This window comes from Petromyzon marinus, chromosome 14 (assembly GCF_048934315.1).
Source record: "Petromyzon marinus isolate PM22_M1 ecotype Great Lakes invasive population chromosome 14, UKy_Petmar_22M1.pri1.0, whole genome shotgun sequence".
In the NCBI taxonomy this organism is placed as follows: Eukaryota; Metazoa; Chordata; class Hyperoartia; order Petromyzontiformes; family Petromyzontidae; genus Petromyzon; species Petromyzon marinus.
In genome coordinates this window covers 13,790,949-14,016,550 of record NC_133680.1, presented here as the reverse complement: position 1 = coordinate 14,016,550, position 225,602 = coordinate 13,790,949, and the positions used below count along the sequence as shown (strand labels likewise).

General features: G+C 44.5%; 5 protein-coding genes and 1 long non-coding RNA gene across 10 annotated transcripts; 4 read left to right on the top strand and 2 right to left on the bottom strand.

The window, feature by feature from the left end:
* Positions 1-2,340: 2,340 nt before the first annotated feature.
* LOC116942296 (E3 ubiquitin-protein ligase MIB2-like) lies at positions 2,341-66,435 on the bottom strand. 3 transcript variants are annotated; one of them, XM_076067112.1, is made up of 22 exons: positions 66,060-66,435; positions 59,647-59,873; positions 58,594-58,765; positions 57,905-58,011; positions 57,147-57,341; positions 55,425-55,546; positions 54,558-54,665; positions 53,271-53,369; positions 51,481-51,637; positions 48,941-49,176; positions 46,473-46,621; positions 44,056-44,212; positions 42,817-42,971; positions 40,377-40,503; positions 39,586-39,810; positions 37,954-38,132; positions 36,598-36,653; positions 34,935-35,055; positions 34,692-34,779; positions 32,568-32,704; positions 8,548-8,699; positions 2,341-5,515 (listed from the first exon to the last, which is right to left on the bottom strand). In XM_076067112.1, the coding sequence occupies exons 2-22, from the start codon at positions 59,861-59,863 to the stop codon at positions 5,244-5,246; spliced, it is 3,231 nt and encodes a 1,076-aa protein (XP_075923227.1). In that variant the 5' UTR covers positions 59,864-59,873; positions 66,060-66,435; the 3' UTR covers positions 2,341-5,243. The 3 variants fall into 3 exon arrangements, with proteins under 3 accessions (XP_075923227.1, XP_075923228.1, XP_032809910.2); XM_076067113.1 differs by having other exon boundaries at positions 59,647-59,889; positions 66,097-66,435; XM_032954019.2 differs by having other exon boundaries at positions 66,097-66,435.
* On the top strand, positions 16,003-30,274 carry LOC116942297 (glycine receptor subunit alpha-2-like). 3 transcript variants are annotated; one of them, XM_032954021.2, is made up of 10 exons: positions 16,003-16,128; positions 16,272-16,355; positions 18,518-18,621; positions 21,130-21,197; positions 22,523-22,746; positions 23,574-23,656; positions 25,715-25,852; positions 26,320-26,534; positions 27,195-27,347; positions 29,291-30,274. In XM_032954021.2, exons 2-10 carry the CDS (start codon positions 16,294-16,296, stop codon positions 29,408-29,410), a joined length of 1,167 nt encoding a protein of 388 aa, XP_032809912.2. In that variant the 5' UTR covers positions 16,003-16,128; positions 16,272-16,293; the 3' UTR covers positions 29,411-30,274. The 3 variants fall into 3 exon arrangements, with proteins under 3 accessions (XP_032809912.2, XP_032809911.2, XP_032809913.2); XM_032954020.2 differs by having other exon boundaries at positions 16,006-16,128; positions 29,313-30,274; XM_032954022.2 differs by lacking the exon at positions 29,291-30,274 and adding an exon at positions 28,116-28,217 and having other exon boundaries at positions 16,042-16,128.
* Positions 66,436-91,377: 24,942 nt separating the features above from the next.
* On the top strand, positions 91,378-121,852 carry LOC142924588 (uncharacterized). Its single transcript, XR_012941704.1, has 2 exons — positions 91,378-91,558; positions 119,785-121,852. It is a non-coding gene; the product is annotated as an uncharacterized LOC142924588 (long non-coding RNA).
* Positions 106,772-143,022, bottom strand: LOC116942255 (cadherin-related family member 3-like). The gene is made up of 19 exons (XM_076067111.1): positions 141,554-143,022; positions 139,928-140,148; positions 138,642-138,810; positions 135,896-135,981; positions 135,645-135,736; positions 133,861-133,965; positions 133,125-133,270; positions 131,097-131,268; positions 129,507-129,666; positions 127,978-128,083; positions 126,514-126,612; positions 125,945-126,165; positions 120,515-120,686; positions 119,880-120,115; positions 118,802-118,998; positions 113,858-113,874; positions 112,794-112,825; positions 111,220-111,268; positions 106,772-109,547 (listed from the first exon to the last, which is right to left on the bottom strand). The coding sequence occupies exons 1-19, from the start codon at positions 141,633-141,635 to the stop codon at positions 109,102-109,104; spliced, it is 2,808 nt and encodes a 935-aa protein (XP_075923226.1). The 5' UTR covers positions 141,636-143,022; the 3' UTR covers positions 106,772-109,101.
* Positions 143,023-161,112: 18,090 nt separating this feature from the next.
* YIPF3 (Yip1 domain family member 3) lies at positions 161,113-189,346 on the top strand. The gene is made up of 9 exons (XM_032954023.2): positions 161,113-161,403; positions 171,966-172,169; positions 173,357-173,463; positions 178,424-178,469; positions 180,278-180,370; positions 180,846-180,977; positions 181,103-181,216; positions 184,983-185,106; positions 185,676-189,346. Exons 1-9 carry the CDS (start codon positions 161,347-161,349, stop codon positions 185,774-185,776), a joined length of 978 nt encoding a protein of 325 aa, XP_032809914.1. The 5' UTR covers positions 161,113-161,346; the 3' UTR covers positions 185,777-189,346.
* A 3,882-nt stretch (positions 189,347-193,228) lies between these two features.
* Positions 193,229-201,533, top strand: THOC7 (THO complex subunit 7). Its single transcript, XM_032954026.2, has 8 exons — positions 193,229-193,367; positions 196,685-196,808; positions 197,187-197,314; positions 198,330-198,416; positions 199,494-199,551; positions 200,169-200,235; positions 200,356-200,425; positions 201,308-201,533. Exons 1-8 carry the CDS (start codon positions 193,325-193,327, stop codon positions 201,364-201,366), a joined length of 636 nt encoding a protein of 211 aa, XP_032809917.1. The 5' UTR covers positions 193,229-193,324; the 3' UTR covers positions 201,367-201,533.
* Positions 201,534-225,602: the final 24,069 nt, after the last annotated feature.

Below are 225,602 nucleotides of genomic sequence, written 5' to 3'. Positions count from 1 at the left end.
GTGACCTGAGAGTGCATAGTCAAGCTCTTATCGAACAGCACACCGAGGTTGCGTACTTCAGACACAGGGAGAGGGCGAGCTCCGTTCATCAGTGAAGGATCGCTCTGCCCCTGCCATGCTATTAAACACTGCTCCGAGTTGACAATCATGTACCCTGTCTTGTCCAGGTTTAGCTCCTGACAGTTTTGCTCTATCCAAACAGCGACTTCAGACAAGCATTCTGATAGGGTAGAGATCATGGCGTCTGGATCTGACATAAAAGAGATGTAGATCTGAGTATCAGTGAGGGACCTCGGGTGTCACAACACTCAATGATCAATGGTATCAAGGGCAGCAGACAGATCTAGTGTGAAAAAGACAGATATACACCCATTATCCATATCCTGAAGGAGATCATTCATTATTCAAACTACAGCCATCTTTGTTCCATGCAGAGCTCTGAACTCGGATTGGGTTGAGTCGAAAAATCTAGACAGGATTCCAGTTGAATCGAGACAGCTTCCCTACAAAAGGGAGGTTTGAGATCGGGCAGCAATTAGCCAGCTGGCCACAATCCAAACCTGGTTACTTGAGCGATGGTCTTACCAATGATTTTTTCAATGAGCGGAGGACCCTGCCCTCTAGAAGAGAGGAGTTATTCAGATTTACTGCCACCGGGGTCATTGGACCAAAGGACTCCCAAAGGAGACAGGAGGGACAGGGGTCCAGGTCACAAGTCGTCCAGCGCACCCCATGATATCCGCTGGAGGTCGGGCAGCATAATGGGCAGGAAGTGGTCGAGGACAAGATGGGATTCTGTATCAAAACGGGGCAGGAAGTGCCACTGGAGTTATTGAATTGCTGATGAGATTGATGTTTCTGGTGAAGAAAGATTGCAATTCCTTGCAGCGTTCTGTGGATGGGGAGATCTGTGCAGAGTTTACACCATAGATGTCTTCTTGCTGTGGTGGGAATCTCCTCGTCCCAATTCTTCGATTGGTCCATAGACAAAAACTGACCTTTAATTGACATTGGTGGCAACTTTCACGCAACCTCATGCCACCCTGATCATGCACTGGACTTTAACATAAAAAATAATGTAATTCCACACATGCTTTAGAATAAGGTTATATGACTACAGCATCTATCAAGAAGTAATATTCTCAATACCGAAACTCTAAAATAAATCTTGAGTTATCTGTGCGTGTAATGTGAGTTTAGTTTGAATGCCGACAGTGTATTAGTAACTAGTAATGGGCTTTGTCTGCATTCTATATGCTTCAGGTATGCCATTTCCCAAAAATTACCTGAAAATTTGTCAATATATCCACCGCTACTTCATATTGAGCCAGTCAATCCTTCCCTTTTTATCTTTTTTTTATTTTAAAGCCCTTTTATCCCAACACGCTTTAATGAGATCCAGTCAATGGCCACAGAAAGATAAAATATAGTCCCGCAGTACAATCATCAAGTTCTGTGACACTGATAATATATAAAGTCCAATAACAACAAACCCCAAATTCTGCAACCATACAATAATACACATTGCACAGCTCAATCACAATAAATTCGAACCCCACGATTCAATTATACATCACAATAAAGCTGAATTGTGCGACGAAATCATTATTACCTCTGATTCGCCAATACCAATAATCACTAGTTCCCTTAGAATCGATGAACAATAAATCCGATTCACCAAAACCAAAACATCTCCACTTTGTTTTACACAAATGGATACGATGCTGTTTCCCACCAAAACTCTTCCTCAACAACGTGCCTTGTTTCCCACCATTTCTGTTTCACTAGCTCTCCGCCGAGCCTATCTCTATTCTCACCACCCCAACTCTCAATTTCCTTATTTCTATGTTACACTCACCGTGTCTATACCTGTCTCTTTGTCTCTAAGTCTATATGTGTGGTCTCATTTCTATCGCCTGGTCTCTTAATTATTGTCTGTGTCTCCATGTTTGTCTATATATCTACTGTATACCTATTTCTCTCCTGGTCTCTGTGTCTCTATATCCCTGTGTATTTCTTCATCTCCTTGTCTCTCTCTTGGTGTCTCTGCCTCCTTTTTTACATGTCTCTGTCTCCTCTCTCTCGGTGTCTGTCTCCTTTTCTCCGTCTCTTTGTTTCCGTGTCTGTCTCCTTGTCTTTCTCTCGGTGTCTCTGTCTCATTGTCCCAATGTTGTCTTGTACTTCTTTGCTGACACCTATGCTCCCCACCTTCACCAGCCTGCATTGACGAGTGTGGTGAAGTATCATTTGACCGCAACAATTCAATTAAATCACATCGTCTGACATCATACCATCACTCACGAAATGCTACATCACATAATACCAGCTGTGCATATCATGTAGGCAGATGGATATTTATTCAGCATTTGAATTATCCTCATAGTATTTCCCTGAAATATTCATATAAGGCAATCACAACATGCAATTACTTTAAACTTGTGGATTGTTTATTTTGTGTTTATGTTGAGCAATGTAACGCATGATAGGACGGGTATAACTATAAATGTTATAAATGTTTCATTCACATGCAACGATGAAAGCTGAATTACAATCCGAAATTACCTGCAATATTAACAGATATTGGGTTTTTGAAGGCACTTAGCAAACATATAGTTGGACACAAGGCCATCAATATGAAATCCCCTTTGACTAAGAATATATATTTAGTATTCATCACTTTATCTTAATATGTTCTATGCATTAACAAGTTTATTGAGGCAACATTAGATACGGTGCTTGTGTTTGAATGATCAACTCATCGCTCTAGCAGGTGGACATTTCTCGAGAGGTTTTGTAAGATCGGTGAACCACTTGTGCAGTTGCATGAACACAGTCACAAAGTCCCGCCTGAGATGAGAAATGATCATCAATGATGTGTGGTGTGCTTGGGGCACTTACGTCCTGCCCCATATCAAGGCAATGTACGTGCAGACACAGAACCGGAGCCACTACTTATGGCATAATATCAGTTGCTATCAGTTGACCTTGCCTCTCACATTTATACCTCCCTGATTGGCATCCAATCTTCGATGTGCCAGCATTTTCTCTGCATCAAACCCACCTGCATAACTATTTGTGTTATGAAGAAGGGAGATTGCCTGAAACGTTGCCCAGAATATATTTGATTTTCTCCATTTTTTGGCAACAAAACAGGTGTTAAGATGTTAAAACACCAAATTGAAACCTTTAACAAGGAATCATGTCTGCATTAACCACAATACTTGTAGTCTGAATGCAAAAGAAAAAAACTCTGATAATATATACATTGTCCTTGAAACTGATTGGTCCACACCAAGACAGCTTTCTTTTGAGCCTCGTCTCAAACGGTGTTAGACCAGAGGACGCCAAAAGGCCTGTTTTGTTGCCAGAACAAAAAAAAGAGGAAAACCTATTATCATATTTTGGTACTGGCAAAGGAGGTCCCATGATGTAGAATATATTTATTTTAAGGCAGTGTTATTGACGAGCGTGTTGAGTTGTTTTTTTTGTGTGTGCATAACCTATGGTGGGGGATGGGGTGGGAAAGGTGCTGGAGAGAGTTGGCGGGAAGACGGACCTGGCTTCGCCTGGGTGTGCAGGGGCTAGTAAAACTAGGAGGTATAAAAATTAACCCTGCACCTTCAAATCGTGAATTCTAAGTGTGTGTCATCATGTGGTGCCGCCGCAGCGGAGCCGCTCTGTCGGGGCCGTGCCCACCGCTGTGACGCCGCCACTGGAGAGTGACGACGCTGACGCTGCGCGCCCCTCGCCACCCCCCGCATGAATACACACATACCCCACATAGGGCCCGAGGGGGAGTCACCTGGCCGACAGGTTTTCGTCCAGAAGCCCCTGATGGAATCAAGCTTCATGGTTTCCTGCGGCCGGGAAATTGGGCGACCTACCCCCGAGGCTGACGTGCATCACGGCGCCGTGACCTGATAGTATAATTGCATGGTCACGGCAGGGGCTGTTGAGCCACCGCAGAGGGGACCACACACACGCAACACGGGTCAGTGGGCGGATAGTGGGAAGAACAGAAAGCGGACGTCGAGGGGACCACTGTGGTGACGTCACCAGAGCTAGGATCCGAATATCAAAAGGGCGGGAAAATCCGAGCCCCTGATTGGACGGGAGGGCAAGGGGGCGAAACAGCGGAATTCCTTTGTTGCAGGTAGGATAAAAGGAGGGGGATTCAGGCAGTAGGGAGGGTCCTTCAAGACATCGAGAGCAGCGGGGTGTTGGAGCCAGCCGTTCGAGTCGTCCGTGTGACGAAGTTCCATACAGCCAGGCCCAATTCTCCACGGAGTCGACGCACAGCATCGCCTTCCACAGCTTCCGGCGCATCAGATTGGGAGTAAGGTGAGTGTGGGCTAATTAATCAGTGGGAAGAAAGCGGAGGGACAGGCAGGATAAATTGAGTCCAGGATCCCCGAGGGATAGGCTAGAGTCTGCTGACCCACATAAACACGCGTAGTTTAGCGGGTGATTCGCGGGGAATAAAACTGCCAGTAGAGGATAAACTGTGTCGTGTGGTCGTTGTGAGTGTGAAGAGGAGGGTGGAGTGCTTTGTGTTCGCGTGCGTACGCGGCTGTTTACAGTGAATAGGAGAGTTTAGCGTCTGGTGTTCGCGTACACGCGTGGCTGTTTAAACGGCCTTTAAATCGGGGCGGAGTGACTCCCTCCAATCAGTGGCGCGCGTACGGTGGACGCCCCCTGACTTCTGACCCCCGACCTCGAGCCCCGTGCGTGGGCGCTCGGTGCGACCGCGGAGTCCTGCGTCGGCACGCTGTACCCTTTCGTTTGCACACGGGACGGGGTTTTGCTTCGCGAGCGCGCTCACCGCAGCACGCCCGCTACTGAGCCCGCGTGGCGCGTCGTAAACGTAAAGCTGTCGGCCCCACCAATTGAAACATGCCTACGCGGGCAGCAACAAAGTCGGGGGTACAGGGGGGCGAGGAATTGGAGGTCAGTAGCCCGAACCCGACAGAGCAGTCGGGGGGTAGTAGTACGATTGCGACGGAGGAGACGGGGGACAGCAGCCGCAATCATCGCCAAAAGGAAACTACTGAACATGCAGCTACTGTAAATCATAAGTGTGTGTCTCTGGGACAGTTGGAGAAAGTATGAAGTCAATGAGCAATAGTTAATGTTTAACAACAACATGTGCTGCTTAAAACCTCCAATGCCATTTGGAGTCTAGAATCACCACAGGGAAACTTGATGGACAAAGCTCCTGGCAGCATCGTTAGCCCCCTCGCCACTCAGTCTGCACGGTATTGGATGATGTACTCCGGGTAGGCCTGGCTGCTTTCAAAAATCACAAAGATGGTGGGGTCGTTCACGTCGTTGACGCAGCTGTCGTATAAATTGGTCTTGGTGTCGTCCCGTGAAGGTGGGCGAAGGTAGGATGAGTATCCGCGAGTGAAGCGCCCCACCAGAACGCTCACCACGAACATGTGGCACGTAGTGCCCCCGGCCTTGCCCGCGCTGGCGTAGCGGTGAGCGAGGCGAGCGTCTCGGCCAAAGTAGCAGCCTAAAGCACAGTATGAGCACCGCGCCACGTGGTGGACACAACTTGGTAATGAAATACCTACCCATAAGAGGCTTTTTTTGGGTGAGATCGCGTAAATATAAATGTGTGGTTAAAGCCGTCACCACCCCGATGCAGCCAATTTAGTAAGGTTTGTCACGGAAACAAAACTCACCAATTAGTCACTACTTTAGCACACCGGTGTGTGTTGGAGATCAAACCCAATAACATTTACAATTCGAGTAGTGAAGTTTCGCTGGCGATTACAACCAGCTTCATGAGGTGACAGCCTGATGAAGTATTTCAGTGTCAAACGTAAATACCTACGTTGCAAAATGAGAACGGCTTCTAAAGCACGGTTATGACAAACCCTGGCCACGGCAAACGGCGGAGTGATGTTTGACTCACAGGTCTTGCCCCCCCCCCACCTTCGTCGACCTGCATGGTGAAACATGGTCAAAAACACCACTGCAAGACGGACGGAGTTATGGGGAGGCGTTCATTGGCGGTGAAATGACAAACGGCTGTAAATTATTACCAAAATGGTCAGCAGTCTTGCACTGTCCGCACTTGGCGATCGAGACATAATTGTTATCTGGGCATGCAGCCTTTATCACTGTATTTTATATTTTCCTTTGAACTTTAAGAATTCAAATAATTATTAGTATCATTCACAGTCCTTTGTTAATCCATTATCTTTGATCATTAAGTGTATTGAGTTGTGTGTATATTGAGTGTATATGTGAGGTATTGTGGTGGAGTCATTATTTAATTCCACCCCCAGTGATTTACATTCATTACTAGCCACAGCACAAGTCAGTGGAACGTGTTCCAAGTTTTCCCCAAGGGGAATCACTCTATATTGGGTGTCTAATGCAGTGTGCCCTTTAGTAGGGGTATGGATTTGAGGATTGCCAGGGGATAGGGGTTAGTGTGGCAATATGTTCGATCCCGAGCCTGATGCCTACTGTACATTTGGAGTTTGCATGTTCTCCACATGGGCGTGTGGATTTTTCTCCGGGTCCTCCGGGTTTTCCCTCCACATTTAGAAACATGCGTCTAGAGTATTTGGCTGCTATAAATTTCGACATGATAAGCCACTTCATTGGGCTATCATTTGTGGCCAGATCACTTCTGAAAAAGAGCTATATAGCTCAGTGGGCCTTATCCGGTAAAATCTAAAAGAGTTTTAGTTAATTAAAAAGGGGAGCAAGAGAAGGATTGTAACCGGTCCCGAGTTTGCATGTGTTGAATCAATACTGCTGAAATTATACATTTCCAGAAGGCCTTGTGTCCGATGGGAAGTGTAAAATTATTTTCTTATGATGTTGAGAGATAGGTATGTGTCATGGGATCTCCTTTGCCAGTACCAAAATATGATAATAGGGTTTTCCCCTTTTTTTCTGGCAACAAAAACAAGTGTTAAGATGTTAAAACACCAAACTGAAACCTTTTACAAGGAATGCAAACAAAAAACATACTCTGATAATATATGCACACCGTTTGATACGAGGCTCAAAAGAAAGCAGTCTCTGGTGTGGACCAATCAGTTTCAAGGACAATGCATATATACTATCAGAGTATGTTTTTTGTTTGCATTCTGACCACAAACATTGTGGTTAATGCAGACAGGATTCCTTGTAAAAGGTTTCAGTTTGGTGTTTTAACATCTTAACACCTGTTTTGTTGACAGAAAAAAGGGGAAAAACCTATTATCAGATAGGTATGTGACTGATATTGTTAGCTTATTGATTATGTTATCATGTACACCCAAGTAACATATCCAATGTTACTCTTGCTTTTCACAGGTTATTATGAAAATCGCAGTCAAGAGTTTGCTCCATCGCGCGAGTGTAGACTCTAGCTGTCTTCTATAATAAGCACTCTCATTTAAGCTTCTGCTGGCATTCCTCCAAAAGCGTGAGATGTCCACATCTGTTGTTGGTTGCACAAGAAATATGAAAAATATCTTTTATGTAGTCACCCCTTTTTCCCTGTCACCAAATGATTCATCCATGTGTCTTCGGCAGCTGGAGAGAGTATGTACGCTCCATTTGGTCCTGGTGTTCCTACCACTTATGGCCATACCTGAATCTCAGTTTAAAAACTGTGGGGTAAGGACTTGCCCTTCAGGGTCAATGTTTACTGGTCACATGTGATGTTGCCCGTGATGTGCGGCTCGCATTAATTAGTCCCTCTTGTCTTGTTAAATACCAAACGCGACCCAATGACGATATCATATGTCCCCCCCCCCGTCCCCTCTATGTAATACGAGCCAGATTTAATTTTAGAAGGGTGCTGATGTGTGCAAAGGACACTTCATGTTTTATCTGGCCAAGAACTCGGGCCGTTGCAGCGTGTGCCATCTGTTGTTTAGCGTTGTGTGTCTGAGCTCACTATATTGGGCTTCCAGTACATTAAACATCAACAACTTAGTGGCTGGCTGGCATGCATTTCCCAATTGAATGGAGAAATGGTTAACTCATTTTTGCAGTCTCAGGTTCACTAGTCTTATGGAAAAAAATCCTGGTATTCCCATGCAGCATTTGTAATTATTCTGATTTTGTGCAAAAAAAAATTTCCTGGCCATTAGGACCATGTGATTTAAGAAGGTAATTAATAAATGGTATGCTTGACTCTTACTGTTATCTAAGAAAATGGCTTGGGGAAACGAAATAGTTATTTTATTAAGTTATCTACAATCATATGGATGAAAGATCTTAAAATACATTCATCATGTTATTTGTGTGATACTCGTGGTGTGGAACAGAATTTTTTTATATAAAAATTGATGTCAACTTTTGTCAATCGTGGCTATTGCACACAGAGGTATTGAGTAGTCAAAATACATTTTGTTAAATTACTAGATAAGTAATCGTTTGTAAGTAAATACACATCCATGCTTGTGCAGATCTTCCAGATTCAACAACTACAATAGTGTACAGTATTTCTGGGTTATATCTGAGGACTAAACTGCATCTGAAATGCAGTGCAATCTGGAGTGTGTGTGTGAGGACATGCGCAGTCCACGTTACCTTTGCCATACTTGTTGCCGTGGGTGCCACCCATGCGCCAGTCAAAGTTCTGGAGGCAGATGGGCTCCACCATGTCCTTGCTGGTGCCGTGGAAGAGCAGCATCTCCCTCACCGCTTCCCCACTGGAGCGTCGCTCCATGAACTGTCTCCGTCTGCCAGAGGCCAGAATGGGGCACAAGTCAGACATGGCAGATTTTGATCAATGGTAATAATAATTAATAATCGATTTTTTTCCCCTTTTTCTGGCAACAAAACTGAAACCTTTTACAAGGAATCATGTTTACATTAACCACAATACCTGCAGTCAGAATGCAAACAAAAACACAATCTGATAATGTATGCATTGTCCTTGAAATTGATTGGTCCACACCATGTCCTTACTGGTGCCTTTTGGCGTCATCTGGTCGAACACGCCAAAAGGCGTTATTTTATTAAGTTGGTGTGGACCAATCAATTTCAAGGACAATGCATACATTATCAGATTGTGTTTTTTGTTTGCATTCTGACTGCAGGTATTGTGGTTAATGTAAACATGATTCCTTCTAAAAAGGTTTCAGTTTTGTTGCCAGAAAAAGGGGAAAAACCTATCATATTTTCCTACTGGCAAAGGAGGTCTCATGAAGTAATTTTTTTTTATTGTTTTATATATATTTTGTTATTTTGTTGTTTCTCTTCAACGTGACTTTACCGAAAAAACTAAGAATATAATTATAGTTGTTGGGTTGTGGGTAGTAAAACAGTGTTTTCTCTCTTGAGAAACTGACCACAGTCCTATGACTATGGAATTTATACAACCAGTTTAAGGGCTTCAATGTAGATGAGCACTTCTCCATTCCAATGTCTCCTTTTGTTGAAGGAAGCAGTTGGTGGCTTTCATGGATGAGATTACTTTCGCAAGAGCCATGGCGATACTGGCGGTGAAGCTACACAGAGCGCAAGTGTCACGGGCTGCGTTATAGATGGGGAGGAGGGGAGAGAGATGGAGGTACATGTATGGGCGTATGAGGCTGCAGTGGTCATACAGACTTGTGGGAAATTATTTGTTAATTATGCTAATGATGTACATTTTATATCGAGGCAAACGGAGTGGAAGTATTATACAAAGTGACAGAACATTTTAGAATCAATATAGGTGTTAGAAACGAGAAGAAAAAAAATATGTATTCTTGAGTCAAATCTTGACCAATAATCGTGGCAATTCGTGACATTTATGGGTGAACGATTGCACACCTCTTAGCAGCCTCGTATTTATACTACTGTAATGGGTTACATTGAGGCGCACACTCGACTTGGAGGCAACACTATTAACACACTAGCTTTACTACCCGGCTTCCCCCAGGATTTGCATGCGGTTGACATCAGATGTGACGTCACCGCTCACTTGCCGTGCAAATTATATCCATTATTGCGCCCCCCCCCCCCCAAAAAAAATCCAAAAGTCTATTTTTTATACTTTTTGCATTGTGTACAGTCTGGAAGCTACCCACATGCCAAATTTCAAGTTTGTTCAATACACCTTCCAAATCTCACTAGCACTCGGGGAACACTACACAGCGTGACCCAGGGCAGGTGACGGCTGCCTGGTCACAAACGACGATCAGAGAATATCGATTTAAAGCTTTCGTGACTGCAAGGATTCATCTTCTTTGGTTCTTTCGGTAAAGTCACGTAGAATGAGAATAAAATAATAAAATAAAATTCTCACGACGTTTCGGCCACAACACAAGTGGCCTTCTTCAGGTGAAAGGGACAAACCTGTTGGGACGACAGAGCTTCAATTAAAAAAACAGGTCTGTCCCTTTCACCTGAAGAAGGCCACTTGTGTTGTGGCCGAAACGTCGTGAGAATTTTATTGTTTTATTTTATTCTCATTCTACGTGACTTTACCGAAAGAACCAAAGAAGACGATCGGAGACTTGAGGACTTCTCATGGCGTCTTCATCCCGGAGTAGAACAGCCCAGCTCCCCGTTCACACCCCGCTTATAACCACTCTGGCGTGGCTCCGCCCCAGGCCACGCCCCCTTCTCAATCCTTCGGGAAGTTCCGGGCTCCCAACCATGTGACCCCCAGGCTTCCCCCTGGGGCCCCTGGCCCCCCTTTATCCGGTCACGTGTCCTGTTGGGTTCACGCGGAGTGCCATGGCCTGACACGACCCCCGTGACACCCGCCTACAGCCCCCATACCGAGCCGACATGGTAGTGACGTCATGTGTCCGCTCGTACAGTACCGACATAATAGTGACGTCATATGTCACTACACTACTAATAACCCAATAGCAGTTGCTTTCCTTCGCAAACCGGCTTTTTGCAGCAAAGTTTGTTATGAGTACGAGCTTTGCAATGAAGATGCCTATCAACATTATCCACAAATACAAGTCACCACGATTTATTTTATAACCATGCAATTAATACAAACAAATACTGCATTGAACAGTCTGAATCAATCATGCGTGTGATATGGAAAGCACGAACGACGATACTCAATGAGTTGATTCATCATTAAATCTTCCCGACCACACGTCCCTATGCAGCAGTGGCGAACTTCCACAGCGAGCAGTCTGTGATGCTCTGAAGGCGTCATCTTACACGGCCACCCACGTTGGCACTTCATCTACGTGCCACCATTACACGGTCCACTGCCAATGTGCTAGTTTCGCCATCTACTGGTGGCATTAACATTTTACAGTCATTCCTTTACCAAAACATAGGAACCCGGTACGTTTCATGTGCACGCGAAATCATGTGCAATATTACATAACCATCACGAGAGCATGTGGGTTCCATAAAAAAGGCAATAAATAAAAACAATAGAAGTCTGTATTCTTGGTTCTTTCGGTACAGTCACATTGAAGGGAAACAATAAAATAATAAAATATATAAAAAAAACAAAATTCTCACGACGTTTCGACATCAGGTGTGAAAACCAACGGCAAGAACATTTGAAAGAAGTGTCGGTTTGTATTTATTTATTTTTAAACGTTAGCGCCACGGATAGCGATTTGACAGGTTGTTTAGATGGACGAGTTCATCTATGTTCGGAAAAGAGGAGGGGGGAGACGAAAAATTAATGTATGCTGTCTGAAAGCCACCGTAAGCGTGAACAATCAATTAAGACCCGAAATGGTTTATCAAATCCTTCCAATGATTGCTAAGCCAGAATCCATCTTCTCAGTTGAAATTGTCTCTGTGTTTGTATATGTGGATAGCCTCATGAACGAATCTCTCATGGTAGCCAGATGGCTTGCAATGTAACTACTACCACAGAGGCAACTTAGTTTGTAGACACCAGGGTACTGTATGTCCGGAATCACATCTTTTACAGATGGAACCAGATCACGGATTTTATGTAATGTGTTGAAACGGACCTGGATCTTGTGTTAATTCAAGATTTGGAGATCTTTTTTGTGATCCCCACAATGTAGCGTAAAGTGATGGTTTTGAAAGGCTCCTCAAGAGGGTCCTTCTTCATGGTTTGAGTGATAGCTTTGCGGATTGTATAGTCGGAGTAACCATTAGCCTTAAGAGCTTGGTGTACGTGCTTCAGCAAAGATGAGCGTTTTGAATTATATAAATGAAAAAAGAGGGATGACATTGTAATCCTCTCAGCCGACAAGGGCAATGCTACTGTCATCATGGATAAAATACAATATAACAACAAAATGAAAGAATTACTCGACGATGGCAGCTATACAAAAATAAAAAGAGATCCCACCAACAGCCTCGTCACACAAACAAACAAAATCATTTCTGATTCAACCGCATTAATTGATCAAACTAAACAGTTTTCGTTGAAACCTTCTGCTGTCAGGCCACCAAGATTATACGGCTTACCATAAATACATAAAGTAGATACACCCCTTCGTCCCATCGTCTCTACTATCAACTCCCCCACCTACAAACTGGCTCGTTTTCTGTCTGAAATCCTGCGGACTTTCACTGGAAAAACCACCTCTGCGGTACAAAATTCTACTCACCTGGTATCGACAATCCAGGGTATTTCCCTGTCCCCAGACGACTGCTTGTCAGTTTTGATGTAGTTTCCTTATTCACAAGACTTGGTTCATCAAGGACTAAACACTGAGATACCCCCCCTGGTGAGACACTGCTTAACCAATACATACTTCACTTGGAATGGAACTTTCTACAAACAAACTAAGGGCACCCCAATGGGCTCCCCCCTATCTCCGGTTATAGCCAACATTTTCATAGAGAAATTTGAGACTGACGCCATCCAGACAGCCACTCTGCGCCAAACCTTATGGAAGAGGTACGTGGATGACACTTTTGTCATCTGGCCACATGGCCGGCCTGCTCTAGACCAACTCTTCGACCACATAAATTCCATACACCCAGCCATCAGATTTAGCATGGACGTCGAAAAATATGGCAAGCTACCTTTTTTGGATGTCCTAATAAAGAGACCTGATGGTTCAATGAGCCACTCTGTCTACAGGAAAGCTACCCATACGGATGCTTATCTGAAACCGGATTCCCACCACCATCCATCACAGAAGAATTCTCTCATCAAGACTCTGCACCATAGAGCCCAATGCATATCCGACCAGGAACACAGGCAGTGAACTCAAGCATGTACACCAAGCTCTTAAGATTAATGGTTACTCCGACTATACAATCCGCAAAGCTATCACTCAAACCATGAAGGACCCTCTTGAGAAGCCTTTCAAAACCATCACTTATCCTACATTGCGGGGATCACAAAAAAGATCTCCAAAATCTTGAATAAAGACAAGATCCAGGTCCGTTTCAACACATTACATAAAATCCGTGATCTGGTTCCATCTGTAAAAGATGTGATTCCGGACATACAGTACCCTGGTGTCTACAAACTAAGTTGCCTCTGTGGTAGTAGTTACATTGGAGAAACCAAACGCCCTGGCACGGACCGCATTCGTGAACACAAAGCACACCTTAAACACGGTTGGACCAACACCTCGGCCGTGGCAGATCATTGTTATAATTCAGTAGGCTCACATGACATTGACTTCTCCAAGACAAAGATTATTTGCAAGCCATCTGGCTACCATGAGAGATTAGTTCATGAGGCTATCCACATATACAAACACAGAGACAATTTCAACCGAGAAGATGGATTCTGGCTTAGCAATCATTGGAAGGAGTTGATAAACCATTTCGGGTCTTAATTGATTGTTCACGCTTACGGTGGCTTTCAGACAGCATACATTAATTTTTCGTCTCCCCCCTCCTCTTTTCTGAACAGAGATGGACTCTTCCATCTAAATAAACTGTGAAATCGCTATCTGTGGCGCTAACGTTTAAAAATAAATAAATACAAACCGCCACTTCTTACAAATGTTCATGCCGTTGGTTTTCACACCTGATGATGACTGCTTGTGTTGCAGTCGAAATGTCATGAGAATTTTATTGTTTTATATATATTTTATTATTTTATTGTTTCCCTTCAACGTGACTTTACCGAAAGAACCAAGAATATGAATCACTGCAGTCACGAAAGCTTTAAATCAAAATAGAAGTCTGGTTGAAGTCCAATAAATTATAGTTTATAGGGTGATGGGAAGAGTCATATTGAAGTCTATTGTCTTAAAACATAAGGCACTACTGTATCTATAAAACGTCTGAGTGGCTACTCTGCAAAATGAGCTTGGAGAGGCATTCATTCGTTTGTGGTCTGATCCAGTTGTGGATGCGAATCCCAAATCTGAGAGGACATCGCGCAACACTACCCACAACTTCGACTATTCACGTGCAACAACGTAACCGTCACAACTTCTCTCCTGCAACGTATCACATGCGTAAACAACCTCGACATTAATATAGCTATTGCTGATGCCCCCCACCCTATCACACGAAATAATAATTAAATGATGAACAATTCACATTCTTACGGCAGCGGAAATTCCATACACAATAAACAGGTGTTTTACTTCCTACAGGGTGGCCCTGATTTTATCCACCCGAGAGAGAGGAAGAGCTGAGCCAACTCCTAACTTGGATCTTAACTTCAAAACTTCCAATTACGCACCAATGTCTCTACCAACTGTGACATCTCGCAAGATGAGAAACATTATCTTCTCTGCGATCATATAGCCTACGATACAGGCACTGTATGGTTCATGTATACTAGACATCTGTGTCCAATTCTTCCTACTACCTGCAATTATCCACATTCTGCACAGTGGAATGGTTTCTTATTATCCACATGTTTATCATAGATAGTTACGTGGAAATTCCACCCTATTACCAATGGGATATATGCAATGTCTTGAACATGGTGCTGAAAAAAGAGCCTACGGGATTGATGTGTAATACAAATATGCACTTCATGGGCAGTGAATGGAAGGGTGTTTACATCTCCAATCAAATGTCAATGACGGAGAATCGGAAATCCTTAAGAGTCGCAGCCACCACTCAAGGCAAAATGTCCATCTCCACGCACCCAGGTAGTATAGACATTAAATCTTGACTAGTATAGTATAGACATTGTGGTAATTCACAGCAGATTTCAATATCTAGGCATCTTTTTACATACACTGTAGGTGGAGTTGTGTGGAAAATTCTGATTTCCCACAGGTTAATCCACACGTAATGCCTTGCGCAGCCCTTTTCTCAGAAAATTTTAGATCACAACTCTGATTATCTGTAATTATTCGCAGATGTGAGTTCATTGGCAAATCGACCCTAATATCTGGAATGTTTTTCACAGATATTTAGAGTAAATATGCGGATAACATCTCGGATAATAGGGTCATCGGTGTTAATTCCCCAAATCGCTGAGGGTAAAAGGAATTCTTACTGTAGTTTGTAAAATGATGAGTTAGTGTTGGGGAGTTGTCAAATTGCTGCTATAGCAAATGCAGTCTTGAACTCAAGGCTGGTAGCCACAAGGCCAAGCCAACGCCAAGGCTGGGAGCCTTTACGCAGAGGCGAGTGTCGAGGCCAATGAAAGCCGGATCCTCTAGGTTGAGGCGAGTGTCGAGGCTGGTGCCTCTAAGCCAGACATGGGCAAAGTACGGCCCCCGGGCCGTATACGGCCCGTTGGGCTTTTTAATCCGGCCCGCCGAACTTGTCCAAATATTATTATTAGATTAAATTTTCCCTTCTCCTGTAATGCCCCCATTTCCCCATTAGATAGCGCACTTTGACCAGGAGTTACGACATGTTTTGGTATTGTTCATGTTCGTGCAATTTGTTAAATTGCCTTGCAAATAAATGCTTTGCTACCTGTTAAAGGCCAAATCCTTTCATGTAATGATTTTTACATGTCATTTATATTAGTTCACACAAACACTCCATCCATCTGTTCCTGGCCCGGCCCCTCTGTCAAATTTTAGAACCCATTGTGGCCCGCGAGTCGAAAAATTTGCCCACCCCTGCTCTAAGCCAAATCATGTGACCGAGGTCACACCCCCGAGGGCAAGGTCAAAGACTGGCTCCATAGCAAAAAATAAACAATGAGGCGGCCATGTGTTGGGTTACTTGGCATTGCTGCACACGTCCATACATTCCTCAGCACCGAGTAAAAATACACGGCCCAAATACAACTGCAAGCAGAGAGCTGACATTATCACACGCTTCATAAAGGTTTGTCGGATGAGTACAACCGCGGGACTGAAACGGCTTCGAATGCTTTTGTAATAAAAGCACACATAATGGAAAAGCAAGTGTAACAATGTCTAGCAAATAATTTTGCAGCAGAAGTTTGGATAATTTTGCTTTCCCTGCAGGAAACAAAATACCTCGCCAACCATGGGCCGATGGATTATAAACGCTCTGGCCGTCCTGTGCTTTTTGAGCAGTCATACAACAAGGTATGGTTGGTAAAACACAGAACAAACCAAGGGCTTGCGTCTTTCACAAAGAGAACCTGCATGTCAGCATGATCGTCAACATTATCAACGTCACGTCATCGCACGCTCTATAATTGTTACCGTGAATCTCTGAGTGAACGTTATTTTATTACTAGCGTGTGGTGGGCCTTTATCCAGCAGTGGATTTAAGCACCAAAAAACTACAGTACTAATGTAATTAGAACCGTGTGTATATGTCCGTACGTAATAGATGTGCGTGTAGTGCACGTGTGTTTTACCGTCAAAGGTATTATTGAAAAGTATTATTGTAGAGTACTGTAAAAAGAACGCGAACGGCTTTGCTGTACTTGAGAACTTTAAATAAGTCGAATAAGAGCGGCTTTACGCGGCTTTCACTTAAAACTTTCACTCTCCATACCTTTTTTGACAATCCCGCGATGCAACTTTAATGTGAATGAATGCAAATGTATTTTAACTTTAGTTGTGATATTTAAATTCACTTCTAAGAGCTATGACTTATTAATCACTGAAATAACTGTTAGGATGATTTGGCACTTGCGATATAAAATAAATGATAAAAAAAATACTTGTGTAATTTTGCCTCAAATATAAATCGGCGCTTTAAAAAGTTGTAGATGTTTTTGAAAATTGAGCAAAAAGTTTACGGCTAAAATATATTTGTAATTTATTGTAAATTATATGTTGGAAACTTGACGCGTTAGTGACAGAATGACAGGCGGCCCACAACAACAACAGCCTGTTGTGGGGAGGGGGGCCAGCGGCATCCCAGGACAATCACAGCTGTTCTCTCTCTCGGAAGCGTTCACAGCGTTAATGATGATCATCGGTGAAAAAAGTTGTGCTTTTATTTATTTTTCGTTGTTTGTGTTGTGTGTAGTGCGTGTGTGAGTGGTGTGTCGGGTGTGTGTTGTGAGTCTGTGGTGTGTGTCTGTGTTGTATGTGTTGTGTTTTGTTTGTGTGCGGTGCGTGTGTTCGTCTGTGTTATATAATTTCTTCTATATAAATGTTTTGGCAAGTTTACGCGTTAGTGACAGAATGACAGACAGAATGACACACAGAACTGTGTGTTTGTTATATTATTTTACTTTCATTGTGGAAAAAGTCAGCACTGTACATGAGTGCTGTACTTTTTTTAGTGTTCAAATGCACTGCTGGATGAAGGGCCACCGCAGGCTGTGCGCTTGTCGTGGTTGGATGCGTGACGTCATTACACACGAACGCGGATGTTGTGAAAGAGAACTGACGTCACCGCCCATACGTGCGTGATCGGGGGCGTACATGTTTATGAGGGGCGCACCTCTCTGGTTGGCTGGTTGGTCCCGGTCACGTGACGCACTTCAACCAATCCGTGCCGCGTTAATCACAATGACAGAATGACAGACCTGGGTGTTTATATATTTATGATGCATTTCTATGTCACCCATGGGAGGCCTCGCTGATTGATTTGAGTGAACAAAGGGAATTCCCCGGGAAAGTTTCGGTTCTCAAACAAAGTTGTTAATGATGCAAGAAACAAAAATATTGATCCAACTCATCACATGCGAGACGGACAATATTGACAAGACGGTAAAAACAAAACATGACCCTTGGAGCAATCCCTGGGGAGCGGAGGATCGTTACCCCCCCCCCCCCCACCGTCAAGAGGCAATAGATCCATGGGTGTGGACATTAATAATTGAAGCGTGAATACATGCCACTGGCTTATCGACTTCAACATAAGGATGCCACGGTAGCGAGATGGGAACTACCTCGCCTGGTATACAGGAGGTAGTGGGTTCAAACTTAATCCCAACCCTGATGCCTGCTGTATATTTGAAGTTTGCATGTCTCTCTTCCCGTGGTCGCGTACATTTTTTTCCGGGTCCTCCAGTTTTTCCCTTCACATTTGAAAACATGTGTTTAGAGCATTTGGCTGCTATAAATATCCACGTGACAAAGCTAATTCGTTGAGCTATGTGTGGCCAAGTTGCTTCTGAAAAAGAGCTAGATAGCTCAGTGGGGCCTTACCTGGTAAAACAGAAAATGGCTTAATAGTTTAAAATAAAATAAAAGTTTGTAGTTTAAAGTATTACATCCTAATGGTGAAGTGTGCCTTTGTTACTCTAACAGAATGTATTGAAGTAATATATTAATCATTGCAGAGCTGACTCGACCACAGGTCCAAATCTCTCACCCTCTGAGGTCCTGGACAAGCTCCTGGGTCCATCATCTGGCTACAATCACAGAGTTCGGCCTAACTTTGGAGGTATCTTTGTTGTTTTGTTGTGTTTATTTGTGACAATACTATGAGGTGGTAAATATACACCAAGGGAAGTGTATATTACAGTATAGAGACACATCATCACAACTGTTTGGTAGGATGCAGCGAAATGTGTTTGTGGAAAGAGAATCGCAGTGACGGTGTAATCTGGATTAAGAAACAATGTTGTCCCTCTAGATCAAAGGTTTTTAACCTTTACTGCAGCCTTGCACCCCTTTGGTTCTCAATGGTTAAAACAGGTACAATGTTAATATGTCCGTCCACTTCACAAAGGGTGCACTAAAGATGATCCAAATAACTACCGACCTATCTCACTTTTGTCCCCGTTGATGATAGTTTTTGAAAAATGATTGACCTACCAAATTATCAGTTTCCTGTCCACCAACAATCTACTACTGTACATCTAAAACAATCTGGGTTTCCGAAGAAAATACAGCACCACATCTGCTGCATTAGATTCTCTGAATCACATGTACAGTAGCCTTGATAATACACAGTACTTTGCCTGTCTTTTTCTAGACCTGTCCAAAGCTTTTGATACAGTAGACCATAACACCCTACTTAGTAAACTAAGTTGCCTCGGTTTTTCCGAAAACGCAGTAAAATGGTTACAAAATTACCTCTTTTCTCGCACCCAAACTGTATTCACAGATGGTTGGAGGTCAAACAGTGTCAAGATAACAAAAGGGGTTCCACAGGGTTCCATCCTCGGCCCCCTTTTGTCCTCTCTTTATGTCAATGACTTGGGCACTGACCTGGATCATTCCAGGGTAAATCTTTTTTGCAGATGGCACGATACTGATTACTGCTGGCCGCTCTCCGGATGACGTGATTGCTAAGCTCCAGGGTGATTTCAACAAACTACATCAGCTAGTTGCTCTTAAACTAGTCCTGAATACCTCCAAAACCAAGGTGCTATGCTTCTCACCAGGACTAAAGCAGGAAGTTATTTTTCCCCAATTACATTCCTTAAATAATTATCAAATAGAGCAAGTCAAGATCTATAAGTATCTTGGGGTCATCCTGGATTCAATACTGAATTTTGAAGATCACATTGATTATATTGGTAAAAAGACAAAAATAAAAATTGGTTTTCTGTATCGACACAAGCACTGCTTCCCCCCAATGTTCCGTTTGGAATTGATAAAAGCTATCATACTGCCTCTACTTGACTACTGTGACATCGTGTATAAATCAGCCCCAAGTACTGTACTGAAGAAGCTTGATTCCATCTATCACTTGGCCTTAAGATTTACATTGAACTGCCCATATAGGACTCACCACTGTGATCTCTACATTAGGTCAAACTTAACATCTCTTAATGTTCGACGGCTTGTGTACCAGATCTTATTTATTCACGATGTACTTACAAAAAAATCCGCAGACTACCTGCTGGATCTCCTCTCTGTCAAAGAACAAATTTTACCTCAGGTCTTCGCTCATTTACCAGCTTCACATTCCCTATTGCCGTACAAAAACTGGAGGAAGGGCCTTTGCTATTGATGCCCCCAGGGTCTGGAATACTATTGCCAATAAACTGCAACTTGAATCGCTACCAATGAGATCTTCTCTCAAAACTCCTCTAGAGGAGTTGTACACCCCTAGCTGTAGCTGCTATTCATTGGTGTAAAATAAAATAAAATGTTTCGCTCCGGATGACGCTTCAAAGTATTATCTGTATTTTGATTTAGCATGCTGATCTTAAAGGTGCATTGAAAAATTTGATACTCCGACTGATGCTTCTGTTGTTGTGGAGTAACTCATGCAGCCAGCTATGGCTCTAGGATTTGGTGTTACATGTTATTTATGTAGTTTATTGTAAAAATTCGGTCACAGTCCCTGTGATCACTGTTACGTTGCAATTATGGATTTATTTTTTGGTGATTTCGAAAACGTTTTTTGGTTTGGACATGTTTGTTTTGTTGTAGTACGGAGTTAGACTGATGGCCTTAATCTAAGTTTTCTTGTGGTTGTTGTTGTTTGACTTGCATCCCACTGGGATTTTTTGCACACAGCGTTGGTCTACGGTGCTTTTTTCAGGAATATTTTGCAGTTTTTTTCATGGATTTTGTTTGCACAGTCACATAGTCACTTTAAGATGTTTTTCTTGTCCGTGTTTTTGTTTTTTTGTTTGTGGTTGCACCCGATTCAAGAGCCGAATGGCTCACAGGGCTATATCAAAATAAATAAACTGAAAAAATAAATACACAGGGGTTTGATTGAACAGAATAGTTGTACTTACGTGCCCGTGCTTAATTTGTCTTTTGATAATTTACCTTCTAAAAAACATCTGGCCATGTCTCGCACCCCCAGAAAGGGCATCTCGCACCCTCAGGAGGAGCGTGCACCCTGGGTTTTATTAACAACCACTGCTCCAGATGAAAACGTCAACATTGGAGCGTTCTGTGTTTGAAGCGTTAAACACGCCTGTGAGGTGAACTCACGCAGGCATTACGAGTTCGTGACATCTTTTATCTGCGTGCTGACTTGCAGGGCCCGCAGTCAACGTCTCCTGTGGAGTCTTCATCAGGAGTTTTGGGTCCATTCAAGAGGCCACCTCGGTAAGTGCCACTAACGCGTTAACCCAAAGGAAAACATCACAAGCCACCCCCACAACTATGACCTAATTCGTTCCTGGACAACGGTCGCAAGTCCAGCAGTCATAAGTCGGGGGTCACCTGTACCTTCATCAATAGTCAAATAGAGTACTGTTCCAATTAATTGATTGTTTCTCACTGCAAGCCTGCAGTCGAGACTCAAGCACAATATTGAGTCTTAAGTTAACATTGAAGGCAATTTTTTTTTTATCGAAAATTAATGCTTGTATTTTACAGTATCATTGTGGAAATTAAGTCTTTAAAAAATACTTCAAGTTTATTTTGAAGATTAATGGTTGCATGTTATAAAATAACACGTTGTTAAATCTTGACTTAAAGCTTTCGTGACTGCAGGAATTCATATTCTTTGGGTCTTTCGGTAAAGTCAAGTAGATAGAAAAATAATAACAATAAAATACTAAAATTAAAATGAAGTGAATAAAAAATAATAAAAATATCACGTTTCGATCGCAACACAAGCAATCGTCATCAGGAGAAAAAAAAAGATTGCTTGTATTGCGATCAAAACGTCGTGATATTTGTATTCACTTAATTATTATTTTTTTATTTTATTGTTATAATTTTTTCTCTCTACGTGACTTTACCGAAAGACCCAAAGAATATAACACGTTATATTCTTAGTTTTTTCGGTAAAGTCACGTTGAAGAGAAACAACAAAATAACAAAATATATATAAAACAATAAAAAATTCTCACGACGTTTCGACCATAACTCAAACGGTCATCATAAATTTATGCAAACCGACACACCTGATGATGACCGTTTGAGTTATGGTCGAAACGTCGTGAGAATTTTTTATTGTTTTATATATATTTTGTTATTTTGTTGTTTCTCTTCAACGTGACTTTACCGAAAAAACTAAGAATATGAATTACTGCAGTCACGAAAGCTTTAAATCAAAATTTAATATAACACGTTGTTCTAAAGTACATTCAAAGAGAAGACTGTAGCGATGATACCCCTGAGGAGGTTTATTGAATGGTCCCAAAACTGAAATATTTGGCCAACACCGATTACATTGCAGAGTTACGTTATTAGCAATGGGAGGAGGAGACCCGGAGGAAACCCACTGCAGAATAGGGGGAGAACGCACAATCTGTGCACAAAAAATGCATCCAAGTTGGGAATTGAACCCAAGATATTCTTGCTGTGAGCCATGCTTGTTGAGAACACTAAACGAGCATTTGTTACATTCGTGGTGACAGTCATGATAAGGTTGAGGATGGTCAGCAATGATTAACGATGACCATGAAATATGTCTCCACCAGGACTATCGCATGACAGTCTACCTGCGACAGAGGTGGACTGACCCACGGCTGGCTTACAGCCACTACCCTGTACCCTTACTGCATCTCGACCAGTCCAACATCAAGCACATCTGGAAGCCTGACCTCTTCTTTGACAACGAGAAGAGTGCGCACTTTCACGAAATCACGACTGACAACAAGATGCTGAGGATCGCCAACAATGGCGTCGTTGACTATGCCATGAGGTCTGCAAGCACAACATTCGCACCGACACCGCTAGCTGGGGCTAGCTGGAGTGGTATGCAGTGGTAGAACGAGGGAACAACAGAGTATGACAATTATGATGGTGAAGTGGCACCACAAAAGGACACAAGCACATTGCCATAAAGTGGTCTTTGTAATGAACACGGGAGTAAAGAGCTGTATAAGTAACACAGCAATCACTCATCGTCATCATTAGCCGTGATCAAACCACTGGTGGATGAAGGCCGCCCAAGCTGCCACCACCTCTCACAATCTTGCGATGCCATGAGGTCTGCAATATTGTGAGAGGTGGTGGCACCTGCACATGAACTGATCATATCGCCCCTTCTCCGAGGTGGGTGGCCGCTTGGATGTGATCCTTTCCTATGGCTGCCAATCCGTAATAATTTTTAACCAATGTCTATCGTCCCTTCTAGCCCTATATAGCTCCTTTACAGAAGTAACCTGGCCACAAATGATAGTCAGTGGCATATCACGTCAAAATTTATAGCAGCCAAATATCCGGATAAATATCCACGCGACCACGAGGAGGGAGACATGCAACTCCAAAAATACAGCAGGCATCAAGGTCAGGATCGATTCCACAAACTCCTGTATACAAGGCGAGGTAGTTAACATCTCGCCACCAAGGTGCCCCTTCTGTTCCTGCTTCTGTCTCGATATAATTCCAAGGATGCTTAGCATTCACTGTTAGAGGTCAAAATAGGTGTCTGCAAAATGGTGAAAACCCCATAATTACTAGGGAATCATTGCACACTCACTACTGTGGACATGCCCTCCTTACTTGATGTGTGCTGTCTCAATACAGGCTCACGCTTACCCTCTCCTGTCCAATGGACCTGCATAACTTCCCCATGGACACACAGATGTGCTCCATGTACCTGGAAAGCTGTACGTAACATTCCACGTACAATATCTAGATTCACTTTACATCACATGTTATTTGAACATTTTCTTTGGAATCATCATTATCAGCCATGTTCTGTCCGCTGCTGGATAAAGGCTTCCCCCACGTCATCCCCATGCCTCACGGGTCCTGTAATGCAGTAGCTGATCTCGCCACTCTATCTCTTTGGGGTCTGTTTCCTCCTTTGTCTGCCATTCTGTCACCAGGCTCATCCATCGGCCATCAATCTTTTTTGCGACGTGCCCTGTTCAAGCCAAATTATTTTCATTAACGGTCTATAAGATCTTGAATTGAAACTTTCGTGACTGCAGGAATCCATACTCTTTGGTTCTTTCGGTAAAGTCACGTAGGTAGAAAAATAATAGATCACGACGTTTCGATCGCAACACAAGCCACCGTCTTCAGGTGGGACAACCACAGCAAGAAAACTGCTGAAGTAGGCGAGAGATCTGCCTTGGCACGAGGTTATACAGGACTCGACAGGGGGGGAGAGAGAAGGCAGGGTGGAGGAGGTGGGGCAGGAAGTGGACCCCGCGGCAGCACCCGGGTCACTGGAGTAAAGTGGACCACCACGGCAGCACTGGAGAGATCGGCTGCAGGGGGGGAAAGAGAAGGGGGGGGGGGGAGAAGGAGGCAGGGCAGAAAGTGGACCCCGAATTTGTTCTGTGATCCACCTTACTATTTCTGTCTCTCAGCATGTATCTCTCCATGCTAATTTGAATATTTTTCTGATTGTATTCCATGTTATGTGTCAAAGTCCATGTTTCTGATACGTCGTGGCAGCTGATGTGCACTGATTGAAAAATGTCTTCTTTAGGTACATTGGTATGCTGCTTTTTTGGTAAAGTTTAATTTTGCAAAATAACCCCATCCTACTTTCAGAGGAGGGAAGCAGCAAAAAGTAAGTTCGTAAATGATAAATCTCAAACAGCAGACTTCTTAGAGAGCAATATAGAACCATAACATACGTAGGTATGTATATTGATCTTCTTTCGCACTGTAAGTAGCCAACAGCGCTAATCGGAGATGCGAACAGCGCTACTTGGAGGTGCGGAATGCACTGTCTGTTTCAAATAAAAAATCTGTTGACTAAGATAACCAAAAACTATTCAAAAGCCAGCCAACAATGAGAAGAAGATTGTTTTATAAAACATGCTGATACCATTTACCACATCTATACTACCAATTACATTCCAGAAAAGACAAATTAAAATTAAATCCCATCATTGACAGCTTTTTGGGGATTATTTGCAGTCCTCAATGGAGCTCTGGGCTATGTTTATGCATCCAAGTCACAAGTGATAAAATACGTGACAAGACACACAGGCGTCCTAGCTGCTCCTCCACGCATTATCTGGTGGGGGAAGAAGATGATGAGCCGATATCTTGTGCCAAGACAGAGAGGCAACAGTTCAGGCACCCCGTGCAGTGTCATTGTAGCCACCGCAAGATCGAAATTAAACAAAACTTTTTTTATTTAACAAGTTAAGGCCCACTGAGCGACACAGTTCTTTTTCAGAAGCGACCTGACCACAAATCATGGCTCAACGAAGTGGCTTATCAAGTGGAAATGTATCGCAGCCAAATACTCGAATTTTGCGTGTTGATTTTAAATGTGGAGGGAAAAACCAGAAGGCCTGGAAAAAAATCCACGCGGCCACGGGGAGAACATGTAAACTCCAAATATACAGCAGGCGTCAGGGTCTGGATTGAACCCACAACCTCCTGTATTCCAGGCGAGGTAGTTAACATCTCACCACGGGCCCGACATAGGGGAGTGCGCGACTGCAGCGTAAGAGCAGTCGCAGTGGAGTTTTACCATCTCCCATACAAATTGTCCGCTAAATCTTCAACAAGAGATGCAAGCCCCACATTTCCTACGAACAAACAGTTTTCACGGATAAAAGGATGAAACGCATGGGGGCGCTGTGCTGTATTTCTCAACACACGTACGTGCTGAATAGGGTTCGTGTGGTAAATTTTGGTCACCAATATAACTTCGCGTACCGTTTGTGAACTTCTCAATTTTCACGACGCCGCAGTCGGCTACACTACAGCGGACATCGTCTTCCACTGGAACGGACCTACGCCCGTGTCTCTTTTTGAAGGACTCACGCTTCCACAATTTGTGCTCAGCAACAAAATAAGCACTGGCTCCTGCACAAAGACTTACAGCACCGGTACGGTCAGCACCCAGAGTGGAACGCTTGGACACCCACCACCACCACCACCTCTCATTGTGGATTGGGGAGGCAGAGGGAAAACTGTCGAGTGACTAATAATTTCTTCATCGTTAGGAACTAAAGTGTTTCTAAATATAAAGCCTTATGAGACACGTGTTTCTGTACGTGTTAATCGAGTAATTATGTTACTAAGTTATATTTAATTCCCAATTCTAAGACGTAACATTTCTACACAATGCTTCTCCATGCATGTCTCTGCATTTTTTTCTTTAAATGCTTTTCAAGTGTGGCTTTGTATGCCGTGCTCGCTTGATCCGAGTTTTCCCTTAAAACAGGCCCTTTCAGGCTTGATAGGCTTTTAGCTAAAGTAAAAGGATATGTTAACAGAAGAGGCAGAGCATTTCATGTTCTATTAAGTCTAACATAGGGTTAGCATAACAGTGGCGCTTCTATTTTTCCCACAGGTTCATTTACATGCATTTTCGCAAAGTTTACTCTGCACCGTGAGATGGGCTTCTACCTGATCCAACTCTACGTGCCCAGCATTCTCATCGTCATCCTCTCCTGGGTCTCATTCTGGATAAACATGGAGGCAGCCCCGGCCCGTGTGGCGCTGGGGATCACCACAGTCCTCACCTTGACCACACAGAGCACGGGGGCCAGAGCGTCACTGCCTAAGGTCACCGGAAAAATCCTCAGTGTCACAAACCTCACCACACCCCACAACAGCGACGGTCCCACGGATATAACTCTGACCATCACGCGAACTCCGGTCATCCTCGCAGCAGTGGCGTTCGGCTGGCCATCAAACAAGCATGGTCACATCGCGCAGCATTCAAATGTGCTTCTGCGGCCATCTGGAACGCTCTTCCTTCCGATATTAGGAAGCCAACTGGAGCGATGCACTTCTAAATAATTTAGATTGAAAACAAATTTCTTAATGACTGATCTGTGTTTAGATTGTTGTCCTTTCGCATAGTTGGCTGCATACGGTATGAAGGAAGCTCAACGGACATACATATATACATCATCAGTACAATTCTATAGAGTAATGGTAAGAGTTTAGATTTGAAGTTTTCGGGACTGCAGGGATCCATACTCTTTGGTTCTTTCGGTAAAGTCACGTGTGGTTTTCGCACCTGATGATGATTACTTGTGTTGATCGAAACGTCGTGATTTAATGTTATTTTAATTTATTTAATACCTACGTGACTTTACCGAAAGAACCAAAGAGTAGTGGTAAGAGTTTTCCATGTTTTATCTCTTAACGATAAGACCCCTGTTTAGCATTTTAACATGGGCACTCATTATGACTTTTGTGCCACTGCTGCTGCTGCAGGTCTCCTACATCAAAGCGATGGACATTTGGATGGCGACGTGCCTGCTCTTCGTGTTCGCCGCGCTGCTGGAGTACGCCGCAGTGAATGTAACATCCAGGCAGAGCCAGGGGTTCATGAAGAAGGGCAGAGGGAACCAGAAGCCCATCGACCTGGTGAGTTCTCACACTCAGGTACACATGCTCTGCTTTTCTTCACGTACTCTAGCCAGTGTGCAGTTACAGTATTCGACAAAGCCCACCCCGCCTTTCTATCCACGGCATGATTTAACACAAGGCATTTGGGTACAATCCTATTTGGGTAAAATAATACTTGGCAAGATAGATTTTAAATGGGCATCTAAATGTAACAAGAATGCTACTTAAAGTTTGATTGCGTTAGCAACTAAGATAGAAAGTTAAAATGCCGTAAACCATCGGCTCTGTACCTGCCGAAGGACAGCCATAGCTCTTCACTCTGCACTCGCTTGATGCCGCTTAATCACAGCGTTCTTTATTTCCATCGTCATCAGAAACATGCGACTCACTTTCCTGAATTATCTGGACCCTTTGTATCGCATCACAGAGCCATATGGCCCACCAGCCTCCAGGTGGCATGCAGTGAACGTATACAGTGCACAAGAGACACATAGGCGGTTGACAAAATCTCATAGAGTGTTAAACACAGAAAGGTGCATGTGTAATTTTTTTAAGTACATTTTTTGATCCTATGTTAAATCTGTTTTTTTTACACAGCTTGTGCGTAAAAAAATGTAAAACATACTTTAGACAGTGTGATTAGTTCCTGTGAGCGAAAATTTAACTTAACCAATAACAGGGCACCTTTATATTTTTATAATTTTATTGTTTCCCTTCTACGTGACTTTACCGAAATAACCTAGAATATAACAGGGCACCTGTTAATGTGAATCTGCATGCAATTAGAACATGGTGGGCAGTGTTGCTGCTGAAGTAACGACAAGGATATATATAAAGGCAAGGCTATTCACGACAGCATTCTGCAATTCATGAATTGCAATACCGTCAACACGCGCACACACGTGTTGACACACCAACAACAACAACCGCCATTCACAGCGAAGTGATGGTGACATCACCATGGTGCCTGTGCCATGCGTATGTGCTGACATTCATACATGTGCTAACATGCATACACACGCTGGAACACACTGATACCACAGCAATCACCGCCATTCGCCACGACGTGACGGTGATTGTGTGCTGACGTCATGGTCCAAATTTGTAAAAAATACCCTCATTAAACATGCTCCAGGCCACTCTTGAAAATGAGACATTGGCTCTCGAGTTCTCACCCGGGTGAGAACTCTAGAGACAATGAGACTATCCTCTTGTCTCTCGAGTTCTCACCTGGGTGAGACAAAATGACCTTGCAACTGGATAAGCACACACACACAGACTATTGGGGCAAGTGGTGTTTTTTTACGACACATTTTTAACAGTGAAACAAATAAAAGGTTTGAATATTACAAAATATAGCAAATGATCACAAAGTGTTAAAATCTCATCCATAATATGTATAACTAATGTGTAACATGTATAAACAAAATTGTATTTTTTTAAGCGTCTAAACTTTTTTAAAAAGTGCAATTTCTTGGCCCTTTTTGAGGTTCTGGAAATTTCTTGTAGCTGAAAATGATAACGACTTTTTGCCCTTAGTCAATGCACTGCTGGATGAAGGCCACCCCATGCCATGTTGATGTTGGGGGTTGTTTGACCATACCTGACGCTGGCCAGTGCGTGTTGGTGAAGGTGGTGGTCCAGGACAGGTTCAGATATCACTCGCTGCTGATGTTCGCTGTGGCTAAATTAGGACGGAGTTCGCTAGGTTCACAGTACAGGGCACGAACCACTGCGGCACCAATCCCTTCAACTAAAATAAATAACAAATGTATTTTACCATCACAATTTTTACACTGAATGGTCTTCTTCCTGTCAGTGACAGTAAAAAAGCCTGTTATTGTTTGTATGTAATATGTTAGATATGGTTTAAGGGGTGACATTAATAAAGCAAAATATTCGTGTATTTATTTCTGCAAAGCCAGTGTGTGTTGCCAATGTGCTTTGCATTTTTTCTGCAGCAAGCCCTTATTATCATTGCAGGAAACCAAAGAAAAGATGCGGAAAAAGTATGTTGCCTGTGCTCAAACCATCGACAATATCTCAAGACTGTTTTTCCCAATTTCATTCCTCATCTTTAACGTCGTTTACTGGTTCGCCTTCAAAGTGATGCTCAAACGGGAAGTTTAAGGATCACGTCCACTCATTTAGAAATGTGCATGTGGGGCCCATCGAGTAGAAACTATAACACACTATCCCTTTACATGCCATGCTAAACTGTGAGACCGAGTCATTCTAAAGTCCATGACTCACGTTCTGAAAAGTTACATCCTCTGGTATAGTATTTGCAGCAGTTAATAAAAAAAGGTTTCGAAACTCAAAACGTTTCGTCATGTGCTTTTGAGTGAAGAGCAGTGCTCAGCTTAATTTCTTAACCACGATCAGTACAGTAGAAATGTATGATTCCATGTTGATATGGGGGGGACCATATTTACGGATGCTGCAATCTGCGAGGTTTAGATAAAATAATCGGCAGACATCTCACATCGATGCAGTGTGCCGAGGACTATGGGAGGAAGTGCCTACACAATTCCATTAATCCAGCAGTAGGCAATGAAGGCTGTGCCATACACGGATGATCCTCAAAAAGACTACAACTGGTGAATGGTTGTCCCATTGTCCTACTGCTGCTGGCGAGATGTTAACTACCTCGCCTGGTTACCAGGAGGTCATGGGTTCGATTCCGACCCTGACACCTACTGTATATTTGGAGTTGACATGTTATCTCCCTGTGGTCCCTCTTCAGGAGGCTGGAGTAGGGGTCTGAGTGCGGGTAAAGGGCTTTCCCGTGAAGCTATGCTTAGTCTGGGTCTCCTTGTGTGTCAAGTGTTCAATGTTATCGTATGGCTTTAACTTGTTCTGCCTCCAAGGCAGAACAAGTTAACAAATTCCTGTAATGTGAGTTACCCTGAATAAAGTTCAACCCAGTCGGGCCCCACGTACGAGGTAACTTTTGGAGGTGGCTTCTTGAGTGATTGGACTTGAACAAGGGTACACACAAAGTATGTGTGGGCTGCGAGGGGGGGAGGCTATCACATGGTGATGTCACGAGACATGCAGGAGATTATGGCAGGAGCGATCTAATGGTCACAATGGCAACTTTTGCTGATATATAGATTACCTTTTGCACGTATTGTTACTCTGCTTTGGGACGTTTAACCTGAATGGGTAATATCAGTGGAGATAACTTGTGTGACATTCCTTGGAGGGTTGATGTAATTAAGGCAATTACATTATAAAAATTAAATGTTGCGTTTATAAAACACTAGCGGTAAGTACCCGGCGTTGCCTGGCGAAAAGACAGACACACATATCGACGCACACACACACATACATAGACTCACACACACATGGACCTACACAGACATATGGACTTACACACATATTGACGCACACACACACACATGGACTCTCACACACATACACACATTGCTGTACACACATCGACTGACACACATCGACTCACACACAAGCACACACATCGACTCACATACGCGCATAGAGCCACACACACATGGACTGACACACACACACATGGACTTACGCACACACACATGTACGTACACAAACACACATGCACTCACACGCACACATGGACCTACACACACGCAAAAAAATGGACTTACACTGGCTCACATGGAGCCACGCACACACAGCGACTAACACACACGCATATCGACTCTCACACACAGACACATCGACTCGCACACACACACATTGACTTACACACACACACATCACCGCAGACACGCACATCGACTCGCACGCACACATGGACGTAGACACATGCATTATTATTCTTAAAATAAGTAACTTAATTTAAAATTCGTAGTTGTCTACACACACACACCACGCACACACATTGACTAACACAAACATCGACTTACGCATACACACATCAACGATAAGCACTGCTATCACTACAGCAGTGCATACCGACTGTGGTGGTACCTGGTATGATTGCAGCAGTGCCTACTGACTGTGATGGTCCCTGCTATGATAACAGCAGTGCATACTGTGGTGGTACCTGCTTTCACTACCGCAGTGCATAGCGACTGTGGTGGTGCCTGCTATAACTACAGCAGTGCATAGCGACTTTGGTGGGACCTGCTTTCACTACAGCAGTGCATCCTGACTATGGTGGTACCTGCTATGATAACAGCAGTGCATACTGTGGCGGTACATGCTTTGACAACAGAAGTGCATACTGAATGTGGTACCTGCTTTCACTACAGCAGTGCATACTGTGGTGGTACCTGGTATGATTACAGCAGTGCATACTGACTGTGGTGGAACCTGCTATCACAACAGTAGTACATGCTGACTCTATAGCAGTATATATCGACTCTATAGCACAAACCACGAACCTGATAGAGTAGCGTTGTGAGGCCTAGTCCCGTGTAGAGCCCCCGGCCTTGCCTAGATTGCCCAGCCGGTAAGCTGGGGGCTGGGCCGCTACCCCCCCCACCATCCCCCCGGCCGCGCAACAATAATTCTAAGCACTATATTAATATGTCCGGACTCTATAGTAGTAACTGTACGCATCAGGGTGGGGGGGGGGGAGAAGAGGACATCACACAGTGAAGAATGTACCTCAGCATTGTGTATTTTTGTAGCATTTTAACGCGAAAGAAAAATTCCCCCTCACCCCCATCGAACGCGTGTGACTTGGCATGGTCCGTCCCTCCCACCAAAAATTCGTGAGTTGGTATGGCCGAGGGCTGGCAAAAATAATTAAATAAAGAAAAATCGCACAAAATCGCTAATTTAAGTGGTTTAAAGGTGACGGACGTGAACAAGGAATAGCGCTTGCCAACCGCGGGTCTTACGGCATGGTACCTGGCTAATTTTTTTAACGTAATCCCACCGTTTGAGCCAAATCCCTTGCAAGCGCATGAACACACACAGACAGACATAGAGACAAAAAATGACATTCATATATAAGAAGATAAAAGTCAAGCATTCATGCTCAAATGAGCTCTCATCTCTGTTTATGGCCCGAGCAAGGAGTGGAAATGGTCTCATAAATTATTATTGGCATACAATGAGTGAATAGAACGTATGTATGTATTTTGAACTTCTTCTGCACCATATGTAGACAATTATGTGGGGGGAAGACAATAAACAAAACACAAAAATAATGTGTGCACTTGTTATGTTTCTCTAACAAACTAGTTAATAATGTTACATTTTAGTTCTTAGTTTCTAAAAGAGAAAAGGCTCACACCGGCTCTGTACCTGCTGAAGGACAGCCACAGCTCTTCATTCTGCACTCGCTTGATGCGCTTAATCACAGCATTCTTTATTTCCATCGTCTTCAGGAACATGCGGCTCACTTTCCTGAATTCACTGGACCCGTTGTGTAGTTCCACAATCTGTGACAACGTTGGACACGTGTTAAATCACAAGCGTACACTGACAGTTTTACACTCAAGAATAACATTTGGTAATTACCCAAATATACAAAATATTGTTTTAAAATGTACTGCTGGGTAGTTCCATTCAGCATTACTTGAAATAAAAATCTATATGTATAGATTTTTTTGTTCCAGGATCATATTCCATTCATTCTGTAGGAAAACAATGGCTCTGAAAGATGACTTCACGTAACTATTTCTGAGGTTCCCGCAATAGGCATATTTATGCACACTTAGGAGCAAATCTTTAGCATGCCCTCAAAAGTTGGTTATTGTTAAGTAAATCAGATTTCTTGAATTCTCAGAGCTAGAATAAGCCAAAAAAGTTAAATATGAATTTAATGTGATGGGTTTATTATCATCCATATAGTTTTCCTGTATTTATGACCAGGTAAGAGCCCATTGAGACTAGGAGTCTCGTTTTCAAGGGAGACCTAGGTGAAATAACTACATTATAACAGCAAAGATTCTACTGCAACAAGACATAGAATTAGATATCATAATCAGCAAATACGTTTTCATGGAATAAATGAAAATACAGATCTAGACATCTTAGCAGCATACATCATAAGTAATTAAATTGAGAATTAAATTCCGTAAGCCGTAAACATGAATGACAATCAGGTTATAACTTGCCATCAATAAACGTGTAGAGTTGAACAAAATGAAAAGCGTACAAAACGAGATTTAAATGTAATGCATGTAAACAAGATCTAACGCGGAGACAAACAAGTAAACAAGATCTAACACATAGACAACCAACAGCAAAAAAAAACCCGAGTTTAAAGTGAAATACACTGATATAATTTGAAATAAAATTCAAATGCGAGATGGCAAAATGGGATTACATTACATATGTAGTGACTGTGAATGTCGCTCTGTGGTACCGGGCTTGCGAAGCCACGGCAGATAATATGTTGTCATTATGTGCAGCCCGGTTACTGGGCGTAGTACCAGCCCTAGCGGGGCTTGGGTGAGCGCTGGTCAGCGCGGGGGCACCACGTATAGTGTGTGGTGCGGGCTCCCGGTGAGGGAGCAGAGTTACCTTAGGGCATGATATGCTGGTTGACCTGCCGTCACATGACCTGATGATATTGGAGGGGTGACACCGGTATACAGGGGCCGCTGGGCGGTCACGTGGTAGAGGAGCTCTTGGGAGCCTTCGGGAGAGGGCTCGAGAGATCTAGAAGGTGGGCGGGGCGAGGGGCGGAGCCAGCCCTAGCCCGGGCCGATATAACGGGGGCCCCGTGAGGGGCTCGGGGTTCTTCGGGTTGTTGGTGAAGAAGATCCACGTCGGGTTGAAGAAGCCTCTAGCCACGTGGTCTGGAACCCAGCTTGTGGTCCGGACTGGGGTAGCGGGACCGTGTCAAGTTCTGCCGTAGCGTGGTTAGATGGTCGTTCAACACCCAAGTGTAGGTTACGTTATTCATAATAAAGGTTTACGTTATGTTGTATTGAGTTGATGGAGTAAGACAACATCTGCGACTCAGTTGGACTCACTACACATATTAAGACGACGGAAAAAAAGGTCTTAAAAATCATGAATATGATTTGATAATTTTTAAGAATGGTTGTAATGGTATAGTTGGATAGAAATTAAAGTAATGACAGCTGTGTCTGTCATGGGAGTTTTTTTTTGTTTACCGTACTTAACCACATTAGAGAGTGTGGGTTGGTGAAGTGAGGGACCCAGGACTGATTCAGACGTCACTCGCCACTGATGTTAGCCGTAGCCTCCGGTTACCCGATTCATGGCGCTGTTTCCTTACTCCTGCAAAACTGACGGTGTGCTCTTAACATGGCCACTGGGCTATGACCATCGGCTCAATACACTTGAGAACTCGGTTTAATCACACATAGCCATGTGGATTACACCCCAGGATTTGAACATTGCCAGCTCAGTACTGTGAATTGGTATTGGTAACTTCATTAAAAAAAGCTTTACCTTGAAGTAATCCGACATGTGGTCCCAGTGAGTGGGGAGCATTTCTGATGTCGGGAGACCCTGCGACTTGCCTTTGCCTGCACCCAGCCTGTCCCACAACACATACATGCACAATGCAGAGAACACGGCCTTCACGATCAATGCAGGCCATATTTAGTACGTCAATGGTAAGGGCCGACTTTGTTTACAGGAGTCCAACTTCAGAGATGGAAGCATCGATGAATGTCGGTGCACTTTTCATACCGCTCGGAGTTCAAGTCCTCTTCTGACGAAGATGATGATGAAGAAGAATATCTCCTGTTTTTTCTGATGGTTGAGTGATCATCTTCATCTGTGCTGTCACTGTCCTCCTTGGCCTTGACATCTGTTGGAACATTGAGGTGGTATCATTGCCATGTCGAATTCATGCACTGCCAACTCGGATCATATCATACTGCCCCAATAACCCACTACGTGCTGGGCCGTGCCACCACACAAGCCACAACACAATCACACGCAGGAATCAAGAGTCCACCGCTTTGTTTGCTAAATCTGTTTCTTTCCAGCTTGTACGATACATTTTCTTGTTGTGGCGCATATTCCCATCATTTACAGGAAGTGCTGGATTTGAGTTTCCGCTCACTTAAAAGAACCATTGCTAGTTTTCACGTGAATAATGCAAAGCTACTTCAGCCGCTGTTCTGACACTTTAATTATGGACTATCGCAAGGTTCCTGTAGTTTTCCATGTACAAAGAATTTATAATTAATGAGGCCCAACGCAAAAAATCCCTGGGTTTATCTTCCACGAAGCTCATGGTTCACCCTAAATCGCATCCGCACAAACCATGGCAGATGCAGATACCTGATGCACAAATGTTAAACTCTCCAGTAGTGTGCAACTGTGGTCATCCAGAACAGACCGTACAATGTATAAAGACGCAATGCCCGATCCAAAAATACCAAGGAGACATTGCAGCGATACACTCCACTGGTCCTTACGCGGTTATCTGGCTTGACCACCTGAATGTGAAATTGTAGTTGTTGCTCTGCATCTTCATCAGCAATACGAAAAAAAGAAGGCCCAACAGAGGCATGTGGGTTCACGTGTGAGTGCGAGTGTCACTATCACTCACTGCTTTGCCCTTTACCGGTCAGGCAGCAATAAGAACACGATATTCAACAGGCTTCATCCTCCCACCAGCTCAACGGCACTCATAGTGCACGGGCAACCCTCTTGTGGTGATGTGGCCCGAGTGCTTCACGAGCAAATTGGAAGGTTACGAAGTCGAATCTTAATTGGGCATCTACTCAGCTAATCCTTTCTGTGCGGTCAGGAAAACGAGTTCCACTCTGATAACTGTTTTTTACCCTTTTATCTGGCAACAAAACTGACACCTTTTTTACAAGGAGTCATGTTTGCATTGACCACAATACCTGCGGTCGGAATGCAAACAAAAAAACATAACTCTGATAATGTATGCACTGTGCTTGAAATTGATTGGTTCACACCCGAGCTCTCATACGCTGATGGTGCATTGTCTTTGAGTTGTGCGCCTTTTGGCATCATCTGGTCCAACGCCATGTGAGACTAGGCTCTAAGAAAAGCTGTCTCGGGTGTGGACTAATCAATTTCAAGGACAGTGCATACATTATCAGAGTTATGTTTTTTGTTTGCATTCCGACCGCAGGTATTGTGGTCAATGCAAACATGACTGCTTGTAAAAAAGGTGTCAGTTTTGTTGCCAGATAAAAGGGTAAAAAAACAATTATCACATTTTGCTACTGGCAAAGGAGGTTCCAATGGTGAGTTCCACTCTGTAACAAAGCAACAGTGATTGCCTATACAGTGTATGGCTCCTGGCATGAGAATGTGGAGTTTCTACCACTGGCTTAGGGACATCAATTGAGTTGCTTCCCAAAAATACCTCTTACAGGTTGGCTTTTGGCTTTCAGAATTTCTTCTTCAGCCTCTTCGTCCCCACTAAGGAGAAACAAAAACAGAAAAAAAGGTTCCACAACAGCTGTCTTAACGTTTTGTTGGGATATAACGTGCACTTTCCCCCTGTATTTCAAGCAAATGTTGAAGGTGCAACTTAGAATTAAATAATTCGGTAGGTGTGCATTTGTATGATCATACTTGGTTAACTTTATGAAAACCGGGCCCAAAGTTTTTCGTGCGTCTCACTTTTTCAGAGCACCTTATAATCTAGAGAATATGGTAATCGTCACATCCTTACAGTAACGTGCCCCTTGAATGTGACACGTGTATGATTACTCTGTACTGAAGATAGGTAGTGTATGTTGCGTTACAACTGCCAACAATCTGATTATTGCGAACGCAAGAGATGTCCTTGTACACTCATCATACGCATAATGCACAGTACATTTTTGCGTACTGAATTCAATCACTAAGAAAAACACCACAAATACAAACGTAGAAGAATTTAACTTATTGAAAATATTCGACTATTTGTTTGACATTTAAAATATATGTTTCCATGACTTTTATTGACAAAGATGTTTATACTTTGATGCATTGAGATATTCGTAATATTCTGTTTACTCTTTTCCAGCACTCACCCAACCGTTCACCCCCTCCCTCACAATTTCCACTCCCTTTTTGTCTGTTCTCGGTCGGGGTGTCATTACAGGACTGTAGTATTTTACCCTCTGATGAAACGTTTTATTTTTTTCAGACGCTATGGAGCCATGAGCACACAGAGAATGTGTTACCGGATATCATTTGGTGATTTACGCCTGGGTTTTACTCTCTATTGTTGCTACTTTTATTGTTTCCAAGGTTGTCCTTTCCTTACCGATGCACTCCAAGAGCATAATTTTAGCCATTAAGGCCGAATTGACTCCACTTTGATCGTCTGGTCTGTGTACACTTCTACGAGTGGTGCATACATTGGATAGAATCTTTTTCCCTTGTTGTCCAAAGGGGGTTTTGTTCCACTGCCTCAATGGCAGTGGAACAAAACCCCCATCTTTATCAAACAGGACTCCGTGACATTTTTAAAAATAATTCTTCAAAACCAGTTTTGATCTTGATTTGAAGCTTTCTTGACTGCAGGAATCCTACCTCAGCATTTTCTTGCTGTGGGTGTTCCACCTGATGAGGATTGCTTGTGTTGCGATCGAAACGTCATGATTTTTTTATTTTATTTCTACCTACGTGACTTTACCGAAAGACCAGTTTTACTTAAAGAATCAGATTTCTCACGTGAGACCCAGGCAACACGCACCGCTGTGAGTTGTGATGCGAGCGGAGGACATACTTGTAGGCTTTTTCCAACTTTGTGAGGGTTTTTCTCAGCTCGGGTTTCAGGATGTAGTCAAAGGGTGCCTTGCCCCGGGCATTGGTCTGGCGGAGGTTTGCGCCCTCCTTCACCAGGAAGCAAGCAAGAGCTTCTCCAGCGTAGATGCTCCCGGCACCGAACAGGCCAGAGTCGCGCAGCTGAAGCGCACAGCACGAGTTACGCGGCGCGCATCACACGGCATATGGCACACTTCACATGGCACGCGGCACGCGTCACATGGTGCCCGTCACGCGACACGTGCTGCGCATAACACGTCACACGACACACAGTGCGCGTCATGTGCCGCGCATAAGACAGCGTGCATGTTGAGCCACGCGGCAAACACGAGTTGACCCGGTTAGCCCAATGAACAATGCATCACCTACAGCGTAAACCCTCCGACTGACTCGTGAGTGCACAGGGAAATCATTAACCGACGCTAAAATCCCCCATGCCTCCACCATGAAATTATTAATTGTCACGATGCAGTGTTGCCAATCAATCACCTGTTCATATTTGTTATGCTTTTAATATCTTATTAGTATTGTGTTTGTATATTCTGTCTCATCTAGTAGAGCCTCATTTGGTCCACTAACTTATATTTAAGTAAATAGCAATACAATTACATGCTAATTTAATAGCTATTTACTTAAATAGTAAACAGTGACAATCTATGTGGACGGTTTTATGCATGTTTTGTGATTACATCATTTTGAATGATGAGTCAATCAGTGGTTCCGAATATAGACACATGAATTGCTATCGTATCACTTGGAAAATGTGATTCACTGATATATCGGCATCAAAAGGGACTCGTGAGCCAAGAGTTGCAGACGACAACAGCTCAACAGTGAAAATGGGTGGAGCAGTGGTGCAGTGGCTAGCGCATTCGGTGACGTGGAAAGGACACTTAAATGGTGCCTGATAAAAAAAAACCTCTCAATTATTCAATTCCACCATCGATTTCCCACGATTTTATGGAAAATAATGCTTTTCATAATTGCCATTGAAATTCCGTGCCTTTCATTAAATCTACTAAAGACAATCATAATTTTTGGTGAAAATATTTTTTAAGCATTCTCTATTATTGCTTTGACAAATAAAAGCCTCATGACCCCACTGCGTGGAGGGTGGAGAAGGATGGGGCGACTCTCGCCGAGAGAACTGAGAAGAACCAAACTAACATTGTGGAGGGCTGTTAATGGAAAAAGTCATCCCACTGGCTTTTCTAATTTGGTATTTTCGGGATAATGAATTAAGGTTGTAACTATAATTGTGGGTTTTCAGGGTTCCTGTGGCTATGAGACTCAGGAATTTAAATCCCAGAAGGAATTTAAATATTTTTTTGTATCAAAGGGGGTGGATCGCGCAACTTGATACTGCTCTATTGATATTATAATAGCCAGATGCGTGAATCGGGCTTGGTCCGTTTTTTATTAATATATTTTCTTGAATCTTTTTTTATTCTTATTTACCTGTTAATCCGGAGCACCCTTGTCGCATAATGCTGTCACATACACCCCCCCCCAAAAAAAATGTTTGTTGCGCCCCTGAGTGGAGGAATCAATGAGTAAAGTTGGCAGAGAGTGGCCCGAGAAAGGAGAGACTCACGATCTGCACGATGGTGCTATCGTCCTGGAGGAGGTGGCAATCTGTGGAGAAGAGGTCGGCCTCCTTGAGCACGAGGTGCAGTGCCGTGTTGCCCCCCTCGTCCTCAACGTCCAGCTTGCAGGCCTCGCGCACGAGCAGGAACACAACGTCCACGTGGCCGCGGCCCGCCGCCAGCATGAGGGCCGTCTGGCCCCCGCACGTCCTCGCGTTCACAGCAGAGCGGCCCTGCGCAGGAGATGCCGTAAGGGCCATGGTGTGCATCTTTAACTTGTGGCCATTGCTACAGATTTTAGATTCACCGAGGGAAAGACGATGGTAGTACAGACATATTATTGTGTTGATATAGGGTCATTCTACATTTAAAACATCTCTGTTTAATGGTTTGGAGTTGGATGCCCTCTGGTTGTTGCTACTTTTTATAATCTTATAACGGCCATGCACGGGTCAGCCAGGCAGTCAGCATCCTTTATTTAACCAGGAAAAGCAATAAGCTCATTGAGACACGAAAGAGCACTCCGACTGGCACGCACGTTAAATAAATTCAACATACATACAGCGCTGCTTAATTTTGCAGGGTGATCTGGGTTAGGTTAGGTAGTGCATGTTATAACTAATGTTCATTCTTGCTGCTTTCGTTTGTGCTACTGATTTATTGACCTCCCATACTTAAAAAAATAACATTCCTGATCTAATGTCTCGTGATTCTTGGACTATTTTAATATGAAATACGGACAACTGGTGCCCAGATGCGGTAGCAGAAATAAAGCATGCAGTCCATGCAGAGGAGTCACCTGCTTGATCAGGATGTGGACGACGTCAAGGCGACCATTGTAGGCTGCCAGGTGTAGCGGAGCAAACCCATCACTCTTCTGCTCGTCCACCAGCTTTGGAGATTTGGCCAGGATCCGCTGTACTGCCCTAGACGAAGCACAAATGCACGGCTATTTGCAGGACAATTTCCCTTGCCGTGTAGAGATATTCCATAGTGGTTTGGCATTAGGAAAACTGTGCAGGTGCAGAGTGTCCATGCATGCATCATTCATTTTTAAGAAATAATAATAAAGACTCCGTGGTTGTAATTCTGGCAACACATGTATTATATATGTGATGTTTTTTTATTTTTTACTGAAAAGCTTGAGTGATCTTAAACAGGACCTGACACAAATATTGAAACAATTATCCAAGGTGTTGGCGAACACCTGGAACTCTCTCACATCTCACATCTCGGTACAGGCAAAGATAAAAATCACCCGTATAGCCTAAACAGACTGTAGGGACAAGTGTTGTTCGAAAGCACCTATGAAGGCCGGGCACACGAGGGGGTGGGTGGCCAGTACCACGCCTTTGTATTCCCAGTGCTAATCTTTACACACCACTCATTTGAGGCTTAGTTGACCTAGGGGAGGTCCAGGACTGACCGTCAGCAGGAATCGAACCCGGCTTGCCGGGTTGATAGCGCAGTGCCTTAACCACTGCGCTACTACTCCCCACAATGTCAATTCATATCACATCTCAATACGATGCGTGTCACCAACATCATGGCAAACTCATGCAGGTTTATAGGATGAGACTCAAATGATTATTCATATTACCACGTCCGTGTACGTGTATTTAAATTAACCTTGCTCATACTGCTGTGTGATTTTCATTCATTAATAATGCATTACACCTCGATGGACGTTCTGGACAATTAAAATAAAATTTTAGTAAAAACATCTGTTAAATTTGACTACATATCAAACACAGGGATTTAATGAGGTGGCCGGTAGGTTGAGAGGTCAGAGATCAGTTCACTCAGCTGGGTTCAAATCCAGGCAGTAGCTTGCGATTAAAGCGAATTGTCAAGTGTAGTGAGGTGATGGTCTCAGACACCACGGACTGTACAGACACAAATTACTTCACAAAAAAACCCATCAGATTAAATTTGGTTAAAATACAGTTCCAACTAATGGTTGTACTGACATGCAACGATCACTACTCTCGCTGGCAGAGTTGGGGGGAGATGGGATGCTGCCCCCTGCTGTGTGGAGCAGAAGTCACTTGGTGGGAGCTCAGAGGTAGCTCTGTGATATCTGCTTCTGTGGACCATTCTCTAGCACAAAGGGTTGCAGTGCTCTGTGAGGAATTTAAATGGATTAACAGTCTCATAATGACACCCGTAGCTCAGCTAAAATTGCAGGAAAAGGCGAGAAAATTCAGATGGATTTTATTGTTATGGTAAAGGACAGTTTGGGAAAAATAGGGTTGAGATTACTTCCCTCATGAATAAGACACTGGCCTACATGGAAATGGTTAAATACATTCTACTGATGATAAAAAAAATCTTAAATCCAGAAATGTTACATTACATTGTATGTAATGTAACGTAGTCTGCATATTACAAAGATGATCATATAAAGACATTGGCATATAATGCAAAAGAACCAATAATGTATGATATCACCGACACTTCAGAGATTGGGTGCCAATTATGATGCAGATGATTTAAATCATTAATTTGTTGTATAGTTTCCATGACATATGCTGTCCAACTCTTGTTTTGATCCTGGTAAATGTTAATACTCGAGCAATACAAGCAGGGATACTGGTCTGTGTGACATGGCCCAGCGGTAACGTGTTGGCTACTTATTGCACAGGCTCACAGTTGGAATGTGGCAGGCCGCCCTCGTTATTACCGCAAATGAATTAATTATAAAATACCACGTACCATTGGTTTCATAGGGGATGTTAGCAATTTCCCATTCCGATGATGTACGCATATGTCATCAGTTTTACACGTACATCATCGCAACAGAATCGTAAGCAAAAGGCCACGCGGGAGGGTGTGTGGTATAGTTTAGCGCCAGCTATCAAAGAGTGCTGTAGTGTCGCTAGAATTCGCTGCAGTGAGTACTATGTCTTTAAAAACAACGGCGCTACGCCTATACTCTTTGGTTCTATTGGTCTCGTCCCTTCACCTGATGAAGGCCGCTTGTGTTGTGGCCGAAACGTCGTGATTTTTTGTTATTTTATTTTCACCTACATGACTTTACCCAATAGAACCAAAGAGTATGGATCCTAGCAGTCGCGAAAGCTTTAAATCTAGAGGCGCTACGCCTCTCTAAATAAAATTAATGCCGAGCTGCTTGCATGTTCCAAGATTCAGCGGTGAACAGGAACCCACCCTGCGACTGGCAGACGTCTTGGAATGGGAAAGTGTGACCATTGAGGCAGACAAAAAGTGTTGCTTACAGTTTGCTTCCCTTGAAAGCGGCGAGTTGCAGAGGTGTGAATCCACTTTCATTCTGCCGCTCCAGGTCGAGTGTCTTCACAGAGGTAAGAGCCTCAATCACCTCCTCGTAGTTCTCAGCTATGGCATCGTGGATCGGGGAATTTTTGGTAGAATCCTGCCAGGGAAAAAACACAATTATGGAAATCTTACGTTTACAAGTTGACAATGTGCTACAACTACAGATAGTCCCCGCGTTACGATGGTCCAACTTACGATATTTCGATCTTGCGATGGCGATAGCGACACAACGAAATTGTAAAATATTTTAAATTTCGCGCGGCAGGCAAACGCAGCAGCGTACGAGGTATGAATCTTGGTGAGTACAGTAGAATATGATACGTTACGATACGTTCAATGCATGTATGATACATAGCTTTAGCGATTTCATTTTAGGGTTACCACGATATGATACGTTCAATGCATTTTAAAAGTTTTTATAGCAGATAGGATTGTTTCCTGAAAAGACTTTCTATTAAATTGCAGTTCATATAGGTAGGCTAAGAATTTACCTTGTTTTTTACTTTAAATTTTACTGTGCAATATAATATTGTAATTAATAGATACATACAGTATATAGTTTATACAGTACGGTACTGTAAATTGCTCTGTTTTGCTAAATTATCACCATTCTTTAAGACTCCTGGGTAGGCTAGGCCATCTTCGACTTACGATATTTTTGACTTACGATGGGGTCGTTGTAACGTATCTCCATCGTAAGTCGAGGACTACGACTACCTGTACAGGGTTAAAATTAATTCATTATAACACTGAGTTTGGTGGTTCCGTTGTACAATGTCAAAAGCAAATGCCCACCTGCAAAATACTAACCAAAATGTATCAAATATAGAGCAACTGCTTGTACACATTAAATTCCTTAAAATTAACGTTGATTTTCTCTTTTCTGCAGGGTTATATGACTCGGACACTGCATAAATATTCCCTTGCTTTGTTGTTACATTTTTTTTCACTATATATTATTTTATGTTAGAATATGTTATTTGTTTGTCCTTGCACGCCTAGGCTGGAATTCCCTCCCATCGTTCCTCTGCGCAGGTTCTCATAACCTTGCCCAATTCGGGAAATGCATTAACTCGACGTTATCCATGGCAACTTTGCAATCGCTGACTGTCGCTGGCCGTTGGGCCGGCACTCAGCAACCTGGCCAGCACCCAGGCGAGCGAGCCGGCACACGGTGCTACCTGGGTGTTGACATCGCAGGCGTGCTCGCACAGGGTGCGCGCCACCTCCCCGTAGCCCTTGCGGGCCGCCAGGTGTAGCGCCGTGCGGCCCGCGTGGTTGCGGCTGTTCACACGCGCTCTGTGCGACACCAGCAGCCCTGCCATGGCTGCTTCATTCCTAGCGAGCCCACGCACACACACGGACGGCAGCCACGTCACCTTTCAATCGCCAACAGCAAGGCACTGAGAAGTCGGGCAAATTCATACGCCAACGTGACGCGATGTATACGCATGTATGTTGAACTTCTTTCGCACCGTACTTAGCCAACCGTGAAATCACCTCTGCATTTCCCACTGTGATTGAAGTGAATGCGTGCCTTTGTCACTCAAACGTTTTACTTGCAATTTAGGGTAAAGCTGCAGCTTAGCTTATGGTATTGGTAACATTATTGATCCAAATGTTTCCCAAACTTGTGCTTTCATGATACAGGCACCTTATTAAATGCAATAATAAATGGAAGTTGGTAAGGCACAACCTTCAATATGTTCTCAGCCAGGCACACAAATCAGCATCAAGACAGATTATACCCATCTCAAATACCCAATATGCCTCCTTTGCCTCTCTTATGCTTTATTCACTGCTCATTCTAAACATCATCATTGATTTTTGGGTTTTTCCACGTAATGATCCAGCCAAATTTGTGTCGTTAAGACCCTGCACCTAACACAGCCAAACAAATTAAACTGCCACATTTACAAGCATTTAACACCCCAATTATCATCGTTTCAACTCACAGGTAAGGTAAAGACAGTGATGTACATGACAACATGCAGCCAGATGTCATGCCACTTGCAGCGTTCACGTTGCAACAACCATTGTAAACAGTTGATTCGTTCTTTTAAACAGCAAATGTATTTTTCCACGAGTTTTCTTTTTAACAGTTACACAATTTTGATTTAAAGCTTTCGTGACAGCAGTAATTCATATTCTTAGCTCTTTCGGTAAAGTCACGTTGAAGGGAAACAATAAAATAATAATATATATAAAACAATAAAAATTCTCACGACGTTTCGACCATAACACAAACGGTCGTCATCAGGTGTGAAAAAAAACCAACGGCAAGAAACATTTGAAAGAAGTGTCGGTTTGCATTAATTTATTTATTTTTAAACAGTGTGTTTACTTATTTATAATAAAACGTCAGCGCCACGCGCAAGCTACCTTTTTTGGATGTCCTAATAAAAAAGAGACCTGATGGTTCAATGAGCCACTCTGTCTACAGGAAAGCTACCCATACGGATGCTTATTTGAAACCGGATTCCCACCACCATCCATCACAGAAGAATTCTCTCATCAAGACTCTGTACCATAGAGCCTATCCAACCAGGAACACATAGGCAGTGAACTCAAGCACGTACACCAAGCTCTTAAGGCTAATGGTTACTCCGACTATACAATCCGCAAAGCTATCACTCAAACCATGAAGAAGGACCCTCTTGACGAGCCTTTCAAAACCATCACTTTACCCTACATTGCGGGGATCACAAAAAAGATCTCCAAAATCTTGAATAAACACAAGATCCAGGTCCGTTTCAACACATTCTGGACATACAGTACCCTGGTGTCTACAAACTAAGTTGCCTCTGTGGTAGTAGTTACATTGGAGAAACCAAACGCCATGTCTCTGTCCGCATTCGTGAACACAAAGCAGACCTTAAACACGGTAGGACCAACACCTCGGCCGTGGCAGATCATTGTTATAATTCAGTAGGCTCACATGACATTGACTTCTCCAAGACAGAGGTTCTTTGTAAGCCATCTGGCTACCATGAGAGATTCGTTCATGAGGCTATCCACATATACAAGCACAGAGACAATTTCAACCGAGAAGATGGATTCTGGCTTAGCAATCATTGGAAGGATTTGATAAACCATTTCAGGTCTTAATTGATTGTTCACGCTTACGGTGGCTTTCAGACAGCATACATTAATTTTTCGTCTCCCCCCTCCTCTTTTCAGAACATAGATGGACTCGTCCTTCTAAATAAACTGCCAAATCGCTGCGCGTGGCGCTGACGTTTTTTAGAAATAAATACAAACACCGTTTCAAAATAAATAAATTAATGCGAAACCGACACTTCTTTCAAATGTTTCTTGCCGTTGTTTTTTTTTCCACACCTGATGACGACCGTTTGTGTTATGGTCGAAACGTCGTGAGAATTTTTATTGTTTCATATATATTTTATTATTTTATTGTTTCCCTTCAACGTGACTTTACCGAAAGAGCTAAAAATATGAGTTACACAATTATGTAATTTACACGGCTGCTTTCTAAACGAAACGTTTGTTTTAACAAACATCGGTAAAATATGAACTATGAAGAATAACCGCCTGCAAGGCATAAATTGCGAAGTTGGAAAGCGCAAAGGTGCGCTACCCGTGTGCCGCGTAGTGCAGGGCCGTGTTGCCCTTGTCGTCGCCAATCTCAGTAGAGGCCCCCGCTTTGAGCAGGGCCCGCGCCACGTCGATGTGTCCCTGGTGAGCGGCCACGTGCAGGGCAGTGCGTCCCTCCTGTTGCGCGTTGATCTGCAAAGCAACACCGCCACCACAGCTAGGCATGCAATGCAGCACCAGTCAGACACCACTGCCACAAGCACGTGAACGCAGCGCAAGATATGGCACTCAACCGTGAGCCATGAACACACCACCAGTGATTATACAAATACAAAGATCACTCTTTGGTTCTTTCGGTAAAGTCACGTAGAAAATAAAAATAAATAATAATAGAATACGACGTTTCGGTTGCAACACAAGCAACCATCATCAGGTAAGAATGATAAAACACACATGCAGAGAGAGGCACACACCAAGACAAACAGAAGGACAACGACTCTGTGCCAAGGCCTTAAATGGAGAGGGGGGGGAGGGGCCGGGGCAGAGAGAGGACTGGGGAGGCGGGACCAGCGGACAAACGAGGGGACAAAGAGGGAGCAGCGTGGAATTACGGACCACAGTGACTGGGGGAGAGACAATGGTTTAGAGCAAGAAAATAGAAAGTTTGAGAAAGTAAATTTAGTAAAATTAAGAAGTGTAATGCAATGCAACACAGAGGGTCGGTTAACACAGTTAATGCATAGCCTGGTTGATTAACGTTCTTCCAAAGATTGCTAAATTAGAAGTAAAGTGTGAGTTGTGAGTAAACCCTCCCCATAGAGGTGGTTCATACTATTTTCTACGTGACTTTACCGAAAGAACCAAAGAGTAATTCCTGCAGTCACGAAAGCTTCGAATCTAGTTTAAGTACAAAGATCCCCCCAATAGCCTTAACAGAATGTTGGGGCAAGTGCTGTTATTGAACACATTTGAAGCCCGGCACCGCACACGAGGGGATGGGTGGCCAGCACCACGCTTGGTCGCCTTTGTCTCACTAGTGAAGATGTTTACGCATAGCACCCAGTAATTATTTGAGGCCGATTTGACCTAGGGGAGGCCCAGAACCGATTCAGATAATCGTCACTGGTGTTGGCCGTGAGTGGGAATCGAACTCGGGTGACCAGGTTCGGAGTGCAGTACACTAACTACCCATGAGCCATTATACAACCCCAGTGATTAAAGACCACCCACTGAACACACCAGCAGTGATTATACACCACCCACTGAACATGCACCACCAGTCAGTAAACTTGCTCTTGGCCATTAAATACAGAAAGTCATGAAAAATCAAGAGCCATGAATGCACTCCCAGCCAATAAACCTGCTGATGGATGAAGGCCTCCCCTTGCCATTCCAGTCATGGGTGTCATTTGACTATACTTCACCATACTGGTCAGTGGGGGTTGGTGAAGTTATCTTTGATTAGCACAGTTGGCTACGTACGGTGTGAAAGAAGTTCAACATACATACGTACAAATAACTCACTACATAATTAAGTTTTATTTAGAACATTATTCAATAACTTTTGTTTCATATATTTTCTGAACAGGATTTTAATAATTGCATTCGGATGTTTTGTTTCTGGGGAGAGGACCACAGTCACTCAACTAGAGGCCCCGAGTGATATTGTACTAAATTCAGCAACAACAATAACATAAAAACAAGGATTCTCAATCGGGCTTCTGTTTTTGAAGAGCTGCCGATTGTAACATGCGAAACTTGTGCTGAGGGATAGAATTCCATGGCTTTATGGGTAAAATATCATTAGCACATATGTAGTGAGTCCAACTGAGTCGCAGACGTTATCTTAGGAGCAACACTATTTATTTACACAACGGTACATAACATAACACAATCTACACTCGGGTCTCGAATGCCCATCTAACCACGCTACGGCAGAACTAGACACGGTTCGCTATCCCGGTCCGAACCACAAGCTGGGTCCCGGACCGCGTGGCTAGAGGCTTCTTCTCCCCGATGTAGATCTTCGTAACACCAGCACACGAAGAACCCCGGCTCAACCCTTCGCCCCGCCCACCTTCCAGGTCTCTCGTGCTCCTTCTCGAAGGTCTTTTGGACCACGTGACCGCCCCGCGGCTCCCGTCCACCGGTGGCCCCCCTCCAATATCATCCGGTCACGTGTCAGCAGGTCAACCAGTGTATCATGCCCCAACGTAACCCTGGCTGGCTGACGCTCCCTCTCGCTCCCTCACCGGAAGCCCGCACCGCACACTGCTCGCGGTGCCTCCGTGCTGACCAGCGCTCGCCCAAGCCCCGCTAGGGCTGGTACTACACCTGATAACCGGGCTGCCCATAATGACAACACATTATCCGCCGTGGCTTCGTAAGCCCCGGCACCATACAGTGATAACCACAGTCACTACACATAGATGGGTATCCACAAACGTACAGAGTACATTTACAATATCAGCATGGAGTAGGCTGAACAACATTAACGTGATAATTCGTTACCTGTCCAGGGAATAGCTGCACGAGCTTCTGCACATTTCCCACATTTCCCTGGGCAGCTTCAGAGATGAGCTGTTCTGGCTTCAACTCCTTTGCCGCCACGCTGGGCTGACTATGCCGGGCTGCACTCCTCGCTGCAGCATCCTCTTGCTCCTCTTTGTCATCGTCATCATCATCGTCGTCGTCCCCTTCAATTATATGACTCAGTAGCAATTTCATCAGCAGCCCCGCCAGTGGATCTGTAAGAAACCCAAGTGTTGAATGAAAGCTATTTATTTAAACTTGGGAAAGCTTAAGAATGCTGGATTCAACCATATCTTCAGAGGCTGTACAGACACATTGAACCTCATATATGAGGGGCAGTTCAACTGCTTGAGGAAAGGGCAGGGCATAGAGTTTCAAATTATTACCACTAGATGCCTCAGCCCCTAGCCTCAGTTATTCGCAAGACAAACTGCCTCAACGTTGGATAGGTCGCATGGGACCCCAAGACTTGGCGCTACACTCTTGGCTCTCAAGATCCCCAGACATCACACCCTGCGACTTTTTCTTGTGGGAATACGTCAAAGACCTTGTTTTTGTGCCACCATTAGCGACTAATCAGGATGACCTCAAAAACAGAATTACAGCAGCGGTGACTTCAGTGGAAGAAGACACTTTGAGAGGCGTTTGGGACGAATTCAACTCTCGTCTCGATGTTGTCCGTACAGCAGGTGGAGGGCACATAAAGCATTTATAAAATGGTTAGTAAAACTTGATAACTCATTCAAAGTTTGTAACTTTTTGTGTAATTGTAACATGTTGCCATCGTGAAATATACTGCTTTAAAATTGGGTCCATCATTTTGAAACACCCTGTATTTTACACCGCAGTGCTCATACTGACAATAACACCTTGTATCTGTGAATGCTATCATCAATAGGAAGGGCAAGAGGTTCTGTCGTCTGTGTAATTATCCACTTTCCTAAAGGATGCACTATTAATTTGGATGATAAAAATATAGGAATAGGCATTACCCTGTCCGGGAATAAAACAGGAGTTGTGTTAAGATGTTCAAGCACCAAATAGATACATTTTTCAAGGCATCAAGTCTGCATGAACCACACATAATTGTGGCAAAAACTGCAAACAAACATGCTATGATAATATAATGCATTGTCCTTTAAACTGATTGCCCTGCCGATGGATGGGTCTCGCCAGGTGGCCCAGTGAGCCCAATCAAGCATCAATTTATAGCCCGTCATTTCTCCAGAATTGATCCATTGAGTACCACTCTGTGCAAAGTCAAAAGTGGTGGTCCTATGTAGAGAATTGCCCCTTACGAATTTCCAACATTTGCCGAGGACTCACTATCAAAATGGTCACAACTCTTTGACTTGTAGTTGCTGAATAGGTTGCACAGTAAATCATTGCCAGATTCTTAAGTTTACGTACATTATGTCTCGTCTAAACAAGGTTATGTTGTAAAAGCTTGTGCATTAATTGTCACTTTTATTTAAATCTGTATCCCAGACTAAAATTACTCTCTCTTTTAAAATGTATGCATGTAAATATCTAACAATTGAAAAATTATAATTCAATGCAAGGGTCGTAATGATTAATTCCATCGATTATTCAAATTAAGCTTTACGTTTCAAGGACAATAGAATTTTATATTCAATTATTTTTCATTTGTGAGACGTGAAATTTATAGCGGTGTGTGTATATAAATAATCAGAAGCATACCTAAATTTTGATTTAAAGCTTTCGTGACTGCAGTAATTAATATTCTTAGTTCTTTCGGTAAAGTCACGTTGAAGGGAAACAATAAAATAATATTGTTTTATATATTTTTTATTATTTAATTGTTTCCCTTCAACGTGACTTTACCGAAAGAACTAAGAACAGAAGCATACCTGTCAACCCCCTATCAGTGCCTACCTTATTACAGACCAATTCAGACCTTATTGGTCATCCCATGCCCTTATACATTTCAACGTTCATCCTACGAAGATCCACAATAAGGGAGAAACCCAGACAAACATACAAAACATTTTTTTTACTGAATTTCCCTATACAAGAATACGGGTACCATATGGGTTGCCAGGTATGCAGTAGTGTTAATAAAAACTATAAAGACAAATTAATAACAAAAATAGATCCTAGAGTTGAAAATCAATGCTCCCACACGGTGAGTGTAAGAAGTGATTAAAATCAGGCCTAACAAATACCCTGTATGAAGATCAATCTTTGTATATTTACATTTATCCCCATTGTCATTCCTTGCAGCTGGCTTCGGGGTAAAGGGGGGGGGGGCAGCGGTGGTCCAGAGAAACGAAAATACTGAACGGTTCATTCGTGACTACAACGGGGGAATCGAGTTAATTACCCTCGACGAGTGAGGCGCAGCCTGGTCTGTTAAAAAAAATGCGCGTGTACGAGCAAGCTCAATTAACAACCCGGAAAAATCTACCCGAGACTGAACTGTATGCGCGTGCAGACAGTGTCGCCCCTCGGAGTGGCAACGGCTCCAATTTCTCTGCAGAGCGCAGCTCTCGTCCTACCCGCGGCGCTGTCCTCGGACGTCTCGGCCAGATCAAGCGACTTCGGGTCGGCAGTGCTGACGCAGGCCGGGTTAAAATTCCAAATGTGGCCTCCCAGAGCCACGCGAAGGTCACCACTCGGAAGCACCTTTACCACCCGGCCCACCCGACCCAGCGTCTGCCAAGAGCACAAAGGGACGCCGCTTGAACCACTTGCATACAAAATCGGTGTGCGAATCCCATCCTAGTATGAGGCCACAACTACTCATCGACTATCATTCATGTAATTACACTATTTGTTGTTTGTTAAGGACGCTTCAAATTGCCGTGACTATGTAAGACTATAGAGCAGCGGTGGGCAACCTGCGGCCCGCGGGCTGCATGTGTTCTGTCGAGCCCTCGTGGTGGCCTGGTCTCAGTGTGTCCCTAGGGTGATGCGTGGGATCATGGTTAGTGCACAAGAACGATGTCAAGCTTGTGGCCCACTGAAGTGGAGGAGGGCCGCTCATGTTGCCCACTAACTCGTTTGGGTTGCCCATTACTGCTATAGAGCGTTCATTACTTTTATACAGTAATGTACAGTCCTTTACAGTCGACTGATGGATGAAGGCATCCCCACACCATGTCAGTCATGGTTGTTGCTGTAGATGGGAATTGAACTCAGGTTCACGTGCTCCACCGAGGCTATATGATTATCACAAAAAAATCATCTAAAAATAATCCCAAAACAATTATTTTATATATTTACATTGAAGGTTCAAATAATATAATTAAATGTGTTCCTTGCCGTATAGATGAGAGCTGTTGTTATCACAGTATTGATCCGTATTTTTATTTGGTTAGCCCTTGTGGTGGTAGTTTTACACCAAAATCCTTATCAGTAACCCTCCACCACCTGACAAGGTTGTCACATTTACAAAGATACTATTAACACGTGGCCAATTTGTGGATCAAACTCTTACCGAAAAATGTTCTTCTCAATGGTGGCTTAAGGCTTGTCATGACTGAATTTAACATGGATATATGTGGCATTTCGCTCATGTTGTGAGCTTGTGAAATATGGTGGCGAAATGTTAACTACCTTGCCAGGTATACAGTTCTTCCCGTGGTCACGTGGATTTTTCTCCGGGTCCTTCGGTTTTTCCCTCCACATTAATAAATGTTGATTTAAAGCTTTCGTGACTGCAGGGATTCATATTCTTGGTTCTTTCGGTAAAGTCACGTAGAAGGGAAACAATAAAATAATAAAAATATAAAACAATAAAATTATCACGATATTTCGACTGCAACACAAGCAATCATCATCAGGTGTGAAAACCACAGCAAGAAAATTTGGTTTTCACACCTGATGATGATTGCTTGTGTTGCAGTCGAAACGTCGTGAGAATTTTATTGTTTTATATTTTTATTATTTTATTGTTTCCCTTCTACATGACTTTACCGAAATAACCAAAAATATTAATAAATGTGTTTAGAGTATTTGGCTGCTATACATTTCCATGTGATAAGGCACTTCGTTGAGCTATCATTTGTGGCCAGGTCGCTTCTGAAAAAGAGATATATAGCTCAGTGGGCCTTACCTGGTAAAATAAAGTGTTTAATTTTACTGCATACATTGATTCCCGTTAAATGTGAAGGCATTCCACGGCCTCTGGGAGGGTTATCATGAAAGCCATCCTATTAGCTTGTATTCACAGAATACAACGACTGAGGGCTCCGGGTGCACCAGATAGGAAGGGTTGGTTGGCAAAGTGACATCGCGAGGCAGGTGTGGGTGCTCCGTGCGGCTGGTGTATCAAGTAATTTCTCACCTTGGTCATGGGATCTGCCCATCCCCCATGGCCCAACTGCAGCCGCTTCACCTCCGCCTTATTATTGCCGATTCGAACTGTGTCACCCACAGAATACACCTGCAACGGCCGTTTTTTAAAAAATAAGCACAGATTTGTAAACTGGTATAATTTTACACCCCATTGCCACACTAAACCTTACTAAGCCATCATCGTGCCATGTTCCTTACATCAGCTCATGAGTGACACTGGGGTGAAACCAATGTCTGCCGTGGTTATTTTTCTCTCGCCGGTATCACTGCTTCACTCACTCTCAATCTGTTTCAATCAAGATGCCTAACTCCTGCATCCATCCCCTTGGCTTTTCTGTCTTCCCTTACTCCTGTTCCCATTCACTTCCGCGCATGCAGCGTCGCTAATTGCAGGATCCTGTCTGGCCTCATTCCCGCGATGTGTCTGGACCACTGCATCTTCTCTCCTTGACTTCACTCATGACCACTCTTGACTTCCCTCCTGACCACTGTCTTACATCGTCATTTTCAGTCTCTCTGCAAACCTGCTACTTCATTGTGATAGATTTAATTTACCAGTTATCAAAAATATACACAACCGTCAGCATCAACGCCACCATCCGCAATTATCATCGTCATCTTTGGCATCATCAACGCACATTTTTATGAGGCTGAGAAAAGTGAATAACGGCGATAAATGATTGCTTTGTATTAGAATGCACTTGCTTTCATGTAAAAACACGAAGAAAAAAATCAAATGTATATCTAAATAAACTTTAATACTAGTTGAGGCACTATATTTGATTTGTGTATATTTATTTCGTAAATAGGTCTGATCAAATTTCGATTTAAAGCTTTCGTGACTGCAATGATTCATCTTCTTTGGTTCTTTCGGTAAAGTCACGTAGAATGAGAATAAAATAATAAATTGATAAAATAAAATAACACAATAATATTCTCACGACGTTTCGGCCACAACACAAGCGGCCTTCATCAGGTGAAGGGACGAGACTGTCTGGTAGGACACCGCTGAAACGTCGTGAGAATATTATTGTGTTATTTTATTTTATCAATTTATTATTTTATTCTCATTCTACGTGACTTTACCGAAAGAACCAAAGAAGATAGGTCTGATCATTTTCATCCACTAAACTTAAAATTTTCTATATTTTCAGTTATTCACATTTATAGAATCATCGTTTATTAATGCTATACAGGAAGGGCTAAAGATCAGAGCTATTACAATCCAAAATGACTGTCGTAATTGCAAATGTGATATGCATTGTGCCATCTTTACCTTGATGAGACACTTGGGGTTGTAAATATACTTTCCACCATTGCTGTACACCACCAACACATCACCATTGTCAATCAAACCAGCCACTTTTCCAGGACGTGCTGCAATCTACACAATACAATATGAGACAAGGATGACAATATTTTAAAACGCATCGCTGAACTTCCAAATTTGCAGGAAACAATGTTATACAAATGTGACTTTGCAGCAAGTATACTACAAGCCTGTTGCCTGCTTGTTGCACACATTGTTAATTGTATAGCAAAATAACGTTTGTAATTTGAGGCAATGCAGGAGCAGTAGTGTATCTAGTTTATAAAGAGACCTGGATCAGGACCGCCAGAGGTTCCTGGGAGCCTGTAGCTAAAGGCCTGGGAGAGACTGCCACATGAGGTCCCATTATTGAATAAGGCGCTGTGGTGGCAAGATATTAACTCCCTCACCTGGTATGCAGGATACCGTGGGTTAGATCCCGACCCTGATGCCTGCTGTATATTTTGGGTTTGCATGTTTCTCTCCCCGTGGTCGTGTAGATTTTTCTCTGGGTCCTCTGATTTTTCCCCTCCACATTTAGATACATGCGCTTTAGAGTATTTGGCTGCTATGAATTTCCACACGATAAGCCACTTTGTTGAGCTATCATTTGTGGCCAGGTCGCTTCTGAAAAAGAGTTATATAGCTGTGGGACTTACCTGGTCAAATAAAACATAGTTTAGTTTTTAGTTGAGTTCAGTAGAATTGTGACAAAAAATCCAAGCCCGTTGTGGGACCCTCATCTGTGTGAGGCCTGGGAAAAAATTGTCCCTTTGTCCCACCCACCCTTCCCCTCTGGGCAGCCCTGAGCGAGATGTCTTCCCATACGCTTACCAATGCCATTGCGACTGAGAATCCACCATGGTCCTGCTGCAGTACCATGAGAGTCTGTCCGTCCACTCCGCACCTCACGGTGTCGCCCAGACAGAAGCCCTGCTCAATGATGTCCACCTCACCTGAGCACGCACACATGCACGCACAGGCCACAGGATGCTCTGGTAAAAACGTGCCTGCTGATGAAAGCAGTGAGCATGGCACTTAAAGGCCTCTAAAATAAGGGGTAATGGGGTTCAGTCTGTTACCATGGCCGGGCATTGTGAAAGCGGCCACATCAGTGTCTTAAGTTGAAAAAATCCCGCAGAAGTCTGCACATCATCGTATATTTTTAGCAACACGAGATTGTGACCGAACAAGCATATGCCGAGGACCCCAAGCTCGCCAAGTATATACCACCAGACACCAGGTGCCATCAGGTTTAGCACCAATCAACATGGATCAGGGACAGTATAATTTACATTAAACCCAGATATCCACCCGAATGTGGACTGGATTCACATAATGCACACCTCTACAGCGCAGGATAAAGTGTGGTATCTTATAATACGGTACACACAAATAATCTGGCGATCTAAGTTCGATTCCCAGCCACGGCTAACAACAGTGTCACATGATATCTGAACTGGTCCTGGTCTCTCCTTCTACAAAACCCACACTGACAAGTGTGGTCAAGTATGATCAACCAGCCCCCAAGACCACCTTAGCAGCCCCCACGACCAACAGGCTGTGGAGAGGTCTTAATATAGCAGTGGACTGATGAATGACAACTGTAAGTTATTATTCTATTGGAAATTATTACACAAATGTTACCTACTTGCATGCAATATTCTTCAATACATAAGGTAGGCTGGGGTAAGAGGCCTGTGTGGGGTAAAATGCCTTTCTTGTCCTGGTGCTAACAGGACAAGAAAGGCTAACAACAATTACGTCATCAGCCATGGTCAGGTTGAGGTGCAGCTCAACAGACAAGCCACATGTGAACACCAGGAAAAAAAGGCCTTTTCCCCGAGGTAGGCCTATTATATTATGTTACTATACCTTTTCTTTTAGCCATGTGTTCCGATTCTATTTGTCACAGAACATGTGCTTGATCACTGGGTCAAGCACGGCAAACCCACGGTAGTTTAATGCACACCTCTAATTACACTCTAATATTTTTTTATTTAAAGTAGCTTATGATAAATTAAGGAACACGTGGATAATCGCATCACTTGAAGGTTTGCATCATGATATTACGGAATATAAGATGAACCCTTCTATGATTTCAATGGCATATGGTTTGGCAATAGATTCATACTTAAATGATATAAAAAAACACACAAAACCTAATGACACATAGCATAAGGGGATAAAATATGCATTAGCTATTGAACATAAGTGTCTTCTGAAGCATGTTAAGTAATGTATTGAAATTGCGTATGGGACTATGGCGTGAGCTGGTTTCAGCAGTTTTGGGACGAGTGCCGCATCCGTACAGAGCAGCGGGCTGGCCCTGTCAATCAGAAAGTCGGCAGCCATGACAGGACCACAATTAAAGACGTGACAACTGCGGCAGGAGGCTCTGCCTTACCAGGATCAGCCGATCGCAGGAAATGTGCAAATCATTGAAATCCTCTCACAAATTGAAAAATGAAAACTCATCGTCTTCTGCTGACGAAAGGATGCCGTGGAGATGGTAAGTTCTCCAGGCCATGGTGGATGTCCGATTAGAGGAGTCACCTAGGCAGGACAAGTGGTCTGGGTAGTAGTGGCGTCCACTGGAAGTTGGGCTCGCAAGCTGCAGGTCCATTTTTCCAGAAGCGCCCAGTCGGTACGAGTTGATCTCGCCTCTCCAGCGAACTTGGGCGGCGTTCCTCTGACTGGTGCTATCCCAACCTTTAATGGTCAACACCAGGCCCTTTCCGCCTTCTCCGCCTGGAACAAAGTAAGAGAGGGTTCAGCTGTCAATTAATCATGGGGTGACGGCAACGCTCACAGGGACAACAAAGTTCAAGTGCATTCCCAGTTTAAATGCTACATTCACTGCTCTCACAGGATAAAATGGCAGAAAATAAATAAGTAAACTTCCATCTGTACCTTAACATAAAAAGTACATCTTCTCTAATCCATTAATATGCTTATTGACTTTCTATGTTTTTTTTTTAAAATAGCATTTGTTTAAGTACACTAATTTCACTCTTATAGAAAGGATCGGGCATGCAGACAAATACCGTTAGTTTAACAGATACTATTGGAGAGTGACAGTAATATGGTCAATAACATATGCTAAACCAGCAGATAATAATCTGATGCGATTACTCGCAACTGATGTTAGCCTTGGCAGGGAATCATACGCAAGGTCACGGTGTTTTGGTGCTGTGAACTAACCACAACGCCACCACACCACATATCTGAGCATAATGCTTGATACACTGTATCTTGTTATATATTACATGCGCCATGTGTTTCTGTATTATGGGAATAAATGTGTCAGTTACCGTCCTGGTTGCCCCACTTCCAGTCAGGCCCTCGTATGACCACAGCCTCTGGGAAGATGCCCTTCAGAGGCACCTTCCTGGCCATATACCGCACTGGCACCTGCACACTGAGAACAACGGGAGGACAAAGGGATCAGCCCAGCACAGCCCAGGCTCCCGCACTGTGGAGCTGCACTAGGCGAGGCGCGGACATAGACCAGTGGTAGCGCTTTCGCCACGTTGTTGCAGAGGTCCATGGTCTGAATTTTCGCCAGACCAACCCGGTTATTACTGCCAGTGTATTGACCATAAAATAGCTCCGCGCCGCCTTTTTCGCAATGTATCCCGAACGCAATGAGTCGGCCACTGTGTGCCGGTATCAGCGTCCAAGTATTCCAAATTTGAAAAATTATCCGTAAATTACTGAATTGGGATTACCCATGGCAATCATCCACCCCCTACTAGCAGACAATTCCCGATTTCAGACCACGTGCTGAGTCAACTTGTGCCTAAAGGAACAACTGACAAATGAATTCTGCAATATAAATGTTTTTGATTTTTTTCCGGATACGTGAAGGAAGATTTGTATTGCCGTCTGTGATAGATGCCAGTTAATAGAGCATTCCAAATGGCAAGGTGTTAGTTAACAGAGCTTTTGCCATATTGTAGTTACTGCAATGTCTTATATGTAAAGAGGGGGACAAGCTTACCTTGGCGAGCCTGGTGAGGTGATGCGGTTGAAGGCGTGGCTCAAGCTGTGCTTGTCACCCATGTAGCACGACGTGCACAAGTCAAAGTCGGGGCACCCCCTGCACTTCCAGCGGATGCCCCAGATCCACTTTTCTCCGCAGCCATCGCATATCACCCCGAGGTGCTGAGTGCCTAGTGTGGAAATGCGTACACATCTGCAGTTGCAACGATCATGGACAGTGTGGTTTATGTTTGGATCAAGCACCAGATGAAATTGCAATTACGTGGACGCAATGATCAGGGGCTATTCATAGTCAACACACAAAGTAAGGATGATGCAATTCATTTGTTTGTGAGTACCCACCTGGAGTGGATACCCAGATCTTGGTATCCAAGAAGAATACCTTTGGTCCTTTAGTAGGAAACTGTACGAGGTGACCGTGTGGGTTCTGTGTCTACTACATTGGTACCCAACTACTGCCATCTTACGTGTGAATTATCAGAGCTTAGGAAGGGATGGTGAGGTGTGGTGGCATTCAACGTCAAAGGCTAAGATGATTTCCCGATCTTTAGTTCTGGCATTCAGTGGAGGTTACACTGTTTTGGTGATTTCAGATGGGTTTTTATTACTGACCATATACAAATAATGAATTTCATTTGAAAGAGCATCTGATTCAGTAAAAACGAATGCAGTCATCCAGCTTTTCATACATCAAGGTCGAAGTAATATATATGATGCATATTCCACATTCCTAAGGTCAGAACTGGTTTCTTTATTGCACAACCATGGATGACTTCCTACTATGTGATTCTCATTTTATCAGTCATGTAGGGAGGATAGGTCTGAGTTCACTCTCAATGAGTATTGTTGTGTGGCTATCAAAGCATCACCTGAGCATACATTCATAATAATAAAAACATATTTCTTAGATAATTTTCAAACCGCTGTCAGTGTATCTGGAAGCAATGGCTTTCAGAGAAAATACAACTGAATACAAACACACAAAACTATCTTGCAAGTTTTTGCTATGTGCGACAGGGCCTTAAGCTGGGCTGGCTGCCACGAGGCTGACCTGTCTGTGCGTTGTCATACAGACGTAGGTCGTAGTGCCCGTTAACCCCAAGCCTGTACTTGTAGCGGCCACCGCAATCCCACTGCACAACGGCGCCACAGCTGCGCTCTGTGCCCCAGTTGCCTTCGGCCACCAGCGTCCCCAGGCCTCCCTCTCCTCCATCCTGCTGCTGCCAGCTCCAGCCGGGGCCCCGCACCACACGCACACCGGCCTGCATGGCGCTCCTCCTGCAGCAACACGCAACTGGCAATACGCAACCAGCAGGACACAACCAGCAACACGCAACCGACAACCAGTAACACGCGACCAGCAACACACGGCCAGCAATATTCCACCAGCAACATGCACCTAACGTAACCAGCGATAAACAACTATTAATACGCAACCAGCAACGTGTAACCAGCAATGTCACCAGCAACACACGGCCAGCAATACACGAGTAATATGCAATCGGCAACACGTCACCAGCATTATGCAACCAGGCACAACCAGCAAACATGCAACCAACTGTAATTAAAGCTCACCCTGCATATACTGTAGAGGAAATTTACAGTCCTTTCTACGATTGTATGAAGACCTCCCCATGCCATATTGGTTGTGGGCGTTGCTTGACCATACTTCACCACATCGGTCAGTACAAATTGGTAAAGGAATTAAGGACTGGTTCTGATATCACTCGCCACGAATACTAGCTGTGGTCGTGAATTAAATTTAGGCAGCCAGGTTCGTAGCACGGTACACGACTACAGCACCACCGCTCCGCCACAATAAATGAAATATTTATTTTGAAAAAAATTTGTTTTTAAATCTAAGGTTTATAAACAAGCCATGGAGATTATATATTGATGCATAGGTTGTTCTGGTTCAATAAAACAGTACCATTTTTTTTTATCTTGTTGCTTAAATAACTAATTTCCATTTTTAACTATGTCATTATCAGACAAAAGTCACCAGGATAATGTACTAATATAATTTTGGTTTCAATTAAAGTTAAATTACATTGTGTGGCTAAACATAGAATGGTAAATTCAGATATTACTTCCATTCTCTCACAATCTTTTTTTCAATAATTCAAGTGGTAAGAACGGTGTTACTCTTTGGTTATTTCGGTAAAGTCAAATAAAATCAAATATCGATTTAAAGCTTTCGTGACTGCAGGGATTCATCTTCTTGGTTCTTTCGGTAAAGTCACGTAGAATGGAAATAATAAAATAATGCAAATAAAACGTTATCAAATACAATAATTATTATTATTTTATTTCCATTCTTCGTGACTTTACCGAAAGAACCAAGAAGATAAAATCAACTAGTAATAGAATACGACGTTTCGGTTGCAACACAAGCAACCATTATCAGGTAAGAATGAATGATAAAACACAGGCACGGAAACAACACAGGCAGGCACACATGCAGAGAGAGGCACACACAAAGATAAAACATAGACACGGCAACAATATAGACACACATGCATGTGTGTCTCCCTCTGCATGTGTCTCTCTCTGCATGTCTGCCTATGTTGTTTCCGTGCCTGTGTTGTATCATTCATTCTTACCTGATGATGGTTGCTTGTGTTGCAACCAAAACGTCGTATTCTATTATTTGATTTGATTTTCTACGTGACTTTACCGAAAGAACCAAAGAGTAATTCCTGCAGTCACGAAAGCTTCGAATCAAGTAAGAACGGTGTTCTTTGTTTATCCACGAAAGCCTGAGACTTCTTCAGTCGGTTTATGTTATCCATTATTGCTTTCTTTGATAGTTTGGTCTTTTTTGTTCAATTTATGCAACTAAGCTATAGATTAATGTCATGAGATGAAAAATCCATTTGGAAATCTCCCTGAGTGGTGCACGCCATGCCATAAAATTGCTGTAAAAGAGATGTTCCAAGGGACTTTTCCTGAAAAATCCTTAAAATTGCATTTTAATCCTATACATACGGAGGGATTGCACTTCCATACGCACTGATATATTGTTGCGTGACAGTAAAACGATACTCTATTACATTCTGAGAATTGTAGTTTTGCCAAATTAAGTGCAAAAACAAAAACGTTACGTTTTTTTTATGTGCAGTGATGTGTGAATGGGTTAAGGCCATGAACTCACTAAAATTGAGAACCAAATTTAAACACAGATGGCCGAACACCAAAATCTGCACTCTGACTTTGGCGTAATCTGTCCATCTTACTTGAGTGTTTTAAATGTGGGAATAAATGACAATTCCCATTTGCAACCAAACCCACGTGTACCGAGGGATTACTGCACTACGAGAAAACACAGGGAAATCAGTAGCCTACTTCTATTTTTTTTAGCTACTTCAGTTTCAATGTGGTGTGCTCATTGTACAGGACGTTTCTAAATGGATGTAAATTTCAGTCATGGCAGAGTGTAAAAATACAAACTTTGAAAATATAAGCTAAATAAAATCACCATGCAAAGGAATACAACAAAGCAGCCACAAAGGCCAAGTCGTTGCTTTGTGGATGAAATGGGGATTTGGTGACGCGATAACAATCCACAAAAGGGCATTGTGGACATCAGCTTGACGTCATACGTGGGTCGCGAGCAACAAGATGTAGTGACTGTGTATGTCACTGTGTGGTGCCGGGCTTACGAAGCCACGGCGGATAATGTGTTGACACAATGTGTAGCCCGCTTACTGGGCGTAGTACCAGCTCTAGCGGGGCTTGGGTGAGCGCTGGTCAGCGTGGAGGCACCACGTACAGTGTGCGGTGCGGGCTCCCGGTGAGGAATGAGAGGGAGTGTCAGCCAGCCAGGGTTACATTGGAGTATGATACGCTGGTTGACCTGCCGACACGTGACCGGATGACATTGGAGGGGGGCCACCGGTAGACGGGGGCCGCTGGGCTGTCACGTGGTATAAAAGAGCTCTCGGGAGCCTTCGGGAAGGAGCTCGAGAGATTCAGAAGGTGGGCGGGGCGAGGGGCGGAGCCAGCCCCAGCCCAGGCCGATATAACGGGGGCCCCGTGAGGGGCTCGGGGTTCTTCATGTTGCTGGTGAAGAAGATCCTCGTCGGGTTAAAGAAGCCTCTAGCCACACGGTCCGAGACCCAGCTTGTGGTCCGGCCCGGGATAGCGAACCGTGTCTAGTTCTGTCGTAGCATGGCTAGATGGGCATTCAACACCCAATCGTAGGTTGTGTTATGTTATGTTGAATTACTGAATATATAGTGTTGCTCCCTAGATAACGTCTGTGACTCAGTTAGACTCACTACAAAAATAAAAGGTGAAGCTGGAGATGGCACCGCTGGAGGTAGGTAGGTTGTGGGAGGGTCCAAGTGCATTCGAGTGGGGGGCATAGGAAGCACCGCCTTTCCTGTGTGGTCCGAGATACAGGGGGCGTGCGGCACGCACTGACGCAAGGGGCATTTGACATTTGGGTTGCACAAAAGGCTCAAGTGGATGAAGCAATGGGGGCACAGGGCAATGAGTGCCCCCCCCCCACCCGCGCTACACAACTGAAGTAAATAATTAATTCGGAGTTGACGAATGTGAACAAACTAGACCGTTCACACGCGAGGCATGGGGTTCCCAAAGGCTGCCACAACCCCTGATGTCAATATTTGTGCAGTTATGCAATGTTTACTGATAGAACATATGAAATGTTCACTCTGGCTTTGTTTGATTTCTCAGGACTATATCCAACGTTGGAAAGTGGCCCTACAGCAATGGAAAGGAATTGAATTTGAAAAAGGCCAAGGAAGAAAAAATTATTCTTCAAAAATATATTAAGCTGCCGCCCATAGCAGCAGGATACTCATAAGATTACTTTCAACGGGGGGGTATATGCTTTTCCAATGAATTGACTCAACCCTGGCACAACGTCGTCTCACTTTTGCATGCCACTACTTCCAACATATGTGGGTGCATTTTCTCTCTCCCGCGCAAACTTGCAAGACAACATTTCAAGCTGCTATTTTAAAAGGAGTCATTCCGATACTGTACACTTGAAACACCCGATAATGTGTATGTCGTGTTCGATTTCACTCGGACAACTTTTGTCTTTATTCGAACACCGCTTTATTTACAACTCTCCGCATGTCCTCAATATTCCACAGTATCCATGTCGCCACGGCTCGCTCGCCGTGCTTCACTCGACTCTACTACTTCGTCTCTGCTCTCCGCTATCACCGTCACTATGCTCTCTCCACTGCTAACCACTTCGTCTCTGCTCTCCGCTGTCACCGTCATTATGCTCTCTCCACTGCTAACTACTTCGTCTCTGCTCTCCACTGTCACCGTCACTATGCTCTCTCCACTGCGAGCTACTTCGTCTCTGCTCTCCGCTATCACCGACGCTATGCTCTCTCCACTGCTAACTGCTTCGTCTCTGTTCTCCGCTATCACCGTCACAATGCTCTCTCCATTGTGAGCTACTTCTTCTCTTCTTCAGCTCCGCTCCACACTTTGTTTCCAAACTCCGTCTCCAACTCTGTCTCCAAACTCTGTCCCCAATTCTGTCTCCAAACTCTCCTCCAATCTCCACGTCTTGCCTCATCCAGCTCCCAACTCCCCCACTCTAATTCCCGACTCCCCAATTTATCCACGCTCTCATCACCCCCAATTAATCAACCCGCGTCCCAACGGCGCTTCGCGTGCCCTCTGCACCTGTTACCTCGCCAGACTGCAAGACGCCACTCCAGCCTTGACAACAACACCAACCAATCACAGCCGTCCTTGGCTCGCCCAGCTTAATTGCCCTAACATAACCTGTACTGTATTTGCCTTCGCTACAGGCTGACCCAACATGACCCGTACTGTCTTTGTTACCATGCAATTGCACTGTTAGCACTACGCACCTTCCTTCTCCACTACATGTATACCGTTCCTAACAGCTTAATGCGAATACGTGGGTTACGAGAGTGTAATCGTGGCCAAATTAAGGAGGCAAAATCTGCCATCAGGGAAATGGCTCAATGTTTACCGGTAGGCCATTTGTGTAAAAGTGTGCTGCAAAACATGATGTGTATGCAGTGGATAAAATTGCCTTTGACTGGACTAGAATGCGATATAATCCAAATGAGTAATAGCAAAGACATTTAATGCACCAACTTTGAATAAAAACATATACAGTATACTTAACGCTTCCCAAATAAAGTTAGTAAGCGTGACTGTCCTTCTATCTCTAAAATGGGTTCACGATAAACTCTCGTAAAGATGAGCTAAGATGAACGAGAATTGAGTGTTCAGTTGAGCTATTGTTCTTCTTCGGGACGTTACCCTATTGACACCCGGTCAACTTTAATAAAGGGTTGCCCAATACAAAAACACTGTACCAGGAACGTATTTTGGAAGGGCAGCTGCCCACACTCATCTGCACGAGATGGAGACACGGGGAGCACAGAAGTGAAACCGCAGAGGGGTAACAAACCTAATACTTCACATCATCAGAATATGTATTTATCCTGGAGGAATCCGATGAGCTATGAAGCTCTTTTTTCACAGATGTCCAGTGGGGGTACGGGGTAAGAACGTTACAACAAACAATACAAAATCACGATGGTAGTGCAAAGCACCATAAACGTAAACAAATCATCAAAAAAAACAGAAATGAAAATAAACCACCCCCATCCTACCTGGCAAAGCCCACTGAGGTATTCACTTAGCTGCACCGTCCCTCTGTCACACACACCCACCACATATGACCCCGCAGCCGATAACACCTGTTCCACATGATGGTCGCTCATCCAAACACAAACTCGAACCCGATTCACTTCCGAGATCTTCAGAGTCAGATCGGGCTTAGTCGACGGCGATTAACGGGCGTTGATGTCTGTTTATCCCATCATCCACTCAACTTCAACAGAGAACACCGCCACCAAAATAACTCACCACTCACACGACTCACCACTCACATGACTCACCACTCACACCACTCACCAGACTCACCACTCACACCACTCACCAGACTCACCACTCACACCACTCACCAGACTCACCACTCACACCAATCACCAGACTCACCACTCACACGACTCACCACTCACACGACTCATCACCCACGACTTACTACTCACACGACTCACCACTCACACCACTCACCACTCACACGACTCACCACTCACGACTCACCACTCACACCACTCACACGACTCACCACTCACACCACTCACACGACTCACCACTCACACGACTCATCACCCACGACTCATCACCCACGACTCACCACCCACGACTCACCACTCACGACTCACCACTCACACCACTCACCACTCACACCACTCACCACTCACACGACTCACCACTCACGACTTACTACTCACACGACTCACCACTCACACGACTCACCACTCACGACTTACTACTCACACGACTCACCACTCACACGACTCACCACTCACGACTTACTACTCACACGACTCACCACTCACACGACTCACCACTCACACGACTCACCACGACCAGAAATTCCCTCACCACTCGCCAGACTCACCACTCTTCGACGCTGCTTTCTTGTTGTTGTAAAAGCCTCACGACTGGAAAGTGAAACTTGGACGAACAGCCGCGCTCGCTGCCACTTCCTCATGCAAGTGCCAGCGATTGATGCAGCGGCACTGTACGACGTTACGTGCACTGCCCATTTTAACTTCTTTCGCACCATACGTAGCCGGCCGTGCTAATCGGAGGGGCGTTGGGAGAAAGGGGTACACGACAAGTAGCTCTCACTGAAACGAGTTTGTCAATCTCGACGACGATTTCAGAGTGCACAGCTCCCAGTGGGCTTCCGAATATCAGAAGGAAGAGGAGAGCGTTCCAGACGGCCGCAGGAGCGCATCTGGAAGCTCGCAGACGCAGCTGACCGCAATCTTTGTTGGTGGGGGGGGGGGGGCAGCTCGTGTGAGACACGGGGGGGGGCTCGTGTGAGACACGGGGGGGGGCTCGTGTGAGACACGGGGGGGGGGGGCTTGTGTGAGACACGGGGGGGGGGGGGCTCGTGTGAGACGGGGGGGGGCTCGTGTGAGACACGGGGGGGGGGTTGTGTGAGACGGGGGGGGGGGGGCTCGTGTGAGACACGGGGGGGGGGCTCGTGTGAGACGGGGGGGCTCGTGTGAGACACGGGGGGGCTCGTGTGAGACACGGGGGGGGCAGCTCGTGTGAGACACGGGGGGGGGCTCGTGTGAGACGGGGGGGGCTCGCGTGAGACACGGGGGGGGGCAGCTCGTGTGAGACACGGGGGGGGGGCTCGTGTGAGACACGGGGGGGGCAGCTCGTGTGAGACACGGGGGGGGGGCTCGTGTGAGACGGGGGGGGGGGCTCGTGTGAGACACGGGGGGGCTCGTGTGAGACACGGGGGGGGCAGCTCGTGTGAGACACGGGGGGGGGCTCGTGTGAGACGGGGGGGGCTCGCGTGAGACACGGGGGGGGCAGCTCGTGTGAGACACGGGGGGGGGGCTCGTGTGAGACACGGGGGGGGCAGCTCGTGTGAGACACGGGGGGGGCTCGTGTGAGACGGGGGGGCTCGTGTGAGACACGGGGGGGGCTCGTATGAGACGGGGGGGGCTCGTGTGAGACACGGGGGGGGCAGCTCGTGTGAGACACGGGGGGGGCTCGTGTGAGACACGGGGGGGGCTCGTGTGAGACGGGGGGGCTCGTGTGAGACAAGGGGGGGCTCGTGTGAGACGGGGGGGGCTCGTGTGAGACACGGGGGGGGGGCAGCTCGTGTGAGACACGGGGGGGGGCTCGTGTGAGACACGGGGGGGGCTCGTGTGAGACGGGGGGGCTCGTGTGAGACACGGGGGGGGCTCGTGTGAGACGGGGGGGGGCTCGTGTGAGACACGGGGGGGGGCAGCTCGTGTGAGACGAAGCCTTCCTCAGTCTCTTCCCTGGAAACTCCACGCCCTGACTCGGGAGTCAGTCAACTTATAAAGCATTTGGCGCTCAGCCCCGCAGCCCTTGAAACCAGGGAATTTGTATATTTAAAAAATATATATTTACCAGAGAAAATACTATACATTAAATGTTTGTGTTACAATTGGTGGTGGTAGGTGTGTTAGCGTGATGCAAGTGTGTCCCTTGACCTCATTTCTGCTCGCTTGCAACCACTCCACGCACCTTGTAACAGAGAACTCGAGACAAAGAGTGAGCGGTCGGCTACCCGAGTTCGATTCCCGCTCACGGCCAACACCGGAGACGATTGTCTGAACCGGTTCTGGGCCTCCCCTAGGTCGGCTCAGTCTCAAATGAGTACCTGGTGCGGTGTGTAAAAACATCGCCACTGGGGAGACAAAGGCGGTCGGGCGAGGTGCTGGCCAACCACCCCCTCGTGTGCCGTGCCGGCCTTCATAGGTGCTCGCGAACAGCACTTGCCCCTACAGCCTGTTACAGGCTACACGGGGGATCTTTGCCTTTGTTGTTCGTGTGATACCAGTCTGTCCCTTGACACAATTTCTGCTGGAGGGCTTGCAACCACTCCACGCACCTTATATCCACAGAAAACTCGAGTTGGTAGGGGGGAAATAAAATAGGGTGGCATTGCCACTTTACTCGCGCTATCACGGGTGTTGGGGCAGGAAATAAGCAGAATCCTGTACACCTGTTTGGTGATACAGGATATTTCTCAGGTCCGCAAATGACGAGAAAAAACCACAACGAACAAGCGCAGACCAGCAAATCTTGTTTCAAACAGGATGCATATGCACAAAGCACAAAGGCTTTGTGCTTATACAAAACACCATCAACAATGACTGAAGTACATTGCATTCCTTTTGTCTTGAGTGACCATATTTTTAGCAAACGTGACGAACTGCAGAGGTGGTGTACTTTATAGACATTTGCTTGCGGCTAAAAAATGGCAGCAAACTCGTTTCGGAAAAACCAGGGGTGTTAAAATAGTGAATTTGCATTGTACGGTGTGGCGACCATGCACAATCCCAAGCGATGATGATGATGATGGTTCCGCGGGATGTTGCGATGTCACTGGCGATAGTTGTGATGATTGCGACGGCTGGATGGCCCAGCCCGAAGGAGTCACTGATCAGACAGAATGAGTGGGGATGTGAAGGAGCGGCTGCCCCTACAGAAGCCTGGACACGGCTTCACAGTGACGCGAGATCTTGGAGAAGGGGGGGGTGTTGCTCCTTGCCACCTTCCCCACACATGCAGCGCCCACGCTCACGGTATTCTCCAGGATCATACAATCCTGTGTTTCAACGTTGGCACGTCAGTGTTATTCAATATGTAAACCACGTGTCAATGTCAAAACAGCATTTCGAGAAAACTCTGGTCGTACATACTCTTTGGTTTTTTCGGTAAAGTCACGTAGGTTAAAATAAATGAAAACTAAATTAAATCACGACGTTTCGGAGGCAACACAAAATTCCGTCTTCAGGTGTGATACAGCAATTTTGCTGCAATTTGGTAAACACACGTCGTGATTTAATTTAGTTGTTTTCATTTATTTTATTTTACCTCCGTGACTTTACCGAAAAGAACAAAGAGTATGAATCCTTGCAGTCACGAAAGCTTCAAATCTAGAATCTGGTCGTACACCCATGGATTGTCAGTCTCATTGTATGGCCATTGTCTAAATCACAATAAGTTGATCGGGAAGACACTGGCAGGAACAATCGAGAATGCATTTGGTCAACAACCCGACAAGCCATGCTGCAGTTTTTCAGCCACATTAAAAGGGGCCTTGGATTTAAAGAAGTTTGAGAAATCGGTCCCAGTTTACACTTTATTCAAATACAGAAGCCATGACATTACATACATTAGGTCTGTGTGATTATACAATAGCCTCAGGACATATACCATTAAAATTAGTCGAAGACAATTATTTCACGAACATCCATGAAATGACAACTTTTTAAGGAGTTACATAACGTAATGAATGAGGGGTTCTTGTAGTAACTATATACATGGTTGACCTGAGTTTTATTCCTAGCCACAGTTTACATCAGTGGCAGGCGATATGTGAACCCATCCGGGACCTCTTTCATCAACGGGCACTCACTGAGTAGCGTTGTAAAGTTTGTTTTTAAAAAATTACCTCTCCAATCACTCCGAAGGCATCATGAGGCTTTCAGTCAGCAGTGGATTTACCAAGGCCTCTAAGTTATCATTGGTGATTATCCACAATTATGCATGCTTAATTAAGTTTTTTTTCTGGATGGCCTTCATCTTCATGACTCTCAAGTGGATCGATGCAAGTGGGCTGGTTCTGGACTGCCCTGGATCCCTTTAGCAAGGGGCAGAGGATGTAAGCACTGGTTGCCGTTGTTCACCGCTAGTTTTAAATTATGATGATGTTGGCAGTGACGATCTCTTGTTTTTCACGCAGCCAGTCCCTTGTAGGTTTAATGGAGACGCTAGCCGAGCAATGAGCACATGTTGAAGTTGCTCACTTCTTGGAAGATGAAAATATGTACGTGCCGTTATGTAAAATTAGACCCAAGATAGACCTTTTCCCCAAGATAACAAGACCAATATATCTAATTCATGCACAGAATGAGACCAGTCGTAGTCTGTAATACAAAAAAAACAAGATGGTTATTCACAATTATTACCTTAGCGTATTCATAATAATAGCTTGGCAATTAAAGTAATCATGCATCATCTCTCGTAGTTGAATATAAACATAAATACTCTAAATGTACTATCTTGGTGGCTTACTTACAAAACATGCAGTGTTACAGTCCTGTATGAGGGAGTAGTGGCACTGTGGGTTTGGCACTGCACTATGAACTTAGGAAAACTAAATTAGATTCCTGGTTATGACTGCTATCAATCCATACTGACCAGTATGAAGTATGGTCAAACAATATAACGACTGACAAAGTGAGAGTGGGCATTCATATAGCATGGATTGATAACTGGCTGTAAATTATTACTTTATATTATGCGAAATGAAAGTTGTCATGCAGATAGGATTTATCCCTACCTGAGAATATTTCCCATGCATGCCTCGGTCAGTCACAGCTGGAGGTATGCTGTGGAGAGACAGGGTGTCAAGTTGCACTTGGTTCATGCGTTTAACCAGTATACACAGACACAATTTGATGTAATTTAATTACAGAGGATTGTTTACCATTTCAAAAAAACACGTACCAATTTTAATTTAATATAACCAGGAACGCCCCGTTTCAATAGAGATCGATACAATTGTGCTTAAATACGTTGTACAATTTTTTTACATTGATTTGTGATAAATATATTCTATTTTTGTTACCACAGCAAAAACAGGGTAGCTACAGTGACTTGCTAGACTCTCAGACAATCCAGATGTTGCTATGCATTTATCCCAGTTACTCTCAATCGGGTGCAGTTGTGTTGAACAATAATGTCCTTTTAATAGCGGTGATGGAGCCCAGCGGAAGCACGTTCACCTCTTGTTGCAGAGGTTCACGGTTCGAATTCAGCGGCTGCCATTATTATTACTGTGGGCATAACTGTAATAATACTGCACACCATTTGTTTCACAGTTGATGTTAAAGATACCCCCTGATGTTATTTGGCAAGTCTCGGGGTCATACCTGCAAATTACTCAATTGGCACTGAACATATCAATCATTGCCCCCCTGGGATTTTTGCACACAGCGTTGGTGTACGGTGCTATTTCAGGAATATTTTGATGTTTTTTTCCTGGATTTTCTGTTTGCACAGTCACATAGTCACTTTAAGATGTTTTCTTGTTCATGTTTTTTTGTTTGTTGTGGTTGCACCCGATTCAAGAGCCGAATGGCTCACAGGGCTATACCAAATAAATGGAACTATGGAATTACTGGAAGACTAATACCAAAGATCACTGTTGCGTATGAGACCATCCTGGTCTCGAGTTCTCACCTGGTTAATTTTTTTTACTTCAGTGGCCGTGCCCGTGCCCGTGGTGGCCGTGGCCGTGCCCGTGGTGGCCGTGCCCGTGGTGGCCATGCCCGTGGTGGCCGTGCCCGTGGTGGCCGTGCCCATGGTGGACTTCATGCACATGGTGGACTTCATGGCCATGGTGGACGACTTCGTGCCCATGGTGGACGACTTCGTGGCCATGGTGCCCGTGGTTGACCCCAAGCCCATGGGCGACCGTGTGAAGGAGCCCAGAAAGCCCTCCACTATGGGCCCCGTGGTGATGGTGGCCAACGGCTGGCACATGTTGATGCACATGGTATACTGGGGCTTGTGTGTGGTGGTTTGCATGGGCTTGTGGGTAACAAACCGCGTTGCTTTGACCTGGATGCCCAAACATTTGCACTTGGGAATGTGCTCCCGGAGCGGGTGCTGTGCCAACATAGGTATTTGGGGAATATGCATGGTTGGCAGGGTATCCTGGCTGGGGATAACCCTGCACGTATGTAGGGTATGGGGAGTTGTGTGCATTTGTTGGGGGGTATCCTGGCATCGAAGGAGCACTTTGATTACCTGCAAAGATACATTAATTGATTAAATCAAGCCAGACTGCAGATGATGAGAACATTTATGAAACCAGTCCTGAGTTTGCTTGTTCAGAATCAATGTTGGCATTACGCACTCCCAGAAGGCCGTGGGGCTGATGAGTTGTGCAAAGACAAATTGTCTACTTATATATTTGGTTACTTATATTCTCCACCGATTATTAATTTGATTTCTAATTCTGCTTTTATGACTACTCAAAACAAAACTTTTGCGACTATATACGAAACATTTACATGCAAAGGACATCAGAATATTACTGTTAACGTTCTAATATAGATTAGTTTTTCTGCAAATTTGCATTGCTAATCTATGACAAGCTCCTATTTTCATTACACAAATTCAGCTTGATATAATAGCAAGTATCTATATGAATAAAGACCTTAACCTGAATGTGTCAAAAACCTCTAGGGTACCCCCCGACAAGGGTAAAAGCTGAAATTTGGTACATAGGTATCTTTTAGGACACAAACAGGAAAAATCAGAAAATACGAGATTTTCATTTTAAGGCACCCAAATCTCAATTTTAAGTCCCCCATAAACCGTTTAAAATAAAATATTTTTTTTTCGTTTGATAGAGCATTGTATGATGTTCAAATCTGAATAATTCGAAAACAGTAAAAGATAGGAGCTGCCCCTCATAGTATTAAGTTCATTACTTTTTGTTATTTCTAATAAAAAAAGAATGGAATCTTTAAATTGAGGGGTTTCCGATGGGTACATCTTTAAATAAAAAAAAGTTGAATCAAGTCATCAACAAATATTTTTTTGTGGAAAAATACACATTTTTGGAGTAGATGTTAGTATCTGGTCATAGATCAAAATTGTCCAAAATCATATCAGGTTACTTATTATATGTATTGAAAGCTTTTGCCTGGCGAAGACAGGCTTCATGAGAACTAGTTTAAATAATTCAAATAAAATAATGTTACAGAATTTTTACAATATATCTAAACATGGAATTTTTTCTTAATGAATATACTGGCAAGAACATCTTATATAATAGTCAGGTTTGTGTTGTGCTGTCCAAAGGCCAAATGCCAGCATTAATGACTTGGCCTAACGGGTATAGAAATCCCATTCATCTAACCATAACCCTCACCATAAATCAATTTAGACATTTCAGCTGTGCAGTCTCCTCAAATAATGTCAGTGTATATTGTTGGATCCATTGCCACATTTGAAAATTAGTTACCCGCTAACAATCACGTACTTGCCAACAAAACGCCCGATTCAGTGCCATCATGTGTTCAATAATACAGTTAGTTTCTTACAGTTGCTCATGATGCTTGACAAACGCTGTAATCATGCGAGTGAGCAATGTGAACACACCACCAAAATGTCACGGTGGCGAGATGTTAACTACCTCGCCTGGTATACAGGAGGTCGTGGGTTTGATCCCGACCCTGACACCTGCTGTATATTTGGAGTTTGCGTGTCTCTCCTCGTGGTTGCATGGATTTTTCTCCCTCCACATTTAGAAACGTGCGTTTGGCTGCCACTTCGTTGAGCCATAATTTGTGGCCAGGTCGCTTCTGAAAAAGCTATATAGCTCAGTGGGCTTTACCAGGTGAAATAAAACGTTCAATTTAGTTTGCTGCACATAAACCAAGGCAGAGCCCCCCACCTCTTATTGCCAGGGAGACAGCACAAATCTTCCTCCCACCAGGAATTCTTGTGATAAGTCACTGGCAAGTTCCAAGAGTGAGATTTGGTCTATCACACAGGATGACCCCCAAAATACATCGCTAACCATGAACAGTCATCTAGAGGGCATTAACTTTAACGTGTTTTCTCCCAGAACTCTATAGTTGATTAAAAACTCGATTTTGAAAATAAGAGTGGCATTACCGTGGAGGATTTTCCAAAAATACTTGCGGGTTAAAATTTCAAGACTAACAAAAAAAATTAAAAAGATTAATTAAAAATGTTCCCAACGCATACATGTTTTGATTGATATGTTCGGTGATATTATTTCCCAAGTTCTGACTTGGGAAATTTGGCCCACCCCCTGAAATAAAATTGGCCCCGAAAATTCAGTCTCCATTACCAAATATATTCAGTCTCCGTTTCTCGAGTTGTGTCTCACAGAAACAGGACATTCGTTTATATTGTCAATGATTATTTACATCTTTGACATTCTCGTGGTAACAGACAAATCGTGAAGATTTTGCCGGTTATTAAAAGTAAAGTTTTTAAACCAACTGAAGAAAAATGTACTACAAATTTAATCTGGGTAATACAGTACATAACCTTGAGCATAACAAGCGTCGTACAACTGAGTCAGCATGAGGAAGCCTCACATGCAAGTTTCGCGACGTTATTTCAGGTAAAAAAATAGCATGCAGGTAAAAACGGCACAGGTCAAAATGGTACAAGTTAAAACTATTATCAAAAATGGCACAACTAAACGGGTTAGAGTTAATCATCTCTTTCAGTCAGATCTGTACGTTTAGTTTGTTGCGGTTGCACCCGACTTAAGAGCCGCATGGCTCACAGGGCTATACCTAATAAATGAAACTTGAAATGAAACTAGTACAGCACTTCTGTTAACACAGTACTTGTAACTGTTAATGGCAGTCCCGTTTGACGGTGCTATTTACCCCATACCCCCCCGACCAAGTTCACTTGTGCCATGTTTACTCCAAGATCGTTATTTTAGTCCAGTGAACGCTTAAGGAAGCCTGCAGAACTCGCTGGAGACCACCGACTCTCGTAGTCAAATCAGCACCGTGTTCTACTGATCTCCACCAACTCATCAGCCGGGTCACCGCAGTACTGTATACAACAAAGCCACCCCATAGCCACACAGCACACGACTCAACAGTGAGCTACACACAACTCTTTGTCCATCTGTATTAACAGTACTGACCACTCGTTTTGAATATAGTTTTATTTGTATATTTTGTTAAAGTTGTATTTCCTATACTTTGAACTCCTATCGTGTTGTATCGTTTGTCGTAACGTTCTGGCCCGCCTCTATAACTGGACGTGAAAAAAAGACGCTTTATAGCTCATCGGATTCCTCCAGTATAAATATTCTGATTGTGAATAACGGTAATTTCGAGTACACAAACACCAAAAACAATACGCAAAATCAGCTATCATTTCAGGCGGTAATCATACGATCTGCTCGCTAAATGCGAATCCAAAGTTAACGTGTACATTCTGGATAAGTAGAATCCAAAGGACCGGCACCGCTCGATGTCACCGTCGTTCTAAGCCACCCGCGTGCGCTAAACCTTGCGGCTCCGTACCTGCGGGTGGGTTCCACATGGCCGCAGGCGAAATGTCAACACCGGAGAGGCGATGGGGGAGAGCCTTGGGGGAGAGTCCTTGGGGAAGAGCCTTGGGGAAGAGTCCTTGGGGGAGAGCCTTGGGGGAGAGTCCTTGGGGGAGAGCCTTGGGGGAGAGTCCTTGGGGGAGAGCCTTGGGGGAGAGTCCTTGGGGGAGAGCCTTGGGGGAAGAGTCCTTGGGGAAGAGCCTTGGGGAAGAGTCCTTCCCGTCCTGCGTCTTCTCTTAAGCCGCACTGGCGGAAGTGTGGACCGTGCTCATCACGGCGCGTCAGGAGGAACAACGCCGCGTCAATTGTCCCCTCCCTTTAACAACCCGTTTCACCTGTTCGAACATCGCCCGCATTTTTAGAGTTCCTTCTGTGTCGTGAGTCAAGGCAACGAGACAAATATCCCCCGTGTAGACTGTAAAAAAAACAGACTGTCGGGGCCAAGTGCTGTTCGCGAGGAGCACCTACGAAGGTCGGCACTGTGGCGCACGAGGGGGTTGGGTGGCCAGCACCACGCCCGGCCGCCTTTGTCTCCCCAGTGGCGATGTTTACTGCACACCGCACCAGGTACTCATTTGAGGCTGAGTCAATCTGGGGGAGGCCCAAGACCGGTTCAGACAATCGTCACTGGTGTTGGCCGTGAGCGGGGTCGTATCGCAAGCCACACATATTGACACACACCCCCATGAATAAAGTGACATTGGCAAAAAAAACCCCAGCATTGTCCACGTCCCCGTTTTCAGCTGCTGCTGTTGACTCATGCAACAGCGAACTGTATTATACACTTGCACATGATCCAGTGGTTCACAAGCACAACTCACAATGGTTGACAGTTACTGCCTTAAAATACAATACCTCTCTCAACACATTCGGTTTTATCCGTATTCTTGTACAGGGAAATTGAGTTTTCAGGTCTATATAGCGTACAGCCGTTTAAATACGGGCAAAAAAATGTCTATTTCTTTGTTTCTCACCATTTGAATGTGACTTTGTAGGATGGACGTTGATATTTATACGGGCACGGGGTGACCAATAAGGTCTGAATTGGTCTGTAATAAGGTAGGGCACTGATAAGGGGTTGACAGATATGAAATACTATACAAATTATAACCTGTGGCCGTTTCTTGGCAATGTCCCTTCTACGGTATCCTGCCCAACTCGATCACCATGAAAACGGAGATGTTGGGGAAGGATAACGAATGAGAGATCATGGGGGTAAGAGGCATACGAAAGGGTCATTAGCTAAAATGTCACCGAACATATTTGTTTACTTTGAAGGCGGTGTTTTTTTACGAGTGGTGCGTTTTGTTGTTTTGATAAGGTTTTTGGTGGCCCACAAACCACACTATCCACACCCCAAGCGGCCCTCACCCAGAGTAGTACAGTAGAATATCGTCCGACTACGTTTGCATTTGATATTTGCAGTAAAGCCTACCACTTGTTACAGACAGGTGTAAAGGTCGCATCTAACGAGACCACGAGTCTGCTTGTTGCTGAACCAATAGACTGATAAAAACATGACGAAGGTGAGTTACGCCTGCTCGGGGCACCAGAACAATAGCAATGACTCATAACCTGGAAGCTACTGTAACTCGCTCACCGTGACTTCACAATTATTCTTTCATACATAGGAATATCAGCAGATTAAAGATTTTATTTTAAGCTAGCTTCACTACCCGGCTTCGCCCGAGACTTGGATTCTTGTCTTGGATTAATACACGGTGGGTGGGTGGGGGGGTGCGTGACGTCAGCAGGCACACTACGTCACGCTTCCACACACGGGTCACATGACACAATGTGACGTCACAGCTGACTTGCCGTGTAAAATATGTATGCATTATTGTGCCCCCCCCCCCAAAAAAATATACAAAAGTCACTTTTTATAATTTTTGCATAGTGTACAGTCTGGAAAGTACTCACATGGCAAATTTCAAGTTTGTTTGCATGTCGCGAAGTACGCTAAACATTTTGAACAGATACATTCACAAATTTCCCTTTTATATATGTAGAAGATGTGTCATCCACCCAATTGTCTGTTCTGGCACAGAGTGGATCTCATCCACTCCTCCTTTGAATGAGTCAAGGCAGCAAGCTGTTTACAATGTGGTCGATGGTTTGGGATTGGTGGCCGCACTCGCATCACTTGTGCATCACTTCCCAGTTTGGGAACGTTGTCGTGTCCCTTATGCTGGAACGAGCCAGGCCGCGGCGGGGCGCTGGGTGCCCAACGGAGGCAGCGGTCGTCAGCTGAGGACAAACAAACAGGGGCGGGAGCGCCTGAGGTCACGGTAGGGGTCACGGTAGGGGGTCACGGTAGGGGGCCCAGAGGGGAACTGTCAGAAGTTGTCGTGGCAATGGGCCGTGAGTGACAAGGGGATTTAGAATGGGTGGGATGCCCAGGGGATGTTATGGCACAATGGGGCATGGATACCAGGTGATATCATAGAGCAGTTGGTTCTGAATTTTTCTTGGCTATTGTGTATCCCCACTTGTTGAATTTTGTTTCAATCGAGTATCCTGCCTCCCACCTTGTCTGACTTGACATGGTTCTGAGAAATAAATGTATGAACATCAATAGCTCAACCAATTGTCCATTTTGCGTGGTATATCCTAACTAGCTGGTAACTGCAAGTGAATTTAAAAAAATCAACGGACGCTTTGCATGCATGACATAATTTGTTTGCGCTCGCTGGTTACACTTGGAAACCACATTTTTACAATGATTTTAGAAAGGTATTTTATATCGTTGTAGGTTACCATATGGATTTAAATTGTATCGTAGTTATTTTATATTGGCCGATTCATACATGATTATTCACCAATGACTCATGGATGATATTTCACACATTTGTGAATAACCTCACGTACCTCCTGGAACATTGCCACATACCCCCAAGGCGTCAGCATACCGCCTGATTGAGAACCACTTGACATAGGAGGGGCGAGGATGAGAGAATAAACGCCGCAGGGACAAGAGGGGTCCCAGAGCGGTGTGGAGAAGGGAGGAGCGGTGTTGAGGGCAGAGACAGAGATTGTGTGTCAGGGCCAGGGCAAGACGAGAGAGTGACCAGGGTGGGAGAATTTGGTAGAATGCTGTTCCTTGTGATATTAGGAATCCACTGGAACCATGCACTTTTAAATCAAGATTGAAAACTCATTTCTTTAGAACTGCTTTTTGTGTTTAGTTTTGTTGTCCTTCCCCTGCACCTCTGATCAGCACGGGTGGCTACATAATATACCTGGGCGAACGGCAGATTGAGAGTCAGGCAGGAGATTAATGTCACTGTGTGGAAAGTGGATGTGGAGAACCCGAGTGCCGGACGATTCAAATGACCTAGAGGCCAGGTGGACAACGTGTGGGGTTGAGTAGTATCCAAGTGTGAACCGTGAGGTATATTTCGAGAATTATGCTGTATTATTTTTCCTACATCGTTCATGGAGCTCGCACGACATAGACGACCGAGTTGTCCCTATCCATTGCAGAGTTGCTTGTGTCACTATGATACCTACTACTGCCACATGTTATGAAGATTTGAGGTGTTCAGATTGAGTCCGAGTGATTTGACGTGAAATAACCAACAGGCGTATTGCCAGCAACACCAAGGGTAATAAAGTGACTTTTGTAAGGGTTACCTTTTAAAATTAATCATGTACAAAGCTTACATTAATACGTGAAAGAATAATGATGCTCGAATTCAGTTAAAACTGAGTGTGTAAATCGCATTTTTTTCTTAAGATAGTTTTTTATGGAAAAAAACACCAAGTGAGACCTTGCGCACCTAGGTCAGTGTAAGGCTGCATTCCATCGTGATTGAAAATGCAACCAGACTCAATGCGTTCGACATTGCACCTTGTAAATGGCATAATATAAGTACGCATGCGTAATGTCGTCTGTGCGTGTGGGTGGCGTGCGTCGCACACAGTCGGAGACGAGGTGGTCGCAGGGGGTACCGCTCTGCCCTCTTTATTTGTTGTTGCCGAGCTCACACCACCACTCGGGCCCCCTCTCTTTCCCACACTCGACCCCGCTGCCGCGCGCCCCGTCTCCGACACGACCCTGCCCGCGTTGCACTGACGGTGTTGACCGGGACAGCCAACCACTGTCCGGCCGCGCAATGCTCGGGCGAAGGCACCAGCGACGAGGGCAGCGACGATGAGACGAGTCCAATCCCAGAACCGGCAGCTTAGAGCTCTCGCACTCCGCTGCTTTAGATTTGCAAATATTTGGCACAATAGTATAATTGTTGAGGTGGAGGGGGGGGATATACAATTCCAGAGGCATCAAGGTCTCAGATCTTATCAAGTAGAATATAGAAAACTTTTATTTTTGCCACCTAGCCAATTCTGAAAAGAAGAGAATCAGGAGCAAATGTGGTGAACCAAAGATGACTCACCTAATCTGAAAGTATTAAAAGTAAGGCGTTTCATAACGTTTGAGACAGAGTAGTCTCAAATCCCCCCCCACCCCAGCAATAACAGCGTGGATTACAAACTTCGTCCACAAAGGAATTTCAGAGATAAATTTCAACGGAAAAATAGGAATTGGTGAGCTTTGGGCCATCATATGCATGTAATAAGTGTGCCATTATGGGGATTTTAATAATTGAAGATCAATAGCATGATCTTAAATGATATACATTTTCACAAAGGCGGTGGGCTACGACTGGTATACCACAAAAATGCCCCAGTATTCCGCAATATTTTAGGAGTCGTTGGTAAGCTAGGACAGATGGACTCTGTGCCACATTAGCAGATCCAGCCACCAGCCATGGCAACTGCATTTGGGCCAACACATATATATAATACACAAAGAGAAACACAGAAACATGGACTTGGACACGAATACACTCACACAGTAGGGCGTTTTCTCTTCACGGATTTTTGGCACCACTTTATTTCCTTGTTCATGTATAAACAAGGCATTGTCAATCTCTCGGCTACAATACATTCCCCACCAACCCAGGCCAACGGTGATGTTTCGGTTCAGTATGCCATGAAGATCGAGAAAGCTTGAAAGTGTGCTATGGACTGAAAATAGTTGAGAAGCACTGTTCTAACGTTTCAGGGTTTGTTTGCTTTCTCCAAGTCATGCAAAAATGTCCATATAATTAAATCAACAATCTGTCTCTTGTCACAGCCACCAATAAATATTCATAGCCAGTAATGCCAATTCCCCACGAATTTTATGTTGATTGATGACTTGACACAAATTTATCATAAGGAGCATAAACCTTTACATGAACTCCGGTCAGCCTCACAGTTGCTTTTAGTTAGCCATCAAACAAAGACAGTCACTACATCGCGTGCTTTTAGATGCTCTTCTGCGGCCGTCTGGAACTCTCTTCCTTCTGATATTAATTTTCAATCTAGATTCATTTTCAATCTAGATTGAAAATTAATTTCTTTTGAACTGGTTTGTGTTTGGTTTGTTGTCCTTCCCCTGCACCTCCGAGCAAGGTTGGCCACATATGGTGTGAAAGACGATCAATATACGTATGTAATGGGTTCGATTGAGGCACACTATTTATTAACGCATTACCAAAGGGAACGTTATACACAAAGTGGTGACCACCGTTCCTAATCTCACTAACACTCGGGGAGGGAATACTACATAACGTGACCAGTGCAGGTTAACGGGCTGCCTGGTGACGAACGAAGGTCAGAGCCTGGAGGAGCGTTGATGGCGTCTTCATCCCGGGTCGAACAACCCACCTCTCTGTTCACACCCCGCTTATAACTCCCGTGGTGTGGCCGACTCCGCCCCAGGCCACGCCCCCCTTTCTCGATCCTTCGGGAAGGTACGGGCCCCCAACCACGTGACCCCTAAGCTCCCCCTAGGGCCCCTAGCCCCCCCTTTGTTTGGTCACGTGTCCTGTTTGGTTCACGCAGAGTGTCACGGCCTGACACGACCCCCTGTGATACCCGCCTACAGTACCCATATCGAGCCAACACAGTAGTGACGTCATATGTCCCTACGCTCGTACAGTCCCGACACAGTAGTGACGTCGTACATCACTACACGTACATACAAAAGCTCGTGCATATTTGCGTGGATAAAAGGTTATTCTCAAAACAAGTTTCCTATAATAGGTTACGGCCTCATGAGTATGGTAAGTCAAAAGACAATGCATTATGGGGTTGTTAATACCCCTGCGATGTTCAGTTAAATGATGTGAAAGCTCTTCCACGGTCTTCCCAACATCAATTACATTGATGACCTGATGTACATGGATACGTGGGTGGAATATTTTGATTTGCCAACTCAAGTACTGGAGCGGTTGAGACTGTACCATATTTTATTATTATTTTATCTCAGCACATCCTACAACACATGTATGCATGTATGTTGAACTTCTTTCACACCGTACGTAGCCAACCGTGATCATCAGAGGTGTGGGGGAAGGACAAACTAAATGCCAAGTAGGCTTCACAAAAACAGCCTTCTTGGGGTACGGAGTTGGTGAAGGGTAGATCAAACCAATATAAGGTGACCCGAATTTGGCAGGCTCATCTACCGAAGGAAAGTTTGTTGGACGTTTTATACACGCAACGAAAGAACATAGCCACATCATTCCAATGGTAATATGAAGGCAATTGTAAAAGCGTGGGATCATTGGTTTCACTGTCAATATTAACAAACGTGTGGAAACATAAATACATCCTATAAGATACACTATGGTGCGATCGTGTTAAAACTTTAGTTGCGAATCCTAAAACAAATTTGTGTAATGTTAATTATACTGGTAGGAACGAAGTTAAATTTCGATTTTATTTTATCAATTTATTATTTTATTCTCATTCTACGTGACTTTACCGAAAGAACCAAAGAAGAGGAACGAAGTTGTAAACTGAGTGTACCAGCCTGCAATAGATTAATGTGTCCGTCCGTCCGTCCCCTTTCAATACTTTAACGAAGTGAAATCTCGTGCTGTTGGGTGTAAAATCAGCAATAGACAGCGCAGAGACTTGTCCTACCAGCCCACCCTGCAGGGACCTGTTACATTGCTCATATTTGAGAATAAATATGCGCCTTAATTATCACACCATTTATCTAGAACTAGACATCAGCATAAAAACAAGAGTAAACTCTTTCAAACACATGCATAATGTTCCTCATGGCTGGCGGCATTTATCATAAGGTCGTGGGCCTCAAGCTGCAATGACCGGGTTATTGCCACTGGGTGGCGTATACGCACAAATGTTATAAACAGGTCCCTGCAGGGTGGGCTGGTAGGAACATTGGCAAAGTAACGTCACGGTGCCTTCGAACGTCGCCTCGCAAATGGTATTCGGCTGTGGGCTGTGTGTGAATTTGCCACATCCCCAAAAGCGAAGTTCGCAAATGAGATAATGTGACTTCCAAATGTTGGGTGCAATAAGACATATCAAGTCTCTGCGCCGTCTATTGCTGATTTTACACCCAACAGCACGTGATTTTCGTTAAAGTATTGAAAGGGGACGGACGGACATTAATCTATTGCAGGCTAGTACACTCAGTTTACAACTTCGTTCCTACCAGTATAATTTACACCTAGAATTCTCACGTCGCTAGTGTGATCGCAAGCGAGCAGGCGTGGTGGATTATATATCAGCACGCTCAATGAAAAAGATCTGCACAAATACATGCTTGCCACCACTTTGAACGCTGAAAGTGTCAAAGCCAAAACGAAACAAAGCGTGCCTACAATGTTAAAAATAACACTTCAAGTTTTGATACGATGGTACAGTATACAGTTCAGTGTTCCCTCGGATACGTTCCTGATGTGCTCGTGATTGGCGCATTTCGCGGATGATATTGGCCTATGAAAACCTATATTTATAAGGAATTACCTTAAATGATTACATAAATAATCGATTAAATACACCATTTACACTCTGCCCTCTGCCAATGGGCGAGCGCTTTCATACCCTGAGTTGATATGGCTTTCACTCTCTGCCAAAGAGCGCTTTCCTCTACTGTTCAGTTTGATTGGCGCTCAAAAGGTGTTTTGTTTACAACTCCGTGGTCTCATTCTTACTGCTGCTTCCTATTTTGGTCAACAATTTTACCCATAATAGCTGACAAGAGGCATGCAAATGATAGTTCTGGAGGTGCTGCAAAAGTTCCAAAGAAAAGTATCATGCTGGAGATTAATATTCAAGTGTTACGGCGGCTTGAGGCGGGTGAGCATCAGGTGGATGTCAGCCGTGCTCTAGACCTAGCGAGGTCGACCATCAGAACAATTATCAAGAATTATGAGAAGATAAAGATATATGCAAAGTCCACCACTCCATTAACAGCAACAATGTTAACATGTACACTAATTTGGTGGAAAAGATGGAAAAACTGTTCAGCATTTGAGTAAAATATCTTAATCAGCGTCCAAGAGAAGGCAAAGACTCGCTTTACCCATCTGCAAGAACAAGGCAAAGGATCACTGAACAGTTTATTTGAACAGTTTGAACAGTTTTTTTTAGAATTGCCCTGTGAGCTAAGAAGCTCTTGAATCGGGTTTCATCAACAAAACAGAACAACTGTAACATAAAAAATACAACTTTTGCAACAGGTCGCATTAAAAATATAAATACAATAAATACAGCAATGAAAAAAGTCAACTAAATATATTACTTAATTATTATTTAAATATTTAACTAAATTAAACATTAAGATTAGAGAAACATATTGCAAAATAGTGCATCGAGAGTGGGGAATAAGATTCGATAAAATATTGGAAAATGAGGACTAGAAACGCCTTTGGTAAAATAGTTTCCCTTTGTGAGAGGCCACGGATAACGAGAAAGGACGGGGCGATGCTGTCAGCGACGTGAGTGTGCGGGTTGAGGCGACGCAGATCGAGTGGTGGTGTCAGTAATGAAGTTACGACGTATCCGCTTAGGTCGCCGGGTCCGCAGCACGGCACGCCGACTTACTGTGCCGCTGCTCCACCCTGATCGTGAAATAAAATAGAAAATCGGTGCCGTCTCATCGCCGCCACCATCATCGTCATCATCCTCAATCTAATCTTAGATGAAGGCCTCTGTGAGCCATCACTCTTTTTCACATTCCTGCAATGCAATACCGAGGAGCTGCACGTGGGCCTGATTTCATCACTCTGTCTCCGCGGTGGGTCACTTCTTGGGCGTGTTTCTCCTGCTTTGGGTGCCATTCCATCGTTAGTCTCGACCAGTGTCCATCAAACCCTCCCGGCTCCGTGTCCTGTCCCCTCTTAAACCCTGCGTATGTTCTCTAATCCTCTTTTACTCTCTCTCTCTCTCTCGATGTAAATCGCACCCAAGTGGGATCACACGTAAAAGCGATCCCGCGCCGTCAGCACTTGGGGTTATGTTTCCCGTAAAAGGTCGCGGTTGACCAGAGATTTCTGCACCAGCATCTATCCTGACAGCGTTACAGCCTGGCAGGACCCCTGCTGAAAAATTATGAGTCTTGAGACTCAGCGAGGCTTTGCCGGGTGTAAAAAAAAAGTCAACGTTACTGATTCATACGTTACGGTGGGTAGTTTACCGATTGATGTCTTTTTGCCATCCTCGGGGTCAATACCAAATGTCTTCTACCGCTCGAGGACACTGGTGATCCTCTCCCCCTCAACCGCGTCGTCCAATAGGAATCAGCGGCACTAAGTCTGGCACGTGTGTGCCGGTGCATGTCCACCGCATGCTCCTCTGCTCTGCTGGTAAAGCGAGACGTCCCCCCCCCACTCCCACACCTCAACGCAGTTCGCGCTTCGTGGTAATGTATTTATAACCGCCCTCAATAAATATAGCGCGAGCAGACGTGACAAAGGGCCAGGGTGAGGGTTGGCAAGGTAATGGCTGCCCACGCCCCACGGTGCCCACATTTCTCTCTCTCTAGCTCGGGGCCCCCCGGACCGCACGTGGGCTGGCGCCAAACTGCTGAGTGCAGCTTCCTTGTAAGGGGAGGTGGGGGTGAGGTTGGGATTCGTTTGCGTGTTCGCCTCCCCCCCCACCACCTCCATAGGTGGGCAAAAGGTGCAGGCTCTGCCATCGCTCGCTCCACCCACTGGCGTCGTCCTTCTCGGTGAGCATGTAGGGGTCACTGTCCCAGCCGTCGTCCTTGCGCGCCGGCTGCACGTCGAGGTGCCCGTACGCCATCACCGTTGGCTTGGCGGGGTCGTCTCCGAAGGTGCCGAGCACAACAGGCGGCAGCTGCACCACCTCCCCACTGGAGCCAGTTGTGGTTGATTTAACATATTTAAGCATCGCAGTAACCTGCATAGCATCAAATCGAGTGGTGAGGCGGTAAGTGGTGACCACGAAGCAGCGCATGAATTCCCTGGCCACATGTTCTGCCCCATAGCAGATATGGGGGGGTGTTTCCACAGGAACTTCCTGATATGATGGTGTTGAGTTTGGTCACGTGACCAGGAAGTTACGAGTTAAGGGTCTCTAAGTTACAAGACCAGGTGGGGGTGTCAGCTATTACACAGAGTACAAAATGGAGCACAATTAGCGTCTCAGTGAAGACGAGTGCATCTGTTCATTGCGGGACTTTAAGAAGCATTATCTGTATGTTAGTTTATGTTATTATAATACTGGGAATGCTGTTTTAATGTTAGGATTGCCATTATAATGCTGTAAATGCCTTTATAATGCTGTTAAATTCTTATGAATATGGAGCCTAGTTAACAACGAAGCCTGCCACTTGCATTATTGTGAACTAGCCTTTTGCCCGTCCTAGGACGGAAGCTGTAATGTTAAAGATTTACATTTACGTGTTCTTGTGTGATTGTAATTTTTTTTTAGGAATTGTTGCACATAAATGCATTTTTCTTAACTTAAAAAAATTAAAATAATGACTTTGCAAGATTTCTTGGTATACGATATTTTGTGTGAATGTCTTATCACTCTTCAAAAGGTTTCCTTGCAGTTGACTATTCTTGATGAACACTTTGATCCACTAGGATTTTTTGATCTATACAGAGCCACATACAACTGTCCATGGGAAAATATGGGTTCATTGAGATAAATGTCCACATTTTCAAAAGTCTGACCAGGCACTTGTTGATTGTCATCACATACGCAGGAATTATAGTACGAAAGAGCTATCTTCTTCCCAGCTTCACGTTCTCCTCCACCATTCCCACGATCTGCTTTTCTCTTACTCCAGTAGTCTATCCACAACCTTGGAATAATCTTCAACTCACCCCTATTTGACCACAGAGCTGGTACTACTCATTCCTGCCATTTTCACCTTTACAAAGTGTGTAAAATTCGCAGTTTCATCACAATCACTGCCACCAAACTCCTCATTACACTCCCTCATCTTCACTCGACTATGGAAATCCTCTCATGAATGGTCTACCATCCTACGCATTCAAACTACTCCAACAAATTAAAAACGCCGCTGCCCGAACGAATAATCCGTAATCTTCCCTTCCATTCTCACACATCGCCTCACCTCATTCAGCAACTCTGGCTATCTGTTTATTATCGTTGCCTCTTTTAATGTCTTACCTTAGTTTATAAATCTCTCCACGGCCTGGCTCCTCTGTACCTCTTCTCTCATCTCACTTTACATTCCTGCCCACTCTGCATTATAAATATTTGCCGTCTCTTTCCATTCCTCCTCCGTGCGCAGTCTCAGTTTCCTTTATGCTCTCCTAGGTCCTCTTCACTGGAATATACTGCCCTTGCACATCAAGCAATTACCCTCTCACTACCTTCCACTCCTCTTAAAATCCACTTATTCTCTCGCCCACATTTCCTTCTTCCCTTGTCCTCCCAACTCGTACTAACGCCGCCGTCCCCATCCCCAAATCCCCATGGTCACCCATCATCAATCCACTCATCTCATTTTCATTTATTCCACGCATCATCACCACCACCACCTCATTTTACGTACTGTATATCCCATCCACTCATCTCGTTTCATCTCATCAACCATCTTGTACCATAGTTAAATATACAGTGCCTTGGTTGAGAGACTATACAAATGTATGATAAGTTAAAGCAGAACTCGAAACTTGTATTTTCTGGCCTAATTTTTCCAGTAATCAGCGTTGACGTTTAAAAAAAATGATAATTGGCTGAAAACTGGGACGTTGGTAAAGGATGTATACAAAAATAAGCAGGACCCCAGTGCGGCTGATTAGCACAATTGGCTACGCATGGTGCAAAAGAAGTTCATACATATGAAGCAGAGTCAACGATCCCTGGGTGTAGCAATGCAAATGCTGGAATGCAGGAGTCATTTACAAACTGGGAAATGCGCAAGAGCACGAAAAAGTAAAGGCATAAAAATAGCACAGGTATGTTGAAAGGGTCAGTAATCCCACCCCCTCTCCCCCACATACACCGACACACGTATTCTACTTTGTTGATGCGTTTCACCTTACCTCATGACCAAAAATGCCCAATGCTCTAAATGTCATAACCTGCTGAAGTCTTCAGTGGTTCAATCTTGATTTGAAGCTTTCGTGACTGCAGGAATCCATACTCTTTGGTTCTTTTGGTAAAGTCACCTAAGTATAAAATAAAAAAAATCACATTTCAATCGCAACAGAAGCGGTTGTCCTCAGGCGGAAAAAAAATAATCCAGCAGTGGAACTGCTGAACCAGCGAGAGAGCTGTTACAACAAGAGGCTATAGATGTGGCGATGGGCAAGCAAGCGGGGTCTGAGCTGGGAAGGAATTCCATCCACCGATGTAAGCATGTCAGTTGTGTTAATGATCGAGATTAGGGAGAGAGAGATTAGGGAGGGAGATTAGCATGAATGAGCTTCTGTCGCCGCATAAGAGTATCATGCCCGCATATGCGCACAACAGCAGTGTTAATGAGAGATGATCACCATGAGAGTGCAATCCAAAGGACGTGAACATGAGAGTGCAATCCAAAGGGCATGTGAGCCTGAGAGGTGCAATCCAAAGGCTGTTAATTTTAAGTGTGATTGTAAGAGAGTCTTGTCTAAATTATCAAGTTCAAATCGGAGCAATCTTATTCTCTGAGATTAGCGATAGGCTAGCTTTGAACAAAAAAAAGTCTCACCAATCCCACCCCTCTGAATCCTGCCAATTACAAAAATAACAAATTCACCCATCTACTTCGGATATCCAAAAATACATACTTTACTAGCAAATTACAAGAATTAAACAATAGAAAGTCAACAAGAAAAAGGCTTCCACAGCACTCTCATCTCAAACCTATAGCGATGCTTATGTTATTTCTTGTGAATTTAATAACTATTTTTCGTCTGTGAGGGCTCCTCTCTTTAAAGAAAATCTGCAAGACTGACCGTTTTGATTAAATTCAGGGACATTTCCCTTGACTATTATAGTTTGATTTACCAGATGTAAATGGAGGTCATGGAGGTAATTGGTAACTTAAACATATAAGTATCAGGGGATGATGAGATCAGGTGCCTCTTTGGTGAAATCAGTGTGTTCCTCGATTATTGAACCTCTTAAGTATATCTTCAAATCTATGAAATCTGGTATTCCAAAAGATCTGATAGTTGTCAAAGTTATTGCTCTATTTAATTAATGCCCAATATACTGCCATGTTTTTCTAAAATTCTAGAGAAACTGTTGTATGAAATAAAAATATATCACGACGTTTCGAACGCAACACAAGTGGTTGTCCTCAGGCGGAATAAATTATCTAGCAGTGGAACAGTCACAGCTATTTTGCTGTTCCACCTGTGTTGCCTCCGAAACGTTGTGATTTAATTTAGTTGTTTTCATTTATTTTATTTTACCTACGTGACTTTACCGAAAAAACTAAAGAGTATGAATCCTTGCAGTCACGTAAGCTTCAAATCTAGAATTAATGCCCTCTACGGAGAGGAATTTCACTTATCTGTTAGAGCTTTTAACAGACAACGAGACTAGAAGTCACAGCTCATCGAGACACTAACCTTCCTCAAGAGATGCCGCGATAACAAGGTAATACTCATCGCTTTCACACTCACCACCGCTTCCCCCAAACCCCCTGCAGCATAACAAAAGGCGGCTTAACTTAGCCCTCCCCCCCACCCACGACCCTTCCTGGCTCCCCCCCCCCCTTAACCTGTATATAATCTCGGGTGTCTCAGAGCTCTTCACTTAATACAGATATTTTGAGGTGACTGTTCCACCTGAAGACGGAAGCTTGCGTCGCCTCCAAAACGTCGTGATTTAAATTATTGGTTCTTTCGGCAAAGTCACGTAGAAGGGAAACAATAAAATACTATTCTTTGACCACATCAATTCCATACACCCAGCCATGGAAGTCGAAAAAGATGGCAAGCTACGTTTTTTGGATGTCCTAATAAAAAAGAGACCTGATGGTTCAATGAGCCACTCTGTCTACAGGAAAGCTACCCATACGGATGCTTACCTGAAACTGGATTCCCACCACTATCCATCCCAGAAGAATTCCCTCATCAAGACTCTGCACCATCGAGCCCAATGCATATCTGACCAGGAACACATAGCCAGTGAACTCAAGCACGTACACCAAGCTCTTAAGGCTAATGGTTATTCCGACTACACAATCTGCAAAGCTATCACTACAACCATGAAGAAGGACCATCTTGAGGGGCCTTTCAAAACCATCACTTTACCCTACATTACGGGAATCACAAAAAGATCTCGAAACTCTTGAATAAACACAAGATCCAGGTCCGATTCAGCACATTACATAAAATCCGTGATCTGGTTCCTTCTGTAAAATATGTGATTCAGGACATACAGTACCCTGGCATCTACAAACTAAGTTGCCTCTGTAGTAGTAGTTACATTGGAGAAACCAAACTATATGTCTCGGACCGCATTCGTGAACACAAAGCAGACCTGAAACACGGTAGGACCAACACTTCGGCTGTGGCAGATCACTATTATAATTCTGTAGGTTCACATGACATTGACTTCTCCAAGACAGAGGTTCTTTGCAAGCCATCTGGCTACCATGAGAGATTCGTTCATGAGGCTATCCACATATACTAACACAGAGACAATTTTAACCAAGAAGATGGGTTCTGGCTTAGCAATCATTGGAAGGATTTGATAAACAATTTCGGGTCTTAATTGATTGATCACGCTTAAGGTGGCTTTCAGACTGCATCCATTATTTTTCGTCTCCCCCCTCCTCTTTTCCGAACATAGATGGACTCGTCCATCTGAACAAACTGTCAAATCGCTATCTGTGGTGCTAACGTTAAAAAAACGCCACTTAAAAAATATATTGTTGTGGTTTTCACACCTGATGATGATTGCTTGTGTTGCAGTCGAAACGTCGTAACAATTTTATTGTTTTATATTTTTATTATTTTATTGTTTCCCTTCAAAATTTAAAGTCGTGATTTAATTTAGTTGTTTTCATTTATTTTATTTTACCTACGTAACTTTACCGAAAAAACCAAAGAGTATGAATCCTTGCAGTCACGAAAGCTTCACATCTAGAACCTATTCTTGTATTTGGTTACTGGCAATAAAGGTCCCATGATGATGGAGAAGAGTTGTTTTACTGCTTGATCACCTCATGAGCGAGAATAAAATTAACTGGGTCCCCATGTGGGAATTTGTACAGGCAGACCCCGGGTTACGGTAGGGTTAGGTTCCCGAGGACGATCCATCACCTACATTTTCCATATGTTGGAAACTAAACAAATTTCCCCCAAAATCAAGATAAGATCCCATGGTCGTAAATAGTTGTCGCTCCCCTACGAGATTACTAAGTCCATTTTATATCGCATTGCTGTACTTATGCTCTGCACTTCCGATGATTATTTCATGTCATCCAATATCTACCCTAACAATACCCATAATTATTAAACTAAGGGAAACACTATCCATTTTTTTATTTAAAGCTTTCGTGACTGCAGGGATTCATATTCTTGGTTCTTTCGGTAAAGTCACGTAGAAGGGAAACAATAAAATAAAAATATTTAAAATATTATTTATTGTTTCCCTTCTACGTGACTTTACCGAAAGAACCAAGAATATATACTCTATCCATTTGTTTATGAATAATGTCACATGGCACCAATAAGTGTCAAGGCAGAACACAATGGAGGGTGGGGTCCACCTGTAATAGGGAAAGCGGGTGATGAAAATTAGAGACACCTGCAACAAACAAGGTGTCAATCACCATTAGCGCGGCTTCCTATAGATTAGGGACCACCCACCCCCACCAGATAGCAAAGTGTGAATGTAAGAAGACCCTAGCTATATCTGCTCACGAGTTCCAGCCAGCAGGGATCAGGAGAGGTCCCCAAAAACCTCCAAGCATCCAGCTGTAAGTAGCAGCTTGACGAGACTGTGGGTTAGTGGGAATATTAAGATAACTATGTTTTTGTAATGCACCAAGGTCTAATTAACAGTCCCTGTAATTTTCAGTGGACACCCGGTGAGGGAGCAGGGATGGGCAGAGGAGCGCAGGGAGGATACCTTTAACGCTACCCTGTTGTGGAGAGGAGCCAGCAGGTGTCGGCTTTCTTCCTCCGAGGACGACAGTGGCAGGCTGGGGTTGGCCCACGGCGAGCGACGTCGAGTGTCACCTTGAAGTGGGCTTTCTTGTGAATTTAGCCCAAAAGTGGGTGGTAACCACCATCTGAGGTTAACCGTGCCTGAAGGGTGTGTTTGGGAACCTTTTTTTAACCGCGCTGTAAGCCTCCATTCCCCCCCAACTCTCCCCCCACGACAACCCCTTGATGTATTTTTGTTTGGAAGATACTGCCTGGCTCCAGCAATTACACCACCTAGTGGACATGTATTCTTCCATAAATTAACATATTTTAGGACTCTAGAGATAAGCACCACTTTTTAAGAGACAAAGTTTAATCATTGATAAAGCATATGCTTTCCAACATTGTAAGAAATGCTTGTGTAGGGACGTAAGTAGCTTCCCTGTGGGTGATGTCAGCACCCACAATTCACGTGAGTGAGGGCACGTACCTCTGCAGGGAGTCAACGTTGTGGGAAGCGGGCCCTGCTTGGCGGGGCCCCGTCACTGGAAGAGAGAGGGGATGTGCCGGCTCAGGGGAGTTAAGGGGGCACAGATGTGAGGGCCCGAGGACATGTGACGCTGGCACCTGTTCCTCTCGAGAGACCGAGCAGAAGGCGTGGCCGGGGGGCGGCACGAGGCCAGGCTCGGTGGAGGGAAGAGGAATAGGGGCGGAGTGGAAGACTCAGTCCAGCGTGGGAAGCGATCAGTGCAGTGGCGCGGGGAGCCCGGGGAATCGGCTTTAGGGGGCTGAGTGATAAGGACCCTTTCCAAGGGGTCTAGCGTAATTCCCCCAAGTGTTGTGTTCAAGTGTTGTATTATCACTAGCCTAGAAGTTATAATAAATTGTGATACCTCCAGATCTCTGCGTGTGCCTCGTCCAACACACTACACTTGCAACACTACATGCATTAGGATAAGAGCGTTAAAACGAACATCATGGAGAACTTGCCACAAGTCGGCCAGCAACTTCTAAACTATTTTACCCAAAAATGGACAATACAAACATCTGGATATGAAATTGATGAGGTATCTCTTCTAATTCCTGATCTGTCGGTTTGTGAGCAGAAGAATATTGTAGATCTTCAGGTTTTCAAGTTTCATTTATTAGGTATAGCCCTGTGAGCCATGCGGCTCTCGAGTCGGGTGCAACTGCAACAAACAAAATATGAACAGAGAACATCTTAAAGTGACGACGCGCAACAGAAACATCCTGGATAAACCAGCAAATCTTACCGATGGTGACCGCTTAAATTAGAGTTTGCATGCAAACCTTTGGTAGATTTGAGCTCAAAAGGATGGAGTATCTGGACCTGTCAAATGTATGATGCCCTTCTCCACGACATACCTTTGCGAGACGAGATTCTCTGCACTTACTGCAATCAAGATTAACTACCGCCATAGATTAAATGCTGAAAATGAATTGCGAATGAAGCAGTCTTCAGTTCTTGTTGCCATCAGTGAAATGTGTAATGACGTTGTCCTCTTTGCATCATCAATCTGTGATCTCCAGCGTGCACTTGAACAGTTTGATGCTGAGTGTGAAGCAGCTGGGATGAGGATCAGCACCTCCGAATCTGAGGTCATGGTTCACTCCCAGAAAACGGTGGATTGTTCTCTCCAGATGAGGGGGGGAAAGCTGCCATTCGGAAGAGTTTAAGTACCTTGGTGTCTTTCGCGAGGTGACTGCAAGGTGGGAGCAGGAAATTGGCCAGTGGATCGGTGGCATCTGCAGTGTTGTGGGCATTGTACCGTTCCATGGTAGTGAAGCGGGAGTTGAGTTCTCGAACAAAACTCTTGGTTTACAGGTCGATCTATATTCCAACCCTCACCTATGGTCATGAGCTTCGGGTAATGACCGAAAGGATGACATCGCGGGTACAAGGGGCCGAAAATGATGTTTCACAGCAGGGTTGCCAGGCTCACTCTCCGTGATCAGGGGAGAAGCTCGGCAATTCGGGAGAGCCTCAGAATCGAGCCGCTGCTCCTCCGGATCGAGAGGAGCCAGTTGAGGTCAGGCCAACACCACAACGGCACTCAATGAACTGTGTGCGATTTATAAAACAAACTGGAAACCATGGATTAACAGAGATATTTATGCCATGCTAAAGGACCGGACTACTGCATTCAACTCTGGGGTTATGGATGCGTAGAAGACGAGGTAAGTCCTCCGTAAATCCATTAGGAGATGCAAAAAAACTACAGAATGAATCTGGAATCACAGTACAACAGCTTCGACCGCATGTGGCCAGGACTACACTCTATAATGGACTACAAGGGCAAGCCCGGTTGTGTTACCCCCACCGACGCCTCTCCCGAATGAGTTCAATACTTTTTATGCTCGCTTTGAGGCCACCAACAGAGCCATCCATGAAGGGTCCCACTGCTACAGATGGCTGTGCTCTCACTCTGTAGCCGATGTGGGTAGAACTTTAAAAATGAGTGTACACTCGCAAGGCCGCCGGCCCACACGGAGTAGTCGGACGCATCCTCAGAGCATGCACAGACCAGCTAACAGGCATCCTCACGGACATTTTCAACTTCTCCTAGTCTGTTATCCCCACCTTTCAAGATGACCACCATTGTTCCAGTGTAGGACGGAGCTTAGCAAGCAAAAGCTGGCGACGCCCGTCTGTGCATGTGTGGGGAAGGGAAGTGTTGCCCTGCTTGATGAGGATTGTAAATGCGGGGAGAAGGTGGTGGAGAGGGAGGTCTAGGCCGAGTGAAGGGTGGGGAAACGTAGAGCAAGCGAGAGGGAGATGGTGTGTGGGTGGCTCTGAGCAAACTGGTTCTGCCCATTTTGTCACGGAATCCTCTCCCCCTTACCGCCACCCACTGGAGACCCCCAACGTGGTATAATGTATCCCGAGGGTCCCCTGTGGGTGAGAACCAGAGTGAGAGACACCACCGCTGCCTCTTGGCGTGGCTACCTGTGCCTGACCGGCCTGGGTATGTGTTTAATGTATGTTGAACTTCGTTCGCACCGTACGTAGCCAACCATGCTAATTGAAAATGCAGGGGAAGGACAAACTAAACAATTCAAGAAGCAGATATGGTGATGCTGCTGCTACTACTACTGTCGTGCACGCACGCATTTCTCATTTGTGTTACCACCAATTAAAGTGGCATTAAGCAGAGGGATGGAATCTGACAGCATCTATGGGTAGCTTGTAGGTGATAAATCGTATTGAAAGAAGACTGATGAGGTGTCAAGCATTAATGTTGTGCAACAAAATGACCTATGAATCAGCTTTGCGCACTCATACGCCCTTTCCCACACTCTACAGATATAGTACATGATAAAATGGAGATATGGAGAATCAAATCGTATATTGACCAATTGCTGGACTCCAAAAACCTAAAACAAGCACTTTCTGCTAATCCCATTATAAACGTTGTTTTGGCCAACCAACAGACTAGAAAGGAACAGCGTACATTTAAGGCGCGTATTGTGTGACACATGCAAGAAGTAACCCGGCATTGCCCAGAAGTAAAATATTTCAAAACTTGTCCTCTTTAAAAAAAAACGTAACATACACAAATGTAGTGTGGTAAAATACGCGGTGCGCACTGCTGCCCGAAGGCAACCGAGGGCAGGTAGGGGCGCGTGTGCAACGTGAGGCTGCGCGTGCGCGCGCAACGTGAGGCTGCGCGTGCGCGCGCAACGTGAGGCTGCGCGTGCGCGCGCAACGTGAGGCTGCGCGTGCGCGCGCAACGTGAGGCTGCGCGTGCGCGCGCAACGTGAGGCTGCGCGTGCGCGCGCAACGTGAGGCTGCGCGTGCGCGCGCAACGTGAGGCTGCGCGTGCGCGCGCAACGTGAGGCTGCGCGTGCGCGCGCAACGTGAGGCTGCGCGTGCGCGCGCAACGTGAGGCTGCGCGTGCGCGCGCAACGTGAGGCTGCGCGTGCGCGCGCAACGTGAGGCTGCGCGTGCGCGCGCAACGTGAGGCTGCGCGTGCGCGCGCAACGTGAGGCTGCGCGTGCGCGCGCAACGTGAGGCTGCGCGTGCGCGCGCAACGTGAGGCTGCGCGTGCGCGCGCAACGTGAGGCTGCGCGTGCGCGCGCAACGTGAGGTTGCACACGTGCAAACCGCCACCTCGTTAACGGGAGATTTGGTTGCAGACGGGGTCGGTCCGGGGTCGTACGCTGGCACCGGAGGTGTCGTCTTGGAGACGTGCGATATGGAGTGATTGATGGCCTGTCAAGCTCCAGCCTGTCGGGCCCTAAAGAGACACAAGGGAGGAGCTGGATAATTGGCAGGAGGATATAAAGGGGGTGTGTGAGAGCGGAGCGGCAGTTCGGGGTTCTGGGACCAAGGTGAAGACACCTCGCCGCTGCCGCTCAAGCCAGGGACGGACCTCAACCCTCACGAGTCGACGGGCGGGTGATGGTTGATCCCCCCGCCCGGATCGGACGAGTGAGTGGGTCTGAGGGAACGTGGGCGAGGGCAGTGGCGCAGAAGGAGAGCAGTTGTGTGCAAGCTCTGTGTGAGCGAAGCCTCTGTGTGAGCAATGCCTCTGTGTGAGCGAAGCCTCTGTGTGAGCAATGCCTCTGTGTGAACGCTGCTGTGTGCAAGCTCTGTGTGAGCTGCTGTGAGTGCGGAGCTGCTGAGAGGAAGAGCTACCACAGGCAGGTCAGCGAGGTGTAAAGTAGATAGGGGAAGTTGGTTAACAAAGTGACCGTATAGACAGATAGGAGTGCCTACAAACTGGTGCAAGAGAGAGTCATAAAGTGTAAGCAGGTGACTTGGAACAACGTGTCCGACTGAGTGATTCTACACCGCTACATTTGGTCTTGATTTGAAGCTTTCGTCACTGCAGGAATCCATACTCTTTGGTTCTTTCTGTGAAGTCACGTAGGTAGAAAAATTAAATAAACAAAAAAATAATATATCACGACGTTTCGATCGCAACACAAGCGGTCGTCCTCGGGCGGAAAAAATATAATCCAGCAGTGGAACTGCTGAACCAGCGAGAGAGCTGTTACAACAAGAGGTTATTTATGTGGCGATGGGCAAGCAAGCGTGCTTGTGTCCGGGGATGAAATTCCTTTCCAGCTCAGACCTTGCTTGCTTTCTACCTACGTGACTTTACCAAAAACACCAAAGAGTGCTACATTTGGTGTTAGAAGTGCCAATGAACCTGCGTCGTCATGTCCAAGTCGCCGTCGAAACGAAGACACCCAACGTCTGCTCGTTTTGCGAACAAATGGGTCTAAATTTAAAGTGTATACATATGTTTATACATACCTACATTCTATTCAACGGCACGGATTTTTTTTCAAGAAAGGAAATGTATTGCAAAAAGTTATTTAATGCAATTAAATGATCCTTAAATCGCTAACAAAATTTTAATGTGCGCACTTTTAACTTAAGGACAGAGGCATGAGAGAATACAGATCGATTATATAATAACAATACCCCCCCCCTCCGCCTCAAATCACTGCACCTGAATGAGTTAAATGATGACGTCACCCTGCTGCTATTTAAGACCGGGAGCAAGTGGAGGGCTTTACCATTCTGGGGAATTGCCCGATGATGCTGGATGTTATTACCAGCGAAACGTCGTACTCAAACTGTAAATGTTGTGGATTCACTCTTCAACACACCGGTGGGCTAAAGTAGTGTATTATTTGTCTTTTGTCAACGTGACACTTCTTTGCTGATTGGCCGTGTAGGGTGGTGGAGGGTTACAACACATTTATAAATAACGCGATCTAACCCAGAATCCTTTATTATGAATATTAAGATTCTGACAAATGTTGACACGTGCGCAGTGAGAGAGGGAGTGGATTCCAGGCGACTTGACCTGTGACAGAGAAGGGACATTTGTCATGTCTGGTTCGAGAGATGACTTTATAAGGATGGCCACTTGAGGCAGATTGGAGGTTGAACGATGGGATGTACGATGAAATGGCAGAAGCTAAATATTCCAGTTGACCCAGAATGTGTGCTTTGTCACAGAGGACGGTGACTTTATACAGGATTCGTTGTTGGACTGGAATCCAGTGAAGTTGATTTAGGTCTGAGGTTAAGAAAACGTAATGCGTCTGTCTGTGACACATTAGGAATGGACCACTCTTTTAAGCATTTCCTCGTGCGGCAAGGGAGTCAAGTGTGGTTTTGTGAAAGTTATTATGTGCTGTGCAGTACATCAATGCATGTGTGTACACCAGCATGCGATAACGGAGTTGGGCCTGTAGGGGGCTGGCAGGGTTATTGATTAACCGCACTTGTACACCAGTCACGTGGTTAATGGCGACTCAGTTGAAGATTGCTGTGTTTGACACACGTGCTGTTGCATTTTACTGGTAAAGTACCCGAAGGTTGTTTTTGATCGTTATAGAAATGTCCTAGACTTGTTCTAGATATCAAGCTTGGCTTTTAATTATTTGTGATATCCAATAGGAGGGGTTTTAGCACTGTGCACTGTAAAGGATGATGTACTGTAATTGTAATTAGCCAACTCTAATACTGTTTAGTCTATAACCATGCCCATGCACCCAGAGTATGACTACTTGCAATGCTATTGAGAATAGAACACATGTACAGTCGTAAGTGGTACAATGGTTTAGTACAGTACGTATATTGTACACGTACAGTACAGGTAATGGGTGTAAGATACCGATGTAAGTCAATGGTATAGAAAGACATACAGCTTAGGATTCAAGTAATATGGGGAATAGTGAAGTGCAAAGGTTACTGTCAAAGGCCCACAGTAGGGATATGAATATTTCCTGGTGGTAATGGATCATTTTACAGTATTTGCTCAAGCCTATGCTACAATCAACAAAACAGCAAAAACAGTGGCTGACAAGCTGTTCAATGACTACGCTCTTAAATTTGGTTTCCCCACAAAAATACACCATGATCAGGGAAGAGAATTTGAGAGTCAGCTGATGGCCCAATTAAAGAAAATTTGTGGAATAAGAGGCTCTCACACTACCCCGTACCACCCACAGGGTAACGGACAGGTAGAGCGATTAAACAGGACCCTGCTATCAATGTTAAGGACTGACTGAAGAGCAGAAGACAGATTGGAAGAGCTCCCTGGCCAAGGTAGTGCATGCCTATAACTGTACTCGTAGTGAAGCCACAGGATTCTGACCTTTTTAGCTCCTGTTTGGGAGGTCTCCAAAACTACCAGTGGATCTTATTTTTGGTTTTGGACACCAGGGAGGGGAAGGATCCTATAAGCAATATGTGGAGAAGTGGAGACAGCAGATGGTGGAAGCCTACAGAATAGCATCCGACTGTGCAATAAAATAAGCCACTAAAGGGAAGGGCCAGTATGACAAGAAAATTCATGGGGCAGAGCTACAGCAAGGCAATCGTGTCCTGGTGAGAAATATGAGTGAGAAAGGAGGACCAGGCAAAATTCGTTCCAACTGGGAGGACAAGGTATATGTTATTGGGAGAAAAAGTAATAACAGGCCAGTTTATGAGGCGAAACCTGAGAGCGGTGAAGGGTGAACGAAGGTGATTAATCGGAATTTGCTGCTACCTTGTGACTTCCTCCCAATTGAGCAGCCATTACAAAAGCAACAGTGTAAGAAAACAACAAAGAACTCACCAAACAAGGACAAGAGGCCCATGGAAAGACACGCAGGAACCAACAGACAGTTGGAAACAGAGGAAGGATTTGACAGAGGTTACTTCATTTGGCCAAAAACTGTTCAGCAAACTACAGTAATACAAGACACGGAGTCACCATTGAACCCAGAAGCTAAATAAGGTGAACAACAGTTATCAGCAGCAGCCGAGGAACATGTATCACCAACTGGTACAGAGAGCAGGGAGACAGATTCAGAGAGTGAATATCAGTTAACTGAAGCAACTGAGGGACAGATCTTGCCGAAGGGATCAGAATACAGTGAGACCGATTTGGCTGTAAATAATGAAGGCGAGCAGTTGAGTCCAGCAAGTTAATCTGCAAGGGACTTGGAACAGAGTGATGAAGAGGATGAGAGTAGTCATCACAACAGGAGACTCCACCCTCAAAGAGAAAGGAGTCAGCCATAGACACTCACCTATGACAAGTTGGGTGAACCTACCATCGTGAGAAGGAGCACGGTAGCACAAGATAACTGTTGGTTGCTACTGGAGACCATGGTGAAATAAGGGACTTTTGACTACAAAAGGGGTGATCAAGACAAACTATAAGCTGTGGTCATATGGTTATTAAGTTGTTTAAGATGTTTTTTTTGGTAAGTGTTGTGTTTAATATGTTAAGAAGGGGTTATTGCTTAAGATGAAGAGAAAAAAAATGGTGAGAAAAAGGTTTCAAGTATGTTGGTAGGCCGATAAGTAAGTACCTAAGAGCTAAATTCCACAGGGCCTTAACAAGCTGCAAAGGATTTTATCTTGACAGGTACTGGGAAAAGAATCCTAGCCATTTCTGGTCAGTAAAATGTGAAGCATGGTTTAATAATACTAGGTGGTCTGGTAATTCCAAAAGCATAACACAATGCTTGGGCTCCTGTCTCTTCATGCACAAAATGTTGGAGCTCACCCAAAATAGAGAGCTTATGGAGTGGCGCTATCTTGAAAGGGATATGATCCCTAGAGAAATTGTTTTCACGATTTTTTATTAACTCATTTCATGACCAGTTTAAGGAAAAAGACTAAAAAAGGTTGCAAGGGGAAAAATGGAGTGTCGAGACGACACTCATTCTGTGGAGGAAAGTGTGGCACATTAGGAATGGACCACTCTTTTAATTGTTTCCTCGTGCAGCAAGGGAGTAAAGTGTGGTTTTGTGAAAGTCCTTATGTGCTGTGCAGTACATCGATGCATGTGGGTACACCAGTCCTTCCTTTCAAGTGTGCAACATTTGTAATAAATTATTTACAAAAAAACTTTTTTAGAGAACGTTTGACACACAGGATCAAACTTATTCGGTTTACATATCCCAGCCTGGTCTCCCCCCCTCCTCTTGTCTTTGCACCTGATTGGCTCACAAGTGACGACATCACATTTACCCCTCCATGTAAGACTGAAACAGGACGAGGATTTCTCCACAGTTCTATCTGTCGCCTGATGAGACTGGTAATTACTGGTGAAATGTCATATTTGAATGGTAAATGTTGTAGGTTTACTCACCAACACACCGGTGTGCTGAACTAGTAACTTATTGGCATGTATTGTTTACGTGACAAATTTTACTATTTGTCTGTGTCGGGTAGTGTCGGGTTTAATGACTTAGTTTTACGCCTGGGACCCAAAACTCAGCCTCCCTCTCATTGTCCTTTCTCATTACATCACAAATTACATAAAAATTGGTTTCCTATGACGTAGTCCACCACATTTATATGAAGGCTTTCAAGACCAATATTTGAATTCGTAATTGGTTTCTTTTGGGTTACGTTGTATAAAGATGTCTCTCCTAAAACCCTCCTCCGTCCGACATAGCCAATTAATGGCATGTGATTAAACATGTGCCTAACTTCAGCACACCGGTGTTATCGTCGGAGAGGAATCTCACAACATTTAAATAGGTAACGATGTTTCGCTCGAGATTACATCCAGCATCATCAGGTCTTCCAGAACACACCATACAGTATTTAATGATGCAATGCCCGATCCACAAATATGAAGGAGACACATCAGCTGGTTATAAGAAGAAACGTTTAGTTTTCACACGGTTGTACAGTGCTCAAGCGCTTATATTTTTCAATTTCATTGGGCGAATGTTCAGTCCTTGTAACTTGGAAAAAGCAGAAGCTTACGTAGTTTTAATTCTGTTGCTGTTTAGAATCACGAGTGTGGAGGGTTTAGGTGTTTTGAGAAGAGTTACGTTTGAATTGTGTACCGTACATAGTAATTGTTTAGGTGGTTTGATAGTTCACTGTTTAAATTAAGTGCAATGTGTGGGTGCTGACACCCGCCTCCCCACTCCCTGTGAGCGGGCAGGGCGCGATGTCCACCCCCTCCACTCCCCCCTCCTCCTCGTCGGCCGCCTCTCGCCGGGCCCCCGCCGATCGAGTGATCGGGCCCCCCCCCCGCGCCAGCGCCCTCTCTGAGGGAGATAGCTAATCGGCTGGCTCACCACCGCCCAGGGTTTTCTCGCACACGCCCACGTACACCACCACAAAAGCGAACGCGGTGGCGTGCACGCGCGCGCCCCTGCAGGCGCGTATTTCCCCCAAACGCACGTACTCACACACGCCCCTACAGGCACCTATTTTGCACAAAGGCTAACGCTAAAGAAAACGGCATTATGAATATGCGCGTGCACCTCCAGGTGGTTACACCCTAATCCACTTGCACACAGAGGCTAATGCTAAAGGACTGTATGAATATGTACGCGCACCTCCAGGTGGCTAAGCCCTTAATCCGCTTGCACACAAAGGATAGCGCTAAAGGGCTGCATGAATATGCACGCGTGCCTCGTCGCCAATCCTATTGTTGTTGCGCGAGCGCTTATGTTTTAATACAAACGTGCGCCACGCACACACACTCAAATTACCGACACCACACCGACGCTGCAGCCCCGCGCTCGCTCTCTCGCGCACACCGTCTCCCCACGCAGTCGCACCACACACAAATCGTAGACGCCACGCCGATGTTCTACCCACACACACAGAAATCACACTGTACCGATACTCTGTACTAAAGTTTATTAACGGCGCACATACACACTACCTGGAGGTGGAATACTTCGCAAGAAGAGCTTAGCCTAACTCTGCCTACGAACCCAGTCACTCACTCAAACGTCCTACCATGTACCCCGTAGCTGTACTCACGGCGTCGCACAGACGCTGTGAGAGTCAGAGGAAGAAGGACGAGCGAAAACCTCACCTATCACTGCCTCATAGCAGCACTCACTGGCATCACACGGATGCTGCGAGCGGCTCGAGGAGGCAGGATGGCAGGGAGTGGGTCTTGACAGCCCGGAGGTTGAAGACAACTGCCCTAAAATCGTCCTGGGTTACTCTTTTTATTCTCTAAACTTCAATGGGCCAGGGTGACGTCGTACCACACAGCCAATCGTGCACTTACCCACGCCGTCGTCCCTCTCCACCGTCGCTACCGTGGCCTAATCCCCTCACTTCAAAGGCCCAGGGTGACGTCGTACCGCACAGCCAATCGTGCGCTTACCTGCGCCGTCTACATGGAGTGTCATGGAGTGTGCTGCTGCTCCGCTCACCCATTGTTCTCCAGTGCTCATTAATTCTAACCTACTGGTCCGCCCTTGCCTAATATTCCACCCTCAGCCTCTCCCAATGTCGTGAATAACTTATTGCACTTGGCCCAGTGAACCTTTTCCTTCTGTGCCCATACAATTTTAAGCCAATTTAGGGGCACCGCAATGTCACCTGTCCTGTGAGGGTCGGCCAATCTCCTGGCACTGGGAAACCGTGGCACTCTCCCTCTAGGGGCCCTTTGGAGTAAAACCTGATGTGCCAGGCAATCCCCCACCAGGACACTACTACGTGGGTGCAAGTGCTGCGTGCGTGCGTGTGCTCAGGGTGGGGGGTAGTGGACAATCGCGGCACTTGCGGAGTTGCTCCACGGTCGTGGCACCACAATTGCATAAGAGTAGTTTTGTTGTGTTTTCACCACATTTATAAGCAGGAGTTGTATTGTTAGGGATCAAGCAGGCCGGTAAAATCCAGGACTACACCAAGGTTTCTTGCATCATAATTAATTCACCTCGCAGGAGCAGTTCCTCAGGGTACGTGTCCCCACCAGCAGTGCAGCGATAGAGGGAGCTACAGGTGTCCCGTGGCGGTCAGCCCAGCACCACCAGGAGTGGTGCCTCTGTCTAGCAGAACCCACAACACCTCGGCTCCACCTCTGAGCAGGAGCCTCAGGACCAATTCTGTCACCCTCTTTGCCACATTTCCACTTAGTCCCTCTCTCCTCAGTAGCGTCCGCCTCATTCACCTCAGCAGTAGCTCGCGCAACCTTATATATCTAAGTCAACTCGAGTCTCCCATAAATCACGTGACTTGTGTGTACTCCCCCACTCTGAATCCTTCCCCACCCACTGTGAAAACACACGCTGCTCTGTGCAGCTCACTGCTTGCTCCTTCCGCTCTACGGGGAGGGTTTCCACACATTTGTTAGATCTTTTAACAGATTGCGAGACAAGAAGGCTCACCTGATCGAGTTGCTCACTTTTCTCAAGAGATGCCGCGACAACAAAGTAATACCGATCGCATTTACACTCGCATCTGCTGCTGTCACTTCTAACGTTAAACGGATCTTGTTCAAAGCTAGCCTATCGCTAATCTCAGAGAGGATAAGACTGCTCCGTTTTTAACTTGATAATTGAGAAAAATGTCTCTTACAATCACACTGAGCATTAACAGATAAAATGTCCACATCTGATTGGGACCTTGTAGATAACATGACTGTTTCTTCTGCCGTGACAATGTCAACCAAATGTAAAATTAACCTGATTGCTAAATTGAACATCCTGTCAAAAAAGAAGCCGGAGCTACACGTTAAAAAGTTAGATGTTAACAAAATTGTCATCAATGATAATAACATTCCAATTTCCAACAGCCTAAAATCAGTACTAGCTAAAGAGTTGAATTTCGCAGTCACCCCTAAACAAATCCCAGTGGATGATATCATTGCTCAGGTCGACGTAGCCTTCAAAGGTTTGGGATACATCCCGGCAAACATTGCTAGATCTGATATCGCTGCTATCCTCAAAAACGCTAAGAAACCCATTAGCAACATCAGTAAGGACAAGCGTTTTGAACTCTCTAAATAAAAAAAAACATGACATTGTCATCCTCTCAGCCGACAAGGGCAATGCCACTGTCATCATGGATTAAACCACTTAGAACAACACAATTCAGGACCTTCTTAATCATGGCAGCTATACCAAAATCAACAGAGATCCCACCAACCGCCTAGCCACAAAAAAAAACAATATCATCACTAATTCGACTTCTCTAATCGATCAGTCCAAGCAGAGCTCCCTAAACACTTTGGCTGCTAGACCACCCAGATTTTATGGCCTTCCAAAAATCCACAAAGTAGGTACCCCGCTCCGTCCTACCGTCTCCACCATTAACTCACCCACCTACAAACTGGCCCGATTTCTGTCTGAGACCCTGCTTCCTTTCATGGGCAAGACCACCTCAGCTGTACTTAACTCGGCTCACTTGGTTTCTCTAATCAAGGACATCTCGCTGTCTCTAGATGATTTGCTTGTCAGTTTCGATGTCTCCCTGTTCAAGGTACCTGTACCTGACACCATTGCAATCATTGAAGACTTGGCCCAACAAGGACTGAATCCAGATGCACCAACTTTGGTAAGGCACTGCCTTACCAACACTTACTTCACCTGGAATGGTGCATTCTACAAACAAAATGAGGGTACCCCAATGGGTTCTCCCTTATCGCCAGTGGTCGAGAATGTTTTCATGGAGAAATTTGAGACAGATGCCATCCAGACATCCACACTACGTCCTTCCTTGTGGAAGATATACATAGATGACACGTTTGTCATCTGGCCACATGGCCTGCCAGCACTGAACCAATTTCTCAAGCACATCAATTACATACACCCATCTATCAAATTTACCATGGAAGTGGAAAATGATGGCAAGCTACCATTCCTGGATGTTTTGATCAAGAAGAGGCTTGATGGCTCGTTGGGACACTCTGTCTACAGGAAAACCACCCACACGGTTGCATATCTAAAGCCTGACTCCCACCACCATCCAGCCCAGAAGAATTCCCTCATCAAAACACTACACCATAGGGCCAGTTGCATCTCCGACCAGCACCACTTAGCCAGTGAATTGGAGCACATACACCAAGCCCTCAGGATGAACGGATACTCTGACCGTACAATCTGCAAAGCTGTCTCCCCAGCCATGGGGAGACAACCTTCTGAGGATCCAACCATAACCATCACTTTACCATACATAGCAGGGGTTACCAAAAATATTTCCAAAATCTTAAACAAACAAGATCCAGGTTCGTTTCAACACAGTACACAAAATCTGTGATTTGATCCCATCTGTAAAGGATGTTATTCCTGACATGCAATACCCTGGTGTCTACAAACTGAGTTGTGGTTGTGGCAGCAGTTACATTAGGGAAACAAAACGACATGTCTCGGACCGCGTTTGTTAACACAAGGCAGATCTGAAATACGGTAGGACCAATACCTCTGCCGTTGCTGATCATTGTTTTAACACTGTGGGCTCACACGAAATTAAATTTTTCCAACACGAAGGTACTCTGCAAACCCACTTTCAGAGATATTGTTCATGAAGCCATCCAGATATTTCAACACAGACACAACTTCAACCGAGAAGATGGGTATAAACCAAGCAATCATTGGAAGGAGGTTATTAACCAGGTAACGTCTTAGCTGACCGTGATGTTTCCATCCTACCTGCCTATGTCAGCTGTTATTTCCGACTCTCTGTGCCTCTCTCTTAGATCTCTCACATATCCTTTGGATTGCACTCTCATGCTCACATGCCCTTTGGATTGCACTCTCATGCTCACATGCCCTTTGGATTGCACTCTCATGCTCGCATGCCCTTTGAATTGCACGCTCATGCCCACATGCCCTTTGGATTGTACTCTCATGCTCACATGTCCTTTGGATTGCACTCTCATGGTGCTAATCTCTCATTAACACTGCTGTTGTGCGCATATGCGAGGATGATACTCTTATGTGGCGACGGAAGCTCATTCATACTCATCTCCCTAATCTCTCTCTCCATAATCTCCCCCTTTAACACAACTGACGTGCTTGCGTCCACGGATAGAATTCCTTTCCAGCTCAGACCCCACTTGCTTGCCCATCGCCACATATATAATAACCTCCTTGTTGCAACAGCTCTCTCACTGGCTCAGCAGTTCCACTGCTGGATTATTTGTTCCGCCTGAGGACGACCGCTTGTGTTGCGATTGGAACGTCGTGATATATAATTTTTATTTTGTTTTATTTTTCTACCTATGTGACTTTACCGAAAGAACCAAAGGGTATGTATAGATTCCTGCAGTCACGAAAGCTTCAAATAAAAAATGTGAGTTTCACTTCATTTTTATTTCAGTTTTAAAAAAGAGTAAATTTTGGGGGAAATCCCCAACGTTTATACATTTAAAGCAAACATTTTAAAAATACTGTACTATATGTTTAATCAATGCTCATTTTCACTCCATTCGTATTTTAAACAGAAAACAGTTCTGGCGAGATTTTTTTTACTTTTCCTGATGTTTAAGCAAGAGATGTATATTAATGATATAAAATATCTCCTGTCAATAAAACACCTGTGGATCGAATGCAGGCAATGATTTCAATATCTCGATCGGCTTAAGCCCCCGGTAAATCCAGTGACGTCTGTGTGGCCACTGACTTCCTCCCCTCTCCTTGCCCCCTTTGAAAATAGATGCTGCTTCCGTGCAGCGTCGAGCACCTTATGTAGCTTCTTCCTCCATACCCTCATGTTTCCTGACCATTTGGTCCCATTTTTACATTTTCCATAATTGTCCCTCTTTTATTTGCCATTCTTTTTCTTCTCTCTGCCTTTTCCCATTACTTTTGGTTTTACAAGCATTACAACTCTTGACTCTACTCCGCTCCCTGTAGTGTCCCAGCAGTAAAGAGTTGCTAGTACAAGATGACCAAACATCTCTAATCCTTGTGCCACCTTTCCTAAAACCCAATCTTCATGCCAACCCTGTTGGCAGACACTAAAATACGAATTATTGTGGGGAGTGAGATCCGAAGTTTTAAGATCGTTAAAGCGGATCATGCACCACAGCAATGGGACATTAATAATTCTCATGAAAAACACATATAGAAATCATCATGTATCATACTGCTACGAGATACAGCTTGTAATGAAAATCACGAAACAATATTACAATACTAGTTTTCCACATGCTTTCACTTTGAAAATACTTCCCTGTTGCTGATGTATTTACTATGAATGATCATGTGGATCAAAATCTACTGTTCAACTATAAAGTGCAGAGTATGTCAGTGCTTACATCATATCATGCCACTTTAAAGTTGGGTGCTAAGATGTTCACGACTGGTTTTCAAGCGGTGCTACTGAAGAATAAACCAATTTAAGGAAATTACCAAAAGGGAGAGACTCTTTAAAAAAGCATCACCTGTGATTGTCGTGTGGCTCAGTTGTCAGAAAGCTGAGATGGCACAACTGAGATGTTGGCAATTCCCTGGGACTTTCACAAACCTCTACGGAGTTGCCAAGGCACAAGGAGCGAGTATGGAGGTTCAGAGAGATGCAACTTATGCAATGGCAATCTTAATAGTAGAACGTGTGAGTGTAGTTTGATCAGCTTAGCTTAAAATGTCTAATAATTATTTCACAATGGAGACACCGTTAAAGACACCATGTATATTTTCATGGTTCTGGGTAGTTAAGGTGACTTGCACAACATGCTTCAGTTGGCCTGCCAAGTAGTTAGGGGTTTACATAGATGTTGGGCAGGTTAATTATCTTTCACCTTCACGTATCATTTTTTAAGTATGTCTTTGACACTTCTTTCAGCTAAGGAAATATAATTGCATGCTGCCAGATGATGTTATACCTGTTCTCCAGGACTTTAGACTGTAACAATTTCCACTTGAATGGGTGACTGTGTAGAGAGAGCTGTCTTATCATATTACAGTACTAGACCAGGGGTTGGCAACCTGCGGCTCTGGTGCCGCAAGTCTCAGATTCACATTGCATTGCAGATCGTAAAATACTGAGTTTTTTTTCTACCGAATTCGAAAAAAATGTATTTTCTTGCTATATTGGTTACCGATCTCTGGACTATACACAGGCATGACAGTAGAAATCAGGCCTGTATTTAACTGATAAGTAATACAAACTATCTTGATTTGAAGCTTTCGTGACTGCAGGAATCCATACACTTATGTTCTTTCGGTAAAGTCACGTAGGTATAAAATAAATCACGACGTTTCGGGTGTTGCGCCCAAAACGTCGTGATTTATTTTATTTTGATACAAACTATGTACGCTGCCATGCTGCTTTTGCTCGGGAGAATGTAACTAGACCTGGCTGTACATGTCTAATGCTGATGTTAGATCAGGCTCCAGTGAACGTGATCCAGTGGGCCTGCAACGAATTTTGGGATGTTTAATAAAAATGTACTCTAGTCTTGGCTGTTTTTCTCTTTATTGCATGAAGATTGTCACTGATATAACCTCAACAGTTGTATAACACGTTCTTTGCGAATAACCAATAATTTATAACAAATAGTGAAATGTTACATTAAGGCTTCCCCTTTCATTGCCTTGTTCTTTAAACGTGTCCTATTTAGTGGTATACGTGATATTGACTTATGCTTGACGATTGGAAACGCACTGAAGCCTGCAGTGTTCATCTGTTGGGTTTGTCGGGTTTCCGTGGGTCGCTCGGCTTGGGTGGCTCCGCTTTCATTGAGCTCTTTGGTGGAGCCTGCGGTGAGTTAGCTCGTGCAGGCTTGGTGGCCGGGGCAGCAGGAGCAGCAGGAGAAGGAGCAGCAGCAGCAGCGGGAGGAGGAGCTGCTCGTGCAACAGTAGCAGCAGGAGGCGCAACTGCTGGAGGAACAGCAGCAGCCGCCGCTGGAGCAGCAGCAGCAGCAGCCGCTGGGGCAGCAGCAGCAGGAGCTGCCGGAGCCTTGCCAGGGATCGCGGCTTGAGCGGCCGTGGGAGCGGGGGCTGTGCCCTTGCTAGCGGCGGCTGGAGCCGGAGTCTTTGCGGGAGCTGGTGGCGGTGCTTGCGCCGACGTCTCCTTCCAGCGCCGAGCGCCCGACGTGCTGTTGTACTCGTACGTCTTCCCTGTCACTGGAGCGGTGGCCAGAGACATCATCACAACCCGACGGGTGATGCCACCCTCCCCAAAAGACTGGCTGTGTGTGTGTGTGTTCCAAGGCATTATTACATATATGTATACTGTTATTGTATTTATATATAAGGGCGCCACGATGGCGATTTGTTAAATCCTTTGCCTGGTATACAGGAGGATATGGGTTCGATTCCGACCCTGGTGTCTGCTATATAGTTGGAGTTTGCATTTCTCTCTCCACGTGCTCGCGAGGATTTTTCTCCGGGTCATCAAGTTTTTCCCTCCACATTTAGAAACACGTTTCGAGTATTTGGCTGCGATAAAATTTCTACATGGTAAGCTATTTTGTCGAGCTATAATTTGTGGCCAGGTCGCTCCTGAAAAAAAAACTATATAGCTCAGTGGGCCGCACCTGGTCAAATAAAACAAGCTATTAAAAAGCTACCACTATAATTGGAAAAAAAACGAGTGGTGGTACAGTGATTATCATGCTGCGCTGTTAACCCAGCGACCCGAGTACGATTCCGACCACAGCTAACGTAAGTGTCGAGCGAGTGAATCAGGCCTAGCCCGTCCTTGACCCTCTTCCATACTTCACCATTGACAAGTATGGTGAAGCTACCCCAGTGACCGAGACGGTTTGGGAAGATCTTAATCTCACAATAAATGTGCAAAGGTCTGTACTATAGTTTAATGTGCATATTACCAGGGAGAGATTTTTGGGCCAGTTTCATTGATGAGTATCTTACATGTGGGAGGCTAGCAGAGTACAGCACCCTTAGAAAACCCAGCCATACCCAATGTGCGATTGGCACATCATGGAGATCACTTTCCATGACTTAATCTCCCGCTGGAATCAGAGTAGACGCGATCTCATTGACACATGACTGAGATGCCTTAGAAATACTTTTTGGTGATCCATAAAGTGGGGTAGCCTTTTCAGCAACTCTTGTGTTGATGATAAATATAATAATTACAGTTGAATCACATACGCATACCTAAACTGCTGCAAATGAGAATCAATTGCATTTAATAAGCTCACACTAATTTTAACTCATCCCATGCCTCAAATGTAAAACTTGAATGCACGAATTAGTCATTGAGAGAGGCATCACGTGAACAGATATTCAGGCATAATCTTGGAAATGGACAGCATTCATTTTGTGTAGGCAGCAAGGAGTGTCAATGTCTGTATAGAGTACAAATGTGAATCTCAAAGTCTAAAGTCTCTACGATATGTAATGATGGCTCTTATCTCTAGCTTCAAGCTACCCAGCGACCTTTATTTAGTAGGCGTGACTCTGCTAATGAGACTCAAAGTCGAAAGCGATACAGAGTTTTCTTGTTTCAACAAATGCTGCTGGAAAACATTGTTTGAAAGGCCAATAGGCCGGCAAACTAAAATACAATTTTATTTTTACAATAACAGACATACTTTTGTCCATGTATTCATTTTATAGAATAGTTTCTTAAGAGGACTCTACATCAATCCCATCACGATATCCTGTGGGGGAAATGGCTGAGCGTTGCAAGAGTGTATTCTGTGCACATATTTCTAATGTTCTGGTGGCATTGGGCACTGCATACATTAGTGGGGTTATCACTTTGACAAAAACTAAAGAACAGAGAGGCAAAGAGGTGACACTGGAGAAGACTTTGATGCTCACTCACCTGGGTCTATAGCCTCTCCGTCGAACACGGTGTTGATCTTGGTGATCTCCTGCGTGACACAATGTTATAATTAATATATAATATTAATACGTAGTTATTTATCCAGGAAAAAAAGAACAATGAGGCCGAGAACTATTTTTCAGAAGGGTCCTGCATTGGGTTTATTTATTTTAATATTTTCAGACAATTAATTCGTGTTTATTATACTTGTGGGAGGAAACTGACGCACCTGCCGAAAACCCACACGTGAGAGGGGGCCAACACTCCATCCCTCGTACAGACGGAAACTGATGGAGATTAGTTCACTTCCTGGACTGCCTTCTCCTGTTGAGACAGGGTTTGGCACCTCGGCGCTCATGGGAAAGGGAGTTTCACTATGTTTGTGTGGTGATCAACCCTTGCCTCAAAAGTGTTGAATTACATGTGACGTGCATAGCCACCATCGCCTGGCACGGCCACAGCTACCTGTCACCAGAGCTAAGCACAGGGCGGGTGCACTGGCACAAGCTTTAGAAACCTGCCCATGTGCTCACTGGTGCGTCCCACACAATACCATGGGGCAGCCGTTAGGAAACGCACACGTCACTGTACGTGTGTGGATTATGGTGTTTGATGTTGCACGTGGATGCTGTGCGTCGTGCGGATTTATGCATGGGTGTACCTGCGTAACATCACAAATTGCTTAGCAGCAAGAGTCGTGCACATCGTGGCACCTCCACCCGTGTGCACAACTTAAACCATCGCTGTGCATTATTGACAGTTGTCAGTGCATGCAGCTTGTTTTAAACTCAAACTATTTTTACTCTTTGCTTCTTTCGGTAAAGTCACGGAGAAAGAAAATAGATTAAATAATACGACGTTTCTGTGTGTCTATGTTGTCGCGCTCTGTGTCTCTGTTGTCTCTTTCTGCTTGTGTGTCTGTCTGTGTGTCTCTGTGTCTGTGTTTTGTCTCTCTCTCTCAAATTTAGCAATCTTTGGAAGAACGTAATCAACCAGGTGAGGCGCTAGGTGCTGACTGTTGTGTTGGCCGACTCTCTGTGTTGTATTGCATTGTATTTATAAGTTCACTAGGTTTGTTTTCTACCTGATGACGGTTGCTTGTGTCGCAATCGAAACGTCGTATTATTTAATTTATTTTTATTTCTACGTGACTTTACCGAAAGAACCAAAGAGTAATTCCTGCAGACACGAAAGCTTCAAATCAAGTTTAAACTATTTTTACTTTACGAGGTAAGGCCCACTGAGCTAGATAGCTCTTCTTCAGAAGCGACCTCGCCACATGATTGCTCAACGAAGTGGCTTATCACGTGGAAATGTACAGTAGCCAAATACTCAAGAGAAGCCCGCAGCTTCGATATCCTTCGCATCAGCATGCAACCCAATTTGATGTGGACTGTCACAACCGATTTTTGAGATCGTTAAGCAGCTATGATGAGATTACTGAGGCCAAATTAATATCAGGGATATGGGCCCATTTGTAACATTTTATAAATTCCTTTCAGAACATAGGTTATTTCAGCTATTGCCAGTGCATAATTTGTTATTGCAGTGGATAAGAGACCGAGCATAATCACCTGCACAAACTCAACTTTCTTTTTCTCTGCAGCTGTTAAGACAAAAAAACAGATGTATTAAAATGCCTTAAGACATACAATGTTCTCATTACAAGTATAATAAATGTTTGTTCAAATTGAACACTTTTATTTGACAGTGAATACCTCTTATCCACCCTACTATTTCCATCTCTTTCTGTTATCTAGCACTCCTCACTTGATTCACCAACCTTGCTGTTATCTGCAAGTCCATTCTTACTGTCGTGGCATGTTCATCTGAACATCTGTGCCTACACATGGGTTCGACCTGACCTATATAGAACAATAATAATTGTACTGCTGCGACTGCATAATCACATCAACACATGCTAAGCTTGTCCATGCCCACGCACGGATTAAAAGAATAACCTAGAAATCAGGCAATATGTGCCCTCTTAGCCGTACTTTTCTGCGGATGAGACGAAAAACCTGTAGGTTACAGGAAATGAATCCGATGATGCGTGTTTATCTGATAGTTGGACCCGAATTGAAGCGACCAGGAAGGGTTTCTAAGATGTACTTCGTTCATCCTGTTCTGCACACTTACGAGTGGATGAGCGGAACTCGTAACCCAGAAGTTGTGGCAACTTTGCCCTGTTAGCCACGTTTACCTGAGCCAATTCATGTGGATAAAATTAGAAAATGCGTGGATTATTGCGGATAACGATCTTTCCACCGAGACCCCATATCAACACAGATAAGAGGAGATTCACTCTATACACTCGACCGTATAATCATGGCAAAACACTCAGAAAAATGGGTAAAAACACACTACCGTTTATCTTCCAAGCCTCATTAGAGCAGATACATATTTGTTGTGCAGAAGATATTGATAGCACCAACATCATACAAAATTTGTACGTTTGAATATTACACATCGTGCGTCATAAAAGTAACGTGGTCAAGAAACAAACACCCCAGCCACGTGCGAATTGGGTCCGTATCGTACCCCACAAGAATGCTTATCCTCTAAATCAATTCGTGGATTGCAAGTAACGCATTACAGAGGTAAGAGAGTAAAGACACGGCAAAATATTCGCGTTTACCTTTGACAAGTGGCAATCTGTGAAAGCACAAAAATTAAAAACTCATCAGTTTGACAAAGGCAGACACAGCGGTGGCACAGTGTAATGAACTCTGCAACCCGAATTGGATTTCTGGTCATGGCTTTAACATCAGTGGTGAGTGAGATTTGAACCAGTCCTGGTCCCCACTTCATCAATACACACAGACCAGCGTGGATAAGTATGGTCAGAATTATTTAATAATAGGGGTTTTCCCCTTTTTTCTGGCAACAAAACTGAAACCTTTTTTACTAGGAATCATGTCTGCATTAACCACAATACTTGTGGTTAATGCAGACATGATTCCTAGTTTTTTGTTCGCATTTTAACCACAATACTTGTGGTTAAAATGCGAACAAAAAACACACTGATAATATGCATTGTCCTTGAAACTGATTGGTTCACACCAGAGACGCTTTCTTTTGAGCCTCGTCTCAGTGCATTATCTTTGAGCTGTACGCCTTTTGGCATCCTCTAGTCTAGCACCAATTGAGACGAGGCTCAAAAGAAAGCCGTCTCTGTGGACCAATCAATTTCAAGGACAATGCATATACTCTTTGGTTCTTTCGGTAAAGTCACGTAGGTATAAAATAAAATAAACCACGACGTTTCGGGCACAACATAAGCGTCCATCATCAGGTGGGAAAGCATGGTCTGCAGCTGAGGCAGACTGTTTTAAAAGGTTTGAAATGGGTGTAGCTCAAGGGTCATAAAGAAGTGTCCGGGGCTAGTGATGTTAATGTGAGAAATTAGCATGTAACTGTAAGATAGGAGAGCGGCCTCCTAGACGAGGGCACGGAAGTGGCTATATTAATGTGAGGGATTAGCATGATGTTAATGATGGCAGCTATACCAAAATCAACAGAGATCCCACCAACTACCTAGCTACTAAAACCAACAATATCGTCAATAAATCGAGTTCTCTAATCGATCAGACCAAGCAGAGCTCCCTAAAACCTTTGGCTGCTAGACCACCTAGATTTTATGGCCTTCCAAAAATCCACAAAGTAGGTACCCCGCTCCGTTCTTTCGTCTCCACCATTAATTCACCCACCTACAAACTAGCCTGATTTCTGTCTGAGACTCTGCTTCCTTTCATTGGCAAGTCCACCTAAGCTGTACTTAACTCAGCTCACTTGGTTTCTCTAATCAAGGACATCTCACTGTCTCCGGATGATTTGCTTGTCAGTTTCGATGTAGTCTCTCTGTTCACCAATGTACCTGTACTTGACACCATTGCAATCATTGAAGACTTGGTCCAACAAGGACTGAATCCAGATGTACCAACTTTGGTAAGGCACTGTCTTACCAACACATACTTCACCTGGAATGGTACATTCTACAGACAATGAGGGTACCCCAATGGGTTCTCCCTTATCGCTAGTGATAGCGAATGTTTTCATGGAAAAACTTGAGACAGATGCCATCCAGACATCCACCCTACGTCCTTGTGGAAGAGATACATAGATGACACGTTTGTCATCTGGCCACATGGGCTGCCAGCACCATGGAAGTGGAAGAGGATGGCAAGCTACCATTCCTGGATGTTTTGATCGAGAAGAGTCCTGATATCTCGTTGGGACTTTCGGTCTATAGGAAAGCCACCCACACAGATGCCTATCTAAAACCTGACTCCCACCACCATCCAGCCCAGAAGAATTCCCTTATCAAAACACTACACCATAGGGCCCGTTGCATCTCCGACCAGCACCACCTAGCCAGTGAGTTGGAGCACGTACACCAAGCCCTCATGGATGAACGGATACTCGAACTGTACAATCCGCAAAGCTGTCTCCCCAGCCATGCGGAGACAACCTTCTGAAGATCCAACCAAAACCATCACTTTACTGTACATAGCAGAGGTCACCAAAAAGATTTCCAAAATCTTAAACAAACACAAGATCCAGGTTCGTTTCAATACAGTACACAAAATCCGTGATTTAATCCCATCTGTAAAAGATGTGATTCCTGACATGTAATACCCTGGTGTCTACAAACTGAGCTGTGGTTGCGGCAGCAGTTACATTGGGGAAACGAAACGACATGGCTCGGACCGCGTCCGTGAACACAAGGCAGATCTGAAACACGGTAGGACCAATACCTCTGCCGTTGCTGATCATTGTTTTAACACTGGGCTCACACTAAATTGATTTTTTCCAAGACGGAGGTACTCTGCAAACCTACCGGCTACCTTGAGAGATTTGTTCATGAAGCCCCCAGATATATAAACACAGACACAACTTCAACCAAGAGGATGGGTACAAACTGAGCAATCATTGGAAGGATGTTATTAACCAGGTAAAGTCTTAATTGACTGTGATGTTTCCATCTAACCTGCATATGTCAGCTGTTATTTCGACTCTCTGTGTCTCTCTCTCTTTGCCACTCTCTTAGATCTCTCATGCTCACATGTCTTTTGGATTGCACTCTCATACTCACAGGCCCTTCGGATTACACCCGTTGGGTTGCACTCCCTCGTCGAGGAGGCTGCTCTCCTTTTCTACAGTTACATGCTAATTTCTCACATTAACATCACTAGCCCTGGCCACTTCTTTATAACCCTTGAGCTACACCCATTTCAAACCTTTTAAAACAGTCTGCCTCAGCAGCAGACCATGCTTTCCCACCTGATGATGGACGCTTGTGTTGCGCCCGAAACGTCGTGATTTATTTTATCTTATACCTACATGACTTTACCAAAAGAACCAAAGAGTATGGATTCCTGCAGTCACGAAAGCTTCAAATCAAGATTGACAATGCATATATTATCAGTGTGTTTTTTGTTTGCATTTTGACCACAACTATTGTGGTTAGTGCACACATGATTACTTGTAAAAATATTTCTGTTTTGTTACCAGAAAAAAGGGGAACACCCCTATTATTATGTTTTGGTACTGGCAAAGGAGGTCTAATGATGCAGAATTATTTACTTATACTGGAGGAATCCAATGAGCTATAAAGCTCTTTTTCACTGATGTCCAGTATAGGTGAGGGTAAGAATGTTACAACAACAAACAATACAAAAACACAATCGGAGTGCAAAGTATAGGAAAGGTAAGCAAATCACCTTAATATATATACAATTTACACTTTTTTTCTTATCAGGTAAAGCCCATTGGGCTATTAACTTACTTTTCAGAAGCAAACTGGCCACAAATGATAGCTTAACAAAGTGGCGTATTACGTGGAAATTTATAGCAGCAAAATAATCAACAAGTTGTGGGAAGACTTTTATATCCAGATTCACAAAGGGCTCGAAATTACACATTCTTATTATGTAAGTACACAGTAATTAGAATAAAATCATGATCAGCTGATCTAATCAACTTTTGACCAATATATTGATGGCAACTGATTGTTTCCCCCCCCAATTCAGGTCTGATGGAATTGGGTGGTATCAGATATAATTATACACAGCTGTGTACCTTTTAATGTTCATATCATCATTACCACTGTATTGAGGAACCAATATTAGATTTGTAAAACCTACCCAATGTAAGTAGCAGGCTATATATTTATAATATTTTAGTTTTATCTTGTACAACAAGATTTTACTCATTGCCTCTGCTGCCAAAAAAAAACTGCCCATGGAAGCAGATATCACAGAGCTAGCTCTGATATCCGTTCACGTGACCACTGGTCCAAACATTAGGGGGCAGCACTCTCCCACCCGGCCTTCTACAAAGTGGTGTTCATCGCATGACAAACCAAAACAGTGTTTTCCATTTTCAGCTGGAATTTAGCTAAATTATGCAAATAATCAACTATCATATTGTGGTGCTATGTGCAGGCATTATTTGGGCTGCGACTATCATCTCCATACATTTGAGAACCCAATTTTAAGCTAAGGCGGCTAGCTGTCTGGATTCCAACCCAGGATCTGAGCTGTGTCAGCTCGGCTGTTTTTGAATTCCGTGCCATCTGGCCACCTCTCTATGGTACACTGCAGGGTCCTGCATCAGGTCGGGTACTCGCAGGCGACCCACACACCCTAAGGTGTTTTGACAGCTTGCTGTATGGGTGCGGATCGGACATGATGTGATGAACATGACCTAACATGCACCCAAACGGCAAGACGTAAACACAACTTAATTCTGACCTGCCTTGCGGATCGCTCCAGTATACTCTATATTAGAAAACGATGATGCAAACATTTTACTATTTAAAATGTATTGTGCTTATGCTACATGCGCAAATCGATATTTCTATTCGTATATATGTTGTACGCAATTGGTTAATGTGACCCCTGCAGCCACTAGATGTGTCAAATGATCGGCAATTCATAAAAAAAACGAATTCATGAAATCGCAATGGGACAAATTATTGCAGGCCTAGTAGGTATACACGTCACAAGTGTGCACGTTCTGCGCTTCACAATGCAGATGGGTAATGAGATGGAACACAGCACGAGTGCGAAATTCCTACCTTTTCCACCACATTGTCTGCCAATAAGTGGACACTCATCTAAGTAGATTTCACAATATTAGATTCATAGCCGTACAGTTATAAACTGTAAAAAAAGAAATGCAAACTTGAAAAATGCTAACTTATTAATGCGAACTTGATTCCTTGAAAAAGGTTTGTATTTAGTGTTTGAATATCTTAACACCTGTTTTATTACCAGAAAGGGTTAAATCTATGCTTATTTTTTCAAAGTAATAAACGGTGTTGCTCCTTACCTTTTACAAATAATTTGATAAGAATAACTTGGTCGAGGTGTGACTAGAAACGTGACATTAGACAAGATGCTCCAATTAGCACGGTTGGCTACGTGTGGTGCGAAATAAGTTCAACATACATACAAACGAGTGCCAAGATGGTTCGTGACTGTCCCAATGTTATCTTGGGTTGAGGCCACAATGTGCGTGTTTAATGAGGTATGATTCTTGCCGGCAATGTGCCTACGGTGCGAGCGGCGCTGCTCACCTGGCGGGTTTATTCCGAGAGCTGCAGCACGATCGTAGACAGCTTCGGAAGGCCTTGGACTTAAACAGGCGGTAGAGCAGGAAAGCGAGGAGGCCAGCCAGCAGCAAGGAGCCCAGTGTGATCAGGAACGGAACGTACCACTGGCTCCAGTCGTAGGTGTTTACAGAGGTCCTCCTCAACACCACACCGGGCTTGTCCTGCCACGGACCACAGCACAGCACGGTGAGATTTGCAGGCGTGTGGCGAGTTGTATTAAATGCCCGATGTGCATTTTGCGCTTCGTGTCATTTCAAACAATGCAAACCCCCTCCCACTCCCACCGAAGGTGTTTTTTTGTGGTCGGTAACTGGTCCTCAATTTCACTTTGAAACATAGTTCGTGTATCCGTTGTCTTGCTAACTGTGTTGCGCTGCTGAGTCACGTCACGAGGCGAGGGATCGTCCTTGTGGAAGTTCCCGCAGCAGAGCCTCGCATGACACCACGGAGCAGCCCAGACGACGCCAACTCAGAGATGGGTCTGGGCCTATGTTGATCGGCCTCTTATACCTCAAGCTCGATGGCACTCGTGACGTTATTTTTGTGCAAACACAGTCCCGTGCATGTCAGTCTGATATATTAAGAATGTTTATACAAAGCTCAGAGAGCGTGACTTACGCTGAAAACTAATTTTACGTTAAGGGTTTTTGTGCGCAGTTACTGGTGACGAGACAGAAACCATGAAACTCAATGATCTAATCGGCATTATTGGACTCCTTACTTACCCGACCACTTTATTATGGCACCGAGTTGACATGTTGCCTTATATTCGTGTAATTTATTAAATCACAATGTGACGCACGAGCAAGGTTGAACAGTTAAAAAATAGGTGCAATTAAACACCTTTAACAACTTATATCGACGGAATAGAGGCCACAAAAACACATTTACATCCACAAACAATACGGGGGCTTTGAGCCCATGAAATGTTTCCCTCTGCCTTTCAGACTGCAAGGTGTTGGGGACAAGACGTGATTAATGAAATCCTTCCTCTGGTTACGGTTCCAGCGACACGACACACGGCTGCGCACGTGCCACTCACCGACAGCGCCGTGAGGGGTCTGGCAGTGGTGCCGGTCCTGACGACGGTGACGAGGATGATGGCCGTGCCGGTCTGGGCCGACACGTTGCGCTTGTTGTCGTCGATGACGTGCACCTCCAGCCGGAAGTTCTGCACCGTGTCCACCTGGCCCTTGTAATCGAACGAGCGCATGAGCAGCAGCCGTGGAGAATTGGAGCCGCGCGTCGGTGAAAAGCCAAAGTGGTTGTTGATGTTACCTGCGGACGTGAAGGAGAGTGGGGTTAGCGCATTTCGGGATCGGTGCAGCTCGTGGAGTCCAACACCACAAACTGCTAGGCAGAATGCCATGTGGCTGATTTCCCATGCACACATCTTAGTTGTTTAATGATTGCGAGTCTCAGGTACTGTTGAAAAGTTATTTGTTATAATCTTTGTATTCTATGTACCTGAATAATTTACACCAATTTGTTACAACTTGGTAGGCTAATATTGAACCTCATGACTATGTTCATAGTTTACTTTGAAACTTAATGGTTTGTGTTGGGGAGTAACTTTACCTGGTAAATTTTGTTTTGAGTAACTTTTCAAAGTTTATGGCTACGAACGACTTTACCGCTATCAAAAACACACACAGCTAATGTTGACTAGACCCTCACCGCTCGATATGTCGTATCGCAGCTCGTCCGCAGCAGAGTCGCTGTCAGTGCAAGTCAGAGCGAAGCCTTGGATGTTGGTCCCTACAGTCACCGCGTCCGTAAGGGTCAATCGAGCCAAGAGGGGATTGCAGACCGGGGGCTCATCATTCTCTTCCACCACGATCACGGTCACCTATAAACACCAGACGGCCAGGGCACGCACACATTGCTCCTATTCATCATGCGTAGTCAGCGAAGGACCATTGCGCCAAACCTGTGACCCCTTGCGACGGCATTCGCATAAACTGCCCTTACTGTCATACACCGGCATTTTGAGTGATTTGTTTGAGCCACGGATCACGGGGGTGGGGGGGGGGGCAGAGGGCACCTACGAGGGGAGCAGCGCCAATCCCTTTGTGTGTCGCAGTCCTATTCGAACTATTTTACAAGGTAAGGCCCACTGAGCTATATAGTTATTTTTCAAAAGAGGTCTGGCTACAAATGACAGTTCAACAAAGTGGCTTATCAAGTGGAAATGTATAGCGGCCAAATACTCTAGACGCACGTTAATTCTAAATGTGGAGGGAAAACCGGGGGACCCGTAAAAAAATCCACGGGACCACGGGGAGAAGATGCAAACTTCAAATATACATGTGTCAGGGTTGTCATGGAACTCACGACCTCCTGTATACCAGGTGGGGCAGTTAACATCTCGCCAACCTCTATTAACACGACACGTCCCTGCTGTGTCGCTCTTACTCATTCACAGCCAGATTAACTAGGCATTTAACAATTACAGTTTGTGTCATTTTCATTGACTGGTAGTGCAATGGCACAGCGGTTCACACACCATACTACAAACTTGGTCGACTGAGTTCGATTGCTGACCGTGGCAAACATCAGTGGCGAGGAATATCTGAACGGGTCCTGTTCCCCCCCCCCCTTCACCAACCAGCTTACTGACCACTGTCACCAGGGCCGGATGAAAGCACGGGGGGCTTTAGGGGCTGCAGCCCAGCAGCCTCCGCCAGCTGGAGGGCCTCCAGAGATTAAGTGAAAAGTTATTTCACTTGTGAATGCTGAATCTAGGTAAGATTGGACAGGTTGGCTATGCCCAATGTGATGTTTAAGAGATGATGTAGTCGGTGATTGTCAACTGTTTTTTTTGGCTACTGTGTAACCACTTGTTGAATTGTGTTTCAACCGAGTACCCCCCCCCCCCCTTGCCTGACCCAACGTGGTTCTGAGAAATAAATGTATGGAATAATGAACATCAATAGTTTAACCACTTCTCCATTTTGTGAGGTATATCCGAACGAGCTAGTCACTGCAAGTGAATAAAAAAATACATTCAATGGATGCTCTGCATGCAGGATTTAATTTGTACACACTCACTGGTTACTCTTGGAAACCACATTGTTTACGATCAATCAAGTTAGAAAAGTCTTTCATATCGTTCTAGGTTAGCATATGGATTGACATTTTATCATAATTTTATATTGCCAGATTCATGCGTGATTATTCACCAATATCTCTAGTGTATGATATAATTTCACACGTTTATAAATCACCTTACCGACCCCCTAGGACATTGCCACGTGTAACCCCCAAGGGTCCGCTTACTCCCCGGTTGAGAACCACTGCTGTCGGCAACCATGCAACATGGATGGCTGTTGCCGTTGCTTCTCTCTCTGCTTTGCTGGTGGTCTGGTGAGTGCTGCTCATTGGGGACTTCATAAGAGGTGTGTACGTACTCTACACCTGTGTATAAAGATTCCCTCTTTAAGCTCGTAACATGTGTAGGTTCTGAGGCATCTGCGTACATGTACTGTAAAGAGACCAGCAGTACAATAATGTGACAAGGAAAAAATATTGCACGGCTTGTGGAGCTACTGTGAGTACTGCACGTAAAGTACTGAAACTAGCAAGGTCAGATATTTGTTATGTATAAAGTGAGGAGTTAAACTAAGTATCCAGAACATGAGCTTTAGAAAAAAATGGAGCCATGAAGAGTGAAATTCCTATACTGGCTGATTGTGTAACGCAGTGTTTTTCACTAATTTTCAGAGGGGGCCCACTTTCGCCGATAAGAATTCTAAGTGTGGGCGCCGCCACACATTTGAAACCATTGGGAGTTTGACAGCGCAGATGATAATGGGGGGTGTTGTCACTGTTTGAGTATTGTGGGGGGCCGCACGTCAGGGGCTGCACTAAAGGCCACCAGGGGCCGCCAGTGGCCCGCGGGTCTTGGAATGAAGAACACCGCTGTGACCTAAAAGCTGTGCGCTGTGCCCGGCCGCGTGCATGGCCGTCTGCAGGCGAGGGGACCGGTTGCTGCAATGCCACTGCAAAGGGGAGGCCCAAATCCAGAAAAAACCTGGCGCACTGGTGTCGCCTCGGAAGTTGACTGGAGTCGAGATTGCTGTTTTATCTTGAGAGATGACAGGAGTGATGTAGTGTTGTGTGTTACAGGGCTGTAATATTCTCTATATGTGTGTTCGTGTTCCTTTGCCTTCTGCCCTAAAGTGGGCTCATGCCCGCTAAGGATGCCACGGTGGCTAGATGTTAACTACCTCGCCTGCTATACAGAGGGTCGTGAATTCGATCCCAACCCTGACTCCTGTATATTTGGAGTTTGCATGTTCTCCCTGTGGTCATGTGGATTTTCCCCTGGGTCCTCCGGTTTTTCCCTCTATGTTTAGAATCAACATGTGTTTAGAGTATTTGGCTGCTATGAATGTTCAAGTGATAAGCAACTATGTTGAGCTATCATTTGTGACCAGGTCGCTTCTGAAAAAGAGGTAAATAGTTCGGTGGGCCTTACCTGGTAAAATAAAAAAATATATAGTAGTGGTAAATAGTTTAAATTCGGGCAGTCACTCTTCATGCGCTACACCCCCACAAGCACTCCCAAAAACCAACCCCTCGTCCACATCGTGGGAGGTGGTAACAGGTAAAGTTCAGGATTGCCAGACAGGACGAAGTATGGTGGGTGGTTCGACCACCTGGGCCGCTTCGGTAACCATGAAGGCCTGTCCGATCTCACCTGGAAACGCCCTGGCTAACGGGGCTCTGGTTAGCCACTTAGGCTAAGGTAGTAAACCCTGATAGTGTCCCGAGTTGATACCAAGTGGCCAACGGCCCACCTCGGTGGGGCGGATGAGCTACGGTCCAGATGGCCAATGGCATATGGTGGAGGATGTCTGGTGCTCGAGGACATGCCTTCCAATCGTCTTGGTTTTATACCTTGCCAATGGACCCAGGCTTGGTTCCTGGTTAAGCCCCGTGCGGTAGCTGGTGTGCAACAGACACGCACTGTTACCCTCCAGAGAGACTGTGCCATCGCACCACCACACTACATACCCAAAGCCCTTGGGCGATCGGAAAGTGGCGAGCGGGGCAGGCCTATGCAGCTAGAAGCTCCTAGTCACAACCCAGCACCAAGGCGGCAGCTATTAGAAGGTCGTCATGCACTCGGATTAGGCAAGAGTGCATCCTGGCAGCTGTAGCTGTGACTGAGCAGCCCACAAGGATCCAATATGCTCACCACAAATGGGGAGGGGGCTAGAAAAGGTGCTCTAAACAAAGCCTGCCTAGAAACATCCTGTATGGCTTACCGCGACCAGAGGGAGCATCAATAATTGCGGTCGAAACAAAAAGAAATGTAACCTAAATATTTGACCCTGGAATGTCAGGACCCTCACAGACAACCCAAACTCGCAACGTCCAGAGCTCTTGTGGCACGAGCTGAGACGATTTAATATCCATATTGCCGCCCTCAGTGAAACCCATCTGGCAGATGAAGGCCAACTGACCGAGCTAAGTGGAGGCTACACTCTTTGGTTCTTCTGTTCTTAAGTTTGCCTTTGGCAAACTTAAAAACAGGGTCTTTGAAGACCACAGCATTACCACCAAGACCAAAGTGACTGTGTATAATGCTGTGATCATTCCAATCCTATTATATGGTGCAGAAACCTGGACCACCTATCATAAATACATAAAATCTCTCGAAATGTTTCATCCACGCAGTCTCAGGAAAATACTAAACATCACCTGGGAAGAACGACAAACTAATATCAGTGTCCTGGAGCTATCCAATGCATCCAGCATAGAGGCCATCATTATGAAGTATCAACTCAGATGGGCAGGTCACCTTGTGAGGATGAATGACTCGAGGCTTGCTAAGCAAATTTTCTATTCCCAGCTCAGGGATGGATCACGAGCCCCTAGGCGGCAAAGGAAACATTTCCTTGACAACCTTAAGACGCACCTCAAGCGAAGCCACATAGGTCCAAACAACTGGGAAATCTATGCTCTTGATAGACCATCATGGAGGGCCAAAATACACAATGGAACTCAGAACGTTGAGGCCGAACAAAGAGTTGATAACCAGGAAAAGAGCACGCTGCAAAGCACATACACCAGAGACAACGAGTGGGAGCTCCAGGATGGACCATCCCTGCCACCACTTTGCCAAGATCTGCAGTTCACTGATTTGCCAATTCAGCCATCTCCGGACCCATGGCCAGCCAGGCCCACTTCACAACACGGACAAGTGACACCTGGAGGGAAATCATACTCGACTACGAGGGATCCCAGAAGACACCTCCACATACAAGTTACGACTAAACCAGCGCATGACAACCATCATGGTGAAGTATGGTCAAACAACCCCTAGAACCGAAATGAATATATTAATACTTGGCTGTGAATCACTCATTGATGAGGTTTAGACAAGATAGATAATCACACAACACGTCTCCTTCATATATCTGTCTGGTCTACCTAAAAAATAATGTTTCTACACATCCCATCAGCCCCATGACAAACTGGGAGTGCATAATTTCAGCAGCATTGATTCAACTATAAGCAAACTCTAAGACCAATTTTGACATACAGTGTCTCATCAGCAGTCATGCTTGCTGGAATTAATGCCAGTTACCTCATCTTGAAAATCCTGATAATGCATTTTAAATGTGCTCTGATAAAATTCACTGCCATCACAGAATCTTAGTGATCCTGGTTCACTCTCATGACCACAAGCATTGTTTCTCCACGGTGTATTAATTCACACAAATTAACTCACCTTTAGACATAATCAGATTTATCAAAATGTCTTGCAACGCAATATTCAAATCAAAGTAAACACCATCATACTGTCTTTAGTTGTGGCAACATTTATACAATGAATATATATGAAATTGTAAAGAGCGATGTACATTCAAAGTTTACACCATTGCACTATCAAGTGACTATAACAATGGGAGACAGGCACCAGATCAGTCGGTAGAAAGAATGCTCATTCAGCAAAGCCAAGGCATAGGCGTACCTGGTGAGGCCTTTACATGTCACATTGTGCAAGGAGCTTGGCCTAGGGAATCCCAACGTGGGTTTGTGTGCGTGTGGTGAACACGCGCCCTGTGGACAGTGCGGAGGTGGATTTGTGCTCACCGTGACTGTGGCTGTCTTGGGAAAAAACGGGTCCCCGTCCACTGCCTCCGCCACCAGCTCATAGCGCTGAACGAGCTCATAGTCCAGTTTGGTTATGGCTTTAATGTTACCCGTAGGTTCAATGAGGAAGCGGCCTACACCGGGTCCCCACAGTCGGTACGTTATGTCGTTGAGAATGAAGTCTTGGTCGGTGGCCTTTACCTGCCCCAGGATCGCTCCGGCTGATTGACGACAAACATGGGCAGCGTAGTCATCATCATCAGCTGTAATATCAATGCACGTCTGGATCAAGGCCTTCCCAAGCCATCACCATCTCCCACGGTCGTACGATATAAACAATCCATTTAGCACCTGCGAATGAGCCGAGTTTACCACTCCATCTCTGCAGAGGAGTTGAGGGAATTAGTTGTTCGAATGTTCTTCTTACCTTTCATGAAAGCGAACTGCTGCTTTATGAACATTTTACAGCCAAATAATTTCTCGATTTGTAATAAAAATGCCCAGTGCTTGTCTCGTAACTGTCCAAAACACAGTGATGCATCGCGCACAGTTATCTAGGGAATACTCACCAGATGCGGTTTCGGCGATAACGAATTGGTACGTAGGCTGACTGAACTGTGGAGTGAACTCATTCACGGGGATGATGCGCAGGTACACTGTGACCGTAGCTGTGGCAGACACAACAACACTGTCAATTTATTTTCAACAACTCAACATCCAGTGTTTTATCAGTGAAACAACGACAATTGTTTCACTACGTGAAAATGTTGTTTAACAAAGTACAGGAGCAATGTTTATTGTATATTTTAAATTATTGTTAGTACCTGGTTCGGTTATTAGGATGCATTATCTACATTGTCACATTAACATACCTATGCAGTTTATGGTCGACAACATCCTACATAGTTAACAATAATTAGTTTTGGATTTTGTTAAGACTAATTGCATACATTTAGTCCATAAATGAAATTTGTCCCTTATTTCTCTGGGACTATATGGTACATCTGTTGTTTTAAAAATAACAAGCTTACTTTGCTTAAATCCATAGTATTGTGTAATACTTGTGTAATGACAATAGAGCCTGCATCCGGTGTGAGGGGACTAGTGGCCACGGGGGGTAATGACAGGGGAGTCAGCTGTGAGTGTGAAGGGACTAGTGGCCACGGGAGGTAATGACAGGGGAGTCAGCTGTGAGTGTGAAGGGACTAGTGGCCACGGGAGGTAATGACAGGGGAGTAAGCTGTGAGTGTGAAGGGACTGGTGGCTATGGGAATGTTCGAGAAGGGAGCGTGGTCAGGTGATGGAAGAGGACGGTAGAGTCTGCCGGTAGAGCGAGCGTCCGGAGTCAGCGAGAATGATCGAGGCCTCAATTGATACAGTATATAAGGGAGATGTGTGGGAGACTCTGGCTGTTGCAGTGGGGTCTCCGCCTGATGTCAAGTGAACATGTATTCAATAAAGTGCCATCTCAAGAGAAGTGTCAAGTCGTCATTACACTTGTAAATAGGGCCTTTTGGGCCTGTGCTCACTACAAATTTAATAACATGTCAGAATTATAATCAAATTCTTTATTTAAACTGCAGGAGGAATTCGATTAGCTATGAAGCTCTTTTTCACAGATGTCCAGTATGGGAGAGTCTTTTTCACAGATGTCCAGTATGGGAGGGTCAGCAAGTTATAACAAACAATACAAACAAACGACAGGCGTGCAAAGCAGAGAAAATGGTAAGTCACTAAATATGAAGAAACAATAAATAAATTACATAAGTCCGATTTGTCAAGCTTGGGCAAGACGTTCACAGATGTCTCCAAGGTTTGCCAACGGAATCGGCCAATCACAATGCACTGGTAGTTAAGTAGGTCCACCTGTCTGTCACCGACGCGTTAAGTTCACCTTCCCCATCTCACACTTCCCACCCAGTACGTGCGTAGCCCTGCAGGGGGCTCCGTGCACTCAGCGGCCCCCTGCTGACCGACGTCGAGTGGCGGCAAGTGGGGGAGCGATGCTGCGGAAAACCTGCGATGTTACTCACCACTGAGAAAGGGGGGTGCTGTGTTTGTGGCCACCACAGTCAGCAAGTAAGTGTAGCCATTGAACAGATTCACCAGGTTCTCATAATCGAAGGTACCTGATGTCAGCTGTGAAAAGTAAAAAAAAAATTGGATGCTATGTGCAAACCGCGTGTTACATTCGTTTAAAGACAGAATTAGGTTGTTGCACGCAGCTGAGATCTGGAAATACGTAAACTTTATAACCAAGTAAGAGACCATTGAGAAATCGTTCCAACACCTGGGTCAAAGCATCTCGACCCAACCCTGCATAAATGAACCCCTCCAGAACCTCTGTCAAGTGGTTATCCCCAGTGTGCACTTAGTTTTACAGTTTTTCCACCGTTTTTGTTTTATTTAGTTGTTGGTTATTTTTTGATAACCCAATGCTTCCAATTTGGTAAGTTCCTAGATAAATTACAATTAAATCTTCACTTTTCTTCTTCTTCCCCTCTGATCCAGTTTACAACTTGTCACCTTTAGTCCTGTGCACCGTTATAATTTATGAAATTTTGGGTCGTAAATCCATACACATCAAGCTACATAAGCAACCAATTGGTTAACTCGGGGTCCCTTGGAAATTATTCAGAGCCACAGCTAAGCTCCTTTACGTCCTAGAGACATCACTGAAGATGAGAGATAATTGTTATTTTGATTATTATTTGGAATAGAGGGTAACTCGGGCCCAACTGCTTCATGTCCAATTCCCACATTTTACTTCATGTCCTATTTTTAGTTCTGGTACAACGTACATTTTTTTTACTTCTGGACTTCTTTAAACATTTTCAGAGCGAGTGACGCATTCGTTGCATGCGACGTCAGTCGGTTACATGGTTAGGAAATGGGAATAGTGTGATGTGAACAACACGGCTCTGTTTCTCGGCACGGCCCCTGGCGCAGCTCGGTTTGTATAGTGGAAAAGAGGGATTAGCCACTCTGTCCATCCCGGCCCTGCATGACCGTGTTCAGGGCAGCGGTAGTATAGTGGTTAGCGCTCTGCGCTACTAACCCGGCGACTGTATGTGTATTATTTTAGGAAATATGTGGCTCTTTCTGTAGACCCTGTACGAGAGCACGGACGTGAGGTGTAGTTCAATTTATCAGGATAACATTTTCAAATATTGTGCTCCATCGGTATAAGTTGCTTCGATGGAGTGCACATTAGTTTGCAAAACATTTGCCTTTGAATTGACAACTTTAATATAGATGTGATGGAAATGGTTAATATTGTTCTATGAAACTAGGGAATCATATATTGCTATGTGATAAATGTCCTGCATATTGATCAGATTGTAAATGGAGTAATTTTTATTAATTTTAGTATTGAAGTAAGGATATAGTAGAGCCATTGTAGAACAAATAATGGGATTTTAAAAAATTAACAACCTGTGTATTGTATTTTATTGTGTTATACATAGCAATTAATTGCATTTCAGCCATTAGGAATCGAGGTGGATCGTTACTTAAGATCACCACAATGCTACGCCTCGTAGAGTGAGTGTATGGTTCTGACCTCAATCACGCCAGTTGCACTAATCGCGAGGTTGCTGGCAGCAGGGCCTACGTTGTTCATTGAAAAGGTGAAGGCTTGGTTAACCGCAGTTAAGTCAATGTCTGTGCAAATGACATTTGTCAACACGCTGGTTGCAACTTGATTTTCATTAATATTTATCCTGCAGGAACAATGATAAGGATTTGTGGAAAGTGCATCATCACTGACAAAGTCTATTGTATAAACAGTACCTCCGGTCACAAGAGGGTCTTGCCATAGTATTTTTGTTATCACATTTTCAAGTTATACAAAACAAGCATGTATGCATGTATTTGCGTGCATTGTAGGTACGTGTGTGATGCCCATATAGAGGCTGGAAGGGCTTATAGTTAACTATTGAGCACATAACAAACTTGGTGGCATTGGTAAAGTAAACGTAAACATTTTCAAAATTATTATTTTCTTTTAGCAATGAGATTTGGTTATTTTTTTTTACAAAAACTGCAAAACAGTGTGTCAACTTAAAGTTTTCCAGTCTCGAGCGCGAAGAAATTTGTGCGTTAAATTTTTATATTGATTACTTATGGGTTGGCTCCTAGTGCACCTAGAGACTGTTAAAATCACCGTGTACTAAGAGTCGAGACTTGTCCACTTGGGAACTCCTTCAATGAGCAGAGCCTCAAAAGTCCAGATAAACACTCATTCTGGTGTCTCTTGGCTAAAGCGCTTCTTATTCTAAACTAGATGGTATCTCTTTCATGAGGCCTAGGACATTGTGCTGCTCTGGCAGACATGCTCACTTAGTCACCACGTATACGCTGCTTCTCAGGAATTACCCATAGAGTATTCTATCTGCTGATGCTGTACTTTGAAATACGTGTTTACTGGGAAATTGATTTCAGTAGTGAGGTTATTGATTGCACGTGTGTAACGTTACAAACCCAGCGGCCCGATTCCCGCTCATGGTCAACACCAGTGACGATTATCTGAACCGGTCCTGGGCCTCCCCTAGGTCGACTCAGCCTCAAATTAGTACCTGATGCGATGTGTAAACATCACCACTGGGGAGACAAAGGCGGGGGGGGAGTCGTATTGGCCACCCACCCCTCGTGTGCTGTGCCGGCTTTCATAGGTGCTCGCTAACTACACTTGCCCCAACAGTCTGTTTAGGCTATACGGGCGATATATTTGCATTTGCTTTTTTTGTAATGATTAAAATGTACAGATTGCACCTCTGTGACTGACAAATACTTATATTTCAAGTATGCCGCCTTACACAATGGGCAGATAAAGCAGCTGCACATTCAATCATTGTTCTTTTTTTCTTCAAAAGCCTGCTGTGTAGTTTTAACCATTCATCCATGATGCACTTGAAAGTTGCAGAACCAATTCTTGGGACAGGACTCGTTGGTGAAATTTGGTGGTCGCATCCTTAATGCAGTAAGGGTGCGCGTTGTTTTACCCAGTGCTGTAACTGGGTATCTGCATATATATATAAAAACATGTTTCTGTCTCCAGTGATCTAAAGAACATACTACCCATATTATAAATAGATTGTTGATAATCCACGGTGGTCCCAGTGGATAAATGTCCCGTGCAGGTGGAGCGTACGAGTAAGGGGCGACGCAGACAGGCGGGTTGTCGTTGATGTCGGTCACTGTGACCCTCAGCGTTGAGATGTCGCAATTATTCCCATCGTCACACACGGTGATGGTGAACAACAATAAAGGTGGGCAATTGCCCTCCAGGTTCATCCTCTTGGACAGCATCACTTCCCCTGTTGCTGTGGCCAGACATTCATGTCAGGGCAGGGAATACGCAGATGTCCAAGGGAAAGAGATGTAGATCAGTCATCTGACAGCGAGGGGACAATCATTATCAGATCATTGTTAATTGAGGTCACAGTGGACCAGTGAGCAGTGAATATGCAACATGCAGTGGATTGACATGCAGCATAATTCACAGTTTGATAATTACTCTATTTTTGTTCCTGGGTAGTAAGTGTTATTTTCTAATTGCTTATGCCTCAAAAGTACAGAAAATGGCTATTATTCCCCACAAAGTTTGCTTTTGTGACCAGGACAGTGATACTGTATTTTGAAATATACCTATTTTCAATGAGAAAACGTGTGAATTAGTGTCATTCCTTCACATAAAGTCCTGGTCACAAAAGCAAAGTTTGTGGGGAATAATAGCCATTTACTGTACTTTTGAGGCATAAGCAATTAGAAAAAAACACTTACTACCCAGGAACAAAAATCGTGTTACATCTCCACTTGATACGTCAACACTTTAAATTATTGCCCTAGATGTATATATTCTGCTGTGTTTTCCATTTGCCTCTGAATTAATTGTATTATATTATATCGTTTATAAAACTTCTACATGACTTGTTTAGCTCACGTTTATCCTAACCTTTATTAAGTTCTCCGATTCGTTCCTACAGAATATGTTATGTATTTATTGTTCCTGCAATAATAACTGTTTCCGTTAATGTAAATAGACTCTTGACTTTTGTGTATACATTTGTGTATTCAATCTAATTACAGACTGATTAGCCTCCTACCGCATGTATACAATTGTTCCCGAAGATGGGAGGAAACCAAGAGACATTTTAGAGGCCAGCCAACCATGTTCAGCAATATGTATAACGTCCTAGATAAGATCCCAGAAAGCAAATGATGACTAACTACCGTTATAAATAGCTTTTATAGACCTATGAAAATGTATTTTATCAGTGGAAACGGATGCGGTCACCCCCAGCTCCCACGAGCCAAGACCTTAACAACAACACGTATCTACAAATTGTCACAACTATTTAGAAGGAAGGAACTGCTGCACAGAGGTTGCACGAGGCTAGGACGGGGATAAGTAATCACTCTCAATAGCGCACTGCACTTGGTTAAATAAAGCACACGAAGCAATGATACGTGAACATGGAATGTCATGGTTAATATATTTTAAGAATTCATTAATATCAATGGGGTTACACGTACAGCAGTAAACATGAAGCACATCAAGAAACATTGCACCCGAGTGGGGTGGCATTGTTAAATAAAGAAGGCAAATGAAGACAGTGAATCCCGGCTCGTCGGACGATTGGGGAGAAGGCCTGGTCCGGTGAGCTGAAAAGTCCGTCTGGCTGCTACAACAACGACATAAGCCTTTCTAAATTATGAACACAAATAATGTATACGAACACATGAACTAAACTAAACCATCGTTACAAACACATGCGAAATGTGTCGAAATAAAAGCCAATATATTTTACAAATTGAATCTCAACGGACCCTCACCAGAGTAATAAACAGCTGTTAAATGCATAGAATATATTATAATATAGAATATATGCACATCGCTATTGTTTTGCTCCACAACAGCTATAGCAACTCTAATCATAACATTTGAAACAATTGAATGACATTTACAATCTTTAAATAATATATTTGCGGTATCGTGACATTATAAAATGTTATTGTCGCACCTCCAATTAGCACGGTTGGCTATGTAAATAGAAAGAAGGTCAACATACATACGAAATCATGATTGGTTAATTCTATTCATTTTTATATGGTCACCAATTTAATTAGCATTGTGGAATGCATGCGCAGGTGAATGCAACGGCTGTGAGCAACACACCTGCGTCCACACTTAGGTATCCAGTGGCTGTATCAATGGAGAAGGAGAGAAGACCCAAGTTGTCGACATCTGTTGCCGAGAGTGTGGTGATGAGCGTGCTCAGGGCGAGCTCCTCTGGGATGGTAATGTTGTGGGCTTGGGAAACGCTGTCAAAAACAATCCCTGAGAATAAACAAATCCCTACAGCCACTACAGAAGCAATTCACGAACAGGGTCAGAGCCCTTTTGAAAGCCCACTGCCACATGAAGGCCTCCCCACGCCGTGCAGGTCTTGGGGGTTATTTGACCGCAACGGACGTTCATCGGGCCGATCAGTGCGGGTTGATGAAGATAAGAAGCTTAGATGTGGGAATAGCAGTACAATTGTGTTTTTTCTGCACTGCCCTCGACTGCCAAGTAGCCCTGCAGCCTACAACAATCTGCAACGCGCGGTATAGTCACCCAGGCAGTATCCAGGCGCGAGCCGAATTAACGTCTGAGATCTGACGACGTGGGCTGCATTCTGGGTGAGTATAATGTGCGCAACAGTAAATTTAGTCACTTTGTAAAAACAATTTTTCTAAATAATTTTCTTCTATTCATGCGCCGATGCACATTCTTATCAGAATTTACAGAACACATAAATACATTTTCCATTAATGGTTCGTCACCGGTGATGCATTCCAACGATAATATCACTACTTAGACTTTGGTATTAATTGGGCTATACGATCACTTAATGTTGTTTGATACTTACTTGGTGAAGGAGGGTGAATTGTCATTTATGTTCTCTATGAAAATGAGCACGGTTCCAGTCACTGAGAGACCTCTTCCATCTGACACAATAATTTTTAGTGTATAGCTGAGTAATAAAAAAAAAACATAGCATGATTATGAAACTTAACATACTTTGATATTAATGCATAATATACATCAAAATCGGAAATGCATAACCTAAAATTATGGTGTCGAGGCTGCAGCCTTGAAGTCTAAATGTGCTGCTGAAACGCATCTTGGGCATACCTAAGAGTATTTAGAGTCTAAGTGTGATCTATAGTCTTTTCTGTTGTTTCATAATGCAGTTAAAGGGAGGGGCTGATGTGGACATGGATTGTACAAGGAGCTTGCATGCAGCAGCTCTGCGCTTGGCTGAAATGAGGTCACGTGAAACGATTCCCAAGTTTGACAGCCGTTTCTGCAACTCAGGGGGATTTTCATAATGAACATTGTTTCATCTAGACCAGTGATTTCTAAACACCATATTTTTTTTTTTTACCACACAGTGGAGCGCAAACATTTTTTGAGAGCTGTCCGCGGGTCCAGAAGTGTTGGGAAGCATTGGTCTTAAAGTTAATACAAGCGATTTGTTTTCACGTAATGAGCACACACCTTCAACAAATGAAGTCATTCGATTGTTCTTTATGTTTAAGCTGAAGTAGACAGCAACTCCTCACCGAGAGCGAGGTGTCGGGGTTCGGGTGTCGGGGTTCGGGTGTTCAGGTGAGACGAGAAGGGTCAGGCTATGAAGCGATTCTACATAAACGGGGTTTGTTTTTGCCGAAGATATGGGGCCTGAGTTGGGCTGGAAATGTTAAATGACTTTTACGATTGGTTAACGCTCAGTGTGCTCCTTCGGGCATTCTGCGCGCACATTCGGACACATTAAGGTGTGTGATGGGGTAATTCCTGTAATTACGTGATTTACTGAAAAAAATCATTGCTTCTTGAGCCAGGTATGAAACCCATATCCATTTCTTGTAAAACAAGGTCCCCGTGTGCAATTCCTTGGCTACGGTTGCCGCTTAATATATGAATATTTAGGTGCCAATGCCGCTGGACGGCGTTCAAACTATCAACGCGCGTAAATTGCAGTGCCCGCGACCGAGGGCCGGCAGTGTCCACGGCTACTCAAACAGAACAGAATGGTGCCAAGACAACTTGGGTTATTTTTTGTGTGTGTAGAAGTTACTTAACATGACAGCATGTTACAACAGGCCACTATTTCCTCCAATTTGATTAGTCAGTGAACTTAAAGTTATGGTTATTGGATCATGTAAAGAAAACACATTTCACTTGTCTGGAGTAATCATAATAAGGCAGTGATTCAGCTGTTGAGTGAAGCGGACAAAAAACGCCGTTATTAAAATACTGATTGTCTTGAAAGTGAGGTGAAATTAAATAATTACAAGCAGCATGGTTCAGTTGTCCTTCCTGGCATCTCATATTAGCACGGATGGCTACGTACGGTGCGAAAGAAGTTCAACATACAGTTAAGTGATAAGATCTATATAGAGTATTGCAGTATAATTGTCACTATGATGATATCGTAATTAATACTTGTTTTGTAAGTTGCCTTCCATTTTGAAAAGGTATCTCAAAGTACATTACAACTGCAAGGAACAGTATACAATGATGTTTGTCCCCATAGGAAAGTGGCAATGCCAAACAACAGGCTAAATGTGGATGTGTTGCAATAAGTTATTAACTTGATATGTTTATAAGTATAACAGTGACTGAAGAGATGAGGAACATATAATTTACTTTGTGAAGTCAGTTTCATAGTCAAATGGTCTCTTCGTCGTAAGTTCTCCAAGAGAAGTAATATCAAAATCTGTGTTGGGTGAACAAACAAACTGAAAGCGAACAACACACACACACACACACAGAAAAAACACATTTTAAAAACGATCAACAACAAAGTGACTTTGAAAATTATTATACAGAACATCTGTATTATAGGTGGAAGCCACCACCCCACTGGGACGGTGACATGGCGTAGTGGTAGCTCTTACCGTGCATACGTCACTGTCTGGATCCCACACCAGCACTTGGTACAACACGTAAATGTTAGAGTTTTCAGGAACGTATAATGTCAGTGCTAGACAGGAGGTGTTGAAACACAAACATTGGAAACAAACGTGAGTTTTCTGCAAGATCATACTCTGATTAGCCATAACAGAGCGTACACCTGGGGTTTGGTAACCAAGATTACAAGAAGAGCATTTTTTCAAATTTCATACGAAAGAATATCTCAATATTGCAAGAGCTGCAATGCACGTGGTGAATACGAGACAGTGGCTCTTAATAAATAACGTCACGAAGCACTCCTTAAAAAAGTAAAATGCGGTTCTGGAGCAGCAAGTTTGCCAATCCCTGGCCAACACCAAATACATTTCAATATTTCATAACAAGGACGGCCCTTTGTCAAACCCCACTAACCAATGTTCCTGCACGATCTTGATTTGAAGCGTGACTGCAGGAATCCATACTCTTTGGTTCTTTCGGTAAAGTCATGTAGGTATAAAATAAAACAAATCACGACGTTTCTGGCGCAACACAAGCGTCCATCATCAGGTGGGAAAGCATGGTCTGCTGCTGAGGCAGACTGTTTTAAAAGGTTTGAAATGGGTGTAGCTCAAGGGTTATAAATAATTGGCCAGGGCTAGTGATGTTAACATGAGAAATTAGCATGTAACTGTAAGATAGGAGAGGGGCCTCATAAATGAGGGCACGGGAGTGGCTATGTTAATGTGAGGGATTAGCATGATGTTAATGTGAGAATTTAGAGGGCATGGAAGTGGCTATGTTTCACGTGAGAGATTAGCATAATGTTAATGTGAGAAATCAGCATGTAACTGTAGAAAAGAAGGAGAAGAAGAGCGGCCTCCTCTACGAGGGTGTGCAACCCAATGGGTGTAATCCAAAGGGCCTGTGAGTATGACAGTGCAATCCAAAAGACATGTGAGCATGAGAGATCTAAGAGAGAGGCATAGAGAGAGAGAGAGAGACACACACAGAGAGTTGAAATAACAGCTGACATATGCAGGTTTGATGGAAACATCACAGTCAGTTAAGACTTCACCTGGTTAATAACGTCCTTCCGATGATTGCTCATTTTGTACCCATCCTCTCAGTTGAAGTTGTGTCTGTGTTTATATATCTGGATGGCGGCAGCAGTTACATTGGGGAAACGAAACGACGTGTTGGGCCGCATCCGTGAACACAAGGCGGATCTGAAACACGGTAGGACTAATACCTCTGCCATTGCTGATCATTGTTTTAACGCTGTGGGCTCACACGAGGTACTCTGCAAACCTACCGGCTACCTTCAGAGATTTGTTCATGAAGCCATCCAGATATATAAACACAGACACAACTTCAACCGAGAGGATGGGTACAAACTGAGCAATCATTGGAAGGACGCTATTAACCAGGTGAAGTCTTAACTGACTGTGATGTTTCCATCCAACCTGCATAGCTGTTATTTCGACTCTCTGTCTCTCTTTCTATGCCTCTCTCTTAGATCTCTTATGCTCACATGTCAGTTGCATTGCACTCTCATGCCTTTGTATTGCACTAGCATGCTCACATGTCTTTTGGATTACACTCTCATACTCACAGGCCCTTCGGATTACACCCATTGGGTTGCACTTTCTACAGTTACATGCTGATTTCTCACATTAACATGCTAATCCCTCACATTAACATAGCCACTTCCGTGCCCTCGTCTAGGAGGCCGCTCTCCTATCTTACAGTTACATGCTAATTTCTCACATTAACATCACTAACCCCGGCCACTTCTTTATGACCCTTGGGTTACACCCATTTCAAACCTTTTAAAACAGTCTGCCTCAGCAGCAGACCATGCTTTCCCACCTAATGATGGATGCTTGTGTTGCGCCCGAAACGTCGTGATTTATTTTATTTTATAGCTATGTGACTTTACCGAAAGATCCAAAGAGTATGCCTGCATGATCCCCCACGTAGCCCTTGTAGACTCTCTATGTGCCACAGGGCGGTGGAGGTGGGCGAGGGAGGCAGCATTGTGGTGCTACGAACCCATCAATCTTAGTTCGATTTCATGCATGTTTGAGTGCCATTCTTGTTATGCATGGGATTTATATTGGTACTCCAAGGCCGCCGATTTAAGAAAGAAGGTTTGGCGATTATTAAAGCACGTTTGTTGTTTACCGATTTTTTAAACGAAACGTACTTGCCTTGCACAATTTTTTTACAAGAAAAAATACATTTACGCAATTAAAAAAAAATTCCCTTGCTGTGATAATGGGTACATGTGGTAAAAGGGTTTTTATCCTAGAGCTTAGGTCGCTGGGATTGTCGAGCCTGCCAATGGGGTTGCTTGACTAATGCGCCGTGAGCAATTGGGTAACGTTTCAAACGGGAGCCTCTTGAAAAGTGTTGAAAGGATTTCTATTGATAAAGAACATTATTATTGTATTTTTTAAATTAAGTAAATGGATGTATTGACGGTACACCGGTGCAGCATAACAACACACCGGGGTCCTCATCAAGCAGTCTGACGATGTTGCTCTTGCCCTTGAGTGAGCTGCAGACTCTCCATCAGAAGTTGCACTTATATTCAGCAGCTGCTTTCCCATTTGAACGTGTGACATGAGTCGAAATCTTTTGATTCCACCGTCCTCATTTCAGTCAAGTGCAATACGTTCAAATGTCCGCCACAGAAATGCACTCCTGTGTTTGTATTACACTGTGGCGAGTGCGGATGCCATGACTTACTTTGCAAACCAAGAGAATCCAGAAACTCTGGGGCCTCATTTACGTCCGTAATGTTGACGGTGAGAATGTCCATCACAGAAATTCCATTGATGTCGCTCACGTAAATGGGCAGTGTGTAAAAGCTTTGACTCTCATAGTCCAGCACAGGGCTGTTGGACGACACGGCCACCTGCACTCACCCAAACACAGAGAAAATAATTTTATAATTAGAATTTCACTCACTCTGAATATTAATTTCTACAGCTAAGTGGTCAGTGTTTATTAGCAGTATCGTGGGCATCGAAGGTAAAACTTGGGGTAATGTGCTTTATTTACCTGTAAAAGACTCACTTGGTATCAAGACTCTTTATTTAGGAGGGTCCCTCTTTGGAAAGTTTGACAAATTCCATTAATGTTTTTTTGGTACGTTGGAGGAAACTAAATAACCCAGAGCCACCCCCCAAACATTTCAAGAGGTGATGCTTAGTGCCATCTCCTAGGCGCCTCACAGCCACATACTCTGTTAGTTACCCATCCTCGCACTGACCATGCTAAACCCCGCGCAGCTTCCAATATTCAATGAGACCAGATACATTTTGGGCAGTGTTTCTCAAACTCGTGTGCCCCACGGACCACTCAGCCGATACAAACATTTCCGCGGACCACCCAGCCAGCCCGCACCCCTGGTGACAAAACGCATTCACTTATCTCTCTTAAATACCACTCATACAACATGAACATAATAATTATCTTTTAAACGCAGTTATACTTTTTTCAAGGGGGTTCGGATAGTTTAGTCAGGGTAGTTTACCTTACTTCTTTTTAAATGTTAAATATCACAATTAAAATATCAACTGCTGTTCGAAACAAAATTATCTAAGTTGTCAACATTTCCTACATTTGCATCACAGCCCCGCGGGCCACCTGGAGTAGCGCCGCTGGCCGCGGGTGGTCCGGGGACTGCAATCTGACAGTCGCTGATTTAGGGTGATGTGGTTATCGGCAATATGCATGCAACCGCTGCATTAATACAATTGCTCCTTTGTTTGTTCAAAACGTCACTTATTTCCATATTATTTTCCTTCTAGGGCAGCGTTATTGACAAATGTGTGGAGTTTCTGTTATTTGCGCTTTGGCTGTGTACCTCTGACAATGCAGTATCGCACAACAAACATTTCTGATGTGTAAATATAGTCTGAAGTGTGCACAACACGCATTTTCTCTAAATCGTTTTTTTATAATGCTCGCATCCTTAAAGACAAAATGTACAAACTGGCAGACGATTAAAAACAATTAGAATGTCTTACCCTGTATGTGTAGGAAACGGGTGCGGGGGTCGTTGAGCCACTGGGAGATATTACAAACGGATGGCTGGCGGGATTAGGGTTGAAGAAGATAGGACCCGCACTCGAGAGTGCGTTTGTTGATATAACTGTGAAAGTATATACAGTGGCCATCGGTGCGGAATTCTCTTGCAGAGTAACAATCTTTGGCAAATTCGACCCAAAGGTAAGTATGCCGTCTCCCTCTGTGTGCGTGTACAGGAAAAGAGAGCATTAGCAGACATTCAGAAGAGAAGACTCCAATGAACACGATTAATCATTACACATGACATTGTTACAGCAGTGGCAGGACGGGCAACACTTAGACTGACAGTGCCGTCTCTTAAAATGTTGTTGATGTCAACGAATCACATTGGTTCTGGCTCACTGCTGCATACTGTCGTTTTACATTTTACGTTACCCCGTTAATTAATTTTACTACATTTTGTCTCTTGCTGGGTCTAGTTCAGAAGAAACTAAATCAACCACTGTCTTAAAATTGAGGCAGTGTACTGTTTTCTACCCTGAGCCAGTGGTGAAAATTCCTCATTCCAATGGCAGGCGTGAGTCAATCCATAGGAAAACCATTGTGGACATCCCCACAAAACGGGACAAATTTGATCAACCCCAGAGAGATGATGGGCTGAGTCAAGGCGCCAAACAAGATTTGAACTCGCAACTTTCCGATTGCGAGCCGATCAACCTACAACTGAGCCAAACGACTGACATTTTAAAACATAAATAAAATAACAGCATTAATGACCGTACATTGTGGTAATGAACATTGTGGTTGTGAACATCAAGAAAGGCAGATTAAAAGTATCCCTCAGGACACTTTCAAAACATCGACGGCCGTTGTGCATGCGATCGACAGAAACCCACATTTCCGCCAGACGGGAAAAATCTATCTTGAATATTGCCCCATCCAGTCACGTGGCCAAGCTTTGCAACTCCGGCCCCAAGCACACTGGCACGTGTTCTATCATCATGATGACAGCAGCCGGCCAATGTGATTACCGCTCCCAACAGTATGGAAAGATTTGGATAAATTTGGAGACTTTTCTGATGGGTTTCCACAAGTGAGTATATATTTACGATATTGCGTTTGGACATTTTACAATTTTACCATTTTGGCAGTGTTTGTCTTTGTTGATGATGACGTAGAAATGAAACCGCTATCATCGTATTGTCATAGACATTCCACTACTTAGAATGTTTTACAAATCACGTAGCTAAAGCCTCCATATGTGCACTCTAATTCTTATTATTACCATTCTGTAATCCAATACTAGAGTTCGTATACATTTAGCCAATTGACAATTATAATTTCAACAAATCATGTGTTACGTCACCATCAGTTAGTGGCGAATGTCGGTTGTTGTTGCTATATTGCATGCATGTATAATTAGAATATGATGTAAAAATAACAGTATCCTCAACACCAGCACAGTACAGCACATTGTAACAGGCACTGCACTGGAATATATTCTGTAAGTAGAGTATGTTGCTGTTCCATTTTCTTAACAACAGACTTCACCAGTTAAAATATGAAACCGTACTTAAGATGACGTACACAAAACATTGAACGCTCAACACCAGTAGCAAGCCTACCTTTGGCAAAACCAATGAGAGTGAAAATAAGAATCTTCAACAAGTCACAAGAAGTGGGTCGCTTCTTCCTCCGCTCCATCATCGCCACTCGCCAATTCGCAACTGCGGCCAAGCAAAGGAAATCCTGGCCGGTTTATTCAGAAAAAAAAACACAGCCGGTGGTGACATCACTTTAAATTGCGAAGCGCAGGATGAGTGACGAGTTGGCATTACCGTTTAGCCCGCCGATCCACCTACCCACCCACCCCCCACGGTCTTTCTGTGCTCCGTCCCCACCACCACCGTGTGTGTTGTGTTGTGCAACGGTGATTCGCAACGGAGCCCCCGCGGTGCAATCACTGGCCATGGTGGTTACCTGGAGATGGCCCCCTTTGCATGTTTGTTTGGGCGGCATGGCTGTAAAACGGTTGCCCGTGGAGCGACTCCTAACCGAGCCGCAGAGTCGCCCCCCACACACACACCTGAGACGTAAGACGGCTTCATTGAACTCCCCACCAACCCACCGCACCCTACGGTGCTGTCGCTTAGACCCGAGACAATGAACGTGGCACAATGGAAACACTTGAGCTTGTTTCTTGTTGTGTTTCCTAATCATTGTTATTTATATTATTGTGTGCTCTGAAGTTCGAACACAACGAGGTTATTCCGTGTTTTTCTCATTCGTAAACTCACGTAAAGTGTCGTAGAAAGTGCTCATTTTAGTCGGTATGTACGTTTAAATGCTGTATAAAGTACGTACATTCAAGTCAGTAAACTTAATGGTGCAACCCATTTGTAAACACACTCCCATTGAAAAGCGCGTTGCCTATTGAATATAACTCGAGTTGAGCGTTGCTGAGTATGACTTGACACACACTGCAGTTATAATAAAATATAATGCATTCACAGTACTCTACTTACATTGGCATGCTCTATCCCCTGTATACTGTTCAATCATTTAGACCACACCTCTATGAATTATAGAGTTTGTTTTGCAGTCATTCCCTTTATTATCCATTTGCGTAAATTTCTGAAGAGAAAAAGCCACCTACTGATTAGCACGGTTAGCTACGTACGGTGCGAAAGAAGTTCAACGTGCATACATATTGCTGTCTGACTGTTTATATTTCACAGCGCAGTGTTTGTCTATCCACATTTGTTCTGTTCTGTTTACAATAAACTTTACTCGACACAAACTTGTTTATTAATTCAATGCACAAATTATTTACTGTGACACGTGCCTTAATTCTACCAGCAGACATCTCTTCAGTGGCAAAATACTGTACACGGCCTTGTACCAAAATCAGATTTCACAATGATCAAGTCTTCAGGATACACACATACACTGCTGAACTGTGTATTTGTAAAGCACAGGGTTGCCGTGGTCTCGCGAGATGCTTGTCCGGAAACAGTGGGCACATTCACTGGCATATGAAAGTCTTCACATGTGTAAATCCTTACCGCCTGATATCCCTTACACATGCAATCACCATCCATTACTCAAAACTCTTTTTTTTTAACCAGGTAAGGCCCACGAAGCTATATAGCTTCAGAAGCGACCTGGCCACAAATGCTAGCAGTCAAATACTCTAAACGTATTGTTTCTCAATGTGGAGGGAAAAACCTAAGGACCCGAAGAAAAATGAACGTGACCACGGGGAGAGAGACAGAGAGACAGGCAAACTCGAATCATACAGGCCTCAGGGTCGGGATCGAACCCACGACCTCCTGCATACCAGGCGAGGGAGATAACATCTCCTAGCCACCATGGCGAAGGCAAAAACCAGTCTCACTGCTACACACAAGCTGATCTCATCGCTCCATCTGAACGGTGGTATCTTTGGAGCATTTTCATCTTTGGCTGCCATTCCATAAACCAGCCGCGTCAATCGTCCATCATTCCACTGGAGCTATGTATGCACTTTTAAATCTAAATCGAAGTCTAATCTATTTAGAACTACTTTGTGTTTAGTTTGTTGTCCTTCCCCCTGCACCTCCGATTAGCACGGTTGGCTACATACTATTCAAGCCCACTTCCTTTAACGGTCAATGTAATGCCACTCATTTGTGTTTGTTCCCTGATCCAAGTGTTTTTTTCTGTATCTTATTGTCATTCCAAGCATGCAACTGCCACACGCTTGCCACAACGTTCAGCTTTAGCTTTCTTTATCAGAGTGCACGTTTCTGATTATTGTTTTAGTGGCTAATATGCACTGATTAATAACGTCTTCAGGTGCATTCACAGGCTGCTTTTTTCGTGATATTCGTTTTTTTTTAAAGCACTCATTCCTGTACGTGTTCCCTCTCTATTTCGTATTTTTTTTATCTGGAGTAACTTTCATACTTTCCCCAGGCATGCACATTTCGCTGTTTCCCACGTGTCCTTTTTTTTGCTCTATTTTTTTTGGTGACAATTCATTTAGAACTTATACATTCCCAGGCCATAATCTGTAATTACATTCCGGTTGTTATTGGAATCATATCATGTAACAAAAACGAAACTCATATTTTCATAGCCAGAGAAGCACCATGGCTTGGCAAACCATGTTTATTGGACACTGAATGCAATGAAGACCTAATGCACTTTATTTGTGTGGACGTTAAGGACCTCAGCAGTGCTGGCTTGGTGCTCGGAAATGGGCATTCACTTCACGAGCCACCCAGTCACCTGTTTCTTTATGACATCTGACCATGTCCGTCCAGTGCTTGCTGGGCTGCATTGGCTTCCGGTTGCCGAACGAATACATTATGAGGTCGTGCTCATTACAAAGTGCTCGTCACAAATGAACCACAATACCTTGCTGGTCTCGTCAAGGAGCATAAACCACCACATGAACTCCGGTCATCCTTGCAGCAGCGGCTTTTGGTTAACTATTGAACAAAGATGGTCACCACATTGTGCTCTTTCACATGTCCTTCTGCGGCCGTCTGGAACGCTTTTCCTTCCTAGATTAGGAAAACTAATTTCTTTAGAATTGCTTTTAGTGTTTAGTTTGTTGTCCTTCCTCCGCACCTCCGATTAGCACGTTTGGATACGTACGGTGCAAAAGAAGTTCAACAGATACACGCATAATCCATATTAAAGGTCAAGAGGGCACCACTGGCAGTGCCGTTGATGCAACCACATATCCCCATGGCTTCCTGCCGTTGGTTACATTGATAAAAGGCACATACGGTCTGTTTCACAGTCTCTTCACCATTTTGCTTAGCTTGGTTACTGTTCTGCTGGACTTCCCTTCATTGCCCGACTGGGAAACCAGCCCTCCAAAGACAAAGATCCCCCGTTATGTCTTGAACAGACTGTTGGGGAAAGTGCTGTTAGCGAGCAGCACCTATGAAGGCCAGCACGACACACGGGGGGTGGGTGGCCAGTACCACGTCCGACCGCCTTTGTCTCCCGAGTGACGATGTTTACACCCCGCACCAGGTACTAATTTGAGGCTGAGTCAACCTGTCCTCCACCATCACCCACACATACTTCACACTTCACAACCTCCATTTCCTTATTTGACTCCAATAACTCTCGGCCAGATTCCACACTTACAATTTCTTAAACCTATCCTGTAGTGAAATGCAGAGTGTTCTTGGCATGCACCTATGTTCACAGGTCAGAAGCATATTCTCCAATTTTTTGTGAAAGTGTACGTAGCTCTGACTCGTATAGTAACACAAAAAGTGCGCCTGTCACAGGAACTCACGTTGACTTCACTACAATCAAATGTGGTCAATGTAGTCCTTCGTAAACTCACCCTGGCAATATAATGTATCTCTGCTTCTCTCTCACAAGTCCCCGTGTTATAACACACCGCCCTATATTACCTTCACATTCTCCCTCCCTCGTGACACTTATGGTAATCAGCACAGGAGTCACTTCCCCAGACACTGTTATTACGAATCGTTTGGAAGCTCACCTTTTTTTAGCATGACACTGTTTTACTCAGGAAAGCCGCATTGAGTCTCAAGGTTCGTTTTAAGGAGGGTCCTGCTACGTTTTAGCTGCAGGGGTGATGGCAGGGATGCGTTTCTCAATTAAGTAACTTTGCAAGTCGTTTTAGAACATTTTGGTCATCATTCCAACACACAGCGGCCTATACTTCCGTGAATTATCTCTCAGGAGTGAAGTCTTTAACGTCCACTGTGAAGAAGATGCCGAGGTGGATCTATAAGCTTCCCGGGTGAGATCCTGAAATGTCAAGCTTTATAAATAGGACCCCTACATTAATATGTAGAACAAAAAAACCCCATAAAATACCTCTGGTAAATATCAATACATTACGAATTTTCGGGGTCGCAGTGGCGAGGGGAGTGGGTGACCACCCCTATTGCCTCTCACTTGGATCCACCACTAAGCAGACAGAATGTATTTTATGGTAAATACGCCAACAGTATTAACCGGGGCAACCTCCCGGATATAACCCGTGAATGTGCTTCTGCTGGGCCACGGCAAACTCCCTTTCCAGGGACCCCAGCGCGCAGCTTCAGTGAGTCAAGCTGCCAAATGCTTCAATGCCACAACCCCGCATCATCCACATAGAGCGTCGGAGGTGCAAATTATCGATTGTGATTCTTGGGTTTCTTTATTTTTCGATATTCTTTTCATGTTTCATCTGATATACAGTGATTGAGTTGTACAATCCATTCACATTTTACCAATGTATTTAATGTTTTATTTTTAAACGTGATTGATTGCACCTTGCAGTGGTGAAGACCACATCAAGATGACACAATACAGAAAAAAAACACGTGTTGTGTATTTGTATTTTATGTTCGTGTAGCCAAGAAGTAATACACGTAGCTATTTTTTTATTCATAGTTATTAATAATCAGCAACATACTTTATGTCAGAGTATCCTTCCCAATTGTTTCAAACCATAGTTGTAGCTACCACTAGGCAACCATAAATCCGAATGGTCTCTGATCGTGTCGTAATCATTATTGCCAAACATGTAAACTCAAGCAACGTAACAACGCGGGGAGGTGACTATGCTCTGTACCGCACGGGTTCGGCTGCTGCATTAATTCACTTTATGCCTTAGGCTCTGTTGACGTGAAAACGAAGAATAACAACTCGCTCGATAATGGTTGCATTGCAAAAGTTGGTGGCTCCGCAATGTCCATGCCATTCCATTTTCCCGAGACATTACAATGCTTGCCTTGGCGCCGCAAATTCAACATTCAATACAGAAAATATTAAAAACTTAAGCGTCGTGCATATGGGGTGTAAATCATCGTCAAAATTGTCGTTTATGATCTCGCTTTAATGGTGTATTTCCATTCTCTCTACATAGGAAATCTCAGTGGTTTTTCATAATTAGTGTTTTTTGTTGTTGTTGTTGTGGTTCATGGAAAGAATACGCACATGGTCATAGAGGAGAAGAGGCCACGTGCACTCTTAAAGTATAATTCCCCTACAGGTAGCTGGGGATCCAAGGTGACTCGGTGATTTCATAAACAGTACAGAGGTATCCCTCGATTTACGAAACGGGATGCGTTCTTCAAAAAAAGACAAGTAAAACGAAAATTTCGTTAATCGGAACTTAATACAATAAATAATGAGAGATGTTTCGGACAGCCATTCCAATTCTACTCCTAACCTAAAAATGTACACCTATTTTATATTACTTTTCACAATGCGAAAATAATAATAAAGAACATAAATGTTAAAACGACTGAATAATAATGAATGTAAAACTAAAAAATAATGAACCTTTACAGGGAACTCACCAAAATATTTGCGTGTTGGAATGACTGGAAAGGTGATGTGGAGGCGTTAACGTTGCATTGTTGTGATACTGTGACGCTGTCGCAGATGGATGCCGCAGACTCCACGGCACGTGCCGTGTGACATTTCGTTTACGTGGAAAATTCGCTTTCGTTAATTTAAAAGTGTACATAATTTGTCAGTTGCGTGAACGCGAACTTTCGTGAACCGTACGGTCGTAAACCGAGGGATACCTGTAAAGTGCATTCTCACTCCCCACTCTCCCTCCCACTGGGGGCGGGAGGGGGGGTGTTCGGGTTTGTTTTCTTGGGAACAGAATCAGAATCTTTATTTATCCTGGAGAAATCCGACGAGCTATGAAGCTCTTTTGCACAGAGTCAAAAAGTTACAACAATCAGAAAGTTACAACAACAAAAACCATCAATTTACAACAGCCTGCAGACACCCAATGTATTTTAAATATTCGGTCACACTTTGTGGGAACGATTTTGAATCTCTGAAAAATCCCTTGAAAGCGTTGTGTGCCCAGCCATAGCGAAGCATCGAGGGAAGTCCGGTGGGATATTCTCATAAATAGTCTCCTTTCATCTTCTGCTTAGGTACATGTCATGTGATCATCTAAAGCATTCTAGTTTTCACAATGTTATATTTAGTTTCGCTATGTTCTCCAATACTAGGTCCTGTTCATCTCCCACAAGTCCTCTACCTGGGCCAGGGATCAGCAAGCTGTGGCTCCGGAGCTGCATGTGGCTCGTTAAGAAGCCCTTCGTGACGTTATTCACGTGCAATGCGGCTCTTGAAATATTGAAGTTTTTTACAGAATTTGAACAAAAAATGGCTCTTCTTGTTATTTTGGTTGCTGACCACTGCCCTAGGATCCATACTCTTTGGTTCTATTGGGTAAAGTCACGTAGGTGAAAATAAAGCACTGCCCTAGGCTTTTAAGGTACTAAGGCCTTGTTCTCCCCCGAATAGTGGACCTCCTGTAATGCGTGGTTATCTACACCATTGATGAAAGGAGGGGGTTCACTTAGAGGCAAATGCACGATTATGTAGTAAAAAAAATGCATTATTTAAGCTCTCAGTTGGCATTAAGTCCCATATTCGGCAGCCCCGAAGATTCTTCCTCATCGGCCCATTTGTTTTTTGGACCCAGCCCAAATGGGTCAATGACATCGCATGGCAATTTGGGCCCGGTGTGTTTACAAATGCCTGGGCCCATTTTTACTCCCAGTCCGTCACTGGCTGCAACCATTATCTCTTTATTCAGGGCTGCCACCATTACCTCTTTATTCAGGGCTGCCACCATTACCTCTTTATTCAGGGCTGCCACTCGACCTGGCCTGGCCATAGGGCAGCAGTCCGGGTCTGGTGGCAGCCCTGAATTTTATTGCTCACGCCACTACCGGCTGAAGGCAAATAGGATAATGGAATGGTTACCCCCATTGTAACAAAGGGCTTTTATAATTCCTTTCCTAAATTGCATAAAAGTGTCAATCATAATATACTTACGACGCTTTTAGCAAACGCTTGTGAAATGTCTAGTGGCGTAGTTATGCAAACAGCCTGCGTGTTTACAAAAACACGGCGCTGGCCCCCCACTCGGCTGTGCGCCACAGAAGGCGTGTGCCAACTCATCCCGCGTATTGTGTGGGGCCCGTGAATCATGGCTGTGTTTGCCAAGTGCTATTGAGTGAGTGCTCACAATAGCTGTAATTTTCTCACACTGGTGAAGATCACGCATCACATTGGGCTGAATAATTTCCATGCCGGGATTACACGCGTGCTGTATTTCTTGCAGGGAACGTTGTGTTCATTTGAGCACCTGCAATGCAAACCCCGAAGTGTGCCTTAGCCTGCATACACCTGTCTGAGTGCTACGTACACACGCGACCTCTGCAGAATACCATTCATTCATCCCTTACTGCAGCATTAAAAGTTTCACAATGTAAAGTTTCCTTTGAATGTCTTAAGAAAATAAGTGATACTTTTTTTTGTATGCAACCTGTGAGGACATTCCTAAAAAGTACTGCTGCATGGGCAAGTGGTGTTGCCACCTTGTCCACAGACCAATGCCGGGCATACCTCTCAGTCAGTCTGCGTCTATCAAAAGTGTGCAGCATACCGTGATGAAGTTCAACACAATACCACCAGATATCGGTACAATCCAGTCATGCCGCCTGAATACATGCAAATTCCCAGTCTGTCCTATGTCAAATCCAGATAAGCGGCAACCCGGTGGGACGTAAAAAACAAAGATAAAGATCCCCTTATAGCCTAAACAGAATGTTGGGGCAAGCGCTGTTTGGGAGCACCTATGAAAGCCAACTTGGACCATGAGGGAGCGCGTGGCCAACACCATGCCTGGCCGCCTTTGTCTCTCCAGTGCTAATGTTTACACACCGCACCAGGTATTAATTTAAGGCTGAGTCAACCAAGGAGAGGCCCAGGACCGGTTCAGATATTCGTCGCCGATGTTGGCCGTGAGCGGGAATTAAACTCGGGTCACCGGGTTCCTAGCGTACTACACTAACCACTGCACCACCGCTCCCCGCGATCCAGGACAAACCCTCTTGCTCACAAAAATGTTATCCGCAGTAATTGAAATTCGTGATTCTGTTATATCCACACAGTTATTAAACAATAGTCTGTGAACGTGTTTATACTTGTCTCATCCGAGGTTATACGTGCGCATCAGAAACAGAATCTTTATTTAGACTGGAGGAATCCGATGAGCTATACAGTTTTTTATTGACAAATGTCCGGTAGGATAGGTGTTGAATTAAGCACACCACCGTGGCCCCCCACCAACCCTGCCTGTGACGCACAAGCGGACACGTGTGTGTCGCCGCCGCCCAGCTACAGAAGAGGCAATGAATCCCCGTGTTCATTCAATATTGACCCCGTTCATTGTAGGTGTTTTTTTTATTACAGGCACGACAAACCTGTGAAGAGGAACAAACATCACTCCAGGCAAGTTCCACGCGATGGTGCGCAAACATCAACTATCACGGCTGATATAAATTGCAATCACAATACAGTGCTTCACCATCATATTGTATACACTCTGTTCTCCTATAACGCGGCAGTTGTGTTCCTGAAGCACACCGCGTTATGGAAAAATCGCGTTTAAAAAAATAATATAGGGGGTAAGGCGCAGTCCGAGATAACACGTGAGATGCGTACGCAGGCTGAACAAAGAGTGAGGCGCGTGGGTAGCATCTCGAAGCATCCAGCAGCATCCTGTCTTGTGCAATGCTACGCCGAGGCAGCAGTACATCCGCTCATTCGTATTTGCGTGACGTAGTTCTGTTCACTCAATCGCGTTATATCCAATTCGAATCCGCGTTTTAAAAAAAATTGTTCCCTAATACAGGCATTGCGTTGTATCCAATTCGCGTTATTAAAGCACGCATTATAGGAGAATGGACTGCATGTAAATCTCTGGTGGTTCACAGATAGCAGCATGAATGGCAGACGAATGTGATTTACATCCAAAAATCCGTGAAGTTAAGAATGTACATCTGTGTGTGCAACTATTTACATGCCAAATGTAAAAATAAATATTCGCATGATTTTACTCAATTTTATTTGAAGTGGTTAGCCAATGTTTTTTTGGTTCTCTGTTTTCGTGTACAGAAATAGAGGAAGTAGCAAATCAAGCGTGCATTGTTAGAGCTGTCACTTGCTTTTTTACAAAGTGGACCCCCCTCCCCCACCAGTGCTACTACTTGTGACGTCCTGTCAATAAAATGTTGACAGTTTTAAATGCCCCCTTACTTGTGATGAATTGAGGAGACTCCAATGTAGATAATCTTGGCAAACAGCTCAACTATTCAGCATTGAAGAAATCCTCTTCTTTTTAACTTTGAATGCACAAACTTCCTGCAACACATCCGATTACAGCTAGTCCTCGTTTAACGCGGTCGATTCGTTCCTGAAAAGTGCCGCGTTAATCGAAAAACGTATTCATAGAAAATAAAATTCAAATAAATAATTGTAAAGATAAAGTTTGGCGAGATACAATGTACGACGTCCACACAGTGAGATGATAGGACTAATAACTGTATCATTCTGCGTACTGTATCACTCCGCTCTACTGTATTTAATGTGGGACTTGGAGAAGCCCCCCTCTGTTGCTCCACCCCTGACTGGACACCACGTTTCTTCCTGCATTGAGTTTTCTGCAGTGGTTCTCGACCTCTTTTGGCAACTGTGTAACCTCTTGTTGAATTTTCTTTCAACCAAGTACCCCCCTTGCCTGAACCAAGATGGTTTTGAGAAATAAATGTATGAATAATAATATAATCAATATTTTAACCTATTGTCTATTTTCTGAGGTATCCTAACTAATTAGTGAATGCAAGCTACGAAAAAAAATGTCACGGACGCTCTGCATGCATGACGTAATTTGTTCTCGCTCGCTGGTTACTCTTGGAAACCCGCATTGTTTACTATCAGTTTATATCGTTCTAGGATACCTTATGAATTTACATTTGATCATAGTTCTTTTATTTTGGCAGATTCGTACATGCTTAGTCACCAATGATTCTCATGTATGATACAATTTCGTACATTTATTAATTATCACACGTCCCCCCTGGGGCATTGCCACGTACCCCCAGGGGTACCACTGCCTTACGGTATCTGACCGCACACATAAAGCCCACAGAAACCGAGCTGATAATTAATGGACAAGAGTCTCTGAGAAGGCATCCTGCAGATATCCAGGGATGCAGAAAAGTAGTTGGAAGTTGTCATTTTAGTGCCTCAGGGAGTGGTTGGAGTCAAATATTAATAAATGATTGCGCTGATATTCTTTGCGTCCTTTGGTAAAGTCACGGAGAACAAAAACAATTCTGCAGTCATGAAAGCTTTAAGTCAAGATTTGATTGCGCTGATGTGTAGGGTATGAGTCCAGGAGCGTTTTCAATCCCGTGTGATCGATTGTTAATTTGATGTTAACGTTGTGACGTTCGATTCTTATTTCATTACAGGTGTAGTGACATTTAATGAGTCACTGTAGCGCGTGTTGCTGGGAGATGGGTGGACAATGGAATTGTGGGTAGCAGCCCGCTCTACCAGTTGGACCCGTGGGCCAAGCCCGGAGCCTTCTGGGGGATCCAGAAGGGGCGTGGCCGCGGGCGGAGCCTTGCCACACTGGGGAGAATAAAAGGTGAGCTCCGACTCACAGTCAGGGCTGTTGCCATCGGGAATGGAACTCGGCATGCTGCTGTCGTCGTGGTCTTCGCCTCTTCAAGCTGTGGGTCTGGAAGCGTGTTGGCTGTCCCGACCCGGTATGGAGTTATCCTCTATGGCTGCGAGAGCTGGAACAAACAAGAGAGATGATGCCTCCTACTCATGTCTCTGAATTAGTACACTACACAGGTGTGGACACCGTTGTCATGTGTGTTGTGTTGGTATGCAGTTTTATAGATTGTGCAATCATGCACCTGGTTATTAATGCGGTGCATTAAACCGTAATAAATGCGTGCCGTCTGTTTCACAGCACGGGTAGCTACGTACGTTGCGAAATAAGTGTACTATACATATGTACTGGCATAGAATAAGTAATGTAGCAGCATAGCGCTGGCTGCTGGCGGGGAAGGGGAAATGTGGCTTACAGCAGCCCTGATGTCAGCAGGCCAGGTGATACACCAGAGGGGATATCTGGGGGAAAGGTCACGGAAGGGGCACATGGGGGAAGCCCGGGAACCCGCTAATAGGTTCTAGAGAGGGGGCGTGGCTGGGGCGGAGCGAGGCCACGCTGGGAACATAAAATGGGGCGTTGAGCGAGCGCTCGGGGCTGTCGTTTGGAGTGGGATCCCCATCGTGCTGCTAAAGTCTTCACCATTCTTCTCGTCATTCTTCTCATCGTCTTCACCATACTTATTGCCGTCGTCTCCATCTTCACCATCTCGGGTTGTCATCAGTCAGGCAGCCTACCAACTGTCCTGACTGAGTAACGTCGCTGATCACAGGCGGACTTATTATAAAGTGTTAACCGCAATAGTGGTGGTTAATAAAGAAAGTGCCTCCAACTCTTATTCGTCTCCAAGTTAAGTCACTACACATACATTCACAAAAGTAGGCCATTGTGTGTCGGCGTCACGTTCTAAATTAGCAAAATTATACCGAAAATTACTAATTTGTGGTTAGACATAGCAGTCATTGCCCCCTGCCACAGAAAACTTGGCAGGTCCCTCCTAAAATTGTCATGAGACTCAGTTAAGGTTTCCATGCGCCGTGTGTGTCCGTTTACCTCTGTGCATGATATTTACTCAAGCACCCTGCATTAAATTATCCAAGTTGGATCCATTGTTAAAATAGCTTAACTACAGTACTTATTAGCTGTCTTTCCCAGCTTCTAATAATAATAGAGTACAGGTTGTGTAATTTTTCGGAGGGAGATATTTTTTCCGTAGGGCACAAATTAAGGTAAGGCAGAGCCTGTATTTTTCACCTTTGTGTAGTGGGTATAAATGGAGAGCGAGGCGTCTCTGGAGGCAACACGTTTATTACAACAATGTACTCTAGTAGCTGCTCCTTCCACCAGGTAACCTACGGAGGTAATCCCTCTGGGCTAACGAGCCCTAACACAACTGGGGAAGGCTGTTAAGCTGGGACCCCGACTCGAGTCCGGGTCTTGTCTTCAGCTTCTTCTTCAGGAGAACGTCTTCATGTCTTCAAGTGAGCAACAACAACCAGACCCGTTCAGAGGTCCGGCTTATATAATCGGTCCCGGGGCTTCCTCTGCCCCTAGGCACGCCTCCCTTCTCAAACCTTCCCGAGGCATCTGGAACTGGTCCAGGGGTTCCCCAGCCCCCTCTTTGGGGGCCCCACCCCCGGTACCTCCGGCCATTAGCCCTCCGGGTTCATCCGGAGTGCCATGGCCCCCTAGCCTTCAGGGCTGGCCCTGCACACGGAGTGTAATGTCGCACAACTGCCGTGCTGTGGGTGGTGTAAGCAGCGTGTCCCCTGTTTCACACACAGACCGGTCTTACGTGTCATGCAGTGGCATCCCCCTATATCACTACATTTGTAGCAGGTTCCCTTTCATAAACTGGTAGTATACATTGCATGTGTAGTGGTATTACTGGGTGTTGATGCACGAATGCCACTGCTCTCTGGATGTAGTGCCAGCCCCGGGTCGACAGAGTGCCCGGATCGAGTTGGGCCGTGGCACTCAGGTTGAACCCGGGGGGGGGGGGGGGGGGGGGGGCTCGTGACCGGAGGTACGGACCCCAGGACGCACAAGAGGGGGCTGGGGGGATGACGTGTCCACAGCCCAGGTCCTTCTCGAAGGTTCGAGGAGGGCGTGGCTAGGGGCGGAGAGAGCCGGGACTGACTATTTAAGCCGGACCCCTGAATGGGTCCGGCTGCTATTGTACACTTGAAGACCTGAATCTGCCACTTGAAGACCTGAAGCCACCACCTGAAGACCTGAAGCCGTCACCCTGAAGAGAAGCCCTAAGACAGGACCCGGACCCTGGCCGGGGTCGGGTCGGAGTTAGCCTCCCTAGTGTGTTAGGGCACGTTAGCTTGGAGGATATACCTCCTTAGAGTATTGGGTGGAAGGGGCAGTTACTCCTTCGTGTTAAGGTTTATTATTGTTAAAATAAAGTGTTGCCTCAAGTGAAGTATCGCTCTCCCTTCTTACCCACTACACATGCAATATACATTTACACTACGAAACATTGAGAACATTTGAAGTTTAGTTCCATAGTTGTTGCCTGGTAGATGGTCATATAAATAAACGGTTAGGCAATGGGTTAAACAAATATGAAATCATACAAAATACTCTTTGGTTCTTTTGGTAAAGTCACGTCATCAGGCAAAGGAGCAACACAAGCGGTCGTCATCAGGCAAAGGAGCTCCGTTGCCTGATGACGACCGCTTGTGTTGCGATCAAAAGGTTGTCATTTGTTTTTTATTTCTACCTACGTGACTTTACCGAAAGAACCAGAGTATGGATTCCTGCAGTCACAAAAGCTTCAAATCAAGATTATACAAAATAATGATTGTGCTGATCCTTATACGGCTCAGAATGTAGGCATTTTAGGAAAGCATATGAATGAAAGATGCAGACTTGGTTGGCATAGGGAAGAGAATATTGGAGATAATATTGAAAGTTTAAGGTTTCAGAAAATAAGACGTAAAAACAGAGGAAAGCAGCTAGGACAATAAAACAGAACAGATGTGATGTATTTCAGCACCTGTTGTTTGAATCTTGAAAATCCTGATACATTTTCTTGTGTAAAGAGGAAATGTAAACTGGGTAGAGGAGGCCATCAAGCGACTGGCAGAGTTATTGCAAGAGAGATTAAGGGAAAGCAGTGACTAATTCACTCAGTACAAAATAATTACAGACGCCACGGTAGCGAAATGTTCTCTCCCTCACATGGTATGCAGGTGGTCATGGGTTTGATCCCGACCCTGACGCCTGTATATTTGGAGTTTGCATGTTTTCCCTGTGGTCGCGTGGATTTTTCTCCGGGTCTTCCGATTTTTCTCGCCACATTGACAAACATGCATTTAGAATATTTTTTCTGATACAAATTGCCACATGATGAGCCACTTCGTTAGGCTCTAATTTGTGGCCAGGTCGCTTCTGAAAAAGAGCTATACAGCTCAATGGCCCTTACCTGAGTTTTTCAGTGATACAATCAAACAGTACAAAACAATTACAGGCGTGTCTCGCTTAACGAGCATTCTTTTCCATGGATTAGCTATAACGAGTAGAGACCAATTTATAAATGCGTTCCATCGCAGCATGGGGAGCACCATGGACCGCAGCTGTTTGCTTACCAGTTGCGATATACTGTGTAAGCGCGTGATTCGGGCGGGTGGGTGCGGTGTGGGGAGTGGTGGCGCTAACGGGTATCTCACGACGATACGAAACCGGCGACCCGAGTTCGATTCCCGCTCACAGCCAATTCTTGGACTCCCCTAGGACAAACACAGACTGAAATAAGTAGCTGGTGTGGAGTGTAAACATTGCCACTAGTGAGACATAGACGGCCGGGCTAGTACAGCACACCGGTGCTGTTTGTGGATTTGCTCTCCAACACACCGGTGTGTTGTACTGGTAACGAATTGGCACGTTCTGTTTACATGATAAACCTTACTAATTGGCTGTCTCGGGTGGTGGCGGGTTTAACGACACAGTTATATTTATGCCTTCTCAGCCAAAAAAAACCCTATATTATGGATGATATTCGTCGCAAAAGCCTACGTGTTAATCAGAGGAGGTGATAGGCTATACGGAGGATCTTTCATTGTGTGTGGTAAGTGTTACATTTTATGTTTTATTCCTTTATTTTAAAATTGTACAGTAATGTGTATTTCTCGTGTTAAAAATTCGTTCACGAGTAGAACATTTTCGAGGCTAAAACATACCTCAGCTTTTAACGTGGGGAGGAGTCAATGGGGGGGGGGGAGGAAGTGACGATCGTTCGCTTTTTGCCGAGGTAGTTTTCGCGGAACGCATCTCGGTCGTTAAGCGAGGCGCGCCCGTGCAGGGGCGATTGGTGACGCACGCGAACATCCGGCACTGTCAGAGCGATGAAATCGTATGCCTGACGAAATCACTGATTAGAGATGCGCCCTCATATATGGAAGAAAGTGGGCGTGGATTTACCCATATATAGTATTTTGGATCGTTAATTCAGATTAATTATATCTAAACCTGCTCAGTTGATCCATATTAAAAACAAATATAAAAGATACTGTACAGGGACTCTTCTTCTTACGAACGAGCTAGGTTCCAGAGGTCTGTTTGTAAGTCGATTTATTCGTAAGTCAAACTTTACTCCTGTCAATTCCAAATATGTTGTACGGTGTGCACACTAAACACGGGGAATGGCTTTAATAGTTGTATAATCTTTCGATTCAAAGCTTTCGTGACTGCAGGGATTCATCTTCTGGATTCTTTCAGTAAAGTCACGTAGAATGGAGATAAAATAATAAAAATAATAATAAAATTCTCACGACGTTTCAGCCACAACACAAGTAGCCTTCCTCAGGTGAAGAAACAGGACTGTCCGGAAGACAGTGCTTGAGTGAACCCTGCCAAGCTTGGAAGCGTCTTTTAAGCTGTGTGGGAGGAACAGAGCGCCTTGACAAAGGAGTTTACATATAAATTATCAAGTAACTGGGGGATTAGCATGATGTTGGTGTGAGGGATGAGCACCACGGAGAGCATGTACACCAAGCTCTCAAGGCTAATGGTTACTCCGACTACACAATCCGCAAAGCCATCACTCCAACCATGAAGAAGGATCCTCTTGAGGAGCCATTCAAAACCATCACCTTAACCTACATTGCGGGGGTCACAAAAAAGATCTCCAAAATCCTGAATAAACACAAGATCCAGGTCCGATCAACACATTACATAAAATCCGTGATCTGGTTCCGTCTGTAAAAGATGTGGTTTCAGACATACAGTACCCGGGTGTGTACAAACTAAGTTGCCTCTGTGGTAGCAGCTACATTGAAGAAACCAAACGACATATCTCGGACCGAATCCGTGAACATAAAGCAGACTTGAAACACGGAAGGACAAACACCCCAACCGTGGCAGATCACTTATAATTCAGTGGGCTCACATGACATTGACTTCTCCAAGACGGAGGTTCTCTGCAAGCCATCCGGCTACCATGAGAGATTCGTTCATGAGGCTATCCACATATACAAATACAGAGACAGTTTCAACCGAGAAGATGGATTCCGGCTTTGTAACCATTGGAAAGACGTTATAAACCATTTCGGTTCTTGATTGATCGTATTTTACGGTGACTTTCAGAATGCAGTCCATTCGCTGGCACTGCCTCTTAGTACATTTCACACGACGGTCAATAGTATAGTTTATAGCATTTTGTATGATAATAAATAGTATAACAGTGTAATGTTTAACATAATTCATAAGGCAATATATAGTACCATAATTGTATAGTGAATATACAGCAGTGTGGTATACAGTAGGGTTAGTAGAATAATACATAGTGTAATACACCAAGTCTAAGATTTTATAGTCTAAAGTATAGGGTAGTGTATAGTAACGCTTTGTATAATTCAAGGGTGGAGATTGTCTATGGATACGATATTATACAATGTAGTTTAGATTGGAAGGTATAATATTGTAATGTATAGTAGTCTAGTTTATAGTATAGTTATAACGCAACACAGGACAGAGCAGCGCACCGTGGCTGTTTACTCCTCTTCCTCCCCCTCCTTCATTCCGAACATAGATCGACTCGTCCGTCTGAACAAAGCTCGTCGCTCTCCGTGGTGTTAATCCCTCATACTAACATCATGCTAATCCCCCAGTTACATGCTAATTTTCTGTTGATATGTAAACTCCTCTCCCTCCTCCTCCGTTCCGTACATAGATGGACTTGTCCGTCTGAACAAAGCTCGTCGCTCTCCGTGGTGCTAATCCCTCACACCAACATCATGCTAATCCCCCAGTTACATGCTAATTTATATGTAAACTCCTATGTTAAGGCACTCTGTTCCTCCCACACAACTTAAAAGACGCTTCCAAGCTTGGCAGGGTTCACTCAAGCGCTGTCTTCCGGACAGTCCTGTTTCTTCACCTGAGGAAGGTTACTTGTGTTGTGGCCGAAACGTCGTGATAATTTTATTGTTATTATTATTTTTATTATTTTATCTCCATTCTACGTGACTTTACCGAACGAACCCAGAAGATGAGTTGTATAATCTGTTGATGTCGATGCCACAGGTTCTTCACGTTCTGCAGACGCCACCACTGCCATCTATTGCGCAGCGATTGAACTTACGCCTCTCGGTCAGAACAGGCAACTGGACATAGGGACAAGTTTAATCTATATTTTAAGTTTTCGTGACAGCAGGGATCCATATTCTTTGGTTCTTTCGGTAAAGTCACTTAGGTATAAAATAAATAAAATCACGACGTTTCATTGCAACACAAGCAATCATCATCAGGTGGGAATTTTTTTATTTTCTTGCTGTGGTTTTCCCACCTGATGATGATTGCTTGTGTTGCAATCGAAACGTCGTGATATAATTTATTGTATTTTATACCTACGTGACTTTACCGAAAGAACCAAAGAGTAGGGACAGATTTGTTCGTATATCTTGAAAGTTCGTAAGTCGAATGTTCGCAAGTTGAGGAGTCCCTGTCGCAGGTTAATGATAATTTTGCGTGTTAATCGCTGTGTCGATGCATTGCCAATCGATTTACGGATTGGATAATGATGCGACACGCCCCCGTCATTTGATTGGCTAATATCAAGAAGCAAAATTATGATAAAATTTAGATTTAAAGCTTTCGTGACTGCAGGGATTCATATTATTGGTTCTTTCGGTAAAGTCACGTAGAAGGGAAACAATAAAATAATAAAAATATAAAACAATAAAATTATCACGACGTTTCGACTGCAACACAAGCAATCATCATCAGGTGTGAAAACCACAGCAAGAAAATTTGAAAAAAGTGGTGTTTTTTTCACGTTAGCACCACGGAGAGCGATTTGGCAGTTATTCAGATGGACGAGTCCATCTATGTTCGCAAAAGAGGAGGGGGGAGACGAAAATAATGGATGCGGTCTGAAAGCCACCGTAAGTGTGAACAATCAATTAAGACCCCAAATGGTTTATCAAATCCTTCCAATGATTGCTAAGCCAGAATCCATCTTCTCGGTTGAAATTGTCTCTGTATTTGTATATGTGGATAGCCTCATGAACAAATCTCTCATGGTAGCCAGATGGCTTACAAAGAACCTCTGTCTTGGAGAAGTCAATGTCATGTGAGCCTACTGAATTATAACAGTGATCTGCCACGGCCGAGGTGTTGGTCCTACCGTGTTTTAGGTCTGCTTTGTGTTTACGAATGCGGTCCGAGACATGTCGTTTGGTTTCTCCAATGTAACTACTACCACAGAGGCAATTTAGTTTGTAGACGCCAGGGTACTGTATGTCCGGAATCACATATTTTATAGACGGAACCAGATCACGGATTTTATGTAATGTGTTGAAACGGACCTGGATCTTGTGTTTACTCAAGATTTTGGAGATCTTTTTTTGTAATCCCCGCAATGTAGGGTAAAGTGATGGTTTTGAAAGGCTCCTCAAGAGGGTCCTTCTTCATGGTTGGAGTGATAGCTTTGCGGATTGTGTAGTCGGAGTAACCAGTAGCCTCAAGAGCTTGGTGTACGTGCTTGAGTTCACTGGCTATGTGTTCCTGGTCGGATATGCATTGGGCTCTATGGTGCAGAGTCTTGATGAGGGAATTCTTCTGGGATGGATGGTGGAGGGAATCCGGTTTCAGGTAAGCATCCATATGGGTAGCTCTCCTGTAGACAGAGTGGCTCATTGAACCATCAGGTCTCTTTTTTATTAGGACATCCAAAAAAGGTAGCTTGCCATCTTTTTCCACTTCCATGGTAAATCTGATGGCTGGGTGTATGGAATTGATGTGGTCGAGGAATTGGTCTAGAGCAGGCTGGCCATGTGGCCAGATGACAAAAGTGTCATCCACGTACCTCTTCCATAAGGTTGGCGCAGAGTGGCAGTCTGGATGGCGTCAGTTTCAAATTTCTCCATGAAAATGTTGGCTACAACCGGAGATAGGGGGGAGCCCATTGGGGTGCCCTTCTACGTGACTTTACCGAAATAACCAATAATATAAAATTACGATTGTACCGCAGCGCCATCTTAGGTGGGGATGGCAGGCGGTGGGAGGGGGCGACGTCTCGGTGGGGGCGAGGGGTGGCGCCGCCTCCCCAGCTAAACCATTCAGGGCGGGGGGAAGTGAGGAGGGGCGAAGGGGGGGGGACGTTTCCATCCGCCTGAGTATTTCCCAGACCAAGGTGGCCGCCGAATACTCGCGTCGCGGCCATTCACCCGCGGTCGTAGCGTCGGGGAGGGACAGAGCTCGCTGTTGGCTGTTCGTCTCGTCGCGTCGCTGTCCCTCCGCTGCTGTTGTCGCTGCTGTTGCTGTTGTTGTCGTCGTCGCCGCTGTCGTTGTTGATGCCGAGGTCGGGACTCGGGAGGAGATCGCGGAGCTGAGCCCCCCTCACCCCACACCGGCGGGCGGAGAAGGAGCGACATGGCGGGGACGGCGACACCCGAGTGGGGCCCCTTTGACGAGAGCTCGCAGGCTGAGGCGAGTTGGGGAGGCCGCGGGAAGACGAGGGGAGAGACGGGGGGAGAGACGAGGGGAGAGACGGGGGAGAGACGAGGGAGAGACGGGGGAGAGACGAGGGAGAGACGGGGGAGAGACGGGGGGAGAGACGAGGGGAGAGACGGGGGGAGGGACGAGGGGAGAGACGAGGGGAGAGCGAAGAGAAGGGATGAGCTAGAGGATGGACGGGGGTATTATGGAAAATAATCCGGAAAGGGAAGAAATGAGTGAAGAGGCGTGCGAATCGATTGTGCGCGGTGGGGGCAACGACAACAAACTGAGAAGGGATGAGGTGAGGGGATGAGGTGAGAGTTGAGGGGGTGAGGTGAGAGATTGGGGGGTGAGGTGAGAGATTGGGGGATGAGGTGAGAGATTGGGGGATGATGTGAGAGATTGGGAGATGAGGTGAGATTGGGGGGTGAGGTGAGAGATTGGGGGATGAGGTGAGAGATTGGGGGATGAGGTGAGAGATTGGGGGATGAGGTGAGAGATTGGGGGGTGAGGTGAGAGATTGGGGGGGTGAGGTGAGAGATTGGGGGGTGAGGTGAGAGATGGCGAGGGTGAGGTGAGAGATTGGGGGGTGAGGTGAGAGATTGGGGGGTGAGGTGAGAGATTGGGGGGTGAGGTGAGAGATTGCGGGGGTGAGGTGAGAGATTGGGAGGTGAGGTGAGAGATTGGGGGGTGAGGTGAGAGATGGCGAGGGTGAGGTGAGAGATGGCGAGGGTGAGGTGAGAGATTGCGGGGTGAGGTGAGGGATTGGGGGGTGAGGTGAGAGATTGGGGGGTGAGGTGAGAGATTGGGGGGGTGAGGTGAGAGATTGTGAGGGTGAGGTGAGTGATTGCGGGGGTGAGGTGAGAGATTGGGGGTGAGGTGAGAGATGGCGAGGGTGAGGTGAGAGATTGGGGGGTGAGGTGAGAGATTGGGGGGTGAGGTGAGAGATTGGGGGATGAGGTGAGAGATTGGGGGATGAGGTGAGAGATTGGGGGGTGAGGTGAGAGATTGGGGGGGTGAGGTGAGAGATTGTGAGGGTGAGGTGAGTGATTGCGGGGGTGAGGTGAGAGATTGGGGGTGAGGTGAGAGATGGCGAGGGTGAGGTGAGAGATTGGGGGGTGAGGTGAGAGATTGGGGGGTGAGGTGAGAGATTGGGGGGTGAGGTGAGAGATTGGGGGGGTGAGGTGAGAGATTGGGAGGGTGAGGTGAGTGATTGCGGGGGTGAGGTGAGAGATTGGGGGTGAGGTGAGAGATGGCGAGGGTGAGGTGAGAGATTGGGGGGTGAGGTGAGAGATTGGGGGGGTGAGGTGAGAGATTGGGAGGGTGAGGTGAGAGATTGGGGGGTGAGGTGAAAGATTGCGGGGGTGAGGTGAGTGATTGCGGGGGTGAGGTGAGAGATTGGGGGGTGAGGTGAGTGATTGTGGGGGTGTGGTGAGTGATTGCGGGGGTGAGGTGAGAGATTGAGGCGGTGAGGTGAGATATTGGGGGGTGAGGTGAGTGATTGTGGGGGTGAGGTGAGATATTGGGGGGTGAGGTGAGTGATTGTGGGGGTGAGGTGAGTGATTGCAGGGGTGAGGTGAGAGATGGTGGGGGTGAGGGGAGGAATGAGGGGAGTAGCAAGAGAATGATGGCGAAAACTAGGGGAGGTGTGAGGGAAAGAGAGGGATGAGGGGATAGCCAGAGAGGTGAGACGAGGTAAGAGGACGAGTTCATGAAATGAGGATGGACGGGGGTCAGACAAGTGGAGCGGGATCGGCTTGGAAACTAGACGAGGAGCAGCGAGAACCGAACATGGACTGGGAAGCAGAGCACTTGGGGCAGCGCTTTTGGCTACGTACGGTGCGAAAGAAGTTCAACATACAATATATACAGCTGATGCAAAGCAGCAGAGGGAATTTGGGCATAAAGCAAAGGACGCAGCGAGCGTTGTTGGTTCAGTAAATGAGACAGGACCCAAAGGTTGGGGTGAACGATTAATTGATTTCAAATCTCAATCGCAATTTGAAACAATGCAATTAGCTAACCGCAAAGGCTGCGATTTTTTGCAATTTGAAAAGACCTATTACTTTATTATTGGATTTGTTTTATTTTTTATCGTAACTTTATTTATCATAATTGTTCCATGTTTGATTGTTCTATTTCAATTAAAACATTAATAAATACATGTTGGAAGCAATTCATATCATTTACATTCTCATCCTTGCATTAGAATATATAGAGCAGTTCATATTTTGATGGTATCATGTGGTAATGCTTCATCACATGTTTTAAATCTATTACAATGAATATTGAACTGAAGCTTGACTCTAAAAAAGGTTATCGCAAATCAAATCACAATTTCTGTCAGAAAAATCGCAATTAGATATTTTCCCCAAATCGTTCAGCCCTACCCAAAGGGCATGTTTGGCTACGTACTGTGCGATGTTAACTATCTTGCCTGGTATAGAGGTCATTGGTTCGATGCTGACCCTGGCGCCGGTATACTTGTATCTTGATTTGAAGCTTTCGTAACTGCAGGAATCCATTCTCTTTGGTTCATTCGGTAAAGTCAGGTGGGTAAAGAATAAAATAAATTACGACGTTTCGATCGCAGCACAAGCGGTCGTCCTCAGGTGGAAAATATATAATCCAGCAGTGGAGCTGCTGAACCAGCGAGAGAGCAGTTACAACAAGAGGTTATAGATGTGGCGATGAGCAAGCAAGCGGGGTCTGAGCTGGAAAGGAATTCCATCCACGGACCCAAGCACGTAAGTTGTGTTAATAGGGGAGATTAGGGAGAGAGGGATTAGGGAGTGTGTGTCTCTCTCCCTGTGGTTGTGTGGATTTTTTTCTGGGTTCTCCTGTCTTTGGCAGATATAAATTCCCACCTAAAATGGCACTTCGTTGGGTGATCTCCTGTGGCTAGGTCGCTTTTGAAAAAATAGCTTAATAGCTAAGTGTGTCTAACCTGGTATAAAAATGGTCTTAAAAGTTTAGTTTAAAGACCACGATGGGCCAGGGGACGGGGAAACATGGTGTAGGTTGGCACACAGAAAGGGGTTAATTCCTGGGCCTGCAGGGTCAGGTTCAATGAGGTTCGTGCAGAATGGGCAGTGGTTCTCCCAGCGTTATGAAGGGCGCTGCTGGAGTTTACAGCCAGAATGATTAAAGTTTGATATGGCTTAAGCTTGACATTGATAGGGAAAGTACGCGAACAGTTTTTTTACTGAAAGATGCAATGTCAATTTACTTACAGCTCGGCGTGTGCCAATATTAACACAGCGCTCCTCACATACGACGCTACTTATTCACAATTGCAGTGCTTAATTTCTTAAAATGCAATTTTAAATTAATATTCCGTGATTACAGAAACAAAATAATATAATAATTAAGGAGTGATAAAATAAAATGCATACTGATAAAAAATATATATTGTATATTTGTTATAACAATGAAGACCAGGTATTTAAATCAGAACACAGTTTCTTGCATATTTTTGGAAAATTGAAACTTAACACAGTGGTACCACTTCAGTATAACACATTTTGGCAGGATACATTTAAGTTTTAATACCTGTATCAGGTCTCTTGCAAATCTTGATCGTTTTATGAAATACATTTTTCGGATACAGGACAGTATAGGCATGAGTTGCAGAATTGCAGAAAACGTCATCTATCCCACTGTCCCTTAAACGGTGTGTCAGAAAGGGCAAGCATGCATGAGATGCCGCACTTGTCAACATTAAGTGTTTCCATCTTGGTTAATTTAATAGCTTTTGGTCCAGACAATGTGTAAATAAGCATTATGCCATACACTTTATGTCACTGCGTCTAGTTGTTGTGACCAAAACATACAACTTGCCAGTACAACATCTTGAAAAGAAGTACTTGCATTTTTGTTTACCGTGTGAATTATGTATCATCCTCGGCTATTTTCTGCAGTGTCCTCGGCTATTTTCCATAAAAGGATAATTTTCAACAAATATCAGAATTGGAATATTTGTACTGGAGGAATTTGATGAGCTATAACGCGTTTTTTCACAGATTTCCAGAAGGGGCACGGGGTAAGGACATTACAACAACAAACAATACAAAAAGATGATAGTAGTGCAAAGTACAATAAAAGTGTAGTGACATTGGGGATGTCACTGTGTGGTGCCGGCCCTGGAGGGCCATGACGTGCGATGTACTTACTTCGCGGACAGCATCGTGTGTGTTGCTGAGTGAGGCCGGCTCTAGTAGAGGATAGCGTGCGATGCACTGTCATCGCGTACACCGCGTAGGTGGGTGTAGTACCAGCCCTAGCGGGGCTTGGTGAGCGCTGGGATAGCGAGGGCACCACGCATGGCGTGCAGTGCGGGCTCCCACAGGAGGGAGCAGGAGAGTGACAGCACAGGGACAAGGTTGCCCCGGGCCATGGCACTTTAGTTGACCCCGTAGACACGTGATCCGGAGTGTCCAAAGAGAGGCCCACCGTTTGGGGGGATAGAGGGTGGTCATGTGTCTGAGGAGAGCTCTCGAGAGGGATCGAGAGAGAGCTGGAATGCTCGCGAAGGTGGGCTGGGCCGAGGGTGGAGCCGGCCCCGACCCGGGAGGATATAAGGTGGGTCCCTGGGAGGGACCGGGGTCGCTTCGTTCTGCAAGCTGGAAGCTCCACGTTCTACAACTAGAGTCGGAAGTGGCCAACACGCTAGTCTATATAGCTAGTGGTAGACTATGTCTACACATCACAGACCACGTACCAGAACATCGGACAGCGAGGAAGAGGACCTCGTACTGCCTACGGCTCTGGAGGATGGAGGGGAGACGCTACCGGCGGAGCAGAGCGCCGTCCGGGCGCGCGACACCTCGCCGTTGGCGGAGGCGACCTTCCGGGAGGTGCATGGTCGCCTCGCGGAGCTCCTCCACGCTGCGGCTTCGATCCTCATGGAGCTCCATCCCACGGTCTCGCCAGTAAAGAAAGGAGCGGTGGTGCCGTTCGTGGACGACGACTCCGCCGCCATTTTGCAGCGGGCGGGAATTTCGGTGGCGCAGCCTGCATCCTCAGCCGCCATTTTATCGCCGGCGTGGAGCGCGCAGCCTCCCAAAATTGAATATGCGCCGTCAGCGCCGATGGACATCCTGGCTCTCCGCCATCGGCTTCCTTTTATCAAAGAATTTGTGGCTACCAGTGGCGACTGGGTGGCTTTCAAGCGGCGGTTCCTCATGAACGCCGACTTGGCTGGATGGACGGAGGCGGAGGCGCTGCGGGCGTTGCCTGCCGCCCTCGACGACGATGCCCTTGCGGCGTTTCTCGCCATCCCGCCGCTGGAGAGCGCTGGGATAGCGAGGGCACCACGCATGACATGCAGTGCGGGCTCCCACAGGAGGGAGCGGGAGAGTGTCAGCCTCGGGACAGGGTTTCCCCGAGTCATGGCACTCTGGTTGACGCCGTAGACGTGATCCGGAGTGTCCATAGAGAGGCCCCCAGGTGGGGGGGCTAGGGGGTGGTCACGTGTCCGGGGAGAGCTCTCGAGAGGGATTGGGAGAGAGTTGGAACGCTCGCGAAGGTGGCGGCGAGGCCGAAGGCGGAGCCAGCCCCGACCCGGGAGGATATAAGGTGGGTCCCTGGGAGGGACCGGGGTCGCTTCGTTCTGCAAGCTGGAAGCTCCACGTTCTACAGTGAGGGAAATAAGTATTTGATCCCCTCTCAATCAGAAAGATTTCTGGCTCCCAGGTGTCTTTTATACAGGTAACGAGCTGAGATTAGGAGCACACTCTTAAAGGGAGTACTCCTAATCTCAGCTTGTTACCTGTATAAAAGACACCTGTCCACAGAAGCAATCAATCAATCAAATTCTCTCCACCATGGTCAAGACCAAAGAGCTCTCCAAGTATGTCAGGGACAAGATTGTAGACCTACACAAGGCTGGAATGGGCTACAAGACCATTGCCAAGCAGCTTGGTGAGAGGGTGACAAGTTGGTGCGATTATTCGCAAATTAAATAAACACAAAAGAACTGTCAATCTCTCCCGGCCTGGGGCTCCATGCAAGATCTCGCCTCGTGGAGTTGCAATGATCATGAGAACGGTGAGGAATCAGCCCAGAACTACACGGGAGGATCTGGTCAATGATCTCAAGGCAGCTGGGATCATAGTCACCAAAAAAACAATTGGTAACACACTACTCAGTGAAGGACTGAAATCCTGCAGCGCCCTCAAGATCCCCCTGCTCAAGAAAGCACATATACATGTCCGTCTGAAATTTGCCAATGAACATCTGAATGATTCAGAGGACAACTGGTTGAAAGTGTTGTGGTCAGATGAGACCAAAATGGAGCTCTTTGGCATCAACTCAACTCGCCGTGTTTGGAGGAGGAGGAATGCTGCCTATGACCCCAAGAACACCATCCCCACCGTCAAACATGGAAGTGGAAACATTATGCTTTGGGGGTTTTTTGTGCTAAGGGGACAGGACAACTTCACCGCATCAAAGGGACGATGTACGGGGCCATGTACCGTCAAATCATGGGTGAGAACCTCCATCCCTCAGCCAGGGCATTGAAAATGGGTCGTGGATGGGTATTCCAGCATGACAATGACCCAAAACACACGGCCAAGGCAACAAAGGAGTGTCTCAAGAAGAAGCACATTAAGGTCCTGGAGTGGCCTAGCCAGTCTCCAGACCTTAATCCCATAGAAAATCTGTGGAGGGAGCTGAAGGTTCGAGTTGCCAAATGTCAGCCTCGAAACCTTCATGATTTGGAGAAGATCTGCAAAGAGGAGTGGGACAAAATCCCTCCTGAGATGTGTGCAAACCTGGTGGCCAACTCCAAGAAACGTCTGACCTCTGTGGTTGCCAACAAGGGTTTTGCCACCAAGTACTTAGTCATGTTTTGCAGAGGGGTCAATTACTTATTTCCCTCATTAAAATGCAAATCAATTTATAAAATTTTGACATGCGTTTTTCTGGATTTATTTGTTGTTATTCTTGTCTCTCACTGTTCAAATAAACCTACCATTAAAATTATAGACTGATCATTTCTTTGTCAGTGGGCAAACGTACAAAATCAGCAGGGGATCAAATACTTTTTTCACTCACTGTACGTCTGAAGAGGCACCAACACGTGGCCCGGGACCCAAGTGGGGGTCCGGTCCATCGTAGCCATAACTCTTGTATGGTAGTATAGTTAGCTGGGTGCTCACCACCCTAGGCTGTATCTGGTAAATGGGGCAGTTACCCATTTTGTATATATGTGTTGGTGTAATAAATGTGTTGCCTCTGAAGAACAACGTCTGCGACTCAGTTGGACTCACTACAAATGTAAACGAATCACCCAAGCATTTACAAATAAAACTAAACAATCCCCATCCTACCAGGCAAAGGCTACTGGGGTATTAATGTATGATTCAGAAGCGACCTGGCTACAAATGATTGCTCAACAAAGGAGCTTATCATTTGAACATTTCTAGCAGAAAATTTATCTAAATAATCTCAACGCATGTTTCTATGTTCAAGGAAGGCACCATGGGCCAACAGCATGGCAAGGTCAAGAGGTCATTATTTTCAGTATTGGTGATGCCATCACCTCTCACTTGCTTTCTTCTGATCAAATACAGTACAGTAGTGTGAAAGTATACACCTGACCTTCAAGGTCTGCTTTTACAGAATCCCACCATCTGCCTTTAAATGTTGCCCATGTTCGCCAACCGCTGAGTGGCACTCGTATGTTTGTCTTGGTAACCTACCCTCCTTCATCCTGCTCACATGCCTAACCCATTGCAACATCCTTTTCCTAGTTACCCGCACTTCCAATTAGCATAATAGAGCCATGCTCTATCCCATGCTCTATTATGAAGTTACAAGTTCCCTACCCTCCCATTTTTTTTCTCGCGTCAACCACATGCACTTGTATTTAGAAGCCAAAAGTACAATTTCTAGTTGCTTTGTTAAATTCCAACACCGAACCATACAATACCATGGACATTACCCCTACCTCAAACACATTTTTACATTAAAGTTGACATCTACTCTATTACACAGTCTTCATGACAGATATGCTATTCTGTAGTTAATGTGTAATCTATGATTGTTTCAGTCTTTATCATCAGGTGATATCCCTTTTATTTCGTGTGACTTGAGGCTAGTTTATATTACACCGTGTTCTAACAAGTCACACAACATTAACCGATTGGTAAAAGCGTGACTTAAGACAAAAAGAGGCAACATCACATCCGTGAGCATGATAGGAGAAAACAAATATCTGCACTCATAAATTAAACGGAAGGCGGCACTGATTTAACCATGGATAAAACAGTGAGGAAACAGTTTAACCCCAAACAAAGTTTATAATTTGGTCTCATTCTTTACCTCGACTTATACTCGTGCTTCATCACGAACATATCTTACTTAAATATTAACCTCTTACAAAGTATTGCAAGAAAATTAGGTGAGCTCATGATAAACATTTAGTTCAAACTGGAATGTTACTATGACACTGATAACCTAGCATTGGCTGCACGCTTCTGCTGCTACAATGTGCTGTGAACTGCTGTCTTTGAGCAGTATATTGTGGAAGGTTCATGCTCAAAACCTAAAGGTACCCAGTTTAGGATTATAAAACCACTCCTTGTGTCATAATACACCCAGTTAAGCCATCACTAGTCCAAGGTTGCTTTATTTAATCAATTGCAATTAGGACACAGTAATCTGGAAGACCTCTATATCTCTGTATTTTTTCTTACAAAGTCACTGCTGGGATTCCACTATATCTATTTTATACAATTTATCGTGATGTGCGTCATTGGTCAAAACTTCTTATCACAGTCTACTTGCATGATGCATTTTAGTGTTTATTCAATGGATTCACAACACCATTTGATTTGCCACAAACCATTGCATTTGTTGTGAATGCCTCATCCCCATCAACTGGATAGTCTGCCCGGGGTTAGCTAGTGATCCCTCTGTACTCGTCTCTGAGACCTCGGAGTATCCTCATCAAAGTGACATCTTGCTCAAGCATGCGTTCGGTGATACTCATCTATGTTCACATAGATGAAGCAGTGACGTACATTCCACTTTCCTGTGGTAGTAGTCAGTCTTCATCGGACAACTTTTGACATCTCATAATATGGTACAAAGATTATTGACCCCAGATGGATTGTGGGCTGAGTTGTCCTCAACCAGGATTGGACTTTTGAGATTGTGCGTTGAGCGCTGTTGCTACAACATGATGCAGATGGATTGTTCTCAAAGGGAACTTACGTGTTCATTGAAATAAGATGCATATAAGAATAGGTGTAACCCTTTCTGGCAATACAACAGTTTGTGTTAAGATGTTAAAACACCAAACAGAAACCTTTTGCAAGGAATCATGTCTGCATTAACCACATTTGTGGTGAACATGAAAACCAAAAACATGCTCTGGTAGTATATGCATTGTCTTTGAAACTGATTGGTCCACACTAGAGACAGCTTTCTTTATAGCCTAGTCTCAAACAGTGTTAGACCAGAGGATGCCAAAAGGCGAACAGCGGTGTGCACCGTTAATAAGATTAACACTTGCACACTGGCTGAGTAGTACAGTATAAGATATGTTTTACATATCGTGTTTAGAACTTTTGAGGTTTTTAAAGAGATTAACATATGTTCATGTCGCAGTGTTTTCATAGGCAGAAACTCGTTGCTTGCTGTTCTGCACAGAGTTTGGCATGCTTGCCAAACTGAGTTCAGTGAGGTTTTTTTATTTGATTCCTGTATCTCTTCCATGATAAAGTCACGCAGAATTACGCAACCTCTCCATCTGCTGTTAAGTGCGCTTTAAAGAGGCTGATGTCATTAATACGAGTAGGCAATTGTTTGCTTTCAATTCCACATTTTCAACTAAATTAAAAGAATACAAAAGGCGATGATATAGATGTCCATGTTTAAATTGTTGAGAGCTTCCATATCTTATTATGATTAGCACCTCCAATTAGTACGGTTGGCTACGTACCAGTGCGAAAAAAGTTCAACATACATACTTATGGGATTCGGATTAAGATACTTGGTAAACTTAAACTGTGTGAAGGTGGTCACCATAGGAACATGAAATTTGAATCACGCCCTCAAAACCACCAACAGAGATATACATCAGCTAGACCTGGAGTGTGTAAACACTTTTTTAAGATTTAAATAACAGTTTGTTTATTACGCTGAGTTAACTTATGCACCTATTGTACATTTGGGTTGTGGGAAAATGTTGACATGATGTACAGGTACCGTCTAGGGATGGACTTAGGGGATAAGGGAATTAGTTGAGGAGGGTGTCTCATGTGGTGGTTTTTAAATGAAGAACAATGCATGCTCAAGTTCGTTCAGCTATTGTTTCTCTGAGAGACAGCTCCCAGTTACTGCATTATAATACATTTAAAAGAACATACACCGTTCACAAGGCTCTCAGCAGTGGACTTATGATTCTCTGAGAGCCACTGCAAACCTGTACCCTTCAGGCTCATGAAGATGGGCACTCCATAGGCAGAAGACAATGGGGGCAGACGGCAAAATAGGTCCCTTTGTATGTAGCCCGTACTGAATGATGGTGATGTGTGCCACAGCAGGGTGGCCCTGGCGTGGCTGGGGGTGGCACAGCTGTGATTGACATGGAGAACATGGACGACACATCAGGCTCGAGCTTTGAGGACGTGGGAGAGCTGACGCAGCGGCTGGCGGACGCGGAAGAGGAAGGAGGCAGTGAAAACAACGACTTCATGGGGGTCAAGGGTCTCCGGGGGCAAATTGGGAAGCAAGTTGCCGACCAGGCAAGTTGTACTTCCTTGGCGTGAATGCTGCTAGATATATGAACCTGATCGAAAAATAGGCAGGCACATGCTTGTCAGAAGACAAAGCCGAGTGGACTGGGATTTTTACGTGTCTGTAAAGTTCACCTTTTAGACTCGTTGACTGATGGGGCAAGTGCTCTTAGTGACCACCTGTTAATGTGGCCAGCATCATGTATTTATTTCTCCTAGTGCTTGTGTTGACATTGCATTTTTTTAAAACCAAGTCTACCTATGGCAGATTCATGCGAGGTTTAGATATTTGTCACTAATGTTCAGTTAAACTTGGATCACTACACCACTGTGCCCCACACACATGCACATTATATACAGGTACATTATGGAAATCAAATAAGTCTACACTCGCGCGTTTGACCTCTTCCAAGCTTGTGTGCATGTGGATACTTGAACCTACATGGACACATTTTCCAAAGAACAAAAATGTTTGATGTCATTGTCGGTTCTACCGTATTTTACTGCCAAATGCACCTGCAATTCAGGAAATTGGAGATAGGGTTCGTGGGTCACACACAGATGCGGGTGTATGTTACAGGGTGAACACTTGTGCAGTAATATAAACTTGAGGGTAGCTATTAAGGTGTGATAACGTGGGTGGGTTGTGAGCAGGTGCAAGTGAAATTTGTTTTTCAGCTGCCCGTTCTGGTCTTCTCCCACATGAAATATAAAACGGATTGGCCAGATATCTTCAATGAAATCATTTTTTAAGGAACATTTTTTATTGGTTCAGTTTTCCTGCTTAAATATAATTATTTTAATATAAGAAAATTAGCTCCAACGAAATAGGGAAATATGTTGCCAGGCTAAATGTGAATACTCCTATTCTGGTTAAACTGATATTTTCAATTCTGAGAAATTTAATATAGAAAAACATAAATCTAGCCATATTAACGTGATGTTTTGTTTTAGTGCAGTTATTTGCTGGGCTGATTATCAACTTGCAGCACTTGAAAACCTAGGTTAAATGACAGGCAGCTGGCTCCATTGAAACCAAGGATCTTGGTGGTGCCTGCTCAGCGTTCTGAATTCCAGTACCTGGCTTCCTCTAGACTCGCCTCCTCTTGATTCACCTTGACACTTTTATTTCATGTTGGAATGATGCGTGTCTTCTACCTGCTTTATTTGAAATCTTGGATATGCTGGCATGACAGGTATGGAGAGCAGGCAAGCAGCAAGCAACCAAAGCCTTCACTCTGTACGCGAATATTGACATCCTGCGGCCCTATTTCGACGTGGAACCAATGCAAGTCAGAAACAGGTTAGTATTAGGATTGCTTAATGAGAATTGATAAACCTGAACCATTCGTATTATTGATTACTGGTTCCAAAAGTCAAGAACTGACAACCATTTATTGTGGAATGTTTGGAATGAATGCACCGATATTCACACATGAACGTAAAATTGGTACGGCGCCTGTGACTAATTGGTAGCCGGCAGCAGTCTTACAATGCATATACCTACGACAGGCCTGAATAGGTCTCCGCATGATAAGATTTGTTTCTCATTTAAGGTAAAATATAAAAAAGTAAAGGTGTAGTCATGAAACTGCTTGCTCATGCCACTGTTGGTGGAAGCGCCTCCAATGGAAGGAGTTCTAGAGGGTATCTGTTCTATTCTTCCATACTGACTAGACGTGCTGGAAGAGGTGGGCATACCTATACTTTGCCCCACCATGCAATCTGTCAATCGATTAACTGTATAACACCCATTATACTGGTGGGTGGAGAGAGGTGGAGGGAATTTTAAGAAACCTACCTCATTGTTTTAACCATTGGTTCTCAACCTTTTTTGGCTACTGTACCCCTTGTTGAAGTTTGTTTCAACCGAGTACCCCCTTGCCTGACCAAACATTGTCCTGAGAAATAAATGTATGAAGAATGAATATCAACATTTTAACCAATTGTCGATTTTGTGAGGTATCCTAACTAGCTTGTAACTGCTAGCGAATAAAAACTAATTCACCAGACACTATGCATGCATGACGTAATTTGTTCACGCTCACTGGTTACTCTTGGAAACCACAGTGTTTATGATCAGTGAGTTTAGAAAGGTCTTTTATATCGTTCAAGCTTACCATATGGATTACAATGTTATCGTAGTTATTTTATGTTGGCAGATTCACACGTGATCATTCGCCATTGGCCCTCATGTATGGTATAATTTCACACATAAATGACCTCACGTACCCCCTGGGATATTGCCACGTACCCCCAGGGGTCTGCGTACCCCTGCTTGAGAACCACTGATTCAACTATGCGCCAAGAGATCGAACCAAACCAGAGACCTCTGGATTGCAAGGCCAGTGTGTTGACCATTATACCACGACAGCTGTTTTTGTGTCTCAATAAAGTAAACATGTTTTTTTATTGCTCTACACATCTATGTGTGCCACAAACTGGCAACCAGATTTTTCCTTTTTTTCATTCAGTTACTGGTAATGCAAACATGTCTTTTTTACCACACCAGACAGAATGCAGCTGAAGGTTTAATTGAAATAATGCTCTTTCGAGGTGTGTTGGTTGCACACCAATAATATAATCAACACGTGAAGTAAACAGTTTGTTTCACAAATCGATCTCAAGCACGATATAAGAAAAGGTTAATAAGGGTTGGAGACTCCACTAAATACCATGGGACCTCTATCTCTCTGGTCTCTGTTTATGTGCAATGGAGGGCCCTTGCCCAAAACGTTGCTAATTATACATTTTAAGGCAACATTGTTGATAAATGTGATTTTTTTTTAGTTATTTGTGTTTGTGCACCACTGCCAGCGCTGTCCTCCAGACAGTCTCGTCCCTTCACCTGATGAAGGCCGCTTGTGTTGTGGTCGAATTGTGATAATTTTATTGTGTTATTTTATTTTATCAATTTATTATTTTATTCTCATTCTACGTGACTTTACCGAAAGAACCAAAGAAGAGAAAATGTAATATTAACAAAACCAGTTGAGCTCTAAATGCTCATAAATGGGTGTCACTGTTGGGCTGAGGGCATGGCTCAGCCCACTTACGAGCGCTCAGATTGGCCGAAATTGGTGCCCGCGTGCATAACGTAACATGCCCTTAGTCATACATTTTAACGTTAGCTGAAACCATGGGTTTCTGTGGTAGACGAAACACTTAACTGATGTCACCATTAACCGAGCTACTACTGTACTTTTTAATAATTGTAATTGCAATTCTCAGCCATTCTGTTTCTGCTTTTAAAAGAAGGCCTACTTCTTAAAAATAAAAGAAGGCACAGAGACAATTTCAACCGAGAAGATGGATTCTGGCTTAGCAATCATTGGAAAGATTTGATAAACCATTTCAGGTCTTAATTGATTGTTCACGCTTACAGTGGCTTTCAGACAGCATACATTAATTTTTCGTCTCCCCCCTCCTCTTTTCAGAACATAGATGGACTAGTCCTTTTAAACAAACTGCCAAATCGCTGCGCGTGGCGCTGACGTTTTTTATAAATAAGTAAATACACCGCTGACGTTTTTTATAAATAAGTAAATACACCGTTTTAAAATAAATTAATTAATGCAAACCGACACACCTGATAACGACCATTTGTGTTTTGGTCGAAACGTCGTGAGAATTTTTATTGTTTCATATATATTTTATTGTTTCCCTTCAACGTGACTTTACCGAAAGAGCTAAGAATATGAATAAGAAGGCCTACTGTTGATTTCTGCTGGCAGTCCTGTCAGCCTCTGTAGCCAACCCCCACAAGGTGTTTTTCCTTTTTGGTATATTACAAAAGGATTGCAAAAACGACAACGCTGAACTGACTTCAAAAGTCAGTATCTCCCTCAAACAAGCACTGTGACATGCTCATCTTCAGTGTTAGATCAGAGCCGGTGTTAACATTCCTCACACCTATGGCAGTGGCGAGGCTATCTATATAAACAACTACTATTGCCATCTCAAAAAGTAATATAGTACTCATTTTATTGACCCCAGATAAGGATGATGAGCTGATTTGACCCCTGACCAGGATTGTAACTTTTGACGTTCCACTTGTGAGTCAAGCACTGTAACCACTCCACCACCCAGCAGAATAATTCTGCAATAATTACACAAATAATGTTCACAATGCGAGTTGTAGTACTGTTAGGGTAGACCTTGATATGACATCCATGTGTTATTAAAAAAAAGCCGAGTGCAAACCGCAGCCAACCACTTCAACTAGCCGTGGATAATGTATCAAGTGAGGACAGAACATGCTTGAGTTTCAGGTGAAGAGGTTGTCTAAACTATGTCATGTGCATTAAGCACACAAGAAGACGAAAGATAACATTTTACAAGGATGCAGGCAGCTGCATAACAATTTCTATGGCACCTATGTAACGTTGTCTGTGGTGAAATGGCAATGAATGTCAGATTTCATGAAAATGACATGTTTTCCACAAGTGCACTATAATATTACATAGATCATTTGAAAATGTAGTAATACTAATTTTATCTGACATGCACATGTGTAGTGGTGTTCACGGAGGCACACACTTGAATTCGGAGGCACTATGTTTATTACAACCCTAACAGGGTAACTCCCTCAGCTTACAACGTAGCTAACTAGACCCCAACAAGATCACTACATGACGTACAACACAGTTAGCTAACTCGGGCTGGGTAACTAGATAACCAGGTCAGGGCAGCAATGTCTGCCTGACCCACGATGCCGAGCGCGATAACCGAAGACTGACGACTGAAGACCAAGGACGATGTGACGAGACGAGGAGACGTCGCGCCGAGGGTTGCTTCCACCAACGAGCCAAGAACACTCTCGGGACTGCCCCTTTATTTTCCTGAGCGTGGCCTCGCTCCGCCTTCGCCCACGCCCCCTTCGAGACCTTTCCCAAAGGATCTCGACTGAGCATCACGTGGCCTCTCGGGTTCACTCAGGCTACCACGTCCTCAGTTGCCTTCTCTCAGGCCATCACCAGGACTACGCTCCCTAGGGCTGGCTGACATGCTGTACTTACTCTGGTGCTAGAGAGAGGCTCCAGACGCCCAGTTGCACTCCTGTAACAGTAGCTGGCACGAACACCCTAGTGACACCATTTACGTCACTACACGTGTTCAGGATTGCTGTTATCTAAGCACCCCAGTGGAGTTGTATAATAGGGCTATCAACAAAAAATATTGTGTTTGAAGTATTCTGGCAGCAGTTAGGTTTCTGCTTTGTGGCTTGAAGCCATTATTGTGGGTTTCAGGTCCATACTGCATCGTATTTGTCAAAGCACAGGTATAAATGCAGGGTATCCCTTCATTTAAAATAATTTAATCAAACATGAGTAGGCTAACTAATACTACTTTACACAATATCTCTAAACAAATCTTCATGAAAGAGATATGGTGAGCACTAAAAACTGCCTCCAGGCTTAAGTACAGTGAACCTTGTGTGATTTTTAGCACACCCCATGTATCTCTTGTGCAAACATGCAGCAGAGGTAAGGCTGAGACAAGCCCAGGGTTGGCTGACATGGCTGGTATTCTATTTATTCTTAGCACTGGGTATTCCTTGTACCACTTGACTGTGACTATTCCATGCTTGGTCACAGTGTGACAACATTTAAAAGCCTGTTTGAAGGGATATAGTCACATTCATGTTTTTCATGAGGATGAAAATTTGTTTTACCTACGTGACTTTACCGAAAAAACCAAAGAGTATGAATCATTGCAGTCACGAAAGCTTCAAATCTAGAATGAATGCAATTAATCATTAATTAAAAAAAAATATTTTGCTTGTGTAATATATAGAATCCTGCATGTGAAAATAGATTATTTAGAATTTTATGTATGCATGCATGTTGAACTTATTTCGCACCGTACGTATCCAACCATGCTAATTGGAGGTGCGGAGGAAGGACAACAAACTGAACACGAAAAGCAGTTCTAAAGAAATTAGATTTCAATTTAGATTTAAAAGTGCACAGTTCCAGTGGCTTCCTAATATCAGAAGGAAGTTTGTTCCGAACGGCCGCAGAAGCACATCTGATAGCGTGCGATGCAGTGACCGTCTTTGTTCGATGGTTAGCCAAATGCCTATAGTAGTGCATATGTGTATGAACTGCTATAGGTTCTGCATGTATCACAAGCGCACAACACTTTTGATCATGATCTCAGGCAAAAACAGGTCATGACATCTTGGAGGGGGTAAATGATTACATCCCTAGTTTTTTATGTTCTGTGTTTGTAGGTGTTAATGTGTTGCATATTTATTGCAGGTTGCTGGAGTCACTGGTTCCTGTTCGAATTGTAAAGTTTCCTCAGGTTAGTCTGCACAGCCATGTTATTAAAAAAAAGATAGATTTATGACCTTTATAACCAGGTAGGCTAAAGAAACAAACAATGTAAAATGTATTAGCCAAATATTCAATATTGAAAATTACCTGCAAATTAACTATTTTTGGATTACACATGGGCAATAATGCAAAATTTTGCAAAAAAACTTGGCAGGACCCTTCTGGAAAAAAAACGTATTGACACGCTGAGGCTTTCCTGTTTAAACAGGCTTAATAATAACACATAAGAGCTCATTGAGACCAGATATCATTTTCAAAGCACACCTGGGTATAGCACCTTTTCCATGAGTCACAGCACTGCAATGAACCAGGATAAGAGAGGGACAGGGAGTAGTGTTGTGGTCATGCAAATTTGCACATGCCTCTTTTCTACCATTCTGTCACCAGTCTTGTCCATCCAATTATATGAAAACATTTTCAGCAAAATTCAAATTGTCTCATTGTGCAAGTAAGCGTTCAGCAGTGCTGATCTGCATTGGTGGTTGTGAGCCAGTGGTGTACATTTCATATTCCATGCTTCGATATAATTCCACATCACTAATATATCCATGGTCCTATATCATAGGCCATTATGTCCATGGAAACAAGACTTTTACTTCCCAAATTGCAGCAGGGATGCTAAGCTGAGTAGACTAAACTCTGATATGATCTACAGTTGTAGGTTGAGCGCTCTGCGACAGCGTTATGCAACTGGATATTGTGAATGATTACAGTGTGAGTAGTGGAATCATGTAATTTAATTTATAAAGTTCAACAAAGGACAAACTCATAATTATTGTATCTTTTGGTAAAAGCCCCAACAAGTGTTTTTTCATTATATGGTGTGCAGTTTTTTCATATTCAGAATCTTTATTTAGAATCCGATGAACTACAAAGCTCTTTTTCATAGATCTCCAATAGGGTTAGGTCAGAGCGATACAACAACAAACAATACAAAAACTCGATTGGAGTGCAATTATAGGGAAGGTAAACAAATCACCTAAACAAATATACAAATAAATCTAAACTTTTTATCTTGTCAGGTAAAGCCCACTGAGCTATTAGTTTATTTTTCAGAAGCGACCTGGCCACATATGATAGCTTAACAAAGTGGTTTATCAAAAGAAACCGATAGTGTAAAGTATACGAAAGGTAAGAAAGTTACTAAAACTAATTAATGAATAAAGTATATCAGTACAAATTGCAAAAGTATGTCAATTCCTGCCGGTGTTTCAACAATAAATGCAAGCTTGGGCAAAGTGGGAAAACAACAGACCCAGACCATTCCAAGACAACACAGTCCCTCAATGAAATTGCACATTAACATGGAACTTTCGATACAAGGGTAAGGACCACAGTTACAAATCACATTGGCAAATGTGGTTGTATCGAGCACTAATCTAAAAATGGATATATATTTTTAAGGGAAATTTACGATGTTTTTTTACGATACAAAATTTACGTTATAAAACTTTACACTGAAAGGCATCTGTGTCAGGAGTCAAACCCAGGTTCTTGCTGTGGGGCACCAGTTTTATCACTGCACCACCCTGCCGCTTTGCCGTGTTAAGTGCCAACTGTATGGTGGGCGTTTTTGGTGAATATCACAAATAGAGCAGTGTTTGCAGCTATATAAAATAAAAAATTATTACAGGCTTTAACCCGCAATGTATGTTAATATATGCATATTTTTCCATTCATAAATGGAATTCTGGTGAGTTGGGGTTCATGCAAGTTGGTGACAATGCAATAATTACCTTGGATATGCTATGCCACCTAACACTGTTCTTTTTTCAGAAAATTGCAGGAGAGCTGTATGGGCCACTCATGCTTGTATTCACCATGGTGGCCATCCTGCTTCAGGGCATGAAGACCTCCGATACTATCATAGTGAGACTCAAATTGTGTTTTGTTCACCGCCACCTCTATATCACCGTAAGACGGTCAGGTTGCATGTACATTGGTGGTTTTCACAAAAATGATAAATTGGTAAAACAATCATAAAGTGTAATGAAAAATGACAGAGTAAAATTGTCTGCAAGGCAGTGGGACAATGGGGTCATGGATAAGAATTTGCACAAAATAAGATTTGCCCTATAGTCCCATGGGCCATATTTACATGGAGTGGGTTCTCTACAGGATAGCCACAATGTATCTCAATATCAGGGGTTCATCTGTCATCACCTCCTGTATGCCAGAGTAAACCACCCATATACAGAGTAAGCAAATAGTTAAAGTGTTAAAATGTGATTAGCCACAATCACTGAATAAAAGTATGTGACAATCTCACTAGAAAGGGTTGTGGGTGGTGTTTATTACTGTCCACATATAAAAGTGCCTGTTTCCTTCCGGTTTCCCTTTGCAGAGAGAGGGAACCCTCATGGGCACGGCCATTGGCACATGTTTTGGGTACTGGGGAGGCGTGTCGTCTCTGCTCTACTTCATGGCCTACGTGTGCAACGCCCAGATCACAATGGTGCAATTGCTGTCTCTGCTGGTTCGTTCCCTTTCATTTGCACCACAACACTTTTCACCCTGGTTAACTTTACTTAGTCATTTACAAAGCAGTGTCCTGTACACATCGCTGTTAATGCTTCCTGTTGGGCGACTGTTGTGTTGCAGGGCTATGGTCTGTTTGGCCCCTGCATCGTGTTGTTCGTGACATACAATGTGCACCTGCACTCTCTGTTCTATCTCCTGTGGATTATCATCGGTGGACTCTCAACTTTGCGACTGGTATGTGTAAAAATGTGCACGTTTTTGCTTTATATCGTACCATAAGTGTCTGCGATGGTTACTCTGTGCTGAATGACTTTTCGAGCACATTCTGCAAATCTAGTCATGTTACAACACTCTCGCCATGTAAAACAACTACTGCATGTAAACATGTACATATAGTGCCGTGGTGGCAAGATGTTACAACCTAACCTAGTGTACATGAGGTCGTGGGTTTGATTTCGACCCTTACACCTGTGTATTTGGAGTTTGCATTTTGTCCCCGTGATCGCATGGATTTTTCTCCGGGTCCGATTTTCCCTCCATATTTAGAAACATGCTTTTAGAGTATTTTGCTGCGTTTAATTTCAATGTGTAGTGAGTCCAACTGAGTCGCAGATGTTTTCTTGGGAGCAACACTTTATTCCGCAACTGAACACAACATTACACAATTTACACTCGGGTCTCGAATGCCCATCTAACCACGCTACGGCAGAACTAGACACGGTTCGCTATCCCAGCCCGGACCACAAGCTGGGTCCCGGAATGTGTGGCTAGAGGCTTCTTCTCCCCGACGTGGATCTTCTTCACACCAGCACATGAAGAACCTCGAGCCCCTCACGGGGCCCCCGTTATATGCCCCTGGGCTGGGGTTGGCTCCGCCCTTCGCCCAACCCACCTTCCAGATCTCTCGAGCTCTTTCTCGAAGGTTCCCGAGAGCTCTTTTAGACCACGTGACCGCCCAGCGGCCCCCGTCCACCGGTGGCCCCCCTCCAATATCATTCCGGTCACGTGTCAGCAGGTAAACCAGCGTATCATGCCCCAACATAACCTTGGCTGGCTGACGCTCCCTCTCGCGCCCTCATCGGGAGCCCGCTCGCGGTGCCTCCACGCTGACAAGCGCTCACCCAAGCCCCGCTAGGGCTGGTACTACACCCCGTAACCGAGCTGCCCATAATGACAACACAATATCCGCCGTGGCTTCATAAGCCTGGCACCACACAGTGACAATCACAGTCACTACATCACCTCCCCCTCCGGCTGCCAACTCCCGCCCCCCAAGTCAGCAACCGATGTATAATCATACAGAACATAACAAATGTGCTCCAACAACATAACGCGATAAAAATTACCCAAGCCAACTGTACAATATATATCCCCCCCGAAGAAAAAAATGAATGAACGAACCAATGATCGCGCCGCACAAGATCCCTACAATCAACATCTCCCACCCACAAAGTGTAACAACGCCCGTGAGCTCGATGGCGAGCAGGATCAGCCAAATACTCGCCACGACTCACACGAGCGCGACAGCCCATGATGGTGTGGGAGTGTGCAATGCGCGGGGATCACGCAAATCGAGTCTTTGAACGAGTCTGTGACGCCGGTCCTCCAGATGGGTTGGGCTCGACCACCCTGGGAGGGCCGGGGGGGCAAGAAATCGACCCGACGAAGCCGGCTCCTCACGAAGAGCAGTAGGCTGGGTCGTCGCGTCCTTAGCATCCCGAGCACGCGAGGCCGACACGAGCGGCCGTGTGCGAGGCATCAGTCGCGCGGCGCCTTAGATGGCAGGGAGTCGTAGGAAGGCGGACGTCCCGGGGCCCGCCATCGAGGAACCCGTCAACCAGACTGGACGTTCCCCGGTTGGCCGCAGTTGTAACAGGTGACCCGTCCGCCGCTGGATTGGGATGAAGCAGACCTCGCGCGCCACCGGTCGTCCCTCCGCCGATCTCCATCACCGCGACGATCGGCGCTCCGCTGATGCAGCGAGCACGTGGGACCAGGCTCTTTGTCTGCGTGAGCCTCGGTCTCCGCGGGAGACGCGAAGCACATCACCAACACCCTCTCACGTTGCAGGGTCTGCTGCACCTGTATGCACCGGCGATCTTGAGCGAAGACACCTCCCTGTCCTCGGCCGGAAGCAGAGTACGGAGATCCTTGGCGAGTCCCAACATCTTCTCGAGGACCAAGGCGTCAAGGCCATCGTGATCCATTTTCGGGAACGTGGCCTTCGCCAGCACCAAAAGCGCACTCCTGTAGGCGAGGGCCGACTCACCATCCCCTCTCTGCCTCACGGCGAACTTCTGACGGGTGTTCAGCGGAGGCTCGAAAACGGTGGCCACCTGGTCAAACACCTGCGTGAGGGTGGACCTCTCGGACAGTGGGATGGCGAGGAACGCCGCCAAAGCATCATCGTCAAGGGCGGTTGGCAGCGCCTTCAGCACGTCCGCCTCCGACCATCCCGCCACATCAGCATTAGTGAGAAATCGCCGCTTAAATGCCACCCAATCGTTGCTGCGCCCTGCTCCGCGGGCAGCGTCTCCGCTCCTTCCTCGACGGCCGTGGGCGGAATCAGCTCCTCGTTGTCTTCGTCGTCCAACGCACGTACACGAACTCTGCGACGTGTAGACATGACTGGTCTACCGCTAGCTACAGCCTCGCAAGTTGGTCACTTCCGACACCAGTTTTAGTGAGTCCAACTGAGTCGCAGACGTTTTCTTGGGAGCAACACTATTTATTCTGCAACTGAACACAACATTACACAATCTACACTCGGGTCTCGAATGCCCATCTAACCACGCTACGGCAGAACTAGACACTGTTCGCTATCCCGGCCTGGACCACAAGCTGGGTCCCGGACCGCGTGGCTAGAGGCTTCTTCTCCCCGATGTGGATCTTCTTCACAATATCATCCGGTCACGTGTCAGCAGGTCAACCAGCGTATTATGCCCCAACGTAACCCTGGCTGGCTGACGCTCCCTCTCGCTCCCTCACCGGGAGCCCGCACCGCACACTGCTCGCGGTGCCTCCGTGCTGACCAGCGCTCACCCAAGCCCTGCTAGGGCTGGTACTACACCTGATAACCGGGCTGCCCATAATGACAACACATTATGCGCCGTGGCTTCGTAAGCCCGGCACCACAGTCACAATCACAGTCACTACACTTGCATTAAGCCACTTTGTTGAGCTATCATTGGTGGCTAGGTCGTTTCTGGAAAAGATCTATACAGTTACCTCTCGTTTTACGTGGGGGTGGTGTTCTTTAAAAACTGCACGTAACTCAAAATCGCGTAAATTAAACAATTTAAACAACACAAAGTTCACGCGGACAAGATCTTCAAAATGGTGCGCGAGAAGAAGATGCTGATGCTGTCCACTCTTGTGGTTGTCGTACTGCACCTCAGGCAGCATCGCTACTGAACTTTACTGCTTGACTAACGATTAGCTCGCGGAGCGTTTCATACACTATGGCCAATGCGCTGGATCGCTTGTAGTCAATAACAATACACGCATAACAAAAATAAGTGTAAAATAATCTAATGCGCTCTTTCAACATTGTGTTATGTAAACGTGCATAAAACGCGAGGCCTAACCTGGTAAAATAAAAATTTCGTTATTTACGACCCTTTTGTCAATCCACTGCTGGACAAGGGCCTCCCCACACATTGAGCATATTTCACCACACTGTCCAGTGCGAGTTGCTGATAGCAGGGCACTGCACTGACTTCTGCTACCTAGGAAGATGCAATCTGACACATAATTACGTATTGGTAGATGCATGCCTGGGCTGTGTGTCCTGGGCTTCTCCATTCAGGAGTCAAATAATAACCTTATTTTTTAGGGTTCCATCTTTAAGTGAAAGATAGTCAGACAAAAAGTAAAACGTGTGACAAGCCTACTATGGAATTCCGAGTGACCAAGACGTTAATAGTAATGTGGAATATATATGATCTCATTCCGAGCGTGTGTTTCTGCCCAACAATGCTGCATGGTGATGTGTGTGTAGGTTTGCGTGCTGGTTTCACGTACTGTGGGCCACACGCAGAGGCTGGTGCTGGGTGGAACCGTCGCTGCGCTGCACATGCTCTTTTTGCTTTACCTGCACTTTGCCTACCATCGCATTTTAGAGGGTGAGTGCATGCGGCATTCACCTCAACACCACTTAACCTGTACGATGAAATACAATTCCCAGTTAATGTTAATGTTTGCATTATTTGGATGATAAATATACACAGCTATGGTATGCTCCTAACAAATTGAACATAAGGTTTTCCAAAAGCACCCTTTTTAAAAATAGAACATGCTTATATTTCAGTTTGTGGAATACACCTTGTATAATATTATACTCTACAGTTGTTAGAGGAATGCATTATAAGTGGATGGTTGTGAGATCGGGGTAACTTAGCCGATCTTTTCTATGGCTTTATTAATTGAGTGCCAGCAGTGGTTGCACTATGAAGAGATGGGTCCTCGCCATACAAATGTAAAATTTCCACCACTGGCCGAGGACCGCCAAAGCAGATGAGCACAGCTCCCATGCTCATTCATATAGCACGGTTGGCTACGTTGGGTGCAAAAGAAGTTCAACATACATACACTCGAGCAGGAAGATAATTTTACTTTGTGACTTTGAGTACATGATGACAGTGTTAAAATTTTGAAGCATGAGTTAACGTTCTTGCGTTTGCGATTTTTTTAGGGCTGATCGATTCATTTGATGTGGATCCTCTCCCTGCACGAGTCCCACGGGAAGTGGCGGCCATCACATCAAAACTCGTCCTCACCAGCACCGCGCTCTAAACATCCTGCACACTTGCTTCCATCCACCACTACCAATGGGTCACCGCACTCAACCTGTTCCTAACACTCAGCAGTCTCTTAACACAAACTCTATGCTTCTGATGTTTACTGTAACCTTGTTTTTGTCATCAAACTTTGCCTCACGCTCCTTAACTTTAACACAGGTTTGACTTTCCAATCGTAATGCATGGGGGTTGATTTGGTACGAGAAAATGCTTTGTGTTTTTGTTCTAATGAGCTGGCCAAGTCACAACTAAAATATAAGTTGCAAAATATCATTGGCAGGGTACAATACGAACGATATTTCAGCCAAATTATCTCCAATTATGACAGCACGAATACAAGCTAGGTGACTGCTTTTAAAATAACAGCAGTTGTGGGTATTGTAGTACTGTAATTATCATACTATGATTGTCATATACATTGTATTTTTTGTTCTGGAACAATATCATTGTCCGTTTTCTTTAATCCTAAGTTAAATGTATATATTTTTTTTCCTTGAATAATGTTAATGTTTCCCACTCAAATTTGTGGCTGTAATTCTTTCATGAATATCAAGTTACAATTTTCTTTTACGAAAACAAATTATGGAAGAAGTGCCTGCTTATGTTTTTTTTATTGCAGTGGCTGTTTCCAGCATAAAGTATAAAGTTCTTAACTGCAATTTCCTCTCACTTGCTGTTTTAAACTAAAGGGTTAAGTTTCCCATCTTGGTGAAAGGATTTGTTTGCAATTAAACATTTTACGTTATTATTTTACGTAAACAAATTTATATTCGGCAAACTTTGTTTTGCGGAGATAGGATCTAAGTTTATTTCTTTACAACCATGGTGATTTTTCAAGTTTAACTGTTAAAAATATATATTATTAAATGGATATATCCTGGAAGATATTGTATTTTCACATCATTGCATAAATGTGCATTCCACTTAACGTGAATATGCAATCGAAGTGGGAAGTAATATGAATAGTATAGGTTGTAATTTAATACGTGAGAAACATAAATGTTACGGAAGCTAAGTAGAAATAGTCAGTGCTAGAAAAGTTGGCCAACTTAGAAAGAGGGATGAATACAGTTATACAGCTTGTGTAATAGCTTGTTGCATATGATTTAAATTGTTAATATCAGACGATAACACTGGACATGATTCACGTGTTGGGGGAAAAAGAAAAGTCATCCAATTTTTGGCGAAAAAGTGCCAATGTCTCCTTTACCGGCAGTGGCGCGAACTGCCACGTTGATGTGGATCTAGCCATTTTGTCAAGGTGTGCATCTGGCCCTTTGCGCATAAGGAACCATTAGGTCAAAAAATTATGATTGTTGCATTTTTTAAGAAATCAGCTTTATTTTGTCAATTATATATGGTGTATAATTAAAGGATCTCAAAGGTATTGGACGAAACCAGGAATTATGGTTTCAATGCTAATTCTTAAAGACAAGAGGATGTTAAAATTTGGAATGAGCATTCTCACCAACTATGACTTTAGCCTTAGCTCTGGTTAAGGGTCAACCAAAGCTCATCAATTTACTGACAGGTCCCAGACTATTCGATTGGGCTGTGGGATCTGAAATACAGCATGAAATTGTTTGTGAGATACTGACCAACAGTGGATTCTGTTGTGAGATTCTGGGCAGGATGTCCCTGTTCATGCAAACTCAATTGTGGTAGTCAATTTGAGAAACTGTAAATGGACATTTTCAGTTCAAAACAAATTAGCAACTTGCATTCTTTGAATTCTAAACCCCTTTTAGGATGGTGACTAGGCCTTGGCTTTTCTCTTGTACAATGTTTGCATGCTTATTTGCAAAATAATACATGAGATGGGCTGTGCAAATGAAATATGTCTGTTTTTTTACTTGTTTCCTTATGATCAAAAATATAACATGCTTAAGCAAACCTAATTGACATTCGTATAAATTTGTGGTCGTTTTTTTCATGCGTACTAAATAAAACAAATATTAATGCAGGTACTCAGCCACACCTTTCTCGTTTGAGCTCACAAGTAAATTTCAAACTAATGTTTCAGGCTGCAAGCCCCTTAAATAATGTTCCGCTACGTGAATATGGATTACTTTACTCAAAATAGGCCTACCTGCTAATTTTGGTTGAAAATGTTTCGGAAAATAATTTATTTTAGATCCAGTTGTAGCTCGCGTAGGTTTCTCAAAACGGTTTTCTTGTGCCCAAATCAGCATTTGCTGCTCATATAGATTCCTGTACAATACGCTGATTGTTATACACCCATTTTAAAGTTAATATTTTGTAAACAAATTGTTAGGAGATACATCTATTTATACGGCTGTTATTGGATTCAGCCAAATGATTTCGTTTGCAACGATGACCCTAACCATAGTAACGATGGTTTCATTTTTAAGTTTGATGTCATCATGACAGTAATACTGGTGTGTACTCTTATGGAAATGACGTTATATCATAGGATTCACACTGGTCTGGTGTGTCTCCCTAACATTGCAAGCATTCCTGTATCTGTAAAGGTGGTGTGGCCACATTGCTTTCTTTACTTGCAACAAAATAGCCAGCACTATGGAGGCTGCACAATGACATCACTGCTTCACTTGCCACCTGCACTGGTTTGGGTTATTATCAGTACATCGTCAAACTACGAAAAACATTGGACATTTTTTTTTCTAATTTGGTATATTTATCTATATTCTGACCACAACCATGCATAGTTTCGCAGAAATGCGTTATCCCAGGATAAAAGTGGTCGGGGACATGAGAAGAGTCTTTCCGTTCTTCGTGACTGATAGCACATCCTGTACTTTGTTACTTGGGATTAGTGTTTGAGCAGAGCTGGTGCGAGAGTGATTCTGGTGAAATGCATCAGTTGTTTAGAAGCAACAGCAAATGACATACATTTAAATGAATTAGATAGTGATTTCCTGAAATAGCAAATAAATACAAGTTTGTGGGAAACCTTTGAAATAAATTGCACGTCCGTAAGCTTTTCGTCACTGGTGTTACAAAATATATACAAGCTACATGCAGTATATGATGAAAAACGTAGTATTGTAGAACCCTTACCTGCATCAATTTGGTCCACTAATCCTATAAATGTGACCGCAATTCTTCCAGTCATCGTCAGACTTCAACAACACGCATATAAGGTAGTAGGATTGGCAGAAGCTTTATTGTGCCCCATTGCTTTCTGCATATGATTCACGCAATGCAATATGGACAGACTTTGATATAAAAGCAGAGAAAACAAACGTGGGTGAAATGCTGTTGAACGTACGTGTGCTTTAACGTAGCCAGGTAATTGTGTTGCAGGATATATCACACATGACGTATAATGTGTCGAACAGCATGGGGACTTCCACATGTCCGTTATAATGGGAAGCATAGGATGCTTAGAATTATTGTTAGATAAGTCCGGTTGGCATGTTTTCACCATCCTGTGTTAAAACGTGACACATTCGTTACAAGGAGCATTAACACTGTTGATTGTCATCAAGCCCCGTATATATATCACTTGGTACTATCCGATGGGAAATTTTATTTGAAATGTAAAATTTATATAGTACAAATAAAATAATTGATAAATATATTTTGAAACTGTTACTGTAGTGTGACTTAAGTAGCAACAGAAGAGTGCAAGTACATGGTTGTCTTATTACCTGCATTCAAATCTTGACTTAAAGCTTTCGTGACTGCAGGAATTCATATTCTTTGGGTCTTTCGGTAAAGTCACGGAGATAGGTTTTTCTTTGAACCTATCTACGTGACTTTACCGAAAGACCCAAAGAATATACCTGCATTCACTTTCAAGTTTTAAGCTTATTTGGTTTAACCAGGTGAAAATCTCAGAGACAAGGATCGTCTAATTTGCAAGAGTGACCAAAGTGACAAAAAGCAAAACAAATAAAATAAAAATTACGGGATATTTTGAGAGAAGATCTTGGCAGGTTGCCGGTTGACTTTGTAACCAGCTACAGGAACCAACCGAATCAAGCGATGGCGACGTGTGGTCGAGTCAGTCACATTTGCCGTGATGACATCTTTACTTTGATCTTGGACACTCTACAAATCCACATTGCATTACAGTTAAAATGAGTTATGTATATGTTTAATGGTAAATGTATACAAGAGTGACAACTTCTAGATTTTAAGCTTTCGTGACTGCAAGGATTCATACTCTTTGGTTTTTTCGGTAAAGTCACGTAGGTAAAATAAAATAAAACAACTAAATTAAATCACGACGTTTCGGAGGCAACACAAAGTTCGCTGTATCACTTGATACAGGGAACTTTGTTGTGTCTGTTCCACCTGAAGACGGAAGCTTTTGTTGCCTCCGAAACGTGATTTAATTTAGTTTTATTTTATTTTACCTACGTGACTTTACCGAAAAAAACAAAGAGTAAGAGTGACAACATTGAACGCCTCAAAGCCACATTACGGACAAATCTATTGCCAAGACGTTCTTAGGACAAATTCTGTCCATTGAAGTGATGGAACGAGGTTTTTGCATTTGTAAAAACTTATACGAATCGTTGGCAGAAGACAGCATAAATTTTATTTAACATCCAGTTGCAGTTCATGTAGGTTTTTCAGAACGGTATTTTCTGCTCATATAGATTCCTGTACAATATGCTGCTTGTTAGTGATGCACCCGCACCTTCGATTAGCACGGTTGGCTACGTACGTAAGAGTAAAATATATTGATATCGTGAAGCATTGAAATATTTTCAAGGCACACTGGTATGAAGATGACGTGAAATAATTTGTTACATGAATATACAAATGTCATTTACGTGCTGATATGGCACGTTTCAATGTGAAATGATCAATGCAGTAGTTTTCTTGATGAGACTATTTGAACAGTAGCATTAGTCATTCCTTTAAGGAAATATCACAACTGACCTTTAGATAGCTTTCAAAAGTTGTGACTAAACAATTCAAAAGTGTGATGAGCCAAGAAATGTTTTGGGCTATAGAAATGCCCAGTTTACACAAACGAACAACAGTGAATAAACACGTCTAAAGTTTCAATCAGTGCATATTACGAATAATGTCATGGGTTGGAAACATGACCACTGACGATGAAAATGGAAGTAAAGCTTAAACGTTTATAAAGCAGTATGGTTAGATTATTGTTTGGAATTACAAAGGCATGGGGAACACAAATTGGAAACATTGTCCTAAGAACAGTGGGCTTGGGCATAATGTATAACTTGAAGGAATTATAACAATAGTTTCGTATACGGTGTATTGTATTTGGAATATCTGGCCATGGTCAAGACTCTCACCTCAGATTAGCATGGTTGGCTACGTACGGTGTGAAAGAAGTTCAACATGGAGTGGCAGCCAAAGCATCCGGAAGGATGACCACCGTGGAGAATGGAGCGATGAGATTAACTTGTGCAGGAGCTTCATGGAGTGCTGCACCATGAGATGGTGACTATGTGGGAAGGCTTTCATCCAGCAGTGAATAAACCATGGCTGATGATGACATATGAGCCATCACAGATGTGCAAGGTGAAAGTTGGCGACATTATTTTTCCGTAAGGCCCTACACAATGTCCACGAATCTAGTCCCATGTTACCAGAACTCATTCTCCCAATCGCCATGTTGCCACTTCCTCGCAGGCGTGGAATTTGGCCATCTTTAACGTACAGTACTGTATGAAATTGCTCTGCTATATTATTCCAACAAATGCCATGCCTTACTCTGCACTGAGGGAGCTGCCACCTTGGTCTTATGAATGGGTTCGCAAGCACACTCGACTTGCCATCCAAAGGTCACCGGCTCGCTATTCCATCTCCCAGCGGGGAAGTTGAAACAGTGTACATTTTCTTCTCTCTCAAATCTGCCCCTCGCTTTTGTTGACCCAATAGTATAATAAATGTGTACACCAGAGATGGTCTCTGATCGGCAGGTCGCCTGTGGTCGGGTACATTGTAGGTCCTCACGCCGCTCCTGTCCGTCTGTCAACGTGGAAGAGTAGACCAAATACACACTCTCTCGGAGTTCCCTGCAGTGGAGACTCCTTCCGCCAGCAGTGGCGTGAGCAGGCAACTGCAGAGCTGCGCCTACAACCGAGAAGCCAGGGAAAGTGGCTTTCAGCCGCCGTTCGCGGGCGCCAATGGGTGCACAACATTGCTAACATTTCACTTGAAACGGTGAGTGGCTACCGGTTTCGTACTTACCGGTTAACAACCCTGCTCCTATAACTTCGGGACCTTTTTTCCAGTCGCAAAATGATTAAAAATAATATAAGAATAGGCTTTACCCTTTCTGGCAATAAAGCAGTTAAGATGTTCAAACACCAAAAGTTCCCTTTTGCAAGACATCAGGTCTGCATTAACCACAAGTACTTGTGGCAAAACATGCAAACAGACATGCTCTGATAATGTAGTCAGTTTCAAAGACAATGCAGAAATTATTAGAATATTTGCCACAAGTGCTTGTGGTTAATGCAGACTAACTAAACTATTTTATTTTACCAGTTAAGGGGCCGTCTATAAATGACGTCACGCGATTTTTGACGATTTTTGACCCCCCCCCCTCTTCGTCACACGGCGTCACAAAAAGACAGACACCCCCTCAAATATGACGTCACAAAGCTCTGCCCCCCCCCCCCAAAAAAAAATGTAGTGCGTATTTAATGTGGCGCTGCGCTCTGATGTTGTAGGAGAAAGCATTTATTTAAAAAGTCTAATTAAGTAGACCGTGTTGTCGATATTTATTTAAAGTTGCCAATTTTGATGTGACGTCACATTTCTCAACCCACCCCCCTCGTCACACATCGTCACAAATGTCTGACCCCCCCCCCCCCAGGTGCGTGACGTCATTTATGGACGGCCCCTAAAACCCGCTGAGCTACAAAGCTCTTTTTCAGAAGCGACCTGACCATAAATGATAGCTCAACGAAGTGGATCATCACGTGGACATTTATAGCAGCCAAATACAGTACTGTACTCTGAACGCGTGTTTCTAAACGAGCTTGTTTGCCCGTCCAAGGACGGGTGTATATTGCAGTCAATCTGAAATATTCAATAGAAAAATTGTTCAGCTCATGATTATTAATGAGGGAGGGGGGGGCCTGTGGAGTGACGTCACCCGCTAATGGTTATTGTGGAGGGGTGCGACATGTGGAGTGACGTCACCCCTCATGGTTATTGAGGAGGGGTGCGACATGTGGAGTGACGTCATCCCTCATGATTATTGGGGAGGGGTGCGGAATGTGGAGTGACGTCACCCCTCATGATTATTAATGGCGGGAGCCTCATGTGGAGTGACGTCACGCGCGAGACATACTCTTGGCGTATTATTAATAAAAATATACATGGAGGCTAAACTGAAGGACCCGGCGAACTTGATGCCCCCCACCTAAATCCCCCTCAAGTCCCCCCTCACCCCCCCAAGCCCCTCCCCCCCGCAAAGTCCCCCCACACACCCATAAGCCCCCCCCCCCCAAGTGCCCACCGCCCCGCCACGTCCAAAGTCCGCACCGCCCATTGGCAGCGCGTGCGCGGCCTCGCGGCCAATGAGAGGCGGCGCACAGAACGCGGTGCACGCCGGGAGATGCGAGGAACGGGCGGAATGGGTAGCGTGGCGGCCACGGACGGTACGCGACCGTCTTTGTCTCTCTCTTTGTGTTTGTCTCTGTGTGTTTGTCTCTCTTTCTGTGTTTGTCTCTCTGCGTTGGGGGGACAAGCGGTAGTGTAGCGGTTAGCGTGCTGCGCTAAGAACCCTGCGGCCCGAGTTCGATTGACGGCCACCAACACCGGTGACGACTCTCTGAATCGGTCCTGGGCCTCTTCCCCTTGCTCGACTCGGCCTCAAATGAGTGCCTGGCGCGGTGTGTGCAGTAAACATCGCCAACCAGGGAGACAGGGCGGCCCGAGCGTGGTGCTGGCCACGTACCCGCTCGTGTGCCGTTCCGTCCTACCCACAGGTGCTACTCACTCACAGCACTTGCCCCAACAGGCTGTGCGCGGGGGGTCTTTGTGTGGGGAGACAGTCCCAGCAGTGAGCTGACTCCGGCAGGCGATGTTGCCTGGGCCGTGTGGCCCCGCATCCCCAGCCACCGGCAACTTGGCCGGAGCGAGGGGGGCTAACCGGGCGCGGAACGGCCTAGAGAAGAGACGGAGCTGTTGCGGTGCACGTGGATGTGGAGCTGAGTGGACTTGGTGTTAAGATCGGCCTCAGGAGGAGGAGTAGGAGGCTCGTCAAGGACGCCGCTAAACAGTTGGAGGCAGTCGCCCGCCAGCAATAGTGGAGGGCGGAGGATTGACGCTCACAACAGCGAGCGGAGCGCCGGGCGGATAAAACGCAGAAAGGTGGAACAGTGGGGAGCACAGGTCGTGTGCATCAGTCAGTCATTTCAGTCAGTCCATCGAACCTGGGTCTGTCCCGTGACGTGTAAGCCGGCCTTTGGTACTTCACGTGGCCTCGAGGTGCACCTAGCCTGGCACAAGCGCCGTGGTGACGTCACCGCTGCTTAATGGCGAGCAGCAGTTATTGTTGGGTAGCGGTATTGTATCGGTTAGCGCGCTGTGCTACGAATCCAGAGGAACAGGTGATATGCATGTGAAGGAGGCGTGTTGTCTGCTGAGTTGTTGCATATTAAGAGAGTGAGTGGAGTTTGGTGTAGGTGAGTGCTGGGTGAGAGTGGATGGTATCAGAGTGTGAGTGGGTTGGTGTAGGTGAGTGCTGGGTGAGAGTGGATGGTATCAGTTTGAGTGGGTTGGTGTAGGTGAGTGCTGGGTGAGAGTGGATGGTATCAGAGTGTGAGTGGGTTGGTGTAGGTGAGTGCTGGGTGAGAGTGGATGGTATCAGGGTGTGAGTGGGTTGGTGTAGGTGAGTGCTGGGTGAGAGTGGATGGTATCAGTGTGAGTGGGTTGGTGTAGGTGAGTGCTGGGTGAGAGTGGATGGTATCAGAGTGTGAGTGGGTTGGTGTAGGTGAGTGCTGGGTGAGAGTGGATGGTATCAGAGTGTGAGTGGGTTGGTGTAGGTGAGTGCTGGGTGAGAGTGGATGGTATCAGAGTGTGAGTGGGTTGGTGTAGGTGAGTGCTGGGTGAGTGTGGATGGTATCAGGGTGTGAGTGGGTTGGTGTAGGTGAGTGCTGGGTGAGAGTGGATGGTATCAGGGTGTGAGTGGGTTGGTGTTGGTGAGTGCTGGGTGAGAGTGGATGGTATCAGTGTGAGTGGGTTTGGTGTAGGTGAGTGCTGGGTGAGAGTGGATGGTATCAGAGTGTGAGTGGGTTGGTGTAGGTGAGTGCTGGGTGAGAGTGGATGGTATCAGAGTGTGAGTGGGTTGGTGTAGGTGCGTGCTGGGTGAGAGTGCATGGTATCAGAGTGTGAGTGGGTTGGTGTAGGTGAGTGCTGGGTGAGAGTGGATGGTATCAGAGTGTGAGTGGGTTGGTGTAGGTGAGTGCTGGGTGAGAGTGGATGGTATCAGAGTGTGTGTGGGTTGGTGTAGGTGAGTGCTGGGTGAGAGTGGATGGTATCAGAGTGTGAGTGGGTTGGTGTAGGTGAGTGCTGGGTGAGAGTGGATGGTATCAGGGTGTGAGTGGGTTGGTGTAGGTGAGTGCTGGGTGAGAGTGGATGGTATCAGTGTGAGTGGGTTGGTGTAGGTGAGTGCTGGGTGAGAGTGGATGGTATCAGAGTGTGAGTGGGTTGGTGTAGGTGAGTGCTGGGTGAGTGTGGATGGTATCAGGGTGTGAGTGGGTTGGTGTAGGTGAGTGCTGGGTGAGAGTGGATGGTATCAGGGTGTGAGTGGGTTGGTGTTGGTGAGTGCTGGGTGAGAGTGGATGGTATCAGTGTGAGTGGGTTTGGTGTAGGTGAGTGCTGGGTGAGAGTGGATGGTATCAGAGTGTGAGTGGGTTGGTGTAGGTGAGTGCTGGGTGAGAGTGGATGGTATCAGAGTGTGAGTGGGTTGGTGTAGGTGCGTGCTGGGTGAGAGTGCATGGTATCAGAGTGTGAGTGGGTTGGTGTAGGTGAGTGCTGGGTGAGAGTGGATGGTATCAGAGTGTGAGTGGGTTGGTGTAGGTGAGTGCTGGGTGAGAGTGGATGGTATCAGGGTGTGAGTGGGTTGGTGTAGGTGAGTGCTGGGTGAGAGTGGATGGTATCAGTGTGAGTGGGTTGGTGTAGGTGAGTGCTGGGTGAGAGTGGATGGTATCAGAGTGTGAGTGGGTTGGTGTAGGTGAGTGCTGGGTGAGAGTGGATGGTATCAGAGTGTGAGTGGGTTGGTGTAGGTGAGTGCTGGGTGAGAGTGGATGGTATCAGAGTGTGAGTGGGTTGGTGTAGGTGAGTGCTGGGTGAGTGTGGATGGTATCAGGGTGTGAGTGGGTTGGTGTAGGTGAGTGCTGGGTGAGAGTGGATGGTATCAGGGTGTGAGTGGGTTGGTGTTGGTGAGTGCTGGGTGAGAGTGGATGGTATCAGTGTGAGTGGGTTTGGTGTAGGTGAGTGCTGGGTGAGAGTGGATGGTATCAGAGTGTGAGTGGGTTGGTGTAGGTGAGTGCTGGGTGAGAGTGGATGGTATCAGAGTGTGAGTGGGTTGGTGTAGGTGCGTGCTGGGTGAGAGTGCATGGTATCAGAGTGTGAGTGGGTTGGTGTAGGTGAGTGCTGGGTGAGAGTGGATGGTATCAGAGTGTGAGTGGGTTGGTGTAGGTGAGTGCTGGGTGAGAGTGGATGGTATCAGTGTGAGTGGGTTTGGTGTAGGTGAGTGCTGGGTGAGAGTGGATGGTATCAGAGTGTGTGTGGGTTGGTGTAGGTGAGTGCTGGGTGAGAGTGGATGGTATCAGAGTGTGAGTGGGTTGGTGTAGGTGAGTGCTGGGTGAGAGTGGAAGATATCTCAGAGCTTGAGTGGATTTGGTGTAAGGTGCGTGCTGTTGAGTGATGGGTCAGAGTGGATGATCTTCCGAACTGCGGTGTTCTGCAGACGAGGTGATCCGCAAGCGGCTGCTGATTGACGGAGATGGAGGCGGAGACGATCGCCGCATCAATTCCCTGCTGAAGAGCTTCATCAAGTGGTGCAGCAATGACTCGCTCTCGCAGGACGAGAGGTGATGCCGCGCGGTACACGGAGCCTGGCTGCCAAATCACACACGCTTCCATTGTGTTCTTCAGAAGGCATTGTGGTATTAGTTTAAATTACTTAAAGTCAAGAGCAATGCTCATCTCAAATAACAGGCCACGTTGATATGAGTTGTTTCACCACGCTTCACGCTGGTCAGTGCGAGTTGGTGAAAGAAGGCGTGTTCAGATATTACTGCTGATTCTAGTTTCGGCCAGGCATCGAATTCTGTTTGGCTGAATTCATGGAGCGATGCGCGATTCCTCCACTAACCACCCTGCCCACATCCTGGAAATCTGCGTTGTGACATGGAACCATTGTTATTTGTACGCTTCAATGTTGCTACGTGCCTGACCTGTACCGACAGCTACAGCCAGTACCAGCGAATGGTTGGGGCCCTGGCGCAGTGCGAGTTCTCTATGGGAAAAACCGTTCTGGTGCATAACATGAACCTGCGGGAGATGAACAACTATGGAAAGATCTACAAACATATCGGTGAGAACTGAAGCTGTATTTCTGCAAACGACTCGCAGCCTTGAGCCTTACAAGTGGTCCTTCAAATATTTGCCAAACAAACTTGTACATTTATCATAACATCCAAAACATAAATGTGTGTCAGCTGTAACTTTAGGTTGTTAGTGAAGGAGCTGTAGATAGGATAACAGGTATATTCGGGGTTGTGTCATTGACACTTGGGAGACTGCTTCCCCCAGCGCCCAGTATGTTCAGCCTATTAAAGAGCATATATGTAGTTAAAAAGCAGAGATTTGGCGGATAAATCGCTGAAGGAGCTACAATTTAGTTATCAGCTGCAAGGCAGGCTTTAGGGAAAAATGCATTTGAATTTCTTATATATGTGAGGTAATAAAACACCATCTACGTGAGGTAATGGCTTTTGACACTAAACGCATAACTATATACTTCTCTGTTCCTGTATATACAGGTATCGCTCGATTTACGAAGGGGGATGCATTCTTTAAAACACACATTAAAAAAGTGTATAAATCGGAATGGCTTCTCATTAGTTTAATACGAACAATTGTGGATGTATTTTGGACAGCCTTACTCTACTCCTAATCTAACAATATACACCTATATCACTTTTCACAGTACAGTAATAATAAAGAACAAATATTAAAACGATTGAATACTAATTAATTTAAAACTAAAATAATTTACCTTTTCTGGGAACTCACCAAAATATCTGCATGTTGGAATGACTGGAAAGTCGATGTGGAGGCGTTACTGTTGCACTGTTGGGATACCGTGACGCTGTCGCAGCCTCCTGGGTGCTTGTTTGATGATCTTATCTCGCGTGCCAAGGGAAATTGCGTTCACGCGGAAATTCGATTTCGTTAAGTGAAAACTGTTCATAATTTGTCAATTGCGTGAACGAGAAACTTCGGAAACCGAACGTTCGTAGATCAGGGAATACATGTACAGCGTTTTCAAGTGTTTATGCACCTTCACATATTGGTATTTCTTGCATTTTTTTCTACTCCGGCAAAAGAGGACAGCATTGCAGCTGGCCATGAAAGGATCACACAGTGCAAGCAGGAGATCCTTCAAGCCAAACGGATACGCAAGAATCGTCAAGGTAAATTGGTCTCAAGTTTAGATTGGGCCATGGCGAGGTCGAACGTCCGCTTATAAATGGTGGTCCGACTCTGCACCTTGTGCCATGGTGTGGAAGTTTCAGCAGTGCAGAACACGGCGGCTCGAATGCTGAGGCATCTAGCCCGCTTTGAGCGCATTATTCCCACTCCACGATCTGCACTGGCTTCCAGTAAGCTTCCGTATCCAGTACAAGCTGGCTATTTTGGCCTATAAAGCAGTGCACGGTCTTGGACCTACATATCTGCAAGCCCTCATGCGACTGGGGGCCTATGTGCTGCGATTGTCAGAGAAGGGCCGACTCTCCCAGCCACGCATCTGGCACCCGATTCTGGGTGGCCAGGCCTTTTCGAGTACCGCTCTGAGGACCTGGAATGCCTTGCCGGCTGAGGTCCTGTGTGCACCGAGTCTGTGTGTTCAGAAGGGAATGCAAGACTCACTCCAGTCTGTTCTATTATGCATGTATTCATAACGCAAATTGGATATAGCGCGATGACTGTGTTATCGCGGACTGTGCTTTACTCTGTATTTTTATTTATTATAACTTGCGATTTCCATAACGCGCTGTTTCATAATGCGGATGCGAATTGGATATGATGCAGTTGAGTGAACAACTACTTCACACCAAGCGGTTGTACGGCTGCCTCGGCATAGCATTACACAAGGCGGGATGCTGCTGGATGCTTCGAGATGCTACCCACGCGCTTCAGTCTTTGTTCAGCCTGTGTACGCATTTCACGTGTTATGGCGGACTGTGCTTTACTCGATGTATATTTATTTATTGTAACTTGCGATTTCCATAACGCGCTGTTCTACAGGAACACAACTACCGTGGTATAGGAGAAAATACATTTTATCATTTTTTATTGTTCCGTATTTTACCCGATTTTATATGATTTTGTGCAATGTTTTGATACCCCCTTAATTGGGGGTGATATTACATTTAAAATACATCTTTAAACCTTTCAGATGTACATTATGAGGTGGGTCCAGAAAATGTGTTTTAGAAGTGGAGGATACTCGACTTATGATGATGGTTTGATGTCCTCTCCTTTCTCAGAGTATGATGCTTTGGCCAAAGTAATTGAGCAGCACCCTGATAGAAGCAAGACACTCAAGTAAGTGTTTCACAATATATTAAAATCTTTTTATTTTTGTTTGCTTTAACATCAGTATGGAATAAGCATTTATTTGTATCGTGAATCGTGTTTACATTTACCATTGAACACATTTGTTTCATTGACATGAAGGTCAGTTGTGTTTGCAGCTCCTGTGACCCTCTGTGCTCCATTCCCCTTTCTGACCCTCAACGTGGTGGTCACGTGACTAGGGTGGCCCAAGGGGCTCAAGTAATATTGAGCTTTGGATTCTTTTAATTTCTTAAATTTTGTCAAATATGTATGGATGTATGTTGAACTTCTTTCGCGCCGTATGTAGCCAACCCTGAAAATTTAATACTAAAACATACTGCTGTATTTTTCGAATTGCTAATATTTCGTGCATTCCTATAAAAAATTTAATTAACAGATGATAACGTGCTTTTGTAGGCAAAATAAGCATGAGTATTTTTTTATTCAAATTTGGCAGCTGTACTGAATAAGGGTCTGTATACTAAACTGTTATTTATGAAAGATGAGTCATGTATACAATTTTGGTTAGATATTCTGTGCAGAATTCCAAATGTAATATTAAAAGTTTGATAGATCAAGTTTTGTTTGTACATTTTCTCCCTCAGGCAACTTGAAGAGCTGGACAAAGATCTCCAGAATCTGTTACAAGCCAAAGAGAGTGTTGAGAACAAGGTGATTTTTTTAAAAAGTATTTTCTCACACTACACATTATACTCACTCCCGTGTGATGTGCATGTTGCTGACGCAATTGACTCCTGCAAACAATGTGTGCTGTGGCTGCCTGTGGTTTAGTTGGAGCTGCGGAGGAAACAGTTCCACGTGCTTCTAAGCACCATTCATGAGCTTCAAGAGATGCTGGAGAGTAAGTAAAGTTAAATCTCACAATGTTCTGGTAACTTTCTTATATTCATCGACAGTGAAACTTTACTGTTCATGCACCTATTATCCTGCCCCCAAATTCACACAGTCGTATTATATGTGCCAGTGGTTCTCAACCTTTTTTGACGACTGTACCCCTTGATGAATTTTATTTTAACAGAGTACTCCCTTGCCTGACCCAACATAGTCCTGAGAAATAAATGTATGGATAATGAACATCAATAGTTTAACCAATTGTCCATTTTTTAGTTATCCTAACTAGCTGGTATCTGCAAAAAATACAAACATTCACCGGATGCTCTACATGCATGACGTACTTTTTTTCCATCCGCTGGCTACTCTTGGAAATCACATTATTTTTCAAACAAGGAGGTTAGGTCTTTCATATCGTTATAAGTTACCATATGGATTTAAATGTTATCATAGTTATTTTATATTGGCAGCTTCATGCATGATTATTCACCAATGACTCTCGTGTATGATATAATTTCACACATTTATAAATTACCTCGCGTACCCCCAGGGGTCTGCGTACCCCCAGGGGTCTGCGTACCCCCAGGGGTCTGCGTACCCCCAGGGGTCTGCGTACCCCCAGGGGTCTGCGTACCCCCAGGGGTCTGCGTACCCCCAGGGGTCTGCGTACCCCCAGGGGTCTGCGTACCCCCAGGGGTCTGCGTACCCCCAGGGGTCTGCGTACCCCCAGGGGTCTGCGTACCCCCGGTTGAGAACTACTGATGTATGGATCGATTCTTCGGGCTACCGGAGCCCGTGAGCAGATGAAAGGAGTGACCCGCAATCATCGGAACATTAATCATATTGAGCAGATTGTAATTTGTACATTTTCTCTTGACTCTTAACCTCACAGATGATGAAAAAGTTGCAGAGGCCGAAGATGATACTTTGATGGAGGTGAACAGCAATTAGACCTCATTCAGCGTTTTATGCTTATTCCACGTTCATTGATGTACCTGGCTCATTGTGCATAATTTGTTGCCATAATTTAATAAAATGTATGTTTTATTAAGTATTGAAAAGTTTGTCCCATTGTCTGTAACTGTCATTAAAGCTGAAATAAAGTTTCAGAACTACTATTGGGTGCTCTTCATCTGAAGTTAATTGACAGTTTTAAATATATATTTTCATCTATGTAAAAAAAATCCCCAATTTTAGTCATTGTGCTGTTGGCATCTCATAAGATGAAAAACCCACTCGGATCTCTCGTATAGCAGTGCAACCCCTTGGTGTTAGAAAACGACCCATAGAACCAGATATCACAGAACTATCTCTGAGATTACAAGTGACTCCTGGTATATAGAGCAAGGTGCAGAACTTTCCCACCGACTCTGCCACTATTGTTTTTATTCTCGGAGCTGAATTCAGCCAAATTAAGTGCAGAACTACATTTAATATAATGAGTTTTTTTTTTTAGTCATTGATGACCAGGCTGAGCCCATCAACTTGCTACGCTTGGAGAAACTGGTGGACTCAAACTCAGATTTTGAGTGGTGCCATCTCAACACTGACATCAGAGCTATCTGCCCACCTCTTATTTATTTTTCTTAATTTGGTGTGCATTAAAATAATTTAAGAAAATACATCGCATTGTAAACCCAGCCATTGAAACGCTGCCTGCATTTCCTTATTGACCACTCGTGTCCTTGTGTATTATAGGGGGAAAAAACCATTCAAAATATCCCTGCCCTCTTGAAAAATTACAAGTAAAGGTACTGCGAAAATACTTAAACATAAGAGTGATACGTTTTAATTAAGTGTATTATGAGAATGTTTACATTGTATAATACAGTAAAAACCTCAATCGATCATTCTTCAGGGCCATGAAACAACATGAGATGCAAATGTTTGATCAGTGAATGCCATTTCGTAGATGCAAAAGACAGGTTTTTTTATCCTCCCCATTTTTTCAACTGCCTTTTTGATGCTGTGCATCTTAAAAGTTTTCCTCATATATACCTGTCAACCCCTTATCAGTGCCTACCCTATTACAGACCAATGCAGACCTTATTGGTTACCCCGTGCCCTTATAAATCTCCACGTTCATCCTACGTTCATCCCACGTTAAGTCCATCAAGGGAGAAACAAATAGACAAAACATTTGTTTTGCCCATAATGAAACGTCTTTGCGCCGTATGGACCTGAAAACTCTTTCCTCGTCCAAGAATAAGGGTAAACTATGAGTTGGCAGGTATGTTCATACCCAGGGATTCGCAACATGCACCCCTTTAAGGACTGATTTGTGACGTTATTACGGACCGTCTCGTATTCACGTGCCAATATTGCGGCTCTTGAAATATATATATTTTTTGTACCGAATTCGAAAAAATAATCTTGTTATTTTCTTTGCCGACCCCTGTTCATACCTCGTGCTTTCCGCCTCTCTCGTGAGCTGTTCGTCCGTCTCCACACTGTGCCGCCGCTCTCCCCGCTTGACACCTCACCCCATGCTGTTCCCACCTCCGCTTCTCGCTCCACGTATCTCCCACCTTTTGCTCCCCACAATTGCCACCCCTACACACATCTCCCGCCTCTTAATTCACGCATCTCGTACCTATCATCTTCATGGTCTAACTGCATTTACATCTACAATTAGCACGGTTGACTACTTACGGTGCGAAAGAACTTCAACATACGTTCTGGCTACGTTCCCGCCCGCTATTGCTGATGGTCTAAGCAGGGCAGTGTCGTGCTCACGCTACCTGCCCAGAGGACAGCGATTCTCTCGTCTCTCGCAGCTGTCCCTGATCCCGGTGCGCATACACACCTCTTGTACCCCATGGGGACCTCGCCCCCTTGTGTCTAGTTCAAGTCTCATCCCTTGCACGTGCGGTTGATTGTCGACGCGAGGCTGTTTGCTTCTCTCGTCCATCGACAAGTGGAGTCACTCCTGTCTCTCCCACGTGCAGTGACTCCCTACCAGTCTCTTGGCAACCCGGCCGGCCAGGCTGCGCCGTCGCTCGTGCGATACAAAGATCAATGTACAGTGAAACGAGCGACATTACAATGCAGTCCAGTACTGCGCATTGAGAACAGTCCTCACAAGGCAGTGCAATACCGTGCATCACAATCGCAGCACAATACAGCGAATCGAGCCAGTCCATTAGTCAAGTTCAAGAAGTTGCGTGCTCGGTTGAGCTGAATATCACTGGGGATGTGTGCTCGTGTATTTAAGAGAAGTGTGGAGTGTTTATAGGACTCATGCGTGTCTTTAGTGGTGTTCAACATGTATGGAAATGACATCGCATATTGATTGTTGTTACCTTTTTTAATTTGAAGAAAATACATTCATGCAATTGAACTTCAGATTTTTTTTTTATTATCTAATCGACATGCTGAGAATATAAGCATTACAAAAATAATATTAGGGGATAAAACAATGTCAATTGAGAAACTGGCTAAGTCATTGGTAAGTAATTTGTTCATTCTGCGTGTGCATTCTACCATTACACATCTTGTTTAATACCTTAAATTGATTGAATATAAACTGTCAGTTTAATATAATAATAGTACAGCAGTAGAACTCTTATCCACGATGGAGTGGGGGCGGGTGGTGGGGAAACTGCAGATACTATCAGTAATCTACCCAGCAACCACCGGGAACCACCAGTCGATAGAAGGACCCTCTCCCAACTTCCCACTCTGTGGCTACTGTGGCTCCGGTTATCAACGTGCCTCGACAGGCTGGAGTCCGCCTGCCTCAGCAGCAGTCTTTACAGCAGCAGCAGAAGAAGCAGAGGAAGCCCCAGCGGAGGCGGCGTGCGCTGCGGCTCGACACCTTCTGGAAGTGCTTGGTGGAGGCGAGCACCTCCTGGCCCAGCGTCTCGCACTGCCGCAGCTCCGCCTGGCGCGTGGCGAGCAGCCGGAGGGATTTGTTTGCCACGTCCACCAAGAGCTCGTCGACCTGCGCCGCACGCAGACGGAGCGTTCACCACTGGTTTGCTCACACCTGGCTCGTCAAACGTGTAAGCTAGTGATGTGCGGTGAGGTCAATGGCTGGGGAGTCACTAGTGTCAGAGCCAGATTCACATACTGAGGGGGGCGTGGCCTCACATAGCTGCCTCCTCTGGTGCTTTTTCATTGCAGTTTCATGACAAGACCGGCGAGCCTAAATATCTTTATACACATACGTGAAGTAAGTTACCTGGAGTATGGAAGGTGAGGAAATGAAATGAAGGGGTCTACAAACATTACATTGGTGACATACTGAGATAGTAACAAGCACGCGCTTATTGCCCGCGCTCCATCCAGTTACTGAGGGGTTACGCAATCAGAGGGGAGGCTGAGCTCGTCGCTGCCTCACCTCTCGTCTCTTCCTGGTTTTTCAGAGGAGCTCCGCAAATTTGTCGATTTTGACTATAAAAATTATTGGAATCGTACAGAAATTACATTTATAACACAGATCAGTGGAAAATCTTAATATTTATTTTATTTGATTATTCTTTTTTTTACTTTCCGTAACAACTATTTTCATTGGAGTATGACAGGTGAGGCTCTGCCTCCTCTGCATCTCCTGACCGCACGTCCCTGGTGTAAGCACGTGTTGTGACGGGTACTGCAAGATCCGAACATGTCTGTCCAGTGCTCGCTGAGCTGCATTGGCCTCTGGTTGCCAAACGAATACATTGTAAGGTCGAACTCATTACAAAGTGCTTGAAACAAATGAACCACAATACATTGCTGATCTCGTTAAGGAGCATAACCAATCACGCGAACTTCAGTCATCCTCGCAGCGGCATTTGGCTAGCCATTGAAAAAAGAAGTCACGACATCACGCGGCTTCAGATGCACTTCTGCGGCTTTCTAGAACGCTCTTCCGATATTAGGAAGCCACTGGAGCTATGCACTTTAAAATCTAGTTTTAAAGCTAATTTCTTTAGAACTGCTTTTTGTGTTTAGTTTGTTGTCTTTTCCTCCGCACCTCCGATTAGCACGATTGGCTACGTACGGTGCGAAAAAAGTTCAACATAATATATTTATTCCAGACAATAATAATTACAATGTACAGCCATTTGTCAATCTGCTGCTAGATGAAGGCCTCCCCACACCGAGTCGATCATGGGCAGGGGTTGGCAACCGAAATAACAATAAGAGCCATTTTTAGAATTCGGTAAAAAAACTCAGTATTTCAAGAGCCGCAATGCAATATGAATGTGAGACGTTAGTCCTTAATACATAACATCATGAAGCCGCAAGTTGCTCTGGAGCTGCAGGTTGCCGACCCCTGGCCATGGAGGTTGTTTAACCACACTTCATCACGCTCCTCAGTGCAGCTTTGGTGAAGGAGGCCTCCAGAACAGGCTCAGATGTCACTCAGTGATGTTTAGCCATGGTGGGGAAATTTTACTTGGGTCACCAGGTTCGTAGTGCAGTGTGCTAATTGCTATGCTGGACAATATCGTGGTGATAATAGTCCCTGCAATTACCACGAAAAATCTCCACTGAATTACAAGACTTTGTTTTTTAAAAATTAAAATTTTGTCATCCCTTAGCAAGTGGGGGTGGGCGAAACTAAACAATTTTTTTTAAAATTTTACAAGGCAAGGCCCACTGAGCTATATAGTTTTTTTCAGAAGCAGTCTGGCCACAAATGATAGCTCAACGAAGTGGCTTATCACGTGGAAATGTATAGCAGCCAAATACTTTCAACATATGTTGATCCCAAATGTGGAGTGAAAATCTACGCTACCACGGGGAGAAGATGTAAACTCAAAATATACAGGCGCCAAGGGTCGGGATCGAACCCATGACCTCCTGTACACCAGGCGAGGTAGTTAACATCTCGCCACCGTGCCACACCGGATCCTATCCGTGATCTAACCAACTCTTACCGGGAACCATTCGCTCGGAGGAAACCCCAAACATTCACAGTGGTGATTGCGGCCCCGAGGCACGGTGCCTGAGGTGTGCGGCGAGGCCGAGCGCGTGATTGGAGACACGAGGCCCTGCGTACTGCGTGGTAGGCATGTGCAGCACCTCGCTCTGAAGCTTGCTGACGGTCATAATTGACGGCCGCCTGCTGGGAGACTTCGTTTTTTTCTTGTCCCTGCTTTTCAGCAGCTTGCAGAATTGCTTCTTCTTGGATGGGTTCCCAGGACACTGCAGGAGTAATGTTTACAACATTTTACACATTTTTATCAACACAGCACTGGAAAAGTGAATATTGCTTGGCAATTATTTTTAAGGTTAACCTACACTTTGTTCATTCATTCATTCATTCTAACAAAAAAATAACTATCTCATTGATTGATGAAGATGGTTGTTAATCACCAGCGAAACGTAAATGTTGTGGGTTTACTCTCTAACACACAGGTGTGCTGAACTAATAACTAATTGACACGTTTTGTTTACGTCACAAACCTTACTAATTAGCCGAGTCGGGTGTCGGTGGGTTTAACGACTCATTTTTATTTATGAGCTCTAACCCCCCCAAAAAAGCATTATTATGTATACTAGTGTCAAACAACACTTTTGCTTGAGCAAAAAAGCTGACGCCCTGAAAATGGCCCTTCATTGTGCCTTCAAGTGGGAATAAGAACTCTCAAGTTTTAAGATAATCAACGCGTGAGTGTGGCCAGAGGACCATCAGTGAGGTGGCAGCCTGCGGAAGGCATTGTCCGGTTCACATATTCGACAATGTCACGTACAGTGAGGGAAAAAGTATTTGATCCCCTGCTGATGTTGTACGTTTGCCCATTGACAAAGAAATTATCAGTCTATAATTTTAATGGTAGGTTTATTTGAACAGTGAGAGACAGAATAACAACAAAAAAATCCAGAAAGACGCATGTCAAAAATGTTATAAATTGATGTGCATTTTAATAAGGGAAATAAGTATTTAACCCCCTCTCAATCAGAAAGATTTCTGACTCCCAGGTGTCTTTTATACAGGTAACGAGCTGAGATTAGGAGCATACTCTTAAAGGGAGTGCTCCTAATCTCAGCTTGTTACCTGTATAAAAGACATGCTGTATATGCCGGGTATGAAAATTTAATGAAAATATAAAAAAATAATGAAATTAGGAAAAATGCCTAATTGTTCGAAATTATGTCAATTGATGTAAGTATGTGCATAAATTATGCTAATCGTATTAATTAATGTGATTGTATGTAATTATGCTAATGTGAACAGTTATGATAATTAGGATCAACCTCGATTTCGAGGGTAGTATTATCAATGGGGATAAGACAATGAATTGTTTGAAGTTATGCAGGTGTGCTGTAAGTACGCCAGGTTAAACTCGGCTTCGTTGTCTAGGTTCGTATTATCGATCGGTATAATACAATTATTCTCACTTTAACATTTACTGATTATGTATTAGTGTGTTATGTCAGGTCTCCAAATTCAAATCTCACCGCAGGATACAGTTTTTATAATTGAGATTATTACGCATGAACTTAGGAATGAAACACTCAAACACTTCTGTGTTAAGCAATTTTAATTTCTAAACAAAACCTTAACACTCTAATATGCGAACTCTTATGCTTGGAATTGTCAACACAGTACTCCTGGAGATGTTCCCCTCATTGATCCATACATTTAACCCTCAATGGTCACGTTTGTTAACTGGGTAACAGTACAATCGATTATTCCTCAGAGTACGCGCGCATACACGGTGAGAGGAAAAATTATAAAAAAAATTCATGCAACGATATTCATACGAAGGGCAATAAAGAAACATATCCCGAAGGCAAGAATAGTTATCAATTAATTCATTTGTAAGATTGTGCAATAAAAAATAAAAAAACGAACGACTAAAATACTTCTAAATGACCGTATCCACGTAACTCAATGGGCAACAATGTTCTTCACGATCAGTTGATATTTAATGCACCACCTTGGAATGGCAACCCTTCTTGAAACACCAAGATAACTTTTTGGAACAATCTTATTTGTCCCGATATGCCTGTTTTGTGTCTTCTTTGCCACTTGTTCAAATCTTTGCGTAAAGCAGACGCCGGGCGATGCGTCGTGAGGGTGTGAGTGTGGGGGAGGGTCGTACAAATGGCTTCGTTCTCTCTCTTGCTCGGGGGTGGCCACAGTTTCTGTCCACAGCTGGGTGGAAGAGTCGGCACGACGCTCGCCGTCGGTGCGCGATGATCCGTCGTCAGATAGCGCCCGCAGCTCGTCCGCTGGCTGCAGTTCCTCACTCTCGTCTTGGTTCCCAGCCGGTGCTGGTCGGTGTGCGTGTGGGTCGAACCCACGGCGCTCTCGCTGGCGCTGACACTCTTGCTCACGGGCGGCTGGTCAGGCTCTTTCCCCTGCTGGATGAGCCGAGTCGGCACAACGCTTGTCCGCTGGCAGCTGAGACTCTTGCTTGGTGGCGCTGGTGGCACGACTGCGCGCCGGCTCCGGCTCTCTGGTGATGAACGATGCTTTCGTTCGTTGATGGCAGGCTTGGTCGACGTTTGGCGCTTTCCGCCCTCTCTCGCGGATGATGCCGGATTTCTCGTCAGCTTAGCTCGAACTGCAGTGGCTCTTGTGAGTCGATGCCCATAGCGGAATGATTTTCGAGCGATACTTCTGATGGCGCTGAATTCGCACGGCGTAGCATGTCGCTACTCATCACCTAGCATCACCTCGCCCCTCTTCTCCGCGATGCACCACACGCATTGTTGATCTCGAGGCCATGCCCCGGAGCTGGCTTGCTGTCCTCTTCTGAGCTGTCCCTTGCAGAGCTTAAATTGTGAAATTCTCTCTCCTCTCTCCGCGTCTCTTGCGAGAGAAAAAAAAAAACAGATGCCCTCTGTCACCATCCTCCTCCCGTGGCAGCAGCGGCCTGGCTGCCCCCCCCCCTTTTTGACCTTTGACCTTTGACTGTTTTACCATCACATTTTGTTTGCTTGCATTCCCAACTCCTCTCTTCGTGGTCTCTCCTATTAGGGAGGAGAGGCACCTTTCATACGTATTTATGGCTACCATGTGTTTGTGTCAAATTGTTGGAAGACAAAGGCAGCCGGGGAGGCTCTGATTTCATGGAATACATATTATCTGGTCTTGTGTGCTTGACCTATTTTCTTGTATCTATTTTGAGTTACCCGAGGTCTAATCTCTTGTGATTATTATTTGGTTTATGTTTAACCAAGATTTGTAATGTCATTAGATGTTACCTCCAGTATTTCAAGGGTTTTATTACTTTTTGCTCCCTGTCTGCATCCAGGGATCCATGCTTTTTATTCTCGAGGTATAGCTTAGTTTGGACTTACGTTTTCGTGATTGCAGGAACTCATGTACTTTGGTTCTCTTGGTAAAGCCACGTAGAAAGAAAGATACAATACGAAATAATATAAGGAATACTGCAGTCTATAATGTCGACTTATTCTTATAGCCAAGCTTCAACTTTTTCCGTACAAAAAAATATTTATCAGTTATTATGCCCGTTTGCCCTGTGCTCTGTGTCTGTGCCTGTGATTCTGGATATTTGTTTGTGAACTGTCCTTTGGCAATCTGGAGATTTTTCAGATAGTCATTAACCTCCCTTTGCCCCGGAGTTGATTACTTAATGGCCTTTTACGACCTCCAGCTGCTTGGTGCTTGTGGGAGGTAGCGGGTTTGAAGGTGTTTATTTAGTTTATCGATTATTATTATAAAAAATGGCAGAATTATTTTTAATATAATTTTTTGGAAAAAGGCCTATATATACAACAGCCACCTGTCCACAGAAGCAATCAATCAATCAGATTCCAAACTCTCCACCATGGCCAAGACCAAAGAGCTCTCCAAGGATGTCAGGGACAAGATTGTAGACCTACACAAGGCTGCAATGGGCTACACGACCATTGCCAAGCAGCTTGGTGAGAAGGTGACAACAGTTGGTGCGACTATTCGCAAATGGAAGAAACACAAAAGACTGTCAATCTCCCTCGGCCTGGGGCTCCATGCAAGATCTCACCTAGTGGAGTTGCAATGATCATGAGAACGGTGAGGAATCAGCCCAGAACTACACGGGAGGATCTTGTCAATGATCTCAAGGCAACTGGAACCATAGTCACCAAGAAAACAATTGATAACACACTACGCCGTGAAGGACTGAAATCCTGCAGTGCCCGCAAGGTCCCGCTGCTCAAGAAAGCACATATACATGCCCGTCTGAAGTTTGCCAATGAACATCTGAATGATTCAGTGAAAGTGTTGTGGTCAGATGAGACCAAAATGGGGCTCTTTGGTATCAACTCAACTCGCCGTGTTTGGAGGAGGACGAATGCTGCCTATGACCCCAAGAACACCATCCCCATCGTCAAACATGGAGGTGGAAACATTATGCTTTGGGGGTGTTTTTCTGCTAAGGGGACAGGACAACTTCACCGCATCAAAGGGACGATGGACGGGGCCATGTACCGTCAAAACACACGGCCAAGGCAACAAAGGAGTGGCTCAAGAAGAAGCACATTAAGGTCCTTGAGTGGCCTAGCCAGTCTCCAGACCTTAATCCCATAGAAAATCTGTGGAGGGAGCTGAAGGTTCGAGTTGGCAAACGTCAGCCTCGAAACCTTAATGACTTCGAGAAGATTTGCAAAGAGGAGTGGGACAAAATCCCTCCTGAGATGTGTGCAAACCTGGTGGCCAACTACAAGAAACGTCTGACCTCTGTGATTGCTCACAAGGGTTTTGCCACCAAGTACTAAGTCATGTTTTGGAGAGGGGTCAAATACTTATTTCCCTCATTAAAATGCAAATCAATTTATAACATTTTTGACATGCGTTTTTCTGGATTTTTTGTTGCTATCCTGTCTCTCACTGTCCAAATAAACCTACCATTAAAATTATAGACTGATCATTTCTTTGTCAGTGGGCAAACGTACAAAATCAGCAGGGGATCAAATACTTTTTTCCCTCACTGTATCTGCCCATACTACTTTATACTGTGAACTAGCCACTCATGAAAGGAAATAGTGTGAATACGATTATTCTTCTTGTGTAAATATATGCACAGGTTTTCTCAATTGTGCTGTCTCATAGTGCCACGCACAGTGTGGCTTTTTTTTGGCAGTTTTCAACTCCATAATATTACAGAAAAATATGTAGGTAATACAGTAATGCAATTCTCGTAGCCAAATTCTAAACACTCTGCCTGTGTAATGGTCACACGTACGGTGTGTATCACCTGACCTTCTGCAGACCTGTGGGAAGACTGGTGACCGAGACGCGCCGGGACATTCTCCGAGACTTGACCACGATTGAGTTGGTCAGTAGCTGGGCAGTTTCTGTGTCGACCGTATCCACACAGACCGCCACAGCTGCGTACAAAAACAAAGATCCCCTGTATAGCCTTAACAGACTATTGGGGCAAGTGCCGTTAGCGAGCACCTATGGAGGCCGGCACGGCACACGAGGGGGTGGGCGACCAGCACCACGCCCGACCGTCTTTGTCTCCCTAGTGGCGATATTTACACATTATACCAGGTCCTCATTTGAGGCTGAGTCGACCTAGGGGAGGCCCAGGACCAGTTTAGCCGTGAGCGGGAATCGAACTCAGGTCACCGGGTTCGGAGTGCAGCGCACTAACCGCTACTCTTTCGCTCCCCGCTCTGTACACACACACGCCTATTACATATTAACTGTTCCTCCATCCATTAAGTGTGAAGTATTATAATGAAATTGTCAGAACTTTACAGGTTACTGCCAACAATCGTTTACACGCATTAGAGTTTTATAGAGATATTTAAAACTGTTAGGAAAAGCAAGTGGGCTTGTGATCAGAACATGTCACTCGAAAGGACGATGGCCAATGGTCAAGAGTGGCAGCCAAAGATGTTGGAATTCCATTAAGACCAACCTTGAGCAAAACCTTAAGAGATCTGCCAGAAATGGCGAGGTGGCCACGATGACTTCTTGACATTTAAAATGTCAGCGTTACGCATAGCGCACGTATCGACTGGGATGTCGAGAAGAGTCGAGTTGTATGTATGTATATTGAACTTCTTTTGCACTTTACGTAGTTGGGTTTAACATTACGCTGATGTCCAACGCTAAATATGCTCAGGAAGGGTGTACTGGTCCTGTCTGCACAATAATCAACAGATGTGTTCTCCGCGGTGGTACCAGGATTATGCAAACGAGAGAACGCTCAGAGTCACAAGTAGCTGTGGGACTACGGATTCATAACAAAGAAAAGGGCTACTACCAATTTATCAGCTCTAACTCCTCAGATCCTGTAAAAAATAAAAGCCCATATTTATATCAATGCTGTTAATATAATTGCCTATTTGTCTATAAATGGAATGTTCTCAACAGTTGTAATATAAATTATGTAGCTTGTTCATCTTATAAAATAAATTATGCTCACATCCCCCAATGGGCTGTATATTTGGTCCGGGTAACGACAAGCAATAACGCCTCTTCTCCATAGTGATGCATATGCAAAAATGAGGCCACAAACTTAAACGCTGTGCTCACGAGTGTCCTTATCCACACGCAATGGCCACACGCAATGTCTGGGGATATGAGCGCTGCATTTGGTGATGCATAAGTTACAGCTCATTGAGCAGACCTGCAAGGGGTGTATTTCGATGAATTTAGAAACATTGCAAGGTGGGAGCAGTCTCCAAATTTCCAAGAAGAAATCGGGCTTTACATTATGGGTGACGCGGTGGCAAGATGTTAACTCCATAACCTGGTATGAAGGAGGTTGTGGGTTCGATCCCAATCCCGACCCTGATGCCTGTGTATTTGGAGTTCGATCCCGACCCTAATGCCTGTGTATTTGGAGTTTGCATGTTTTCCTTGTTGTCACGTGTATTTTTCTCCGGGTCCTCTGGTTTTTCCCATTTAGAAACATGCGTCCGGAGTATTTGGCTGCTATAAATGTCCACGCGATAAGCCACTTCATTGAGCTATCATTTGTGGCCAGGTCGCTTATGAAAAAGAGCTATAAAGCTCAGTGAGCCTTATCTGGTAAAAATGAAAAACAGTTAAAATATCTTCTTGGTTCTTTCGGTAAAGTCACGTAGAATGGAAATAAAATAATAAAAATAAAACATAATAAAATAAAATTCTCACGACGTTTCGGCAACAACACAAGTTCCCTTCCTCAGGTGAAGAAACAGAACTGTCGGGAAGACAGCGCTTTAGTGAACACTGCCAAGCTTGGCAGCGTCTTTTAAGCTAGGTGGGAGGAGCAGAGCGCCTTGATGAAGGAATTTACATATCAACAGAAGGATTTAGCATTGAAATAGCTGTGTTAATGTGTTGGATTAGCAGGATGTTAAAGTCAGAAATTAGCATGTAACTGGCAGATTAGCACCACGGAAAGTGACGAGCTTTGTTCAGAAGGACGAGTCCATCTATTCACAATAAAGGTTTTTGGGTTAGATCGCGTTATTTATAAATGTGTCGAAACCCTCCACCACCCGACACGGCCAATCAGCAAAAAAGTGTCACGTTGACAAAAGACAAATAGTTCACTACTTTAGCCCACCGGTGTGTTGAAGAGTGAATCTACAACATTTACAGTTTGAGTACGACGTTTAGCTGGTAATTACATCCAGCATAATTGGGCAATTCGCCAGAATGGTAAAGCCCTCTCCACTTGCTCCCGGTCTTAAATAGAGCAGCAGGGTGACGTCATCATTTAACTCATTTCAGGTGCAGTGATTTGAGGTGGAGGGGGGGGGTATTGTAATTATATAATCGATTGGTAATCAGTCAATGGTTATGATTAGTAATGAGGTGTAGATTAGTAATTAGTTGTAATGTGTGTTATTGTGATTATATGCTACGTTAGTAATCCGTTAATTAGTATGTGTTTCCCCTATAAGGAATTGTAATATGTATCATTTAATAATACGCTTCCAAGCCGCACTAAGCCTGTAGCTGTCAAAGCGATTAAAGTTATTTCTATTCCTCTCAATTTCAATGGATTCTCTAATTAGTCTTTGCCAGTAATAATTAGTTTTACACAACACTTCAACGTTATCAAAATCAATTGAGTGTCCTTGTTGACAAGCATGTTCTGCCACTGCCAACAGTTGTGTTTGAGATAATTTAATATTTCTTTGATGTTCTTTTAGTCTTATGCTGATGTTACGTCCCGTCTGTCCAATATAGCATCTGCACATAAACAATTAATCCGATATACACCTTCTGTTGATAATTTAGGTAATGCGTCTTTAGTGCAAGATACTAGTTTTTGAATTTTGTGTACTGTACCAAATCTTACTGTAATGTTTTGCTTTTGCAAAACACGGGCTAATTTGTCAGTTACTCCTGAGATATATGGAATTTTTTTTGTTTTAACAATCTGATCGCTTTCAGCAGTGTTGCTTTGCGATCATGATTTGGCATTCAGTGCTCTGTTAATTTGAGCATTATTGTAGCCATTCTGTCGTAGTGCTTCTTTAACGTGCAGGGATTCAAAGGTAATACCAAACGCAGTTAAAATAACACATCACATAAAGTCTTCTAAAGCTAACCAAATACTACACAAAGCTAGCGAATCATTATTAATAGAGAATACAGCACAACAGGAGTGAATTATCTTAATCGCTTTGACAGCTACAGGCTTAGTGCGGCTTGGAAGCGTATTATTAAATGATGCATATTACAATTCCTTATAGGGGAAACACATACTAATTAACGGATTACTAACGTAGCATATAATCACAATAACACACATTACAACTAATTACTAATCTACAACTCATTACTAATCATAACCATTGACTGATTACCAATCGATTATATAATTACAATACCCCCCCTCCGCCTCAAATCACTGCACCTGAAATGAGTTAAATGATGACGTCACCCTGCTGCTCTATTCAATACCGGGAGCAAGTGAGGGCTTTACCATTCTGGCGAATTGTTCGATGATGCTGGATGTAATTACCAGCGAAACGTCGTACTCAAACTGTAAATCTTGTAGATTCACTCTTCAACACACCGGTGGGCTAAAGTAGTGAACTATTTGTCTTTTGTCAACGTGACACTTTTTTGCTGATTGGCCGTGTCGGGTGGTGGAGGGTTTCGACACATTTATAAATAACGCGATCTAACCCAAAAACCTTTATTTTGAATAATATTTCGATTTAAAGCTTTCGTGACTGCAAGGATTCATCTTCCTTGGTTCTTTCGGTAAAGTCACGTAGAATGACAATAAAATAATAATAATTATTATGAGAATAAAATAATATGAATCATTATTTTATTCTCATTCTAATTATTACTATAATAATCATTATTTTATTCTCATTCTACGTGACTTTACCGAAAGAACCAAAGAAGATGAATAATATTGGTCGCGAAAGCCTACGTGCTAAACTGTTCGGAATGGAGGAGGGGGGAGAGACTTTAGCATTGAAATAGCTGTGTTAATGTGTTGGATTAGCAGGATGTTAAAGTCAGAATGTTAGTGTGAGGGATTAGCATGTCGGTTTCTTTTTTCTTTTAACGTTAGCACCACGGAAAGCGACGAGCTTTGTTCAGACGGACGAGTCCATCTATGTTCAGAACATTCTGACTTTAACATCCTGCTAATCCAACACATTAACACAGCTATTTCAATGCTAAATCCTTCTGTTGATATATAAATTCCTTCATCAAGGCGCTCTGTTCCTCCCACCTAGCTTAAAAGACGCTGCCAAGCTTGGCAGTGTTCACTAAAGCGCTGTCTTCCCGACAGTTCTGTTTCTTCACCTGAGGAAGGCTACTTGTGTTGTGGCCGAAACGTCGTGAGAATTTTATTTATTATGTTTTATTTTTATTATTTTATTTCCATTCTACGTGACTATACCGAAAGAACCAAGAAGATGAATCCCTTCAGTCACGAAAGCTTTTAATCGAAATTTTACAGTTAAAATAGTTTTAATAATTAAAAAAATCCACATATTTTCTACGGTAAATATTATAGCGTACTAATTTTCGGATCCGCCGATGCTTATACAGTACCTGCACGCCGCGGCTTGGCACCGCCGAATGCCACGTGCTCCTTGATGCTGGGCAGCATGGAGGTGGAGGCTGAGGCTTGGATGCGCTTGTGCACGGATATCTTCCACCGCGGCCGCGGTGGCTGTAAACCTGTCCTCCTGTAACGTCTCAGGTGGCCGCGAGGCCTCGCTGAGCGTGCGATGGAGTCCGTCGACTTTGAGAGCGCGTCGCTGGATGTGGAATCATCGTCGTCGTCCGCGCTGTCTCCCGCAGTGTCGCGCGGATATGGCCTCAAAAGCGTTGCTCTGTCATGCGCGTCCTCCTTGTTGGCCGACTGCTGGCGTGGCCGGAGCTTTCCCAGCTGTTTGGAGAAGCGCTTCACGACACCATCGTGTGCCGGAGAAGACATCGCGTCCTCCACGCAGCTCCTCCCGCTCGACTGTGACAGTTTAGGCTCCATCAGGTGCTTGCAAACCAGTTTCCGCCACCTGCAAAACAGTGTCTGATGAACACAGCTGGGACCTCAGAGCCTAATGTGATGTTAGATATTTTTATTTTTCTATCTACGTAACTTTACCGAAAGCACCAAAGAATTCCTGCAGTCACGCAAGTTTTATGTCAAAATTTAATCATGAACGGGTGACGTCCTCCACATGGATCCCCCCCCCTCATTAAAAATCATGAGCAGGTGACGTCACTCCACATCAAACAGCCCCCCTCTTTAATAATCATGAAGAGGTGACGTCTTCTAAATTTACACCCCCCCGCCGCCATTAATAATAATTAGTGTGTGACGTCACTCCACATGGGGGGGCAAGGCGCCTCCTCCCCCCTCCTTGGCGTCAACTTACAACCCTCACTACAAAGGCAGAACCCTCACGTCACACCATCTCCGTAGCGCTAGTGAGACATAGAAGTTAAAAGGACGTGAGGATGAACAAGGGATTATAACCTTTTAATAAAATAAGTCTGTGTCACCGCGGCTTTACAAATTGCACACGAATTGATGCAATGAATATCACGTCGCGATCTGTGTAGTGCCACGACCGCGGAGTAATTCCGCAAGCGCCGCGATTCCCTCCCGGCCCCTGCACTAAAACACACACCCGCACGCAGCGCACCCACGTAGTGTCCTGGCGGGGGATTGCCTGGCACATCGGGTTTTAATCCGAAGGGCCCCTAAAGGGAAAGTCCCACGGTTTCCCGGTGCCAGGAGATTGGCCGACCCTCACAGGGCAGGTTACATTGCGATGCCCCTAAAATTGGTTTAAAATTGTATGGGCGCAGAAAGAAAATGTTCCCTGGGCCAACCGCAATGAGGTACAACTCGGGGGGCGGGAGAGCGGAAGACAGAACCCTGAGCAAGAAGGGCGCAAGACAAAGGGACAATGGGTGGCTGCCGCCACCGCCCGCTGGTCACAGGGAGAGGGACGTCGGCGCATGATTGGCCGCGTGGTACAATGGCACCCCGGGCAAAAAGAATAGCCCGGGACGATTTTGGTCAGTTTGCTTCAACCTCTGTGCACGCCACTGCGTTCGCTTTTGTGGTGGTGTACGTGGGCGTGTGCGAGAAAACCCCGGGCGGTGGCGAGCCAGCCGATTAGCTCTGTCCCCCAGAGAGGGCGCTGGCGCGGGGGGGGGGGGGGCGATCCCCCGATCGGCAGGGGCCCGGCGAGAGGCGGCCGGCGAGAAGGAGGGGGGAGTGGAGGGGGTGGACGTGGCGCCCCGCCCACTCACGGGGAGCGGGGAGGCGGACGTTGGCCCCCACATCTGCTTTTCGCTTGCAAGTTTCAGATTTACTGAAATACACCCTTCCTTGGACGGGCTAAAGGCTAGTTATGTATAATTGCCATTGTGCGATACATTCTGTATTTTGTCATGATACAATATAAATGTTCACAATATCACAATTATCGCGATATTTCCCCTTCAAAATGTAATTGTTTCATGATTCTATTGTATTGGTGTTCTGTTTTGCTGTACTTCAAGTAAAAAAAAAGTGCTTTAAAGAAAGACTCTCCAATTGCACTTCACTCAACATAAGTCTGCCTTGAGTCTACTCATCACTGAGAGCAGTGGTTCTCAACCGGGGGTAAGGCGGACCCCTGGCAGTACACGTGGCAATGTCGCAGGGGGTACGTGAGGTGTTTTATAAATGTGTGAAATAATATCATACATGATAGCCAATGGTGAATAATGATGTTACATGAATCTGCCAATATAAAATGACGACGGTTAAATGTTAATCCATATGGTAACTTCGAATGAAATAAAATACCATTCTCATTGATCGTGAACAATATGGTTTCCAAGAGTAGCCAGCGAGCACGAACAAGTTAGGTTGTGCATGCAGAGCGTCCGTTTAATTGTTTTGTTTTCGCTTGCAGTGACTAGCTCTTTGGAATATACTGCACAAAATGGACAATTGATTAAAATACTGAAGCTCATTATTGGTACATTTATTTCCCAGAACCATGTTCGATCAAGGGGGTGCTTGGTTTAAAAAAAATCAACAAAGGGGGTACAGCACTCGACGAAAAAAGTTGGATTTTTGTGTTGTTATTCTGTCTCTCATTGTTCAAATAAACCTACCATTAAAATGATCATTTCTTTGTCATTTCTTTGTCAGTGGGCAAACGTACAAAATCAGAAGGGGATCAAATACTTTTTTCTCTCACTGTATATAACTCGATTTTTATTTTTGCAAAGCACTAAATTAATCGGATAAGTTATTGCCTTAAAATGTTGTTTGCCCTCGGTTGTGGTCGCAGTTGCGGGTTAAATGAAAGCATTTGAAGAAAAAAGCGTTTTCACTGGATTGAAGTGACTCCTGTCGTCCTTGGTAATGTTATTACACCGCATCACGCACACGCTACCAGCTGGATTTGAGGTGAGAGGTTTGTTTTCACACACAGTTGTTACAGTACTCATGGCTTTAATAATCGTAATAATAACCTGTCACTGAGTAGATCTTTAGGCATTGAAGGTGGTTGGAATTCCTTGCTGCTGTTATAGTGTCGTGTTCAAAGGTTTCAATGGTTGAATTAAGTGCAGTACATGTCGTGTGTTTCTCCATAATTATTATAGCACGGAATTGCATTGTTAGAGCTCAAACGGGCCGGTAAATTCAGGAGTGCAGTAGGTTTCTTGCACAGTAATTCACGTCGGAGGAGCAGTTTCTCAGGGCACGTGTCCCCAACCAGCAGTGCAGTGAGAGAGAGAGAGCCACAGGTGACCCGTGGTGGTCAGCCCAGCACCACGAGGAGTGGGGCCCCTGTCTAGCAGAACCCACAGCACCTAGGCCCCACCTATTAACAGGAGCCTCTGAATCCATGTTGTTTCACTCCTCTTGGCACATTTCCTCAGCCCCCCAGAGCTCCTTATATCTCAGTCGTTCTCAACCTTATTTTGCTACTGCTGCACACCTTTTGTCGAATGTTGTTTTTAACCAGGTACCCCCCTTGCCTGACACAACATGGTTCTGAGACATAAATGTACGAATAATAAACATCACTAGTGTAACTTATTGTCCATTTTGTGTGGTATATCCTAACTAGCTAGCCACTGCAAGCGAATACAAAAAATATTAAACGGACGCTCTGAACGCAGGACGTTATTTGTTCACGCTAGCTGATTACTTTTGCAAACCACATTCATTAAAATCAATGAGTTTAGAAATGCCTTTGATATCGCTATAGGTAACCATATAAATTTTTAATGTATCAGTTATTTTATATTGGCAAATTCATACATGTGTAGAGGAGTAAAATGGGGACGATTATTCGCCAATGACTCATGTATGATATAACCTCACATTTATAAATGACCTCACGTACCCCCTGGGACATTGCCACGTAACGCCCAGGGGTCCGCGTAACTCCTGGTTGAGAACCACTGCTCTATCCCACCCAGCAACTCGGTCAACTTGACGCTTGGTTTGGCTGTGTGTGTTCTCCGTTTGAAATTGAACTTAGAACATAGCACGCTGCTGATGGGGTTCTACAGACCGCACCCGTGTGTTAAATGTAGGCACGTGGGTGTCGTTAAAAGTCCGTTGGAATATTTCTTGCGGCTGTGAACTGTGGCGCTTGAGTAAAAATTGCTCTTGTAAATTGTAGTGTCAGAGAGAGGTACGAGCAATTAGAGCCCTGGTGAAAATCTCCATGTGAAGAAGCCACCATGTGGAAACATTTACAGACATTACAGCGGCTTTCCTTATATGTAAAGATGCAGCCCTGGCCACTGATTGTCGCGCATTGGCGTAGTGACTACATTATAATGATAATAAAGCTGGTAATTATCAGCTCAGGGGTGCGGTAATCGGTCAGGTGGAGCCCCAATATTTGATTTGTCTCGCACGGTCGCACCGAGGCTATTCTCCATCGCGGGCTCCTCTTGCCCAATCACATCATCGGATACGTTTTTGTTATTTTACACCGTTGTTGAAAACATATCTTATGGTGGTTGTCAAGGGGGCCCCAACTCGTATCCTTGGCCACCAGGGGGGGGGGGGGTCAAGGCACCCCCTGTCCCCACGCTCCTTACGCCACTGTTAATGTCACGCCATTGCTGGCAGCAGGGCATCCGCTAGAGTGGGGTCGCACTTTGGCTTCCCCTTTGCGTCTCTTTGGCTGCCCCCTTTTAGGAAAGAGTCAAACAAACACAAAACTTAAAACATAACGTAAAGATAACGTTATCAAATATGACAATGAATTGGTCACTATGGAATGTCTTGGTGACGACAAAATGTACAACAGTCAAATTGTATTGTTGAAGAAAAATCTAAGGGGGAAAACAACTAAATAGACGCAGTTTATTCCATTACCTATTTTGTTTATTTAAGTCAGAATTTTTCACCTGCTGTATACCTGCTGCTGTGTTTGTGTACAAGTAGCTCTGCGTGTGATGCTGCTCTCGAACTATTTTGGTCAAAGACAAAAACAAAATATATCTTCTTCTTTGAAAGGTTTCCGACTCCTGTACTAGAGGGCAGAGGTGGGAGTACCCACACTTTACCCCACCTCATGAGGCCTCCTAATCGACAGACTGTAATGCTTCCCGTTTACACTGCCGGTGGGGCAGAGGCAAAGTGGGATTGAAGAAACTTGCATCGTTGTTTCGACTGCCGCGCCGGCAAAATGCAACAGAACCGCGACCTCTAGATTGTGAGTCGGTGCGCTGATAACCATTACAGCACGGCAGCATCAACACATTAATAATACCTATGATCAATTCACTGCTGGATGAAGGCCTCCCCAAGCGTTCGCCATCTCTCACGGTCTTGCGATATAACATCCGTCAGCCTGTCCGGCATGTTCGCTCCTTGGGCTGTCACTCCATCGGTTGTCTCGACCGCTGGCCATCATCCCCTCGAGTGACGTGTCCTACCAAAGCCCTCTGTCCTTCACCGTCAATATGATGTCTATCTACCTTGTGTATATCCTCTGATATGTGTTTCTGTCTCTCAATCTAACTCCACACATGCTCTCGTGATAACCTAGGTTTAAAACTATTAATATAAACTAAAAAAAAATATTTTACCAGGTAAGGCCCTATTTAGCTCTTTTCAGAAGCGACCTGACCACAAATGATAGCTCAACAAAGTGGCTTATCATCACATGGAAATGTAAGGCAACCAAATACTCTAAACGCATTTTGATTCTAAATGTGGAGGGAACCGGAGAAAAATCCACGCGACCACGGGTGAAACATGCAAACTCCAAATATACAAGCGTCAGGGGGTTGGGATCAACCCACGACCTTCTGTATAATAGGCAATGTAGTTAATATCCCGCCACCACGGCGTCAACCACGTACAGTGCTCACCTTGCCATGCTTCTCTGTGCACTTTTCCATAAATCATAAATAATCGATTCCCACATGTATGCTGAGCCTATTTATGTAGGAATCATGGGGTTAGAATATTATTTAAATCGATACAAGTACAGCCGTTCACATGTGTATTCCAAAGTCACTAAAAAAAATTGTAGCAATGTTTTTTTAATGCCACTAAACTGAATCATAATTTTAAGAAAAATGTGTACGCCTTTATTGTTCAGTTTTTTTATTTTGTTGTGGATATTAGCATGAAACAAAACAAATATGTGCAACCCAGTTATAGTAAATTATTTGATTATTATTTTTCAAAATACAGCTACAAGTGCCAGTGCGTCTTCATGTCTCATAACAGCAGGCTAAACGCTCATGATAATCCCATAGCACGCAGCGCTTCACATCCGTAAATGACGAGAAACCCCATATTAACCGAAGCTAACATAGTAAAGGCCAGAAAACAAATCGCTCATTTCGCCCAATACAACGTGCATCACATGTACAAAACTCACATTTGTTTCAATGTATGTATTAATGGTGGCTTAAGGACACGATGACAACACAATGCAGTTCTTCGGGAGCTGGTGGTTTTTGCGTAATGAGAGAGTTTAAAGCTTTTTTTACATGTTTGGTATGTTGGTGAAACTGTTCTCTCGCACTGTACGTTGAAGCTGTATAATTTTCATGAACATGAATAACTTTTATTTGTGATTAGGAGCAATTTTAGTAAAATATATTTTAAATTACCATAAATCACGGTTTACAATGTTGATGCACATTTTCAAACTCATATCGGTTATGTTTAAATAGTGATTTGCATTACGAGCAACCGTCCTGATAAAGCGGTAACAACTTTTTTTTTATCGGATTGACACACATATATAAACGTGCAGAGCAATACACATTTGTTTTACCTTTTTAGCTGAGAAACGAATGGAGCTGCCACCCTGGGGTAACGGTCAGCACGCTGGACTTGCAACACAGAGGTCGCCGGTTCGATCCCATCGTGGCGGTCGAAGCAACGGGGGGCAGGTTTCTTAAATATGCCCTTCCTCTGTCCACCCAGCAGTGTGGGTACGCCCACCTCTTGCAAGACCTCCCGCCACCGTGGAAGAGTAGACCAAATTTCCACACTAGAGCTCCATCTAGTGGAGGCATTTCTACCAGCAGTGGTGCGAGCGAGTAAGTAAATACATTGAAGAGCTGCACGTTTCCCTTCCAATTGACAAAGGCATGCACATTAGCTGGTAAAAATAAAACATTCCACTGGAAACGATTACCAGTTCCCATAACTTTTGGTAACCCATGATCTGAAAACGGTTACCTGTTTACTGGTCACTGTTTCACGTTCAAACTGAATGGCTTTGCTAACTGAAAAGGAAAGAGACGTCTGTGTTACTCCTATCGACGTGTGTACCGTAACGGACTCTAACACATGTCTAGTCTAATAACTCACCTGCATACAAGAAATATAGGTATGGTAAGTACTGCAGTGGAAAGTATATTGAAGATCTTTCGCACCGCATGCAGCCAATCGTGCTAATCCGTTGTGCGGGGAATGTATCGGGCACGTAAGCACGCTTACCTGGTGGCACCTTTTTCTCGATGTGTTGAGGTCCGCTGCTGCTGGTGAAGTTCATCCATGGCCAGTGAATTTAGAGCACTTGGCTCATAGCGCAGAGTGTATCGCAGGATCCCACTTTGAACCGATGCCTTTATTGTAATGTGCTGTTTAGAGGCCCAACGTTTACCCTTCTGCATCGAACCCTCGGTGCTGCTGCTGCTTAACACCTGGACTGTCACTGGCAGGCCTGCCTGCTATGGAATATCAGGAGTTGTGCTCGGCACGACGTGGTCTCGACTGGCTCTGGATGGGACTTCACTCCTTGTATTTGATTCCAGCTGTTTACTTGTGTCCTATATTAAAAAAAAAAAATTAGCCACAAGCTATTTGCAGACTGCCACATAATTGATTTGCACATTACGTGGGAAAGATAAATGTATTTGCACTGGCGTACATTTTCAGGTATGAATACATAAGTAGTGTTGGAGATGCGGCCGCTGATAGATTCCACGTCTCTCTGTCGTTAATTGACGTATTGGTGTCAGGCACCATAAAAAAGGGACTTGTCATCCGCACGGCATGGCATTTACCCAGACACGGGGTTATATGGCATTGCAGAGGGTGTGAATGTCTTTATAACGTTGTTTTCTGTGTGTTTTTATGTATGCATTTTGTGCAAATTTCAGATGCTTGACAAAGAATAAACATATCATGAATGCAGTATGATGTATATCATACATTGCACAACTGCAATACATTGCATAACTGCAATGTATGACATACATATCACCTCTGATTAGCACGGTTGGATACGTACGGTGCAAAAGACGTTCAAAATACATACAACTGTGAGTACATGTCTAATGAGTCATGTTGCTATGTTACAATCAAATATAGTCGGATCAGAAGAGTTGCCCTTTTCAGGCTGCCCGAGGAGTTGCCTAAGAACACAGCCAAAGGGCGACCCACCCATGTCACCGTGCAACAGCACTGCTTGCCCCTGAACCAGGCTGAAGTGCACCTTGTCTGGACAAGAACCTACCACACGCGTGGTGAGCTAAACTGTGGGTCCTCTCGCCTCTTTAAATACATCTAGCCAGCGTGGAAGAGCAGGTCAAACACCCCTAAATATGGTCGGCTCTTTTGAACTCCCTCTAGGTGGAGGTGCTCCCTTCCACCAGCATTGGAGAGAGAAATACATTGCTGGGCTGCACCTCTACATGTCACCTCTATCCTGCTAGATCATGTTAGTGCCTCTTTGTGGGGAATTCGACGGCACTCTCGATAGATTTGTCCCCGCCAGAGAAATGTGGATATTCCATCATTGGCTCAGGGCTGTAAACAGTTGATTGGCACCACCTCAATGCTCGTTTGAGCAGGAAATTACTTTGACTTGAGTGGGTGGGTAAATGTCCATGTACAGGATACAATGTTACACTTGTCACCACTGAGTCAACATTTTCAGCTCATCTGTCAATCCCATTCATAGTGCAGAGCACAAACATATGATGGGGACTGAACATTGTAGTGAATGTTTTCAGATGACCAACGGAACATTGAGAGGAAGTGTGGAAAGGCTGTAAAAAAAACAGAATTAAACATTTCAATAATAGCCGCTCTAAATTGTTAACAATTTCACAAATGCTGTTGCACACAAAACTACCCTCCACTCTATGATCCGTGGTAGTTTGGACCCTGCTTCGTGAGCTGATTGCTGGTATGTCTCAAGAAGGTGTAAAACTCTGCAGTGGTTGAACTGCACCGACATTTGAACTTCATTGCATGTCTGGGCTATAGCAGCAAAATCCCTCCTTTCACACGCGTTGCTTAGCACCCTCAGAATTCCATGCAACGGCCCCTACTTCATGGTTTTAAATGGCACCTGGT

What these genes read in the sequence shown, in the direction of transcription:
- LOC116942255 (XM_076067111.1), bottom strand. Translation starts at nt 141,635, where the DNA reads ATGATGGAGCGGAGGAAGAAGCGACCCACTTCTTGTGACTTGTTGAAG. An exon ending in ATACCTAAGTGTGGACGCAG is followed by an intron (nt 131,269 to 133,124) that starts GTGTGTTGCTCA and finishes GTCTGGCCACAG; the next exon opens with CAACAGGGGAAGTGATGCTG. An exon ending in GTGCAACTGGCGTGATTGAG is followed by an intron (nt 128,084 to 129,506) that starts GTCAGAACCATA and finishes TACTTTTCACAG; the next exon opens with CTGACATCAGGTACCTTCGA.
- YIPF3 (XM_032954023.2), top strand. Translation starts at nt 161,347, where the DNA reads ATGGCGGGGACGGCGACACCCGAGTGGGGCCCCTTTGACGAGAGCTCG. An exon ending in ACGAGAGCTCGCAGGCTGAG is followed by an intron (nt 161,404 to 171,965) that starts GCGAGTTGGGGA and finishes TGTGTGCCACAG; the next exon opens with CAGGGTGGCCCTGGCGTGGC. An exon ending in GAATTGTAAAGTTTCCTCAG is followed by an intron (nt 178,470 to 180,277) that starts GTTAGTCTGCAC and finishes TTCTTTTTTCAG; the next exon opens with AAAATTGCAGGAGAGCTGTA.
- THOC7 (XM_032954026.2), top strand. Translation starts at nt 193,325, where the DNA reads ATGCGAGGAACGGGCGGAATGGGTAGCGTGGCGGCCACGGACG. An exon ending in TAGCGTGGCGGCCACGGACG is followed by an intron (nt 193,368 to 196,684) that starts GTACGCGACCGT and finishes GGTGTTCTGCAG; the next exon opens with ACGAGGTGATCCGCAAGCGG. An exon ending in GATACGCAAGAATCGTCAAG is followed by an intron (nt 198,417 to 199,493) that starts GTAAATTGGTCT and finishes CTCCTTTCTCAG; the next exon opens with AGTATGATGCTTTGGCCAAA.
- LOC116942296 (XM_076067112.1), bottom strand. Translation starts at nt 59,863, where the DNA reads ATGCAGGCCGGTGTGCGTGTGGTGCGGGGCCCCGGCTGGAGCTGGCAG. An exon ending in ACCTCACCAGGCTCGCCAAG is followed by an intron (nt 58,012 to 58,593) that starts GTAAGCTTGTCC and finishes CGTTGTTCTCAG; the next exon opens with TGTGCAGGTGCCAGTGCGGT. An exon ending in CTGTGGCTGTCCTTCAGCAG is followed by an intron (nt 8,700 to 32,567) that starts GTACAGAGCCGG and finishes GGCCTCTGGCAG; the next exon opens with ACGGAGACAGTTCATGGAGC.
- LOC116942297 (XM_032954020.2), top strand. Translation starts at nt 16,294, where the DNA reads ATGGGCCGATGGATTATAAACGCTCTGGCCGTCCTGTGCTTTTTGAGC. An exon ending in TTGAGCAGTCATACAACAAG is followed by an intron (nt 16,356 to 18,517) that starts GTATGGTTGGTA and finishes TAATCATTGCAG; the next exon opens with AGCTGACTCGACCACAGGTC. An exon ending in CCAGAGCGTCACTGCCTAAG is followed by an intron (nt 26,535 to 27,194) that starts GTCACCGGAAAA and finishes CTGCTGCTGCAG; the next exon opens with GTCTCCTACATCAAAGCGAT.